Raw genomic sequence first — 288,358 nt, 5'->3', positions numbered from 1 at the left:
AACTGTCATAACTTAGAAACACCTAACGTTAAACCACGCCACTTAAAAGCGACGCACATTAGAAAATCATAACTTATAACAGGCATAACGTAGACAGCGCCAGGCACGTAACTGAAGGGGGAGTGATCCCAGTGATTCAGAACCCTCCCTTCCAGGATAAAAAAATATATATACAACCGAAAATGGAATAAAAAAATTGGTTGTCTGTAAAGTCGGTTTACGGACGATAGTTTAACGTGACGTCATAAAAAAACATTGATGAAATGATTGCCTACATTTATGAATGAAATTGAATCATTTTATTGAATGATTACTATTTTGTATGGATATAAAGAAGGAGTGAAATGATATATATAATTTAATTGATAAATATACTTTTATTTGCACTCATTACATTAACGAACAGATTATTTTAACTTTAACTTTTATACATGTTTGCTATTTAACTTCTTCCAATCTGTGTTATTCTGTTAAGGATAGGACGATGATAGGAAAAGAAGGAAACGAATGGGAGTGTTTCAAGTTTAATGTGCCTCGAAAAAGACAAATCGGTGGTTGTTCCAATCGAGTGGAAGAGAGATAGATGCAGCGCAAACGTTCAATGAGCGTAACGGAACAATGAGCGTAACGGGACAATGTGCGTAACGGGACAATGAGTCATCCTTTTTCGTGCGTGAAGCCGGCGTTCATCGATTTATTAGACGTTGTCACGTCAAAAATATATAGCAATCTAGCTACATAAGGTTAAAAATAGAATATTTTGGAAGGACACTTAATCTTTAGTGGGCTACAATAATGTATATTGTCCCCATTACAGTCCGACATGCCTTAAGTATACATAGAAGCTGCAAGAACTGTTTCCAAGTAGTCTGCATTTAATGCTACGCGTTATTCATGTATTTCTTACATTTTTAAATATTTCACAATTGACATAGAACACAGTACCAAAATCATTTAAATTATCAGCAAAATATTTAACGTCTGTAATTTTTTTTTCTCAATCAAAATCGTTGCTTAAATTTCTATGCGCGTACAAAACGTTGGAGCTCTAAAGATCTATATCTCCCTTTGATTTTTTGTGTGTCCGTTAATATTCTTTTTAAATTCAATTATAAAGCAAACTCACTCTCATGAAAGAAAACGCTGTGATGGCTGGGCTGTAGCAGCGCCCAGCAGAGGACTGCAGGACGGGAAACCATCTTTTCACAGACGAGAGAGCCAGACGCCCTATCGTGCATCTTCGATCTTTTTTTGTTCATTGTAAATGTGTTGATATAAGGATACTAATGGTCAATTAGGTTAGGTTAGCTAAATTATAAATACTTTAAAACATTTATGACGGTTGATTTGGTTAGGATAGCTACGTTAAAGATACGGAGAAAATAAGCGAGCATGAACTTCGGGTAACTTGGGGTAACTTCGGGTAAACCTTACTCTAGTTATAGTCTAGATTTAGGAGTGAGGGGAGTTAGTCATGGCGCCAATCGTTGCCATGGCTGGCCAATCCCCTCCTAGCACACGATGCATGCGACCCTCTCCCTGCATGGCTAATCCCAGCATGACTAGGCGTATAGGCTTCGGCCTGAGACGCACCTAGGTCCCTCCCCTAACCTGGGCCCCTCCAAAATACACTTAGTTTTAGTTAGGTTAGAGAGAAAAAAAATCTGTGAAGAGAAGGCTTCCCCTGCAGGACTGCTGGTCAGCACTGAGGCTTCCTCCTACCCTCCCTTGCTGCCCACCAGGGGGGCGCAGGCCGGGGGTATGCAGATCTCGAGCGACGCCCCGCAAGTGCCGCGTCTGACCGCCCCAGTTGCCCGCCCCCCACGGCGCGCACGCCACTGGAGGGGGCGATGCCGTGGCCACTGTCCAACACGACCACAATTCATCTCCGGCACGAAATAAAAAACATTCCTCTTTTGACGTGACAACGTCTAATAAATCGATGAACGCCGGCTACACGCACGAAGAAAAAGTGTCCCGTTACGAACGTTGTCCCGTTACGCGGTGTCCCGTTACGAAAGTTGTCCCGTCACGCTCATTGTACGCTTGCGTCGCATCTATCTCTCTCTTCCGCTCGATTGGAACAACCATCGATTTGACTTTTTTCGAAGGCACATTGAACTTGAAACAACTCCCATTCGTTTCCTACTTTTCCTATCATCGTCCTATCCTTAACAGAATAACACAATATTGGAAGTAGTTTAAATAGCATGTAACCCCTCTTCCTCCTTAATTGGAAGAGGGGTTGCGTCCCCGACTCACTCTGGGCGCGAAGGGAAAAAATAAATATTAAAACCAGGCATAAAAAGCTAAACAATATAAATTCCCCACACCACTGCCCAGGGGTCAGGCCAAAAAATTCAAAGGCTATAATAGCAGAGTACCCATTAAACAAACAAGAGGCAAGACTTTGGACGTATGTTATTAAAAAATAGAAATTTGCAAAAATAATTTTTACTATACATAACCATACAAGCTTAGTTACAAAAGCTGACGTTAATAATGGCAGCATCTTATCCCCATTTACGATACTAACAATAACCTTTAAAAAATCGTAAAAATATAAATACTGATAACAAGTATAAAAATATATAAGGGCGTGAGGCGTGGCCACTATAAAATATCAAAATTTACTGACTGCCCTAATACCAAAAATCAAACAAGACAATCAATACAAATATATAAAAAATCTACAAAAATAATACTGAAGTACAAACAAATTATTTAAATAAAGTTCTTAAACTCTCAATCAACGGTTTAGTCTTTCTTCAGATGTTCGTTGCTAAAGACTTGCCAAAAAAACAAAGTTAATATCCTAGGCGTGCGCTGGCTTCCTGACCTTCCTCACCAACTCCAGAGTCTAATGCCACGCCGGGCCATAGGTACGAATTCACAAAGGCGTGAACGATGACCAAAAAAAAATTATCTTATTTTTTTTTTAAGGGAAATGTAGCAAAAACTCTTCACGTAACATAACTATGTTACCACCGAAGTTTTTATCATATACTTCAAACAAAGTCTTACTTCTTTATTAACTTGCCAATGATTTCATAAAAACGTAGAATGGCCGCACCAACCAACATCAGGCTGCGCATGTAGTCCAATACCGATCACATACTTTTAATAATACTGCACAAGCTGATATATTAGCTAAATGCAACTTTAAGTATGCCAATTCCGAAGACAAACTCTCAAAAACAAATTGCAAAATGTTCGTTTCTTCCAAACTTATACTTTTATTACAACTACAGGCAAACGGGCGACCTTTTTTTAAAAAAATCCCACACTGGAACAACGTGTGAAAACAAATGGGCCTCTTCACCAAACTGGCTAATAAAAGTTCCGTCCAAATAAAATTTAGTATGGGAAAATACACAGTTCACTAGGTTTGCCAAAAACCACTGCAGCACCACGAGGGTAAAAATCAAAATTGCGGCCTCTCTTTACCTTGATAAGTTCAGTATCACAGGGCAATCCATTGCCCTGTCACCCAGCGTGGAGCCTCCATCCCAATACTCTTCGTCGCCCTTTGCCGTCCGGCACACCAGTCCGCGCCGTCACATGGCTCTGTCCTCGACGGTCGCTCGGCACGCACCCCCCGGCCCAGCTGATTTTTTCTTCCCGGCAAGCCGAATGTCTGACGTCATCAGCCAACCGCCGGGCGCTCACCAAGTGGTATTTACGTGAAACACAATCGATATTCTTAAACTCATAATCGATAGCTACCAAACGGCGTATAACTAATTAACAGAAACAAATATAATTAAAAAAATTTACAGATAAATTAACATTAATTAAAAAAGGCGTAAAAATACGTGAAATAAAAAACCAGATAAAACTAGAGACCAGCAACAAAAATAAATTACAAGTAAAAATGTGGCCCTGCCGGCCACAACCTCCGCCTTGAACAAAAAAAAAAATTTAAACAGCAACCTTAAAAAACTAAAACGTCAAAAAAAAAACCTTGGACTTGGAGACAAAGTATTCTCAAAAACTTCTAATCCAACAAACCAGCCCAAACTCAAACAAACAAACCTGCAACAAGGAAAACTTGCCTCCAAAGCCTCAGTCAAAATTTCAACGCTCAAAAAAAAAAAAAAAAACAAGAGAAGGATTTTCCAACAAGTAACGGAAAAGACAAACTAAACTCACAAACCGAACAAAACGGGATCTAAGTATGCCAAAACAAAACAAACAAGCTCCAAAGTCAAGACCGAAACGTATTAGACAAAACCTTCTCTCTCAAAATTATCAATAACTAAAGGTTGCAAACTAAAGCAAAGAACTATAAAAACTATAACCTCACAGGAAAAAAATCAAAACCATCACTGGAAATCTAAAAGACCACTAAAATTCCTGGTGCTGATCCTGCTCCCGCAGCTTGCAAATTAGCGTAAACCTGTTATTTGGGAAGTTTATAAATCCAAGAAACTGCCATTATTAAAAAAATCAAAAAAGTCAGCAAAATCGCAAAAGTCCAAAGTCTCTGCCAAGCAGAGTGGCGCAGGTTGTAACCCCTCTTCCTCCTTAATTGGAAGAGGGGTTGCGTCCCCGACTCACTCTGGGCGCGAAGGGAAAAAATAAATATTAAAACCAGGCATAAAAAGCTAAACAATATAAATTCCCCACACCACTGCCCAGGGGTCAGGCCAAAAAATTCAAAGGCTATAATAGCAGAGTACCCATTAAACAAACAAGAGGCAAGACTTTGGACGTATGTTATTAAAAAATAGAAATTTGCAAAAATAATTTTTACTATACATAACCATACAAGCTTAGTTACAAAAGCTGACGTTAATAATGGCAGCATCTTATCCCCATTTACGATACTAACAATAACCTTTAAAAAATCGTAAAAATATAAATACTGATAACAAGTATAAAAATATATAAGGGCGTGAGGCGTGGCCACTATAAAATATCAAAATTTACTGACTGCCCTAATACCAAAAATCAAACAAGACAATCAATACAAATATATAAAAAATCTACAAAAATAATACTGAAGTACAAACAAATTATTTAAATAAAGTTCTTAAACTCTCAATCAACGGTTTAGTCTTTCTTCAGATGTTCGTTGCTAAAGACTTGCCAAAAAAACAAAGTTAATATCCTAGGCGTGCGCTGGCTTCCTGACCTTCCTCACCAACTCCAGAGTCTAATGCCACGCCGGGCCATAGGTACGAATTCACAAAGGCGTGAACGATGACCAAAAAAAAATTATCTTATTTTTTTTTTAAGGGAAATGTAGCAAAAACTCTTCACGTAACATAACTATGTTACCACCGAAGTTTTTATCATATACTTCAAACAAAGTCTTACTTCTTTATTAACTTGCCAATGATTTCATAAAAACGTAGAATGGCCGCACCAACCAACATCAGGCTGCGCATGTAGTCCAATACCGATCACATACTTTTAATAATACTGCACAAGCTGATATATTAGCTAAATGCAACTTTAAGTATGCCAATTCCGAAGACAAACTCTCAAAAACAAATTGCAAAATGTTCGTTTCTTCCAAACTTATACTTTTATTACAACTACAGGCAAACGGGCGACCTTTTTTTAAAAAAATCCCACACTGGAACAACGTGTGAAAACAAATGGGCCTCTTCACCAAACTGGCTAATAAAAGTTCCGTCCAAATAAAATTTAGTATGGGAAAATACACAGTTCACTAGGTTTGCCAAAAACCACTGCAGCACCACGAGGGTAAAAATCAAAATTGCGGCCTCTCTTTACCTTGATAAGTTCAGTATCACAGGGCAATCCATTGCCCTGTCACCCAGCGTGGAGCCTCCATCCCAATACTCTTCGTCGCCCTTTGCCGTCCGGCACACCAGTCCGCGCCGTCACATGGCTCTGTCCTCGACGGTCGCTCGGCACGCACCCCCCGGCCCAGCTGATTTTTTCTTCCCGGCAAGCCGAATGTCTGACGTCATCAGCCAACCGCCGGGCGCTCACCAAGTGGTATTTACGTGAAACACAATCGATATTCTTAAACTCATAATCGATAGCTACCAAACGGCGTATAACTAATTAACAGAAACAAATATAATTAAAAAAATTTACAGATAAATTAACATTAATTAAAAAAGGCGTATAAATACGTGAAATAAAAAACCAGATAAAACTAGAGACCAGCAACAAAAATAAATTACAAGTAAAAATGTGGCCCTGCCGGCCACAAGCAAACATGTATAAAAGTTATAGTAAAAATAATCTTTTCGTTAATGTAATACCTAAACATATTTGAATTAATGAGTGTAAATAAAAGTAAATTTATCAATTAAATTGTAGATTTCATTTCACTCCATCTTTGTATCAATACAAAATAGTGATAATTCAATAAAATTGATTCAATTTCATTCATAAAAGTATACAATCATTTCATCAATGTTTTGTTATGACATTGTCAAGTTAAACTATCGTCCGTAACCGACTTTACAGACAACCAATTTTTTGTTGTATTTTTCAAACTAAAGTTGTGGTTCACTAGATATATTAAAACAAAATTAACCTGAAACATTTGAAAACACATATAACACTTAGTATATGAATGTTAATTTGTTTTCACCCTAACGACATAAATCAGTCTATAAATACTTCCTACAAACAAAACATAACCTTATTCAACTGATTCAACATTTACGATTACAAAATTTCACCACGAAATTCATTTATTCAACATGGAGTTGTATATACGTGGGCTAACAATTTATTGTGTCCATACAGTGTAAAGAACGCTGCACTATCTCTACATTTCAATGTTAGCTAAGGATTTTCAAGATTTAATGTGTATTTTTTTAAGTTTTCATTATTTATTTTTATGACCATAAATTATAAAATATAGTATTGAAGTATAGGTGTACTATTATATGGTTTAGATAAATACAAACCTATACAAACATACACAACAGCAAAAATACTAAAAAAACCACACAGTTATTACAAAAACAAATACAAACAAATTAAAATAATTACAACTTAAGGTGATAAATATAGCTATTAAAGAAAATTAATAATAATGAGGGAACAAAATATTCGAAAATATCCCCAAACTAGCTGCAGTACCCAGCGTTGGCCGGGCTGAACACAGGGTGAAGGGGAACTGTTTAGAGATCAGATGTAGTTAGTAATTGTCTTCTTAATTTGAATGTCAAGTGTGCAAAATAATTTATATCACTTTCAGATCCCGACAGACGTTGTTCTGCCAGTTTATAGTTATTTACCTGGTGTCTGTATGTAATATAGACTCTATAAAGCAATATAGAAAAAAACTGAAAAATAAGGGATTAGGTACTAATATTGAAAAGATTCCATTATCTAGCTAATGCTCGGCATGCATTGCAATGCCTCATTCAGTTTTGTTTTGTAATATGTTTGAAGTAGTTACACATATACAAATAATCTATCCATGTCTCTATATATTTATCTCTATCTACATCTATAGTCCTATATATCTATGTATCACTCTATCTGTATTTATCTCTTTATATCTACATATATACCTCACACTATCTCTATGTATTCTATATGAGGGTACTGATTGCTTCGTTGTTAATATCACACTGGTGTTTTTTACTTGTATGTGAACATTAAGAATAATAAGGCAGCTAGTGCGTGGCAACAATGTTAATAGACAATAGGAAATAAACTTCTAGCGCCTGCAGCATTGTCAACACACACTTCGTACGTGTACTGCATGTTGTATCTAACCCCCTCCAACGCATTTGATTCTAAATTGGACTTTTAGTAAGGATCTCTAATGTTATTGATAATATAATATAGCCTATAGCCTTCCTCGATATATGTACTATCCAACACTGAAAGAATTTTTCAAATCGGACCAGTGGTTCCTGAGATTAGCGCGTTCAAACAAACAAACAACCAAACAAACTCTTCAGCATTATAATATTAGTATAGATGAAAAGTGATAAGATATTGATGTAGCTATACAAAATAAAACAAAAGATATAAATGAGAAAATATATACTTAATTACATAGGTAATTCAGATTGAATTTATTGCAATTAGTTATTAGACGGTAGAGTAGGTCATAATTTCTGTAAAGAGTACAGAAGGTTGATATTTGACTTTTTAATTGTGGAATTTTAAGATCTGTATTTTTTAGGAGATACGTTTATTTTATATTTGTAGCAGTTAAGAACAAATAGTGAATTTCAAATAGTTATACGGTCTGCAAAGGAAGTTAACGTTGGTTGTGTATATTTATTTTGGGTAATTAATTCGAGTACTTTAGTTTGTATACATTCTAATTTGTTTGAGTCAACAACATTTATTGTATTCTAGATAACAGTACAATATTGTAGTTTCGATCTATTCAGGGAGAAGTAGTGTTAAAATGGAGTCTGAATTAGTGGGATAATATGTGACGTTTTTGACGAGTGCTAGGATCCTCCGAGAAATGGTGTATAGAAAATCGCAATGCTTATGAAAAAAATAGTTTAAAATTCAGTAAAACACAAAGATCTTTTATCAAAAAAGGTTTTGGGAAATTGAGGTTTTCTATAAGATTTTTATGATGATGATGATACCTCGTTGGATAAATTTCTATAATCTCACATTGCATGCTCAATGTTGCCGAGAATAAGTGAAGTTGTAGATGATGATTTTACTGACAATCAAACTGCCTCAATACAAGGGAAATCGAAACAGGTTAATAAATAAATCTATTTAAATATATATATTTTTTACACCTGATAGAATTCCTCCACCACGTTGTTTTAAAAACAATAATAAATATGCTTTAGGTTTGTAAGTGACTACTTTTTAAAAAATTATCTTTAAAACATTATTTTATATGGTTTACGTTAGTGTGTACTTAACTTGAATGTTAAATTGGTAGATAATTCATCAGTAACGGCTGTAATATGTAATTTGTTAGTATTTAATTTTATGAAGTAGCTTGGCTTCTGGGTTGTAGTCGTGTCCTTGGCGAATAATTCACCGACGTTTCGGTCGACATTGCAGTCGCCATCATCAGGGTGCAGTTACCTACTGAGGTTCTTACCACTTGTCCTGCCTTTATATGCCTCAGTAGGTAACTGCTCCCTGATGATGGCGACTGCAATGTCGACCGAAAAACGTCGGTGAATTATTCGCCAAGGACACGGCTACAACCCGGAAGCCGAGCTACTTCAGACAATGGCCGCAAAAGCCTGCTAGCATTATTATTTAATTTTGTGTTTTATTTCCTGCCTCGTGGTTCAGTGTAAGAGAAGACATAGGCATATCACTCTAAAAAAAAAATATTTGTACTTTTACAAGGGAAATTCCTGGAAACCCTGTTGCCAAGGATATTTCTTGCAAAACTACAAGGCAGAGCTTTGCAAAATCGCACATGGTACAAAGCTCTGCCTTCTAGTTTTACAAGTAATATCCTTGGCAACAGGGTTTTCAAGGATTTTCCTTGTAAAATATACAAAAAAAATTCTTTCAGAGTACACCTCCTAACTGCGCCAAAATGAAGTCGAAAAAGGAAACAGATAAATGAAATCCGTTTGTAAGAGGGTGTGCAGTATGACTGGATGACAAGCAAGAAGGCTGCACCGGTGTACCTGCAGGTCGTGACGTCACGTGGAGGGTTCTTTATGAAGGGGGGGGGACAGAGGCACCCTCTGCTCTCACGGTGGTCTGCACCCCCGGCGAGACCTGATGTGACAGCTAGCTCTGGAACAACCCTCCCTTACCCACCCCTTACCCATACTAGCACCAGCATGCACTGCGCTTACCTGCCGTACTCCACCTGGCCGCAGGCTCCCACAACCCGTGCATGTCGGCAGGTTTTCTTTCATCACTTTCCATTTGCGAAAGTTTCTAGAATTTCATCACGCATCTTCACCTGATCATCATCACTTGCGCGAATTTTTCACACCCTCTAAATAACGCTAATTCAATATCCGATGAAAATGCGTTTGCGACTGAACGGCAAAATGCGAATAAGGTATCAAGTTAAAAAAATTTCAGAAACAGTCCTTCAATCGAAGCAATGAAGGGAAAAATAAAAAGAAGAAAAAAATCAACATGACGTGTGAGACAAGAGCCCATGGACCGTAAGTAATAAAAAAGGTAATAAATAGCCTAAAGAGCGGATTTCTTTTTTCCATCTTAGCACCATTTTAAAAGATCCTCGCTTGATTGGAAAATTAGTTCCGTTCCTGTTCCATCGACTACTAGTCTCAAGACTTAGGCACGGATCTCTTTGCACAGCGAGGGGCATGACCTGTCATGGCGGTCCCTACTCTGACGCCAGCGGTCTGAGTGCCGATAGCAGTGGCAGCTCAAGACTTCACCAAACATGGCCCGGATTGTATTATTATTTTATTTATTTGGAATTTTATATTTGGTTTTACTTAAATTCTTTAATTCACGTGTTAAATCTTTTTTCTTCAAGCAAAGGTTACATGGAACTGTTCAAGTTCATTGTTTGAGACAGTTTATCACAAGATCTATAAGCTGCGCGCACCTGTGGTTCCGTACCTACTCCCTAAAGGGCTGAATCGGAAATACACCAGAGGTGGATCTTTTTTTACATGGTAGTGAGGCTCCCATGGGCCCCAATGAACCTGGAATATTGACGTTATTCAGACGCGGCACAGTTCTGAAGGCCAACGGCTACGCACAGAGGTTGAGGAACCCATCCCAACTTGCTACACTACACCACCGCAGACCTCCAGCCGCCGAATACCCCAGGACACCACCATATTGTTTGAGACAGTGAGCTTGTAAATATTCCATGGTCAAACTGCCCCCTTCTGCACACGACAGCCAACCCCCCCCCCCCCCCCCCCTCCCGGAGAAGTGTTCCTGCGGCCGCCACTGGGCGTCACAGCTCCGAGTGCCGTTTCGCCGATGAACAGGCTTAATGCCCGCCTCGTCAGGGGCGTATCTGTGTCGGCGAGGCGGGATGATGGTGCTTCTGGCGCGGTCGGTTACAAACATACACACAAACAAACAAACATGCAGGTGAAGCTAATATAAAGCGTGTAATATTTTCTGTGTAGGCCTACAATTTATTCTTACGCATAGGACAAAACCTTTCCGAAAGCACTAGAATAAAAGAATATATTTGTACTACCTACCGCTTTCAGTTTTGAGTGTTAACATAATGGAGTTATTTGCCGGTTGTAAAGTCATCGAGTGCGTGGAAACGTGGGAAGACATATTTTCACAGACGAGACAGCCAAGCGCCCGATCGTGCATCTTCGAGGTTTTTTTGTTTTTTGTTCATTGTAACTCATGACAGCTAATGGTCAATCAGGTTAGGTTAGCTACATTATAAATACTTTTAAACATTGTGGATTTGGTTAGGATAGCTACATTAAAGATACTGAGATAGAACGGTTGGGGGGGGGGGGGGGGGGGGAAAGCGAGCATGAACTTCGGGCTTGGCCATCTCGTCTGTGAAAGGAAGGCTTCCCGTGGCAACGTGGGCTAGCAGAGAGCCGGTGGAAGGGGTACTATGAGGGGTGATGTGACGTGATGAGTCGCGAGCGCCGCGCCAGGCAGTCCTGCCAACAGTGAAATGCTGGCTCCAGGAGCGCTGATGCGTCCTTCACTTGTTCCGCTAATTAAGTGAGCCGCGGGGGGCGGCAACAGGCTCGGAAAGAGAGGGGGAAGAGAGAGGCGTGGAGGGGAGGAATGGTAATTACCTCGCCCGGTCGGGGAGAGACTGGAGCCGACTGCAGCGCGGCGCAGCGGCCACTGCCGCAAACAACAGGCGCACGCGCCGGCTCTTAAGGGGCCGATTAACACCCGCCATCTTGCGCTCGCGACAAGTTGGCCCGCGGCTTTGATGTTTCAGTACAAGACACCTTAGCGAATTCAACATTTGTTGATTCAGAGTAGATACACATGCCATTGCATCATTTGTGGTCTCAAATGAAGTAGCTAACTATTTATCCGTGGTAGTTAAATGAAATTTTTCAGTGTAGTAAAACAGATTTAAAAACAATAATATTAATGTCATTTCATTAAACTAATGCACTGGAATTATTCGAAATTTAAAACAAGTTCGAAATTGCAGGGACAATTCAACGTTGCACCATCCTGATGGATTTATATTTTGATTACTGATAACAGGATATAATTTAAAAAGATTTTAAAACAAAAACTCAAAAGAAAATAATTTGTGTAAATTTTCCAACTGTAGGTATACACAGAGAAGCGAGTGATTTTGATACAAAAATTTCATATACAACATACCTTAATTTTACATTATCTTTGAGAGATTTGTGCAATGGGAGTGCATGACTTGACGCCATTGCTAAGCACATGTATGTCTGTAGAAGAAAACTACAAAAAACCCAAAAGACAAAAACATAAATTAAGCAAAAAATTGCTGTTGACAGCATGTGCAGACATACATGGCGTATGTCCAAAAGCTTATATCAAATTAAATTTTACACACGGCATATAATGGGGGAAAAAACCTTCTATAAAAGATAACATGAAATACTCATATGCATGAAACATGTGGCTGATTGGCAAGTTTTCAGGACTTGGACTTGTAGTTGGTTAGGGGCCTGACAGGCTGACAGGCTGACTGATATGGTTCCGTCTGTCCCGGCTTCCCCCAACCCCACGCAGTACGGACTGTCAGTTCACGTCCATCATTCCACAGTGCAACCTGATCGAATGCGCATGCGTGGAAACATTTCGTGGGGATCATGCCAAATGTTGAAGAACTGCTTGCATGTGCAGCGATTGTATGCTTATTAGAGAAGAAAAAATGTAAACACTGCAGAGTGTGGATGGAAGAGTGGTTGACCCAAAAAAAAAAATTACACTAGTATAAATTTGCTGTGAGAGTTGCCAGTGCACCCAAAAGACTGACACAATTTCTACGCAAAGATTAAGGGGCACGCCTAGTCATGGGATGTATTTGAGTTACGAAGGCGAGATCATAAGTGCGACGCCCGCCTATGCTTCTAGAGCGGTATCGCCCCAAAGCTCAAGGCTGTGGCCACGTGGTGCATAGGGCAGCTTTAAGAATAGAGCGGTAACCATAACATACGTAGAAGAACTTAAGGCAAAGGTGTAATGCAAGGCCCGTGAGTTATTTAAAGAATATCCACCGGGTTTTGCCTTACCAACAAATTCATTCTGAAAACACGCCTTTTAAACATTTACACTTTAAAAAATTGGTTGTCTGTAAAGTCGGTTTACGGACGATAGTTTAACGTGACAACGTCATAAGAAAACATTGATGAAATGATTGCAATCTTTTATGAATAAAATTGAATCATTATTATTTTAATAATAAAAGAAAAATACTTGAAATTATACTAGTAATCAGATTTTTAAAATGCAAGAATAATTAACCTTTATTGCCGAAATTGTTGAAGTAATAAGCAATGAAAATCACATTAACTTTTCTCTTCAATTTATAAACAGTCGACCAAACAGTTCACGCGTAGATGTCTTGTAATTAATTTTAAAAACTGGCGTTTAGCTATAAAGTTTAAATATAATTATGAACAAGTTTTCATATAAATAAACTGTAATCAAATATCTATCATCAATTATATGAATCACCATAATTTTTTAGTCAATTGTAACATAACCTATTATAACTGCACTCGCCGAGAGCGTAACGGAACACAGCGTAACGGAACAATGAGCGTAACGGGACACATCGTAACGGAACAATGTTCGTAACGGGACATTTTTTCGTGCGTGCAGCCGGCGTTTATCTATTTATTAGACGTTATCACGTCAAAAAGTACAGTTTAAACATGAAATAACTGGAACAGAACTTTTCACCCGCCCTCAACGTATTCTTAATTATTGCTTTTCGTAAACACACGCCACTCCGATGTCTCGAGCAGTTTTCAAGTCACGTGGTTTCTCCTGAAGAGCTGCTCACCGCACGTGTGCCCAGGTAGGCGGCGCCATTTTACATGAACATGGTATCTCCTGAAATCATAAAAAATAATACAGTAAGTCCATAAAAGAATGTCGCAGCTACAAAATTTAATAGTATCAACCGTAAGCATTGTAGTGTGTTGGTTCAAGGTTACAATTAAAGAGTAACTCAAAACAGTTTTAGATAACTGCATGAGCGAGTACTGCTTTGTTGTTTTCTCGCTTGAAGCGCCACTTACGCAAGATGGCGACTACTCCTGAACGTAAAGCAATCTTGTGCTATGCAATTTGCTAAGACTGAATCTTGAATTTAAGTTCAGCGTGCATTTCGCTTAAAGTTAAATTGTGATTCCCCGCGTGTTACTAACATATGCCGATGGTATAGTCAGTTTGAAAAGACCGGATGCGTTTGTAGAGGTGTCTGTACAGAATGTTGACTGTGTTAGAGCATCTTATCTGCGTATTCCTAAGGAATCCGTTCGGAAAGCAAGTCTTGAACTTCAGTTGCCGAAGACGACAGTGCGAAAGGTTTTAAGAACATTTTAACACATGCATCCATCCCGGTTTACAGCTGCTACATGCTTTAAAACCGGATGACTATGGCGTAAGTTGTAACTTTGCACTTGACGTGTTAGAGCGGGAAAATGACTTTCTTGATCGTGTGGTGCTCAGCGATGAGTCAACTTTCCATCTAAGTAGGAAGGTATTACCCATAATGTTTGAATATGGGGGGGGGGGGGGTCAGAACTTCTTCATAAACTTGCAAAACACCAAAGAGATTACCCAGAATTAAACGATTCTGTGCTGTGTTCTAACGTCACGTGATGTACGGACCGTTTTGTTTCGCTGAAGCTACTGTAACAGGGGTGGCTTAAATACATATCGGCATATGTTATCTACATGGTAGAGGGTGAATCTGTAAAATTGATTTGGAAACAGGATAGAGCCCCTCCCTACTTGAATATTTTTTTTTACGAGAGTGGTTGAACGTCCAAGTCCCTGACAATTGGATCTGTCGTAATGGTCGAGACGACAGAGCTCTTTTCCGCTGGCCTCCACGTTCACCTGACATTACGCCATGCGATTTTTTCCCGTTGCTTTATAAACGATTGAGTCTGCATTACGCCGCTACCTAATGATTTGCCAGAGTTAAGACACAGAATTTAAAAAAAAAAAGGCGATTGTTTCCATTACTCCGGGCATGTTAACCAAAGTGTGGGAAAAATTGGACTTTAGGTTGGATTTGTGCCGTATAACTAAAAATGCACATATTGAACATTTTTAAGAAAACTAGGTTAGTTTATCTTCTATTTGATGTATGATTTGATGTAAACAGCCAAAATTTAACTGTTATAATATATACCATTGAAACTGGAATATTATTTTATGGACATCCTGTACTCTTATTGGCAGAGAACTAGTGTATCCATTCGGACTCTTGTTTTCACGGGGGAGGGAAAAAAACATGTCAGTCTACATTCGATGTGTTTCAAGAGATTTCACATGTTAAACATATATTATAATTACTTATCTTCACCAAAACGGGTAATTTCACTTATCCATAGTGCATAAGTTAGATTGTTTTTAATGTTTAATGTTTAACACTTTTGATAACCAACTAAAAAAAATACGTTTCGGGACAGATTCCGAAGTACCTGCTTATTATTGAAATATTTTGGCACTTCTATAAACTTCTGGAACATTTTAAGAACTTGTACATAACATATTTATGTTCACCAATATTACAAAATGTTTTGATTAAATAGGCTATTTTCTCATTTTTCGGAACTCACCATTCCAGACAATCAGTACACCAGCTTAGTGTCGTGGCAGACATCTTTGTTTAATTCCCTTTAGTTGCTTTTCAGTTGTTGTTTTTTTTTTTTACCTTTCTAACTAAACACTCAAAAGTTTCTTCCACATTCTTCGATGAAACGATACACCCAACTCAAGACTGGTCGTGTGTGGGGAAGGCTGCTCAGTCCAACACGTCAGTTCGGACAGAGCGGTCCGGACTGGGAGCTGGGCTGATGGTGTGCAAGGGCCTCTACAGATCGGCCACGGGCCATAGCAATTCCAGTAGTTGATCCTCAGGGCAGGTTGCATAGCGGCGACACGACCCCTGTGTGGCCACCCGAGGAAACACTCGGCCAGACAGCAGACAAGTACAAGTACAAGTACAAGTCCAGAGGCAACAATCTTCAATCTTCTTATGTTCTTTAAATGGTTCATGCAATTGGGAATTTTGATTTAATACGATTACTGGACAGACGTCAATGCAGTTTTCCACTGTTTGTCATGGAAAAAATTCAAGAATGCAAACTAATAAATAAAAATGAAAACTTAAACCCATATAGAACAATATTAAATCAGCTGATGTCAAACAGATAAACACAACGATGAACCTTAACAGGTATTATGGACAACACAACGACGACAGAACAGACGAACATATTAAAACTTAAATATCAGACAGCACAAGAATTTCGTGGAAGGAATTTAGTCATGGAAATATAATAACAGCTCAGACGAACACATTGGGCTAACAATGACAAGACAGTTTCAACAATAACAATAAATTCAGGAAGTCAACAAAACCTGGACAACGCAACAAATATACGCACTCAACGATGAATATAAACAGATTTTATGGACAACACAACAACACCATCTAACATGGTAGGTTTCCTATGACAAAACAGTTGTCGTGTTGACAAAACAGCTGTCGCAGTTTTTTCCATAGTACCTGTTTAGGTTCATCGTTGTGTTTATCTGTTTGACATAAGATGATTTCGACCTGTTCTTTATGTTGTCATTTTTAATTCTTAATTTTGCGTTCTTGAATTTTTTTCCCATGTCAAACAGTGCAAAACTGAAATGGCATATGTCCAAGAAATCTGATTAAATCAAAATTCCCCATTGCATCTTTCATTTAAGGAATGTAATGAACAAATTTATTTCGATGCACTAGTTAATATCATTCCGTTTGAAATCGCACGACCGACTGAACGGGCTTATCGTGTCGGCGACTACGAGGCCGGCGGAGACGGTGAAGCTGAAGAGATGAGACCGGAGCGGTGACGGAAGGAATGAGTGGTGGGGGAAATGAGAGAACCCATCGGCTAACAACTCCCGCCGTGTTTCCCGCTTGCCTGAATACTGGTTGATCCCCACCGTTGATTTTTGTGGTCTACAAGGTTCATGACAACACTGGTAGGAAATATAACATCGACCTTACATGCATGAGGAAGAGCGACACTTGCGTACTTTGGGAACCAACACAGGAAACGAAGACGACGACATCCTTTGGATGCCTCCACCATGATCTTGCAAATCCAATGTGGCTGCCTCCAGCAGACGAAAAGCGCAACAATCAGGAGTGGGGAGTTCGATGGCAATAACGAAATGTGCCACATTCGGAAGTGAGGCACCCACTGGTAATGCCAACATAACGAAAAGTGAAACTTTTGGGAGTTGGGTACTCGATTCCAAGATGGCGGCCGGAAACAAAGTTATCTAAGATTCCAAGATAGCCGCTAAGGCCAAAGGTCAAGGTCATCCAAGATGGCCGCCTAGCATCCCTGAATCCCCGCCCATCTACCCGGGTTCCCTTGTAGGCCCTTCGAGGATCGAGTGCATAGGGTTGTGAAGTTACTAAGGAAAAGGGTTGGTTATAGCCATTTCAATAATGAAGGGTAGGTATATTGTCAACCATGTATTCACGCGTGTAAGATCTAAGTGTTAAGTAGGTTTTGTATTTGTTTCACGTAAGGAAACTGCTGCCTGGATTTGTTGGTGTTATTCGGGGACATCTTGTAGTATACACCGCACCAACAAGTGAAGCGCGAACCGAACTAACACGAGCGCAGAAGTGCTACCTACCTCAGTGTCAGAACGGCTGAGACAGACAATTCCCTGTTTAAGAAAGTACAAGTTTGTCCCTTGTAAGTAAATTTCAACAAGTATGTAAAAACAACGAAAAATTAAGTTTCACAAAGGTACAAGTAATTACTTACTAGCTTACTAGTAAACTGGTTGTTGTTGACAGTTTTACAGCATCTTAATTATATGTTTCATCTTCAAACTTGTAGTTGACAATTGTTATTTACCTAATTATTGTATAAGTGTTGAAAGGTAGGTAGACAGCTTTACAAGTAAAAAAAAAAAAAAAAAAAAAAACTTTGATTTGTAGAGTGATGTGGTGGATACAAAGGAGTCAAATGAAAACTACAATTTAATTGATAAATTTACTTTTATTTGCAGTCACCAATTCAAATATGTTTATTACTTTAACGAACAGATTATTTTAACCATAACTTTTATACATGTTTGCTATTAAACTTCTTCCAATCTGTGTTATTCTGTCAAGGATAGGACGATGATAGGAAAAGTAGGAACCGAATGGGAGTGATTCAAATTCAAAGTGCCTCGAAAAAGTCAAATCGATGTTTGTTCCAATCGAGTGGAAGAGAGATAGATGCGGCGCAAGCGTACAATAAGCGTAACGGGACACTTTTTCGTGCGTGCTGCCGACGTTCATCGATTTATTAGACGTTGTCACGTCAAAAATGCGAGGAAAATATTGTTTAGTTTTTGATCTCCATTTCAAGACAAACATATAAGGTAAGCGATTAAGTTCTTTCAGATTGATGATGACAAGGTTTGAATGTATGGAGAAAAGATGAAGTGATGTAGGTACAACTTGACTTTGGTGAATCATATTTATTGTAGGTTTAATTTCTTCCGAGTGTCGCTTGCAAGACTTGTGACCAGATGTCTCCGGGGGTGCTGTCATAACTTAGAAACACATAACTTAGAATTTTCTAAGTTATGACAGTTCTAAGTTATGACTTTCTACGTTATGACGTTTCTAAGTTGTGTGGTTCTGCGTTGCGTGTTTCTAAGTTACGTGGATTTTTTCCAAGTGTTCTAAGTTGTGACTTTCTAAGTTACGTGGTGTTCCCGTGTCTCCGGAGCGGAGAGGTACAGTCCGCCCGCGTGGCCACAGCCTTCTGCCGGGAACTGTACCGAGCCACAGCTTTGTTACTTACCGCGCGGCTCAGCCGATGATTGCTAATTAAAACATTAATACTTGATGGCATTGTGCGGCGCCGGGGAACCGGGGAGTGTTTGCACGGCTAACCTCCCCCCACTCCCCTCTACCATCCACCCCCCTAACACACTCCCGGCAGGGAGCCAGCCCGCCCAGGCAATTGATTTCCTAAGGCTTCCAAAACCTTTCAAGGGAATGCTCGCCTCTTTTCAGATTGAGATGAGCGCTCCCACACACACACACACACACACACACCTCCCTGCAGGGGAGGGGGGGGGGAGGGTGGATTGATCTAGTTTCAACGGAGTTGCCGTGCAGTTGGCAGCGCCGGGGACGTTATCTGCCGCGGTCGGTCGGGAGCAAAGCCGTGTTTGCTCTCCCCGGCGACACACTCCGAGCTACTCTTTTATTCAGTCGCGGCTCTCGGAAGTTTCCCGCTACCAGCGCCAGCAGACACTCTGCCCGTCTGCTCGCGGCAGTAGCGACACTGCCCGTATTCTCATGGCAGTAGCGACTCTGCCTGTCTGCACACGGCAGTAGCGACACTGCCCGTATTCCCATGGCAGTAGCGACTCTGCCTGTCTGCACACGGCAGTAGCGACACTGCCCGTATTCCCATGGCAGTAGCGACACTGCCTGTCTGCGCACGGAAGTAGCGACACTGCCCGTCGGCACACGGCAGTAGCGACAATGTTTCAGACATAGGACTGAGTACATAGCTAGTACGGTGCTATTGGTGTAGTGTGTCATGACTTGTTGTGCCTGCGCTACTTGATTTCGACGTTTACAGCCTGAAGCTTTGAACAATTAATTTGAATAAATCGCATACATCTTTTTGAAAATAAATTATTAGTGCACGTACGTTGAAAACATTTGGATGTCTGATTGAAAATTTGAATCATAGCATAAAAATTTAAATTTTGAAATGATACATAATATTTATTTTGTTTTGATTTATAATGTGTGGAGAACTGGGTTCATAATATTTATTTTGTTTTGATTTATAATGTGTGGTGAACTGGGTTCGTAAGGGATAGCCCAATTACGTTGTATCACAGTTTTATTGATTACTAATATTTACATTAATATTAAATAATTGTACTTAAAATTGTCCGACCAAGAATCACTGGCACTTAAATTGTTTTTTCTCAAGTCACTCAACGTCTGTCATATTCCGCAGTCCGCACTCCTCACTGGAGCTAGACTCAACAGTGGTTCGCCCCTTACCTCGCGCCTGTCCACACACACACAGTCTCGCGCCACTCAGTCGCCGCACTCTCACGATCCAGTCGAACTCCGTGTCGCGCCACTCTCGAGGGGTGGTCTCTCACCTTCTTCGCCGATGTCGCACTTCCCTTCGCTCGGAATCCGCTCGGAACTCCCGCAGAGGCCGACATCACTGCTTAAGTACCTACTCGTGGGTCGTCTTGCCAGAACCGACGAGAGCAGCTGTGACGAGTCGCGCCATCCCGAGCCGACCCGATGTCCGAAACAGTCCAGAAGGGCGGCGTCCATTCTCGCCACTCCGCGCGGCGGCCCGCGGAATTCCCAAGGCCGCTCAGCTATAGATAACGACGCCGAGGTAGGACGATGTGAGGGGTTCGGAGTGGGGGGGGGGGGTGTAGCGACGACCCTTGTAATCGGGCCAGGCGCGCGTGGCATGTCTTACGTCAGTGGACGGCACGTGACACGGCTCGTGCAGCTCCGAACCTGTCGCGCGTCGCGGTCCTGTCTGCGTTCGTAACAATATTATGTATGGTCCGGGTTAGCGGTCACGCAGAGACTGTGAAGTGAAGGACGAGTTACACTAGCCTCTCTGCATAGCTGCACGGGTGTTTCCGGGACAGAGCCGTACCCTATCATTGTCATTCCACATGGCGTGCCAGTTAGCTTCTTCCCAGTTGCCATCTAACAACTGCACGCTCATGCCTTACCCCACATTTATTTAAAGAAAATAATATTTATTTGTATGAGCTTTTTTATTTTATTCAATAAATAATAACTTGCCTGTTTTTTTTTAATTCCAATGCATATACATCATAAAGCATTAAATTTTAGTTTGTGAGAGTTTGTAACGGCGCTGTTAGGTTTTTTTTCCGGTACCTTAAAAAAAAAAAACAGACTGGGAGCTAGTGACTGCTGTAGGATGACGCAAGCAACCCCAAGTTGCAAGCCAGTGAATGTGCAAGAACCAGGCTCAGAGTGGAAGATTCTCGAACAATCGCCTACAAACGAAACACAAGTGCTTCCCCTCTAGCAAGGCAACAGCCTGAATTTTGTGAAGGTGGGATCTCCTATAACCATTATACAATAATTTTCTGTAAGCTTCCTTTGCAATTGTATTATACTTATCAGAAAATTGATGTCACACTTAAATCTCAGGGAACTCCAATGTTCACACATATAATTTGAAGTATGTGAGGTGCTACGGATTATAGCGTTGAAGGTAGAAATTTTTGAAAATTTTAATTTGCCACACCAAATAATTGACTAAACGTTTAGTTGTGGTTTGTTTATTGTATTAATAATTGAAGGTATTCTTATGATCCCTTTATAAACCCAATATTTTTTTCTTTTAACAAATCTATGATAAATACTGATGGTTGCTAACATTTTCTGGATACTTTTTTTTTAAATTTAGAGCAGGCAGGTTAATATAAGAAACACAGGATAACGTAATAAGTAGGTAACGTATTTAGCGTGTGTAACGAATATTGCGAGGTTAAAAAAAAACATGTTTCTCATGTTTCAATAAACTTGTAATTTTGGTTGATTGCTTTATTGCATTTCTTACATAGTTCATAACCCCGGTCTCAGAAAAACTACGTGACAATGAGTCGCGCTGTTCAATGCTTAGCTTTCAAGTACGTATTTCCTCCACCCGCCGCTAGAATTCGCTGCCGGCGCAGCTACGTCGACTAACAAAATCATTCGGTTTGCAGAACGAAGTGTTAAACTATATAATGAATCGGCTCCGATAAAAGCGAAGAAGACTTGGAGAAACAATAAGCCCCGGCTTAGACCTGATTTTGAACTAGCAATTTTATTAAAATACTACCCATATTGTTAAAATTCACTAAAGATTTAATACTACAAAATTTCCGCACACATTATATGACTATAAATCATAACAAAGTATTAAAGGATAGTTGTACTATTATAAAGTTTTTTGTTATTACCTATGAAAATTCATGGAAAATCATTTCCTAATAAACGTAATTAATTTTATTTTAAGTAGAAATAAAATATATATAGGGTTACCTAGTATTAAATAATCCAGTAGACGGAGTTATGAATTTAATAATATTATAGTAATAAGATAAGCAAGTAGCCTACCATTAATTTATATAGATTTTTTAAAGCACAATTTGTATAATCCTTTAATCTGTTATTTAAAAAAGTAAACAATAAATTGCCACTGAGGAGATTCGAACCACGTCCCTCGAGTTTAACAACCGCGCGTTTTGCTGCTATTAAAAAAACAAACAGTTGATAATGTGCGAGGAGAATATGTAGTATGATATTGCAATGCCAGTTTTCGTAGGTACTTGAAAACTCGGTGTTATTTTTACTCTGGTCATTTTAATTTACCAAATATATTCCACGGTAGTTTCACTATCATAAAGTTTCATTTGGCACACCAAAACGTGTGGTTTTGCGGCTTGCATATACGTACATTTACTGACATTTATTAAGGAACTCGAAATCTTTGGTATCGCCACAACTTATTCTACCCACTGGAAATGATTGACAAATAAGCGTCGATGTTAACATATGTTGTTATACAAAACGATAGCTACATGCAAGAAAGGTTTTATTATTATTATTATTTAGTTCAACACCACTACAATTATTGCCTTAGTAAACTGATATTTCCCATAATAGATGTAAAGATCCACTGGTATGAATTATATAAACATACAAGAAACTGAACGTAACTTTTATCATTTACTAATATTTATTCCGTCAGCAATAGTAATACTCTACAGTCCAGTTATTTATAACCAATTTATTACTGATTACAAAAATCTATATTTATGAGTACTATTGGTTCCAAATGGCTTCTCTTAGTTACTCACTACTTATAAAATATATCGTTTCAGGGCATTTCGCCCAGTTAAATAAAACTGATACAACAAATATAATTACAACTATCGTTACACAATTCTTAACAGAACAAAATTAATGTGTCCAAACTAGTCTCTGCAAGTGTAGAGCTAGACCTCTGGGTCTCATACAAGTAAGTATATTTAACAACAAAGCACATCAGAGTAAAGATCCAATTAAAATTTAACCAGACATTAACTATAGTAACTTTAATAACCATTATATATTTAACAGCCATTTGGATTTTCAAACTATCTCAGTTAACGTTAGTTTGAATAGCCACGTCAAATTTCAAATCATAAATATTTAACGTTTTTGCTCAATGCGAATTTTAATACGTAACTGCATCGAGTAGTTTAGTTAGGCAGTGTTTACGCGAAAGTTCACATACAACCTCACTATTAACATGCTTTTATTTGCTTCGCCTGTATGTATCCATGGAACGGAATCTTTGAACGTGATTTTCAAAACGTCGGATTAATTTGAAACTTTGCGCACTTATCAAGGACCGATGACAGTGCAATAATTTGAATAGTTTGTCCCATTATCCTTACCAGGATCTTCAGGATTAGCAATTTTTTTTTATATTTGACACCCGGTAGTGTTTTTGTACCAAGTACCAAGACGCGTGCTAAGACATAGAGCATGGCTTAATTTTTGAGACTATATGACTAGTGGCAGGATCCACTAGGGAATTATGTTAAATTAAAATATATATATATATATATATATATATATATATATACAGTTCGAAAGAATTGTCGCATTATTTTACCTGGTTTACCACACTTTCACTCCATCGACGAATATCATTCCACCTGGATAATCCCGCAGAATATGATGGCGGTGTTCGTCAAGGACTGCTTGAGGAAAACCTCGGTCGACCGCGCAGTGATCCACAAGTGGAACTCGTTGATTCTCGAGCTCGCCAACTGCCTCCAGGAACGAGTAACAGGCGATTTGCCTAACGGCGGTTTGCCTAAACATGAATTCATTACGGCGATTTACCTAAAGTAATTTCGCCTAAAGGCGTTTTGCCTAACGGCGGTTTGCCTAAACATGAATTCATTACGGCGATTTACCTAAAGTAATTTCGCCTAAAGGCGTTTTGCCTGACGGCGATTTGCCTAACGGTGATTTGCCTAACGGCGTTTTGCCTAACGGCGTTTAGCCTAACGGCGTTTAGCCTAAAATGTTACTATGATGACACAACCTCGTTTTGCCTAACGGCGAATTTCCTAACGGCATTTTGCTAATGGCGATTTGCCTAACGGCATTTGCCTAACCTAACATAACCTAACCTAAGCTAAGCTAACCTAACCTAAGCTAACCTAACCTTACCGAACGGCGTTTTGCCTAACGGCGTTTTGCCTAAACGGCATTTTGCCTAACCTAACATAACCTAACCTAAGCTAACCTAACCTAAGCTAACCTAACCTAAGCTAACCTAACCTTACCTAACGGCGTTTTGCCTAACGGCGTTTTGCCTAAACGGCGTTTTGCCTAAACGGCGTTTTGCCTAAACGGCGTTTTGCCTAAAATTAGGCAAAACGCCTTTAGGCAACACGACACATGCCCCCAGGAACCAGGAACTCCAGTGTAAGTAGTGGAACATGGTCGATACCAACCCGGCGTCATGGAAAAAAAATCTTCTGGTGAATTCCCTGCGATTTGCAGATCCACAACTTCATAGATTCTTCGCAGTCAGTTACGCGTTGCATAATAATCAATCTTTTGCAAGAACAAACAAATCTTCTAAACTGAAGTAGCTTGGCTTCTGGGTTGTCCCTGATGATAGCGTCTGCAATGTCGACCGAAACGTCAGTGAATTATTCGCCAAGGACGCGGCTACAACCCAGAAGCCTAGCTACTTCAGACAATGGCCGTGAAAGCCTGCGAACATTATTAAATCTTATAAACGTTTAGTTTAAATCGTTGACATTTATAAACTTTTCTGCAAGGTGAATTCAGCAACTATGACCATAATTATTTTATTTATTACTTTTTATCTTTACTGCTGTAGACTCAATGTTAATTTGCAGTTTTTGTAACAAAACTATTATTTTATAGCAATTTTCTTATCCACACGCTGAATCTTCTTCAGTTTACATGATGTGGCTTTCAATTTCAGATTACGGCTGAATGTTACAATCGAAGGTTTTGTTGTCAACTACAATCACGCAACATGGTATTCAAAGATAAAACATGCATTTAAGGTTAAGTCATAGCGATTTAAACACCTGACAAAACACATATAACAAACACTTAAAATATAAATAAATATTAAAAAGACAAGATAAAATATGGTATTTTTTTGGAAACATAAATGTTTGTATTGTAATTAATGTGTTTCAATTCTCAAAGTATGAGCCCTAATGTTTGCGGGTTTATTTGTACACGTGGGACCGCTACGTTTGTGTTACATTTCCGTACACCAACTTCAGTTCCATTTACGAAACTCCTACCAAATACCTTATATCGAGAGCTAAGATGTCTACACGACAAAAAGTTTTGAATTGTAACATCTCTACAGCCGGTTACAAATAGCAGTAGAAGCAGGATATGATTTCGTATACTTTCAATACTTTTGCAAACGTTTACAAACTTTATAATTTTTTTTTTGCATACGTTTCCATACTTTCGAAAATTCTAATTTCCAACTATTCACTCTCAATTCTCAACTCTGAGGTTGGATTCGGTGTTAGCATTAGAATTGTGACAATTTGTATAAACAATTCCAATAGGGTTGTGGATCATATTTTAGCCATCAAAAACCTTTCTGATCGTTCCTAGATTCCATTGAAAACATTGACAGACACCAGTAAGTAAACATCTTTTTTCAACGCATGATTACGTGTGTTTACAATATTTATGTTCTTTAAAAATGTGACACCCTCTTATCTGCGGCGACCACGCAACAATATTTATCATCTTGTTCTAATAAAGTTCATATTTTATATGTTGTCTGTTTCTATATTTACCTTTGTGTTTGTATTTGTATAGGGCCAGCCAATTTTGGAAAAAATATGTTGGCTAGCAATATCAATAATATGTAGCTAACTCAAAACTGCAAAATCCTTGGAATGTCTTTATTTATCAGTGATTGGCTGCTACAAGTACTTAGTTTCGCCTGTGACGTAATTGACATTTACAATCGAATATATTTTCTTGGAACTGACTATAATTTGTTAAATGATATCGTCAATAGGCCCTAAATCGTCTTAAAAAAATCTCGTTATACTTAATGTTAGAAAACTGAGGAACATTAAAAACAGGTGAACAAATATAGGTACCGTTTTTCTGATACTTTTCTTTATCTCTTTCTTTTCTCCGCTCTTACTTATATCCAAGCCCTAACTGTTTCCTCACATAACTTAGAAGCCTACTACTTAAAACCTTAATATTCTCGAAAATAAATTCCAAATAACTGTCGTAAGTTGTAACTGTCGTTACTTAGAACCGTCATATCTTAGAAACACGTAACTTAGTTACACACAATGCCGAACCACATAACTTAGAAACACATAATCGGAAATTCCATAGCGTAGTCGTATATTCCACATCGTGTGTTTCTAAGTCGTGTCAGCACAGGTGGCTGGTCGCCTGAGGCGCAAGACGACACACAGTCTGCAACTCGACATGACACTGCGAGGTGTGTGTGTTTGTGTGTGGGAGGGAGGGAGGGAGGTGTTGGTTGGACAAGAGGGGGAGGGGGAAGTGGAGGGGGGAGGAGAGAACACGGTGCCACGCCCCTTGTTTGCATGTCGGCTGTAATCTGTTGACGGTTTTCACTTCTTCTTCCCTTCTTGATTAGACCTGGCCCGCCGTGCAGCAACCATAGAAGCGACAGCTCATCGCTCTGTGACGTCACCTCCGTTGGTACTGCGCGTGCTTACACGAGAGCAGCTTCACAATTCAGCTGCAAGCAGCACCACTGGCCGCTAGCTTTCGGCTGCAGGCAGCACTACTGGCTTCAGCGCTATCCTTCAGCTGCAAGCAAAATTACTAGCTTCAGCGCTATTCTTCAGCTGCAAGCAGCACTACTGGCTTCAGCGCTAGCCTTCAGCTGCAAGCAGCACAACTGGCTTCAGCGCTATCCTTTAGTTGCAAGCATCATCACTACTGGCCCTAGCGCTATCCTTCAGCTGCAAGCAGCACTACTGGCCGCTAGCTTTCAGCTGCAGGCAGCACTACTGGCTTCAGCGCTATCCTTCAGCTGCAAGCAGCATTACTGGCTTCAGCGCTATACTTCAGCTGCAAGCAGCACTACTGGCTTCAGCGCTAGCCTTTAGTTGCAAGCATCATCACTACTGGCCCTAGCGCTATCCTTCAGCTGCAAGCAGCACTACTGGCCGCTAGCTTTCAGCTGCAGGCAGCACTACTGGCTTCAGCGCTATCCTTCAGCTGCAAGCAGCGCTACTGGCTTCAGCGCTATACTTCAGCTGCAAGCAGCACTACTGACTTCAGCGCTAGTCTTCAGAATGCACTCTGGTACACCCTCTCGACTTGTCAGTGGATCAGGATAGCTACAGTTTATCCTTTACATATTCTACCACCATACAAGTATAAAAAACTACAATACAATCATTTACAGGTGGTATTTCCATTGGAAACTAACTGTAGTAGTCTAGAGTAAAGATTAGAATGCCAATCACTTGATTCATGTATTTGCAAATACTGGCGACTGTATTGCCATAAACATATACACATGTATATGCATATATACATATATTATGCATATAAAATACATATAAGCTAAAAATAGGCTACATTTAACCACACTTGACTATGTATAATTTTTTATTTATATAGGCTACATATATATTACATATAGTCAATAAAAGTTAAACATGTGTTGTATAAATACTGTTTATGGGTTACATACATGATATATTTGATACATACAGGCTACATATAGACTATATATATATATATAGGCTAAATAAAATTTTAAAATATGTTACACGAAAGCTACATACGTGACACATATAGACTACATAAAGGCTACATATAGACTACATACACAATTTCACAAAGCTCGTGATGGAACATTCCAATTATAAAATAGTGAAAACGGGTAAACTTTGTTGTGTTAATTACATTCGTTAAGTATTATTCAGTCACCGAGGTTCACGGTCTCTGCAATTCTCGGCAAAAATTCTCTAAATTTTCAGTTACTTAATGCTGACTCATCGTTGATTACAATTTCAAGTGAAGCTAATTTTATGTAAATGTAGTGTAACAGTACCTACTCGAGTCTCCATCTCACAACCCATGTTGATTGTATCGTTTTTTTCTCACGATCTTTTCTTAAATGACTATTTCTAAAATTTTAACTCTTTATCACTTTTGCATTCTTTTTGTTCAGCCACAAATATTTTCAACAGATATTCATTTAGGGCAGTAGTTCCCAACCTTTTTCAGCTGGCGACCCACCTTTCCTTATAGGAATACCTCCACGGTCCATCACTCCATGGTGGAGTAAAAAACCTTATTTGTATCGTATCCCTTCCTTATGTATATATAATTCACCATCAAATATTGCATATATATATATATATATATGTGTGTGTTTTTTTTTTTAGATACTGATTGATTATTGATAAACAATTTGTGCTCTGGTTGGTTTGAAAATGGTTGACAAAATAAAAGCACTTTGTAGGAAAACAGTTATTTATTTAACAACTAGCTGAAGTACCCGGCGTTGCCCGGGCTAAACATCACAATATAAGGAACATCAATACTATCATGTTTCAAGACCTAAGACATACATTTGAAAATCGAGAAATTTTGATTGCGTAGTATTATCGATTGCACAATCTCGGTACATTAAGGCTTTGCATCAGCAAAACCAGGACGCCAAACTTCAGCTTTGTTTTTTGGGAAGGACACATAGGCAGGACATGATGGACGCACCAAACAATAGAATGCTAGAAATTAAAGGCAACGCCATCTATTTACGAATTATAAACTAAACTGTTATTAGTGCCTTAAGTTTGCTTGCAGTCGCGAGCTTCACTTAACGAATGGGTTTCGCCGAGGAGAAGGATAGGAAGTTGCCAGACTTTAATGTATGACCGTGTGGCGGACATAGAGAAATGGCACAAAATCACTGTTTGTGTGTTTATGAACTACCTCCTATGATTTTATATTATAAAACTTAAATAACCACCATTTCACTCCTTCAGAGATGGAATTTCATAATTATATCTAGTATATGTCTCTCCGGCCCTTAAACTATCGATATGCAAAAAAAATCATGTCGATCTGTTGCTCCATTGCTGCGTTAAAGAAGGACAAACAGACACACTTTCACATTTAATTATTATAGTAGGATTTATATATTATATTATTAATTAAATAATGAAACCTACTTTACGTACTCATACCCTTTCAGCTATGATTTCTTATCTTTGCTGGCAGCTTAGGCCGGGTTTATAGAAAACGCAAGAACGCAGAAACGCAAGAACGCAGGACGCGACAACCGCAAGAAATTCACAGTCGTTTATAAAAAACGCAAGAACGCCGGCCATCGCCAACGTCAAAAAATAAAATTTCAGGAATAAGTCATGATTATTTTTAAAATTTTTCTTGTCCCTATGGCATAGGCAGGGAAAATTTTGGATAACCTGAACAAGAAATTCCTCAGCTTCCTCCATTGCGCTGTATTCACTAGAAGAATGCCAGCCCAAAACATAAATAAAGAAACACAAGCGTAACGATTACAATCGCAGAGCCTTCTATATGCATTACATGACAGTTTCAGTTTTTCACATACTAAAGCAACCAGTATAGAAGGCCAAAACGCAAGGAGAAAACGCAAGAAGTAGAAAGTTGAACAACTTCTGCGTTGCGTTCTTGCGTTATTGCGTGTCTTGCATTTTTTTATAAACGTGCTGGTAGAAGAGTTAAGGTTGGACTTTTACCGTAGTTGCGTTTCTTGCGTTTCTGCGTTCTTGCGTTTTCTATAAACCCGGCCTTAAAGAGATGGAAACCAACCCGAAAACTCTCACAATAATAAAACATAAACTTGCAACTAAACACAATCTTACATATTGTAACAATTCCCAGAAAAACACGCAACCACAACAAACAAAAGATCCTGATATGAATAAAGGAAATAAATTTGTAAAGATTCATAGATTGATTTTCAGAGAGAGAGCGAGAGAGACACCTATTGAATGTCTATAAAACTAACTTTTTTTTTGAGAGCAGATTTTCATGAATTAAATCATGAAATCATTCAACGATAAAAGCTGTTTATTTAACTAAGCGTACGGGTTCGCTCCAAGGAGAAAATTGACGCGGCGAGACCTCGTGGACATAGAGAAATGACACACGCTCATTATTTATGTGTCTATGAAACATGATTTTCTCTGCAATTTAAATTGTAATATACAAAAAGGGTATTGAAAATTGAAACAAATATGGCGACACTACAAACTGTCAGAATCTTTATTTTTTCTTACTCTCTACTTAGTTCCTTACAATAGCAAAACTTAATGGCTTCTTATAATGATTATATTGTGTGTCATAAAATTAAGATTTCTTTTCTTTCCTTGAGCCGATTTTGATGAAATAAAGCTTATATTTCTTTCTCTGCTACGCTCAAGTTAACTTGAAAACCCCATTAAAATTCGTATAGTAGTTTTGTAGAACACCGCGTACAAACAGACAGACAGAAAAAAAACTACTGTTTTATTATAGTATAGATAGGTAAACGTTTGCACACAATTCGATTTGTTCAGATTTTTCTTATCTTTTCTGGTGGTTTATTCGATGGTTTCCGATAGTTTAAGGATCGAATCGCGACCCACCTGTAACCCTTCCACGACCCACCGGTTGGGAACCGCTGATTTAGGGCGTTATTCCAAGAAAAATAAGTGTAATTGGGAGGGGTCCAGGTTAGGGAGGAGACTAAGTGCGTCTCAAGCCGAAAACTATACGCTCTACTCATGCAGGGTTTAAGACATGCAGGAGGGGTAGCATGCATCATGTGCTAGGAAGGAATTGGCCAGCCATGGCTAAATCCCCTCACTGACTATACTAGACTAAAAACTAGGTAAGTTGGGCCCGGGTAAAACCTGCATGGACACAGGGAAAATCCCTGGGCTCTTCCAATAAAATCAAGCAGGTTGGTTTCAAGACACACAGGGATGGTTCCGGAAGAGGAGTTGGACAGAGTAGAAAGACACTACTGAGCGATGGGGCGGGAACTCGGACATTTCTGTCCGCATTGGTTCAGGGCGTTGCTGGTTGGTTCGGGGGAGACCAGACCGCCAGCCAATCCAGAGAGGGCTAGTGATTGCTTCTGGAGGTAACGCCAATGGAATGTAAGGTTCCAGTACGAGGAGCGAGGCCTGTGCAGTAGGGCCTAAGTGATATGAGCGAGCGATCGGATGAACATTTGATTGTAGCCTTAGTGGCTCGAAACTGCACAACACGCGTACAACACTTATCGAGAGAGTTGAGGAGGGGGGGGGGGGGGGGTGAGGGACTCGCTTGGGATTAAAAAGTTCCTCACCGATGACTTGTGTCGATTTACCCCCCCCCCCCCTCCCTTTTCTAAAAAACAAAAATTTTACTGAATCCTATAGATTTCAGCCCCTGCATATTACACTATAAAAAATCTTAATAATTATCGTAAAATTTGCTTCTTGGAAATATCTCCTCCAGATAATCTTCCTTAGTAGTAAGCTAAATACGCCAAATAAAAATATATGGACATGCAATTACTTATTTACATAAAAAACTAATATACATCTCATTTTTTTAAAAAATTTTATAAAATTAAAATTAATATTTAATATAACTTCTATCTTTTCTTTTACGCTTTTGATTCTACTACACAATGCTTTATTAATTTACACATTTTTTTTTTCTTAAATGGGGGAACCCCCCCCCCCCCCAGGGGGTACGCCCCGCCAAAAAAATGACTCAACTTTATTTGAGTTAGCAAGTACAGATAATTCAGTGAAGGGAAACAGATGATACATATAAAAGAACAATTAAGTATTTACAATATGTTACAATGCCCGGAACTGGGCCCCTTCCGACAAATAAGTAAGTCCTTGGAGGCTGGTGGTGATGTGTGGTGATGTCTTGGTTTTTGTTGGTGGTGGATGTCCTGATGCTGCAGCGGTGAGGGGGGGGGGTGGCCTTGGCTAGGCCCCGCCTGGAGTTCGGCGGCCGGGTTTGAGGTCGTCGGCGGTACGGGTCCGGTTGGTGGGCGGGTGGTGATGTTAGGTCCGCAGTGCCACATGTAGATGTGCTGGACGCCGGTGTCATCCGTCAGCTCCCCCGGCATCGGCGGCCGCATCTACGTCATCAGCGTCACCCAGGAGGAGGTGGGCAGGGGAGAAGAGGGGGCGTCTGGGGTGTGGAGCTTCTATAAGGGGTTAGGTTCTGCGAGGAGTCTGATGAGGGGGTTTAGGCTGGTGGAGCATTTCTTGAGGAACTTCTGGGTGATGCGGGATATGGCGTCTTGGATGGTGGGGAAGTCCGGTGACATCAAGGACGTGTTGTCTGAGGGTGGCGCGTGGGAGTCCGAGGACGAGGCGAGTTCCCAGGAAGAAGGTGCGGATGATGGGCCGGAGGTTGTAGAGTGAGGAGTGTGCCCAGGTGTGGGCAGGCATAAGTGAGGTGGGGCATGACATGGGATCGGAATACTGCGATACGGTTGGGTAGGGAGGTGCCGGATGTTGGACGGAGGATTGGGGGGCCAGTTGCCCCATGACGGCGCGGGTTTTGGTTTTTGATGGAGTCGAGGTGCGGAAGGAGGGTGAAGTTGGAGTCGAGAGTTACGCCGAGGTAGCGTACGGTAGGAGACCATGGGATGATGTGGTTGTTGATTCTGGGTGGGTGGTCTTGGGAGGAGGTTTTGGTTGGGTTGATAGCGATGCCGTGTGCAAGGAATTGTGTTAGGAGGGAGTTGAGTCCGCGACTGAGGCGGCCCGCCAGCATCTGCTCGGACACTGAGGAGGCGAGGATGCGGGTGTCATCCGCGTACTGGACGAGGTGGGTGCCTGGGGGTGCTGTGAGGTCGGCGATGAGGAGTGCGAACAGGAGGGGACTGAGGATGGCGCCCTGCGGGACGCCAGCGAGGATGGGACCTCTACTCTGACCCGGAAGGACCTGTCCTCCAGGAAGGAGCAGAGGAAGATGCATCAGGTGGGGAGGGATGTCGGTGGCTGAGAGGCGGTGAATGAGCTGGGCGTGCGGGACGGAATCAAAAGGCTCTGGCTAGATCGAGGAGCACCATTCCCGTGTGTTGCCGCCTGGAGAATCCTTGGACCACCAGGAGCTCAACACGGGCGATGGCGTGGGAAGTGGAGTGATATGGGCGGAATTCAAACTGGTGATTGGGGAGCAGGTTGTGGGTAATGACTGATGGCAGGAGGCGCCGGAGGATGGTGCGCTCAGCGATCTTGGACATGATGGGCAGGAGTGAGATGGGACGATAGGATGAGGGGAGGGTTCCGGGCTTGGGGATGGGGCAGACTATGGCCGTCTTCCAGGGGGGGGGGGGGGGGGAAGTGGCATTGAGGATCTTGGTGAGGAGGACGATGGCTTTGCGGGGGAGGTGTAGGAGTAGGGGCGCACGGATGGAGTCGGAGCCAGGAGCGGCCGAGATGCGGAGGTTAATCATTTAAAACTAAACAACGATATCAATACATATTTCATGAAAATCATTAAATAAAAATAACTAAACGTGTAAAATAGTACTCCAGTCAAGTTTGCAAGAAAGCATAGCATAATTGAATTCGATTTTTTTAAAAAAAAAGGCACCTAATCAAAAGCCTTAAAACAATTGAATTAAAGCTATATAAACACGGCACAATATTTTTTTACCAATATTTTGTACTTAATTCCGTCATAAACATTTCAATTAATATTTCATTATAAGTATTAGCGCTCTCTATTTATTGTACAAAAGAACTAGCTAGCTATAGTGGCGCTATCTATCGTGTCGATTTGAAACACTGCTTGGGTGCACGCCGGGCTGTTCGAGTCGCCACCGGCGAGTGCAAGAGAGGCGAGTCCTAGCGCTGCGCAGCGGCGGGGCTTCCCGACCCGTGCTATAGTGCGTCCGACCCGTGCTATAGTGCGTCTCCTCTTAGTCGGCGGCGCAGAGTGAACAGCTCCCACTTCCCGGCTTGCTTACTTTAAATAAGTTATTTTTAAACCATCGGGGATTACGAAACATTTTTATAAGTTTGTTTTTTTACTGCATAAATAACTGAAACATTACATTTTGTTGCTCAGGCGATACTGATGTAATATAAAAAGTAAATTAGAAATAACAAAACAATAATTATAAAATTATTAACTGTGGCTAGCCCGTTTTGGACAAGACAGGTGAAGATGCAAGAGTTAAAACATCATGAGGGCTAACAAGGTGAAGGCACTGCCAATGCAAGAGATGGGCATTGTATCCTACTGAGTTAAGAGTTCGTGAAAAAGTACGTCCTCCTCGTTAAATGTGCTTATTCCAGAGTGTAGTATCGTATCATATTGATTGGACAGTATCCTATAGTCAAACGCAGATGAAGTCAAATGCAGATGGAGCCAAATGCAGATGGAGTCAAATGCAGATGGAATTTAAAGTAGATGAAGCTGAATGAAGCTGAAGACTAAAGAAGATCGAGCCAAATGCAATTGGAGCTAAATGAGATAAAGCCAAGTACAAATTGAGCCATTGTAGCCAGATGGAGTAAAATGCAGATGGATCTAAGTGCAGATGGAACTAAATGCAGATGCTTCCTAATGTAGGTGGAACCAAATGCAGTTGGAGCCAAATGAGTTAATTGTTTGTCCAAATTTGAGTTCTTTTCGTTTAATCTGTGTCCTTTTCGTTGACTTTGTGTCCAAATGTGTGCTTTTCGTTGACGATGTGTCTAATGCGTGTCTTTTTATTTGGCAATTGTGTGTTTGTTTTTTTTTCGTTTACTGTGCGTCCTATGTGTAGTCTAGATGACGAATGTGTGTCATTCTGATAATAGCCTATCGAGTAGAATATTTGCTCCAAATGTGCGTCTTTATCTTTGAATGTGCATAGTCAGGTCTGATGTCAGGACTGAATATCTAATGTTTCAAAACCTCTTGGTTGGTAGTAAGCGTAAAGCATTTTTTTTTTAAAGTGATTCTTGGTCCTACAGTGTGCATTAAAAATACTAATTTGGCCATTTTATACGAAGGATTTTTTTCTATAGGGTTATTGTAGCCATTTAGCATTGTAGACAAGTATACTTGTAGCCTTGTAGCCATGTTCGCATCTGATTTGTTAATCTTAACTTTATAGACCATACAAGTATATATTCAAATAAATGAATGAAAAATGGTTGGTGTTTTGACTCGTGTATTAATGAAAAATGTTTTTGTTTTGACTCGTATGCTATACCAGAGACCGTGAGTATATAAGCACGGCGCAGACTATGATGGCTACGGCGGTGTAAGGATCGTCTAGCTGTGTCGTGTGTAATCTTGACTTTGTATTTGCCATTATTAACGCTGAACTCGATGGAAGTTGTACCATGGACAGTGGAGATCTCGCTGGACAGTGTACTATCACCACCGGAGATGCTAGAAGAGACTTTAATGCATGCAGTGTAGTCTTCAGAAGAAACATCTACTATGTCGTCTGGATCATCAACTAGGTCGACTATGGTGAATCTATCGACAATGACTACTGAAAGGTACAGTAGCGTCAATAGAGCATTCAAGCCGCCACTGTGGGAAGATTTTCTCGAACAACGGTAAGGTTTGACGTCACGAGAAGAGATAATGTGCGAAGAATCAACTTCGCAAAATATTTATCTGTGAAGAATGCCACAAGAAGTTTGCCAGAAAAGATAATGTGAAAACACACTTGAATACACAGCAAAGGCCTTATTGCGCGTCAGAAAGTAGGCCTAAAGGTTTCGCTGCAACAGCGATGCATCCACGGGCTTGACAGTACATCTGGAATTGTTACAACAGCAGTAACATCAGCATTTGGTTTGGGTCTGAAAGGTTCCTCTTCGTCGACAAGACATCCTTGCAGCTACTGCGATATGTCGTTCGCATTTTCCCATGATGCACAAATACACGAGAGGAGTATAACTATGTGCGAAGAATCATTCCAAGTACGAAGTTTCGCTGTGATAAAGGTCATATTCGATTCACAAGTATTAACTGTTTGAGATTAAATGCAAAAAAAAGTGTTAACGTGATGTCCGTGTGTCGACTCCTCAGTTCAGGTGGGATACCCGTGTACATACAATCAAGCAAACATATGTCTAGCAACCTATTTCGATGATGCCTGGACATTAATCTAAACCCAGAACTGTGCTTGGTGCATTATAGGTAAATAATAATGGATTCCACTTGGTGAAATCTGCATTTCGTGGAATTTTGAAAGACTTCTATTATCTAAATACACTTAGTGAGACAAAAGAAATTTGTACTTTTCTTGACGATATCAAGCAGAACATAACCAGTCAGCTTACAGATGCATTATCAATGCTTAGATCTTTAAAATATAACTTGTGGCTGGGCTGTGTATAGCAACTAAGTATATCCGTTCGCGGATAAAGTGAAGAAGTGCTCATTCAAGACAGTGAATACTCCCAGTTACAGTTACGACATTGTGAAGCAGTCTGTTGAACACAGTATCGAGAAACTCTGTCGGGAAGAAAAAGACTATGTAGGAAAAGGATATGGCTGGTCTCTGTTTTCAGTAGACTGTTTGGAGCTGAGAATTAGTCAGTTCAAGCCAATGCAGAACTAAACGTTTATGAGACTGCTAACTTTCGCAAGTGTTTCTATAGTTTTGTAGGAGTTATGAAATTTATTTTGTTTGTGAAAAATGTGTCGTTTTATTTTTTGAACATGGAATTTTTATGGTAAAATGTTAAATTGGGGTGATATTTTATACAATAACCTAAAATTAACTTTTTTGCATTGACAAAGGATCGAACCAAGGACTAAAATCAATCTAATAATTAAATATATTAATTTAATAATAATAAATACTACTGCACTTTAGTGGGTAAATAATAAACTAATATGGTGGCAGTGAACTCTATAGCACATGAAAACAAGATGGCGAATCCAAGATGACCGTCATGACGTCATACTGGTTGCCGTAATATAAATGGCCAAATGTTATATAAAACAAAATATCGGGCGTAACGTCATAATTCATGATGGCGGACGTGACATCATAACTAAAAATGGTGGAATACAAGATTGTGTAAAGCAATATGGCCGCCGTGTTAAGGTCAAAGCCGCTTTTAAGACATTTCAAACCTCTGTAACATTTTTTAGTGGGGAAAAAGGTAAAATTTCCATGAAAAGACTATTTTTTTATTTTGTAGAAATTTTGGCGGAGATATATTTTTTTACTAAAACTGGAGATTTTGAGTCATTTTAGCGAAATTCCGGCTAATTTTGAGTCATATTTTGGCGATTTTTTTGGCAAATTTCAAGGTCTAGGTCAAAGATCGCGGTCAAGTTTGGCGCCGTAACGTCACAATCCAAGATGGCCGTCGACAATCCCAATCCTCGCCCACAACACAGGACTCCGAGCCTCTTTTGTGTACTACTCAACTTCAATCTGGCGTCAGTGGGCGCCATTTTCTCTGTACTGCAATCCAAGCGTTATTCAGACTGGAGTCGACAGTCACTGCCGTGGGTGAAGGCTTACTGGAGGTGGCTGCAGGGTGTCCACAAGTAAAAAATATTTCGTACCAACTTAGGCGAGAAAAAAGTACTAGATAAAAAAAAGAGTACTAAATTGTAATTTCTTATTGTTTTAACAATTTAGAAAGTTATTATGACGTTGCAATGTTCTATCTTAAATATTACACCACACACACATAGGTACATCCCATAGTTTTTAAAAATAATCACGCTTAATAATAAAACATATTGGAGTTACTGTAATATTTTTATATTAAAGAAAAAAGTGATTTGATGTAAGCTTTTGGACATACGCCATTGCTAAGCAATGCTTAGTAATGGCGTATGTCCAAAAACTTACATCAAGTCATGCACTCCCATTGCACAAATCTTTCAAAGATAAAAGAAAAAAGTACTAGATCTGAGCGTAAATGTACTAGACCAAAAAAACTTATAAAAGTACTAGATCTAGTACGAAAGTACTAACTGTGGACACCCTGGGTGGCTGGAACTGCTGCGGCTCTTGATACATGGAGAAGGGGTAAACCCCACCCCCCTCCTACCCAGCAACCAGTAGACCCTTGATGGAGGAGGAGGGAGGGAGGGGAGTCGAGCGCTATTAGAATAATCGATAGCAAGAGAGCGCCGAGCTTTGATCAGCTTTCCTGGCGGTGCCAGTAATGATCCATTTAGCTGGCGTGTTTGCGCAGGCATCAGCAGGCCACGCCCCCCTCCCTTCCCCCTACCCCCCCCCCCCTCGCGTCTGGATCACCGCAGCGCCCTGAGTACAACGCAGCCGGAACATTATTAACACCGAGCATTTGAAAGTGTGAACTGTTTGCTACAGAGATATATATATATTTTTTTAATATTACAAAAGATTTCTATGGCAACCCGTTGCCAAGAAATGATTCGGAACACTACAGGAAATATATCGTACATTTTTTACAACACACTATTTTTTTTTTTAAATCTAAAAATTATTTGCCGCGCTTACAGAAATTGTGACACACAATGTTATATTTTCATTCACGTTTTACGCAGATTTTAATGTACCGTAGAAACGACATGTTGTTATTAATTAATGTGAAATATATTCGAATATTCGATAACGACTTTATTTGGTTTTTTTATTACGCTTATTAACTTGCGCAGTTTATACAGGAAAGATATTCAGGGAACGGCGTCTACACATAACTTTAACTAATGTAGGCACTGGGGCAACACGAAGCATAAATGCGTGCGTATTACTGCGAACATTTTTCTTTTGTAGCGATACAATTGCTTTCATGTAAATGTATAAAATTTACAAATATCTGTAAATTTAAAATATTATATCAGTACTATTTACAAAAAAATACAAGCGAGTTTTTCAGTACTTGACAGTGATGTTTAAACTTCTCACCTCGGTAACTAGCAAATTCGGGTGTTCTCATGTTACAAATAAAAAATATAATACGAAACTCAAGCACCGAATTTGATGTAGAATTTTAAAAATAATGCCCATCATGTTGATATACGAAAGTATTCATTTTAGGGGAAAACGGTAAAACAATTTTTTCCCTTTTTAAAACCTAACTATAAATCTGTTTAACAAGTTGGTACTCTTGATTTCTCAGGGCTAGCCGAACAATAAGTACAAGAACCAAACGCGTCATGTGTAAATGCCTTAACGGTGAACCAGTGACATTTGCCCCTAAAATGGAATTATCATCACCTGCGTTTTTGAGGTTATGCTTCTTTAGGCATGTTGAGGGTGAAATTTTAGTTTGCACCAGGAATGCAACTAAATAAGCGCTCATTACACAACGGGATATTTAACAGGTTCAAAGTATAAAGCGCATTCATGCAGAAACTGCTACAGCCATGGGACGAAGTCATTAAAATGGCGGACCCATGTGTGCCAACATGCACCCGTGTAGGCTATATTAACCTTCGCAAACATCGGAAGATGTATTAAGGGTATTGGCGTGACAAAGTAAACTTTATGGTAGTGAAACTATCATGGAATACATTTTGTAAACTTGAACAGTCATGACAATTTAAAAATGGCAACTTTGACAAATACCTCTAACTTATTCGCCATGTGATGTGTTGGGGCGACCGAGTACACAGGGGCGGTGAGCAACAGTGATTCAAGTACCAGTGGGGGTCGATGCATTGTTAACCTCGGTCACTTAAAGGCAAGTACGAGCAGTGCTGTTGGTGTTTTTTTTATTCTACTTTTACGTTTGGATTTGCGACTCTTGTGTGTTATTATTATCATTATTGTATATATTTGGCCTCGTTGCATCTGTACTCACTCAATGAATAAACAGGATTTTTTAAAAGCAAAACAAAGATTGCTACAATTTAGTATCGATTATTAATATCGATATGGCTGAACTTCCAGTGTTGCAACCTGGCAAGTATTTTCGAACTAAAATAATTGATGCTAGCGCTTGCGAAACTAACGCTATCTTGTTTCAAAGTTTTGAATTATTTATGAGGCGCCCAATCTGGCAAGCAGTGCTGCCGTAACAAGAGTTTCAAACAAGGACTCCGCGGGTCAGACGATGTCGTCGCCAGGGTCACCAACGTGCGACAAGGGCGTGATTGGACTTGGAAGTCTCTTCGTGAAAAACAAAACTTTCTTTTAGTGTGCCGTCAGGGAGCGGATATGCGCGTTCGTGCGAAGTCACGTGTGGAGTTCGGCACCAAAGGCTTCGCGGTGTTGGAGTTATCTCTTCCTGAGATCTCACCGTCCAAGTCCGGCGACAGGGGAGAAGGGAAGGAGGGTGGACGCTGACAGCTGGGACCACCAGAGGCGACGACTAGCTGTACAACTTGATGTAAGCTTTTGGAAATACGCCATTGCTAAGCACACGTATGTCTGTAGAAGAAAACTACAAAAAACACAAATGAAAAAAACACAAATAAAGCAAAAAAAATTTGCTGTTGTCAGGATGTAAACGCCACACAATACTCCACAACAGGAATATGGCCAACAAACAATAAAAAACAAAGGAAAATGGACTAACAGAAATGGCGTATGTCCAAAAGCTTACATCAAGTCATGCACTCCCATTGTACAAATCTTTCAAAGATAATGACTAGCTGTACATTTCCCGCGGGAAGAGTCGGCGTCTAGAACAGTTGAGTGCGGCACAGCCAACACACACACGTGTGGCGGGGGGTTACCTCTGTGCTTGTTGCGTAGAAGAGGTTACGTCCAAAATCATAGTTTTTGAGTAAGTCGCAATTGAAAATTATCAGGTTTCTTGAAGTCAGTTTTTTTTTTTTTTTTTTTTTTTTTAGCGGCTTTAGAACTTTTGAAACTCATTGTTTTAAAATAATGTCTCTAATCTCCCTTATCAATATTAAAAGTAAATAATTCAATTTTTAACCATTTGTGACTTAACTCCCTTCTCCCTTTACGCAACAAGCACCGATATTTCCCTCAGCATTTTAAAGATGGATGTTATAGTAGGACTGATATTTTAGTGTTGATTGATTTTTTTTAAGAGTTGTAAATAATCATGCGTACACCAATTTCTAAAGTGTCTTGTGCCGTGAGGTTTTGATGAACACGAGTTAAAGTAATGCTGAGACTTTATAATCTCACTAGCTGCCCGACCCGGCTTCTCATGGCTATACTAATGGAAAAAAATTAAGCCACATCTCCCATTTACAGTAATGGTAAATAATAAACAATTCAGTGAAAATGTATTACAATGCTGTATAATGTACCGGAGAGAAAATGAATAGCACCGATGGTTTCCCGACTCGTGCACGCAACGTACAACTGATGTACCCGTACTTCGCTACGGCAGTCTACAGGCAGATCACTCTTGCGCCGCTCATTATACATGCCCCTCCTTGTGGGTACGCCACTGCCGCGCGATGCCTGTTGCCATGGAGACGCAGAAGGCATGAACAATGCAAAATCCTGTTCTCATGCAGACAAAGTACCCACTGTTGCCTGGTTTTAACCACCCATGGGATCTAATTTTCGGAAAATGTCATCCAGCGTAACATAAGGAACATTACTGTGAAGTTTCAAGTCTGTAAAATATATATAACTTACTTGAAAAAAAGGGCAATTTTTGATATTTAAAGTACCCGCAAAATTTCAACGGTGACTGCACTAACGATGAAATAGTCGTTAACTTCTAGCGCCTACGGCATCGTCAACACACACTTCGTACGTGTACTGCATGTTGTATCTTACCCCCTCCAACGCATATGATTCTAAATTGGACTTTTAGTAAGGATCCCTAATGTTATTGATAATATAATATAGCCTATAGCCTTCCTCGATAAATTTACTATCCAACACTGAAAGAATTTTCAAATCGGACCAGTGGTTCCTGAGATTAGCGCGTTCAAACAAACAAACTCTTCAGTTTTATAATATTAGTATAGATAAAGTGAAACGATCAAGTGCTTATTGAGTCACCTCTGTTTTACTCTAATTAATAAAGCACCCATTCAGTACTTATAATAATCTTTAGTGTGGGTGTAATATTATTTGTCGCAGTTGCTGCGTGTGAATATACCTAATCATCAAACAATCTTTGTAACCAGCTGTATTATTATTTTTACCCGTTGGCCGTCAACACGAGTATTATGCCACTCATCGAGAGGAATGAGAGAAAAATGCAGCGGTAAGAGAGAGCATGTGCAATGTCCGGGTATCAGTTTCTGTTGTTTGTTTAATTTGGACTTTATTTTTTTTTGCTTTGTCGCATCCGTACGTTAATCAAAAATAATATTTTTGTTCCTTTCGAGGGGCAACAAATGATTCACTTTAAAATATTAGTCTTATGACATAGGTAAGTCTTAAAGCCCCACGATTCGTTAATAAAGTAGGCCTACTATTATCACAAAATAAAGCTTAAAATTTTTTTAACATAGTTATGTTTAGAACATGACATATTGAACGCCTCATAAATAATTCAAAACTTTGATATTAGAGAGCGTTATTTTTGCAAGAACTAGCATCAATTATTTTTATTTCGAAAAAAATATGTGCCAGGTTGCGCCACTGGAAGTGCTGCCATATCGATATTAATAATCGATACTAAATTGTAGCCATGTTGAATTCAAATGATGTAGGGGATCATATTCTCGAGAAAAAAAAATTGAGTAGGTAGTAATTAATTCGATACAAATAGAGAATGACAGGATATCAAAACGACCGGGGTGAAGATTGGGTTGAATGAATGATAACACTGTCCGCTGGGGGGCCGCCATCTTGTATGGCGTTAGAGGGGAGGAGGGGGCACGATGTTTCGAGTAGGGCATCAACGTGGCGCGGTGAGAGGAGAAGTAAAGTGGTGATGAGTTCTGCTAGCAGCAGCTATAGTGGACCAAATCAGGAATGGGCGATGCTGCTGGAAAAAAAAGGGGGGGGGGGAGGGTGCAGTGGCGTAGTCAGGATTTGTGTATGCGGGGTGTTAAGAAGCATGCCCCCCCCCCCCCCCGTACTAAAGCAATTTGGATTTTAAGGTGTAAAATAGTGCTATTTTAGCAGTTTTCGGTACTTAAATTTAAATATTGTTATGGTAAAAATTTTATTAATTTTAATATGAAATTTGTTTGAGTGATGAATAAGAAATTAATTAAAGATTTGGTGCTAAATGGGAGGGGGATTTGAACCCCTAAACCCCCCCCCCTGGCTACGCCCCTGGGGGGGGGGGGAGGGTGTAAGGTTGTAACGTGGTCTGGAGCAAGCTATCGCGGATGCACCATCGCTGATGTGAAGGCAACCAACGCGACGTCGGCCGACCCACTGTAAACCTACGATTCATAAAATACTTCCGTACACGCTTGAATACTGGCCATTGTGTAAGGTCTAGATTTGTTTTAACTTCACCATGTAATCAACCGTTTTTAACGTTCGCCTTCTGCAGTATCGGGACGCCGAAGCAGTTTACGTCATAACGACAGGACCTCAAAATAAGAACCTGTCGCCTAGGGACTGGCATTAATTAACACAATTATGTGCTGCAATTTTTGACGTGACAACGTCTAATAAATCGATGAACGCCGGCTGCACGCACGAAAAAGTGTCCCGTTACGCTGTGTCCCGTTACGCTCATTGTACGCTTGCGCCGCATCCATCTCTCTTTCACTTGATTGGAACAACCATCGATTTGACTTTTTCGAGGCACATTAAACTTGAAACACTCCCATTCGTTTCCTACTTTTCCTATCATCGTCCTATCCTTAACACAGATTGGAAGAAGTTAAATAGCAAACATGTATAAAAGTTACAGTTAAAATAATCTCTTCACATATTTGAATTAATGAGTACAAATAAAAGTAAATTTATCAATTAAATTGTAGATTAATTTCACTCTTTCTTTGTATCCATACAAATGATTGATAATTCAATAAAAATGATTCAATTTTATTCATAAAAGTATGCAATAATTTCATCAATGTTTTGTTATGACGTTGTCACGTTAAACTATCGTCCGTAAACCGACTTTACAAACAATTTTTTTATAATTAATATTTTCCTCGTTTTTAATGGCTTAAGAATTCTTATTGCGTTTCTTTATACCTTTACTAGCTGAAGTACCCGGCGTTGCCCGGGCTAAAAACATCATGATATGAGGAACACGACAACCGAGTTTCATGTAGGACATACACTTTAAAAAAGGGGAAATTTTTGTTTGGAAGTCCCATTGACTGCACTGTCTCGGTGCATCAAGGCTACCCACCAGCAAAACCAGGACGCCAATATTCACCTTCATTTTGTGGGAAGGCAGGTCACCCCTAGGCAAGACGTGACGGACGCACCAATCGATAGCGCGTTACAAATTCAAGGCAACGCCATCTATTGAATACGTTCTAAACTAAACCTGTTATTAGCGCCTTAAGTTAGCTAGCTGCCACGAGTTTTCACTAAGCGGATGGGTTTCGCCAAAGAGAATGAATAATAGTATGTTGCCAGACCTTACTGTGTGACCGTGTGGTGGACATGGAAAAACGACACAAACTCACTGGTTGTGTGCCTATGATCTACCTCCTGTGATTTTCCATTATAAAACTGAATTCACCTATTTTTTTTCACTCCCTTGGGAATGGAATTTCATTATTTATGTAGTCTATGTCACTCTACGGCCCATAAACTATCCTTATGCAAAAAAAAATCTTGTCAAGCCGTTGCTCCGTTTCTGCGTGAAAGACAAGCAGACAAAACACTTTCACTTTTATAATATTAGAATAGGTATCGCACCTTTAACCTGCCCGTATTTCCTACTTTAAAAAAAAATTCCATAATTTACACGAAGGCATGTGTTTGGGCATGAAAAACTCAATTCGAGAAAAAAAAATGGGGTGTGGCTGTGTCATGGACACGGCCGTGTGTTGTACGTGAATACGTGTACGTAACAGGTAATATCCTCTAAATATCCTCTAGGATAAAATACGTTATTTAATCCTATGTTATAATCATGTTTGAACACTAAGAAGTCATCATCCATTTGCATAATTTCAACCGCCCCAGCTGCAGATATATAGGCACCGTCGTAGATCCGCTCGGCCGCATTCATTCTTCTACGTTCCCGGCACTGCTTCACTCGGTCATGTGGTGTTTTATTGGTATCATTCGATTGCTTTTGGGTAGCCCTTTCCAACCGTAAACGAGCTCTGTATTTGGATTTGACTTTTTGACGCGTAGGATAGGCGGACATGATATATTTATTATTATTATTTTTTTATTTTAAAACCATATATATTCATTGTAACTATTTTACACTAATGTTTTATATGTGTAAACAATATATTTGACGAGATCTGATGATTGAAACTCAAACGAAGGTCGTAGCTTCTTCGAGTCAAAAGTTACCTATACTAAATGGAAATCTCGAAATGCAGCAAAATGACCTCAAAATGGCGGCGCTTCCCCCTCCACCGCGCGCGATGCGTCACAGTCCTCACTTATCGTAACGAATTTTTGATACTTTAGCTTTCCAGTGGTGTAATTAAATTTTGGATGGATATGATAGATATGTAGCTGCAACACCAAACTGTATCCCCCGTTTTTGTTATCATTCGTTTTTTGAATTGCCTCCCACTATGGAAGCAATTTAAAAAGACGTATTCACGTCAATAACTAAATAATTGTAACATGCCCTGATGGAATGAAAATAGAAGGCTCCTCCCTTCCAACCAGCTGAAGCAGCAGAGTGGGACCGGACCACGGCGCCGGCGGGGTTAGCTCGTGGTTAGCTCGAGGTTAGCTCGGGGTTTGCTCGGGGTATAGCTCGGGGTTAGCTTGTGGTTAGCTCGGGGCTAGCTCGGGGTTTGCTCGGGGTATAGCTCGGGGTTAGCTTGTGGTTAGCTCGGGGCTAGCTCGAGGCTAGCTCGAGGCTAGCTCGGGGTTGGCTCGGTGTTAGCTCGGGGTATAGCTCGGGGTTAGTTCGGGGTTAGCTCGGGGTTATCTCGGGTTTATCTCGGGTTTATCTCGGGGTTATCTAGGGGTAGCGGGTTAGCTCGTGGTTAGATCGGGGTTAGCTCGGGGTTAGCTCGGGGTATAGCTCGGGGTTAGTTCGGGGTTAGCTCGGGGTTTGCTCGGGGTATAGCTCGGGGTTAGCTTGTGGTTAGCTCGGGGCTAGCTCGGGGTTTACTCGGGGTATAGCTCGGGGTTAGCTTGTGGTTAGCTCGGGGCTAGCTCGGGGTTTGCTCGGGGTATAGCTCGGGGTTAGCTTGTGGTTAGCTCGGGGCTAGCTCGGGGTTTGCTCGGGGTATAGCTCGGGGTTAGCTTGTGGTTAGCTCGGGGCTAGCTCGAGGCTAGCTCGAGGCTAGCTCGGGGTTGGCTCGGTGTTAGCTCGGGGTATAGCTCGGGGTTAGTTCGGGGTTAGCTCGGGGTTATCTCGGGTTTATCTCGGGTTTATCTCGGGGTTATCTAGGGGTAGCGGGTTAGCTCGTGGTTAGATCGGGGTTAGCTCGGGGTTAGCTCGGGGTATAGCTCGGGGTTAGTTCGGGGTTAGCTCGGGGTTTGCTCGGGGTATAGCTCGGGGTTAGCTTGTGGTTAGCTCGGGGCTAGCTCGGGGTTTACTCGGGGTATAGCTCGGGGTTAGCTTGTGGTTAGCTCGGGGCTAGCTCGGGGCTAGCTCGAGGCTAGCTCGAGGCTAGCTCGAGGCTAGCTCGGGGTTGGCTCGGTGTTAGCTCGGGGTATAGCTCGGGGTTAGTTCGGGGTTAGCTCGGGGTTATCTCGGGTTTATCTCGGGTTTATCTCGGGGTTATCTAGGGGTAGCGGGTTAGCTCGTGGTTAGATCGGGGTTAGCTCGGGGTTAGCTCGGGGTATAGCTCGGGGTTAGTTCGGGGTTAGCTCGGGGTTATCTCGGGTTTATCTCGGGTTTATCTCGGGGTTATCTAGGGGTAGCGGGTTAGCTCGTGGTTAGCTCGAGAGGCTAGTTCGGAGTTAGCTCGTGGTTAGCTCGGGGTTATCTCGGGGTTAGCTGGTTAGCTCGGGGTTATCTCGGGGTTAGCTGGTTAGCTCGGGGCTAGCTTGGGGTTAGCTCGGGGTTAGCTCGTGGTTAGCTCGAGAGGCTAGTTCGGAGTTAGCTCGTGGTTAGCTCGGGGTTATCTCGGGGTTAGCTGGTTAGCTCGGGTTTAGCTCGGGTTTAGCTCGGGGTTAGCTCGAGGCTAGCTCGGGGTGCTCCCAGGGCCGCCTCCGGAAGCCGCCCGCCGCCGGTAATGGCAAGGAGCAGGGGCGGGAGAGGCGGTAATTAGAGCGATTCCCGCCCCCGGTTGTTTGAGAGGCGGGCGGGACTGTCTTCGCCTCTGTCAACACGCGCCTGTTTGCCCAGACTAAGGTGCTCACCGTGTTTAGACTGTAGCAATTTGTCAAGACCGCCTTCCCCGCAGTCTGGCCGGCGCCAACAAGAACCTCGCCGCTACGATAACAGATGAGCAGACATTCCCTGTGCCTCACTGCTAGCAGGTACCCACGCGAGCCTAGCCGTGAGGCAGCCAGACTCTCAGACATTCCCTGTGCCTCACTGCTAGCAGGTACCCACGCGAGCCTAGCCGTGAGGCAGCCAGACTCTCAGACATTCCCTGTGCCTCACTGCTAGCAGGTACCCACGCGAGCCTAGCCGTGAGGCAGCCAGACTCTCAGACATTCCCTGTGCCTCACTGCTAGCAGGTACCCACGCGAGCCTAGCCGTGAGGCAGCCAGACTCTCAGACATTCCCTGTGCCTCACTGCTAGCAGGTACCCACGCGAGCCTAGCCGTGAGGCAGCCAGACTCTCAGACATTCCCTGTGCCTCACTGCTAGCAGGTACCCACGCGAGCCTAGCCGTGAGGCTGCCAGACTCCCAGGTATTCCCTGTGCCTCACTGCTAGCAGGTACCCACGCGAGCCTAGCCGTGAGGCAGCCAGACTCTCAGACATTCCCTGTGCCTCACTGCTAGCAGGTACCCACGCGAGCCTAGCCGTGAGGCAGCCAGACTCTCAGACATTCCCTGTGCCTCACTGCTAGCAGGTACCCACGCGAGCCTAGCCGTGAGGCAGCCAGACTCTCAGACATTCCCTGTGCCTCACTGCTAGCAGGTACCCACGCGAGCCTAGCCGTGAGGCAGCCAGACTCTCAGACATTCCCTGTGCCTCACTGCTAGCAGGTACCCACGCGAGCCTAGCCGTGAGGCAGCCAGACTCTATGACATTCCCTGTGCCTCACTGCTAGCAGGTACCCACACGAGTCTCGCCGTGAGGCAGCCAGACCGCAAGACTTCCATCTTCCGCAGCAATCTCTGAACCTCACGGCCGGGCAGAAGCCATCTCGAAAATCTGTAATTATTAATCACATAAAAATTCTGAAAATTTTCCAAGATCATTAAAAAAAAAATTACCTATTAATATAGGCCTACTGATTGATTAAATCATTTTCAGGCCTTGGGTCAATCCTTAATAGATGCAAGAATTATAATTTTTTGTTTACAAAAAACAAATATTATTTATTTAAATATCACTTCAATGTTCCACAAACAAAAGGGCGGGTTCAAGTAATGAAACAATACATTAAAAAAAAATTAAATATTAGATTTAAATTCTGCACTACTGCAAGTACAAACAAGCAAATTATTAAAGTCTTTAGAGTGCGAAAGTAGTCCTTTAATATATTTGCAAAGTATGCAATTAAATTTAAATTTAAAAAAATAAAAAAAATAATCAACACTTTTTGGAAGTTGTACGTAATAACCACGCTCTGCACAAGCAGTGGTGGTATAGGGAAAACACGAAGATGTGCCCGCTCTTGGTTCGGGCGTGTATGCTTCCGCGATTTCGGTGTCGCGGCATCCTGGAAGAAAGTAGGCCTGCAGGTGTGCGGTGCTGTCGCGCTGTCAGCAGTCAGTTTGAGATGGACTTCCGGTGCGGTGGTGTGTTGGCGTGCTTGCGTGTGGGGCGAGCACCGTGATTTGACTGTTGCCGGGTCGTGTGTAGCGTCGACGGAGTGAGACGTACTCCTTTTCGAACAGTTCGGGCAGCTGTCGCTGCAAGCATAACTTCGGCAGTGTGTGGAGGAGAAAAACCAGTGATCTACGCAGAAAAGGTAAGAACAACGTTGTAATTCTCAGCCTAGTACGGCATTATCTGTATTGCAGTTTCTGAAACTCCCCTCTAAAGCCTATTTAGACTAAGAAATCCACGGAAAAACACATCCCAGAGTGTGATGTCAGCCATTTTTAAGTTGACCTTCCGAATAGTTCCGAAGATTCTTACCAACTCGCCGTGAAAGGCGAGTCGTTCACGTCCTTTCATGCATTCTTGTGGTCTTTGAGGGCTTTGTGTTTATATCTCTTTAACATTTAACTATAACAGTCGATCACCACATATAGCATTCAGCTTAGAGTACTCAGTTTCGTTTGAAGGACAGTGATATAACCCGTGGCTTTACTCGCTCAATTTCTGAGTATTTCTAAAATCTTATCATTAAAAAAAAATTACTTTATTGATTCCAAACATGTTTACTGAATAAATGGACAAATTGAATTGTCAGATGCATGAAATATTTTATTTCATAACATAACTGTTCAAAAATGATACTTTTGGAGTAATTGTACGCAGGGCCCTTTTTTTTTTTTAGTATAGATTAAGTATCTGATTTTAAAACTTCTATTTCAGATTGTCCGAAGATAATTTATATATTACCTTGATGAAATCACACTTACCTCCTTTTCATTTTATAATTTAGACCATTATGAAAAAAATCAAATTGCACCTAAAATATTTTAAGAATCTTCTACACTTAAAATTTAATTTACTGCGGTTAGAGATATTCTTACAATTATTAAATAATTTCACCTTATTACAAATATTTCCCATTTTTGAGGATATTTGGTACAATCACATTTTTATTTGAAATATAAAATACAGGTATCAGAAATTTTATACAACATATTAGCTGACTGTTAGTATTAATTAAACAAAATGTATTACTTTAAAATACCCCTCAATTTTTTTACCCATTTTTCCTAAGGAATGCCAATGTAAAAATTAAGAACTAAGTATATACAGCAATATCTATTTAAAAAAAAACCTCTTGGCCCTACCCTTTTCTTTTTTTAACCTCATATGTTAACTCCAAAACAATTATAATTAACATGAAGTTATAATGATATAAAATTAATTTTGCCAATAACGATTTAATAGATTCCATTTTCTTTTTAAATAATATTAACCCATGTTACAAGTGCGATATTTCGGAAAATGTTGAATAAGTGAAGGTAGGTTAAGGATTTTTAATTAAATATTTCCTATTCTTAAATTAAGTTTGATTTGATCAGAATATATTTTCAAAATTTCACCTTTCAAAAAGTAGAATTTCAGCATTTTTTTTTTTTTTTTTTTTAGAAAGAATTGGTAGATGTTGCATGTCTGTAAATAATACCACATAACTTACATACAGCTTGATTAACTTCAGAGGTACGACTTTTTCAATAAAATAATCAACTACATTTTCACCCGTTCTACATCGAATATGGAAAAATGGTAAAGGTTAAAACTAATATAAAATAATTTTTAACTTATTATTATTCACTTTTTTTTACCTTCATCTTAATTTGCTTGGATATATGATTTACATACTACTATAAAAACTAACGTGCGTTTGGGGTTGAATATCGAAAATATTGAAAGAACTCTAAATAATTAATTATTTAGGTACGTTAATTTTGCTAAGTTTGTTACTTCCAGCTTCATTTGTTATGAAGCTATGAATTTTTTGTGATAAAACATAACTTACTCCCTTTTCCCACCCTTAAAAGACGAAATCCGGAAAACTGAAAAAATACAATTCAAAGCTCTATTCCTAATTTATAACCCTTAGATCTAGTAGATTATGAAATATGCATTTTTTTCTTTACTCCTAATGTTACCCCTTTACACCCCTTTGGGGATGAAACTTGCATTTAATTATAATAATTTTTAGTTTATCATTTTTACCATTTAAAAAACATAAAACTTAATTAATTTCAGAGATAAGAATTTTTTTAGAATAAATGAACATTTTATCGCCCTATTAAAGGACACATTTTTATAAAAGCAAAAAATAATCACTACATAACTTTATATGCAGGATTTTTTAGTATCTTACTTCTAGTTATAATTGAATTGGAAGGTTCAATTAATCTTTTTTTATGATAAAAACACACCTCCCCAGTTTACCAACCTTAGAGTTTGAATAAAGCCAAATGGCAGAACAGTGGTAGATCGTTTTCTTATAGGCCTATGTTTTATTAGTACCCAATTTGTTTTATTGTGCTTGATTAAATTCGAGGTTTAAGTCATTTATCTTAAACGCATATTCACCCCTTTTTTTACACCTAATGACTGGATTTTCGCAAAATGGTAAAATTGTAGTTGGTAGTTTTCGTATGTTTATTATTGGTAGACAAAATAATTTACTATGCTTAATAATTTAATTCGGAGATATGATTATTAATCAAAATATACTTACCTACCGTTTTTTATTTATTATGGGTTGAATGTCGCAAAACATGAAAATTGTGGTTATTAGTTGTATGTTTATTATTGGTACATAATATTAAATTTGTAGATATTGTTACGATTTACCGCGGGTTCGTAAAGGATAGCCCAATTAAAGATTTTATCACAAGAGAGTTTTATTGATGGCCACTATTTATGTCACTTACAATTAATCTTATATAATTGCAAAATAATCAATTGCACTTAAAAATGTTGCTTCCCCAGTCACTCGGTTCTTACACACCGCACACCTCGCTGGGCCGCACCTCTGGCGCAACTCTCGCCGCAGCGCCCCTCGTGGACCTCCGCCGCGGGACTCCGTCGCCGCACTCCGCCGCCGCCGTCGCACTTCCCCTTCGCCGAGGCTCCGCTCGACTCCTCGGGGGCAACTTCGCTCGGGACTCCGCCGCGCCCGCGACACTATCGCCCGGAACTGAACTCTTCGCCCTGGAACCTTCGTCCAGGTACTTTGCCACTATATCGCCCAGAAACTCCACCGCGGGAAAACTCCCGACATCACTCTGAACTCAACTTTGCCCTGGAACCTTCGTCCAAGGACTTCGCCACTCTGCCGCACCCGCGACACTATCTCCCCGGAAGCTCCGCTGCGGGAAAGCTCCCGCCTGAACTCTCTCTCTCTCTCTCTGAACTCTCTCTCTGAACTCCACTGACTCTCTCGAGGCCGCCGTCCTCGTTTTATCTATCAGCAGCAATTTCCAGAACTCGCGAGCGCGGCCGGGGCCAGTCGCGTCATTCCGCGCCGACCCGACGCGACGGTAGAAATCTCTCGAAACACGTGTCGGCGGCTCGCGTAACTCCGCAGCTGTCCGGTTTCAGTTACGTGTCAAAGGCAGGGCGCCGCGCGGGGAGTGGTGGGAAGGAGGGGGGGAAAGCGAGAATCCTTGTAATCTTCCAGGCGCGCGCGGCGCATATCATGTTGCGGCAGCCGCCAGCCAGCTCTGCACCTGCACGTGTCCCGGCCTTGCTCACGTTCGTAACAATATAATTATTAATCTTAAAAACATAGTTACTCTTTTTTTAACAAAATAAGTAATAAATTTTGCAAAATATAAAAGTGTGCTTAGTAGTTTTCGTATGTTTGTTATTATTGTGGCCAAAATGATTTATTACGCTTAATTAGTCGAACTAGACGATCCGCACTGCACCCAAGACAGAGAGAGACAGAGTGGTTTCGTCCTGTCCTCATTTTTATACTCGCAGCGACTTGTATACGGTGCACGAGTTAGAACAACAGTCATTTTCCTTCGTTTATTTGAATGTAATACTTTTAATGCCTATGAATTTAAGATTAACAAATCAGATTCAGTCTTGGCTAAACGGTTACCAGGCTACAAGGCTACAATGTACAAAACTATAAAGCTACACGACTACAATAGCCATATAGAAAAGAATCGTAATGTAAAAAGACCAACTTAGGTTGTTTTACACTATAGGACCAAAAATCCTTTAAAAATTTATTTACGCTTACTACAAGATAATAGTTTTTGATCATTAGATATTCAACTACTGTTTTTACCACGTGAATTTAACGCAAGGAAACATATTTTGACATCCAGTTAATTAAAAGGGCATACATTCGTCATCTAGGACACACTTTGGACACACATTCAATTAAAATAGGACACACATTGGACACATTTTCGTCATATAGGTCACACATTCGACAAAAAGAACACACATTTAACTCAATAGGATACGATTCCATCAGTAAGAATACAATCCCTATAGTAGAATATGATCCCAATAGTAGAATATGATCCCAATAGTAGAATACGATTCCATTAGCAGAATACTATTCCATTAGTAGAATACGATCGCATTAGTAGAATACGATCGCATTAGTAGTATACGATCGCATTAGTAAAATACGATCCCAATAGTAGAATAAAATCCCATCAAAGGGATACGACTCCATTCAAGAGATACGATATCATCAGTAGGATACGATCAGTCCAGGATTCGATAGGACACGATCTCATCGGCAAGATACGAAAGCATACGAATACATCTGCTACTATTGCGTTTTGCTCGACCTGGCCTCGAATGCTGGAATGGCCTTATTTTTACACTCTCTATGTATTTTGAAATATTTATTGCCAAGTAGTTCTGCTTTTCACCAACAGATGTCGCATCATGTTAAGACCCAGAGTATTTTGTGCTTTAAATATATATATATATATATATATAATAGGCCTATATCTGAATTCACCTAGCACAATTTACCTTGTGTCGTACGTAATACAAGTATCAAACATTCATAATTCGTTGAGTAGTAAAAGCAGTCTCTGTATTGTGTGTGATGCGGGAGACTCTCTCACGATCACAAGAGGAGGGCTTTGCTAGACCTTAAGGGGAAGGGAATTGGTCTTGCACGATAGTGTCTCCCAGCTGCTTTAAGGCATAGTGATCGACTCAGTAATGAATTTCTTTGTTTGAATTTCACCTGATGAAAATATTTTTTTATTTTAATTTGGTAACACGAATTCACCTAATAAACGACACTCGAAACACATGTCCATGTCTATATGTTTTATGCATATGCATATTTGTAACAGATTCATGTTATAAGCATAGTATCAAATGTATTATGCATATGTATACTATATGTATCGGCGCATGCGCCATGGGGGTGAAGGAGGGAGGGGGTGATGAGGAGGAGGCGAAAAGGTGAACGAGCATAACAGAAGACTGTATAGGAAGAGGTGAATAATGGAGGGTGATAAGAGAAGGAGGGGGAGGAAGAGTAGTAGGGAGGGGAAGAGGATAAGAAGAGAGGGGAATATGAGAAAGAGGGAGAAGGGGAGAAGGAGGGAGGGGAATAAGTGAAGGAGGGTGGAGCAGAGGTGAAGGAGGGAGGAGGGGTATAGGTGAACGCAGGAATGGGAGCGATGAGGGGATTTAGGGTAGAGAATGAGGGAGGGAAAGAGCAATGAGTGAGGGGAAGAACTGAAGGAGGGAAAGTAAGTGGAGAAGGGCGTTTTTTTTTCCTAACCTAAGTTAAAACTAAGTGTGTAAGGGAGGGGTCTAGGTAGGGAAGACTCTATAAGTGCGTCTCAGGGCAAGCCCTATATTCTCTAAACATGCCGGTTTCTAACCATGCAGAGAAGGTCACGTGCATCATGTGCTAGGAGGGGATTGGCCAGCCATGGCAGACGTTTTCGCCATGACTAACTCCCCTCACTCTTAATTCTAGACTAAAACTAGATAAGTTGGGCCCAGGTAAAACCTCCATAGACAGAGGGAAAACCCTGGGCACATACATGCGGGATGCAAAGGTCATGCATTATTACAAGCTGGTGGATTACAGGAATAGAAGGATGGTCCTGGAAGAAGAGTGGGGCGTGGTAGAAGTTCTACTATGCAAGGGGTGGGGCACTTGGACTTTTAGTCCGCATTGGTTTGGTCAGGTCTGGTCTTTTTGGGGGCGGCTTATGCCGTTTCCCGTCGTGCTGCCAGTTAGCACTTATTGTGGCTCTGTGATATGATCGTGTAAGTGGGGCGGTCGCGAACTGTGGCGTCGGACTAGACTCCAGAGTGGTGACAGAGCTTCAGGTCGACCTGTCGCCAGTAAAAGGCTGTCGGTCAGTTAGAGAAATTGCCACCATCTGTCATTGAAAAGTCCTAGCTGCAGTACTACGCTGTGTGAGCTGCGGTCGCGAGCAGGGCATCGAGCCAGACTCCAGAATGGTGACATAGCTTCAGGTCGACCTGTTGCCAGCAAAAGGCAGTCGGTCAGTTAGAGAAATAGGAGAGGAGAGGCGAAGGACTGAGAGAAATGAAAAGGAGAAAGAGGGAGGGTTGAACAAATTGATGTGGAAGGGGAAGATAACAGTCGCAGGGAGACCGAAGACGAATCCTCTTGTGATATTGATGGTTTGCACCCGGTGCAAGGCACAAACAGTTAAACACTTGTTGCAGATTCTTGAAAGCACTCAAGCGACTTATCTTCAGCACTCTGCACGACGAGAAGACTGTGTGCCAGTCTACAGTGTTGCACTTAGAGGCGATACCATGCTAGAAGCACCAGAGAGCATCGCACTTATCACCCCGCCTCACTAACACAGTAACATCCTTGACTAGGCGGGCCCCTTAATGTGTAACGAGAAAATGTACACTGTATACATTTTAGTTCAGATACTCGTTTTATACACCTGCAGTGCATCTTGTGCGCGGCCAAGCATGATTGTTTAGAAGGCTCGTTGCTCGTTCGGGGACTTTCAATATTTATACTTTTATTAGTTACCATAATAGGCTTGAAGCGTACCGAATATATTGGCCATGGTTACATTTCCTCCAGGCCTCTTCGAAAATGGAGGGGGGGGGGGGGGGTGAACTACCAGCACGGAAAACTATCAGCATTTCTTAAACACTCCATTGAATGAGTTCAGCAGTTTCGCTCTGTGTTTTGAGGAAGTAGTGTATGGAATACGCCAGTAAGGCAGCGCTATCAACCCCAGCAGTTACTCATGTTTATTTATAAGAGCACAAGTGGCGGTAACCAGATGTGGTAGCAACTCGGAAATTTAGTGAATAGATCACGCACGTGAAGAAATGTTTCCAAAAAAAACGTAAATAGTATAGGAAGCACTGTAAGATTACAACTGTTGTGTATAAGAAATATTAGAAAAATTCCGTTAATACTTTTCCCTTCTGGTACTTTTTCCCTGGTTTCGAGGAAGTTAGAGGGAAAACTGCAAAATAAATGTACCTGCGAAATTCTACCAAAATTTTATATAAATTTCATGGGATGGGTAATTCCAGCGTTTTGGATTTGCGCTTACATTGCCTTCTTTTAGCGCTAGTAAATGAGTTATTTGTTTTATATTTATGCTGTAGAATTGTAGGTCGTATGCGTTCCGCTTTAACTGTGCTCGCTTTAGCGTTTCTTATTGTTAATAAAACCATTATGTTTCATGCGTGGTGAACGAAATACTGCGTTAATTGTAAATTAAATTTTGGTATATAATTATTAAAAACCTAAACACTGTTGCTTTTTTTTTAACTCGCTTTATTTGGGAGCCTAGAAGTGCGCCCTTAATTCAGTTTTTTAATGGACTTTCTAAGTTGATAATTTAATATATTTTCAACTGCCCTCCATTCTTTACAAATAAGAGACTATAATTAGCACTAAATTTAATTAAGTATTGATTTGAGTGTCTGCCTTGAAAATAATCCTATGGTTTTTTATTCCTGCGCAGTTAAAATTCTTAGTTACCGTCTTAAAATAAATAAAAAATTTATATTTTCCGGAGTTCAGTTGATGATCAATTAATCTGGGCGTGAATGATTTTTTTACAGTAAACACTTGACATTTCAACCTCCACTTACGATAACAATATCACAACAACATTTTGTTGTAGATATTTTCCATACATTTACGTTACGAATTACTTCCAAAAACTTAAAGGATTCACGGTTATTCCATTTAGTATCTAACATATAATGCATCGCTGGATTCAAAACGGTTACATATACCTATATACACCTTTATTTCGTTCACATGTAGGGACTACGTGAGAGTCAAGTTTTCAGACTGTGTTTTAGGTGGATTTCGAAGAAAGATTGCGTATTTTAGTAATTAGAATGGCGCAACTTCCGGAAATTAAAAAAAAATAGTTATTCGTTTCATGGGTATGTAACTGTTACCCTGAAGATGGTAACTGCAAGGTTGACCGAAATGTCGGTAAAATCTTTGCCTTCGACGCGGCTAGAACACAGAGGCCAAAATAAACTTCATAAAATATCCGCGAAATCCTGAGATTCCTATTCATTTTGAAACTTTGTCTGAAATTTTATGAGCAGTGTTCTACTTGGTGGTAACTATTTCTAACACATAGAACATGCATTAAGGCTCCGCTTAGGCAGCCACTCAGTAGGCATACTCACCACTCTGAAGTGGTCGTTGAGTCGATCAGTCTACATCAAATCTCAATGGGGCCACACTCTGTTTTAATAACTGTACCTTTTTAACAGAAGTGCAATCAGAAACACACATAAATAAAAAAAAAAACAATTAAAGATGTTGTGTAGATCTAAATCAATTTTCACTCGTGTTCACAATCCAGTGCAATACAATAAATAAAATTTCAATTAATAAACTAAACTAAATCTTAAATAATCAGTAAAAATCATGTCAATATACTGTATTTAAAATATTCAACTTGACCAATATTTGTTACATGCAGATTGACATAGCCTACATAGGCCCTAGCCCTTAAAAATAAATATACAATAGGATCACTTTTTTTTAATATTACGCGTTCAACATTCTTACACGTATTAATATTAAACGAAAAAAAAAAACTTACAAACGAAATATAAACACTTGTATTTGGTAATTCGACGAAGTGCAATTTTAACACTCTAAATTAGTTAATCAATTTTCTCAGAGGTTCAACTATATCAAATTAATTATTGATACTCCATATAAACTCTGTGGCAAACAATAGTTCTATACTCAGGACTAGTGAGTTTTCCAGTACCAGGTAGGCCTTGGTACACGTCAGCAATTACCTAAATAGTTAGGCTCCACTAACAGACAAGAGTTAAGGTGGGACAGAATTTAAAAATAAAAAATAATATCTTACACGCTTGCTGTATTCGTTTTAAGAGACGATTATTCGCTTTCAACATTCAAACCTTCAGTATTATTGATGTGTAACATCTTAGCTGTCGGTATGCGGCACTTGGTGGGGGTAATCTCGCTAATGTGACGGAAATGTGTAACAGGAAGCTGGGAGAAGCGGTGCGGCTACAGTGGCGCTTGAGCTGCAGCGTGTCAGAGAGTGAAGACGTTTCCATGGCGTTTGGTGAGAGAGAGAGAGAGAGAGAGAGAGAGAGAGAGAGAGAGAGAGAGAGAAGAGACGACCGTTTTCCGTTCGTTCGCTAACAGTAGTTTTGAAAAGCGTGACGCACTGCCATGTGTTTTTTCTAGTACGTTATAAATAGCTTATGTTGTGAAACAATAATGTGTAATCTATATAAATAAAAAAGTAAACGTTCCTTCGTTCAAAATCGTAAATATTCAAAAAGTTCTAGAAATTTTGGACACAGCGTTGTATTCGCATACGCATATGTTTTTATATATACCTACGTCACACCTGTGACAGGTAAAAAGATAGATAAAATTATAGATAGGTATATATAGGTATATATAAATTAATGTTTGTGTGTCCATCTTCTGTTTTGTAAAGCTAAATATACAGGAAGATATATAGGCCTACATAGAGAGATAGAGATATAGAGAGGGGGAGATATAGACAGGAAGATATATAGAGATACATAGAGAAATAGAGCTAGGTATATATATAGATATATAGGGAGATATAGAGTTATAAATAGGGAGATATATTGAGAATTATATAGAAACCTAGATACACAGAAAGAGATTTAGTGATATGGAGATATACCTATGGATAGAGATATCGATTTACATATGTAGAGAGATAGTGATGTAGAAATGTTGGAATATTTTCCGAATTTCTAGGTCAAATATTTTGGATTGCCAAGATAGTGATGGTAGGCTGGTAGAAGAGAAATATAAGCCTCTTTAAGTAATATCCACCATATTTGATTTAAAAAGAGATCTTTTCCTAAATTATCTTATTTTGGATCGATCAAGGATCGAACCAAGCACTGTAATCGATCTAGTATATAAATTAATTAATCGCTGATTTTTTTTTTAATTTTGTACTTTTCCCGAATTTCTAGCTTAATAAAGTCACATTTCAAATATGGTGTCCAGTATGTCACAAGTCTGGTGGACTAGCAACCTAAAATGCTTTTATTGAAAAATCTTTTACATAAAATTGTTTTGCAAATATCAAGTGTCTAACCAAGGACAGGAATCGATCGAATCATTCAGAATTTTTATGCAGAGTTTTTTATTAATTTCGGAATTTTTTCCGAATTTCCAGCTAAATTATTACGAATTTCCAAGATTGCATTCTAAATGTCAATATGGTGGGCATCAAATTAATAAATTATTACTGCACTTTAGCAGATAAAAATTAAACTAACATGGTGGTAGTGCACTCTTGCATACGAAAACAATATGGTGGCCTCCAGCAGACTAAAACAAGATGACTGCCTCCAGCAGACTAAAACAAGATGGCTGCCTCCAGCAGACGAAAACAAGATGGCTGCCTCCAGAAGATATAATAAACTGGTGGCCTCCAGCAGACGAAAACAAAATGGCAGATATGACATCATACTAGCTGTCGATATATATATGTACCTTGGCATTAGTGGTGGGATTTCAGTCTGCCGCCGGCTTCTGTGGAGAAAGGATCGGTCACCATTTTTATTCTTCCCTGATCAGGTTCGAAGTGAGCGACTCCAAGCTTCATGACGTAAGTGCGTTGTTAAAATAATATTTTATTGAAATTCGATTAATTAATTTGTTTAAAATTGTATTTTTTCAAATTTTTGTGATGATAAAGATTTTCAAGATAGCAACCGTATAGAAAATTGCAACTGTGACATCATAATTCAAATTGTCAGAAAGTTCTAGAATAACAAAATGGTGGAAGTCAAAATGGTGGAAAGTTCTAGAAAAAAAATGGCGGAATCCAAGATGGTGTATCTAAGATGGCCGACTCAATATGTCACCCAGGTCAATGCCATACAAACTGGCCGCCGTGATGTCACAATCCAAAATGGCGCTCGGCTCATCCTGAAGCCTGGAGCCGGAATGGCTATTATATACTACTCATTTATAGTATTTATATATTAAAGTTAAAAATTCTCGATTTTGACTTTAGTACGGATAATAGGTTACGAGCTGAAATGTTGCCATTTTCGGGTTCAATCGTAACCATTGGTTGGGTATTTCTAGTAGGTAGGAACACAACCAATTTCACCATGCACGTTAAAAAAAAAAAAATTATTAATCCGCAAAGATTTCAAACCGAAATGCATTTTTTTTTTAAAAAAAATCCGGACGACACCTACGTATACAAAAATTCTACTGGAAAAAAAATATATAAATATGGTTGCTTATTCACCCGTTTTTGTTGGCTGGAAATTAAAGACCGCTAATTCAATCCTAAACTGCGTTCGTCGGCGTACCGGTAAAGTTTATAATTCTTTAAGTTTTTTCTTCTTTTTTTTCCGTAAACCCACCCCTCGAGCGGAGGATGATGCGACGCAAGCACAGCCGCGCGGATGGGTTGTGGAGGGGTGGGGGTACGAGGCCATTCAGGCGCCATGTTTGCAGGGCGGCCGCGATGGCGGAGGGCCCGGGACCAGGGATAAGCGCCGGGAGCCGTCTTAATGGCGTGTCGGGTCGGGTCGCGGCGCGGATCATCAACCCGGCATTACGGCCGGATTAGCGCTGGCGGATCAAGGGCTGATCCGGACAGCTGCAGCGCCCCAGGGCCGTCCACGCAGCCTCGCGGGCGGTGCCAGCATCGCCAGGCTTGGCGGCGGCGAAACGATACATCGATACATGTGAAATATCGATATTTCAGATTTCAATATATCGATAAATTGATATTGATATTTCATCACACATATAATTTTGACGCGACAACGTCTAATAAATCGATGAACGCCGGCTGCACGCACGAAAAAGTGTCCCGTTACGCTCATTGTAGATACGCTTGCGCCGCATCTATCTCTCCTCCACTCGATTGGAACAACCATCGATTTGACTTTTTCGAGGGACATTAAACTTGAAACACTCCCATTCGTTTCCCACTTTTCCTATCATCGTCCTATCATTAACAGAATAACACAGATTGGAAGAAGTTAAATAGAAAACATGTATGAAAGTTATAGTTAAAATAATCTCTTCGTTTAAGTGATAAACATATTTGAATTTATGAGTGCAAATAAAAGTAAATTTATCAATTAAATTGTAGATTTTTTTCACTCCTTCTTTGTATCCATACAAAATTGTGATAATTCAATAAAAATGATTCAATTTTATTCATAAAAGTATGCAATCATTTCATCAATGTCTTGTTATGACGTTGTCACGTTAAACTATCGACCGTAAACCGACTTTACAGACAACCAATTTTTTTTTCCGTATTTGAATAAAATTATATTTTTCAAAAAAAATATATTAAAATTATCTGTAAATAAAATGGTGGACCGAAGGCATCGGAAATAAATAATTATTTTAAAAGAGTGGGAGGAAAGGGGACATGTCGGAATTCTTGGTAGGAAATTTCATAGGTTGGCAAGTTGAAGAATCGCAAATGCAGTGACTGGTCGACTGTTGGGCAAGATCAGTGGCCTGTTGCGTGGACGTATGTTTAGTAACTGATTTTATATCCACATCAATAACTCAATGTAACGTATACCTACTTAAATAATAATTTTATAATAAGTAAATCATGGGTAAAATTTGTATACATTAATAGTCCGAAATATCGATATTTCCAAGCCGATATTTCATTGGTATCGATAAAATTCAAGTGATTAATCGATGGTTTGAAAATTCTTGCTATCCCTAGGGGAAGCTGTCTGCCGCTGCAGCTAGAACTATGTCCCGGTCTACGTCAGACCAGCGAACTAAAGGCGTTGATAACATGTTACTTTTGAACTTCGTCAACAGATGGCGTAACGCGCTATCGTTTGGTTGCGTCCGTCACGTCTTGCCTAGGGGTTACCTGCTTCCCCACAAAATGAAGGTGAAGATTGGCGTGCCCGTTTTTCTGATGTGGTTGCCTTGATGCACCGAAATCGCGCAATCTATGGGACTTTAAATTAAAAATTTATGGATTTTCAATTGTATGTCTTACAGACTTGAAAACTCGGTAGTGATGTTACTTATGATTAGAGACCCGGAAAATTCGCGGGTTCATTTCGTGTTACTTTAAAATTCAAATAATTATACCTTAGTGCTGCTTCTGTCATTGGTTCACTGTTAATCTGGAGGACTGAGGGCCAATTAGAGACCCTCACTCATAGAAGTGTCGAATCACAGGCCACCCAGTCGAGACGACTCACAAGTCAGCAGCCAATGAACAGTTGGCATTTGCCCGAGTGTGTAGAGGATATTGGAGTCTATCCTGGAGGTCATTGAACCCGCGAATTTTCCGGGTCTCTACTTTGATGTGTTTAGCCCGGGAAACGCCAAGTATTTTAGCTAACGTGTGTGTGTGATTCTTTGCTTCGCCATGACCATGGACCACGCAGGCTACTAAGCAGACTCTTCCTATTGGCCAGACCCTCGCACAGCCATTGCCACATAAACATGGAGGAAAAGCCTGGCAGCTAGCATGTTGCACTTATCATTCCAGATTTATTCGGCTTATTATCATTTATTCTTCGCTCCTATGTTCAATTACCAATTGCGGTTTACTGGGAGATAATGTAAATAGTACTAATATATATTAAATTCTTAAATATTTTACATTTGCTTCGAATAGCTTAAAACTATACTTGTTTTCCGGGGGCATTACGAGGTTGTCAATATGTTGATTCCAATCAATCATCTGGTTTATCAGCTGTCAAGCTCCATGTTATTATTTTTCATTCATCATATTTTCTCATTATACTTCTTCCTTCACCAATGGCTCTACTGGTGATCTCCATTACATGATCATCCATAACTCCATCAAGATCTAGGCTACTTCTATAGTCTCATTTATTGTTCATAGGGATAACTTATTTATTTCTTAAACCTTATTCCTGCATCAATTGTCTGACAACCATATCTCTGTTCTATTTTCTTTCTTCGATCTCCAACATGATTTGATCTTCTTACTTCTATATTGTCTAAGCGACGCTCGCTGGTGCTTCTAGCACGGTGTCTACTCTGAACTGGCGCGCAGTCTCCTCGTCGTCACAGGACAACTGTGAAATTTGAGCGGTGGCCGTTGAAGACAAAAAGTGTAATGCAAGTCCCTTAAAGCGATTTTCAAAAATCTTCACCAATTTCCCCCCCCCCCCCCCCTTTAAAGATTATTCTGAAAACACGCCCCTTTTTTAGCCCCATTTTAACTCTTCTAAGAATACAGTTTAAAAAACTTGATAATCTTGAAACCAAGCTACATTTCTGTCCTCAGCGAATTCTTAAATGCTTTTCCGTAAGCAAGACCCCACACGGGTGTCTTGTAGTTTTCAAATCGCGTTGTTTTTTTTTGTTTTTTTCCCCTAAAGCTCCGCGCACCGCGCGTGTGCCCGGGAAGGCACTGCTTGGTCTTGTAGTTGTCCAGGGTTGTTCCTCCATGGCCTAGCAGCGAGGGGCTGCTCCGGACACCCCTGAGCCCCGCGGGGTGGGGGGGGGGGTACCGCTGCGCTCTGAGCCGAGCATTCAGCGCTGCCCAGGGGCGGAGCTGATCTGCAGCCCGTGTGTGTGTGTGTGGGGGGGGGGGGAGGTCGCTAATTATTCCCGCGCCGGGAACCCCGGACCAGAGATGACGCCGGCAAGTGTCCCCTGCCCCTCCCTGCCTCTCCTCCAGTTACTGCGGCCAGGGCGAGGCAGTTGACCGCACCGATCAGTTCCGCGCGATTATCCGTTCATTTCGTTCCTTTTTTTTTTTTTTTTTTTTAGTTCCCGACCACCGACGACGGGATATACGACACATCTCGTTCAAGCACGGGCTTGGATCTCGCTTTCGAGGAGGGGCGTCCCCTACCTCCCCCCCCCCCCTCCCATATCACTGAGAGGGGGCCCACACGCGCTTGCAAAACGCGTGACCGCGAAAAGTACTTGTTGATGTCAAAAAAAAAAACCGCGTCTTGTGGAAAACTTTCTGGTTATTGTACGCTTACGGGACAAAAAAAAATATGCTCATCCGGAGATGACTTGTGTCTGTTAACCCCATCACGTGAAGAACTATCGAGCCGTACGGGTGGCCCCCATACCTTATGGGTGATTTCCGCGGGCTCAATCCTGCGAATCCTGCAGACTTGCGGCCCTGCAGTCTAGGCTTGCCTCGCCGCCTGGCTGGCTGCCGCAGGCTTGGTCTGCTCGGGTGGCTGGCACTCCAGGCGGCTAGCCGTGCTGCCCCCTGATCACTCTTCAAAGCTCTCACAGTTAAATTTAGTAAACAAATTGGTCAATCATGAATAGAGACCCGGAAATTTCGCGGATTCATTTAGTCGCAAGCTAGAATGCAAACCTTCACACTCTCGCACTGTGTTCATGATCGGCCCGCAGTTATCTGGACACGCCCCTTCTACGACCGTGAGCCAATGATGCCCAGCTAGGAGAGAAGTAAGCGAATCAGGTAGTGCCAAATAAGGAGGATAAAAATGTTCTCGTTAAGAAATCAACCAATGGGAAAGTAAACATGGGTCGAGCACACCTATGACTTTGAATTATATCCTGAGGCCAGAAGAATCCGCGAAATTTCCGGGTCTCTAATCATGAATAATAACTGTAACACGATTTATGTAGATTCGCTAACCTCCCACTCCCACCCCTTTTTTTTTTCTTCTTTGATCAGTCATCATTTGCTCTCGTGAACACACGGACCCTGCGACCAGTGACTCGTCTTGACTCCCGATGCCGTGAGTCGAATCAGACTGTCCGGTTCATTTCTTCTCATTCCAACGTTTCAATCTCTCCCGAGTTTAATGCTCTCCCGAGTCGTGTTCAGGCGTTCGAGTAATCGACTCTCGAAGATCCGATTGTTTACGTAGCGAACGAATCATATGCCTTCGTTCGCCCAAAGATTCGTTCATCTTGAACCAATCGTTGAGCGGACGAAAACGTTTTTTTTAAGTTATACTTCTAATGCGACTTCCAACAAGGTTGCGTTAAACGTTTAACGTTTCTGGGGAGGGGGAACAGAAAGAGACAGAGCGAGAGTGAATGCGTGTTTCATAGACACATGAAAATAGTGAGTGTGTGTCATTTCTCTATGTCCACGAGGTCTCGCCGCGTCAATTTTCTCCTTGGGGCGAACCCGTACGCTTAGTTAAATAAACAGCTTTTATCGTTGAATGATTTCATTTTTTTATTTTAGTTTGATTTGATACAATATGATTTCACTAAAAATCAATTTCTACCCCTTCCTATGTTCATTTCCACAGTACGAGGTTTCACTTCTTCCGCAAGGAGGGACTCCACGCACTATTTTTTTTTCCCGTCCGCTAAGTAAATAATAGGTTCTTCAAGAGTCGATTACTCGAACGCCTGAACACGATTCGGGAGAACATAAGATGCAGAGAGAACGAGAGAATAACAGGCCCGCCTGATTCGTTTGTGAAATTGTAACGTGTGTACCTGCGTACACTTGCAAAGTATGGTACCCCTGACTTTCACGGCATACCACCTGCAACACAGTGAACTGGGCGTTATTAAGTGTTTTTAAGTTTGTCAATAAATTGTTATTGGATCGCATTTAACTTAGCAACTAATTTCATAACCACCCGCAAACGTCCCTTTTTCCTCCTTGTTAGGGTTTTCCTGTGTCCTTAGTAAAACCCGCGACAAAATGACTCGTGACAGTGTGCGTGTTTGACAAGAGCAAACTGCCGCCAGCTGACCGTCAACTGATGTCATGGTGACGACTGATGATCGCTGATCAGCGTGGGAAGCTATTAAATTAGGTGTTCCTCAAAGGTTCATCCTAGGTCCTTTGCGTTTTTTTCCATCTTCATCAACGACACAACAAGCCCGAAAACATACACCAAATACACCAAATACACCAAATTTATGCAGATGACTTACAATTGCTCATATACGCAGACAAAAACTGTATTGTACCTATGATTCAAAAATTGAATAGTGATCATGAAGCAATTAGAATGCGATCTCATAAAAATGGCCTTATTTTTAATCCAGTAAAAACGCAATGATTTTAATTGGTCCTTCCATACTTCAATTTAGGAGGCACAAAAATTTAGCTTTTAAGTTCTGTTAAGAACTTGGGCATTTATTTGTATGTAAACCATGTTCGTTAAAAGAAAAAAGCATATTCTGAGCTTCACAATCTTGATCGTCTAAAGAATTTACTGTCATTGCATGTGAAAGCTACACTCATGCAGTAATTAATTTTGCCTCGTCTTATTTACTGTGCCATAGTGCACAATGGCATGACAGACTACCTGGGGAAAAGTCTGCAAAAAGTTCAAAATACTTGCTTTCGCTTTATGTATAATATTAAATTGCGTTTTCACTTACACTCTTACTATAAAAAAAAACATGGCTGGCTTAAACTTCACCAAAAATTATCACTAAACGTTCTACTTATGCTACATAAAATACTTAGCGGATACTCCACGATATATTTATCCCGGTGATTTGCGTTCATAAGCTCGCGTTACACTCTTGGGACTCATCAAAATCAAATCGTGAACTTTTAATTCCCGTGCATAAGCCCAAATCAATGTCGAAATCATTCTCAGTGATTGCATCTCGCCTCTGCAGCAACCTCGACCACGATGGTCTGCCGGGATATTCAAAAATATCTTAATAAAAAAATATCTCTCTAAATTCACAGTCACGTAACCAAAGGGAATGCTGAATGAGTGTGTGTGTGAGATTTCTTTGAGGTAACATAATTAAATTTGAATTATATTATATATTTAATACAATATGTTATACGGTTTACATTAGTAATAACCTTTGATGTACAAATGGTTTATTATTCATGAGTTAATTGCTGTAATTTATAATTTGTCAGTATATAAGTAATTACATGTCTGATATACTTAACTTATAATACGTTGTTTGTCTCATGGTTCGTTGTAAGAGAAGGCGTACACGCCTTAACTGCGCCAAAAAAAAAGTCGAATAAATATATAAGTACCTAAATAAATTGTGGCAGAACAGTTAATGCGAGGCAGGTGTCGAATGAAAAGTTTGGACACAGCCCTTCAATGAAAGTGTTCTCGGAAAAGCTAGAGTCGCCATAGCGCGCGATGAACGGACACGGTGAGTTGAAGAGAGCGTAAACTTTCAATGACCAGCGACGCGAGATGAACATTTCCACCTTAAATTAACAAAGAACGCCGGTTACAAATTATCCAGGCATCTTCACAAGTCTTATCTTTATCTTCGTAAATTTATGAGTAAAAAGATCTCTTGCTTCGATCATGAATCCAAAAGGCGTCAATTAAATACGTGAGGCGATTTTGGCGAATTTTCGAACCCCCCCCCCCCCCCCAACCCTCCATCCTTGGTGTAATGTCGTGAGATTTGACTCGATCCCCCCCCCCCTCCTCTTTTTCCCTAAATTCACGTGAGATTTTTCAAAATGCGTAAATATGTAAATATGTGCTTGATTTGCGTTGGATTTATTTTTTTAAAAAAATATTTGCCTAATTATTTTTATTTAAGATTAATTAAGACTACTATTTAAGACAGAACGTAGTCTAGAATCTATCACAGTGAGAAAATCGAACAGTAAAATGCTTAATAGGAACTACAAAAATTCGTAAACGAATATTCATTCTAATTCAGTCCACGGGGACTCATGTGAGGTCTCAAGAGTGACTTTGCGGCGTTCGCATAGCCGCGATAAAAATTATTGTGTAGGATTTAGCCATATTTTAGTGAAGAAACATGTTTTACTTAATTTAACCCATTTTTCTCGCAATTTTACACTGTTTCTTGAGAGGAAAAAATTACGTGATATTTGCCGAGAACCATCCCCCCCCCCCCCCCCCAATTAACACCCATGTGAGATTGAGTGAGATTTGGCTCGACCCCCTCCCATCCCCCCCCCCCCAACACCACACGTAATTAATGGACGCCCCCAAATAATTTTCTTGTTATATAAGGGGAGAAAAATCAGAAATTTGTTAAAACCCATTCAAAAATAAAAATGTACAACACGTACACAGAAAACCATTTTTTTTTTTGTACTTTAACAAAAGATTCCTTTGGTAACCAGTTGCCAAGAAATGGTACGTAAAACTACACGAAAACTATTGTAAATGTGTAAAAAAAAAATTGCTATGGTTATTTTTGCATGCATAAAATATGTTTTTGAAAACGAAACTAAATATTTCTTGTCATGCTTACGAACTTTGGCGAATAGTTTAAAGTTTGGTAATGCTTTTACAAGTATTTTTTTATGTAAAGTAGGTATATCTGAATAGTCAACTATTGGATTTAATTTTTTTATTGTGCTTATTAATATTGCTAGTTAATAGGGGAAAGTAATTCAGGGAACGGTTTACAAATAACTAATGTGTGTAGTGGACAAACACCCGGCAGTAATCCGAGCCCCGTAGTAGGCTACTTACTGCACACACATTTTATAACGAAACAATTTTTTGACGTGACAACGTCTAGTAAATCGATGAACGCCGACTGCACGCACGAAAAAGTGTCCCGTTACGCACATTGTCCCGTTAAGCTGTGTCCCGTCACGCTCATTGTACGCTTGCGCCGCATCTATCTCTCTTCCACTCGATTGGAACAACCATCGATTTGACTTTTTCGAGGCACATTAAACTTGAAACACTCCCATTCGTTTCCTACTTTTCCTATCATCGTCCTATCCTTAACAGAATAACACAGATTGGAAGAAGTTAAATAGCAAACATGTATAAAAGTTATAGTTAAAATAATCTCTTCGTTACTTAAAATATTTGAATTAATGAGTGCAAATAAAAGTAAATTTATCAATAAAATTGTAGATTTCATTTCACTCCTTCTTTGTATCCATACAAAATAGTGATAATTCAATAAAAATGATTCAATTTTATTCATAAAAGTATGCAATCATTTCATCAATGTTTTGTTATGATTTTGTCACGTTAAACTATCGTCCGTAAACCTACTTTACACACAACCAATTTTTTCCCCATGTAAATGTACAAATAAATACCTGGTTGTTTTACATGATTATTTCAGTTCCATTTACAATAAAACAATTTGTGAGCGAGCTCTTCAATACTCGCCAGTGACGTATTACATCTAACCTCGGTAACCAGCTAATGCATGTGTTCTCACGTAGCAAAAACACTTATAATAAGAAAATTGGACACGAAAATTCAACGTAGAATTCTTTTATTAATGGCCCAGTATAATACATACATGCAACTACATTTCTGAACACGAATCACAAGTAGTTTCCTCACCCGCCGCTAGAATTCGCTGCCGGAGCAGCTACGTCGACCATCGAATCATTCCATTCGCAGACAGAAATTTTATATTATAGGTATAATTAAATGACTCCGATAAAAGCGGGAAAAAAAACTTTGAAAAAAATCATTAACCCCGGCTTTGGACCTGAATTTAGACGAGGAGTTTTATTAAAACACTGCCCATCTTATTGAAAAGTGGTAAATGTTTCCCTTTGGCTTTGTGAACTTTAGTTTGCGCCATCCGCCACAGATGGCAGCACCGTGGTTTCACATTTCCGTTCCATGCGACTTCCGTCTTATTCACGAGCTTAATACTGCCTACCAAGTGCCGTAGGTGGACCAAGAGCTAAGAAGTTACGTCGTTACATACCTGCGGTGTTCATCGGCGTTGTACGTAATATCTGCTTATCTTCATCATTGTGTTTGTATGTTTTCTGCGTGGTCTGTCTGCATTTACTGGCATAGGGGAAACTGTCTCGTCGTTGTTAGCCCATTGTTTTCGTCTTTGCTGTTATTATAATTTTTAATGACGGAATTCATGCGCAATATAATATTTTAAGTTTGAATATGTTCGTCTGTGCTGCCGTCTCGTTGTGTTGTCTGTAATACCCGTTTAGGTTCGTCGTTGGGTCTACTTGTCTCACATCAGCCGATTCAGGGCTTTGTTTTTCGTGGGTTTGATGTTTGAATTTTTTTTAATTTTTTCGTTATTTTGTCAGTCGTGGATTTTTTCTACCCGTGATAAAACAGTGGAAAACTTCAATGGCGAAGTAGTTGAATGAAATCAGACGAGACGTTACTCGTGGTCAAGTAAATCGCAGCGCTGCTCCGGGCTGAGAGTTGCTGTTCTGCTCGTATCTCGGGTCTCCGGGCCAATTTTTTTTCCTAACCTAACTAAAACTAAGTGTAATTTGTTTGGGAGGGTCCGGGTTAGGGAAGACTCTAGGTGCGTCCCAGGCCGAAGCCCTTACGCCTAATCATGCTGGGTTTAAGCCATGCAGGAAGAGGGTCGCATGCATCGTGTGCTTTGCTCGGGGATTGGCCAGCCATGGCCGCAATTGGCGCCATGGCTGACTCCCCCATCTTAATTCTAGACTAATTACTAGATAAGTTGGGCCCAGGCAAAACCTCCATAGACAGAGGGGAAAACCCTGGGCCCTTTCACGCGGGATGCAAAATATAATGCATTGATAACAGGCAGGTTGAGTATCGTTCAATGTTTCTGTGTTCGTTTCCCGATGGAGAGCCTCGACTGGGCAGTATCGGGGAGCGTCTGTAGCGATGCGAATGCATCTGTTGGTCTCCGGGCTGAGAGTTGCTGTTCTGCTCGTCGCTCGGGTCTCCGGCCGCTGCTCACGTCGCGGCGGCGCGGCCACAATGCGGGGCCCATCGGCGCGGCGGAGGCGGTGTGTAGGTTACCGGTAATCTGGCGTGAATGGCGGGATTACACCCGGGGGGGCCTACCTGCGCCGACCACTTCAGGCGCGATCGCTCGGAAGAACTGCAGGGTGGCCGGGATCTCGCAGCTGCGTCTTGCCCCTCTGCCCCTCCGCCGTCCAGCCGTGTCCCGAACACACCGGCCAACTCCTCTTCCTGGACCACCAGCCTCAACATTCTACACTTGGTTATGAAGGTGTTATGTTATATTTTTTTGGTCCAACCTCAACATTCTAAAGTTGAAAGTTGGTTATGCAAGTTATGGTTATGAAGGTGTTATGTTACATTTTTTTGGTCCAACCTCAACATTCTAAAGTTGAAAGTTGGTTATGCAAGTTATGGTTATGAAGGTGTTATGTTACATTTTTTTGGTCCAACCTCAACATTCTAAAGTTGAAAGTTGGTTATGCAAGTTATGGTTATGAAGGTGTTATGTTACATTTTTTTGGTCCAACCTCAACATTCTAAAGTTGAAAGTTGGTTATGCAAGTTATGGTTATGAAGGTGTTATGTTACATTTTTTTGGTCCAACCTCAACATTCTAAAGTTGAAAGTTGGTTATGCAAGTTATGGTTATGAAGGTGTTATGTTACATTTTTTTTAAAAAATTGCACCAAGTCCAGGGATGAAGGTGTTAATGATGCATTCTATGTAATGGTAAAGACACCTTACCCTCTAACTTCAAAAATAACACATAGTTACGAGTTGATAAAGATGATGTGTACACATAAGCAAGTAGCAAACAAACTACTTTCGGAGCCTTTTTTCTCAAAACAATAGTTTTGTAACATTAACACCTTCATCCACTTACCCCGTTCTATTCACTGCAAACTCCCTGAAAGTGTTGGGCAAAGTGTTTCCGTCGATGTGTCCGGGAGACCCCTCCCATGCTTCAGCAAGGTCATTATTTCAGTTCCATTTACAATAAAACAGTTTGCGAGCGAGCCTTTCAGTACCTACTCGCCAGTGAGGTATTACATCCAACCTCGGTAACGAGTTAATTCATGTGTTCTCACGTAGCAAAAACACTTACTTATAATAAGAAATTGGACACGAAAATTCAATGTAGAATTCTTTCAAAAAATGGCCCAGTATAATACATACATGCGACTACGTTTCTGAACACTAATCACAAGTAGTTTCCTCGCCCGCCGCTAAAATTCGCATTTTCATTTTTGTTAATTGGTTTTTCGAGATTTAATTATTATGATTCCCTTATGTGACATTAAGGCCTTGTCAGTTAGTGGTAAGCTGCTTGCTTGGTGCTTGACTTGTTTATTTGTTTCAACTTTTGCTTGTCGTGACCTTTGAATATATATACTGTATAGAAGTCGCGAGTGGATAGGATTTACTCTACGTTTTTCAGAAGCGTATGATGAGCATATTGGGAACTTCACCGCTGCAGTGCGCTGCCGTAACGCCCTGTATCGTCTTAGGTTGTTATTTACACGTTAGAGCGCAGCGCTGTCGCCCGCTGTCATTTCCCCGCACCCCTCATCCATCATTCACTGCAGCTCAAGGTCGTTCAACAGGAGGGGGAAGGGGTGTTTGAAGAGTTCGACACTTGTCCGCCAGGGACCACCACGAGTCGATGCCCTAGAGATGGTGGCGATTGCGGCGGTGAATTAACCAACTACCTCAAAACCGTATTAGAAATTTTAACCTGGGCTGGCGACTTCTATACAGTATATATATTCAAAGTCGTGACTAATGTGCCCGACGGTCCGGGGCGTACTTGCGACGGTGAGGCAAGATTACAAGACGCGGCGTAGGCTATATCCATATATATATATATATATATATATATATATATATAGTATGTATATAACTTACGCCAAAGCATATATTATGCTTAAGCATATATAAATTGTAATTTTAGACATGTTAACACATATATGCTACGCGGTATCGCCTCCTAGCCATAAAGGCTCTAAACGGCGCGCAAAATTTTTTTTTTGTCGTCCGCAGATGAAATTAGAGCGGCGACCGTAACATTATGAGGTCCGGTAAGTGCTTCCAGGAATCTTTACCAGTTTATTTATTTTTTGCCTAAAAATCATTCTGAAAAAAAAAAAAACAGCATTTTTAAACATTTTAACTCTTCTGGAAATGAAGTCTAAAATCTTAATCCTGAAAAACAAAATTAATTTCGGCCCTCAGAAAATTCTTAAAATACTTTTCGCAAACAGAACCCACTCGGGATATCTGGAGCAGTTTTCAAATCGCGTCCCCGCCCCCCCCCCTCCCCCCCTGAAGCTCTGCGCACCGCGTGTGTGCCCGGGTGGGCGGGACCAAGAACCAATAAACATAAACAACATTTAATACATAAGTTATATCTAGGAATCAAACATGAAATTGAATACTAGCAAATTACAATTTACAGCAATTACTGATGAATCATATACCAATTTAACATCAAAGTTTAGTGCTAACAAAAACCATTGAAAAATAATGTATTAAGAAAATATTTATATATAGTTAAATACTAACATATGCATATTAAATATTGTTCTAAATATGAAATTTGAAAAAAAAACATTCAATACTAACCTAAAAAATATTAAATAGGCCTACTTATAGTTCAGAATTTAAAAAAACATTAAAATATCATTAAAATTCTTACTATGATGTCACGTTCTCTCTCTCACACACACACACACACACATATTCATTCATTCATTCATTCATTCATTCATTCATTCATTCAGTATTCCCTTGGTTACGTTCTGTGAATTAAGAGAGTTACTTTTTTTGATAAGGGTTTTTTTTTTTTTTTAATATCTCGGTAGACCGTTGGTGTCTGCAGATTGAGCCTTGGGTTTTCCCTGAGTCTTTTACCAGGGCCCAAACTATCTAGGTATACCTATTCTAGAATTATTATTTTGGAGTTAGTCATTGTTTCAATTGCTGTCATGGCTAGGCAATCCCGAAACAAAACAATAATACCTCCCCCCACCCCTCCTGAATGGCTGAAACCCAGCAAGATAGGTCTGAGACGCTCTAAGAGTCTTCCCTTACCCAGAACCCTCTTAAATGCCCTTAGTGTTCAGATAGGTGCTGTATGTTGTCACCATTCCCGGCTCTTTGTGCCGGATGTATCTGCTTATAGCTGACCAGAATATTAGTAAGAAGACTCGCGCAAATATTACGATTCGCCATTCATTTAATTGATATCTGTATTTCTTTAAGCGTGAGTTTTTATTAGCAACTAAATTTCGGTATCATCGCTAAAATATTCTAAATAGTAATTGGAATAGCCTAAATATTTTAAAAGGTTTCGAAACTAAGAATTGTGTTGATACTGAACAACCTGCGTGATGTGAGCGATTCTTCAAGTCTTGCTTTATTTTATAAGAGAAACATATAAAGAGAAAACTTTTTAGTGTTCGAGAAAAAAATGTATTTTAAATTAAGGCCAGTTGTAAAAATTGTATGTTCGTTATAACTTTGACACAGTAATCCAGGAAAATAAATTGTTTCAAATGCATCATTTGGAATTTATTTTATGTAAAAGCCAACGGAATATGTTCCATCCAACGATTTTAAATACAGCTTAGATGTTAAAATGTGAAACATTATGGGTTCACTAGAGTTTTCGTTGACTATTTGATTCAGCAGACGCAATTGATACAGTGATAAATGTAAACACGTCAGATAATGACTGTAATCCCCACGAAGCTGATCTAACTTACGAAAACTATAGCTTCTGCAACCGCCGTGACAGATGGACAGATGGACAGATGGACAGAGCGGTGACAACAAACAGTGCATGAACACAACTGCACCATCTGCCCTCGCACAGTCACTGTGATGACTATTATAAATATTACACTTTACTGAGTAATTTAGAGTGACTTGTGTTCTACATATAACGCATCTGTATTAAGTAGATTAATGTCGATCAAACGTGGTTTAAATTACATTACAGTAGTATATAAATGGGGCTCAGGCGCCAGGCTTCTAGGCTGTGGAGCAGAGAGCCGGAGTTCCGGCTATGGATCGTGACGTCATGGCGGCCATATTGGATTAACTTGACCTTGACCTCCAAAATTTTGCCAAAAATTGCCCAAAGTAGTTAAAATTTCCAGTTTTTTTTTTCTTTTGGAAAACAATTCCACCAAACAAAAAAAAACCAAACAATTTAAAAATAAAAATCAAATGTTTCATCTTTGAGGGAAAAAAATCCCGTTTCGAGAGAAAAATTCCCTTTTTAGTCCTCAAAAATATCAACGGCTCCAAAATTCCCCATAGTGGCTGAAATTCCCCACCGACAAGCCGCTCTAAGCCACCGAGGTCATGACCTTGTCAATTAGGCTGTCATGACCACCACATTGAATTGTTGCGTAACCTTTGCATTATTTTAAGGTCGCCATCTTGAAAAATCCGTTAATTTTTACGCTATAAAATTGGGAAAGAATGTTAAAATTTATTTTTAAAAAATTAACTAATAAAATATTTTTTAAAAACACCGTTGCACCACTGACTTAACAACTAAAGAAAAAGTATCCATTAAATAGTAACTTAGATTAACGTTTTTAAATGACAATTACCGCAAAGTTACAAGTTATTGTTATGTATTCAAAATCTACAAAACTCTTCCAAATAAATTAAAAACCCTAAACTAGACCCGAAGTTTAAAACGAAACGGTTTATTTTTAAATATACTTTCTTTTATATGAAACTCCCGTTTGACAGAATGGTAATGGTGGGTTCAAGTACTGCTAGCACCCTTAGTTCGCAGGCCGCTGCGTAGAATGAATATGAGTGTCCAGACCCGTCTATATGACTGTGGTTTCAGCATTTTTCAGTGATAAAGTAGTGAGCCGTGGCATGGTTCGCCACGTGATGGCCTCGTATTTCTGTTTGATATATTTCAAGTTGTTCGCCTCCACTTGCAAATGCGAGTCTACCAAACCAACACAGAGGAAAAGCTTTGTTTGAATCAAACAAATATTTGTTTATATATGGCGAAACAAATATTTACTTGGAGGAACAAAATATTTTGTTAGTTTAACCAAACTCGTTAACTAACAAAAATGATTTGTTACACCTGAACAATATACATTTGAGTTGACAAAATCATTTTGTTGGGTCAACAGAATCTTTCCTACTACAAAATATTCTTTTGAATTAACAAAATATATTTATTTCGCCATATAGAAACAAATGTTTTGTTGAGGCAAACAAACCTTTCTCTCAGTAGCAATGTTGTGTCAATTATTCCAGCGCTTAATGATAGGATTAAACTGATCGCGAATAAAATGTTAAAGCGCATGTGAATTGTAGCATGCTTATGTTGTCGCAGACACTATTCGTTTGAGCACCTTCATTTGAGTCGTTCTGCCAATAGGGTTGCTATCCTGGTGTATACTGAATCGAATCCACAGCAAGGAAGATTATTGAATGCCCAGAGACAATTAACATGCAATGTAATTTTTAAAAGGTTCTTCATTAAAAAAAAAAAAAAATTTGTGGAAATGTTTGGACCATTATATAGTTTAACGTGACAATGTCATAACAAAACATTGATGAAATGATTGCATAGTTTTATGAATAAAATTGAATCATTTTTATTGAATTATCACAATTTTGTATGGATACAAAGGAGGAGTGAAATGAAACCTACAATTTAATTGATAAATTTACTTTTATTTGCACTCATTAATTCAAATGTGTTTATCACTTTAACGAAGAGATTATTTTAACTATAACTTTTATACATGTTTGCTATTTAACTTCTTCCAATCTGTGTTATTTTGTTAAGGACAGGACGATGATAGGAAAAGTAGGAAACGAATGGGAGTGTTTCAAGTTTAATGTGCCTCGAAAAAGTCAAATCGACGGTTGTTCCAATCAAGTGGAAAAGAGAGATAGATGCGGCCCAAGCGTACAATGAGCGTAACGGGACAATGAGTCATCCTTTTTCGTGCGTGCAGCCGGCGTTCATCGATTTACTAGACGTTGTCACGTCAAAAAGCACAGTAGGTGTGTGTATTAAACAGAACAGTAGCTGGGTAAGACAGTGGGAAGGAAGCGCAGAGCGGGACAGCAGAGAGAGAGAGAGAGAGAGAGAGAGAGAGAGAGAGAGAGAGAGAGAGAGAGAGAGAGAGAGAGAGAGAGAGAGAGAGAGAGAGAGAGGGGTAATTACGGCGGCAGAGAGAGTGCACCGCCACATCTCGCCTCGCGTCCAGTCTGCCGTGGCGGCCTCCTCCCTCCTGATCTCATAACAAATGATACTTTTGTAGGTTTGTGCGAACCGGGATTACCCGCGCGAGGGAAGCTGGGCTCGGGTCTAGTTCCCCGCCTCTCCGCCAGGCGGACGGCGGCGCTGCTAACTTTATTTTTTTTCCTTCTCGGCGCGGTTTCTCTCCCCCCCCCCCCTACCCTTTTCACCGGGCAAATCCCCGCCCGCGGTCATTTTCATCTCGCGCGCGCGGCCGTGGGACTTGGGACAAGAAGGTGCTATCCGCCCCGGAGCGCGATTCACACCTACTTCCGACAGGCAACATGCGTGTCTTGAGCATGGCCCCCGCACTCTACCACGGGTCCTGGACCCAACCGCTCTACATTACGATAGCGTGGTCGTTTCTCATCCATACTCCATAAGCTAGCGTTGATCACGTCCCTGCCCTTTTGCACACACCGCCCGTCGCTACTGCCGATTGAATGATTCAGCGAGGTCTTCAGACCGCTGATGTTGTTGGAAAGATGACCAAACTTGATCACTTAGAGGAAGTTGAAAGTCGTAACAAGGTTTTCCGTAGGTGAACCTGCGGAAGGATCATCAACGGCCATGGAGAAAATGAGGCTGAATCACTTTTGAATGCTGGAAGGTGGCCGCTGGCCTTGCGCCCTATGACCCGTGAGGTCCCGACTCTCCGTTGCCTGGAAATCCTTACACTGGTGTTGAGGCGGATTTCTGAGGCTGTGGAGGCGACCCTGCTAGGTTGCCAGGGACCGCGGAACAAGGGTGTGGCCTGGTGGTCCAATGCGGATCTTCTCTTGTGCCTTCGCATCATCGGTGGCACAAAAAAAGAATCACATGGATGTTGTATTATGGTAACTATTTTGTAAGTTGAAACTGAACTTTATTTATATAAATTGATTTACTTAAAAATGACCACAGGGAGCATGCGTTGGAGTGGCGTCGCCGCTGACAAACTCTCCTCATCTACCTGTTCCCCCCCACCACTTAGATACCTGACTATTCCCCCTCATTGGATCGGAATTATCTTACCACTCGAAAATCGTAGCCCCTTCAGCAAAGAAGTTTCTCTCCAAAATTAAAAAAAAAAATGCGTAGGGCTGGGCCATGGTCCCCTCCAGACCCAGGGGTCCAACCAGCCCCCCCCCCCCCCCTTTTGTGGGGGCCATTGTCTTTAATCTCGGGTCGGGTGTCACTTCGGCTGAGCAGTCAAGACACCGCTTAAAAAACCCCCGTAAGCTATTAAAGCTACAGAGTTGAAGCAAATGTATCTTGGTAGAGCAGACTTTGGCTCGTGGTCGTTACGCATGACTCAGACCCTGACGTATTGGGCGTCGGCGGGGGGGGGGGGGGGGGGGCCGTCGAACTCAAGTGAGAACTGCAACTCCAAAAGTAATGGACCGATTTGTGCGATTTTAAACTTTTTAAGTCGCTCGTGAGCGAGCACTGAGTGGTGCTACTTGAAAATAATAGCTATAACAACATTACCTACTAACTTTGGTTTTGTAGCCATTAATCGCAAAATGCCTAAGCGAAAACAGTTTATGTTGGAGGAAAAGAAAGAAAACGAGCGAAATCGCACCGAGCAGAAGCAACTAAAAGTGCAGGGAAGTGTGGTAGGTATCGAATGGGGCAGAAAGTAGCGGAGAGAAATGAGCCAGTGGGAGGAAGGCACCCTCGAACGAGGCGCGGTATTGTCGCTGGAGCGAGCCTCAGTCTGCCTCGCGAGAAGCGACGGGGAATGCAGACACGTGTCTGGTGATGGACGCGGATGTGCTCTCTGGTGGTTCTGATGTTGGCGTGGAGTCGGCTGAGCCAGTGGCCGAGTTTGTCGTGGTTTGGTGTCTGTCATGGCCGCCCGACCGTCAATTAGGATAGTCTTTCATCGAGTTCATATCAAAAAATAAACCATAATCAATTTTGTTAAATTATTTAGTTTATTTCCGTGATGGAAACTCATGGAACAAACCCCTGGTGGCTCCAGTCCGAAATACAGACTACCCAGAAATTTTACGATTAAGTTTTCTTTTTTAATAGAATCTTAAAAGAAAATAGACTTTCACTCAAGATACTCATGGGAAAATAAGACTTTTAAAACTCAAACGTTAACACATAAATATTTTATAAATGATTTTGCTTTAAAAAAAAAAGATTACTGAGCACTTTCATGTTTTGTTTGTGATTTAATGTTTTAATTTTGTTAAAACGAGTCACATTGTTATTGGGTACATGAAACACACGTGTCAAGTTTGTATGAAAGACGTACTTAACACGTGTGCGCGAGCAGACCGGCGTTAAGTACACACTGCTTGGAAACGCATTCCCACCGCTTCAGTGTGTGGGACACGTCGGGCTATAAAAATGGGGAGGAAATACATCATTGTAGGCCACTAAGCATTATAACATTAGTTACATAACAATCTCTCTCTAACCTTTTTGTTGCTACGTTGCGCGGAAACCTAAAAAAATGGCAACCAACGTTTTGCATTTCAAGGTTACAAAATATTAATTTCATTAAAAACAAAATTTAATTATGCTTTGAGATAATAGCACGGGCAGAATTAACGTACATAATAAAAAAATAAACCACAAATAAATAATAGAACACTTTCTATTCTTGTATTTGAAAAAAAAAAATGTTTGAAGTCTTTAGAGCACAAACAAACATGGCCACCAAAAATTCATAGAAAGCGTTAGTATTCATAATCAAGTATTTATGGAAATGTTTATTATGAAACTTAATGTGTGTTAGTAAAAATCTAAATAAATATCATTTAATAATATTCTTTTTTGGATATGGGTTTTCGTGCGGTAATTTTTATATCATGTAATGCAGTCTTTTTTGGACATACGCTTGTTTTGCATTGTTTGTCATAGAAATACTCCTAAAAAAAAAAAAAATTACAATTAAAGCACAGCACTTGCTATCGTCCTTGTGTTGTCCATAACTCTTGTTTATATTCATCGTTGGTTCCGTCTGTCCGACATCAGCTGATTCGGTCCTTTTTTTTTGTGAATTGTTTATTTTTTTATTATTATTTTTTCCGGACTGGACGGCTGAAGTCGTGACGCCGGAACCACGGAGCGCCGTGGTCCTTGGCCGCCGCAGTCCGTCGTCGAATTCCTGCCGCGAGCGCGACCCAGCACAGCGTGGGTAAGGAACCTGCCGAGGTGTGGTAGCGAGGCTCCCTAATCATTGTCGGAATTAGGTGACAGCTAACATTGTAATAGTACGGGTCAGTAAATCAAGTCTCTATATTGAATCGTCTTTCATTCTTAGTCTTGAGCCCCCTATCACCCTGTCTTGGAATAGTCAAGAATTGAGATCATCTTAAAAAAAAAAAAAAAAAAAAAAAAAAAAAACATTAAATTAGAATTCCCCATTGCATGAAACGTTTAAAGAACATATGAATGGTTTTACTACTTGATCTCTACCAGAGGAAAACGGTGGTAATTAGTCCGTATTTTAATAGTCAAAGGAAGAACGCGTGTTTAATAGAGGAGGTAATTTCAGCATACTACAATATTGTAACGAACATTCTACAAATAAGAATTTGACAATAAACATGTTCTCAAGCTTTTATTATTTACATATTTTTAATATAATAATTAATTAGAGGTGGTCAAGTATGCATTATTACATGGTAATTGGTTGGAGTCTTTTTTGCATCGGCTAATGTTTCTACGAAATGTTGGTTATACGGCCAAAACATTGGCTAAAGTGTAATGTATGCATTGCGGAAAAAATTTAATTTTTTATTTGTTTTATTAGAGTGACTGTTTTTTTTAAGGGCGGAGATTATATTTCATATTTATTAACCATCATAATACGTGATCAAGCGCCATTTCCGTAATGTTTTAGGCTTTAAAAATGGCGATTACGAGGTAACAGATTTACTTCATCTAAGTTACAACATGCCATCTCCTGAATATTCATAACGCCATAATTATTATACTACTACGTAATAATGATATATATTTATTGCGTTCGAGTACCAAACGCATTTATCGATTATTTAGATGCATTCACATTGAATCGATTATTACTGATTATTTCGATACATTCATATATTCTTGCACCTTTTTTTTATCGCGTTACTTCAATAATTGTAGATTCGTGCACGGCAGTGTAGTGGCGATTGTCAGTTTGTGGTTTGTACTGGGGGGGGGGGGGGGGAGTAGATTTTCCGGTGGTATGGTCGTTGGCTATGAACACCAGAGCAGGAAGTGTCGCATACCTCCCAGGCGTAGCACTCTGAGCTGCCTACTCCCAAAGTTGTAAGTGGGGTTGTCTACTTCCAGGCGTAGCATTTGGAATTGCCTACCTCCCAGGGACCTTTGTCTGTTTTCTTTTGAACGAGCCCGCAGTAAAAAACATTTTATCCTTCGAAAGTGACTCAAATTTCACTCTGAAAACTTCTGAAACTAACCATGGAAAAATATTGCACAATATTATTGCCATTAGGCTGGAAATTGCAACAGTCTCATGCTGATAAAGAGAACTCATCAACACAGTATGATGCATTGACTCGTATTTTTTTTCTTCTGATAGACGACTCTCTCGTTGTTTGTTATTTTGAAACTACATAAAATATTTACGAAACTGTGACCAATATTTGAAAAATTAGATCAAACGTTTTCAATAATGAATTGTCTTGTAAAGAAGTTAAAATGGGAGTCTTTATTATTATGTGAATTTTGTGGGCTATATTGCTTGCAAATATACATATTTGTTATCTTAAAATGCTTAACTTTATAATTTTACAAAAGTTTAGTAAATTCAAATATTTATTTTGTGGTAGGGTTAAAGCTATTGACATCTGGCAATTCCTTCCACTGAAGGGTTTAAGTATCGATTTTAAATGTGTCAAGTTGAAAAATGATGTGGTCACCGCGTTGAATTACGAATCATTCACGAGGTGAGTTCGAAAAAAAATACGTTATTTTCCCCCACCACCACAAGTAGAATAAGGATTTTTTTAAATAATATTTTTCTTTACACTGATGTTTGGTTCAAGTGGAATAAACGGTTTTCTTCCTAATAGCTGATTTCGGAGAACCTAGAAATGCAATTATTTAACCGTTCTTGATAAGTGAACCTCCGAAAAGCTAAACATTTGGTTAGCATAGACTGTAGTAAAAAAAAAAAACTTTTTACACTATAAAATATGTAAAAGTGGTGCATAAACTAATACATACATATTTTCATTGATGAGATTCGTAAAACCAAATTTCCAAAAATAATCAAAAAATTTCAGTTTATTATCGAAACAAATAACTGTCACATTTCTAGGCATTCAGTGGTTCTGATAGTCAACCTTAAATACTTAAATGCTTAAACGTCTTCGTATTTATCGTATGTGTTACAGAAAAATATAAACTATTAGTAAGTTTTTTTCATATTAAAATGTTTCACCAAGAAAGTAACAAAGTTTATAATGTCTAACAGCTACCTAAATGCCTATCTGAAAGGTACGTAGATTTCAAAAAAAAAAAAATTTAGACTTAAAATATCATCAATATCAATATTACTTATCGGAGTTGCTTGGCTTCTGGGTTTTTGTCGCGTCGAAGGCGAAGAAAATCACTGACATTTCTGTCGTCGTTGCATTCGCCATCATCAGTAGGTAACTGCTCCCTGATGATGGCGACTGCAACGTTGACCGAAACGTCTGTGATATCTTCGCCTTCGACGTGAAAGCGAAGCAACTCCAGACAATGGCCGCGCAAGCCTACGATGTTTATTAATGTAACTCATCATCAAAACAGGAATCCATTTTTAAACGGCATATGTTTCTTGAAGATGTATTAGCATACAAAGTAGAATCATTGGAGCGCTAACTGTTCGGATTGTGTCGCTGAGCATATTGCCCTTCACCAAGCAGAGTTGGTGCAAGGCTTGCCTTATTAACGAGACAACAACGACATCCAACCACCAAGCTATGTTTTTTTTCTGTCAGGATGTTTTGCTGTACTGTCGATGAACGGTGAAGTTCAAGAGCCTTTTGTGCCCTTCTAGCTCTGAGCGCACATCCAACTGTAGGCTGTTTCTGTCACGTTATTTCAGCACTCTTCTGAGTAAAGTTCGACGAGGATAAGCCAGGTTACAGGACCTGGTACGCATTTGTCTTTGAGCATTCCACACAACCGGGAGCCAGTTCCTGAGTTAGTCCGCCCGGCGCTACCTGCGAAAAGTATTACAAATATTATATTATTCGCAGGGGCGCAACAACAGGGGGGGGGGCCAAGGTTATTCCCCCCCCTAACCTTGAAGTGGGGACAAACGGGGGCAAATAAAGTGCTGTGTAATCAATTTTTAGATAATAAAACTGCTAAAATAGCACCATTTTCCACTTTGAAATACAAATTTTCCCGGGGGAAGACCACCTCCCCACCCCCCGCTTCAATAGGGGGGATCGATGATTCTTTATAAAAAGGTATATTGCCTCCCCTTTGAAAATTTAGTTGTTGCGCCCCTGATTAATCGAATCAATAAATGCCTTCCAACGTTTAGAAGTGAATTTATATCAGATAAGTGTTTTCACAACAAATATTAGGGTGTGCTTACATCCATTATATACTTGAATAATTTTATTTACAAAACTTTTAAGTGAGATGATTATCCAAAATCAATAATATTATTGAAGTAAATTAAAGACCAAGCACACTTAAATTTCATTTTTTTCCTCTATTATCAGTGACGTGAACATGCTCAACATGAACTCAAAACTAAGAGTAGGTTTCCATGTTCATATTTTGCGTTGTTGTGGTTCACACAGCTATATGCTTTGGCTTGCTCTGACACAGGAGTAAAATAAATCGATAAATATATTCTGAAAATACAATTTGTGGACAAAAAGAAACCAGCTTGAGTATCTACGTGTAGGGTAACAGTAAAAGACCTTACTTCCTAGTAGTAAGTAGGCTTTATTGGTGCTTGTCAGTCTAGAATGGTGGACTCCGCGACAGGTATTTTCACAAAGACTCAAATCCAGAATACAATCTCTGTAAAAATATGTATAAGAATATTGAGTTTTACTTAGAACTTCGTCATTCCATTTGTATTTATAAACTTCCATAAAAACCCTTTTATAAATGCATAGATTATAACCTGGAAAGTGTTAAATTTTATTACTAAACACGTCTTATTTGAGATAAAATGTTTTAAAAGTTTTCCTTATTTTCATTCAATCCTTAGAGATATGCCACACAGCTTTTTTGAGAAGAGAAATTTTGGTGCAAGATAATGAATTTTCTTTTGCCTTGTATATTTTGATTTCTTTAATTTAGAAACTAAAATTACCTATATTTATGTATATATTGGTGAAGTGTCAATCATAGTGTAACATTACACATGAGAGTCGTTATTCAATGTCGACAAAATACTGGAAACTACGTGTGCAATGTGTCAAGTCAATTGTAGTGGTCTGCAGTAGACTTCTCATAACCATTCCACTATTGAAGTGTCAGAATGAAGTTGGCTGGCTCTAGCCATCTCGATTGCTGTCTGCTGCTGTGGCTCACTATGACCGGTCTGGAGCCTTCTGCTGTGGCTCACCACTGCCAGACTGGAGCCTTCTGCTGTGGCTCACCACTGCCAGACTGGAGCCTTCTGCTGTGGCTCACCACTGCCAGACTGGAGCCTTCTGCTGTGGCTCACCACTGCCAGACTGGAGCCTTCTGCTGTGGCTCACCACTGCCAGACTGGAGCCTTCTGCTGTGGCTCACCACTGCCAGACTGGAGCCTTCTGCTGTGGCTCACCACTGCCAGACTGGAGCATTCTGCTTCTGTGACCCACCACGTCCGGACTGGAGCCTTCTGATGTGGCTCGCCACTGCCAGACTGGCGCCTGCTTCTGTGACCCACCACGTCCGGACTGGATCCTTCTGATGTGGCTCACCACTGCCGGACTGGAACCTTCTGTTGTGTCTCACTATGACCGGACTGGAGCCTTCTGCTGTGGCTCATCACTGCCAGACTGGAGCCTTCTGCTGTGGCTCGCCACTGCCGGACTGGAGCATTCTGCTGTGGCTCGCCACTGCCAGACTAGTGCCTGCTTCTGTGACCCACCACGTCCGGACTGGAGCCTTCTGATGTTGCTCACCACTGCCGGACTGGAGCCTTCTGCTGTGGCTCGCCACTGCCAGACTGGCGCCTGCTTCTGTGACCCGCCACGTCCAGACTGGAGCATTCTGCTGTGACTCACCACTTTCGGACTGGAGCCTTCTGCTGTGGCTCGCCACGCCCGGACTGGAGCCTTCTTCTTTGGCCCGCCATGCCCGGACTGGATCATTATGTTATGGCTCACCACTGCCGGACTGGAGCCTTCTGCTGTGGCTGACCACTGCCGGACTAGGCTTGCTGCTGTGGCTCGCCACGGCCGGACTGGCGCCTGCTGCTGCAGCACGCCACGAGGGAGGTGCTGGCGGCGGAAGGATACAGCCCAGCCGCGGCGCAGAAGTGGCGCGCCACCTGCAGTCTCGCCTCTTTTAAGCTAATGAAAACAGCGCCGCGCTGCGCCTTGCCGCTGGATGAAGTAATTACTTAATTTCGCAAGGTAAGAGTGTTAGCAGGGTCGCCGCTCCGCCCCCCGGTTAATCCCGCCTCCTTACCTGCCGCCCCCAGCAGGCCACTCCGAGCCTTGGGGGCAGATGTGCAGGTGGCACTGTGACACCTGCTTTGGTCATCGCTGAGAGACCGATGGTGAGAGAAGGTAGACACTAGATGGTGACACACAAGTCAAGACGGAATGAAGACGAGACGAACTAGATCAACGATGAATCGAATTAAACGTGAAGAATTTGGATGGCGTACAGATGAAGTCATGTGCACTGTTAATGACTATTTGCACACAGATTTGTTTGGTTGTGCCCAAGATTCTGGTAAGTTTGTCTTTTAGAGTCAACTTATCTGTAAGTAAAAACCGCTGGCTGGAACCTGCTAAATGCTACAGTTGAATTTTATTTTGAATTATTCCACAAGCTTGCCAAGTTCGCAATGACAACGTAGTTTTTTTTTTTAAGTGAAACTTCTTTGCTGGGGAGGCTACAATTGTCGAGTGTTACAAAAATTCCGATCGCATGAGGGGAATAGTTAAGTAAGTGGTGGGGGAACCGGTGGAGGAGGAGAGTGCGTCAGCGGCGACGCCACTCCAACGCATGGACTATTGGACGAATGGGATGATGACTAGGGGGCGATAGTGGATCATTGTATATGCTATTTGTAACGGCCGGAAGAGTAGAAGGCAGGGGAGAGGAAAAAATGACGGGAAGCCTAGATGTACATCAAGTTCTTTCCTTGCCCGAACACGCCCGAATATTCACCTTCGGCCAACCTCGGGTTTATTTATATATGTATATTTATACTTCTCTGTTTATTTTAATTTAGCTATACCAACGTAACTAACCGTCCATAGTGTTTTAAAGTGTTTTAATGTAGCTAACCTAACCGACCACTTTTAATATTTGAATTCATTTTTTCCTGCGCAAAAATAAAACAAATCCCGAGGTTGGCCGAAGGTGAATATTCGGGCGTGTTCGGGCAGGGACAGAACTTGATGGACATCTTAGGCTTCTCAAAAATGACACAGCAATGATGCTACGGAATTCTAGTAACGGTGCTCGTGTTTGTTTACTCCTCAGTTTTCGTAACGGTTAACGATTGACGCTACCATTTTTTTTTGGAGATCATACACGCATCTTTAGTATGCTCAATCTTTAGGTATATCTTGTTCAGTAAAAATTACTAATATTTTATCTCTATCTATACCTAAATAAGTAAAACTGTTCACTTGTGTCGCGCGTGAACTCTACGCACAAACATTTCTTTTTTACGCTCACTTTCAATAAAGGGTTATTTATTTACCCCCCCCCCCCCCCCTTTTGAGAATGCTTTCTGTATTAGTCCCACTCCCTTCCAGTTTTGTAGTCAGCTCGGCTGGTAGAGCTGTCAAGGTGTCATCAAGTGGCCGTCTTCGCAATATCTGTGGAAACTTGCATTCCATTCATAACTAACGAGCTTTTATTTTGCAAGTGTTTTCCAGAGACTTAATGGTTTAAACTCAACGTTCAATTATTTACTCTTAATAATATTGATACGTATTGAATTTATTTATTAAGGATACAATCCTTTTTAACGTACCAGTGGGAATGCAAACAAAATTTACACGTGAACCGTATTTTAGTTAACTATTTCTCATCGGAAAATAGTCCCAACTCATATTTGAACTTCACTAATATTACAATAGTGGATAACAAGGATCACTTTTGTCATAATTCACTAAAGTATAATTTTATAAGTAGTTGGAAATGGGGGGTTCAAGGCCAGGCGCAGGATCCAGGATCCGACCTTGACCTTTGACTTTGACCTTGAACCCTGAACTTTGACCTAGACCTTGAACCGAGTCCTTTACCTTTGACCTTGACCTTTAACTTTGACCTTGACCTTGAAATTTGACCCTGACATTGAAATTCGACCCTGACCTTTAGCCTTGCGACCCTCGATGTTGCCAACCTGATGACGTCATCTAATCCGTATGCTAATCCATATGCTAACCTAACCTAACCTAACCTAATCCACATGCTAATCTATGCTAAACTAACCTAACCTAACCTAATCCATATGCTAATCTATGCTAACCTAACCTAACCTAACCTAATCCATATGCTAATCTATGCTAACCTAACCTAACCTAATCCATATGCTAATCTATGCTAATCTATGCTAACCTAACCTAACCTAATCCATATGCTAATCTATGCTAACCTAACCTAACCTAACCTAACCTAATCCATATGCTAATCTATGCTAACCTAACCTAACCTAACCTAATCCATATGCTAATCTATGCTAACCTAACCTAACCTAACCTAATCCATATGCTAATCTATGCTAACCTAACCTATCATAACCTAACCTAACCTAACCTAACCTAACCTAACCTAACCTAATCCATATGCAAATCTATGCTAACCTAACCTAACATTACCTAACCTAATCCTATTACTGTTGCATGTTTCGTTATGGCAGCCATCTTGGAATCGTGTAATTATTTAGCTAGAAATTCGGGAAAAAATCCATAATTCATTAAATAAATCACTCATTAATTTACATATTGATTCGATCAGTTCCTGTCCTTGGTTCGATACTCGACCGATGCAATAATGTTTAATTTTATGTAAAAAATAATAATTTCAATAAACCATGTTCAAAAATTCTTATGAGGCTTAAAATCCTCTACTACCATCATCCTATAAGCCATCATGTCCGCCATCTTGGAAATTCATAATTTCAATGCTAGAAATTCAGGAAAAAGTTCAAAATTCATTAAATAAATTTTGTAACCAATAAAATTATTAATTAGATCGACTTAGGTTCTTGGTACGATTCTGGATGCTGAAGAAAAAATAAATATAACAACAATTTAACATAATAGTGACAGGTTCGTAAATAAAACATCGCAAATTCTTTTACAAAATAAATTTTATTACAAAATCTATATTTTACTACAGGATCACTTGCGAAAGCCCTGCATAGGCGTGAAATGACTAATTCTTAGCTCCAATCGGTTTATACTAGACAGAGACCAACCAGAACCTTTACAGACATAGTCCTCCTCTTCTTGACAGAGTTTCTGGATACCGTTTTTAACAGTTTGCTTCACATCGTCAGAACTGTAAATTACTGCAGCCGATGTCTTGAATGCACACTTCCTCACTTCGTCTTCGAATGGATACGGCTTTCCATATATACAGTCCAAAAACAAGTTCTATTTTGATGGACCGTTTGTTGCTACATCATCAGTAAGCTGATTGATTATGTCCTCTCTGATATCATCAAGAAAATTACAAATGTCTTTTGACTCACCTAACGTATTTAGATAATAGTAATCTTTCAATTTTCCACGAAATGCAGACTGCGCCAAGTAGAACCCATTATCATTCACTTGTAATGCACCGAGCACAGTATTAGGTTAATTTTCATGTCCAGACGTTGTAGCAATCGGTTGCTGCACATTGGTTTTCTTGCTTGTACGCTTACGAGTCTACAATCTAAAGCGAGGAGTCGAAATTTCTTCAGGTAGTTCTTCAGTAGACACACGAACTTTACCGTTGCATTTTTTCACATGCCGTCGCAAACTATCAATACGTGTAAACCATTCATGATACTCATCACAGCGGAACTTTATGCGAGATGGATTCTTCTTGCATATACTCCTCTCATGTCTTCGTGCTACATGAGAAAAAGTGAACGACATATCGCAGTAGCTGTAAGGATACCTTGCTGATGAAGACAAGCCTTTCAGACCCGATACAGATACTGACGTTGTCGCAGTTGCGCCATCTCCAGGCATACTCTTATGAACATCAATGCATCGTTGTTGAATAGAAACCTTTACTTTCTACCGAACAGCAGGACCTTTGCATGTCTTCATGTGCGTTTTCATATTATCTTTTCTGGCAAACTGCTTATGGCATTTCTCACAAACAATCATTTTACGATAAAGGTTCTTGACACATTCTCTCTTTTCGTGTCGTCGAGCATTGCTGTTGTTTGTGAAAATCTTGTCACAGTAACAACACCGATGTCCGTTAGTTGTTGAATCACCAGCCATTGAAGTCTCCATCGAGGCTGAAACGAAGTTCATCATGTTTTCCTGTGAAGCCAGCACCACCGGCATTAAATTCTCTTCTGCTAGTGGTATCACATCTGTTGAAATCTCCTCCAATGTTGACGTCGTCGTTGCCAACGGGATCTGCACCTTCTCCATCGTAGCTATCGTCAAGGTTCCCGTAGACGATGGTACAACCTCCGAGCTCGACGTAAAAGACGGTAAAGATGCCATCGAGGTCTCAAGAACAGCTAATTGATACGACTTATGCACCAGAAACAAACTAGGTGATCCTTACACCGCCGACGTCAGTAACAAACTTAGCGTCCTGCTGTCTAGGACTCGCTTATATACATGCACCGTATGGAATAATACGCTAGTCAAATCAAGAACCATTTACAATAATACTAGAGTCAAATCTACAAATTAAAAAAGAGGATCATTAGATCGAAAAAAAAAAATTCGATCTCTCCAATATACGCCAGGCTCCAAGAGCTACAATTCACGTCATCAGATCAATCTACATTTTGCTCCTATGCTTCAATTGACCATAAGCTGCAAGTGCTCCAACAGATCCATCAGCTCCAACACGTAATGTACGCAATGTATGCACAATACATGCAATTTACATGCAATAAATGTAATGATCACACAGTACACACAGGAAACGGAACGTACACACAGTACACACAGGAAACGGAACGTACACACAGTACACACAGAAAAAGAAACGTACACACAGTACACACAGGAAACGAAATGTACACACAGGAAACCGAACGTATACACACAGTACACTCACAGGAAACGTAACGTACACACAGTACACACAGGAAACGGAACGTACACACAGTACACACAGGAAACGGAACGTACACATAGTACACACAGGAAACGAAACGTACACACAGTACACACAGGAAACGAAACGTACACACAGTACACACAGGAAACGGAACGTATACACACAGTACACACAGGAAACGGAATGTACACACAGTACACACAGGAAACGGAACGTACACACAGTACACACAGGAAACGGAACGTACACACAGTATACACAAGAAACGAAACGTACACACAGTACACATAGGAAACGGAACGTATACACACAGTACACACACAGGAAACGGAACGTACACACAGGAAACGGAACGTACACACAGTACACACAGGAAACGGAACGTACACATAGTACACACAGAAAACGAAACGTACACACAGTACACACAGGAAACGAAACGTACACACAGTACACACAGGAAACGGAACGTATACACACAGTACACACAGGAAACGGAACGTACACACAGTACACACACAGGAAACGGAACGTATACACACAGTACACACAGGAAACAGAACGTACACACAGTACACAAAGGAAACGGAACGTATACACACAGTACACACACAGGAAACGGAACGTACACACAGTACACACAGGAAACGGAACGTACACACAGTACACACAGGAAACGGAACGTACATAAGTACACACAGGAAACGAAACGTACACACAGTACACACAGGAAACGAAACGTACACACAGTACACACAGGAAACGGAACGTATACACACAGTACGCACAGGAAACGGAATGTACACACAGTACACACAGGAAACGGAATGTACACACAGTACACACAGTACACACAGGAAAAGGAACGTACACACAGTACACACAGGAAACGGAACGTACACACAGTACACACACAGGAAACGGAACGTATACACACAGTACACACAGGAAACAGAACGTACACACAGTACATACATGAAACGGAACGTACACACAGTACACACATGAAACGGAACGTACACACAGTACACACAGGAAACAGAACGTACACACAGGAAACGAAACGTACACACAGTACACACAGGAAAGGAATCTTATACACACAGTACACACAGGAAACGGAATGATAACACATACATTTCGGAAACACACAGGCTTAGTTGGAAATCAAAATACAAGAAATAAAAACATTAAATTTTTACTTTCAATATTTAATTACTTCTCAACATTACACAAATACAAGTAAAAGAAGCCATTATTGTATGTAGCCAGCTTTCCTCAGTTATTTGAGTATGAAGGATATTTCTTTGATGCACGAATAGTTTCCTGCACAAAACGAGCCATGTAGAAGTCTTAGCCGGTCAACCAATATGTTTGGATCTTTCCATGATGTGTAATCAATCTCTTCTACCACCATCTTACTTGGTTGTTTATTATAAATACTGTTAATATCACAATCGTCCCAGTGATCATAATAAGCATTATCAGATTTATTTATTATAACACGACGTTTCCATCGTTTCGGTCTCAGGACATCGCCACATTCTTCGATCTTGTCAGCTCTAGGTGCTTCATCACAGTCTATGCCTTTGTCATCAGCCTCAGTCACTGTAACAATCACTGTAGAAGACATCCTCTTCACCCAGATTACCGTATGAATTCGCTATCGATGATGTCGAAGTGTCTTCATCGTCTTCATGCTTCCTTTTTAGGAGTCCATCATTTTTACAAAGAATGGAGGATCTACTGAATATAGGCTTGAATGTATTCTCACTTTTCACGGTGGTGTTACTGCCATTAGTTTCAGTCTTCCCAAAGCCATTAGCATCCTTCAATTTATGTTCTTCCTCACGATCGGGTGAGCTAATACCATCACGCTCAGGACAAGGAAAATTATTGTCGTAATGCAGATCACTCTTCTTTAGTCTAGTGGATCCATCGGTGTCCTCTATGCCGTAAGTAGTCTTGACTTTACATGTTCCACCATGTCTTTTTAAGCTGTCAATTCGTGTTAACAACCTGCTACAACGATTACAGCTTAACATGTTGCGTAGTGGGTTTCTAGCACAATCATTCTCCTCATGACGTCTAGCATTCCTCCTCATGGCAAAATCCTTGCCACAGTATCTACAGCGGCTTCCTTCCGATTCAGCTGAAGATAACAAACCACGATCCATGGTAGCTTCTGTGACTAATGTTAGATACAAACTGTAAGTTTTCTCCAATTGGAACCATTTCTTAAATAGAGTTTTTGAAATATTTCATCAGCGAGAGTTAAGTTATCTAATGCAAAGCAAATTGATGCAAGTAGTTCTGGCTGTCGTAAACAGATGTCGCCACGTGTTGCTTGCAGGTAAATAATATCTATTTCATTAATGTGGGATGCGGAACGCTCACTATCGATCGCAAAGGGAGGTTGGCTTCGATAGTATCCAAGGAGAAAAAAGTTCGTCCTTCCTGCTAGTGCTTCTCAGATTTCTCACGGTCCGCCATCTTGGATTGCGACGTCACGGCGGCCATCTTGGATGGGTGTGACCTTGACCTTTGACCGAAACCGCAGGAATGATCGCAAGCACACGGATTAACCATCAAAATATTGATAAGATTAATCAGGAGCACACGGAGAAAACCATCATAATATTGGCAAGAATAATCAGGAGCACACGGAGAAAACCACCACAAGTTTTCTTTGATATCATAAAAATACAAAAAAAAAATTAATAAAAAATTAAAAATAAAAACGAAAAAAAAATCAAACATTCTGGCTTGTACTAGAACTCTATATTTGCTCAACAATGAGAAGTTCACAAGCTAGCAGAATGTTTGATTTTTTTTCGTTTTTATTTTTAATTTTATATTAATTTTTTTTTTGTATTTTTATGATATCAAAGAAAACTTGTGGTGGTTTTCTCCGTGTGCTCCTGATTATTCTTGCCAATATTATGATGGTTTTCTCCGTGTGCTCCTGATTAATCTTATCAATATTTTGATGGTTAATCCGTGTGCTTGCGATTATTCCTGCGGTTTCGGTCAAAGGTCAAGGTCACACCCATCCAAGATGGCCGCCGTGACGTCGCAATCCAAGATGGCGGACCGTGAGAAATCTGAGAAGCACTAGCAGGAAGGACGAACTTTTTTCTCCTTGGATACTATCGAAGCCAACCTCCCTTTGCGATCGATAGTGAGCGTTCCGCATCCCACATTAATGAAATAGATATTATTTACCTGCAAGCAACACGTGGCGACATCTGTTTACGACAGCCAGAACTACTTGCATCAATTTGCTTTGCATTAGATAACTTAACTCTCGCTGATGAAATATTTCAAAAACTCTATTTAAGAAATGGTTCCAATTGGAGAAAACTTACAGTTTGTATCTAACATTAGTCACAGAAGCTACCATGGATCGTGGTTTGTTATCTTCAGCTGAATCGGAAGGAAGCCGCTGTAGATACTGTGGCAAGGATTTTGCCATGAGGAGGAATGCTAGACGTCATGAGGAGAATGATTGTGCTAGAAACCCACTACGCAACATGTTAAGCTGTAATCGTTGTAGCAGGTTGTTAACACGAATTGACAGCTTAAAAAGACATGGTAGAACATGTAAAGTCAAGACTACTTACGGCATAGAGGACACCGATGGATCCACTAGACTAAAGAAGAGTGATCTGCATTACGACAATAATTTTCCTTGTCCTGAGCGTGATGGTATTAGCTCACCCGATCGTGAGGAAGAACATAAATTGAAGGATGCTAATGGCTTCGGGAAGACTGAAACTAATGGCAGTAACACCACCGTGAAAAGTGAGAATACATTCAAGCCTATATTCAGTAGATCCTCCATTCTTTGTAAAAATGATGGACTCCTAAAAAGGAAGCATGAAGACGATGAAGACACTTCGACATCATCGATAGCGAATTCATACGGTAATCTGGGTGAAGAGGATGTCTTCTACAGTGATTGTTACAGTGACTGAGGCTGATGACAAAGGCATAGACTGTGATGAAGCACCTAGAGCTGACAAGATCGAAGAATGTGGCAATGTCCTGAGACCGAAACGATGGAAACGTCGTGTTATAATAAATAAATCTGATAATGCTTATTATGATCACTGGGACGATTGTGATATTAACAGTATTTATAATAAACAACCAAGTAAGATGGTGGTAGAAGAGATTGATTACACATCATGGAAAGATCCAAACATATTGGTTGACCGGCTAAGACTTCTACATGGCTCGCTTTGTGCAGGAAACTATTCGTGCATCAAAGAAATATCCTTCATACTCAAATAACTGAGGAAAGCTGGCTACATACAATAATGGCTTCTTTAACTTGTATTTGTGTAATGTTGAGAAGTAATTAAATATTGAAAGTAAAAATTTAATGTTTTTATTTCTTGTATTTTGATTTCCAACTAAGCCTGTGTGTTTCCGCTAATGTATGTGTGATCATTCCGTTTCCTGTGTGTACTGTGTGTATAAGTTTCCTTTCCTGTGTGTACTGTGTGTACGTTTCGTTTCCTGTGTGTACGTTCTGTTTCCTGTGTGTACTGTGTGTACGTTCCGTTTCCTGTGTGTACTGTGTGTAAGTTCCGTTTCCTGTGTGTACTGTGTGTACGTTCTGTTTCCTGTGTGTACTGTGTGTACGTTCTGTTTCCTGTGTGTATACGTTCCGTTTCCTGTGTGTGTACTGTGTGTACGTTCCGTTTCCTGTGTGTGTACTGTGTGTACGTTCCGTTTCCTGTGTGTACTGTGTGTACGTTTCGTTTCATGTGTGTACTATGTGTACGTTCCGTTTCCTGTGTGTACTGTGTGTACGTTCCGTTTCCTGTGTGTACTTAAGTACGTTCCGTTTCCTGTGTGTGTACTGTGTGTATACGTTCCGTTTCCTGTGTGTACTGTGTGTACGTTCTGTTTCCTGTGTGTGTACTGTGTGTGTACGTTCCGTTTCCTGTGTGTGTACTGTGTGTACGTTCCGTTTCCTGTGTGTATACGTTCCGTTTCCTGTGTGTACTATGTGTACGTTCCGTTTCCTGTGTGTACTGTGTGTACGTTCCGTTTCCTGTGTGTGTACTGTGTGTACGTTCCGTTTCCTGTGTGTGTACTGTGTGTACGTTCCGTTTCCTGTGTGTGTACTGTGTGTACGTTCCGTTTCCTGTTGTGTACTGTGTGTACGTTCCGTTTCCTGTGTGTACTGTGTGTACGTTCCGTTTCCTGTGTGTGTACTGTGTGTACGTTCCGTTTCCTGTTGTGTACTGTGTGTACGTTCCGTTTCCTGTGTGTACTGTGTGTACGTTCCGTTTCCTGTGTGTTTACTGTGTGTATACGTTCCGTTTCCTGTGTGTACTGTGTGTACATTTCGTTTCCTGTGTGTACGTATCGTTTCCTGTGTGTACTGTGTGTACGTTCCGTTTCCTGTGTGTACTGTGTGTACGTTCCTTTTCCTGTGTGAACTGTGTGTACATTCCGTTTCCTGTGTGTACTGTGTGTATACGTTCCGTTTCCTGTGTGTACTGTGTGTACGTTTAGTTTCCTGTGTGTACTGTGTGTACGGTGTGTACGTTTCGGTTCCTGTGTGTAATATGTGTACGTTCCGTTTCCTGTGTGTACTGTGTGTACGTTCCGTTTCCTGTGTGTACTGTGTGTACGTTCCGTTTCCTGTGTGTGTTTCCTTTGTGTATACGTTCCGTTTCCTGTGTGTGTACTGTGTGTACATTTCGTTTCCTGTGTGTGTACTGTGTGTACATTTCGTTTCCTGTGTGTACGTTTCGTTTCCTGTGTGTACTGTGTGTACGTTCCGTTTCCTGTGTGTACTGTGTGATCATTACATTTATTGCATGTAAATTGCATGTATTGTGCATACATTGCGTACATTACGTGTTGGAGCTGATGGATCTGTTGGAGCACTTGCAGCTTATGGTCAATTGAAGCATAGGAGCAAAATGTAGATTGATCTGATGACGTGAATTGTAGCTCTTGGAGCCTGGCGTATATTGGAGAGATCGAATTTTTTTTTTCGATCTAATGATCCTCTTTTTTAATTTGTAGATTTGACTCTAGTATTATTGTAAATGGTTCTTGATTTGAGTAGCGTATTATTCCATACGGTGCATGTATATAAGCGAGTCCTAGACAGCAGGACGCTCAGTTTGTTACTGACATCGGCGGTGTAAGGATCACCTAGTTTGTTTCTGGTGCATAAGTCGTGTCAATTAGCTGTTCTTGAGACCTCGATGGCATCTTTACCGTCTTTAACGTCGAACTCGGAGGTTGTACCATCGTCTACGGGAACCTTGACGACAGCTACGATGGAGAAGGTGCAGATCCCGTTGGCAACGACGACGTCAACATTGGAGGAGATTTCAACAGATGTGATACCACCAGCAGAAGAGAATTTAATGCCGGTGGTGCTGGCTTCACAGGAAAACATGACGAACTTCGTTTCAGCCTCGATGGAGACTTCAATGGCTGGTGATTCAACAACTAACGGACATCGGTGTTGTTACTGTGACAAGATTTTCACAAACAACAGCAATGCTCGACGACACGAAAAGAGAGAATGTGGCAAGAACCTTTATCGTAAAATGATTGTTTGTGAGAAATGCCATAAGCAGTTTGCCAGAAAAGATAATATGAAAACGCACATGAAGACATGCAAAGGTCCTGCTGTTCGGTAGAAAGTAAAGGTTTCTATTCAACAACGATGCATTGATGTTCATAAGAGTATGCCTGGAGATGGCGCAACTGCGACAACGTCAGTATCTGTATCGGGTCTGAAAGGCTTGTCTTCATCAGCAAGGTATCCTTGCAGCTACTGCGATATGTCGTTCACTTTTTCTCATGTAGCACGAAGACATGAGAGGAGTAAATGCAAGAAGAATCCATCTCGCATAAAGTTCCGCTGTGATGAGTATCATGAATGGTTTACACGTATTGATAGTTTGCGACGGCATGTGAAAAAATGCAACGGTAAAGTTCGTGTGTCTACTGAAGAACTACCTGTAGAAATTTCGACTCCTCGCTTTAGATTGGAGACTCGTAAGCGTACAAGCAAGAAAACCAATGTGCAGCAACCGATTGCTACAACGTCTGGACATGAAAATAAACCTAATACTGTGCTCGGTGCATTACAAGTGAATGATAATGGGTTCTACTTGGCGCAGTCTGCATTTCGTGGAAAATTGAAAGATTACTATTATCTAAATACGTTAGGTGAGTCAAAAGACATTTGTAATTTTCTTGATGATATCAGAGAGGACATAATCAATCAGCTTACTGATGATGTAGCAACAAACGGTCCATCAAAATAGAACTTGTGGTTGGACTGTATATATGGAAAGCCGTATCCATTCGAAGACGAAGTGAGGAAGTGTGCATTCAAGACATCGGCTGCAGTAATTTACAGTTCTGACGATGTGAAGCAAACTGTTAAAAACGGTATCCAGAAACTCTGTCAAGAAGAGGAGGACTATGTCTGTAAAGGTTCTGGTTGGTCTCTGTCTAGTATAAACCGATTGGAGCTAAGAATTAGTCATTTCACGCCTATGCAGGGCTTTCGCAAGTGATCCTGTAGTAAATAAAATATAGATTTTGTAATAAAATTTATTTTGTAAAAGAATTTGCGATGTTTTATTTACGAACCTGTCACTATTATGTTAAATTGTTGTTATATTTATTTTTTCTTCAGCATCCAGAATCGTACCAAGAACCTAAGTCGATCTAATTAATAATTTTATTGGTTACAAAATTTATTTAATGAATTTTGAACTTTTTCCTGAATTTCTAGCATTGAAATTATGAATTTCCAAGATGGCGGACATGGTGGCTTATAGGATGATGGTAGTAGAGGATTTTAAGCCTCATAAGAATTTTTGAACATGGTTTATTGAAATTATTATTTTTTACATAAAATTAAACATTATTGCATCGGTCGAGTATCGAACCAAGGACAGGAACTGATCGAATCAATATGTAAATTAATGAGTGATTTATTTAATGAATTATGGATTTTTTCCCGAATTTCTAGCTAAATAATTACACGATTCCAAGATGGCTGCCATAACGAAACATGCAACAGTAATAGGATTAGGTTAGGTTATGTTAGGTTAGGTTAGCATAGATTTGCATATGGATTAGGTTAGGTTAGCTTAGGTTAGGTTAGGTTAGGTTAGGTTAGGTTAGGTTAGGTTAGGTTAGGTTAGGTTAGGTTAGGTTAGGTTAGGTTAGGTTAGGTTATGATAGGTTAGGTTAGCATAGATTAGCATATGGATTAGGTTAGGTTAGGTTAGCATAGATTAGCATATGGATTAGGTTAGGTTAGGTTAGGTTAGGTTAGGTTAGCATAGATTAGCATATGGATTAGGTTAGGTTAGCATAGATTAGCATATGGATTAGGTTAGGTTAGGTTAGCATAGATTAGTATATGGATTAGGTTAGGTTAGGTTAGCATAGATTAGCATATGGATTAGGTTAGGTTAGGTTAGGTTAGCATAGATTAGCATATGGATTAGGTTAGGTTAGGCTAGGTTAGGTTAGGTTAGGTTAGCATAGATTAGCATATGGATTAGGTTAGGTTAGTTTAGCATAGATTAGCATATGGATTAGGTTAGGTTAGGTTAGCATATGGATTAGCATACGGATTAGATGACGTCATCAGGTTGGCAACATCGAGGGTCGCAAGGCTAAAGGTCAGGGTCGAATTTCAATGTCAGGGTCAAATTTCAAGGTCAAGGTCAAGGTCAAAGTTAAAGATCAAGGTCAAAGGTCAAGGACTCGGTTCAAGGTCTAGGTCAAAGTTCAGGGTTCAAGGTCAAAGTCAAAGGTCGGATCTGGATCCTGCGCCTGGCCTTGAACCCCCCATTTCCAATTACTGTAACGGGACATTTTTCCGTGCGTACATGGCTGATGAACGTAACGGGACACTTTTTCGTGTGTGCATGGTCGAAGGAAGTGACATAATCCCCGAAATCCCCCTCCCTCCTCCCCTGCCCCAGAATGAACCAAATACATCTACTTTTATATCGTGTACGATATAGTTTAATGTTTTTTTGATAACTGCAAGATGGCAACTACATATAGGCCATTTTCATCAATTTGAGTTCTGATGCGTAGTCCTACATACAGTAAGAAATATTTTAGTAAGTTTTAAGTGGTCTCCCCGGTAGGTATAGTTTTCGACGCAACTGGTGCATTAGTGTAAATGATATCAATTAATTCAGACTAAAGATATGTCACTTATTTACTATATATTTAATAATGTGAAAACAACTGCCTTAATGTGCTTAGAAAATTAAAAATAAATGTATGTCATCGTTTAATTTCCAACTCGTACACATGCTAGACAATATCTGCACCTTTTATAAATAGCTGGCGATAGGTCAAAAAAAAAGTACATTAATTGCACGTACAACTCGTGTTTTATCGCATCGGTTAGCAAATGATGCTCCAATAATTTAGGGAAATTTTTAAATGGTTGAAGACAATATGAAATCATTCCACTAAGTATAGAGTTTTGATATGTCATTGTAAATATCGCCTCATAAAATTGAAGTGTTATTTTGTTCGCATGGAGAGAATTTAATATTATAAATTTATTGTTTAATCATTATAAAAAACAATCATGAATTTTATAAATGCTTTGCGATGTTCTCAGAAACGTACTTGTTGCGGGTCACTTGACATTTCTAGTGTCCAATGAAACAGCATGAGTAAAAACATTACCTTTTAATGGGTCCCAGGGTTCTCTCCCAGTTATCTGAAAATATTTGAATGTAAATAATTAGGTTTTTGTGGTAAATTAAATGAATTTTTTTTCATTGTTAATGCCTCAGCGTTCACGTCACGATATTTAACTGAACCAGTGTCCATTTGTAGTTTCGAATAGTCAGTATCATTTGAAATAGTTTTGTATAGTTTAAGATTATCAACATATAAGAAACATGTCAGCGAGTCTTTCAGTACATCTAAACTCGGTGACGTGGAAATAAATGGGTTCTCGGACACAAAATTTAACTTAGAATTTTTTCAAAACAATGCCGAGCGTGATAAATATACACCAAAAGTGTTTTCAATTGCATTTCTGGACGCGAATCACATTTAGTTTCTTCACCCGCCGCTAGAATTCGTTGCCGAAGAAGCTACGTAGACTATGAATCATTCGATTTGCAGGCATAAATTTTAAACTAAATAATGAACAGCTCGGATAAAAGCGAAAAAGACTTCAAAAAAATACCCAAATCCCGGTTTTTTTTACCTGATGTTCGAAAAGGATTTTTTTTTTAAATACTGCCCATCTTGTTAAACTCATTAAAAAGACTAGAAGTTTCCCTTTGGATTTGTGAACTTTGTTTTGCGCCATCCACCACAGATTGCAATGATAAATAATGAGAGGGTTTTTGGAGAAATATGATAAAGTTTTCATTATTGCTATATTTAAAAAAATATTAAATAATGGTTTAGGTTCAGTAATTGCGTAATAATTTACCTATCTAATAGTTCTAACATATTTAAGTAGGGGAGGACGGGGCAAGTTGACGAGCGGGGCAAGACGACGAATGACTTAGTTCCACGTCATGTTACTAGATAGCACCACCTAACAGACACTACTAGCGATCCACACTGGTGGGCACTAAAGAATCGCACAGTGAAGCCGCTGCCACCATTTAGTTGTTTGTTAGATGTTCGTACATTTGGTCTGACGTATTGTAATTTTAAAGAACTTTGAAGTAATATCTCATGGACAAACAGGTAAGATATTTGGTTATTCAATGCCACACATTATTACCTTAGACAATATACTTTTCTTAACCACTATATATTGTTAACCTTTTATATTTTTTCCTAGCGAAAAAATCCAATACTAATAACATTGCTGATCGGGACAAGTTGACAGGGACAAGATGACTCGTCATCTTGCCCCAAGTGCTTTTTTACAGTTGTTTCTTAATTGTTCATTCCCTACAGGCTTTCATTAAACAAAAATTCTAATTAAAAAGTATTTAGCCTACCTAATTGTTTTTTTTTCTAGGAAATGCCTATTCATGGTGGAATATTTCGAGAAGTTTTCACTGAAGAGCAGCTAGAAGATTTAAGGAACTACTCGACAGCAATGGATAACATGTTTTTTGGGATGACAAAGCAGCAATGTAGAAGACTTGTGTTTTACTTTGCAGAATATAGTGGAATTTCGCATCCGTTCAATGTGGAGACCAGGATGGCAGGTGAGGATTGGTTGGCTAGTTTTATGAAAAAATGTAAGTTCAGTTTTCGGAGACCAGAGGAAACATCCATTGCCAGAGCAATGGGCTTTAACAAGCCAAATGTTGACAAGTTTTTCTTAATTTTGAAAGAAGTGCGGGAAAAACATAGATTTCCAGCTTCTGCCATTTACAATGCAGATGAATCTGCACTGTACCTAATAGGCTACCAAAGGTTATTTCACCCACAGGAAGTAAGAGTTTCCAAGATCGTTTCGGCAGAGAGAGGAAGAAATGTTACTATTATTTGTTGCATTAATGCTTGCGGATATTACCTGTCCCCTTTTTTGGTTTTCGCAAGAAAACGGATGCGACCTGAACTTGTGGAAAGAGCCCCTCCGGGAACCGTTGGGCATTGCAGTGGTAATGGTTGGAGCAATGGAGAAATATTTGTGTTGTTTTTGAAACATTTCAAACTACATGTGAAACCAACCAGTGAATTTCATGTGCTGTTGCTTGTTGACAACCATAAAACACACGTAACACTGGAGGCTATAAACTTTTGCCGGGAAAATCACATCGTTATGGTCGGATTTCCACCCCACACTACCCATCGTCTTCAACTGCTGGATGTTTCCTTTTTTGGGCCATTGGAAACCTATTTCAGTCAAGCTTGTGACAACTTTATGGTCACTAATCCAGGGCAAGACATAACTGACAAAAAAAAATTGGTGAGCTACTGAGCACTGCTTATTTAAAAGCAGCTACAGTCGGTAATGCAGTCAATGGGTTCCGAGAATGTGGAATCGCGCCTTATGATCCCCTTGTGTTTGCTGAGCATGATTTAGCTGCAGCGAACCTCACCGATCATGATCTTGCTATGGAAAAAGCAGTTAATGAACATCAGGCAGAGAAAACTGAAGAACCAGGACCTTCAAGAAATGCTACTTCCATTGAGCCAGGACCATTAAGAAATGCTACTCTCATTAAGATAGGGCCTATAATAAATGCTACTCCTGTTGAGCCAAAACTGTGCCGAAGTGTTTTCGATTTCAAACAATTGCCTAAAGAAAGACCATATGTGAGAAAAAGGATAAGTCATAAGCAATGTGCAAGTGCCATCACAAGCTCACCCATGAAAGCGATGCTGGTTCAGAGAAAAGCTCAGAGGATAGAACAAGAACGTTTGAAGCAATAAAGACATGAGTCTCGAGATGCCAAAAAAGGAACTGTTACTAAGAAACTGAAGTTCGATTCTCGAGAAAAATCCAAGAAGCTCCAACTTTCGCCAGGCATGACTTCAGCTCAAATATCCGAAGTCCAGTGTCCTGTGTGTGATGAGATTTATGTCGACCCTCCATCAGAAGACTGGATCGAGTGTTGCAAATGCCACACATGGTGGCACGAGGACTGCTCGAACTTTGAAGGAGGAAAATTTGTTTGCGATTATTGTTTATAAAACACCAACTCTGAATTAGTTATGTAAGTTAACTATTTATTGTAATTTTCAACAAACCAAGCCTTTAATAATATTCCATATATGTAAAAAAGCATGTAACAATGTTAAATTAGTTAGTTTACATTAGCTTGCATTCTAAGAATAAATATGTTTAAACTTGTGTCAAAAATGTCATCTTACCCCGTAGTCAAAGTCATCTTGCCCCGGTAACGGGGCAAGATGGCACATTTGCATTACATTTTTAAAAGGGCAGAATTTTGGAGATAATATAGAAACATAGATTTTTCCATCTAGTTACACCACGACAAAAGACTATTCTAATCGTGTCTGGAGAGAAGGAAATCGTATTTCCAAAATTAAAATTATAAAAAATGGCGAACTCTTAACATCGCCAACTTGCCCCGTCATCCCCTATAAGTATTTTTTTACCACTTTTACAGTGTAACAATCCAGTATTTGACTCTGCTTAGTAAATTGTGGGAATTTATTGTATTTTCACTAGAAATTTTATGCTGATTATTTCATCGATATCTTTATATAACCGTGAGTCCGTGTATAATTTTAATGAGTTCTTTTCAAATAATTATCGTTTACAATATTAAATATTACAATTTTGAACATATATTATTTTTTCTAGGAGAATATATATATATTTTAAATTAAAATCATCTTTAGAGCATCTAACTACGAGCAAGATATATCTTTAATTTTTATCATTCGTGCATAATTTTTTTTTCTGTTCAGTTTCTACAATAGTGGGCATTAAAAAAATTAATTTTGTTTAGTTTTGAAATTATTTGATTTCATCTTAGGGAGTACAATCTTAGACGTCTTGTAGTTGTTAAGATAATACTTTAAAAATTAAATTTATAAATTGTGTTGTGAAGAATTGATCAATGTAAAATATTTAATAACATTTTAATTATTAATGCATAATAATTTATACGTGAAAATTTCTAGGTTTTTTTTTTGCATGTATGGAATCTGAAGGTAATTACCATTTTAAACTTCAATGATGTGGTTAAATTGCTGACATAGCCGTCAGAGAAGCGAGTAGAGTGCATGTAGCTTGTGGTGAATAGCAGCTCCTAGGATCTCGCTGGGTGCCACACTAGCGTAAGGTCTAGTCACACTGTCAAATATTTGTATCCAATACAAAAGAGTTGGAAGGGGTCGTATTGGACGGAAAATGGCTTCCAATTTTCTCCATTAAACATATTTGGAAAGATAACCTCAAATGTTTTTTTTTTTTTAAATTACGTCACACTTTGAGTTTAATTTCTGTCCGAGCTAACTCAAACTTTAAAGAATTTTTTTTTTAAACTTTGAAATTAAATAATACATCACAGTGCTTATTGGAATTTTTGAAATTGTTAATATGTTTGTGCATTGTTTTTAATTCCAACATAAATTTGAATCACTATATTATTCACTGCATAATGAAATAAATATTGAGAAATTGTTTTTAATTTATTGACATAATTTCATTTTTACGCGGAAAATGCTTTCGCATAAGACATTTATATTAAGATAATTTTAGTTACTTACCTGTTATAACCTCTTTGAACGGACTTCGCCAATTTCAAAGAATCGTCGAGACGAAAACAGGATGCCATTTTCCGTTTTTGCTAGGCACGGATTTCGATTTCGATCGGCCGATCGCATACCAACATCCAGCTTATTTCAGAACCCTGTCCTATATGCAAAACATTTCACGGAAACTCAAAAGTCATCCAACTTTTCAAACATGGCTGCGCTGGTGGAATTTTTCGGTGGTCGCCACAGCGCTCAAACTTTGACACAGCATACTTGTTCCGTGACAACGGGAACGAAAACTTCCAACGAAATTAATCGATAAAAATTGAAGCAGCGCCTAGCACCGACATGTGCTTAGGCGGCCATCTTGAGTAGACTGTCATTTTGTTTTCCTTCAGAGTCTGGAGCACAGCTATGGGAAAGTCTTCCGCAACGCAGCACACACAGCAAGAAAAAATAGCCTATATACTTAGACAGGGGCGCAACAGCTAAATTTCCAAAAGGGGGGGGGGGCAATATATCTTTTTATAAAGAATCATCGATCCCCCTATTGAAGAGGGGGGGTGGGGGGGTACTCCCCCGGGAATATTTGTATTTCAAGGTGGAAAATGGTGCTATTTGAGCAGTTTTACTATCTAAAAATTGATTACACAGCACTTTATTTGCCCCCCTTTGCCCCCACTTAAAGGTTTCAGAGGGGGGAGGGGGGGAGGGCAAAATACCCTTGCCCCCCCCCCCTGTTGTTGCGCCCCTGTACTTAGATATGTCCAAGCTCAGACAACGACAAATGTCAAGATATACACGATATAAAGTTACCGAACAATACTGGAAGGTGTCGGTGTGTCGGGGGCCTTGAGCGAGGGAGCAGTGGTGTGACGTCATGGGAGCCGGGAATGCCTGGCACGCGGGGAACCATGGGTGGAGGAGGGGGGGGGTTGTAGTGGTTCAAGTGTGGACCTCCCGCGGCGTGTTTGCCCGCAGCTGTAGTGTGGAGGGGCCTTGCGGGTGGGGGGGGGGGGGGCATGGCGTGGTCCCGACACCAGGCTCGCTCGTCCGATTAGGGTCGTGTAAGTCAGGGCCGGTGCAAGGTAAATTGGCGCCCTAGGCGAACAACCTTAATTGCCCCCCCCCCCCCTCCCGGGCCGGACACCCCAAAAAAAAATTTCCTTGCCTCAAAATACATCACGTAAGCCTTAAGATTTTGTCAACAATCAAATGTAAGCAGGCTTGTGTTTTTTTTTTATACTTTTTTTACTTATTACAAATCATAAACAGGTCACCGTGGACTTTAAATAATTACTTAGGCTATATCAATATAAACATTCCAAACTGTTACAAAAATCCATTTTCATCTAGTTTCAATGATCGTTAAACATATTATATCAGCTGTTATGTGTCGTGCTGCGCCGCCCCCAGCTACTTGGCGCCCTGGGCGTTTGCCTAGTTCGCCTGTGTGGACGCGCCGGCCCTGGTTTAAGTAATCGATTGTTAATATCGACACGGCAGCACTCCCAGCATCGCGACCTCCCAGCTTATTTTTTATCATCAAGCAACACCAGTGTGCTCTTAGTGGACGAATCTCGCGCTAAAGAAGGCACGACATTAGCAGAAGCGAAAATAAAGCTATATTGAAGCAGAGTTTCGAACTATTCGAGACGAAGATCAAGATGGCGCCTTCAAAAATATAACTTATGTTTAAGATATTTGTGCTTGTTTTTGGAATAATTAAAAAAAAATCTTTATTACAATTTATATAAAATTATAATTTAAAATAAAATCTTGCTTACATCACACCCGCCATCTTGATTTCTATAAACTTCTGCCATTTTGAATAGCGATGTCATAAGCGCCATTTTGAAAATCCGTAAATATTAAGCTAGATAATCGGAAAATTTTAATAAAATTTACTTAAATAAATTCTAATGATAAAATTTATTTAAAAGGTACTGGGTTCGAAACCAGTGAGGTCATTCGAATAAAAATGGCAATTGCTCCTTCCTCCACGGAAGCCTCCGGCAGACTAACCTCCCACCACTAATGCCAAGGCAGGTATTACATCAGCTGGTGTGAAATCATGGTGGCCATCTAGTTTTCGTCTGCTTGAGTACACCAGTTTGGTTCCTACACATTGTTTTCGTCTGCTAGAGGGTACTGCTGCCATAATAATTTTAAGATCTCTGAAAATAATATTATGTAGGCTTATTACCAGGAACACAACGGAAGTCTTGCAAAATACAGCTCAACGAATGTTACATTTAGACGATTGTAGTATGCATAACACAGGATGACAAGAAAAAAAAAATTTTGGTGCCTAGAATTTTGAAACTGATTGTAGCTATATTTGGGGCGCTGAATCTAAATATGAAATAGTTTTTTTCTATCAGCTCTGATTTTTTAGATAAGTGTGAAAAAAGAAGTAAAACCGCCTGCTTGACTCAAGCCAGTTTGTCACAGGGATACCGCAGGATGATAAATTCCCACTTCGTCACTGGGATGCTCCAGGATGGGAATCCCACCCTTATTTTGACGCTTCAACTAAATTTTAGGTCAGTTTGTGAGTTTTAGCCGGGGTGGATAGATCGAAGTTGATACAAAAATGAGTACCAGTAGAGAAAGTGTAAATCATCCTGAAGTGTTTTGCTACATATGCGGAGAATACACATTAAAAGATAACAGAAAGTCTGTTAGTGACCTTGTAAAGAAAGCTTATCATGGATACTTTGGTGTTAAAGCTCGGTGATCAGGACAAATCCTGGGCACCGCATCAGGTTTGTAAAACTTTGTACAGAACACTTATGCCATGTGTACTAAGGGGAAAAGAAAAGGTTTGAAATTCGGCATACCGATGGATTGGAGAGCACCCAAAAACCACATTGATGACTGTTATTTATGTCTAGAATCAATCGAAACAACCGTAGCAAGTGGACTTATCCTGATTAAGTCTCTGCAGGACACCCGGTCCCCTCACTCGGAGGAAGTACCGATCCCAGCATTTCACCAGCTTCCAGAGCTATCTGAGGACAAGCGTTGTCCCTATACCCACTCTTCTGATACTATTGAAGGTGACTGATCATGAGGGGATGTCAACAATTCCTCAACATTTCAACCAGGATGAGTTAAATTATATTGTCAGAGATCTTAACCTGTCAAAATAAGCTTCTGAATTACTGGCTTCCGTGTTGAAGGCTTGGTCGTTGGAGAAAAAAAGAAGTTATTAACGAACCCTTTGTTGAACGAGAGAATGATCATCTTTCCTCCACTGCACATCAAGCTGGGCCTTACGAAGCAGTTTGTGAAGGCTCTTGATAAGGACGGCTCATGTTTTGCATTTATAGGGGGGAAAAATGCCTCACTTGAGTAAGGAAAAAATTAAAGCAGGAATAATATTTAAGGACCAAGCCTTCGTAAATTCCATGAATGAGGCTGAGCAAAAATTCTGAACTTCATTTGTTACAGTTGTCGGCTATTTTCTGGGCCAACTAAAAGCTGAAAACCATGTTGAACTGGTAAACGATATGCTTAAAAAAATTAAATCCCGTTGGGTGCAACATGAGTATTAATGTGCACTGTTTACACAGCCACCTGGACCGTTTTCCTGAAAAGTTAGGAGACAATAGTGATGAGCAAGGTGAAAGATTTGATCAAGATATTAGTTATAGAGGACCGCTATCAAGGAAGATGGGATACACACATTATAGCAGAATATTGCTGGATTTTAAAAAAGGGACTGTTCCAAGATATATTCAAGAATTTCACGAAAAAGAAGCATCCGAATGAGTGACTTGTGTTTCCATTAATAATTTGGTACTGTCTTTGTATATAAAATAATATTAGTATAAACTAATAAGATTTATATAATTTAATGATAATTTTTAATATAATAATATTTGTGTATTTTAATAATATGAATTTCATGTTTAAAAATAACACAAAACTTACATTTCACTAAAACGTTGTATCTTAGAAATTTGACCTCCTAGGCAAAAACTAATGCCATATTTGAATTCAGAGCACAAAATTCGTATGAAATCAGGTCCAAAATACTCCGGCGACAAAACTATTGTTAGCCTGTGTAATAATTTAATAATATGCTTAGTATTTATATGTCACAAGTATCCATATGCATAAAGTTATATAGCTATGCTAAGCATATTATTTATTATATTAAATATACAAGAATTCGTATACATGTATTCACTGAGCTGGATTTTGAAAAAAAAAAACTTCTGTTGGTTTTCTCTGTGTGTTCTTGGTTATTCCTGGCTAGATTTTTGCTTGTGTTCTCCATGTACTTCCGGTTATTCCTATGAACAAAATCGCTCTAAGCTTTTCTTTTTTCACGTTATTCATTATGAACATTCGTGGGGCCATCTTTGAAAACTCTAACCCATTTCCGTATCATTCCATCGGTCATAATGTTTTCTCCATACACTTCGCTGATCTGACGATGAGTTTCAGTCGCTGTCACGTCTTTATTAGCACTAAGAAAACGAAACGAATTACAGCGCGTTTTTCACAGTCGGCGGGATTGTCAATCGGCGGAGGCATTTCAAACACTCGCACGCAGTTGTGAACACGGTGGAATGTTTCCGTAATGGCGTCTGTGGCTGGCCAACACATGTGGGCACACAGCCCGTGTGCGCTGATTGCCGACCACAGCGCAAAACGGTACTTGCTTTAAAAAAATTGGTTGTCTGTAAAGTCGGTTTACGGACGATAGTTTAACATGACAACGTCATAACAAAACATTGATGAAATGATTGCATACTTTTATGAATAAAATTGAATCATTTTTATTGAATTATCACTATTTTGTATGGATACAAAGAAGGAGTGAAATGAAATCTACAATTTAATTGATAAATTTACTTTTATTTGCACTCATTAATTCAAATATGTTTATTACTTTAACTAACAGATTATTTTAACTATAACGTTTATACATGTTTGCTATTTAACTTCTTCCGATCTGTGTTATTCTGTTAAGGATAGGACGATGATAGGAAAAGTAGGAAACGAAGTGGAGTGTTTCAAGTTTAATGTGCCTCGAAAAAGTCAAATCGATGGTTGTTCCAATAGAGTGGAAGAGAGATAGATGCGGCCGAAGCGTACAATGAGCGCAACGGGACACAGCGTAACGGGACAAATTGCGTTACGGGACACTTCTTCGTGCGTGCAGCCGGCGTTCATCGATTTATTAGACGTTTTCACGTCAAAAAACACGTCTCGTATCATAAAAGTTAAAATTATATCATATTTGTTTTCTTTCAACCTTAATATTTACAAGAAGACCACTCAGCAGGCAGGCATGTCTAGGGACTCGAAGGTACCGTGAGTCAGTGGCGTGCACTGCTGCGAGCTGCTAAGACCCCGGAACTTTATTTGCTATCCTGAAACTTACTACTAGATGTGGTCGCAGCTATGTCGATTACCGAATAATGCGATTTGCAGAGAGAAATATTTAACTATGTATTGAAGCGGCTCCGATAAAAAGCGAAAAATACTTTTAAAAAATCTAAACCCCCGGCTTTGGATTATATTTCCGACAAGGAATATTATAGAAATACTGCACAATCTTGTTTAATCATTATACGGTTAATATTATAAAGATTCTCTATGGCTTCGTGAACTTTTGTTACAGACATCCGCCATCCGCACCGTCTATTACACATTTCCGTTCTTTTACTTAAGTCGCATTTCTCAAAATTACTCCCACCAACCTTCTAACACCAAGAGCTAAGATGTACCACATCAATAAAAATTAAATACCGTCTTTATAGGCACAGGGCAAGGAGAAGTAGGTCAACACTTGCAAAGGAAACTAAAACCATGGTTTGCATGGAGAGAGATAATATCTGTTCGGTGACACCCATAACTAAAATAAAAAATCTCTGATAAAAAGTTATAAGTTTATAATCAAAATTTATTTACCGGATAACTAATTGCTTAGGAAAATATGTTTTAACTGTGCGAAAGGCACTTAATGATGATTTGCAATAAAAGAGCATGTTTTATATTAATAAATAGGAGATGTGAAACTAAAGATATGCCACACAACACAATATATGTGGCAAACAATATAAAGAGAATTAAGTTTCAACAATTTGTTTGCCAGATAATACATTATAAATTAATTATAACAATCATTGTACGAAAGTTAGTAATGTACTTTCAAATACACAAACTAGCAGATGGGTCCAAAACTTAATTCAAAAAACCACATTACAGTCATCGCAATTAAAGTTTCTCTCAGCCCACTGTGGCGTGATCTTGACTACTGGTCTGAAGGCACACAGTCACGTGGACACTGCTCCGCTGATAAGGCACACAGCACCAGGGCAGCTACAGTCACCCAGGCTGTCTCAGCCAACTGCCCAGTAGCCGGCAGTGTAACCCAGCCCTCTAGAGTGTGGCCTTGACTACTGGTCTGGAGGCACACAGTCACGTGGCCACTGCTCCGCTGATAAGGCACACGGCACGAGGGCAGCTACAGTCACCCAGCCTGCCTCAGCCAACTGCCCAGTAGCCAGCAGTGTAACCCAGCCCTCTAGAGGGTGGCCTTGACTACTGGTCTGGAGGCACACAGTCACGTGGTCACTGCTCCGCTGATAAGGCACACGGCACGAGGGCAGCTACAGTCACCCAGCCTAACCTCAGACAACTGCCCAGTAGCCGGCAGTGTAACCCAGCCTTCTAGAGCGTGGCCTTGACTACTGGTCTGGAGGCACACAGTCACGTGGCCACTGCTCCGCTGATAAGGCACACGGCACGAGGGCAGCTACAGTCACCCAGCCTGCCTCAGCCAACTGCCCAGTAGCCGGCAGTGTAACCCAGCCCTCTAGAGGGTGGCCTTGACTACTGGTGTGGAGGCACACAGTCACGTGGCCACTGCTCCGCTGATAAGGCACACGGCATGAGGGCAGCTACAGTCACCCAACCTGCCTCAGCCAACTGCCCAGTAGCCGGCAGTGTAACCCAGCCCTCTAGAGCGTGGCCTTGACTACTGGTCTGGAGGCACACAGTCACGTGGCCACTGCTCCGCTGATAAGGCACACGGCACGAGGGCAGCTACAGTCACCCAGCCTGCCTCAGGCAACCGCCCAGTAGCAGGCAGTGTAACCCAGCCTTCTAGAGCGTGGCCTTGACTACTGGTCTGGAGGCACACAGTCACGTGGACACTGCTCCGCTGATAAGGCACACGGCACCAGGGCAGCTACAGTCACCAAGCATGCCTCAGCCAACTGCCCAGTAGCCGGCAGTGTAACCCAGCCTTCTAGAGCGTGGCCTTGACTACTGGTCTGGAATCACACAGTCACGTGGCCACTGCTCCGCTGATAAGGCACACGGCACCAGAGCCGCTACAGTCACCCAGCCTGCCTCAGGCAACCGCCCAGTAGCAGGCAGTGTAACCCAGCCTTCTAGAGCGTGGCCTTGACTACTGGTCTGGAGGCACACAGTCACGTGGCCACTGCTCCGCTGATAAGGCACACGGCACGAGGGCAGCTACAGTCACCCAGCCTGCCTCAGCCAACTGCCCAGTAGCCGGCAGTGTAACCCAGCCCTCTAGAGCGTGGCCTTGACTACTGGTCTGGAGGCACACAGTCACGTAGCCACTGCTCCGCTGATAAGGCACACGGCACGAGGGCAGCTACAGTCACCCAGCCTGCCTCAGCCAACTGCCCAGTAGCCGGCAGTGTAACCCAGCCTTCTAGAGCGTGGCCTTGACTACTGGTCTGGAGGCACACAGTCACGTGGCCACTGCTGCGCTGATAAGGCACACGGCACGAGGGCAGCTACAGTCACCCAGCCTGCCTCAGCCAACTGCCCAGTAGCCGGCAGTGTAACCCAGCCCTCTAAAGGGTGGCCTTGACTACTGGTGTGGAGGCACACAGTCACGTGGCCACTGCTCCGCTGATAAGGTACACGGCATGAGGGCAGCTACAGTCACCCAGCCTGCCTCAGCCAACTGCCCAGTAGCCGGCAGTGTAACCCAGCCCTCTAGAGCGTGGCCTTGACTACTGGTCTGGAGGCACACAGTCACGTGGCCACTGCTCCGCTGATAAGGCACACGGCACGAGGGCAGCTACAGTCACCCAGCCTGCCTCAGCCAACTGCCCAGTAGCCAGCAGTGTAACCCAGCCCTCTAGAGGGTGGCCTTGACTACTGGTCTGGAGGCACACAGTCACGTGGCCACTGCTCCGCTGATAAGGCACACGGCACCAGGGCAGCTACAGTCACCCAGCCTGCCTCAGCCAATTGCCTAGTAGCCGGCAGTGTAACCCAGCCTTCTAGAGCGTGGCCTTGACTACTGGTCTGGAGGCACACAGTCACGTGGCCACTGCTCCGCTGATAAGGCACACGTCACGAGGGCAGCTACAGTCACCCAGCCTGCCTCAGCCAACTGCCCAGTAGCCGGCAGTGTAACCCAGCCCTCTAGAGCGTGGCCTTGACTACTGGTCTGGAGGCACACAGTCACGTGGCCACTGCTCCGCTGATAAGGCACACGGCACGAGGGCAGCTACAGTCACCCAGCCTGCCTCAGGCAACCGCCCAGAAGCAGGCAGTGTAACCCAGCCTTCTAGAGCGTGGCCTTGACTACTGGTCTGGAGGCACACAGTCACGTGGACACTGCTCCGCTGATAAGGCACACGGCACCAGGGCAGCTACAGTCACCAAGCATGCCTCAGCCAACTGCCCAGTAGCCGGCAGTGTAACCCAGCCTTCTAGAGCGTGGCCTTGACTACTGGTCTGGAATCACACAGTCACGTGGCCACTGCTCCGCTGATAAGGCACACGGCACGAGGGCAGCTACAGTCACCCAGCCTGCCTCAGCCAACTGCCCAGTAGCAGGCAGTGTAACCCAGCCTTCTAGAGCGTGGCCTTGACTACTGGTCTGGAGGCACACAGTCACATGGACACTGCTCCGCTGATAAGGCACACGGCACCAGGGCAGCTACAGTCACCCAGCCTGCCTCAGCCAACTGCCCAGTAGCCGGCAGTGTAACCCAGCCTTCTAGAGCGTGGCCTTGACTACTGGTCTGGAGGCACACAGTCACGTGGCCACTGCTCCGCTGATAAGGCACACGGCACGAGGGCAGCTACAGTCACCCAGCCTGCCTCAGCCAACTGCCCAGTAGCCGGCAGTGTAACCCAGCCCTCTAGAGCGTGGCCTTGACTACTGGTCTGGAGGCACACAGTCACGTGGTCACTGCTCCGCTGATAAGGCACACGGCACGAGGGCAGCTACAGTCACCCAGCCTGCCTCAGCCAACTGCCCAGTAGCCGGCAGTGTAACCCAGCCCTCTAGAATGTGTCCTTGACTACTGGTCTGGAGGCACACAGTCACGTGGACACTGCTCCGCTGATAAGGCACACGGCACGAGGGCAGCTACAGTCACCCAGCCAGCCTCAGCCAACTGCCCAGTAGCCGGCAGTGTAACCCAGCCTTCTAGAGCGTGGCCTTTTCTACTGGTCTGGAGGCACACAGTCACGTGGCCACTGCTCCGCTGATAAGGCACACGGCACGAGGGCAGCTACAGTCACCCAGCCTGCCTCAGCCAACTGCCCAGTAGCCGGCAGTGTAACCCAGCCCTCTAGAGCGTGGCCTTGACTACTGGTCTGGAGGCACACAGTCACGTGGCCACTGCTCCGCTGATAAGGCACACGGCACGAGGGCAGCTACAGTCACCCAGCCTGCCTCAGCCAACTGCCCAGTAGCCGGCAGTGTAACCCAGCCTTCTAGAGCGTGGCCTTGACTACTGGTCTGGAGGCACACAGTCACGTGGCCACTGCTCCGCTGATAAGGCACACGGCACGAGGGCAGTTACAGTCACCCAGCCTGCCTCAGCCAACTGCCCAGTAGCCGGCAGTGTAACCCAGCCCTCTAAAGGGTGGCCTTGACTACTGGTGTGGAGGCACACAGTCACGTGGCCACTGCTCCGCTGATAAGGCACACGGCATGAGGGCAGCTACAGTCACCCAGCCTGCCTCAGCCAACTGCCCAGTAGCCGGCAGTGTAACCCAGCCCTCTAGAGCGTGGCCTTGACTACTGGTCTGGAGGCACACAGTCACGTGGCCACTGCTCCGCTGATAAGGCACACGGCACGAGGGCAGCTAGTCACCCAGCCTGCCTCAGCCAACTGCCCCGTAGCCGGCAGTGTAACCTAGCACTCTAGAGCGTGGCCTTGACTACTGGTCTGGAGGCACACAGTCACGTGGCCAATGCTTCGCTGATAAGGCACACGGCACGAGGGCAGCTACAGTCACCCAGCCTGCCTCAGGCAACCGCCCCGTAGCAGGCAGTGTAACCCAGCCTTCTAGAGCGTGGCCTTGACTACTGGTCTGGAGGCACACAGTCACGTGGACACTGCTCCGCTGATAAGGCACACGGCACCAGGGCAGCTACAGTCACCCAGCCTGCCTCAGCCAACTGCCCAATAGCCGGCAGTGTAACCCAGCCTTCTAGAGCGTGGCCTTGACTACTGGTCTGGAGGCACACAGTCACGTGGCCACTGCTCCACTGATAAGGCACACGGCACGAGGGCAGCTATAGTCACCCAGCCTGCCTCAGCCAACTGCCCAGTAGAGGGCAGTGTAACCCAGCCTTTTAGAGCGTGGCCTTGACTACTGGTCTGGAGGCACACAGTCACGTGGACACTGCTCCGCTGATAAGGCACACGGCACCAGGGCAGCTACAGTCACCCAGCCTGCCTCAGCCAACTGCCCAGTAGCCGGCAGTGTAACCTAGCCTTCTAGAGCGTGGCCTTGACTACTGGTCTGGAGGCACACAATCAAGTGGCCACTGCTCCGCTGATAAGGCACACGGCTCGAGGGCAGCTACAGTCACCCAGCGTGCCTCAGCCAACTGCCCAGTTGCCGGCAGTGTAACCCAGCCCTCTAGAGCGTGGCCTTGACTACTGGTCTGGAGGCACACAGTCACGTGGTCACTGCTCCGCTGATAAGGCACACGGCACGAGGGCAGCTACAGTCACCCAGCCTGCCTCAGCCAACTGCCCAGTAGCCGGCAGTGTAACCCAGCCTCTAGAATGTGTCCTTTACTACTGGTCTGGAGGCACACAGTCACGTGGCCACTGCTCCGCTGAAAAGGCACACGGCACCAGGGCAGCTACAGTCATCCAGCCTGCCTCAGCCAACTGCCCAGTAGCCGGCAGTGTAACCCAGCCCTCTAGAGTGTGGCCTTGACTACTGGTGTGGGGGCACACAGTCACGTGGCCACTGCTCCGCTGATAAGGCACACAGCACCAGGGCAGCTACAGTCACCCAGGCTGTCTCAGCCAACTGCCCAGTAGCCGGCAGTGTAACCCAGCCCTCTAGAGTGTGGCCTTGACTACTGGTCTGGAGGCACACAGTCACGTGGTCACTGCTCCGCTGATAAGGCACACGGCACGAGGGCAGCTACAGTCACCCAGCCTGCCTCAGCCAACTGCCCAGTAGCCGGCAGTGTAACCAAGCCTTCTAGAGCGTGGCCTTGACTACTGGTCTGGAGGCACACAGTCACGTGGCCACTGCTCCGCTGATAAGGCACACGAAACGAGGGCAGCTACAGTCACCCAGCCTGCCTCAGCCAACTGCCCAGTAGCCGGCAGTGTAACCCAGCCCTCTAGAGCATGGCCTTGACTACTGGTCTGGAGGCACACAGTCACGTGGCCACTGCACCGCTGATAAGGCACACGGCACGAGGGCAGCTACAGTCACCCAGCCTGCCTCAGCCAACTGCCCAGTAGCCGGTAGTGTAACCAAGCCTTCTAGAGCGTGGCCTTGACTACTGGTCTGGAGGCACACAGTCACGTGGCCACTGCTCCGCTGATAAGGCACACGGCACGAGGGCAGCTACAGTCACCCAGCCTGCCTCAGCCAACTGCCCAGTAGCCGGCAGTGTAACCAAGCCTTCTAGAGCGTGGCCTTGACTACTGGTCTGGAGGCACACAGTCACGTGGCCACTGCTCCGCTGATAAGGCACACGGCACGAGGGCAGCTACAGTCACCCAGCCTGCCTCAGCCAACTGCCCAGTAGCCGGCAGTGTTACCCAGCCCTCTAGAGCATGGCCTTGACTACTGGTCTGGAGGCACACAGTCACGTGGCCACTGCACCGCTGATAAGGCACACGGCACGAGGGCAGCTACAGTCACCCAGCCTGCCTCAGCCAACTGCCCAGTAGCCGGCAGTATAACCCAGCCTTCTAGAGCGTGGCCTTGACTACTGGTCTGGAGGCACACAGTCACGTGGCCACTGCTCCGCTGATAAGGCACACAGCACCAGGGCAGCTACAGTCACCCAGGCTGCCTCAGGCAACTGCCCAGTAGCCGGCAGTGTTACCCAGCCCTCTAGAGTGTGGCCTTGACTACTGGTCTGGAGGCACACAGTCACGTGGCCACTGCTCCGCTGATAAGGCACACAGCACGAGGGCAGCTACAGTCACCCAGCCTGCCTCAGCCAACTGCCCAGTAGCCGGCAGTGTTACCCAGCCCTCTAGAGTGTGGCCTTGACTACTGGTCTGGAGGCACACAGTCACGTGGCCACTGCTCCGCTGATAAGGCACACGGCACGAGGGCAGCTACAGTCACCCAGCCTGCCTCAGCAAACTGCCCAGTAGCTGGCAGTGTAACCCAGCCCTCTAGAGTGTGGCCTTGACTACTGGTCTGGAGGCACACAGTCACGTGGCCACTGCTCCGCTGATAAGGCACACGGCACCAGGCCAGCTACAGTCACCCAGCTTGCCTCAGCCAACTGCCCAGTAGCCGGCAGTGTAACCCAGCCCTCTAGAGCATGGCCTTGACTACTGGTCTGGAGGCACACAGTCACGTGGCCACTGCACCGCTGATAAGGCACACGGCACGAGGGCAGCTACAGTCACCCAGCCTGCCTCAGCCAACTGCCCAGTAGCCGGCAGTGTAACCCAGCCTTCTAGAGCGTGGCCTTGACTACTGGTCTGGAGGCACACAGTCACGTGGCCACTACACTGCTGATAAGGCACACGGCACGAGGGCAGCTACAGTCACCCAGCCTGCCTCAGCAAACTGCCCAGTAGCCGGCAGTGTAACCCAGCCCTCTAGAGTGTGGCCTTGACTACTGGTCTGGAGGCACACAGTCACGTGGCCACTGCTCCGCTGATAAGGCACACGGCACCAGGGCAGCTACAGTCACCCTGCCTGCCTCAGCCAACTGCCCAGTAGCCGGCAGTGTAACCCAGCCCTCTAGAGCATGGACTTGACTACTGGTCTGGAGGCACACAGTCACGTGGCCATTGCACCGCTGATAAGGCACACGGCATGAGGGCAGCTACAGTCACCCAGCCTGCCTCAGCCAACTGCCCAGTAGCCGGCAGTGTAACCCAGCCCTCTAGAGTGTGGCCTTGACTACTGGTCTGGAGGCACACAGTCACGTGGCCACTGCTCCGCTGATAAGGCACACGGCACCAGGGCAGCTACAGTCACCCAGCCTGCCTCAGCCAACTGCCCAGTAGCCGGCAGTGTAACCCAGCCTCTAGAGCGTGGCCTTGACTACTGGTCTGAAGGCACACAGTCACGTGGCCACTGCTCCGCTGATAAGGCACACGGCACGAGGGCAGCTACAGTCACCCAGCCTGCTTCAGCCAACTACCCAGTAGCCGGCAGTGTAACCCAGCCCTCTAGAGAGTGGCCTTGACTACTGGTCTGGAGGCACACAATCACGTGGCCACTGCTCCGCTGATAAGGCACACGGCACCAGAGCAGCTACAGTCACCCAGCCTGCCTCAGCCAACTGCCCAGTAGCCGGCAGTGTAACCCAGCCCTCTAGCTCGTGGCCTTGACTACTGGTCTGAAGGCACACAGTCACGTGGCCACTGCTCCGCTGATAAGGCACACGGCACGAGGGCAGCTACAGTCACCCAGCTTGCCTCAGCCAACTGCCCAGTAGCCGGCAGTGTAACCCAGCCCTCTAGAGCGTGGCCTTGACTACTGGTCTGGAGGCACACAGTCACGTGGTCACTGCTCCGCTGATAAGGCACACGGCACGAGGGCAGCTACAGTCACCCAGCCTGCCTCAGCCAACTGCCCAGAAGCCGGCAGTGTAACCCAGCCCTCTAGAATGTGTCCTTGACTACTGGTCTGGAGGCACACAGTCACGTGGACACTGCTCCGCTGATAAGGCACACGGCACGAGGGCAGCTACAGTCACCCAGCCAGCCTCAGCCAACTGCCCAGTAGCCGGCAGTGTAACCCAGCCTTCTAGAGCGTGGCCTTTTCTACTGGTCTGGAGGCACACAGTCACGTGGCCACTGCTCCGCTGATAAGGCACACGGCACGAGGGCAGCTACAGTCACCCAGCCTGCCTCAGCCAACTGCCCAGTAGCCGGCAGTGTAACCCAGCCCTCTAGAGCGTGGCCTTGACTACTGGTCTGGAGGCACACAGTCACGTGGCCACTGCTCCGCTGATAAGGCACACGGCACGAGGGCAGCTACAGTCACCCAGCCTGCCTCAGCCAACTGCCCAGTAGCCGGCAGTGTAACCCAGCCTTCTAGAGCGTGGCCTTGACTACTGGTCTGGAGGCACACAGTCACGTGGCCACTGCTGCGCTGATAAGGCACACGGCACGAGGGCAGCTACAGTCACCCAGCCTGCCTCAGCCAACTGCCCAGTAGCCGGCAGTGTAACCCAGCCCTCTAAAGGGTGGCCTTGACTACTGGTGTGGAGGCACACAGTCACGTGGCCACTGCTCCGCTGATAAGGTACACGGCATGAGGGCAGCTACAGTCACCCAGCCTGCCTCAGCCAACTGCCCAGTAGCCGGCAGTGTAACCCAGCCCTCTAGAGCGTGGCCTTGACTACTGGTCTAAAGGCACACAGTCACGTGGCCACTGCTCCGCTGATAAGGCACACGGCACGAGGGCAGCTACAGTCACCCAGCCTGCCTCAGCCAACTGCCCAGTAGCCAGCAGTGTAACCCAGCCCTCTAGAGGGTGGCCTTGACTACTGGTCTGGAGGCACACAGTCACGTGGCCACTGCTCCGCTGATAAGGCACACGGCACCAGGGCAGCTACAGTCACCCAGCCTGCCTCAGCCAACTGCCTAGTAGCCGGCAGTGTAACCCAGCCTTCTAGAGCGTGGCCTTGACTACTGGTCTGGAGGCACACAGTCACGTGGCCACTGCTCCGCTGATAAGGCACACGGCACGAGGGCAGCTACAGTCACCCAGCCTGCCTCAGCCAACTGCCCAGTAGCCGGCAGTGTAACCCAGCCCTCTAGAGCGTGGCCTTGACAACTGGTCTGGAGGCACACAGTCACGTGGCCACTGCTCCGCTGATAAGGCACACGGCACGAGGGCAGCTACAGTCACCCAGCCTGCCTCAGGCAACCGCCCAGAAGCAGGCAGTGTAACCCAGCCTTCTAGAGCGTGGCCTTGACTACTGGTCTGGAGGCACACAGTCACGTGGACACTGCTCCGCTGATAAGGCACACGGCACCAGGGCAGCTACAGTCACCAAGCATGCCTCAGCCAACTGCCCAGTAGCCGGCAGTGTAACCCAGCCTTCTAGAGCGTGGCCTTGACTACTGGTCTGGAATCACACAGTCACGTGGCCACTGCTCCGCTGATAAGGCACACGGCACGAGGGCAGCTACAGTCACCCAGCCTGCCTCAGCCAACTGCCCAGTAGCAGGCAGTGTAACCCAGCCTTCTAGAGCGTGGCCTTGACTACTGGTCTGGAGGCACACAGTCACATGGACACTGCTCCGCTGATAAGGCACACGGCACCAGGGCAGCTACAGTCACCCAGCCTGCCTCAGCCAACTGCCCAGTAGCCGGCAGTGTAACCCAGCCTTCTAGAGCGTGGCCTTGACTACTGGTCTGGAGGCACACAGTCACGTGGCCACTGCTCCGCTGATAAGGCACACGGCACGAGGGCAGCTACAGTCACCCAGCCTGCCTCAGCCAACTGCCCAGTAGCCGGCAGTGTAACCCAGCCCTCTAGAGCGTGGCCTTGACTACTGGTCTGGAGGCACACAGTCACGTGGTCACTGCTCCGCTGATAAGGCACACGGCACGAGGGCAGCTACAGTCACCCAGCCTGCCTCAGCCAACTGCCCAGTAGCCGGCAGTGTAACCCAGCCCTCTAGAATGTGTCCTTGACTACTAGTCTGGAGGCACACAGTCACGTGGACACTGCTCCGCTGATAAGGCACACGGCACGAGGGCAGCTACAGTCACCCAGCCAGCCTCAGCCAACTGCCCAGTAGCCGGCAGTGTAACCCAGCCTTCTAGAGCGTGGCCTTTTCTACTGGTCTGGAGGCACACAGTCACGTGGCCACTGCTCCGCTGATAAGGCACACGGCACGAGGGCAGCTACAGTCACCCAGCCTGCCTCAGCCAACTGCCCAGTAGCCGGCAGTGTAACCCAGCCCTCTAGAGCGTGGCCTTGACTACTGGTCTGGAGGCACACAGTCACGTGGCCACTGCTCCGCTGATAAGGCACACGGCACGAGGGCAGCTACAGTCACCCAGCCTGCCTCAGCCAACTGCCCAGTAGCCGGCAGTGTAACCCAGCCTTCTAGAGCGTGGCCTTGACTACTGGTCTGGAGGCACACAGTCACGTGGCCACTGCTCCGCTGATAAGGCACACGGCACGAGGGCAGTTACAGTCACCCAGCCTGCCTCAGCCAACTGCCCAGTAGCCGGCAGTGTAACCCAGCCCTCTAAAGGGTGGCCTTGACTACTGGTGTGGAGGCACACAGTCACGTGGCCACTGCTCCGCTGATAAGGCACACGGCATGAGGGCAGCTACAGTCACCCAGCCTGCCTCAGCCAACTGCCCAGTAGCCGGCAGTGTAACCCAGCCCTCTAGAGCGTGGCCTTGACTACTGGTCTGGAGGCACACAGTCACGTGGCCACTGCTCCGCTGATAAGGCACACGGCACGAGGGCAGCTACAGTCACCCAGCCTGCCTCAGCCAACTGCCCCGTAGCCGGCAGTGTAACCTAGCACTCTAGAGCGTGGCCTTGACTACTGGTCTGGAGGCACACAGTCACGTGGCCAATGCTCCGCTGATAAGGCACACGGCACGAGGGCAGCTACAGTCACCCAGCCTGCCTCAGGCAACCGCCCCGTAGCAGGCAGTGTAACCCAGCCTTCTAGAGCGTGGCCTTGACTACTGGTCTGGAGGCACACAGTCACGTGGACACTGCTCCGCTGATAAGGCACACGGCACCAGGGCAGCTACAGTCACCCAGCCTGCCTCAGCCAACTGCCCAATAGCCGGCAGTGTAACCCAGCCTTCTAGAGCGTGGCCTTGACTACTGGTCTGGAGGCACACAGTCACGTGGCCACTGCTCCGCTGATAAGGCACACGGCACGAGGGCAGCTATAGTCACCCAGCCTGCCTCAGCCAACTGCCCAGTAGAGGGCAGTGTAACCCAGCCTTCTAGAGCGTGGCCTTGACTACTGGTCTGGAGGCACACAGTCACGTGGACACTGCTCCGCTGATAAGGCACATGGCACCAGGGCAGCTACAGTCACCCAGCCTGCCTCAGCCAACTGCCCAGTAGCCGGCAGTGTAACCTAGCCTTCTAGAGCGTGGCCTTGACTACTGGTCTGGAGGCACACAATCAAGTGGCCACTGCTCCGCTGATAAGGCACACGGCTCGAGGGCAGCTACAGTCACCCAGCGTGCCTCAGCCAACTGCCCAGTTGCCGGCAGTGTAACCCAGCCCTCTAGAGCGTGGCCTTGACTACTGGTCTGGAGGCACACAGTCACGTGGTCACTGCTCCGCTGATAAGGCACACGGCACGAGGGCAGCTACAGTCACCCAGCCTGCCTCAGCCAACTGCCCAGTAGCCGGCAGTGTAACCCAGCCTCTAGAATGTGTCCTTTACTACTGGTCTATAGGCACACAGTCACGTGGCCACTGCTCCGCTGAAAAGGCACACGGCACCAGGGCAGCTACAGTCATCCAGCCTGCCTCAGCCAACTGCCCAGTAGCCGGCAGTGTAACCCAGCCCTCTAGAGTGTGGCCTTGACTACTGGTGTGGGGGCACACAGTCACGTGGCCACTGCTCCGCTGATAAGGCACACAGCACCAGGGCAGCTACAGTCACCCAGGCTGTCTCAGCCAACTGCCCAGTAGCCGGCAGTGTAACCCAGCCCTCTAGAGTGTGGCCTTGACTACTGGTCTGGAGGCACACAGTCACGTGGTCACTGCTCCGCTGATAAGGCACACGGCACGAGGGCAGCTACAGTCACCCAGCCTGCCTCAGCCAACTGCCCAGTAGCCGGCAGTGTAACCAAGCCTTCTAGAGCGTGGCCTTGACTACTGGTCTGGAGGCACACAGTCACGTGGCCACTGCTCCGCTGATAAGGCACACGAAACGAGGGCAGCTACAGTCACCCAGCCTGCCTCAGCCAACTGCCCAGTAGCCGGCAGTGTAACCCAGCCCTCTAGAGCATGGCCTTGACTACTGGTCTGGAGGCACACAGTCACGTGGCCACTGCACCGCTGATAAGGCACACGGCACGAGGGCAGCTACAGTCACCCAGCCTGCCTCAGCCAACTGCCCAGTAGCCGGCAGTGTAACCAAGCCTTCTAGAGTGTGGCCTTGACTACTGGTCTGGAGGCACACAGTCACGTGGCCACTGCTCCGCTGATAAGGCACACGGCACGAGGGCAGCTACAGTCACCCAGCCTGCCTCAGCCAACTGCCCAGTAGCCGGCAGTGTAACCAAGCCTTCTAGAGCGTGGCCTTGACTACTGGTCTGGAGGCACACAGTCACGTGGCCACTGCTCCGCTGATAAGGCACACGGCACGAGGGCAGCTACAGTCACCCAGCCTGCCTCAGCCAACTGCCCAGTAGCCGGCAGTGTTACCCAGCCCTCTAGAGCATGGCCTTGACTACTGGTCTGGAGGCACACAGTCACGTGGCCACTGCACCACTGATAAGGCACACGGCACGAGGGCAGCTACAGTCACCCAGCCTGCCTCAGCCAACTGCCCAGTAGCCGGCAGTATAACCCAGCCTTCTAGAGCGTGGCCTTGACTACTGGTCTGGAGGCACACAGTCACGTGGCCACTGCTCCGCTGATAAGGCACACAGCACCAGGGCAGCTACAGTCACCCAGGCTGCCTCAGCCAACTGCCCAGTAGCCGGCAGTGTTACCCAGCCCTCTAGAGTGTGGCCTTGACTACTGGTCTGGAGGCACACAGTCACGTGGCCACTGCTCCGCTGATAAGGCACACAGCACGAGGGCAGCTACAGTCACCCAGCCTGCCTCAGCCAACTGCCCAGTAGCCGGCAGTGTTACCCAGCCCTCTAGAGTGTGGCCTTGACTACTGGTCTGGAGGCACACAGTCACGTGGCCACTGCTCCGCTGATAAGGCACACGGCACGAGGGCAGCTACAGTCACCCAGCCTGCCTCAGCAAACTGCCCAGTAGCTGGCAGTGTAACCCAGCCCTCTAGAGTGTGGCCTTGACTACTGGTCTGGAGGCACACAGTCACGTGGCCACTGCTCCGCTGATAAGGCACACGGCACCAGGCCAGCTACAGTCACCCAGCTTGCCTCAGCCAACTGCCCAGTAGCCGGCAGTGTAACCCAGCCCTCTAGAGCATGGCCTTGACTACTGGTCTGGAGGCACACAGTCACGTGGCCACTGCACCGCTGATAAGGCACACGGCACGAGGGCAGCTACAGTCACCCAGCCTGCCTCAGCCAACTGCCCAGTAGCCGGCAGTGTAACCCAGCCTTCTAGAGCGTGGCCTTGACTACTGGTCTGGAGGCACACAGTCACGTGGCCACTACACTGCTGATAAGGCACACGGCACGAGGGCAGCTACAGTCACCCAGCCTGCCTCAGCAAACTGCCCAGTAGCCGGCAGTGTAACCCAGCCCTCTAGAGTGTGGCCTTGACTACTGGTCTGGAGGCACACAGTCACGTGGCCACTGCTCCGCTGATAAGGCACACGGCACCAGGGCAGCTACAGTCACCCTGCCTGCCTCAGCCAACTGCCCAGTAGCCGGCAGTGTAACCCAGCCCTCTAGAGCATGGACTTGACTACTGGTCTGGAGGCACACAGTCACGTGGCCACTGCACCGCTGATAAGGCACACGGCATGAGGGCAGCTACAGTCACCCAGCCTGCCTCAGCCAACTGCCCAGTAGCCGGCAGTGTAACCCAGCCCTCTAGAGTGTGGCCTTGACTACTGGTCTGGAGGCACACAGTCACGTGGCCACTGCTCCGCTGATAAGGCACACGGCACCAGGGCAGCTACAGTCACCCAGCCTGCCTCAGCCAACTGCCCAGTAGCCGGCAGTGTAACCCAGCCTCTAGAGCGTGGCCTTGACTACTGGTCTGAAGGCACACAGTCACGTGGCCACTGCTCCGCTGATAAGGCACACGGCACGATGGCAGCTACAGTCACCCAGCCTGCTTCAGCCAACTACCCAGTAGCCGGCAGTGTAACCCAGCCCTCTAGAGAGTGGCCTTGACTACTGGTCTGGAGGCACACAATCACGTGGCCACTGCTCCGCTGATAAGGCACACGGCACCAGAGCAGCTACAGTCACCCAGCCTGCCTCAGCCAACTGTCCAGTAGCCGGCAGTGTAACCCAGCCCTCTAGCTCGTGGCCTTGACTACTGGTCTGAAGGCACACAGTCACGTGGCCACTGCTCCGCTGATAAGGCACACGGCACGAGGGCAGCTACAGTCACCCAGCTTGCCTCAGCCAACTGCCCAGTAGCCGGCAGTGTAACCCAGCCCTCTAGAGTGTGAACTTGACTACTGGTCTGGAGGCACACAGTCACGTGGCCACTGCTCCGCTGATAAGGCACACGGCACCGGAGCAGCTACAGTCACCCAGCCTGCCTCAGCCAACTGCCCAGTAGCCGGCAGTGTAACCCAGCCCTCTAGAGCGTGGCCTTGACTACTGGTCTGGAGACACACAGTCACGTGGCCACTGCTACGCTGATAAGGCACACGGCACGAGGGCAGCTACAGTCACCCAGCCTGCCTCAGCCAACTGCCCAGTAGCCGGCAGTGTAACCCAGCCCTCTAGAGCGTGGCCTTGACTACTGGTCTGAAGGCACACAGTCACGTGGCCACTGCTCCGCTGATAAGGCACACGGCACGAGGGCAGCTACAGTCACCCAGCCTGCCTCAGCCAACTGCCCAGTAGCCAGCAGTGTAACCCAGCCCTCTAGAGCGTGGCCTTGACTACTGGTCTGGTGGCACACAGTCACGTGGCCACTGCTCCGCTGATAAGGCACACGGCACGAGGGCAGCTACAGTCACCCAGCCTGCCTCAGCCAACTGCCCAGTAGCCGGTAGTGTAACCCAGCCCTCTAGAGCGTGGCCTTGACTACTGGTCTGAAGGCACACAGTCACGTGGCCACTGCTCCGCTGATAAGGCACACGGCACGAGGGCAGCTACAGTCACCCAGCCTGCCTCAGCCAACTGCCCAGTAGCCGGCAGTGTAACCCAGCCTTCTAGAGCGTGGCCTTGACTACTGGTCTGAAGGCACACAGTCACGTGGCCACTGCTCCGCTGATAAGGCACACGGCACGAGGGCAGCTACAGTCACCCAGCCTGCCTCAGCCAACTGCCCAGTAGCCGGCAGTGTAACCCGAGCGCAGCTCAAATACCGGGCCGCGGCGAGCAAACACTAGAGCGGGGAGGAGCCCGCTGCTGTTTGCCTTTCACACCCTCGCACACCTGGGCCGCGCAAACACGCCCTGCTCGCCGGGGAGTGACGTCACCAGGGGGCACTCGTGTCGCGGGTATTGCAATGGACGGCTGGACTTGAAACAGGATAGTCGCACAGAGAATTAAGACTATTGCGACGAGGCATCGTATTTTCTTTCTTTTATTTATTCTCACATTCTTGAAATAAAATTTCGTTTGTGAATCTTCTTTTAAGATGGAATATATAAAATTTACTTTCCTGTACTTAACATATTTTCGATCTGCATATAGCTTAATATTGGGAATTATTCGATTAATATTAGTAGTATATATTGGTAGGTACTGGTCCATTGTTTCTGGGTGTGGAGCTGAAGCCGTAGGTCCACAATTTTGATTTGCGATATTACAGCTGCCATCTTGGATTCTACCATCTTAGATTCTGTCATTTTGAATCATGGTGTCACGCGCGCCATCTTGGAATCGTGTGCCCCACTCGAGTATATTATACTTTTCTTTACCTGACATCGCGACTTTGACCCTGGCCTTATTATTGGATTCAGCCATTTTAATTATGAATTCATGTCTGCCATCTTTAATTCTGTCATCAGAGCCACTTTCTTCGATTCTGATCTTAAAGCCGCCATATTCTTTTCGCCTGCTGAAGTCCGCCATCTTGGATGATGTAACAGTCATCACCCTTTTTTTTTGCTCCAGATCACCATCTTGGATGAAGTAATCTCCTCTATCTTTACCTTTTTTTATTGCCTGTAGTGTACCTGCATCGCTCTTTCTCATCCACATAAGGTCAATGTTCTATTGCCTACCAATGATGTTATGACTCTTATAGACATACAGTACACCCTCAATTATCTGTGCCCCACTTAACCGGGTATTCGGTTAACATGGTTCTCAATTAAAAATTACATTTTTTGGAGATAATTCGTTAAATTGCACGTACCTATGCATAACAAATTGTAAATATAATTTTTTTTTCATTTAAACGGTGACTTTTAGGTCATTACAAATAATTTAATTCATACATAGATTTAAAAATTAATAATTAGTGTTTGTAATTCTTGTACATGTGTTTTGTATTAATTACTTTCGTAATTTTTCTGTATTGTATATCCTAAATACATTTGAATTCGATTATCCGTAATTTTATCTTATCCGTGCTGACCTACCCCCATTTTCCCAGTTAATAAGGTTCTACTGTGTTAAATTTAAAGTACATGCAAAATAATTGGGAAGCTAGGTGATCGAACCATGACAACTTGGACCTCTGGAATAGAAAATCTTTGACCACAGGGCTATCGAAACATTTACCTACCAGCCAGATAATTCAATAATATATGCATATAAAAATTATCCTATTCAGACTTTTATTTTATTAATATGAAGAAATAATAGCAGCACATGTTGTATGCCAAGCCACCATCTTTGTTTTCAATACTTGCTGAGACGACATAGTTGTGTCTGTGAATACACAATAGTCTTGATTATATATAATGTTGCTATTTACCACCTGTAATTTAGTTATGCAAAATGTACAATATTTTATATTCTTATTTTATAGTTTTAAGAAGGGATTTGCGTACTGAAATAGAAACATTTATCTACAAATAAGTATAAAATTCAAAGGCCACAGAGTGTAAAGTTAAGTCTCATTAATTATGAAAGATTTTCATATATATTCTTTCAGCATTACTTATAACAAGGGCTGAAACGCCTTAGGTGGACCGTCTTACTATTATTAGGGAATTACTAGAATTGCAGGGAACTTGAATTTTAAAAGATATACCCTGGAATATAATTTTTTTTACTTCTAAAATCGTTACCATAGTTTCAACATTTCAAAAATAAACAATCTAAATGATAATTATTTCTTGGATTAATTTTAAATAATTTACTTTAAACAAAACTTTATTTAAATCTACCCAAAGAATTGTGTAAACCAATGATATTTTATGAGGAGGGGACTCTTAACAATAATTTTTATACTTGCAAAACAAATACATTTTAGATCTTGTAAACACTTACATCTAATAAAGCCATTTCGATACATCTGTTTTTTTTTTAAATGATGTATCATAATAAAAGGACCCCCACATTCAATTACGGGCCCTGAACCCAGGATAGGAGAAACCCCCCCCCCCCACCCCACACACACACACACACACACACAAACACAATTTTACAGGCACGTGCTACATTATAATTGCAAGGTTATTTCTTACCTACACTCTTTTTGGAATGTTATTGAACCTGAAAATACATGGTAAAATTATGGTTACTATTTTATATAAGTTCAAACTAAGCTTTATTTTTATAAAATTATTTTAGTTAAAAATAACCGCAGCGAGTATGTGGGGGACATGCTCTCGTTATCTGTGGTTGGAATACTTAGGGCCAGTATCTGACTTGAGCTGGACGCGCAGAAATTTGGAAATTTATAAATCTGGGGAGAAACCGTCCATCTAAAGCACGACCTGACGGCGGATGTCGAAACTGGAAGGTGGAAGTGGCACAGATGGGTTCGGAAGTCGATGGAGGGGAGGCTGTCAACCCACTGCACAATAAACTAAGGAGAGTTAAATAAAATAAAATAAAAAATTGGCTGTCTGTAAAGCCGGTTTACGGACGATAGTTTATCGTGACAACGTCATAACAAAACATTGATGAAATGATTGCGTACTTTTATGAATAAAATTAAATCATTTTTATTGAATTATCAATATTTTGTATGGATACAAAGAAGGAGTGAAATTAAATCTACAATTTAATTGATAAATTTACTTTTATTTGCACTCATTAATTCAAATATGTTTATTACTTTAACGAACAGATTATTTTAACTATAACGTTTATACATGTTTGCTATTTAACTTGTTCCAATCTGTGTTATTCTGTTAAGGATAGGACGATGATAGGAAAAACGGGATTGTTTTTAAGTTTAATGTGCCTCGAAACAGTCAAATCGATGGTTGTTCCAATCGAGTGGAAGAGAGATAGATGCGGCGCAAGCGTACAATGAGCGTAACGGGACACTTTTTCGTGCGTGCAGCCGGCGTTCATCGATTTATTAGACGTTGTCACGTCAAAAAAAAAAACCTATATGCAGGCAATTCGTGAGACCAAGAGTAAAAGCTTCCACTCGCCAGTACTGTGGGTAGTTCAGTCGCCACACCATGACGAAGGCAGAGATGCCAATTTCAGTGGAAAAGATAATCCAGTTAAACGAAATAAAGTTGCACTGCACTACGTGTTCAAAAGTAGCAAAGTTTTAAGAGTACCATCCCATTCGTTCGAGAACTACATCCCAAAGTAAATGACCGTTGAAGGAAAATCTTGCGTGGTGTGTCTGGCCACAGCAGTCTGACCAACTTGTTAGAGTTTAAATTGTACCGTCTCCATGGGATACATAAATTAAAGAAAATTAAAAATGAGCTTTTTGATGCTCAATAAAAAAATTAATAAATAAAAAGTGTACAAGTTTGCCGAGGATATCACTGATTTGCGGTACATTGCTACACTAAGGCTGTTGGATGGTCGGGCGCTGGCATCTTGCCAGTATAGGAAAATCAATGTTAGCTAAATTACATTTTATGTAGGCACTAAATAAGATAAAAAGGTGAAATAAAAACCAAAACGCAGATAATGCAGATATACACTTGCGTTAATACCCAATTTTTTAATAACATTTTCACATAGTTTTTAAATGACTTGTTCATTTTTCAATACTATATTGTAAACAGGCTGCCCGTTTTATATATAAAATGAATATTAAGGCATATTCTGCCAATTATTTAAATCCAAAAAGTTTCAGACCGCATGTCTCTATCTGTAATAGGAAAGCTATAATATTATATTTGTTGTATTGAAATAATTTGGCAGGGGCAAATATCTCAGATGAGCGATGGCTAGCTGGGTGAGGGGGGCAGGAAGGGTGGCAAGCTGTCAGGTAGCTGCCTTGGTGACTGGAGGGGGGGGGGGTACTAATCCCTTCCTGGAGCTGTTTACAGTTTGTAGGTCGTGACTCACCACGGCATCGAAACTCTGGTATATTTTCCCCCCTTCGTTCTTGACAAGTTGACTTGACTCAGTTTGAATCCTAGACCCTAAAACAGATTTCGCGAACTGGTATACCATATCACCTCAGTGTGGGCCACCAAATTATAAGTGTATATTACCATGTTACTGACGATGCAAATAAATTTATGTAATTTACTATGTGTGCAATTTGTGTGACACTGATTATAAACCAGTTATAATGAATAGCCAAAGTTATTACAACTTCAGCATAACATTCGTTAACTGCTTTATTTACACATCGCGGACTTAAAATGGATTGAAAACATGTATCATTAATAATATATATGGTAAAAAAAATGTTAAATATCTGAAAACAAATTATATAGTCATATCTTTTAACTAGGGACCGATAAAGTAGGATATTTTTTCCAAACTTAAACATAGTAAGTAGTATTCATTAAAATACCTCTATCGAATTCGTATACTTATTTAGAAATAAAATATTTATTATATTTAGCAGATTAAGTGTGATTACGCGTGCAATCTCGGCGAGTGAGCATACATACAAATAAAAAAATTGCTTACAAACCGTTAGTACATTTGGCCTGCGTGTTATCTGACAACATATACATAACTGTTATTGTAGGGTCAGTGAGAAAACTATTTTGCAATGTTTGAATGATTTCACCTTAATTGCGCAAAGCAAGTATTGTTGGTAAATCAGCCAGAAAACTACGTAATTATTTATTACGCTCAGTTGCGTTCATATTTAAAAAAAGGAGGAAAAAAGTATACCACTACGGAATTAAACATTAAACGTATATGTTTCATTGCTCCAGTTGTCTGTATATTATAAATATATATATTAATATACGATAACTTACATTGCTGTAAATATTTTGCAGCATTGCGAAGAGTGTAGAATTATAGTGTACAGTAAAATGTAGGACCGGGACCATATGTGCGTCGCATCGTTCTTTATTTCGGCAATATAAGTTTACGCTACTGAATACACACATGTCTACATTATATACATGCATTAGCATAATATATCTGAGGGCATAGAACAAGTTATAGTTATATAATTTATATGCGAGTTATATTTGAATTAATGTTGCATTTACTTCACGAAACTAATCACAAACATTATTATTATTAAAATAAGTGAATATCTAATCAGACAAAAGTTATTAAACTATACAAATAATGCGTTCTTTGAATGTTTGATGCAATGGTAAATCTTGATTCAGTGAAGACTTTTGGACATACGCCATACAAATAATAAAACAACTCACTTAAACTTTAATTTATATTTCTTAATCTAAAAATAATAGTGCTTACCCAATTTATAGTAGGCCAATATATATATATGAAATTATTATATTTGAATTCTTTTGGTTAATCACAATTAACAGCCATTATTCTGATAAATTGCAAGTCCCGTGTATGTTTCAGTTGCACTCATAACACAATTCATCTTCATATTAAAAATATGGATTATTTTACAGGTTTACTGATCGACGAAGTCAGAATAAGTAGAGAATTTTGGTTCAGTAAAATGCTTCCAAAACTTCAGACATTTTACAAGGAGTGTCTTCTGCCTGAAATAATAGATTCGCGGAGAGCTCGAGGGCTGAGCATCAAAGATCCGCCATACATTCAAGATGCAAAGAAGAAACTGCAGCTTGACAAACATAAAACAAGAACAAAAAGTATTTGATGTGATTTGGGAGGTAATGTGTAGCTTATATGCGTGTACTTTATGTACAGATATGTAGGCCTATTGTAGATATTGTAGGTATATTTGTTTTTGAATGCCTAAAAAAGGTTATCAACCGATAAAGTAACTAATAACGCAATTTAAAAGCTTGCGTGTTTCTCTCTCTCACTCCTTTTTACATCGCACATTCTCTGATCAGCTTCTGTAAAAAAAATTTTTGTGAAAATCAATTTTCAACATGTTTTTGTGACTTGTTGCTGAATTAATAATAACTACACAATAACGTAATGACTTCTAAATCACATATAAAAAGAATAATTTATTTGCTTATATAAATTATAAGTAGATTTATTCAGGCTTTGCCGACTTCGGAATAACGATTACTAGGTACAAAGATTTGTCTTAGGTCGTGCAAGTGTTTCAGATTATGCCTGTGGTAAGAGAAAGGATTTATGTTTCTTGCAGGAATGAACAGTAATTTTTTTTAACAGAAAAATTAATGAAAAAAATTATTAAAAATTACTTTAGTACACTCTGTAATTCGTTGGCATATTTAATTTTGTTTCGAAGGCAAAAGAATTTCACCGAAAGGGAAATTTACTAGCGAAGAAATTTCTTGCTCATTATGGTGACCTTCGAAACAGTTTTGAAGTATGCTCGTATAATAAATGTGTGTATCTACAATATCAGTATAAATGCAAATTTAATAGAATCACATAATAATATTTATTTATATATTTGTGTAATTATAATCATGATAAAAGGTTAAAATAATATTGCAAAGATTATATGTATGCTGCATACTGTACACTTTATTCAGCTTGCAAATTTTTTTTTTTTACTCTCCTGAACCATACAATGATAACACAGTTGCCCATATTTATTATTATTTTTTTAAAATGCACCGTGCTATTGCATAATCGCAATTCCGTCCGTATAAAATTTTAGGTCAGCTCATTTCTGAATAAATTATTGTATTAAATATTTAAAACTGTTTTTCACGAGACAAAAAAAAATCCTCACTTAATTAGTGTATTTTCACTAACTTAATACACTCATTATTGGATTAACAGAAGTCTCATTTATCACGTAAAATTAGAAAACAATGTTTTTCCAAATTCAAATAGCAAATTATAACATGAACAATGCCGTTTTAATAGTAGGATATGGTTATGTAGCTCGCTCGTCGTAAGTCTTCAAGAAAGTTAGTGCGTCTCTGCCCATTTGTATCCTTCCCCACGTTCAAGTACACATATACAACAAGATATAACCAAACCAACTACGTTGTCATTAACTTGACTGTGGATTAAAGGTAGGCTTCATTGTTCAATGTCTTCACTTCAAATTCAAATCGAAATTTCGGAAGTTAATTGCCTATAATGTGCAATAAAACGTAAACGACATCAACTATTCAAGTATATATATTTGGGGACTAGTTAAGTACTGATCTTTACTTTTATTCTTAAACGACACTTACACGCGCTTATTATTTACAGTTAGGCTTACGAAAAATATCTGGATGACCAGTTATGAAAAAATATAGTAAATAATATAACATTTACAGCACAGTACGTACGTGCTCATCTAAATTGACGTTTGGTGGGAGTTTGTACGAAGTAGAGTTTGGTTCAGGTTCAGAAAATTAAGGATCTTTTAGTCATCTCTGCTAGTGTCAGAAGGATCATTACAGTGCTGAAATACGTTTCGCTGTAGAAGACTCGCCAGCTTGCGGAGGGTGGGGTCATGGGTTCGAGTTTCTCGTGAGACATGCATGAGCGTGATGGGAGTGTTTAATGTCAGGTTGATGTTTGATTACTAAGCCATCCTCATTCCCTCTACAAAGTCAGCCTACGAACTAAACAAATAGGGGAAGTGTTTAAATATTTATTTACACAAACGATTATTTCACCAGTAATAACTTATAAAAATCCAGTGGTGGAATATTCACTCGCGCTTTACATACCATGTGGCAATTTCAGCCTTTGTGGTATATCTGCTTCTGGTTTAGATATTTTTTCAGGCTAATGATGTTTAATTCCGCCAAACGTTAACAATAGTATTGCCATGCAGGAAATGCCATGTGACTACCACAAGAAAATGCTTTCAATCGGAAGATGCAAAATACGCATCAAAGTAGATCTAAGCCAGAAGTAGATCTAACAAAAACGTTGAAGTTACATTGCGGTACCTATAAACAACTGTAATACCACAGTCGTGCGACATATTTACAATTAGTCAAATAAAATACAAATTTTTTTTCAATAATTTCTTGTTGTGTATTACACCAAATATTACATAATTATATGTGGTAATTTAGTATTGACATACTTTAATGCCACATTAATTACTTTTAATCTCTCAGACGCTGGAAATTTGACATGTATTGCATTTTTTTAAAAGTACAAGTACAGTATTATAGTGATCACGGAAGCGCCTTAGATAGAGAACTGCAGTATGATTGGTCAAATGCGAACGATGCTAAAAAACCAGACAGGAAATTAGGTGATAAATCCATACCACCTGCGTGGCATAAAAACTGATAAAGTGGATATCACACAACTTAGTAAGACATATGGGATTAATTATGCCACAAAGCAAAAAAAAACGTAGGTATATCTTACTCGAGGCAACTACATTATGCATATAAATCGAATGGCTACCGAAAGAAAAACACCACTAATTTAATAAACTTTTCATGTAGGCAATTTTATTTAGGTTTGGCATAAACGAAAAAACTGCTAATTAAAAAGTTCAATTAGCGTGCCTTAAAAACGACGCTTTTATTATAAGCAACTGTGATGCATTTATAAATTAGAATACAAATGTGTACTCCACGTGACTGAAAGCTACCCGACTACGCACAGGGATCAAGCCTTGATTCTGCGTTCAAACAATAACTTGTTTTTGTCAGAGATATACACGGAGACATACTCAGTAATTCTAGAAATATCGAAGGTGAATTGTAGATACGCGTAGATATAGGCCCTACATAAATTAATACACGTATGCGTTGCCTTCCATTACTATTTATGATTTCTTTTACTGCAACATCGGCAGGCAGACTATGTAGGGCCTAAATGTCGCTGCGCGAACTTTCGGTGTTATTTTGAAAAGACCTTCTAGTTTCAAATGATGTCGCACATAGAATGTGTACGACGCCTTTTACAGACATGTTCAACGGAGATGTATATCAAACAAGCAAGAGAAAATAAACATATATGGCACTGTGAAAACTTAATTATATGTACCACTTTGCAGAGTTCGCAATATCAAATATTTATTTTTAAATTATCCAGGACAAGCAGCATGAGATGCTTCCTTTCCTCTTTTCAAACAAGGGATTACGATAATCCCCATTAGTGAAGCACCCAGCTGTGTTGACGAGGGTCGACAAGGCGTGTCATTACCCTGGAGGGACAAAGGTGGATTGTACGGCCAAATTCGCCTGAAAATTCAGAAGATGCTACTTGTCATACATCCGTGCATTTAGATAGGCAATTTTTCATATTTTACTGGAGTTCTTGGCAACCAGTCAACGGCCTTAACAATCGTCTACTAGAGGGCGCTGCCGCTATCTTGGTTTACAATACTTGTAACTAGAAGCGCTGGTGTCATTCAGTGCACACATCATTTGCTAGATATCGCTGCCGCAATATATTAGTTTATTTCTTACACGCCAGAGTGCGGTAGTATTTATTATCAGACTATCGTAGTATCAGCCATCTTGTCGGGCATATAGCCCGCAAATTTGAAAATGAAATTATTAATTTAAAAATTGGTAAAATATTCAAAAATCATTATAAAAAAATACGTATTAGTATAATAATTGATTCGATCGATTCCTTTTCTTGATTAAATCTTTTGATGTGGAAAAAGTAGTATGTCTAAAATTACACATTTAACTAATTAAATATGACGAAAAGTCTCCAAAGAGGCTTGAATTCCCCATTGGTAACAGTTTCAAGGAAAAAAACCCAACGAAAAGTGAGTAGGTGGTATTTATTTTTTTTCCGTTGTAAGTGTACGCCATTGCCTCGATCTTCCTCGCGCATGTGCAGATAGATCACTGCAGCCATCAGACAGTAGGCCTATGCTTGCGACGATGTCGTCGCTTCGTGCCTGATCCTGTGCGCGTTGCTTTCATGTGCATAGATGGAAGTCAACCATCAGACAGAGGCTGTATCCGAATAAATAGGGATGTTTTCCTTAGCACACACATCCCTACATCCCTTAGCAAATGCAGCCACAATGTAGAGGACGCATTTCTAATGGATGGATAGTATCCGAATACTTTTACTGCTAGCACCACCTGTTGACTGTCAGTCGTACCTTTGAATATATATACTGTATAGAAGTCGCGAGTGGATAGGATTTACTCTACGTTTTTCAGAATGTATGATAAGCAGCTTGGGAACTTCACCGCTGCAGTGCGCTGCCGTAACGCCCTGTATCGTCTTAGTTGTTATTTACACGTTAGAGAGCAGCTCTGTCGCCCGCTGTCATACCCCGCACCCCTCATCCATCATTTACTGCAGCTCAACGTCGTTCAACAGGAGGGGGAAGGGGTGTTTGAAGAGTTCGACACTTGTCCGCTAGGGACCACCACAAGTCGATGCCCTAGAGATGGTGGCGATTGCGGCGGTGAATTAACCAACTACCTCAAAACCGTATTAGAAATATTAACCTGGGCTGGCGACTTCTATATAGTATATATATTCAAAGGTCGTACTAATGTTCACGCAGCCATTTTGTGTAGGGATATCTACGAATATTCAGCAAAACGTAAATAATAAATACCTACCAATTAAAAAATAATGTAACGTGTATGTTATACATGTTAGCGATCCAAATAAAATACATTTTATAAATTGTAAACTTTAAAAATACTTATGAGTTTTGAGTTATCCTTTAAGTTTAAATTCGTATTTTTATTATATTTATTAACGTCTTCATTTGTCTCTGTTTAAGTTATCACTTTCGCTTATAATGTTTTAAACAAATATTATGCTGAAAATCTGAAGTAATATTATACACAAACAAAATAAAACCCGATTTCGAAGCTAATGGATGTAGGGACGCGTTAGTGGATGCGAGTGTCGCATCCCTAGAAATCTCGAATTAGTGGATGCGTGAAGGGATGCATCGGCATCCCTTGTGAGATTTCGGATTCAACACAAAGATGGCCGCGTCCACTACGATGCACTTTTAGTGGATCCCTTAGCTAAGGGATCCATTAGGCCAGTATTCGGATACAGCCAGAATGTCAAGTCGTGTCGTGTCGTGTCGTGCCTTGTTCTTTACGTGCCCGGGCTTCTCAGGGACAGACAACACATTTGCGCGCTAAAGACATGCTCTTGTAGCTCCCAGGCCTGTTCCACAATGACACGGAAACGGAACAGCCGGAAACGGAACGAAAACGGAGTATTGTTCCGTTCCGTTCGTATTCATCTCGTTCTACAATACACGGACCCGTAAGCAATCTTGGCCAATAAGAAAGAGCGAGCGTGACGTAACTGAAAACTACGAGTAGGTATCAAGTGAACTACATGTTAAATCGAAATGTATGGTTGTTAACTTGGTAATGTAGTAGGTCGATTTTTTTTTTTTTTTTTTTCCGTTGTGTCAGTTGTAAAGTAGTCCTCCTCCGTCTTGTCATATATAGCCTGTATATCTTTAACCATGAAAATTAAAAGTTCATCAAAATTCGTCATGATGAAACCCACGTGCACAATTCAAATTTCAAAACAAATATTGTTTTGTTCACGCATAAAAAAAGTAGTCGAGAAATACGGAAACCAACATTAGTCAAAACTAATATCTTAATTAACATGAACGTGCAACTGTAGCTTGACAACTGCAGTGAATAAATAACGTGCTCCTATTGGTCTAACGGAGTAACGTAAACGGAAGACTTCAGCACTGCTGAGCAGGTCCGTACGGGTCCGTCTCCGTGCTATTGTAGAAGCTCTGTTCCGTTAAATCCGTATTCGTTTCCGTGTTCGTCACAGTTTCCGTGTCATTGTGGAACGGGCCTCAATCAGGATTGCCAATATCTTTGGTGAAGACTGTGGGGCAGTTGTAACAAAACCAAACCCCACCCTTTAAAAAAAAGTGTGTGACCAACCAAGAAACTTGTTTTCTTCCAAAAGTAACAACTTAGTCAACATCAGAAATATGTTTCAAGCAACGATAATCAAATATAACTATAAAAGAATGTAACCCACACTACAAAAATACACTAAAGTAAATATGATACATTTCCATTTTACTTCAGTATTAGTGATAATATAGGCATACAAATAACATACATTTTAAAGCTACCTCTTCTTTTGAAGATGTATGTTAAAATAAAAAAATGCATTATAATGCTGAGATTTTATAATACAGATATTATCAGAAATGTGTTAAATCGTAATACAAAGGATATGACTACATGTGATTAAGAAATTGTATCCAACATCAGTTAAAAAAAATAATAATAATAAACGGACGATTCTGCATCGCTATCGTAGAAATCCCATAATCTATACATTGGTACACAACCTCTAAAAAGTAAGAATAGACCTACTACCACATAGTTTGGAACGGTAACGAATACAACTTTAGTTTCACCTTATCACATTTCGAAAAACAAAAGGGGGAAATAAACATGATGTTATGTTAAACACTGTATACCTAACGTAAAAATCACCGCACAGCGGTGCAACATTACACAAAACCTGCATCGCCGCACAATCGTCCCCACAATCACGGCGCGGGTTGGCAACACTGCTCTCAAGTGGGTCCAGGGAGCGTGTTGGGGGGAGGGCAGGGGCGGGATTGTCGAGGCACATCCGGCACGACACGTCTGTCCGCCGAGCGCAGGGGGGGGGGGGGGGGACGTCTTCAAGGGCCTGGCTGGTTGTCCCGGCAGCACGGCACAACACAGCACACCGGGCATACCCGGGCACACACGCGGTGTGCCAAGCTTCAGAGGTATACCAGCCAGGTGTACCCCTCAGGGGCGTAGCCGGGAGGGGGGGGGAGGGTGGGTTTAGGGGTTCAAACCCCCTACTTAGCACCAAATCTTTAATTAATTTCTTATTCATCACTCAAACAAATTTTATATTATAATTAATACAATTTTTACCATTACAATATTTAAATTTAAGTACCGAAAACTGCTAAAATAGCACTATTTTAAACCTTAAAATCCAAATTTTCCCGGGGGACGACCTCCGGACCCCCGCTTTAATACGGAGGGGGGGGGGGGGGGGGGGGCATGCTTGTTAACACCCCCCATACACAAATCCTGGCTATGCCACTGGTACCCCTCGCTCCCTTCCCGGGGTTTCAGAATAAATAAATAAATAAATAAATAAACCAAGACTAAATAATAAAATCATAGCAAATAAGCTACTTTGTAAGGATTATTGTAATACTCGTGGGCTACAATAAAGTATTTCGTCCCCACGATAGCCCCGTCACACCTCAAACACACAAGCGACAGGAAATTGTTTTATTTTTTTCTCCCGAGTAGCCTATATTTAATTCTGGTTTGCACACTTGTAACTATAAGCATTTCATTCATACAAACTTGACATGCATGTTTCATATATTGGATAACATAAGTATGATTGTAATCATGACTTGTTTTAAAAGAAATGACCAAATAATTGACTTAAGAACAAAGAATTTAAAACAATTAAATAAAATCCAAAATATGAAATGCCCACATCATTACTTAAATTTGTACTGGTAAAGGTTTGAGTTCTAAGAGTTTTTTTATTTAACTGTGACAGTAAATTTTCTTTTAAAATTCTGTAATAGATAAAAATAATAAAATGCTTGTACTGGACTCTCTTCGTCACAAAATCTTGGCTACAGCCTCAGTACCATGCAACTTGGAAACTACTCAACATACCCCGATTGGTGTCTGTTTACGATAAGCATTTCAAAGTACACTAAGTGCGGGTGGTTAGTTCTGTTCCCGTATTTCATTTCCAAACTGAACATTTATTAGAGTTTAAATGGCCAAAACGTGTGTTTTTGGTATTATGTATTTTCAAACATGAAACATCCAGTGCAGATTCTTGAAAGCACTCTAGTGACTTGCATTACATCTTCATCTTCATTTCATATTTTATTCTACATGTATTTTTACTGTTAGTCTAACAGAACTTTTAGCCTAGTTTTCCTTGAAACATTTTGACTCCAGTGCGTACAATTATTTTAATTTCTTAATAATGGTTAAGTTTTTACAGTCTGTAAACGTGACTAGGAGCAGTAGTGCGAGTCTACAACTCTAACCCTTCTCTAACACCAACATTGTGTTACACTCGCGTAATAAATTATCAAAATTATCTACAATACTTTTTTCCATTTATGTATTATTTTAAAAAGCCAGCTCCAACTGACTCACTTTATTATAAATGTGTAGTATTAATAACAAAACCAGGTAATAAAAATAATGTCGAACTCATGATTCAATATGTTTATTCAAGTTTTTATAAATGGTACGTTCCATTAAGTACATAAAATACAGTATGTACATGACAATAAATACTTTTTTACAATACATACAAATTAACATTAAATTTAAAGGATAACATAATTTTTTTCATAAACTATAGTATGTATAAAAATATTTTTTTTTTTACATCTCTAACATGAAGTATAAACACAGCTAACAGCAGCAATAAACTGCAACATTTCACATTAATACTTTTAATACACTGAGCTACAAAGAGATTTGATTTGAAGAGATCAGACTGCAAACTAAAGTAAAGAAATAAATTTTACTTGATAGTGTAACAACTAGTGACGAGAAATATCTACGCAACAGACTGGATGTTATACGACTTGCTGTGTAACAACTGCGCTCTTCTTTCCTAGATTACCACGGGACTGCAAGTACTCAAAAAATATTTGATATTTAATGAATTTCAAATGAAATAAAAATTTAAATTATTTGTTACCAACTGATACAGCAAGTGAAACTTCACAAAAAAAAAAATTAATAAAAAATTGGTTGTCTGTAAAGTCGGTTTACGGACGATAGTTTAACGTGACAACGTCATAAAAACCATTGATGAAATGATTGATCCAGAAGAAAAGGAAATATCATATTCGGCCTGAGACAGAGCCGTAATAGGCTTCTGCAACCAAACCATTTAGGCATTAAAAATATTATATTCTTTGAGAAAGAATTTTTTTTAATTTGAATCATTTTTTTTGAATTATCACTATTTTGTATGGATACAAAGGAGTGAAATGAAATGTACAATTTAATTAATAAATTTACTTTTATTTGCATTCATTATTCAAATATATTTATTACTTTTGAAATGTTACCTGCGCCGTATTTATTTTTACAAGTTCAAAAAAAAAAATTTGCACCTGCCGGGATTCGTACCGAAAACCTTACGATTAGAAAATAGCGCCGCTGACCGCTCAGCCACGAGGACATATTTGATAATGGATAGTTTCAGATGTTATATATATTTATAAAAATTTTGTTCACGGTAGGGGAATAATATTATTTCGTTTTAATAACTCGATTTTATAACAAATACGCATCCCAAATACACCAAACTTATTTATAAGGTGTTACAATATTTTTTAAAACATTGTGCAAAAGATCCCGGTTGTAATTTGAATTATTATGTGTAACTGTAAAACACCATTGTTGGTTCAAAACGTATTTCAATATTCAACATTACTTTTAAATAACCATACCGATTGTGCTGAAAATCGGTGGACGATCGTTAAATTACGTAATATTAATAATTCAAACGACGAAAATATGATTGAAAAGTCAAATCGATGGTCATTCCAATCGAGTGGAAGAGAGATGCCACGCATGCGTACAATGAGCAAACAGGAACATCCGTAGTGAGACACTTTTTCGTGCGTGCAGCCGGCGTTCATCGATTTATTAGACGTTGTCACGTCAAAAATTGTAAATGTATGATGCTAAGAAGATTGAAATATTTACATTTGTTTCATGTAATATTAGAGCCGTGAGATCCTATGAAGAGAGCCGCAGTCTGCCGACCCCTGCGCTACGAGACACGCGACATACGGAGTGAGACTAGTGAGACCCCGGGCTGCTTGTTCAAGTGTATCAGTTGTCACAACAGCATAATGTAAAACATCATGTTTTGATTCTAACATTTAAGTGCACAGAGACATTTCCTTCCAGTTTGTATTTTCTCTCTCTTTGTTTAAAAAACTTACACACTGAAATATAATAGCGATACCTTTCCAAGTGGCACAGAGAGAGAGCTATCATATTATAGAAGGAAATTAATGAATTGAGGAGGTTGTTGCAATAAGGGCCTACGATACCATGGGCCCTTTTTGGGGGGAATAAAAAAATTAATTCTACATATCTTAATCTCTATGGTCACCAAAATTGATCGAGAAATTTTAATCTGTTGTGTTGGTATGAAAAGGATTATGTGATGATGATATCAGCCCTTTTTTGAAGAGAACCATTTTAATTGTTCAAAGTTTTCAGATAAATAGATTACCTACTATTTTTGTGTTTTTTGTATTAATAGTGAAAGATTAGGAAAACGTATATTTAGTAAGTTACAGAATGTTATTTAGTAACTTATGTATGCGTGTGTTCATTGGTGTAACTGCGCTCCGACTTCATGTGTGCCATCAAGAAAACTTTGCACCTTGATATCTCGGAACATTGTTTTGGAGCACGGGACCTTACAGCAGCAACCTCCTCAATTGGTTTAGAAATGGACCAACTAGAATTAAAATAAATTTACGATTTTTAAGGTTGCAACCATAGATGTTTAACAAATTAGTTCTCAAACTCTGGTTGCGTAATACAATCTCTTTTATGTGTATCAACTTGATAATAGATTGCTCTCAACGTAAGATTTTGCTCATCACTAGTAACAACATAAAATGTTAGTCATGCACATGAGGAAGGGTTGCGTTCACAGGCACATTTCTTATATAAATATCATTTTGTAAGTGATTTAGACCCTTAAACACCAAAATTGTATTAAAAATCACCTACTCACATAGCCAAATAAGATCGCAAAATATCATGTTTACAAGTCTGCAATGTTACATACTGCAAAGCCTGTGCAGTAGTTTAAGTGATGCAGAAATTACATGAGAGACAAAAAAGTGAATATTATTTATAACTAAGTTCTACATACAGTAAAAAAAAAAAAAATCCCACAACAACTTAACAAGAAACACAAAATAACATTTAATGAGAACTAGCATTCTTTGGAAAAAATCTTTTTCATTAACTTAGTTTTTTCACTTATTCGAAACTAGGATAAATTATATATTGTATATATAAATACAAAAAACCAAATTTGCATGTTTACACGTGCATACACTCACATGAAATGAATAATACATACGAGCATATGTCAAATTATATACATATGTTATTTTAAAAATAAGAAAACTTTATAGTTTAAAAATTATACATTAGAAAATGCAAAATACATTGTGTTTGCATGTACTAAATACTAATGTTTCATGAATACTCTTTACAAAAATCTATATTTTTGTCACACAATTGTATAATGTAGTCACTTGGTATTGCGATTGAAATGTATGCCACACACTATACATAAAAACAAGTTGCGTTTTGTTTTTTAGCTTAGCATCATTGATTTCAATCCAGAATTTGGTACTATAGGTTACATTATAACAAAAAAAAAAGTTTTTATACATAGTGTATAAAATGCAAATAAAAAAATGTTTGCTAACAACTACTGTCTCACCCAAAAAATGTTCCTAGGTTTAGCTTGAAGCCAGTAGTGTTGCTCAGAGCCGGGGAGAGTACAGTCGTGACCAGCACAGACCCTCAACAGGCAACAAGCCCATTGCTAGCAACCATGGGTGTGCGGGAAGGGAAATTTAGCTTCGGAAATAATTCAGGAGGTAAAATCAGATTTCACTCGGGAAATCGGTAAAAAAATTTATAAGCTATATAGGATGCCAGTGTATTTATGATTTTTGAAATAATTTTTTACCACAGCAGCATTTAGTTCCACAAAAAAAATCCACTGCTTTTGTACGGCGAGAAGACCAGTGGTAGGTATCGTCAATACGTTTAAACGCGCCTCAAGGTGAAGCATCAGTAGTAACAAGCCGTGGCCGTAACAGTTCATGCTGCGTCTCACATTCTAACTTCACAGTTGCATGTCTTGTCAAATTCCTTATGAAACCCGATTGTTTTACAATTTTTACTGCACGTCTTGCATTTGTCAGTTTATCCTTGCTTCTAGCAAAGTAGTTCCCGACATGTTTCTTTTCGTCAGCCATGTTATACGTACTCAAACAAAAATAATAAAATGAAGCATGACCTACTGCCCTAAATAAAATATAGCCATATTTTTTGGGAGTAAATACCAGCCCTTGTAAAACTCTCCAAATTTGTGAACATAGTATTACCCTCAGAAAAATAAATTATATAATTTGATGGTGATGATATTTTAAATTAAAGCAGTAAGTCTAATTAAAAATTTAAATCTACAGTACTCATTGTCAAATCATCCAACATCGCTAACAACTTTAAGTTTAACTATTTACAGGGTCTATTATAATGAAATGGCAAGAGAACATGAAATGGCAAGTGTTGCATGCTGAAATGTTTATTTCGTAATGTTATTTATTTTAGTCTTGCTATTCAATTATTTATGCATCAATTAATCACATTTTATACTGAACTGCATTGTAAGAGTAACTTCAGGTTTGTATCCGTAAAAATTAACTAGTGTTTTACCGCTTTCCTAAACCAAAATGGTGAACTACTCGAATTTTTTGAGCTTTAAAATTAGTCTCAGCTTAAAATTTCCAGAGCTCATTCACCCATAAAGTTAATGCTGCCATTACTACAACGAAACAAGCTGAAGACAAAAACACGCAATATATTTGAACAACCTATGTAAGAATGTTATGCTTCACTTCATACCAATCATTAGCTTCAAAAATGTCTGCACTGGTTTCAAAGTTGCCAAATTAAGTAATTTAAAAATAGTGCAGTGGTATTTAGTAACAACAACCTTCCAAGCATAGCTGAGGAGAGTCAGTGTGTACACATGCATACAGCATTATTTAAAGATCATGCCTGCATTAGGAATGTTTCAGTAAGGGATGGTGGTTTAGTGTCTTTATACATTTGAAGTGTACAGATCTGCTTTCAGGCACTCAAACAAAACAACCATCGTATGATTGGAACATTTATCTATTTGGTTTTATTCGATATCGGGCTATCAATTGCATAGTACATCCTCACAAATATTATGTATCCTCACAAAAGTGATTAATAAAGTGTAGACCTGTGCGAATATGCAAATTTTCGACTACAAATATGAATAATAAACTATTTGTATTCAATTTTACCTCAAATACTAATACTTCGAAATAACTAACATTCATTTTCTTACGAATATTTCACAGCATACCTCATGTTCACTGTTGAGGTTAAGACATTTGTGTGATATAAATATCCTTTCCTGATGTTTTAGTGGAACTTCATTTTCAAAAAACATTAATAATACGCTAAGTTTCAAACGTGCAACAAGTATTCAAAGTTTTTTCACTACAGTCTCGCTAAACAGGAATGGAAAAATCATGCGAATAAATCAAAAGAGGTCTTATTTATCTTTTCCAACTTGAAAACAAAATATTATTTGTATTCATTTCGTCACAAAAAATATTGTGAACACACGCACTAATTGTTGGTGGGAAAAAAAAAAGGGTGGGGGGGGGGGGGGGGGGGAATAAATAATAGACAACAACCGTGGACTTTATATCACAAAAACACGGACACATCATTGCAGCGGCCATAGTTTCAACAGCGTATTAAAGGACAGTTACAATTGATCTAACACCGCATGACATAGCGTGACACAGTAACAGCTTCCTTGCTGTATTTTCTATGATGAAACAAACGTTGCGACTCAAAAAAAAAAATAATTATATATATATATATATATAAAAAGGTAAATAATTGTTTTAAGATTCCAGATGAAGTTAACAGAACCGAAAAACAATTTATTTAACTGTGCCAAAAACAAAAACTCATGAGTAACTAGGGTTTAAATATGTAAATAAATATGACCTCATTTTATTTGGGAATACAGCATTTTATTTATTTATTTATTTGTTTATTTTTTTGTGAAATGGATTGCATTGGATTTTACGGTATTTTGCCGTTCGTGAAAATTTTCTTGATGAACATGCGGAATAGCATGTTCTGGAAAATAAGGCAAGTAGGAACTCATTAGGAAAGGTTGGTTGGTCAAGTTAGGTTAGAATATGTTAGCTGCATAATTAAAAACACAATGTTTAATTTCATAATTTAAATATTTAAACAAAAATTTTCCATACAATTACTGTAGATGACTTAACCTAACCAACTTTTCACTTTACATTATTTGTCTAATTTTCCAGAAGTGGTTACATGTGAAAAAAAAAATTGTGAGATTATAACTATTATTCTTACTCTTCAAATTTGATATTTTTATTCACAAATAATTTGGTATTCAATTCAAACTAAAGAAAACTGATATTCGTACAGGCCTACAGAAGTGGAAGACATATGGAATCAAAAAATATTTCTCTTCTTCCAAAACTTAACAAATATTCACTATGTATATGCTGGAAGACCACTCAAGTTGTATTATACTTACAATACTTGTATTATTCACACTTCTATCACTGAGTCACATTAGCACACATTTGTACTTGTATTACAAACATAGCAGTTAGCATAGATAGCAATTCATACCTAGTTTATTTCATTATTATTTAATGTTTAGCTACCAGATCATTACTTCCATTCATTACAAAAAAAAAGTTTAAATGCATTTCGTAAAATTGACTTGCCTTCGATTTGTATACTATATACGAGAGTTCCTTTAGGAACTATTATAAAAATACGTTTCCATTTCTTAACTTACAAATATTTACATTAAATCTAGGATTACAAACTTTCTCTTTTTTTTTTTTTTTTTTTCAACGATTAACAATTCTCTTGAATGTAAACAAAAAAGTGGAGCACATGTACAGTTGTTTCAACTAAAGTTGGACACCAGCAATACTCAGTGATGAGATAAACAGCACAGTTTCCTATTTACAATGTCAGTAAGCACTTTGGTGACACACAAAATAAATATTCATTACTTACTCTAAACATTGTATGTTACGAGGATTGCTCTCCAAAAATATTATTTACAACACCTTCATTTAACAAAGAAAAAACTACTCTAATGAAAAACATAGTACTAAATATTACATTTGTACTACCTGAGGTCAACAAAACTCAAAAATACTTCACTGACCACGACAAGATTTTTTGTATTAAGTGAACTAAATTCATAATCATAATTTTTTTTCTCCAAATATACTAAAAAAAAAAAGTTGATTCTTTTAACATAGTGGAGTTTGAAAAATATAACATAATTTGGATACGAACTGGAGATCCACACTCCAGCATTACAAATACTGAACGAATAAACTGTATGATACCAAATGTAGCAAATTGTCACAATATTAATTTAAAAATATAACAATGTTAACACTTTACCACTACTTGAAATAAATAAATAATTATATGATTTAATTAGCAGGATACAAAAAAACATACACCCAAAGGCTCAAAAAATTTACAACACAAAAAAAAGTGATTTATGTACACATTCCTGTAATGACAATATGTATAAAAAAAATTACTTGTATGATATCATGCTAAAACAATTCGTAAAATTTTGTAGTACAGAATCACACAATAAACCACACCACCAGCTTAACAGGAATGCATGAATTCAATAATAATGCCAGCTTTGGACAAACTCAAAGAAATGTTCTAACTTCTCCCAATCCAAACAACTGCTACCACACTAAAAATTTGAGGTCTCGTGGCAACGGCACCATAAAAATAAGAGTTTCTTATGTGACTCTCACTCAAAACTATTTCTTCTTCATGATTCCCTCATTCGAGTACACGTCCTGCGAAATGCTAACTGAAACAATGTGGGCAGCTAAAGTAAAGTCACGCCTCCCAAAGCAAAACGTGGCTAGAAACAGCGAGCGCGGCGTCAGACTGTCACAGCTCAGGGCTGCTCGTACTGGCGACGAGCGGTGGCTCGACTCCAACACGGCGAGCACAGACCTCTCATTCACTGTTCTGTTCCTCCCGACGCAAGCCTGTCAGCAAACTGAACCTATTCAATACTGGAAACACCCGACAGTAGGACAAAGACAAGTGCCGTGCAGGCGGAGCCCAGCGAGTGTCGGTGCGCGAAGTGACGCGTCCTGCCGGTCGGTAAGGACACACAGCTGACACCCGTCCCCAGCCCTGCATCCTGTCAAGGTCACTACGAGCAGTCGCCGGTGCTCTCCAATTTGACCCCGGGCTAGCCTAGACAATCAGCCAGCTCCCCCCGGGACTACCAGCGGCCAGCGTCCAGAGAGCTCATCGCACGCACGCCAGGATCAGAGGAATGCCGTCCCGAAGCCCCCAACCACGTCCACTGTGTTCCCTCGGGGAACAACCGCACTTCGTCACGCGACTTTCCGAACCAGCCGATGTACTCGCACTTCGCTGCGGCGGTCTACAGGCACTGCTTATTATACAAGCCACTCCTCATTAGTATGCTGTGCCGTAAAAAAAAAAATTATAAATTCATGAAGAAAAAAAATCGTTAGACCTAAGACAAAAAAAAAAAAAAAACAAAGAAGCAAAGAAGCAATATGGATTCAACAGTTTTTAAAAACTTCCCAATTTTCACATTCGTTTAACAAATACTGTAACTATATGATGGCAATGATATAGTTACAGAAATGCTGGATTAAGATCCCAAAGTAAATAAAGGATTCGGAATGAAGTAACATTCCCTGGATGTGAAGAAAGGCTCAACATTGTAATAAATGTTGCCGGGAGACGAATGACCCATCGACTATGCAATAGCTGTTGCCCGGAAGGCTAAGAAAGCATTCACAACACAATAGACATTTCCAGGAGATGAAGTATGCACCAACTATGCAATAGCTTTTGCGAAGAAATGAAGAAAGCATCAACAATTGAATAAACATTGCCAGAAGATGAAGACAATGCAATACAAGTTACCAAGAGATTATTTTAAAAATGTAGGACAGAACTGCAAAAAAAAAATAAATAAATAAAAGAAGGAATGTTAAAAATTAATTATGGAAGTAACTTTTAACGGTATATTTCTCACTTGATGTAAAATACAACAACAGAATAATATTCAAAACCAGAGTATTCCCACTCTGGAGATTCCAACTGGTCCCAGATGTGGAGTCAACCCAACGCTGGTTACAAACACCAGTGCCCGAGTGCGGGCTGGCTGAGCTGACTGAAGCCGTCCGTCCTCCTGGCGTAGTTCCGAGCCGGCCGAGCACACAACTATAGCCCGTCCCACTCTTAGATTGCAGTACACGGCTTATGGCGCGCGCTGTTGCCAAATCTCTAACACATTACGAATTTCAGGAGATGCGTGTCTTTGTAATTTGGATCGAACAAGAAGCATTTTAAGAAATCATATCGTAATTTATAATATTTTATACTATTACACATATAATTTTGTAATAAAGACACTTTTATGTAAATTTCAAATAAATACTACCTATTGTAGACGAAAATTTCTTATATCACATTTTCATGGGCCCGATAAATGCCGTATTTTTGGACAAGTCATGTCCAAAATGATAAATGAAATACGGTAATGGAAATTCTCGGTCGAGTAAGTTATGGGAAAAATCCGAACAATTGGTTCGAAATGGGGAAGAATTTTTGAAAAACAGAAAAATCGCAACAACTCCCATAATATTAATAATATTGAATCCGTTTTAACGTATGATAACTCGGACTACCTAATGCCAAAAAAGGTTTTCTAAATAAATTTTTGATACGACCAGCCATAACTGCACGAGTTCAAAAAAACATTTTCACCGCACAAAAACAACGTAACTGCCTTAGTAGACACCTTATCAAATCTGTTTAAATTGTTTGTAAATATCATAATTATTTTCCAAAACTTTGTCTAAAACAATGATTGATAAGATGCTTGGTTTTGAGAAGGATAGAAAAATAATTAAAAATTTTGTACCATGATCGCTATTAAATTCCTTCGTATTTATTTCATACATTTTACATATTATGTTCAACAATCGATTAAAATATTTTTGTTGACTAAGGAAGCCATGTATTTGAAATTGCTAGTAGGACAGAACCCCACTTATCTAAACACACGACCCTGTTTCCTCTTACGACGGCAGCGCGCGCTCTTGTACTGATAAGACACATTTTTAACAGCTATTTCCACGGAAACTGTAGAAGCAATTGAGATTGGAGCTGCTTTTAAAAACTAATTCAATTCATTGTGAACATTTTTCACGCTTTCGTCCCCCATCTATCTTTAATAGAAAAAATGTTTTCCGCTGGTCAACTTTTTGATGTGTCAGTTTGTGAGAAAATGCATTTCAATATATTAAAAAAATTATTTAAGTGAAACCTGTACAGTTTTTGTCTTAACATTTGTTCGGTGGCGTCCTATGGCATTAATTTACTAATAAAAAAAATCTGAATGAAATACACATGTAGGTTTTCTTTTTTTGATGTGAAACATATCGGAATACTTCAAAACAGTTCGCAGCGAATAAGTTATGTTTTTTAATTTTTTCGGACACTTAAAATATTGTTAAGTATTCAAAATAAGCATTGCCTGATGCGTATTTCGATTCTATACAATATGAAAAAATGCTTGGTCCAAAAATTAAAATTTTAAATTTTGTTTGATATTTGGCAACAACGCACGAAGAAACAAGGCGTGTGTTAGAGAGAGAGAGAATGCGCCCATTTACTTCCACACTGCAATCTAAGAGTGGGATGCTCTATAGCACACAGCACTGTCCGAGATCTACGTCACACCTGCTCCGCTACTAGACCTCACAGTCCACCAGCTTTCACATTCATGTACACAGGGGCGCAACAACTAAATTTCCAAAGGGGGGGCAATATACCTTTTTATAAAGAATCATTGATCCCTCCTATTGATGCGGGGGGGTCCGGGGGTCCTCCCCCGGGAAAATGTGTATTTCAAGGTAGAAAATGGTGCTATTTAAGCAGTTTTATTATCTAAAAATTGATTACACAGAACTTTCTTTGCCCCCGTTTGCCCCCACTTCAAGGTTTCAGAGGGGGGGCAAAATACCCTTCCCCCCCCCCTGTTGTTGCACCCCTGCATACACAGAAACTAAGTTTTTTTTTTCCCCTGACGATCAGATACTAAACGGAAGGCAAGTGTATGAATTCAGGCAAGTTCAAAATCTTATTACAGATTCCACTGTAGTGCTGGTGAACAACTTCTACACACATTTAAACATCTGATAAATCTATTAAAATACACACACTCAGCAAAAACAATCAGTTAATTAAAAAAAAAAAGCAGTAACATACTTACATTACGTCAAAAGTTATTACCTTTTTTTTTAAATCCAACTCTTAGTTATAAGAAATAATGTTACATTTGGTGAAACATTTGTAACAACCAAGAAAATAGCTGCTTATGCTTAGCAAAGAAACATTTGTGCAGTACAATCTATATTGATCCTATGGTACTTACCTAAGTTTTTCTGACAGAGTTTAGCTAAACAGCTTAGGTATGTTTGGTAGTAAATTTTAATCCAAACCAATATTTCTCGAAACAATTTGTTTGACCGTCACATACGTAATTGGTAAAAGCCGCTAAGAAAGAGGCAAGAAGCTAGGACACATGAATAAAAGGCACTCGTGCATTTAACCTTCCTCGCGAGAACAATCTCTCAGACCTAAGCCACTCTCTGCTGCATTACGTATTAAGGTGGGTAAACATAGGTAAGAGGTATTTTCTTTTTTTTATAACAGGCCAAAGGAAATTGTGACATACTATAATATTATCAGGGGAGGAACATACATCCAAACACAAACATTATCTCAATAGAGTCTTCGTTAACAGAGATTTGACCAAAACGAGGTTCAATTTCATCAGGGCCGACCTTAAGTGCTATGCCCGGCAGAGACTGTTGAAACATTTGCCTCAGGGCCTAGAAAACGATCTAACCTATACGCAATTTACCGGTCAAGCGACTCATGACGTGATGCGAAACAATCTATGCCGAAGAGAAGCTGGAAAAAAGTGTCACCCCACGAGGATTGAAACCTGTGGATATTTTTTAATTATATCTGTGTTAACTGAGTTTTTTCTTGCTTATCCGAGGTAGCTGCGGTCCACGTCGACCCGGTCAATGCGCACACACTACTGTGTTGATTGACGTTAGTGGATCGCATGTTCGACTGACCGATGAACTCCCGCACACCGGCCAGGAGGGAGCGGCGCCCTCTACCGCCGGCTGCCCGGACCCTCCTCCAGCTTCCGCCACACCACCTGCGCAGCGAGCACGGACCACAGTCACACACGAGAGAGTACTGGCGGGGGGCCCGCACGGCAGCCAACAGACCAACATGCACCGTGCCTTCCACCACAAGACACCATTCATCACCTATAGATGTACGCACGCACGCACCGAAAAAATATTAACAATATTCGTAACTAAAAGCCTAAAAGCAACACAGGGTTCCCACACTCTCACTCCAGACCACATACTGAAGTTTTCTTGTTTTCCTTTACCAACCCCCCCCCCCGGATCAAAATCAATTTTGCAAGATATGGTGGTTCAGGTGAAGGCTCGTGTTGAGGTCGATTTGTACAATACACCACCACATATTGTAAGTTTAATATGCCCTCCTTTCCATTTCTTTGTAATGCTACTAGCGCTAATGTTTTTTTTTTATATTATGAAAGTTATTATTGGTATTTTATTTGCAGAAGATTACAGAGTCTTCTACATTAAAATTATTCATCTCAGCTGTCACACACCCTATTTATTGGAAAATATATTAAATTAATTATAAAAAAAAAAGAGCCAGAGCAAGGGAGAGAAAGCTAGAGAGAGACATAAAAGGGGCACTCACGTTGCACATCTCGCGCACCAGGGCCTTCTCGCCATCGTCCAGGCCGGGCGGCGCGGGCTCCAGCTTCTCCCGCACCTCCAGCACCTGCAGGGCCTGCACCACCGCCTCGGGCCGGGCCCCCGCCGAGCCCTGCGACACAGTCACACACGCTCCCCCCTGAGCTGCTCCAGTCCCGCCCCACAGTTTCCTCCCGCACCTCCCGCACCTGCAGGGCCTGCACCACCGCCTCGGGCCGGGCCCCCGCCGAGCCCTGCGACACAGTCACACACTCCCCCCTGAGCTGCTCCCGTACTGTCCCACAGTTTCCTCCTGCACCTCCAGCACCTGCAGGGCCTGCACCACCGCCTCGGGCCGGGCCCCCGCCGAGCCCTGCGACACAGTCACACACACTCCCCCCTGAGCTGCTCCCGTCCCGTCCCACAGTCTACTCCCGCACCTCCAGCACCTGCAGGGCCTGCACCACCGCCTCGGGCCGGGCCCCCGCCGAGCCCTGCGACACAGTCACACACTCCCCCCTGAGCTGCTCCCGTCCTGTCCCACAGTTTCCTCCCGCACCTCCAGCACCTGCAGGGCCTGCACCACCGCCTCGGGCCGGGCCCCCGCCGAGCCCTGCGACACAGTCACACACGCTCCCCCCTGAGCTGCTCCAGTCCCGCCCCACAGTTTCCTCCCGCACCTGCAGGGCCTGCACCACCGCCTCGGGCCGGGCCCCCGCCGAGCCCTGCGACACAGTCACACACTCCCCCCTGAGCTGCTCCAGTCCCGCCCCACAGTTTCCTCCCGCACCTCCCGCACCTGCAGGGCCTGCACCACCACCTCGGGCCGGGCCCCCGCCGAGCCCTGCGACACAGTCACACTCACCCCTGAGCTGCTCCCGTCCTGTCCCACAGTTTCCTCCCGCACCTCCCGCACCTGCAGGGCCTGCACCACCGCCTCGGGCCGGGCCCCCACCGAGCCCTGCGACACAGTCACACACTCCCCCCTGAGCTGCTCCCGTCCTGTCCCACAGTTTCCTCCCGCACCTCCAGCACCTGCAGGGCCTGCACCACCGCCTCGGGCCGGGCCCCCGCCGAGCCCTGCGACACAGTCACACACGCTCCCCCCTGAGCTGCTCCAGTCCCGCCCCACAGTTTCCTCCCGCACCTGCAGGGCCTGCACCACCGCCTCGGGCCGGGCCCCCGCCGAGCCCTGCGACACAGTCACACACTCCCCCCTGAGCTGCTCCAGTCCCGCCCCACAGTTTCCTCCCGCACCTCCCGCACCTGCAGGGCCTGCACCACCGCCTCGGGCCGGGCCCCCGCCGAGCCCTGCGACACAGTCACACTCACCCCTGAGCTGCTCCCGTCCTGTCCCACAGTTTCCTCCCGCACCTCCCGCACCTGCAGGGCCTGCACCACCGCCTCGGGCCGGGCCCCCACCGAGCCCTGCGACACAGTCACACACTCCCCCCTGAGCTGCTCCCGTCCTGTCCCACAGTTTCCTCCCGCACCTCCCGCACCTGCAGGGCCTGCACCACCGCCTCGGGCCGGGCCCCCGCCGAGCCCTGCGACACAGTCACACACTCCCCCCTGAGCTGCTCCCGTCCTGTCCCACAGTTTCCTCCCGCACCTCCAGCACCTGCAGGGCCTGCACCACCGCCTCGGGCCGGGCCCCCGCCGAGCCCTGCGACACAGTCACACACACTCCCCCCTGAGCTGCTCCCGTCCCGTCCCACAGTCTTCTCCCGCACCTCCAGCACCTGCAGGGCCTGCACCACCGCCTCGGGCCGGGCCCCCGCCGAGCCCTGCGACACAGTCACACACTCCCCCCTGAGCTGCTCCCGTCCTGTCCCACAGTTTCCTCCCGCACCTCCAGCACCTGCAGGGCCTGCACCACCGCCTCGGGCCGGGCCCCCGCCGAGCCCTGCGACACAGTCACACACGCTCCCCCCTGAGCTGCTCCAGTCCCGCCCCACAGTTTCCTCCCGCACCTCCCGCACCTGCAGGGCCTGCACCACCGCCTCAGGCCGGGCCCCCGCCGAGCCCTGCGACACAGTCACACACTCCCCCCTGAGCTGCTCCCGTCCTGTCCCACAGTTTCCTCCCGCACCTCCAGCACCTGCAGGGCCTGCACCACCGCCTCGGGCCGGGCCCCCGCCGAGCCCTGCGACACAGTCACACACTCCCCCCTGAGCTGCTCCCGTCCTGTCCCACAGTTTCCTCCCGCACCTCCAGCACCTGCAGGGCCTGCACCACCGCCTCGGGCCGGGCCCCCGCCGAGCCCTGCGACACAGTCACACACACTCCCCCCTGAGCTGCTCCCGTCCCGTCCCACAGTCTTCTCCCGCACCTCCAGCACCTGCAGGGCCTGCACCACCGCCTCGGGCCGGGCCCCCGCCGAGCCCTGCGACACAGTCACACACTCCCCCCTGAGCTGCTCCCGTCCCGCCCCACAGTCTTCTCCCGCACCTCCCGCACCTGCAGGGCCTGCACCACCGCCTCGGGCCGGGCCCCCGCCGAGCCCTGCGACACAGTCACACACTCCCCCCTGAGCTGCTCCCGTCCTGTCCCACAGTTTCCTCCCGCACCTCCAGCACCTGCAGGGCCTGCACCACCGCCTCGGGCCGGGCCCCCGCCGAGCCCTGCGACACAGTCACACACACTCCCCCCTGAGCTGCTCCCGTCCCGCCCGACAGTCTCCTCCCGCACCTCCAGCACCTGCAGGGCCTGCACCACCGCCTCGGGCCGGGCCCCCGCCGAGCCCTGCGACACAGTCACACACTCCCCCCTGAGCTGCTCCCGTCCTGTCCCACAGTCTTCTCCCGCACCTCCAGCACCTGCAGGGCCTGCACCACCGCCTCGGGCCGGGCCCCCGCCGAGCCCTGCGACACAGTCACACACTCCCCCCTGAGCTGCTCCCGTCCTGTCCCACAGTTTCCTCCCGCACCTCCAGCACCTGCAGGGCCTGCACCACCGCCTCGGGCCGGGCCCCCGCCGAGCCCTGCGACACAGTCGCACACACTCCCCCCTGAGCTGCTCCCGTCCTGTCCCACAGTCTTCTCCCGCACCTCCAGCACCTGCAGGGCCTGCACCACCGCCTCGGGCCGGGCCCCCGCCGAGCCCTGCGACACAGTCACACACTCCCCCCTGAGCTGCTCCCGTCCCGCCCGACAGTCTCCTCCCGCACCTCCAGCACCTGCAGGGCCTGCACCACCGCCTCGGGCCGGGCCCCCGCCGAGCCCTGCGACACAGTCACACACTCCCCCCTGAGCTGCTCCCGTCCTGTCCCACAGTCTTCTCCCGCACCTCCAGCACCTGCAGGGCCTGCACCACCGCCTCGGGCCGGGCCCCCGCCGAGCCCTGCGACACAGTCACACACTCCCCCCTGAGCTGCTCCCGTCCTGTCCCACAGTTTCCTCCCGCACCTCCAGCACCTGCAGGGCCTGCACCACCGCCTCGGGCCGGGCCCCCCGCCGAGCCCTGCGACACAGTCACACACACTCCCCCCTGAGCTGCTCCCGTCCCGTCCCACAGTCTTCTCCCGCACCTCCAGCACCTGCAGGGCCTGCACCACCGCCTCGGGCCGGGCCCCCGCCGAGCCCTGCGACACAGTCACACACTCCCCCCTGAGCTGCTCCCGTCCCGCCCGACAGTCTCCTCCCGCACCTCCAGCACCTGCAGGGCCTGCACCACCGCCTCGGGCCGGGCCCCCGCCGAGCCCTGCGACACAGTCACACACTCCCCCCTGAGCTGCTCCCGTCCTGTCCCACAGTCTCCTCCCGCACCTCCAGCACCTGCAGGGCCTGCACCACCGCCTCGGGCCGGGCCCCCGCCGAGCCCTGCGACACAGTCACACACGCTCCCCCCTGAGCTGCTCCAGTCCCGCCCCACAGTCTCCTCCCGCACCTCCAGCACCTGCAGGGCCTGCACCACCGCCTCGGGCCGGGCCCCCGCCGAGCCCTGCGACACAGTCACACACGCTCCCCCCTGAGCTGCTCCAGTCCTGTCCCACAGTCTCCTCCCGCACCTCCAGCACCTGCAGGGCCTGCACCACCGCCTCGGGCCGGGCCCCCGCCGAGCCCTGCGACACAGTCACACACGCTCCCCCCTGAGCTGCTCCAGTCCCGCCCCACAGTCTCCTCCCGCACCTCCAGCACCTGCAGGGCCTGCACCACCGCCTCGGGCCGGGCCCCCGCCGAGCCCTGCGACACAGTCACACACGCTCCCCCCTGAGCTGCTCCAGTCCCGTCCCACAGTCTCCTCCCGCACCTCCAGCACCTGCAGGGCCTGCACCACCGCCTCGGGCCGGGCCCCCGCCGAGCCCTGCGACACAGTCACACACGCTCCCCCCTGAGCTGCTCCAGTCCCGCCCCACAGTCTCCTCCCGCACCTCCAGCACCTGCAGGGCCTGCACCACCGCCTCGGGCCGGGCCCCCGCCGAGCCCTGCGACACAGTCACACACGCTCCCCCCTGAGCTGCTCCAGTCCCGCCCCACAGTCTCCTCCAGCACCTGCAGGGCCTGCACCACCGCCTCGGGCCGGGCCCCCGCCGAGCCCTGCGACACAGTCACACACGCTCCCCCCTGAGCTGCTCCAGTCCCGTCTCACAGTCTCCTCCCGCACCTCCAGCACCTGCAGGGCCTGCACCACCGCCTCGGGCCGGGCCCCCGCCGAGCCCTGCGACACAGTCACACACACTCCCCCTGAGCTGCTCCCGTCCTCCCGTCCCCATCCGCAGGGACGAGGTCGTACGCTGAACTGCGACGAAAAACACTACCTCGAAACACCATACTAGAGGGGAAAAGGGAAAAAGGGGTATAAAAAATTGTATATTTTTTCTTTCCTCTCTCCCTCCTTTTTTTTTAAAAAAAAAAAAAAAGGTAGTGCAGGAATGAGAGGGGTCATTAAGAAGGGAGGGGGGAGAGGGGAGAGAAGTGGGTGTAAGATTGCAACATCACCCCTTCCTGCAGTAGTAAATTAGGGCAGAAAGCAGACAAAGGACCAAGAGTCAACACTAGTGTCTTATTTCTTACACGCCAATCCGGGAACACAGATACTTAACTTGTATCTATGGAACTCTACTGAATACAAATATATGGTGCAATCATATTCAACTATGACCCTTGCAATGAAAATGTTAAATATTTATGCCTCAAATTATAGGTGCGACCAATAAGCAGAGGAAACCATTCTGTAAACACAATAATCTAAATGTTAAGCAGAAGACTGTAAGACTACCTCCTATATTCTGTGTGTGGCTCCTAAAACATTCCGAGATTTTGTCGAGGCCTGCTTTACATTAACATTGTACTAATGATCAAATATCCGACCTCCTTTGTGGTTGTGATGTCGGATTGCGGGATCCATTTCATGGGTGAGCAATATGGACACTATATACTGGACGATAAAATTATGTTTTCAGCGCTACATGTTTATGCATTACCTTGAACTGCAGGATCAGCATGCAAATAGTTGCAATAGTACTGATTTAGGTATTAGATAACATGTTTCCAGACAGACATTTTTTTAAGGCTTTGATTGTACAAACTACCAGTAATTTAGTTCAGGCAAATTCGAAAATAGTTGTTACAATTAAATAATAAGAATGAATTAATCAAGTCTGAAAACAAATAACCATACAGGGCCCACTAATGTAAACATAAGAGCGGATAGGAAGATGTTTTCACAGAATAGTTCATCAACGTTATCCAACAGGATAAATGTGTTTCAAATGGACAAATACAGTACATCTGCTTTCTTTTAAGTTCCTGGTCTTATGCAGGGTATGTCTTTGTACATGATTTTGCTAAAAGCTTAAAGGAAGATATTTGTGTGCATTTATTTTCTTTTGTTTTAATTTACTTTACAACTATACCAGGTTGTCACCTATTCCATTTCAATTAATATGAAGTAGGTAATTTTGTAAACTAAAATTTAAAAAAAAAAAAAATAGCCAGTCATGGGGACTGTCAACAGAAATGAAAACTTAAAACTTTGTTTTTAAATGTGTAATATGACATCATTTCTATGTCAAATGTACGTAAGAAAATGATTTTTGTATTAAATCAAAAAAAGTCGGCATGATATCATTTATCTTTACATCATTTTTTAGTCACAACAGATGTCAGTGGTATGTAAAAAATTACGTAAAAATTCATTACCTAGCTATGACTTACCAGTGATGTCAGACCTAAGTCATGTATTCACGCGGTCAAATTAACTTCACTTACTGCTACTACAGCATTTCGGTGATGCGAACCCACAAGATTTTACCCATCCAAAAAAAGCGTCCAACACGCACACGATACAGTCGAGTATAATCAATGTATTAGTAGCGTATACATGCGTATACTTGTACACAGGCCGGTGCGCGTCGCCACAGTCTGGCGCAACACGTCACTAGCATGTCAGTGACGCGAACCCACAAGTTTTGCCCCTACCGAAAATCGCTCAACGCGGCTAAAGAAGTTTTCACTTCAAAAAATCATTATTTTAAGTTTCAATGACAAGTGTAAATTTTCTCGACTACCAATTGGGAGAGACAGACTTGCAGGGCCGGATTTAGAGGTCTGGAGGCCTCGGGGCAACAGAGGAGCGGAGGCCCACTGGCCCCAAATTATTTTCCAAATAAAGTGAACAATTTTTTTTCAGTTGAGATTTACAATAAATAATTTATTGTGAAATCAAGTAGATTCTCTTAGTATTTAAAAAAACACACATAAATATAATCGGAGACAAGAATTATGTGAAATTATTGTGGGGGCCCTCAGTTTCTGGAGGTCCCGGGGCTTTCGCCCCGGTTGCCCTCCCCCTGAATCCGGCCCTGGGCGACCGTGCTCTCACCTCGCCGTCCCAGCCGCCGCTCACGTCCCCCGACGCGGACTGGCCGAGCTTCTGCTGCAGGGCCGCCTTCTCTTCCTCCAGCTGCTGGACGCGCTGCTCCAGCGAGCGCACGTACGACATCATCTGGTCTGCAACACGGCGCGCAGTGCTCCGACCTCGCGCAGCCACAGGGCACGTCACCTCTGTCCCACACTGCGGTCCGTGGTCCGCAGTGCTCCGACCTCTCGCAGCAACACGGCACGTCACCTCTGTTCCCACACTGCGGTCCGTGGTCCGTGGTCCGCGGTGGGCCGACCAGAGATTTCATGGCGTCGTAAAAAAAAAACTGAATTTCGTCACTACAAATAGTGGATTTCATCTTTACCGTCATTCCTCTAGCAGACCGTAGAGCCTATTTGGACTATATTTTTGTACATAACATTTATAACTATAAAATTAAATGTAGCTATATTCTTGAGAACACCGGATCGAGAATCCCCCCAATTCAATTCTCGCCTCTTTTCTAGTTTATGTACTATTTATAACAAGAATGATCTTATTTATACTCGTTACAAACTATAATAGACACAACACCAAGTAAAATTAATTGTGAACAGAGCTATGTTTTAAAGTATTTAATGTAATTTATATCGTCATACTAATTATAGTTAGTATTTTTTCTCTTTCACATTTATATTATTGTACTCTATCATATTTTATGTCTTGCTGCTTACTACCTTACTACTTTGTACTAATTATTATTTTAAGTATTATATTTGTATTTGTCCTTGTGTCGTTGTTTGTATGGATGTCTTGTCCTTTGTTTCTTGTTTCTTTATGTATTTGTGTATATTTTGTATACATCGTGCCCACCACTAAAGTCCCCGGACTGTTGGTGCGCATGTAACAAATTCAAATAAATAAATAAATAAATAAATAAATAAATAAAATAAAAATAAATTAGAAATTTTAAACACTTGTAGGCTAATAATAAGTATATATCTGGCAAAATCATTTTGATCAACTGCTTCAAACATTTCAAGTAAGATACTTAAAATACGTACATAAAAGAATTCTGCAAACATCGATAAGAACCTTTTTTTCTACGAACTTCGACTAAAGACTTCTCAGCCGTGACCAGAAGTTTGTGTCAAACATTTTGAACCAGAGAGACTTTTCGTCTGGACGCGTAGTCTTTCAAGAGGCGTCGGCGTAAGGACCGAGATCAGCGAACTCAAATTCAGCAGTTCGAGAAGATTGCGCGTTGATATACACACAGATCAAGGCTGTCTCCGCTGCTGACTGAAGCGTATGACATCGTGATGCCCAACGTCAGTTCCAGACTATATATAATTCATGCAATATGGTAGTGGAAAACTTTGGTTCCCATGTTAAATGGTACAGGTATTTATATTTTAAAAACCCTGTACGTACCATGTTTTAGTTTTAGAGATAATGTATTTTACGTATTGTTATTTGCAGTAACCAAAATTTTCCTTTTGCTGGAAATCTTCAGTTTCATGATAATGAATACTTAATTTTACTTTTAGCATACATTTTGAATTTTTTCTTATATTTTACAGTGTTCTTGCACTAACATGCTAATAATTTCCTAGAGGTTCCTGAAGATAAAGACTATCATTTCAGCTCTCTGGTTTTTTTAATAGTATGGTATAGTTGTTATAAGCTGGAATATTGATTTAATTTTTCACTTATATGCTTAAAGGTTGTGATTACTTCACTGAACAGATATCATTGTTGTCTAACTTCGGTACATTATAAAGGTACAAAAGACCATTTTGGATCCTATAACCCAATGCAACTGTGTGTCATTCAGACTAGTGTGATATGTGTTGAGGAATACTTGTATCTTGGAAAAGTTTTGCATATCATGTCACAATAGCATTGTATACTTGAAACCATATTTACATAAATAGATTAAATGTTCAAATTTAAATTTTTTTTAGTTTCAATGCTATTTTATATTTCAAAAATGTTACATGTATGAAGCTAAGAAGATTTCAATGAGAAATTTGGTTTTGTTTTCTGCAAAATTAACCAAACATCTTTTTTATATGTTACCAATAATCCGTGCTTTAATTCAAACTAATAAAAAATACTCTAATTTTTGTTATATCGGTTAAATAAAAAAAAATTTAAAAAATTCGAACTGATAAATTTACTGGTTTAAGAAAATGCTTTGTCAGGTTTTTTTTTTTTAATTTTGTTGCAATTTAATCCACTCTGTTACGGTTCCATATATATTCCTGTCTATCTTTTAATTGTATTTTGCATCAATTTTTCTTGGACACTTGTTAGTGAGGGGGCAAAAAAAAAAATTCACTTCAATATGCTTAAATTCATTTTCGCAAGATATCTGATGTTCGTGAATAATTTTTATGTTTGATTTGAATTATCATTTTAATAAAATTAAAAAAAAAATAATAATAATCGGGTTTTTCAGAAGCCTAAAGCCCATCTGCAAAAGTCACCGGCAACACAGCCGGTACGAGAGCTCGGCCAGCAGCTCGGAAACAAGGAAAGAAGGATCGTAATGACACAATGAGCACTGGCAGAGTGGGGAGATAGTGGGGGGGAAGCGAGGGGAGATAGTGGGGAGAGCGGGAGGAGAGGCGAGCGGGGGGAGGAGCGAGTGAGAGTGGGGGGAGAGAGCGAGGGAGGGCAGAGCGGAGGGCAGAACCCTCACCGTTGAAGGCGGTGCGCTGGCGCTGGATGCTCTCCTCCAGCAGGCGCTCCCTGCTCCCGGAGCGCCGGGCGCTGAAGGGGGCGGGCAGGGAGGGCTCGTCGGCGTTGGTGCTGGAGCTGGAGCCGTCGCCGTCGTCGCGCGGCCCCGGCCTCAGGCCGCCGCCGCACGCGGGGCAGGCCGCGCTCTGGCCGCGCTCCTCGTCCAGGTACAGGCACAGCTCCTGCCACCACACCACACCACACACGTCACCGCGCGGCACACGCTTAAAACGGGTGGCGTGTTTTTAAATTATAATTGTAGAGGCTGAAATATTCATAAACAAAAGTTTTCACTCACTTGTTTTTGTACTCATATTATCATTTTTAAATATGATACATTAAATGTTAACTTTTTTTTTTTGGAATGTAAAAAAAAATTACCACCCAATACCCTTGGGTAAACATATCAAAATTAGTGCACAAATGGGTGTTAACAAAAAGTAGATTGGTTTTTAAATTTTAACAACCATAGTTTTTTTTTTTTACATAAAAACTACACATTAAGTTAACTTACAGAAATTTTCTCTCTTTTTCAACCTATACCTACATCCATTTATGCCCTGAAGAGCAAATGAGAAAGAAAAAAAAAGGTAAAATATTTTACATCAACCTCTCATACCAATATCCCCCCTCCTTTTTTAATTTAAAAAAAAAAACACAGAGAAAGAAAGTAATGTATAAAATTTGGGTCGAAGCTGATGAGAGTTCCATACCTATCGAGTACAACGTTGTAACAAACAATAACTTGGGGAAGTTTCCAAAAGCAACTGAACTTCTTGAACTTGATTAGTTTTTTAAGTTACCATCGAACCTTTTACCTATTTGTTTCTAATTTTCTGACTTTGTGTGTTCAGAACTAATTATTTAGTCGTTCTTTGCATCTAACACTCACTTGCATATAGAAGAAGGATGCATCGGGAACCAAATAAAAAAAAATATATCAAATCTAAAACATGTGCTTTCTAAGTTATAGGGTTTTAGAGGTAAACTTTCAGTAAATTTAAGAAAAATACAAAATAATAACAAAAAAAGTTGCACCCACAGGGCCTTTTTGCTCTGTATGTATATTTTCTAAATTTGTCCCTCAACACACTCAATTCAATTTGTCTAACACTATAAATCACTCTATATTTGTGGCATTTAATGGATGTACTAAACAAAACTGAAATCAGACTCGTTGCGACTAGTTGAAAAGTACTGTATACTACCATGCCTGTAAGTCTTTCCCAACACACTACAGTAAAAGGTCTCTAATCCGACATTCCATAGTTAAACACATTCTGTAATCCGGCACCACTTGAGCCACTTGAGTTCAGATTACGGCTGCTGACTTGGCCACTCGGTTGCATTTTTAGGTTGTGCAGAGTTTATCTTTATCTTATGGTCCGTTTTCCTCTCAGTCCAGCGATTCCTGTTTTATAGGGGTAGGTACCCGTGAAAATGTTACTGTCATAAAATGAATGTTGGTTAGATTGTGCTGGTAGGTAAGTATTATGGATTTCCCATAATTATTGCTGATTATCATTAATTTATCATTTTAATTAACAATACTAAAAATAATCCTAATTTTTTTTTCTGCTGAGAAGTAGCAACTATAGAAAAATTTTCCTTCAAATCATATTAAGGGTTGGTTAGCTATAATTAAAACACTGTAAAGTAGTGTAGGTACTTGGTTAGGATTGGTACATTAAATAAAGTTAATTCCAAACAATTAGGTATACACTGTTTTTCTGTAATTCAAATATTGCTAACCTAATAAAATGCCCACACTATCTTACAGTAGTTTAAATGTTGTGAATCTAAGCTAAGCAACAGTTAAAACAGTAAACCACTTGAAATCTTTCAATGCCCCTTCATAGAATTTTAAGAAAAAAATGCAAAGAAAAATCTTATTTTCAGAATTCCTATTTCAATTGAATATGCCTCTCTCATATTAAACAATTACACAAATCATTTTTCTAAACTAACTTTTTTAACTAGTTATGTTAGTAAGAAAGTAATTTGAAAAATTTAGAAGAATTCCTTAGAAAGAGTCTAAACCGTATCCTTAATCACAAATCTGACTAGTCTCATTGCAGCATAAGTGAAATGATTAAAGAAGGTACAGTTAAGTTATAATTATATAATATATTATAATTATATAATATATTCTAATTAAATGATAAAAGGTACAATTTAAAGTTAGGGATGGTACAATTTAAAGTTAGGGATGGACCAATCAAATCTTCAAATAATATCAAATCCTTAGTATATGAATGATTCGATATTCTCAAGGAAAAGGATTTGAAGAAAAATATTACAGGAACATAAGTAAATTAAGAAATTCAACACTTATAACCTCTGAAATTAATTACAGCTTTTTCCCCCCATATAACTATCCTGTTACCATTCCTCAAGATAATGTACTACAGTATTGTACACCTTAAAAAGGTCTACAAAAAAGTCTACGTTGATATAGGGCCTAGATACCGTTCCAATTTAAACGCCAACAATTTCCGGTAAAGATATCTTTTGCAATGACCATTAATAAATCGCAGGGTCAAACTTTCAACGTTGCATGCTTAGATTTGAGCGTTGAGTGTTTTTCACATGGCCAATTACTTATATGTCACTCTTTCAAGAGAGTGACCTCTAAAGAAAACATGTTTGTATTGTCTAATGACATTCTGTAGTATATTTAGTATCAGCATTGCACCCGTGCGAAGCTGGGGCGGGTCGCTAGTTACAATCCTATATTGATTCTGGAAATTTGTATCAAGGATAAAACGGTTAAGTGTTTCAACACCATAGCTACTTAATATTTGTTTAATTTCTTGTACATTGTTTTAAGACTGTTGAGACCTAGATTCGGATTAGAAAGGTGTATTCGAAGTGCTCTTTGGGATTGACCCCAGGGCCGGCGCGTCCACACAGGCCAACCAGGCAACCGCCCAGGGCGCCAAGTAGCTGGGGGTGGCGCAGCACGACACATAACAGCTGATGTAACATGTTTAACGATTATTGGGTAAATATTTACAATCGCGGTAGATGCCAAAAAAAATGCTAAAAATCTGAAAATACTTTTATTCTGTGCCCTTTCACTTCCTCTTTTCAAAACAACCGGCGGAGGTAAGAAATTCCAAATACTTTAGGAGATATCGAATTTTTAAATTTTCATCACAATACCTGTGAATTCAGGCGGCCACCATTGTTTCTTGTTTACGAGACGAGTATGATTTTTTTTCCGCGACGTAGGTGAACGACTACATTGTTGCTTGTTTAGGAGTATCTATTAAAATCTGAAAATACTTTTATTATAGTTATGTTATGTTAGGTTAGCTACATTAAAACACTTTAAAACACTATGGACGGTTAGTTAGGTTAGTATAGCTACATTAAAATAAACAGATAAATATAAATATTAATAAATAAAACCGAGGTTGGCCGTAGGTAAATGGTTCGGGTGTAATCGGGAATGGCAGAACTTTATGTGCGTCTTGATTTACCGTTCGTGAATGCCTAATTAATTAAAATGGTCGATTAGGTCAGGTCAGTTACATTATTAATACTTTCAAACTAATCAGACATTAAAAATAATATAAATTAATTTTAATGGTTGTTTAGTTTTAAAGTATTTATAATGTAGCTGACCTGACCTAACAAACCGGGACAAAGGATGAACGGTAGGAACTCACGTAATTTTTTTACTTATTACTTGCGCAACAAATAAAACATTAAAATTTGAAAAGTTAAAAACTCAGATACGTTAGAGGCGGGTACATTCCTTTGCCATTAGTAGAAAATGATGTAGTCGTTCTACCTACGTCGCGAAAATAAAAAATCATAAACGTAAACAAGCAACAATGGTCGGTTCACCTACGCGGAAAAAAATCATACTCTTCTCGTAAACAAGAAACAATGGTGGCCGCCTGAATTCACAGGTATTGTGATGAAAATCTAAAAATTCGATATCTCCTAAAGTATTTGGAATTTCTTATCTCCACCGGTTTTAATGTAAAGAGGAAGTGAAAGAGCATATAATAAAAGTAATTTCAGATTTTTAGAATTATTTTTCGCAAATAACGCTACTCTACATGTTCAAAATTTAAAAATTCTATATCTCCTAAAGTATTTGGAATTTCTTATCTCCGCCGGTTGATTTGAAAAGAGGAAGTGAAAGAGCATAGAATAAAAGTATTTTCGGATTTTTAGCATTTTTTTGGCATCTACCGCGATTGTAAATATTTACCGATTATTGAAACTAGATGAAAAATGGATTTTTGTAACAGTTCGGAATGTTTATATTGATACAAGTAATTATTTAAAGTCCACGGTGACCTGTTTATGATTTATAATAAGTAAAAAAGTAAAAAAAAACAAAAGCCTGCTTACATTTGATTGTTGACAATATCTTAGGCTTACGTGATGTATTTTGAGGCAAGGAAAATTTTTTTTGGGGTGTCCGGCGGGTGAGATGAGGGAGGGGAGGGGGGGGGCATTAAGGTTTTTCGCCTAGGGCGCCAATTTACCTTGCACCGGCCCTGATTGACCCGTCACTACAGGCAGGGGAGGGGAAACGAAGGGAAGGGAAGGGAAGGGAAGGGCGGCGTCACCTTCAGCTCCATGTTGTCCTTGATGAGCTCCTGCTGCTTATTGTCCAGCTCGCGCAGCTTGCTCTGGTACGCCGACACCTCCTGCCGCATGACGCTGGCCGTGTAGCGCCCGAAGCGCTGCCACTCGCGCGCCAGCTTGCGCCCCTTCTGCCGGTCGTCGTCCAGGAAGCAGCACAGGTCGCGCAGCTCCTGGTTGTCGTCGCCCAGGCGCCGGTTCGCCTCCTGCAGCGCGCGCAGCTCGCCCGCGCACTGCTGCAGGCGCGAGGCCTGCTCCGCCGCAGCCCCGCCGCCGCCCACCCCCTTGCGCACGAACTTGAGCATGCCCGCGTCCCCGTTCAGCGCGCGCGCCCTGCCATCCCTCGGCTGCTGCGTGGGCGGCGCGTGGTGCTTCAGGATACCCGGGCCTAGCGCCACCTGCGGCGGGGGCTGGTACCTCGGCGGCGCCGCGCCGGGCTCGATGGGGGGTGCCTTCTGTGTGTACGACTGTTTCTTACTGGACATGATCGACACAACACCACCTTAATGCAGGCGACAGTATCACTTCAGCTTCATGGTGACAGGTCCTCACCACGGATACACCCTTGCGCGTGTTGCGAACACGCTCCGAACATGAACGTACGGGGCAGAATGCATAATTTAGGTCAAGGCGTTGGGAAGTGGAGCAAACATCCTGGACCACATGAAAACTTATTGTCTTAACACGCACTTTGCAAAAGCGGAAAAGTGTTTTAACACACGGCTTTAATATGATTAGGGTCGAAACATTTTATTACATATCCAAAAAACACTGAATTATTGGCAAAAATTGTCAAATAACCTCATCCATTAAAAACACTATCAACACAAAACAATCACACGTCACGAAAACTTCATTTTCAAAATGGCCTTCAACACTGCACTCTAGCGGGAAGGCAAGGATACACTGAAAATAAGTCCAGTATCGGAACAATACCAAAAATATCCGAAATTATAAAAGACCGTTCCAATAACTTCGTGGTTGGTATAACAAAAACAACAATTTGAGAATTAATGAATTTTTTTCCAATTTTAAGCATTATAAATATTGCTAACCTAACCAAACATTTTTTTATGCGAACATCCAGACTTGCGAAAACCCACAACTTGGAAGGGGCAAAGAGGAAATAAAACAAGAATATATATATAATTATATATATATATATATATATATATATATATATATATATATATATAAAATAATAATAATATTATTATTATTTATAAGAGCGACACTAAATTGGAACAGATAACATAAAAAATTGCTAAATCACAGAATATATATAAATGGGTGTAGCATTAACTGGCGGTAATTGGCGAAAGTCACACCGAAGAAAATATTCATGCTGCCAAAGGTTGATCATGTGCACCGATGATATCCAGTAGACGTAAGTTGATCTTGTGTAACACATCTGCACCGTTCATGGTAACCTCGTCAATTATCACGCATTTTACCCCCCACAAACATATTTCTGTAATTTTGCAGGATACCTATCTCGTGACATTGTGCCAGACCGAGGGGATTGTGTAAATTTGAAAGCAGAATTCACAGTTACGCCTTGAATATTGACGGTGGTTTGGCGGTCGGATTACATGCTACGAATGTGCTGGTGAAAGAGTTGTGTAGCACTGAGAAGCGCTTGTATATTTCCATTGCGAGTTTCAGCACATAGGTCTTACCGCTATCGGCAGGGCCGGTGAAGAAACATGGATAAGTTTCGATATGAGTGTGTATAAGTGATGTATCGCCTCCAGAAGTATCTCTCGTTGACTGGAGTTAGTGCTATGCATAATGCGACAGAAGAAAGTTTTGGCCACTGCATTATATCGCCGGAGAACTGAAGACACTGATGTCACCTTAGTCGCAGCATCGAATTCATCTGCATTCTCTATGCCACCTTGTTGTATTATACTCTTCGAAAACTCATCGCTCCGATTAGGGGCACTCAATGGATATTCATAGTCAAACTGTTCGCACATTTGCCGCAGTTCCACAACCACACGTTAGATATCAATGCTCGATTCGTATTCCTCATACTTCTCCATTATCTTGAACTCTCTGGCATCGTAAGTCTCCATAAATACGACTGCATCACAGCGAAATGCTATATATAATATGACCATTTTTCGTTTGTGGTTCACAATATCATCAGTCTCGTACGATCTATACCGTATAACCCGACAACGATCTCTTTTACAATCTGTGACTGAATGTGCGTTAACATCTTCTATGTCATCGTCATCTTCACTGCACTCTTCGTTGTCGTCGTCGCCAGTGGCGGAGCAAGCGGGTGGCAGGGATGGCCCCCGCCAGGGGTGCCGGAGCAGGAGGGGCGCTGCCGCGACGGTTTCACGGATACTGAACCCTCCCCCCTCTCTTTTAATGTATGAGGGTGGTGCCATTTTCAAGTCTGGCCAGGGGCGCCAGTCACTTTGTCTACGCCACTAGTCGTCGCCTTGACATTTTCTCTTTCTGTTACCGACAACTGAATACCAAGCGACAAAGTCAACCAAACATATCGACTCTAAATCTGTGGGCCTATCCTCGTAATGCTGGATCATCGTTTTGGTCCAGATGTCAGTGCTGTTCTTGTCAAACCATTCTCTGTCCATCACAGGCTTACGCTTGCGAGCCTTCTGTCTCTTGTGAGGCGAAACAGTAGGGATGTAAACAACGTCAACGCTAGCTACACTAATTTTTGGCAAAGTTAAAACCAGGCAGCCTCTTGCCAGGAGATCTCAACAGTGTTGAGTAACTTAAAGCTGAGTTTAAACAACTGTAGATATTCTTCCTCAGGGTGTTCATAGTGTAACTTCATTAGCTCATGGTGTAAATTACTAATGCCTCGATTTGACTTATTAACTGATGTCGTACCGACCGCGGCCTCTAAGCCTGTGCTCCGCACCATTAGTACCCAATCCTATTTTCGGAGAGCACTCCCAGGCAGGCGGGAATGAGTCAGGCGCCTCGGGCGTGACCCCAGTAGACGTGAAACTTAAGGGCACGGAACCCCGGGGGCTCGAACCTATAATTCAATTAAGGGAAAAGCCATTAGTACAAAATTACTAATTACACGACATGTGATAAGTGCGTCGTAGCCACACCGGGCGAGTACCGCACGCATGGAGCAGACAACAAACCTTAACATACACCGCGGCCACTGGCCTTAATTAAAGTGCCCGTGACTATGATCAAGTCAGACTAGGATAAATCCCTCTAAAACAATTCGCAGTGGGACAATATGTTAGTAAATTTACAGTCGCCAACTTGATGTCACAACTTGAATAATTAAATGCATTAAAACCATTGTTTCGCCTTAAACACCCAATTACCAGGTGCTAAATTTTAATTGGGCACCTGGAATGTGTTATAACTGATAATAGAGTAAATTAAATTAATATAAGTTTTTTGGCACTGACTCACAAAGAAGAAAAAGTTTCTCTTCATTGCGAGACGGCCATGTTCGGGAGTCTCCAACAACTCCGCGCCGGGTCAGGACGTGTGTCCGTGAGCAGCCCTTCACTTTGTTTCACCGTACGGTCATTCTGCAGTCATTTTTAAAATCTAAACCTTTTCTTTTATTTCATTGCTGCTCACGTGGACTCGGTGTGTATTTTGCGGGCCAGGACATATCCCGACCGCCTTCGTTAGTGATTCTGCACCGTGTCACGGACCACGCTAGGTACGTCACTGGCCGACTCCAGCCAAAACATTTTTCATAATCTGCCGCGCATACGCCTGCCGGCTGCAACTATAAGTAAGTGCAATTTAAGGTCACGCTCACTGAGCCACCCTAAGACTTTCGGTACTGGCCGTCTCCAGAACACTCCTAACCGTGTCCTGCAAGACTGCCGTGGCGAGTTCATTGTGTGAGATTAGTGATGTGTGTGTTGTGTAAGTAACGTATGTTCATTTACTGTACAATGGCTCAGACGCCGCATAGCGCATTAGCATAAACGTAAATCAACGTAACTGGTGTTGCGTACAATTATTTTGTGCCAACACGGCCGAGCGGCCTCAGGGGATTTCAGGGTAGACTTCAACCGCGTACCTGGCGGGACACACGGGGGCAGAGTACACACCACCCATCATCAACGGCCTAGTATCTCACTAACCTGCCCAGCCGCCCCCCCCCCCACAAGGGGACAACAGCAGCACCGCGACGCCCGTAGAGCCTGTCAGGTATTTCCTGGGCCTTCCACAGAGGCCGGGTGATGGCATAACATACTCAACTACGTAAGCAGCACAGCTGTATTCTTCAAGTATGAACTGCAAGTCGGTATTAGAGCCCATTGTTTGTGCGATCCATGGATTAAAAGTGTTGGTATAAATCTCTGTGAAGGCTTGTTTAATGATGGCCGACGTAACATTGATCGAATTATATCCAAATACTTACTTCATTATATCGTTGTCGATATAGAACTTGATGCCGTCCCCGCTGCCTGTTTTAGAGTTAAAGAATTTAAGCTGTGGGAATTTAGAATTTTAACTCGAGGGCAGGGTTCTTTGCCTCGTGGCTGCAGGCAGGGACGCGTCGACAAAGGAATTCCTGGGCTGTTTAGGCCACCCAGGACGCTGTAACGATTAAGGAAGAACACGTGAATATAACTGAATTTATTCGCACATCACATGGTACATGGCGCTGTCACGTAACTAGCTGTATCATCGTCTACCTTTTAATCTCCGCACATGCAGCACTCGAATGGCGGCAATACTTCACGGCTTGCGGAACATCCCGGAAATACCTAACTGGGGGTTGCAGGCTATCCTGAGACTAGCGGTAGGGAAGATGATGGGGCGTGACACATCTTGAGGTTGCTATAAAGGATGCGCCGGACGGCGAAACAAGTGAATGACTATGACTAACTAATTAAAATACCTATAAATTAACCTAGATGAATAATGGAGTTACAAAAGTACACATGGCGGTTACCTCCACACTTAGCACGCCCTTGGCATAGGTAGATAACACAATGGCTGATAGCTGAAGCTAAGACTAGAATTATTACCGTAGGATACAATGTGACATGGAATCGTTCTGCCATGCAAAGTGAATTTGATACAGGAATACAGTTCAGGTTAGATTGACATAGTTACCAGAGTTCTGTCCTCGCTGTGTCGTAGTGGACACGAATTCTGGGTGCGGGTGCGGCAGTACCGGGGCACATCCCAGAAACTGAGTCGTTAGTAAATGTCACTGAACACATTTAGCTAATGAGCAGCCCCGCATTGGCAAAGTCCAAACTCCTGGCGGAGGTATTACAGTGTGAAGCGCGGGCACATCGGCGTGATACTTTTTACATAAGTACTGACACCGCCGTCAGTGCTCCCTCTGAGAGCACAGGCCGTTATGTGTCCTCAACACCTGATAAGTGCCGCGCCCCGAACGCGCCCGCGCGCGCAACGTAGTGCAGTGCCCCGAACGGCGTGACGTCAGTCACGGCCTCCTACGTGTGCAAAGCGCCCGGCCGGGTGTGGCACTGCGCAAGGGTATTGTTTCTCAGGCATTTTATAATATAAACAAAAACTAAGAAATCTAAACCATTCAATAATTAATGTTAATTAAATGATCATATGTTACAAGGGTATAATTCACAAAACTGGCCGAAGTCATCTTCCCGCGCTCCGCAGTTTTCCCGCGGAATTTCCCCCCTCCCTGGCCCCGGCGGCCAGGGAGGTTAGTGAGTCGCCATCCAGCACTCGCCCGGGCCGGCAGCCCACGCACGGGGAGCCTTCAATTTTTGCACCAACGCCATATAACTGCAATAGGTAAATATAGTCCAAACGTTTTATATCAGCTCCCCGGTCGGCCCAAATCGGCCGTTAGCAGTCACGCGCGGTCTTTTAATAACATGTGTATCCCATCAGGGATTTTTATATTTTGCGTATGCAATTAGGTGACCCGTCGTGGCACCTGCGCCTCACGCTTTCACGTCCCACCACGGGACATAGTTCTTTGCCCACGCAGGGCGGCACTGCGCCGAACGCGACCAAAACTTTCGGACGAGTATTCACCTGGGACGTGCCACGGCCACGTGTGTGATATCGCTCCAGATTCCACCGTGTCCGTACCCAGCTTAACGTGGCCATCGCCACCCCGCGGACTATCCGCTCGTGCATATTCTCCTGTGCGGGACTAATCGCAGTAATTCAGTGTAACGTGTTTTAGTAAGTAACTTATTCTCCTGTGCGGACCAATCGCAGTAATTCAGTGTAACGTGTTTTAATAAGTGGCTTATTCTCCTGTGCGGGACTAATCGCAGAAACTTAGAGTAACGTGTTTTAATAAGCCAATCATTCTCTTGTGCGGACTAACCACAGTAATTTAGTGTCATGTGTTCCCTTAATTAAGTCGTGGGACCGTTCGTCCTCTCTCGCCACGCCACGTCCGTATACTCTCGCAGTGACCCTAGCAGGTCCAGGTGCGCGGAGCTTAGGTCGACGGTGAAGCGGCCAGTCACGTGAACGTGTGACCTGTAGAGTGTACTCCGCAATAAATCACCAAAGGAACTCGTGTGTTTCATTAATAAGGCGTCCTGGGAGGCCATAACAGCCCGGGGAGTCCTTTGTCGCCGCATCCCTGCCTACCGCCACGAGGCCAGGAACCCCCCCTTGAGATTCAAAATTAACTTACCAGCTTAAATTTACGTAAATTCAGATTAGGCAACGGGGACGGCGTCAAAATGGCGCCCAACTAGTGTGGCTAGAACATCACCAAACTCTTTCGACAACCAAGCCAAGAAAACGAAACGGAGAATTTAGTGGACAAAGGGCTCGAGTAGGGACAGTGCAACAGCGCGCAGCGTGGCAACACCGCGCGACGGAGCGGCGCTGCGCCAGCCGGACAACCCCGCCTCCGCATTCCTGCCCGCGCAGTACCCCTCCCCTCCTCCTTCCGTGACCACCCCTCAGCCCACACGTCACTCCACTCACCACCCCTTCCCTCCTACGCCCGATACCACCCCTCAGCCCGCGCATCGCTCCGCTCACCACCCCTCCACACCACGCTCCACCCCTAGGTCAGATGTGAGGGGTGACGTAGGACAGCCGCGAGCCAAGCACAGTGGAGCAACAAGGTCATAAGTCACCACGAGAGTCTGAAGATGAACGACTTCCAGGAGGCCTACGAGGCATGGGCATGCGAGGGCTACCCATGCCCAGGGTACAACTGGGAGTACGAGGAACAGGACGAGTGGGAGGATGACGTCACCGCAGAGTACTCTGAGGGACCGGAAGTAGACTGGATGCCGCCACGATTGTACCACATGACACAGCACGCATCGCCGCTTCCACACACGGCCAGCCACCACGCCGCTGTCGCGGCCAAGATGCCGCCCACTTTAAGAACAACCGAAACACCCGTCCGCACCTCGTCGCCGCCCCCGACGCCGTCGCCGCCCCCGACGCCGACGCCGACGCCGCCCCCGCCATATGGGGCGGAGACGACATCACCACAGGTAGAGGAAGGCACGCCCATCCAGCCCCTGTGGTACAATTGGCACGCGGGGATCGGGTGGACACGTCAGGACGACGCGGACGCGCCGCCTCCGACGCCGCCCCCTGTTGCCGCCCAGGTGGCAATTGGGCCAATCAGAACGGCCACTTTGCGACTCAGTCGGCCGGATTACCAGGTGGCGGATCACACGCAGCACCACTGCGGATCCCGAACACCACCTCCGGCACCACCGACGACGCCGCCCCCAGCCACTGGAGAAGCAGCTGGCGCGGCCGCAAGCCTCAAAATCACCACATCGCGACCTAGTCCGGCAGATCACCAGGTGGCGGGTCACACGCAGCGCCACTGCGGATCCCGAACACCACCTCCGGTACCACCGACGACGCCGCCCCCAGCCACTGAGAGCGCAGCTGGCGCGGCCGCAAGCCTCAAGACGGTCACTTCGCGACAACGTCGGCCGGATCACCAGGTGGCGGATCACACGCAGCACCACTGCGGATCCCGAACACCACCTCCGGCACCACCGACGACGCCGCCCCCAGCCACTGAGAGCGCAGCTGGCGCGGCCGCAAGATTCAAGACGGCCACTTTGCGACACCGCCGGCCGGATCACCAGGTGGCGGATCACACGCAGCACCACTGCGGATCCCGAACACCACCTCCGGAACCACCGACGACGCCGCCCCCAGCCACCGAGAAAGCACGTGGCGCGGCCGCTCGTCTCAAAAGCGCCACATTTCCACCTAGTCTGGCAGACCACCGGGTTGTCGACGCCGTGCCACAAGGCACCGAGGCGGACTTGACAGCCACGACGACGACGCCGCCGCCGCCCCCAACTGCCGTGAAGGCTCACGGGGGGTGGGCGCGATGCAAACCGGCCGTGCTCCCACTCGCGCCGCAGAAGGCGCCATACCGTCGCCTGCCGCGGAGGGCGCCACCACGCGCGCCACCTTGGGCGCGCCGCCGCCTGCCGCGGAGGGCGCCACCACGAGCGCCACCTTGGGCGCGCCGCCGCCTGCCGCTGAGGGCGCCACCACGCGCGCCACCTTGGGCGTGCCGCCGCCTGCCGCGGAGGGCGCCACCACGCGCGCCACCTTGGGCGCGCCGCCGCCTGCCGCTGAGGGCGCCACCACGCGCGCCACCTTGGGCGTGCCGCCGCCTGCCGCTGAGGGCGCCACCACGCGCGCCACCTTGGGCGCGCCGCCGCCTGCCGCTGAGGGCGCCACCACGAGCGCCACCTTGGGCGCGCCGCCGCCTGCCGCTGAGGGCGCCACCACGCGCGCCACCTTGGGCGCGCCGCCGCCTGCCGCTGAGGGCGCCACCACGAGCGCCACCTTGGGCGCACCGCCGCCTGCCGCTGAGGGCGCCACCACGAGCGCCACCTTGGGCGCGCCGCCGCCTGCCGCTGAGGGCGCCAACACGCGCGCCAACTTGGGCGCGCCGCCGCCTGCCGCTGAGGGCGCCACCACGCGCGCCACCTTGGGCGCGCCGCCGCCTGCCGCTGAGGGCGCCACCACGAGCGCCACCTTGGGCGCACCGCCGCCTGCCGCTGAGGGCGCCACCACGCGCGCCACCTTGGGCGTGCCGCCGCCTGCCGCTGAGGGCGCCACCACGCGCGCCACCTTGGGCGCGCCGCCGCCTGCCGCTGAGGGCGCCACTTCGAACGTGCCGCCACCTGCCGCCGAAGGCGCCGCCACGCCGCCGCTGCCCACCTCGGCCGCAGCTGACGCTGACGCACAGGTACCTGACGCCGCCCCATGGACAGCCGCCACGGGTCTACCAGGTCAGTGTGCCGGCGTATCTTTAAGTGTGTGTGTAAGGTGTTGAGGCACAGAACGGCCTCGTCGAGGGGGGGGCATTTGACGCCGCCGTCAGTGCTCCCTCTGAGAGCACAGGCCGTTATGTGTCCTCAACACCTGATAAGTGCCGCGCCCCGAACGCGCCCGCACGCGCAACGTAGTGCAGTGCCCCGAACGGCGTGACGTCAGTCACGGCCTCCTACGTGTGCAAAGCGCCCGGCCGGGTGTGGCACTGCGCAAGGGTATTGTTTCTCAGGCATTTTATAATATAAACAAAAACTAAGAAATCTAAACCATTCAATAATTAATGTTAATTAAATGATCATATGTTACAAGGGTATAATTCACAAAACTGGCCGAAGTCATCTTCCCGCGCTCCGCAGTTTTCCCGCGGAATTTCCCCCCTCCCTGGCCCCGGCGGCCAGGGAGGTTAGTGAGTCGCCATCCAGCACTCGCCCGGGCCGGCAGCCCACGCACGGGGAGCCTTCAATTTTTGCACCAACGCCATATAACTGCAATAGGTAAATATAGTCCAAACGTTTTATATCAGCTCCCCGGTCGGCCCAAATCGGCCGTTAGCAGTCACGCGCGGTCTTTTAATAACATGTGTATCCCATCAGGGATTTTTATATTTTGCGTATGCAATTAGGTGACCCGTCGTGGCACCTGCGCCTCACGCTTTCACGTCCCACCACGGGACATAGTTCTTTGCCCACGCAGGGCGGCACTGCGCCGAACGCGACCAAAACTTTCGGACGAGTATTCACCTGGGACGTGCCACGGCCACGTGTGTGATATCGCTCCAGATTCCACCGTGTCCGTACCCAGCTTAACGTGGCCATCGCCACCCCGCGGACTATCCGCTCGTGCATATTCTCCTGTGCGGGACTAATCGCAGTAATTCAGTGTAACGTGTTTTAGTAAGTAACTTATTCTCCTGTGCGGACCAATCGCAGTAATTCAGTGTAACGTGTTTTAATAAGTGGCTTATTCTCCTGTGCGGGACTAATCGCAGAAACTTAGAGTAACGTGTTTTAATAAGCCAATCATTCTCTTGTGCGGACTAACCACAGTAATTTAGTGTCATGTGTTCCCTTAATTAAGTCGTGGGACCGTTCGTCCTCTCTCGCCACGCCACGTCCGTATACTCTCGCAGTGACCCTAGCAGGTCCAGGTGCGCGGAGCTTAGGTCGACGGTGAAGCGGCCAGTCACGTGAACGTGTGACCTGTAGAGTGTACTCCGCAATAAATCACCAAAGGAACTCGTGTGTTTCATTAATAAGGCGTCCTGGGAGGCCATAACAGCCCGGGGAGTCCTTTGTCGCCGCATCCCTGCCTACCGCCACGAGGCCAGGAACCCCCCCTTGAGATTCAAAATTAACTTACCAGCTTAAATTTACGTAAATTCAGATTAGGCAACGGGGACGGCGTCAGTACTTACGTATTATAATAAAAACTGCTCATGCCTGAGCCACATACAATTAGTAAAGGACCACGCGAAAATTCGCACGGTCGATTTAGGGCCGGCCATGGAGCAGATGAAAACAGATTAAGGGCCGATACTATGACCTCCGGCTAAATCTACAGGTTAGCTAGCCTCCTGGTAAGGCTAGCCTCCGGTTAACGAAAGAGGGGTGTATTATGACCCATACTTAGCCTGCGGTTGGCTAACCGGAACCTGACGAAGCGTGTGGTGTAATAATGGTTGTGTTGGTAATGAAATAAAACGGAATTTGGTAACTTTTGTTGCAAGACAGTTATTTTTTCTGGTAGAATGTTAGTCAGCTGTTTGTTTGTATTGTGATTCGGAATGTTTACAGCTGCAGTAAAGAAATATGCCGCGAACTTTATCTTGCAACAGATATAATTAAATTAACCAAAAACTACTTTGATGTCAAACCTGCTTTGTATTAAACCATAAAATTACAATTTACGATTCAAAACCGTGTGTTTTCAACTTTACTCTTGTATTGAAACTCATGATTTTGTTAGGTTATATATTAAGCCAAAACTAACGAAGTAATTCTATACCAACAAATAAATAGGGATGACATTTTTGCTAGAGAACACTTATTTCTTTCATAAATTTATTTCATAATCAAATAATATAGACCCCGTTTCGGGAAAATACTTGTCGATTTTCATTTCACTGGTGTAGGTTTCATTTTTGTACTAATAGTTTCGTATCACGTATCCAAATTAATCCGATCCTGATGGAATTAGTTTGTGGTATAGGATGCTTGCTGTTTTAATTTAGTAGGTCGAGAGATCCTAGATATAATTCACTGGGGAAATAATTATGATTGTAAAATGTATACGAAAGAAATATATTTTTACAAGACCTGACATAATTTGTTTGCATCGTGATGTTAGGTATTTTGTGTTATGTACAGGATTTTTCAATATTCTAAATTAAAACGGCAAGTATAATGTAAAACAAGACCAACATATAAAGGGTCATGCCGATAGGATCAAGGGATAAACTTGGATACGGTAAACAGAATAATTCCAGTGCTGTTTTCGCTTTGCACTTGCGTGGCAGGTAGATAATAAGTACCTAATGATTTGTAAGATAGGGAAGGGATAATTGGGTAACATTTATTTTCACATTCAATTGTATTCATTGAATTAGAACCACGTCTGAAGTCGTATGAAGTGCATTTCATTCCCGGCATATGTCCACTGTATTACGAATAAAAATTCACAGATACAACTTCCACGAAAACACGCAATTTATAGGTAATAATAACCCTCGTTTTGCAATTTTAAAATTCACTTATTTACACATCGTTAGTCCGGAAGAACAGTGACACAACTCAAAAAAGTAGGTTTTTCAGGAAATGAAATTGAAAATTTTACCTAATTTTGATATGTTTTCTCTCACAATTTTGGAAAGGTAGGTTTTCTATTACAAGCCCTATTATGAATTTCATTTCTTGTATTTATTTTACAGTCGGATTTTTTCAGAAGAACTATTTATATACGTTTTAAAATAATATTTAAAAAAATTATTTTGACTTATGACACTTTTCTTGCGATAGGTATTGTTAAGTTTTTGAGTTAAGTAATGTATATGCAAAATAAAAAAAATGCCACAAAGAATGTTTTGATAGAAATTTAAACTTAAATCGCTTTATTAGGCTTTGAAATATTATGTACTGATTGCAGACATTATTATTATTATTATTATTATTATTATTATTATTATTATTATTATTATTTTGTAACTACACATTTTCAAACTACATAAGTTGACAGTTTTGAATTACAAAAATTAGCAATTAACAGTTACACATCTATAATCAAAACTTTCAAGTAGCATACACAATGAATTATACTCTAATACATTTATTTTTCCTTCTTATTAAAGTAAAGGTATGCCAAGAACAGTTTTATCTACAAACTAAGAATTAAGTTTTAATACAACACTTTCAGAAATTCCACACTATCAATTCAGACTGCAGACCAAAAAATATTACTAATTATTATTTTGTTATACAAATTTAAACTTTTCATTTACAAATTAGTATAAAATGTCGCATAGCAATTTGGAATACATTTTTTCTTCAACAGAGACAATAGACCATCTTTTTTCTTCTCGGAAATCCCTTGTTTTCTTTGGTACGCTTTCTGCAACTGAATGTTTGACACCTTGCTAAGTTTATTATCTCTTCTAGACTGCAAACATCAACTTGTTTGAATTCACTTTCTTCATAGGAAGTCTTGTAGAAGAGTTTTACAAACTTATCCTTCTTCACCTTGAGCACTTTAACTTCCGAAATCTTGAATTGTTCTCCATCAGTATTTTTTATTATCCGAAGGCCAAGTTCAGCTGATAAAGCTTTCATATCGTTTATGTCTTCATGGCAGATTTCATGAACTCTGTAGGGCTTTCCGGTTTTCTTTGCGCATCGTATAAGGGACATGTACTGTTCAGGAACATAAATTGGTCCTGACTTTAGGGCTCGAGTGATGTGTCTCTCTATCACCGAATGAGCACCGTCCCCTTCATTTTGACTGTGTCCGGTTATGAGAAACTTATGTGTTATACTTTGTATCCACGAAAACTTTATCATTGCATACATGTACGTAGCTATCAAGAAACGGTTTTTTTGTTGACCAGCGCAGTTGTCGGAATAGAAAATCACATCAATTCCGTCCGAATGATCTGTTTTCGTACTTTCGAGATACAGTAGAACAAGGGAACCTATTTCAATTACTCCTCTTTTAGCCTCTCCCTCGTGCCATACATAGCATTCAACTTGGTTAGTTTTCACATTGTACTTGGTGAAGTTGAAAACACTCAGTTTTGACACAAAATAAAATGAGGAGGCTTGTCCATTTGGACAGCGTAGCACTGCTTGAAAATCGAACACAGCTACTATGGCGTTGGAGTTGGACTTATCATTTGCCTTTTCTTCTCGGGATAGCTTGGTTTCTTCAATGTGAGTATCATAACTACACTGTAATTCAGCTTTTTCCTCTTCATTAGCATTTGAATAAGCAAGGCACTGTTCGCACTGATCCTTCTTAGGAACAAAGAATGATAAGTTGAACTCTTCACGGAATATTCGGAAATACATGACATAATTAGCAGAGGGCTGGCTAGTCTCTTTGCACATTTGCTCATAGTCCCTATGTAGTTCCGCAATCGTTTTGTTTCTTTCTATATACTTCTTGTTTGTCACAGCACGGTAATAATGGCTTGGTATGCAAGGGATGCCATTTATGTGATTTCTCACACTTTCCTTGATGTTCTCGTCCACTTTATGGTGATGCCCGTGTTTTCCTCTCATATCCAAGGAGAGAATGTTGCCTTTTGAATTATTTTTCTTCTGCTGAACAGTTCTTATTGGCCCGTCATTAATGCAAAGAGTCGACTTGAAAAAATGCTTACAAAAACGAGTTCGCTTACCCTCAGTAACAAAATAAAATGCATTATTAGGAAGCCTGTTACTATCCCCTTTGAGGTACTGATATTTCAGTTTTACCTTTGACATACTAGCCAACAGGAATTCACATTGCCTTTGCAAGTCCTTGAAGCCCCAGTACTCATTGAAAATATTCCTAAGCTGATCTTCAGTGAACTTACTAAAACATTTTAGTCTGCATTTTACGTTGCATGGTGGTTGTAATTCTCTGCCTGCAACAACCTTTTGGCTGTTAGAAAATGATGTATAGCTTTCACAAGCATTTCTCGCTCTTTTAGCTCGATTCTTTTGCCACTCGTCTGGATTACGTAACCTTTTTCTAGCCCTCTGCTTATTTTCGCTGGGTCTCAAAACACACCTCTATGTAGCTTTTCCACTTGTTGATTTACTGGGATCAGCATTTTCAGATCCCTTTATTTGTAGTGATTTAACATTCGATGCTTCGTCAGATGTAGAGTCTGTAGAGTCTGTAGGATCTAAGGCATTGCAGTCTGGATCAGCCACGCTGTCATCACTTGACAAGTCTGATACAGAATCGCTGCTGGAAAGTTCATTGTGGCCAGAAGCATTTGCTGGAGGGTTACACACACTGTCCCTTCCAATATTGTCCGGAAAAAAATGCACAAAAAGTTTTATTTTATTGATTATAAATTCTTGTCAATAATTATAGTTAAAACATTACAAAAATTATTACGTACCTAAGTTTGATTTTTGGCGTCATAAGTTTTTTCAGGATGTTTATCAGTCGTATTAATATCGGGCATGCTTTCTTGTGCATCACCTTTTTTGTTTATAGCGATGTGCCACATACAAACACGGCCAGATGTAGCTCTTTCCTCTTCTTTGTCATTATCACGCTCTTTGCAGAGTCTGAGTATTAAATCACAGCGACTGTTACTGGACATTGTTATCTGAAATAAACAATCAACTTTAGTGTCAAGCATATCATTGAGAGTCTACAGTATGCTAATTATGATAGAAATATCTTAACACAATCATGAAATGCCATTGTTACAATTGATGAACGAACATACAATCTAGGCTCACACTCATTGCCATAAAACAAAAATTACAATAGCTACGCATCTTTGGGAACATAGCTTTTTCCGAACCTTTTAACTTTAATATCACATTTTAATATATTTCATTTAATAATTGTATAATATCAGTTAAGTAATGTTATCGGACTGACACAATTAAAAATGCAGGATTATAATTTGTTCCTAAGTAGGTTTTAATGAGCTTAACTCAACACAGTCATTGCAATAATTCTAAATTATAAAATATGAAAGAGAGATTCGAACAAGATAGAAATTGAAAACGGATCGCTAAAAAAAAATCTACACATATTAAAAAGTTCTTCCATTCATGATCTTTATTTAGAATTGAGTTTCTGTTTACAGAACCACTTTAAACCAGTGATTCTGGGAGACCGATAATGTAAAATTTTCAGGAACAGTGACAACTTCTTAATACATACAAATACCATCTTAATAGATGCAGAAACCGTAAGGAAATTCAATCACATAAACAGACGCATATCTAATTAGCAGTATACTTTATTTAATAAGTGTAATATTTTTACTCACTTTCAACGAACAGTGGCACAAATCATAAAGTGTCACTCTTCTTGAACAAATCACAACTCATGAACAGCACCTTTTTGAGATATGTCGTTCTTCCTGTTTAAGGGCGGAATTCATCGTGATGATATAAGCTATACTTGAAAAAAGTACTGCTTATATGCATGCTTAAGTATGGCATTAAATTCATAGCGAACAAAAAGAGCACTGCTTATTAGGACTACTTCAAGTAATACTTCACGAAGCACTGCGTCAAATAAGTACTGCTCAATACGAATTCACAGTCATAAAATAAGTTTGCCTTGTTTCGCAAGTATTCATAATCAAATAAGCCATGCTTATTCATTGATATAAGTAATACTTCATGAAGTCGGCTATCTAGGTGACTCAAGTACTGGTACGGATTTGTTTGTTGTAAGGAATAGGTTATGTAAGGTAATTCCAGTTAATTTTTCCATATATTAAATTAAAATTGAGAGAGTAAACAAATTAAATTTGGTAAAAAGAAACGAAACAAATAGTTGCCGCTTAGTTTGACGCCGTCCGACCGACGACCATCCCTAAGCCCGACCTGCAACCGCCAGTATACTCTCCCGCTAACGGAACGCACCCCTGGCCGTGGCCCACCCGAGTCGAGCGAGCCACCGAGCCGAACGGCCAAACCAGACATTATTATTATAAAGCACACTAAATCCGAGTGGACTAGAGACGAACCACACCCATTCCCCCTCAAACAATTAATTACTAATTTTGCGACCTTAAAGTCTCTTCCAGACGCAGTCATTTAGTTTTTAACGTAATGAGGTCAAGCTTGGCGCGGCAGGGGCCGACGCGCCACCGGACGCCATGCCAGTTCCGCAGTTCTACTCGACTCGCGGACCGGGACGGACCTACGTCCCACGGAGAGACCACAACCATTGTCTTCATCGCAAGTAACGTCCGGTAAATATAGTCATTTAGCATAAACCAAACCTTTTTCTATTCACCTCTCCGTGCGTGCCCGGTCCGTTTTTTACGGTTCAGGACCTAATCTGACCGCGTAAACGTAAAGACGTCCCGCACCACACCTGGTGCGCAAGGTCGCTCTTCAGCATACGGCACGGGCCGTCTCCCGCAAACCACAGAACTTTTCTTAAGGCCACGCGCCTTCGCGCTGACCACAAACCGCAAGGAAAACTTCGCCAAGTTTAGTGGCGGTGCGTGTACCACCCCAGTGGGCACGGCACCAGCGTAGAAACAATCGCTTACGGGACTGGCCGACTCCAGTCACCCACAAACTCTGTGTGCCACGTCAATTGTGCGCGCCTAATTTTCATTAAGTGTACTTTGTTAACGTAACTTTGCGCCACGTCATTTGTGCGCGCCTAATTTTCATTAAGTGTACTTTGTTAAAGTAACTTTGCGCCACGTCATTTGTGCGCGCCTAATTTTCATTAAGTGTACTTTGTTAACGTAACTTTGCGCCACGTCATTTGTGCGCGCCTAATTTTCATTAAGTGTACTTTGTCAACGTAACTCTGCGCCACGTCATCTGTGCGCGCCTAACTTTCATTAAGTGTACTTTGTCAACGTAACTTTGCGCCACGTCATCTGTGCGCGCCTAATTTTCATTAAGTGTACTTTGTTAATGTAACTTTGCGCCACGTCATCTGTGCGCGCCTCTCTTGCATCAAGTGTACTTGGCCTGCATACTGTTACCCGAGAAACCAGTGCCACGAAACATTGAACATGTACCGGCCTGCACCCCGCAACGGACAAGTAGCCCTCAGGGGCATGTCTGTACTCAGTAATTGTATGGTGTGACGTCAATCCCTTGAATAAAGGCACGTCGCTACTACGGCAATCCCACGCATTCTTCTTTAACGTAAATTCCCAGGCAAGACCGCCGACGGTTCTAGCGGACCACGCTGGGGCAACGAACCACGAACCCTCATTGGTTAGACACCGAGCTAGCCTGGCGCCCTCCCGGAACATAAAACGTTAGTCAGACCAGCCACCCCGCTAGAACTCGCGCCCGGACTCGAACACGAGACCGCGGACGACGGCAAATTTTGTAAACAATACAGGCTACGTACATAACCTCTTCTGCAGCTAGTGTGTTGTTTCACTACCATGTGGTTAACTTCACCCGCGCCATCTAGTAACGAGTAAGGCTGGGTTCACAATTAAAAAAATTAATCGAGTGCATAGCAAGCCATGCACACGACCTGTGCACATGACCTGTGCGAACTGCGAAATCGGTTCACAATTGAATTATTATTGTTAATTTCAGCCAATGAAATTTCGCGAACTATGCGACATCTGTTAACAGTGTTAGTAAATAAACATATTAACTTTCAAAATAACGATAGTACTATTATTATCTCGACAATTTCTTACCACAATATGGTTAATAAAAATAAACATATTTCTAGTCCCGCCAAAAAAAACACCCTGCTCTTCTCTCATTGGCTGTTGTGCCATGCGTACGCGACCGAAATAAAATATATTCAATTCACGCCTAAGCGCACGACCTCGCTCCCATGCACACGACCAACTTTCTGCTATTGTGAATAGTTAGGTTAGGAAACATGGCGTTAATATCCTATGCACACGACCTACTGTTACTGTTACTGTTATTTTTTCAATTGTGAATCCAGCATAACGAAACGTTACACACGGCTGCATCTCGCTACTCGCATTTTTCGTATGTTTTACGCATGCGCGCGCTATTCGATGAATTTACGTTACAAAGAACGATGTTTGTTTATTAAGTAAAGTATAATTTGGAAATTCGTCATCCAAGTTTTTTACTGTTTATTAAAAGTATTGTGTGTGTAGACAAAGTTTGAGATTGGAACAGAAACAACATAAGAAAGTATTTTTTACAAATTAGAAATATGTATGTTTTTGTTTATTATTATTGCGTATTTTCACGTTTTTTAATAGATAATATAAAAAAGCCCCTCTAATGAGATTTTATTGATTCTTGGTTAACAAAAACAGTTAATTATCAAATATTGTTAATTGTTTATATTCTATTTATTATTATTTACGCGACGTCATACTTTACGCGGCGTACAGTATGCGTACGCAATACGACTCGATTCGTTGCTGCAACATAACATAGCATATGCGGTATCAGAAGTAACGAGTAACGTAACGATACGATAATGAGTATAAATTGTTATACCTAGTAACGAATACATACGGGTACGCTTTTTTTCGTTACTTTTACACCTCTATATAGATCACAGACACAAGATGGCCAACATAATTTGACAACACAAACATTAAAAACATATTTATGTAATTGTAAATTCGTTTTTAATACATGTTCATATTTGTGTTATTCAAGTTCACTATCAAATAAAGTATAAATATCATCTTACGTATTAATTTCATTATTTTAATCGCATATATGGTTTGAAACGTGGGCATTTTTATTTTCAAACAGGTAAACTATGTATTTACAGCAGTATATTTGCTTGCGTTACATTGGCACAAAATTCGTCCTTTACTTTTTGAGTTACTTCATGAAGTACAGCATGGCCAATATAAGTAGTGCTTGTTCAAGTATTACTTCGTCAAGTATAGGTTTATGAATTCATTGCTGGAATAAGTACTACTTGAAGAATAAGCACTACCTTATAAAGTATTACTTATTCGCCAAACAAGCCTTCGACTATGAATCCCGCCCTTAAACACAGTCTTACTCTGTGAACGTCGTGACTCACAACGAAATGTGACGTTCTTCTTGCCCCGCCTGAAACTCATCTGCTCAAAAGAAAGGTGACACTACTGCCATTTGGTGAGCGGTTACTGCCTGTTGTTTTGTGACGTTTTTCTAGAGAAAAGTATGAATGATTAGGAATGTGTTTCAATGCATAACTCAAAATCCGGGTTTTTTGAATTGTGTCACTGTTCTTCCGGACTAACGACATATTCTTAAGCAGGAAAATTTAAGTTTATACACATAGCATACGTTTATGTACTTCGTGATCAATTGAAGTCAAATAATAATACACGACTCGACGAGAATAGAAAAGCGTGACTACACTTTCATGCCATTTGCCATGTAATTTTTAATAAAACTTTGACGAATACGGCGAAGCATTTTACATTTAGTAATAAATTATCCCATCGCATCCTGCAAATATTCAATAGAATTCCTCAAATAGTCATCATCACTATCAACAACTAACCTCGCCTGATACATCGCCATTTTATTTTCTGTTGCTTAGCCTCCGGTTAAGCAGCTAGCGGCCGGTTCATCCACCCGCTAGGTTAGCCGGCACTTTAACTGGAAGGTAGACGTTAACAGGGAGTCATAAAACCGAAATAAGAGCTAGCCTGCGGTTAAATTTTAGCCGGAACTTTAGCCGGAGGTCATAAAACCGGCGCTAAAAGATTGAACTATTGAAAACTACATGCTGGTTTTGGCGCAAAAAGTGAAGGCTCCACGTGCGCGGAGCTGCCGGCCCTGATGAGTGCTTGATGGCGACTGACTCCGCCCCTTGGCAACCCGGCCAGGGAGGGCTCGATTTCCCGCGAAAAGTTACGGAGCACGTGAAGATGGTGACGGCCAGCGTTCTAACACAAAAACACCTGGATCAACATGTATTAATTATTTAGAGATTTTAAAGACATAAAAAGTTATAGTTTTTTCTCTGAATCACAATTGCATGTGCACTATATTCCGATTGCGCATCGCCACACCCGGCCGGGCCCGTCGCACAACACAGCCGGCTGTGACTAGCGTCACGCCGTTCGGTGCACTGCCCTAACTTACTCCTCCTGGCACGCGCGGGCGTGTTCGTTACATTCGTCCTAATCAGGTGTTGAAGACACATAACGGCCTGTGCTCTCAGAGGGAGCACCGACAAGCGGCGTCAAACTCGCCAAGTGTGTAATAATGTTTTTCCTCTAGTAGCTTACTCAGTTTAGCTGCCTTTAGTTGAAAACAACTGCGAGGACTGTCGTCTTTTGACATCGTCAGTAGCACACATCTGCCATTAGGGTATATTTTAGTAGCATGTTGTTTCACCTCATTTGATGCAAGTAAATGTATGACGGTGAAATTTATTGTTTTACTGATCACCAAGCAAGTCATCACGACTAACAGAACATAGGTCAGTGACCAGTTGATTGGTGTTAGGCATGCTTTCGGACATGGGCTCGCGATTATCACATTGGAGCCACAGAAGAATGTGAGCATTCAGACTACCACGGTGTTGAAATTCAATTCGTTAAAAGAAGTCCACGACACGAAACTTACCAAAAGGGATTCGTCCTACCCTTGACTTGCAGCAATGTCATTACACAGTCTTCCAATTTATTGAAATAGATGCAACATGTAACGGGATCTTCGTTGACCAAGTGACAGCGCATGGACCGAGTTAAATCTATTAGTGGATCGATTATGCTTACATAGGTAAACGCATCACTCAACTCGTGCAGTATCTTGAGAAGATTTGGCCAATGTATTTCGTTAGCACTCAGTGTAAGGAACATCGACTGCTTGCCCAGCTGGCTTATCATCGCGAATATAAATTCTTTTTGCGATCCATCCAATACTGCACAGAATTTGGTAAAGATTTGAGAAATGCAAGGTTATTATCGACACACTCGTCGACGAACGTAGGTACGATCTTCCAGCAGTTTGCGAGTGATATTGGCAGTCGGTGGTATGCCTTTGACAACACACAGCTACATAATGTACTCGGGTGTGACACTACGGCCATCGCTTCCTCATATCTCACTTTTTGCGATCATGAACTGGGCAAAACGCACATCCGAGTTGAACTTCCTACCAGTACTGTAGCATACCAAAGGAAACAATAGTTCTTTGGCATACACATAGTAAATAATGCTCAGTGGTGTTGAATGCTGGCCCAGAGCAAGGTTGAGACAATGTTCTTCATTCCAAAGCATAGTGTGCTGCCTTGCAAGCAGAACCTCCGACTCCGGTGCACCTCTGTCACACTGTAGATGCTCGATCGGATCATCACTGGTGGCATTGGCTGCCACACAACTGGTTATTGTGTTAGCATGAAATGAATCCCAGTTAACTGTTATCTTGTAATGCTCATACAATGGTTGACTAAGTAAGAATTGTAGCCAAGCTTTAACCACTGACTTTTGACTACGCCACCAGATACGTAGATTTATGTATCAATTTCTTCTTTATGTTAATATTGAACACTTGATCATCGTCCAATTAATGCAGTAGCTGTTGCACCATTGTGTCCACATCCACTGCTACATTAATGACTTGTCCGATGATACCATAGCTGCTGTTGTAATACAACCGACATATCTGCATGAATGGCAGTTGCGGTGATACTAGACGTGCACTAATTGGATCTAATGTGGGCAACCCATGTTGCTTAGGTGGATACAAAAATCTGTTCGAACGTGAAGTGGGCACTTTGTCAGAGTCCAGTGATTTCTTGCATGTACCACACAATTTAAAGTCAGCCACTGGCTTTCGGGGAAAGTATTATTAAGCAGTGGTAAGTTTTTTTCTTTTGTTGGCTTCAGTGAGCGCAGAAACCATAGACGATCTTACATCACACTTATGTCCAAATCCGTAGGAGTAATGCTCGTTGGTCCAAATGGATTGCTGACTAACGTAGTGAAATGTGCACTAGCTGCTGCCCAATGTGTCTTCATAATCGACGATCGTAAACAATCGATGCCTACACAGTCCGGCGTCGATACAGAACATAATTTAAATCGCCCCAGCTGCAGATGTACTGGCACCGTCGTAGATCCACTCGGTCGCATTCATTCTTTTACGTTCCCGGCATTGCTTCACTCGGTCATATGGTGTTTTATTGGTATCATTCGATACACCATTTCACCTATAAATGTGAATTCATGGAATCACATGGGAATTTTCAAATGCTGCTTTTAGGGTAAATAGAGGAAGGTCTGTAGTGTTGAAATCTAACACTTTTGTAATTTTATATTTTTTTATAGAGAAGTAGCAAATCTATAAATTTGCCATATACTTTGTTTTATTTTTTAACTTTATTTTATTATCTAAGAGTTTTACAACACAAAAAAAAAAAGAAAAGAAAATCTAAAATGGCCCTTCTTGGATTTTCTAATAATTTTGTAAAACAGTTATATATTTAAAACTGCTAATTATTAGTTAACTAATTAATCATTAAAATGCCATTTTACAGAATGATTAGAAAAAATGTGAGAAAATATAAGTTGCATTTTCAGATTTTTTTTATGTTCAGTTGTGCCCCTCGACTAGATAATTATTTTATTCTATCCATTCTTGAATTTTTTTTCTGTAAAAACTCTCAGGTAATTAAATAATAGATTTATAGCTAAACCATTAAACAGTGTGTTTAATCGAATAATTAATACAAAAGATGACATTTATGACATGAATACTTAGTGAGTTTGACGACAGTCATTGTGGCCTCCTAGACGTAGAGGCCGTACCTGTCCTCTGCCGTGTGCCTAAGGGAGAACACCTTCCCCACTGGTGCAGTGCAGTGCAGTGAAAAGGTCAGGGACGCACTCACGTGTGCCCTACGTCATGATTACAAGGACCGCTCATGGACAGCCACGTTTTAGTGTAAATATCGTATCTGTGTAACTCATGTATGCTTATTTCATAATTAGCATTGTATTTGTAATTTGTAATTAATCTTATATTGATATTCAGTGTTTGTGTTATTAGTTTGTAAGACCCGCCGCCTGGCCTGCGCGAACACGTCTTCGTGCCGGCTTCCACCCCCCTTCACCACCCTCCACCCCGCTCACCGTGCGTAGCGGCGCGAGCGGGCGGGCGGAAAGCGCAGACGCTGTCTAGCTGCCGGACGGAGCAGACCTGCGTCGCTCCGCTCCATAAACAAACACTCGTCTCAAGCATGTTCACGCATGGTCGAGCTATTGTGATTAGCTTCTTGTACCACGGGGTAGTCATCGGCTACCCTACTGCACCGCGATTGTTTTCTGTTTATTATCAGGGAGTCCACGTCGCGGCGTGGAAGAAACGCCCGTCTCTTCACGTGGTAGGCCAGGCCGCGATTAGGTTTGCGAGGAAAGCTTGCTATCAATAAAACTCGTCTTCAGATCTGAGCGAGACGTCTTTTACTACCGCCTTCGTCAATGTCCCCAACCTCTCCTTAATTCCTTCCCCTGAACCCGCATATTCCTATCCCGGCCACGTTAGGCCAGAACTCGCCTCTCTCCGGCTGGAACTATTCGGGCAAAACGACTTCCACAGGGCGAGCTTCGTCGGGGACCGGGAGACTTAGGGCTGGAGGGACGACATATGGCACCCAACTAGTGTGGCCAGAATACATAGTGCGCGGGACGCACGTGAATGGCGATGCAGGGGCCGGATCGGGTCCCTCACACTCGGGCGCGGACAGGCAGCAGGTGCGGCAGCGCGATGTGGGAGCGATGCGAACCGAAGACGGCGGCACATCAAGGATCGTCTGTGCGCGATAAAGCAGTGTGTAAAGCGTGGATTGTATTACTGATCGGCTAACATTACTTTCCGCATCAGTAGCGCAGCTGATAATGATGGCTGGGCGAAAGTTGAGCAGGATACGGACGATCTAAAAACTTTGAGATGGAGATGGGTGACGAAAAGGACACTGGAAAGTGTGACATGATGGACATGGTGTCTGGGGTGAGCGGCGAAGCCAAGCGTGTTGATGCCATGGATGTGAGAGGTCACGACAGGGAATGTGTCTGGGGTGACAAGTGTGCAGACATTGAGAGGCCATTCTTGCAGTACGAAAGTGCACCATTTGTATTGCCGGTGTTCTCGGGGAGCGACAATGAGGACCTGCGAGAGTTTGTGCGGGAGTGCGAGCATTTCCTGAAACTGTACGGAGTGCGACGGGCCGAGTGGGCATCGCGGGTGATTGGACATCTCTGCGGTGATGCGAGGGATTGGTGGTCGATGGCCGGGGCTATAACGCTGATTGGAGGGACTTTGTGCTACAAGTAGAGGCCTGGTACGACAATGATCAGGCGCGCATGATGTGCCAGAGAACGTTTTACTGCCGGACACAGAGTGAGGAAGAGCGTGCGGAGCACTTCATCTATGAGAAGCTGCGCCTGTTCAGACGATCGGGGACAGGCGGGACATAAGTCGGCATTACCGACCGTCGTCGAACAACTGTTGCCGGAGTTTCGCCCCTTTGTGAGGACCGTAGTCTGGTGAGGCGCAGATGAATTCGTGGCGCTCGCCTGTGTAGTCGAATGTGACCTGATGCAGCAGAGGACGATGCCCAGTGGCGTGCAGGTTCCCCAGGTTCACCCAGGGTCAAGAGGGGTGACTCTCACTGAAGTTCCGGACAATGACATGGCAGTGGTGAAGTTCACCGACTGTGCGGGTCACCAGAAGGTGCTTGACCTGGGCGACGCCGGAGGACATCATCTGGTACAGGACGTGGGAGGACCACGCGCACCACCTGTCAATGGTCCTGGAGAGGATGGCCAGACATGGACTGACACTTGTGCTCCCAAAAAATGTCACATCGGGGCCACAGAGATCGAGTTCCTGGGGCACATAGTGACGGCGGAAGGGTGCCATCCCCGCCCCGAGCAGCTGGAGCTTATCGAGGGTAAGGGGGTGCCGAGGACCAGGAAGCAGCTCCAGAAGCTTCTGGGCCTGCTTAACTGGCTGCGGTGATTCATCCCTGACTTCGCCACGGTCACGGCCCCGATGACGGACCTGTTGTCGCCGAAGACCAAGTTCTGGAGGACACTCGCCGCGGACGAGGCTCTGAGCCAGGTTAAGGACCGGTTCAGGAACTGTCACACGCTGTCGTGTCTGGTCCCCGACCGTCCCATCTTCGTCCAGACAGATGCGAGTCAAGAGGGGATGGTTGCGGTCTTGTACCAGTTGGACGACGACGGAATTAGACATGTGATCGAGTATGCCAAAGCAAAGTTTGGCTAGGCTGAGCGGAGGTATCACATAAATGAACAGGAGTGCCTTGTGGTGGTCTGGGTCACATCGAGGGTCGCTCATTCACGCTGAGAACCAACAGCCAGTGCCTCCGCTGGCTGGACTCCGCTCAGGGCCGGAAGTCTAAGTTCACTCGCTGGGCCATGCTGATTCAGAAATTCTCGTTCACAGTCGAACACATCCCGGGACGGGAGAATCAGCTGGCCGATGAGCTGTCCCGGAAACCAGACCCTATGAGTGAGTTCCGTGATGATCAGGGCTGAGAGGTGCTCCTCCCGGAGCGCGAGCCCGGTGTCTAGCACTCGGGACCACAGGCGTGCGCGTTGTACTCACTGTCCAACTCCACTGCCCCTGAGCCAGACGCTTGACCAGGGACAATGACGGAACTGCTTTCATAGGTCCACACTGTGCAGCGCCATGACCCTGACACCCAATCCCGGCAGACGGAGTGTGGGGAAAAAGTGATGCCTGGCTGCCGGAGTCTTAACGGTGTGCTCCAGACCAAGGGGGCGCACAGGTCGAGCAGGTGGCAGACTCACGTGCCGCCAGAGGCTAGGCGCTGGGTACTGGGTTACCTGCATGACCACCCCCTGGCGGGACACCCGGGAGCAGAGCAGATGCTACATGCGGTCCGGCGGACTTTCCACTGGCCTGGCGATGCAGCAGAGGCACGGCGCTACGTAACAGCCTGCCAACACTGCCAGGAGCAGAAGTACAGGCGTCCCGATGGTACGAAGCAACAGGTCCCATGGCGGCCCCGAGATCCCTTCCACACTGTGGCAGTGTATATCATGGGGCCGTATCCTCGTACGTCCCTCGGCCGGCGTTTTATCGTGGTGGTCACGGATGTCTTCATCCACTGGGCAGAAGCGTTCGCGGTACCAAATGTGAAGGTCGGCACCGTGATTGTCTTTCTTGCTCGAGCGTGAGTTCTTCCCGCGATATGGGTACCCCGCGGTCCTCCTGATGGACAACGGGGTGCTATAAAGGAAATACTCTGGCGAATGTCCTGCGAGCGTTGTGCGAGACGGGGGGGGGGGGGGGGGGGGGGTTGAAAATCACACCACGCCCACCTACGATCCACGCGTGAATCCGACCAAAAGGCGGAATCAGGACATAAAAATTCAGCTTCGCATCTGGTTGGACTAGGACCATACCAAGTGGGACCAGCACCTGCCGACATTGCTGTATTGCCTGCGCTGCAGGACGAACGTAGTCATGGGCCACTCCCCCACCGAACTGGTGCAGGGCCGAAACCTCGCCCTGCCCGGGGAAGCGCGAGCACTCGCCGACTCTCACGAGGCAACTGTTGACGATCGACGCGAGGACGCTCGACGACGCCAGGAGCAATACCTGGCCTGACGTACGCCCCAGACACACCGGCCTCTGGGACTGCTTGAGCCAGGCCAGTGGGTTTTTGTCCGGTGCCACCATCTGTCGGCAGGCGACAAGGACTTCTGAGCCAGCCTAGCCCCTAAGTGGGCAGGCCCCCAGGAAGTGGTCCGCCGACTGGGAACCACGACGTACCGCGTCCGTCGCACTGACAGGCGCACGAAAAAGGTGCACAGGGGCAACCTTCACTTGGCTGACTGGACGGACGACGACGACAACGAACCACGGGGCACTGTACCCGCCGATGACACAGCGAGGGAGCCGGACCGGTCACCCTCGAAAGGGGGTAAGGAGGGGGGCGACTGTTCCCCACCGGTGACCGAGGGTGAGGCAGCGACACCCAACGCGACGGACAAAGGAGGACTGCGAGGGGCCAGCATGATTGAGCTGGAGCGCCTTATGAGCCGAATACTTACGGACGACAATGATGACGACAATGATGGGAACTCCCTGCGCGGGTCGGGGCCGCTCATCGAGACGTGTCTGCCGATGACACCATCCTCGGGCACCCGACGGTGACTCTGCCGGACCACAAAAAGGGACGCAGACGGAGACACGCCCTCCCCTGGGAACGTTTGCCATCTATAAAGCCATATTATATAGTGTTAGAGAGAAGCTGGGGAACACCATTATTTCCTACAGACTCATATAGCTTTATTCAAGCTATATCCTCGCTTTCTCACCCCTCGGATCCCATGATATGGGAGATTCCCTACATCTGTTTTCAACAAGAAAGTGATGGATTTCATATTCACTATATATGGATTCCAGGCCCTATCGGCATAGGGGACAATGAAATGGCGGATAAATTGGCCAAGATCGCTGCACATTGAGGGTACTTTAGTGACCAGAATTTCATCATTAGGACTATATCGACTTTTATACAAGATCCACCGGGGAACGTGGGACTCAAGTTGGAAACACTACTGTATAGCACATCCATCCACTTATACATCACTGTATCCCAATATAAACGCTAAACTATTGAGAGGATTCCACTCATTTGATCGACGTACATATGTAACCTCATTTAGGATACGTTCCAATCATAATGCCTCTCCCGCGCATCTTCACAAGCTACGGATTTTAGAGACCCCCAATTGTGGCTGCGGAGCGTTATTAGCCAACATTAACCATATTTTACTGGAGTGTCCACAAATGGCGGATCAGGAAACATTTCTTAAGAGGTTACGAGATTTGCAATTGGCTCTCCCACTCAAATTTCCGGAAATATTGATAGACGCTCCTAATATAATTATTCACACGATTGCTAACTTCCTCACCCGTAATAATGTCTCTTTGTAACGATATACATCAACATCCTCACCTTCGGTTTATTGAAATACTAAACAAGTACAGAATCCTTTATTCATAGATCTCAAGATTGCATTTCCTGAGTTTGAATCTTTCAATTTTATTATTACGTAGTATTTTCATTCTCAAACTTTGGTCGTTGGCGTCCCGCTGGAAACCTGCAAAATAATAATAATAAAAAAATCCATCTGTGTTTTGGCAGCTATGCGTACATTGTTATAGTCAAAATTGCAGTAATTTGGATGTTTGATATGAGAGATTGTGCTAACTGTGATATGGAAAACATTTAGCCTCCAGTTAACTTAAGCAACCAGAATGGTTGGCAGCTTATTTAAATGATATGTTAACTCTTGCAATTGGCTGACATTGTTTGAAAAAAAGTTATGTGGTGTAATTAAGCAGGAGGTAGAGATAAACAGAGGCTCATCTATCATGATGTAGAACAAATGAATCAAAATTGGCTTGGCCCATTTTAGGGATTGGCTTGGCCCATTTTGTAGCATAGCATAATTCCTGCCCCTGCTACCATTAAAAATTAACTGAGAATGTGTTATGTTGCTGATGTTATCTTATAGTTATATAATTAATTCATACTCATGTTTCTTCTATTATGCATAGGCAGTTAAGACATTTTGTTTGTGGTTAAATATTAATTATTAATTTTGTTTAGTTTTTATTATTTTTTCACTATAGTTATTTTGCCAAATTAAAACTAACATATGTATTGATTACATTTTTGTGATTCTAAAGCATCTTCTGGTTAGTGAGGCTGTAACATTCCAGAAGGTTTACAAAGAAAGGAAGACGTCGGTGAGACACAGTTGCGACACTCTGTCGCCAGTAAGCTCACGCCTCTAGTTAGTAGTGCATTTTTGGGAAAAACCCAGCGTGTAGATGCATAACTACGCAGAAATGGACTAGAACTTTCACTGGGTGCTGTCTCACCAGCCAATCAGAATGAACACCTTGAGTTCGTGTGATGTGTCTTCCAGACTTTCAGAGAATAATTCTATCAGCTCAATGTAGGACATTCCTTTAACCAGTTTGGTATTACACTATAATTGTATTTGTAAGGTTTCTTAAATTTTTTTTAACCATTTAAGAGATATATGAAAAATATTACTAATTATTTTAGTGTGAATTTTTTTTACTAAGAATTCTGATAATATTGTATCCATTAAATAAAAAACACAATAAGCTAAATATATTGTTGTAAAATTGCAGTCTGAACCTTTTAAATATAAGCTATTTTAAAATTAAGTTAATGTTTTTGTGAATAAATCTGAAGATGTTCTCCCATTCCTAGAACAGTGCCAGAGGACAGTGGAAGAAATAAACAATGTTCCATTTTTCATATTTATGAGGGAAAAAATAGCCATACCCTAAAATAAGACAAAGTTAGCAAAATACCTCTAGTTCAACATGAATAGCAAAAACCCTCTGACTTTTGAGCATAATAAATGACACAAAGAGAAAGAATATTTTTTACATTTGGTACAACACATTTACAGTAAAACTTTGATACACGGTTACCATCCGACCATGACTGTGATGGATAACCGAATAGACGAATATCTCTTACTATGTACATATAAACGTACACATATATTATTTTACTGTTTGCTTAGGACAAGAATGAAAATTAATAAAAAAAAAGCTTATATTTTTGAAAATTTATTTACCATCATTGAAGATACACACAATATCCATCATAACACAATTTTGATTATGTTACACACAGTTATTAAAAAAAACCTACTTTTCCCGTTCATGATGGCCACAACACAATGTAAAATTCTAGCAGAAAAATAACAACTTAATTAATTCCGGGCGCACTTTGCATCCACCGTACCTACAAGGAAAATAAAGTCCATGCGATGAACGTCTACATAACACTACGATAGTAACATGGACTCACGGCGACATCTACGGTCAAAACTATATTCTAGTTCTTGGTTCCGAAACGAAGGTTGATACATGGCACAGCTCGGATCTGTAGACGTAAAATTGTCTCTTAGCTACATTCAACTTATGGCTTTGAGCCTCTGAACGACACGACGTTAACCTATCAACATTCGAGCCGACACTAAAGAAGCGACACAACTGCGTCCAAACACGCAGGAGAGGTAGCCGCATAGCTCCGTCCATCCGCACAGCTTCTCCATGCAAGGACACAACACTACATGCAGTACTTTACTCTTACATCTAGGCATAAAAGTAAGGAACAAAACAAGATATTACAAAGTCTATTCTGATTGGTTGCGACAATTACCTGGAAAAAAAAAAAAAGTAACTGCCTCCCGAGGAAGTGAACACTAAATATTTTTCCCCTCACAAAAAATATATTATACAGGAAACACCCGAACAATACAGTAATTGATAAATCATGGTTGCTATAAGATTGGAATACCAGAATTCCCTTACTTTTCCAGGTTTTCCACACCTGAACTCACAAATTTCCCTGACCTATCAGACACAACCAATCCTGCTGCAAAAATTGCTGTCGACACCTTTTCTGCAGGGAAAGAAGGTAGTATGTGCCGTTCAAATCACCCCACTTTCATAGTAAAATGCAAAACATACCAAAATGAAATTAATAATTACAGAATAAAACATGTTTCTTCGAAGAAAACAATAGCAAAGAACTACATTCGCACCTAAAATATGTTCTTATTCGGTAGAACTCACACTATTGAAATTAATTTATGGTAGGTCTGAAGGAAAACCTCTTTTAAAGAACAAAATATTATAAGTTGCAATTTTACTCCCCAACATTTCCAATCTTTCCAGTTCGTCACTAGTAATTTAAAACTCTGCATGGTTAGGTTAGCTTTTATATGTTACAATAAGTGTGATATCATAATAAGTTGAAATAGGTTGGCTACATTAAAAATAGTGATGACAGTTAGTTAGACTCGGTTAACTACATTAAAAATACTTTGGATGCATTTGAACGATTGGTTATGTATTACCAATTATAGCTAACCTAATATTCAAAATCATAATTAAAACTTAATTGTACTGAGGAAGGAACAACTTAATAGAATAAAGAGTATAACCAAATTTGTAATGTAATTTAAATAACAAATAATATAAACTATATTTATTTATTTTGTGTTTATCTGAGGTACCTAGTTTCAAGAGTCACACACTTATAACCAATGCCCTTGCAAATTTTCTGATTATGCTCATGCCTTACTTCATAGCCCATTACGTTTTTTTAGTTGATTATTTCTGATACCATTCTCTCTCCCCACCAGTATCAATAAATTTGCAGTCTAGTTTTTTGTTTCATATATTTAGTTTAATATTAACACATAAGCTCTACCTATGCATCCAGTCCATACGAACATTGCAAAAACCACAAATATATTTTCCTTGAAAATTCTTCGGTTTTGATCACCTTGGAAAAAAAATTATACTGCTGTTTTTTAATAACTTATCATAACTTTATCTCTAAAACCCACAGAAGCCGTTAATTTCTAGCCGTATATACACACCCACGCACGCACGCACGCACACACGGACACACACACACATACACACACAGTAGAACCCCGATTTAACAATGTGCTATGGTTACCGAAAATGTTTACTCTAAATTGATGTTTCGTTAAATCCGATTTACCGATTTTCAATGACCCCCGCACCTATAATCGCGTCCCTACGTTTCCATATCGTAGACAGGGTCGACGCCGATATCTTGTGCTGTCGTGCTATCTCAGACTTTGTCAACTTTCCATCTTAAACGTTTTTGATCTCGCTCGTACGGCCCCCGGTTCGTACGTACACCTCAGTCGTACGTACAGATTTTCAGAAACCGTGAAAAATTAGGCAAAAAAATATATGAAAAGTGTAAGAAATATGTTAAAGTTTATTAAAATACAGTCGCAACCTGCAGCGTTTATAACAAATACAAACTACATACACATTGCGTCACAGTAAAAAATTAAAAAAAAAAAATGGCCGCAAATTGATAGATATAGCGTGCCGTACGCGGAGAAAGGTAATTAATTACTCAGTCAGCTGTTGTTACGGCGCGGTGTAGCCGCCGGCTGGCTCTCTCTGTTCGCTTAGCTGTGCATGCGCTGTATAACTCACTCAACGCTCAGCCCAGACTCGTGACCTTCCATCAGCAGCCAGCCAATAGACGCGAGCTTAGCGGAAAAAAAATAAAAGCTCCACCGCCCGTGTCCCAGTTTAGTCCAGTTCTAATACCAGTAACATAAACGAATCGTCAAAAAAACGTAACAAAGCCGATATCCAAAAACAGTAAATAATGTCATGTACAGTAGAATCCCTCCGATGCACGCGGCAGTGTCTAGCAGAGCTCGGCGTTTCCACTATCACACGAAAAGCCGTCTCGGCTGCCATGTTATCTTACCCGCCCGCACACACGAAAAGCCGCTGTGGTAGCTTCTGCGAGTGCGTAAGAAACTCGTCCGGCCAGGCTGGCGGTAGCGGCGGCTTGACGTCATGTGACGTGACGCTTACCTCTCCATCCCCTGCTAATTCTTCAAGGCTTATCCCTCCCAGAGCTACAAACCATGTAAAAACACCCCCCCCCCCTTTTTTTATCAACTAACATTTCAACACATTCCCTCCCTTATTACAAACTACTGCGTGAGAAACTGTCAGCATCCTCCTCCCCTCCCACACCGAGTGCGGCAAAAGCCAGGTTGTATAGTCCATTCTCTGTAAAATAAATATTTTTATGGGCTTATATGACTGTCCTTCGCCGTTAATAAATACTTTATAAGTTTAAGTTATTATGATACAATTTGTTTATTAGTCACACAGCAGTTTCTGCTGAAAAATCACTAATACCTCGAATTTTATTGAATAGAAAAATTTAGCAGGGCCGTAAATATATTTTTTTTAATCAGTGGTGTCTCGTCAGGGCAAGCAAGGCAAGATGTGCTTGCCCAGGCAGTTTGCAGACAATGTATTTTTTAAATAAATATTTTATTCAGAATAGTATTTTACTTCTGCTAGTGCAGTTAGGTGTATGTATTTTTTACACTATCTTCTTGGGACCCAATACTGTGCACTGTGCGCTATAAGAAAAGAACTCGTTGACACACAAAACATGCTGTTTTAGAAGCGTTGCTAGGTTTAGAAGCGCTGGTAGGACCGCTTTCAGCAGAAAGGCTGCCGCAGTAGTTTCCTCTCGGAAGGGGGGTGGCATGGTACAAAGGTTCGAGGAGGGGATTGGCTGTAAAAACATGTGGTAGAAGCTACGAAGGTAGCGCTTTCTTGCCGAACTCAAGCGAACATGGCCGAAGCAGACGGTGGAATTCTTCCGCCGACTGCTTCGGCTATGTCCGCCACAGTTCGGCAGGGCAGGTGGCGAGGTCGCGTTTCAGTCGGCGGTCGTCTCTCGGGGCGCGCGCATCTCTGTCGCGGGCTGTTGGCTGGGAGTTCCCTGCGCCCTATTGGGTAACCAAAGGCTGGCAGTGCGTGGGGGATTTGTGGGCGTACGGGAGGCGGCCTAGCAGCGCCATCTTCTACCGACCGCGTCCCGCGGGTGGCGGATACGGGAGCCCAACTCGAGAGTAGCAATCTCGCTGAAGTGACTGTGAATAACCACGTACCAGTTAACAGAGTTTCTGAATACGTATGAAGATAGTTTTTTTTCGTGTTGGTACAAAAAATACCAACATTTAATTTTTACTATTCTAGTACATTTTTATGAGCTTATTCTCTTTATTTTAAGTACTTACTTTGCCATGTGTTGTCTGTTTATATATTTTGTACCAGATATTGATGATACTACACTCCCACTTAGTATATAAATAATGTAGAGTAGGTATTTTATTATCAGAATAATGTATGCCAAACATTATTATTTTTCAAAAATAGTTTATCATTTTAAAAAAATGTCAAATTTTCTACCTGTGGAACAGTCAATTTTCAGTTAAGAAAACGACTTAAATAGCACCCTTTTGTACCTTGAAATGAATATTTTCCCGGGGGAGGGCCCCCGGATCACCCCCCCCCCCCCCCCCCCCCCCCCCCCCGATGTTTTGGGGTGAACAGAGTTGTTGCTTTCCCTCATGTAAACCTCACGCCTCTCCTCTGATTTAATGCATAGTTACTTTTCCATCTGCAATCCCCCCGTGTTTTTTTTTTTACGCTGCGAATGGACGTGGGAAAGATAACTGCTTGAGCTGTCAAAATAAACATCGCTGACGGCAAGGGTGGGAGCGCATCCTGTCGGTCTGTCGCTGTGATTATCTACTCCAAAACATCGAAGTCCGAACAGCACTTATAAAAAATGTATTCAAAAAACTAAACACCGCGCACTAAGCTCTTACTGAAAATAATTATAATGCCGTATTGGTGTGACGTGCTCACAAGTTGAAAAAACCTGGAGGATGGGAAAAGGAATATTTGGAAACGTGTGATTAGCACTGTTACTATGCGGGCGTGATTGGAAGATAACGCGGTGAGTCAAGCCAGGGACAAGGTAGGGGGAGGGGGATGCGGACAAAGAAACCCTTCATGACGTCATGTGTCGCGGACAGTCTATCTATCCAGGCGCGCGCAATGGCACGCACCTACGCAATTCAGTTACAGCGCCCGGGGTTTATAAGCAATTTGAACAATTTTTTTTATTTTTTGTGATTGGACAGATGATACAAAGGCACATATTAATATATAGTACCTCCATTCTATTACTGACACCACAGAGTGTATTTTTTAATAAGTTTCCGTTACAATTTACTTACATTTTTTGGAAATCTATATTATTATTTTAATAAATTGATGTTTTTTGATGGTTCCTGAAAACCTTTACGTTAAATCGCTGTTTTCGTTAAATCCGTGTTCGCAAAATCGGGGTTCTACTCTGTGTGTGTGTGTGTGTGTGTGTGTGTGTGTGTGTGTGTGTGTGTGTGTGTGTGTGTGTGTGCACACACACACACACATACACACATACAGGGCTCGATTTTAGCGCCTGTCCGCCTGCCCGGGACAGGCAAAATCTCGTCCGGGCAGGCAAAATAAAAAAGGCAACTGTCCGGTGGACAGGTGCAACTTGTGACGCCGAGGTTATTCGCACGCACTAATGCAGCAGAGGTGATTAATAACATTTATGCGACCGCGACCGCAAATAAAACGTCTTTGACAATATCTATAAATAAACAATAATGGCTGCTCTTTTGTGACAAGACTCTGGCTATTGTATACCGCGGAAAAAAAAAAGTAGGTTATGTACAAACCGTGCTGAAATCTTCTGAATCATAATTCTTAAAATCTTACGTTCACGTCATGATTCACGTAACATAGTCGTATTCGTATGCTAGAGATGCAAAACGTCTCACACCGATGATGTTTGTTTTTGTTGCCATGTTTTAATATTAATTTCGTTGCAGTACAGTCAACAATTACGTAATTTACCGTTGTATACTTTCAAAATATAATTTTTTAAATTTATTGTCATTATAAATCGCGACTTTACTAATTCCTTGCTCTACTTTAACATAGTTTGTTAACAGAAAAGCGTTTTCGTGTGGTTAACATTTCACGGCGTACTCCAGATGCAGCTGACAGTGGCCGCAGTGACTGCGACTGCTTGAAAATTCGCCTGTCAACTGTTGCATCAAAAAATAAACATTACTTGTTTACAGAGGACACGGTAAGACTGGCGAAACTGTCTAAATGATGATACACTGTCTGCCCTCATGCGTGTTCAAATACAGTCACCTTCTGAAAGTGAGTTTGATCCAGCACCAGCAATAAATCTCTGGTATCATAATGTTCAGAGAAAACGTCGACCCTTTCAGACTCCTTATCGAAGATGTTCAAGACAGATTCAGCCAAGTAATTGGGACAGTGACTTGTCTGAAAATGATGATTAAATAAGGATGTTAAGTGTGTGATAAAAATAGGTGCAAAATATAGCAAAAATCCTTTTTTCTCACTTCTCTGCGACTTTGAAATTTTTTTTATTTGGGTAAAACAGCGGACAGGCAAATTGGATGGCGGACAGGCAAATTTTCGATTACACCTGTCCGTTGGGCAGGTTAAAATATTCCTTAAAATCTAGCCCTGTATATATATATATATATTAAATTTGAGATGTTATAATAGAGCATATGTATAGCATAAAGTTAAGATTACCAAGGATACTAATGTAACAAACATTCCCTTTACTGGAAAGCATTTTCTCCAGAATATTTACGAACATGCTGCTTTAGATGACTCGCCCGGCTAAACTTAGCAGTACATACAGTACAAAAGAAAGGTTTTTCTACAGTGTGTGTAAGAGAGTGCTGCTTCAGATGACTAGCCAGTCTAAACTTAGCAGAACATACAGTACAAGAGAAAGGTTTTTCTCCAGTGTGTGTAAGAGAATGCCGCTTCAGATGACTAGCCAGTCTAAATTTAGCAGAACATACAGTACAAGAGAAAGGTTTTTCTCCAGTGTGTGTAAGAGTGTGCTGCTTCAGACTACTAGCCTGTCTAAACTTAGCAGTACATACAGTACAAGAGAAAGGTTTTTCTCCAGTGTGTGTAAGAGAGTGCTGCTTCAGACTACTAGCATGGCTAAAATTAGCAGCACATACAGTACAAGAGAAAGGTTTTTCTCCTGTGTGTGTAAGAAAGTGCTGCTTCAGATTACTAGCCTGTCTAAACTTAGCAGTACATACAGTACAAGAGAAAGGTTTTTCTCCAGTGTGTGTAAGAGAGTGCCGCTTCAGATGACTAGCCAGTCTAAACTTAGTAGAACATACAGTACAAGAGAAAGGTTTTTCTCCAGTGTGTGTAAGAGAGTGCTGCTTCAGACTACTAGCATGGCTAAAATTAGCAGCACATACAGTACAAGAGAAAGGTTTTTCTCCAGTGTGTGTAAGAGAGTGCTGCTTCAGACTACTAGCATGTCTGAACTTAGCAGTACATACAGTACAAGAGAAAGGTTTTTCTCCAGTGTGTGTAAGAGAGTGCTGCTTCAGACTACTAGCATGGCTAAAATTAGCAGCACATACAGTACAAGAGAAAGGTTTTTCTCCAGTGTGTGTAAGAGTGTGCTGCTTCAGACTACTAGCCTGTCTAAACTTAGCAGTACATACAGTACAAGAGAAAGGTTTTTCTCCAGTGTGTGTAAGAGAGTGCTGCTTCAGACTACTAGCATGGCTAAAATTAGCAGCACATACAGTACAAGAGAAAGGTTTTTCTCCAGTGTGTGTAAGAGAGTGCTGCTTCAGACTACTAGCCTGGCTAAACTTAGCAGTACATACAGTACAAGAGAAAGGTTTTTCTCCAGTGTGTGTAAGAGAGTGCTGCTTCAGACTACTAGCATGGCTAAAATTAGCAGCACATACAGTACAAGAGAAAGGTTTTTCTCCAGTGTGTGAAAGAGAGTGCTGCTTCAGATTACTAGCCTGTCTAAACTTAGCAGTACATACAGGACAAGAGAAAGGTTTTTCTCCAGAGTGTAGACGAGTGTGTCGTCTCAGATGACTAGAACAGCTTAACTTTGCAAAACATATTTGACATGTGAAAGGTTGTTTGCCTCTATGTTTATTAGTGTTCTGCACTGTTGGTGTATAAGTGCATGAACTATCCTGTATGCTAACACAGTTATCAGTATATCCAAGGTAACTTGTTGTGCAGCTTGATAATTTTGTGCAGTCAGTGTTGGTCACTTCTCTCTTGAATAAGATGCAGGTGTCTGGTGAGTCTTGGGATCTGTGGCCCATGCATCCTGATGAAGTGTTGCCATGGTAACCCACACAGCTGTGTGGTTCATTCCATCCAGCTGCTGTGGCTAGAACAGAAACAAGAACATTTCAAATATTTATAGCAAGTAGAATGAATAATAATAAATATTATTAAAGGATAAAAATGATGTCTTTCTAAAATAATTTAATTTTTTGCTGTTTAACATGTAAAAATTCTTAAAGAAGATATTTACATTAAAATTTCTCCCACCAACACATACACACAGACATATAGAATGGTAATTTATTATTTATTAAAAGTCTTTTGAATAAAATTAAATAAATCATTTTCTATTTATTATTGCATTATTATTATTGTTTTATGTTTTCAGGATTTAAAGACTGGTTATAAACAACTTTGTGAAGCAATTTACCAGTATTAAGGGCGTATGTCCCGTTCCAGGTCATGATTTTAGATTTATATTAATCACTGATCAACTTTTAGACATTTTCAATCGTTTAACTTTCATGAAATGAAAAATATATATAGTTGCATACTTTTTGCATAATTAGCTGCCAAAGTTACAGTTTTAACCTTTTTGGGTTGTACAAATAAGGAGAATTTAATTTATTGCAGAACTGAAACTTTTTATGATTAACTGCTATGCCACTGGCTACTTCAAGAAATGGTTTGCATTTCTTTCAGAAAATATTAATTAATTTTACCTGACATTTCAAAATTCTCAAAATTTGTATGATCTTGACAGCCAAGAAACATGAAATGAGTTTTTGTGATAGAAATGCAAACCATTTCTTGAAGTAGCCAGTGGCATTGCAGTTAATCCTAAAAAGTTTCAGTTCTGCAATAAATTAAATTCTCGTTATTTGTACAACCCAAAAAGGTTAAAAATGTAACTTTGGCAGCTAATTATGCAAAAAGTAGGCAACTATATATATTTTTCATTTAGTAAAAGTTAAACGATTGAAAATGTCTAAAAGTTGATCAGTGATTAATATAAATCTAAAATCATGACCTGGAACGGGTCATACACCCTTAACTCAAGTTACAAATTTTAGAGCACTGGATTTTTCTTAGCCATGAATCCATTTGAACACTGTATGTAAATGTATCAGCGTCATTAATATCAAAATATGCTTATGTTTTAACAAGTGCTACACAGATATGACTTTAATAACTATTCTACTCATAACCACAGATTACTGATTCAGTTACCAAATATCACAGCACTATTTTAGCAGGTAAACTTCATTTTCTTAACTATATTTGGTGTAACATTTTTGTCAAAAATAACTTAAAAAAATATATGAATTTAATTAATAATCATTAATATGTATATTACCAAACAACAGTTATTTTAATACAATTCATTTCATACTAGAGAAAAAAGTAATGCAGCACTAGCAAGTTGTTATTTAGAATGATATGTTCTATTTTGAGGAAAAATATCACGTATTTCACTTGTTCTGCAGATAATTATTAGAGCTGTCACTGTCATATAGAATTTAAAATGTATGTTTTAATGTTTAAATGTTAAAACTAAAACTATAATAAATGCATTATACATTTACTTCACACACACCGTTCTGTTCATCAACAGTTTCAATACAAACATTTTGAATTTACTTTCTACAAACCTTTTTTTTTTTGTTTCTTTACTAGCACAAGGCTTAAAATTCTCATAAATAACCATGGCAATGCCACAGATATTAAAAACACATTCAACTAAATAAATAAAGCAAAACACTTGACCGGGTGAGCATAGAAGAGTAGCAGATTCAACACTATTTCTCAGCATATAAGTATTTTTCCCTCTTCACACTCCATAACACCTACTGCCTTCTTTTTTCTTCCCTTTTATCCTCCCTTTTCTGGTTTTTATCTGTGGTCTGCACATGGGTGCTTGAATAAGGTAATGGCACTGAGCTCTTCCTAATCAGTGTTGTATTAAGCTGCGTTAACACTGTCCCGCGCTGCAGCAAGCGTGTGTAGGAGGTGAGTCATGGCAGAACGTTGCTGGTTTTGTCCGGTATGTGGTGGCCATACCTCGTAACGTAAAGTTCAACATTTATGTAACCTTTTGTCTAAATTGATCGTTTCAGCCAACTAAAAGGATTTTTAATTTGGTTTAACTATTTGCCTAATTTTTTCTTTGTTCAGTTATTTCGTTCGTCAAGTTTCGTACGCCGGGGCCCCTCATGCCACGTTCCAGGCATTTTGGCATAATTTACTAGGGTTTTGCCCTTTGAGTTGCAGGGCTAATGTCTGATCATAACTCTTAGTGAATATGTGCAACTTTGTTTGACCATGTACCATGTAATTTGTCTGATTGTTGCTTTGTAATATGAGTATTTGAAAAGTTGCTCTCTAAATCTTACAAAAAAATCTTTAGTTATTATTAGTGTTACACCAGCTTCTGATGGCAAATATTTTAACTAATGCTAAATCAAAAATTAGGTGTTTTAAAACACATTTAAAAATAAGATTATACAGCTTTCACAAAACTTATTGGAAACAAAAATTTAACTTATTTAGTGGGCCTTCTTTAATGTGCACTAATGAGAAGAGGGCATTAACAATGGAATTAGTTGGTTAATAAAATTATCTTACTGTGGCATTGTGTGATTCTGAAGTCATATATAAATATATGTACATGTTGTTACTGCTCTTGTGTAGTTAAAGAGAGCTTTATTTTACTTTGGTTATAAAAACACTGGAAGCTGCTTTGGGTGGGCCAATGACACTACAGTATACTCAGAAGAAAACAAGGGATAAACATCAAAAAAGTAAACTTACTTTTCACAAGATGAAGTAAAAAAAAAAATCATGTTTGAAGAAATAAAAAACAAAGTGGTTTGCCTAAAGCTTACTTTTTTTATTGTTAATTATGGTTTTCATTTTTCTTTTGATAGTTTCAAGAGTTACAAAATACACAGAGCAAAGTTACTAGGGCCCCGTCCGTCAAAACGTATTGATTGCAAATTTATTAGTTATGCCTGGAAAACAAAATTAATATTTTTTTATTAACTATTTATAATTTAAAAATAACCGATATTGTTGACTGTTCACTGGCGATGACTATAAGCGAGGAGAAGAGGTGTCGGCTCAAAGGTTAGCCGGCTGGAGAGACATGTGGCATTCATGTCCATTCAAGAAGGAAGGATGTAAATTTAGTTGAATTTAGAGATGGACTTGAGCCGGTGAAAAACCCAAACTCTAGGACCCCACTGGAACCAAACTAAAGAGTAGGTCCAGTGGTAAGACACCCACAGACAGACACAGACACATACACACAAACACACGACAGACACACACTGACATAGACACACACACACAAACACACAGGGAGAGACAGACAGAGACACAGAGAGAGACACACAGACACATAGACATACACACACACGAACAAAGACACACACAGATACACACACACTCACAACATTATTTTTATATATAAGATTTAGTTTATTCCTCAAACCCGATGTTGAGACTCCGGCATATGAGATACAAATATAAACTTAGGTATGCATGTAAGGCAAGGGCAAGGGCTATAGATCTCAAATAAGCTCAAAAAGTGAAAATAAGAGTTACAAGTGGCATAAATAACTCATTAAGTAGGGAGAACCTGTAGTTATACACGTTTTTCCCACTTTATAGACAAATTCCTGCTGGCTCTCAAATTTTTCTCTGGTTTCTCCACAATATCCCAATAGAGTATTGCAATTACATGCAGCTATAGGGTGCTCTTCTATAGTTATCTCCTCCTTCACTTGTTGCTTGCACAGAGTGTAGTCCTGGCTGGCAGAGGAACTGCCGGGTTCTGGCTGCCAGCTATCTTCACACTGCAACACAACCACCAGCCATGTCACCCCAGCACCGGACGTCTTAGCACACCTGCCGATATTAGTAATATTAGTAGTACACTGTTACACTACAAGACTACCAGCACACCTGTCAATATGAGTTGTCGCACCCCAGACCTCCTCAAATAGCTCAAAATTCTGTCTGAAGTGGACATGCATAAAACACTTGCAAAAAAAAAATGATCTGGGCGCAGAAAACTATTGAAGTTCCAGAAGAAATGTTACAATCATAGATAAATTTAGTGAAATAACGTCTCTCGGACACCGACTGATTTTAAGGTATTTTTATTGATGCTCGTAGGAAATTTACAGTCATTGTGGCTGCCATCTTGTGACCACAAAAGTCAGTACATTTAGAGTCTAGAACTTACATACATAACATCTTCCCTATTTTCAAAATAAAAAACACATTGACTGGTTTCAGGTACTGAAAAAAGGTTAATTTATATGAAAGTTCCTAATGATGTCCCGTGGTTGCACACAAACTCACGGTATGAACCTTCAGGAATACGTCCTCAGAAAAAAGCCATGATTGCCCGAGCCTTATTGTGGGCGATTACTGACGACTGTGGTTCAAAATTCTAGTTTCAATGTTCGAAAGGTTGATTTTATACGGTAGCGCTCTGACCATAAGAACACCCCTCGTGCCCTAAAATTATATTAATTTAATTTAATAAAAAGCCTAGGAAACAGCTGAGCAAAATTATAATGAAAAATACAAGTATTACCAGAGGTGGCACGAGGTGGTGAACAAGACAATTTGATACTCCCTGCACACAAGCAACTGGGCAGCTAGTGGATCGTTTAAATAGATATAGGTAAATGATAAATAAATAAATCACTACATAAGTAGATTGGTCTATAGGTTTCCTGGTTTATTTAAAAAGTATTAAAATAAATATGTTAACCATTTGTTTTAGTTTCACCATAAAAGGGTATTAACAATTAATTAAAGTTATTAAAAGGGGGCCGGCCAGATATGATTAACACACGTTATACTATACTTTTAACAACAACAAAAAAATGACATTTAAATAAGTTCTTTCGTTGGTTGTAGGGAGAAGTTATATTTTAAATATCACCCGGGGCTTCAAGGTTGGACATCTGGCCGGGAGGAAGCTCTTCTTAAAGAGACTCGAAGCTCGAGGTCCTGGACAACATGATGGGTGCAATTTCGGCCCCCAAATGTTGGACCCTGTCTCAAACACAAGTCAAATTCCGATGAATTAGACCTGCTTCCAGACAGTGAAACACAGTCTGCGCGAAAAGGGAAAAGGCCAACAAACAAGAATTCGGGGATGGAAAAGAGACCGAAGTACTCACCAAACAGGGTGTAGCTCCTGGTCTCAGGAAATGCCTTGCGCCGACATCCGAAAGGCGCGGACCAAGAATAGCGTGGATGACGCGGCAGAAACCATGATTTAAGGAAGAATAAACAAATTAATAAAATGTAAACTAAAACATTATTGTTGCCTAATTACAACGACTGACTGGCTACTACTAAATTTAGAAACTGGGATCACATCCCTTAACACCGATCATTACATCCCTAAATTGAAGGAAGAGTTCGTCGTTGCCGCGAAAAAGCCTCTTAACAGAGGAGATGCCGGGATGACGCGGTGAGTATCGGAAGTCAAAGTCTAGCAATGGCGGACAAACTCCTAATTAAAACGGGCGCTCGACCCTAGGGAAAGGAGGGGGAAGGTTCGGCTCTGGGCCCAAAACTTCCGGAGGTGACAGAGGTGAGCGCAACTGCACCTTCAGTTGTTGCGTCGAGGGGCGACCACTGCGCTCTCTACCAGTGGGCACAGAGAGCTACATACGATCCACTTTTACTGGACGCGAGTAGGAAGCATAGGGCCTTATGGCGCAGCGGTGCTGCTCTCTGGCGGCCTAAAGGGGAAGGAAAGAAGGAGGTTAGCAAAATCGCCACTAGGTGTTGCGGGCGTCAGCTCCACTCGCTGGCGACAAGAGCAGAAGTAACATTTTCTGCCACTAGATGTCGTGGGTGGTCCATCTTTGCACATATTTTTTCTATGGCAAAACATCCTTGAAGTCGGCCACCGCCTGGCGGGTTCACGTCAGGGCAATGATCCTGGGCTAAATTCTGAGAACTAAGGGGGGTGGAGGTGGACAAAAAACGCAACGAGGCTGGGAACGAGCGTCCTAACGTCACTTTCTATGAGTGAACCTAAGACGTATGCGTGACGGGAATAGCTGTTCTAAGCTCGTTTCTGAGAAGTGGTAACAACTCGTCCAGAGCTGTTGTACGCAAATTTAGTCATGCAGGGAAATAATATTACAAATCCCGGACGTGACTGTAAGCGGGAGAAATGTCAACCGGGCTGCCAACGACGTCTTAGACTTGCAAAAGATCAGATTGGTCCCTGAGAAAAGGTGCCTCGGTCCACTGGCGCAAAGTTTAACTAAGTGGAGTACACCAGCCTAACAAAGTGTAAATCACCCTTTTTGTAACCAAATTATATAGAAAATAAAATTTCCAAAAATAATTTAAGTTTATAATAATAAAAAAAAGTGCCGAAATACCTAATTTCCGGCACACATAGCCGCGAAATGCTCTCTTCAACTACACAACTTCATAATTAGTGAGCCACTTCCCAACACGCGGCCTATCGGTACCTCGTCTAGGCAGTGACTAATGAAAGAGGTTACGCAACCGCATCTGGCCGACGGACGCCGCAGGTGCGTACCCTCCAGACAATCACAGCACAGCCCTTACCAAACCACAGAAGGATATTATTTCTTACCCCTTATAGAAAGGCTTTTTTTTGAAAAGAAAAAAATAATAAAAATAACATTACATTCAGAAAAAAACCACGTGGTCTGGTGATGACTTTTTTGAAACAATCACAAAAATTACAAATATAAACTACCAGCCAATCATGGGGCACGGCCTCAGTGGCCTGACAGACTCTGCAACATGCCCACCAACAGCCTGGGGCACAAGGCACATGTACCTCGGTGGCACCAGAGCATGCACGCTCTACCCCAGGGGAATCCACAGCCGGTGCACACCACAGCTGGCCAACACACGGTCACGCCTGCCACATACAGTGGCCTAGCACAACAAATACATGATTATATGAACATTAAATTTAAGGACAGATATATTACAACAATAAGTATAAATTGGAATATTGGAAACAAAATTTAAAAATTATTTAAAGATAACATATAAATTCATATATATGTTAAAATATTACGGACAGGTATGTAAAAATTACTAGAGTTATAAATTGGATATTATGTCAAGTTTATTAACATTCGTAATGAGTGTATGATAAGACTAGCTGCCGACCCGGCTTCGCACGGCTAAAATAATGGAAAAAAATTAAGCCACATCTCCCATTTACAGTAGGTAACAGTAAAAAAAAAAAAAAATCAGTGAAAATTTATTACAATGCTGTATAATGTACCTGAGAGAAAATGAATAGTACCGATGGTTTCTAGACTCGTGCACGCAACGTACAACTGATGTACCCGTACTTCGCTACGGCAGTCTACAGGCAGATTACTCTTGCGCCGCTCATTATACATGCCCCTCCTTGTGGGTACGCCACTGCCGCGCGATGCCCGTTGCCATGGAGACGTAGAAGGCATGAACAATGCAAAATCCTGTTCTCATGCAGACAAAGTACCCACTGTTGCCTGGTTTTAACCACCCATGGGATCTAATTTTCGGAAATGTCATCCTGCGTAACATAAGGAACATTACTGTGAAGTTTCAAGTCTGTAAAATATATATACTTGAAAAAAAGGGCAATAAAAAAACAAATTAAACACAGATAGAGGAAAAAAAACAATAGTTTAGGTTTGCGATATACTGTACTGCTGCTAAACTTGTTGGTGTATTCTTACTGCTGGCGCCAGTACCATTAATAGTACTCGTCGATTTATAAATAGAACCTTTTGTTGTGTGTGTGTTGTCGGGACAATATACACTGGCTGTCACTATTTTTCAAAAAAAAAAAAAAATATATATATATATATATATACATATATATACATATATATGTGTGTGTCAATGGTACTGTTATGCTCTTGTACTCTGACCCTTAGAAACATGCATAAAATGTTATTTATCATAAAACACACACTCTTGGACACAGGTAGCTAGGTAACATATATCAACACATAGGGATAAAATTCAGGTTTTTATTATTAAGAATAAAATGGCTATTCATCAGGGACAACTAACATATGTGTAGAGATAAAAATCAACATTAATATAATTAGATAAAAATCACAGAAAAACAATCCTAACGATACTGAACATGACTCGTGGATATGCGCTTATGTAAATTAAAACATCAGGAAAATACGTAGCACACATGAATCGTTCACCAAAAGTTTGTTAGTGTAAGTTCAGAAAATAAAATCAAATGATGTTTTTACGGACGCATTCTTACATAACAGAAAAATGTTTGAAATCATAGCACAATTAATTTGTATGATTACTATTTATGTTTATATTTGGGTTCGTATTTGCCTTGGCTTAACTCAGTTTATATGGTAGAGACATGAAACTTGTACTCCCATTTCACCTCTGGGTATCACAAAATAAAATAATAATTTAAATCTGGGAACTAACAATTCATGACGTAGTTCAGGATAATTGACACCTTTTACGTGAAAACTAATCAGTTTGTAGTCAAATCGGAGTTATTTACGACGAAATTACATACAGCTGGGTATGTCTATGGGCGATACAAAATGCAAGATCTTTACTTACAGATTTTCACTCCTAATAACATATCCGTCAGAATATGCCCTTATAATCTTACACATTATTTATTTATACGTCGTTTAAGCTCATCCTGAGTGTCGGATGGCATAATCTAGCTAGCTATATTTCAAATTTAAAATAGGCCTCGCGCCTTTGCGTCGGCATCAGACGCCTTCATACAACCAAACTTTTAATTAAGACGTTCTAGACGCCTCACATCTAAAACACGGCCTCTCATTGGCCGAAACCAAAATCGGTTAGCGTAATTTACAATATAAATACTGTAAATAACACTTATTAATACAATTGAAAACACAAAAATGCGGTAAATTTAAAACGAAAATTTCCAACAATGAAAACTTCTTTAAGTAATACCCCGAATAAAATCATCGTTTATTCGTTAAGTTCATTAGTCCTTAGAGGGGTATACTCAATTGACTGTCCATATAAGTCCATTTCAGGTCATAGAGCATAGCTCTCGTAGATATACATAATTAATAAAAAATATATTTAAATAACTTTTGCGGGCGAACAATATACAAATTAAATAATAAAATTTCATAATAATAATAATAACAATCAAAATAATAAGACTTTATAAATAATAGTATCATTAAAATAAGTCATAACTTTCTGTGCATTATGAAAATAGTAACAGCACAGCGACAAGCATGGAGCAAGGAATAGTTGTAATTGTTGATAGACACAAAATAATATCTCTCGTCAAAACATCTTGAGAACCAATTCAAATAATTAACACATAAACCAAAATCAGATAGCTTTTTCAGTAGCAATGAATGGTTGACTGTATCGAAAGCCTTTGCTAAATCAAAACAACATGCATCAGCCTGAACCTCTATTAGGAACTACCTTGTATATTGGATTAAGAAATGCAAGTTGGTAGTAGTGGACATACCAGACCTCAACCTATGTTGACTGTTAGATAGTTTGTTTTGCAAGTTGAAAATTTTAACACTTTAAATGTAATTTTTTTTTTTTTTAATTTTTGAAAATATAACGAGATTGGCTTGTAGTTCTAACATTTAATTTGGAACCATGTTTACGGATTGGGATAACTTTTGCTATTTTCCATTTATCAGGCAAAATTTAAATTTTCAGACTGGTATTAAAGATATGATGAAGAAGAGGTACTAAAAGGTGGGAACAGCCTTTTAAATTAAAATTAGAAATGCCATCTGGGCCAGTGGATTTGAAAGTTTTTAGGACCTTAATACCCCAATATATAAGGCTTTCAGAGATATTAGCCATAGGTATAAAGTCGGGGGACATGTTTTTTCGCAGTACTTTTCCAGTGTCTACCAGACACTAGAGAATTACTGGGAAAATACATTTGATATCACAATAGGATCATTGGAAGTATTATCATCCACTTTTAAAGAATAATGTTCATAGTAACCATCTTTCATTAGTTTTAAATTTTTCGTTTTTTCTTAAAATTAATTGGAGCTGGACTATGAACAATAATACTATCACATTTTATATAGGATTTTACTAATGTGCTAAAATGAGAAAATTGTGAGCAATAATAAATTATGTTGCTTCTTTTATAAAGTTTATGAAAATTTTGTTTTGATTTTAAGGCTCAAATAATTCACTAGAAAATCATAATGGATATTTAAATGATTTTTTTATTTTTTAGAGGCATAAAGGTGTTGATATTGTCTGCTATGCAATTTGTTAATTGGTCGACAAGATAATTAACATTGGACGAGTTATAAAAGTGAGACCAATCATAATTTTTTATAGAGTTATAAAGTTCAAGTCCTTATAATTTCTGAAGAATGAAAAATAGTTGGTATTACCATTGACAGTGTACATTTGGATGTTGATGTTTGAACTGGATTATATATATATTCTTTGATAAGCACTTTGACGGCTTGCGTTACTGTACAATGGGACAAATTAGTGAAGCATAGGTCTAGAAGATTTTCAGATGTTTGAGTGTGATTACAATGGTTTAGCCCCAGAGCTGATACAAAGTTTGTAGAAACGGTAATATGAAAATATTTTCCATTGTTTACATTGGTTAACAGCATGAAGAGGAAACTTTGAGCACTTTACTGCGAAGTTCGTTATTAAATTAGTAACCACCACCTTAAATACGATAGTGTGTGTGTTTTGCCTTGATTCCAATGGCATTGACTTGGGTTCGTAAAGGATAGTCCAATTAAAGATTTTTATCACACACAAAGTTTTATTTATTGCCACTACTTATGTCACTTACATGTGTATGCGATATGTTTGCAGGATGTTTATTAAGCCAATAGATACCGGGAACATTAAAGTCTACAAGAATTATAATATCTTCTTGAGATGTTGAAAGTAGTCTTTCTAAATATTCAAAGTATTCAATATAGATATTAGGAGTAACATCAAGAGGTAAGAAGATAATTGATAATGTACTATAAGATTACATAATAAATTGTAAATTAAAATATTTATCAAGTGGTAAGGGCAGTAACCTGGGTTGCTACAGAGTCGTACACTACAAGACTACTCCTAATCATATGAGCTGTTTATTGGACTACTACCTGAGGACCATTTATTATTGAAACACTGTTTAATCCAGGTTCCTTTAATTTCTTATAAAATTGGGTCAAATATTTTTAACATCAATATGGTTAGTGTTTTTCCAAACTTATTATATACATAGTTGTCATGTGATTCTATTCTCTTAATATTGTACACAACTATTTCAGCTTACAAGCAGTCATTTCCTATCAAAATTAGAAAAACAGATTAAATTCCCTTATTAAAGCGGTGGTGTCAATCTCCCTTGACCTGAAAAATCAATATATTAATAAGAGTAGTTAAAAGATTTTATCGGATTTCGACAAGGTTGAGACAATTTTGCAACTTGCCACGACACTTGAAAAAAGTTCTCTAATGTGGGGATTATTTTAAAGTGTAGATTTTAAACTAGTGTCGAAAGGAAAACTGGAATGCAGTAGGATAATAATGTCCCCTAAGAAAAATGGAAAGGGTAACACAGAAGGATTAAAAATATGAATGATAAAATTTTTATATAAACTGGTGTGATTGTTCCGTATCAAGTATCCAAGTTTATTCCTTGATCCTGATGGCACGATCCTGTAAATATTGATCTTGTGCTACATGATGCTTGCTGTTTTCAATTTGTTTGTCGAAAGATCCTACACAACAAAAACTTGTGAATCAAAACTGAATTAAGATCTTAAGTTGAATAAAAAGGAAAATATATTTTGTATTCAACTTACAATCAATCACTATTCATCGCCATTTCACAAGTTTATGTTATTTTCAGGACCTTTTGACGTACTAAATTAAAACGGCAAGCATTATGTACCACAGGATCAAAATGTACTGATTCATGCCAACAGGACCAAGGGATCAACTTGGATACGTGAAACGAATGAAACTTTTACCTAAGCTGGATACACAATAAGGAACAAACAAATACAGTGTTGTCGACTGGCGGCTTGAAGGGAAGCCTGTTGTTTGTCGCTCGTGCTTGCATCGGACACATACCATGCTTCACCACTTACACTAAGACTTTAAGAATTTTGTTTAACAGGATGGGTTTAATTCTCTATGAAACTGTGATCAAGCTATAATGCAGGTGAAGTTGTGACCCCCACAACCACGAAGTACCGCAAGTACTATAGGTACTTTAACTGGAAAAGGTTTGGCTGTTATGATTTCCAAATTACAAAATTAATTCTTGGTTCTTGTTGAACCGCTAAGAACATAAACACGACCGAGGACTGAGGACCGGGAACGACACATCACCAGGTGTACGGCACAGACACTCCAACACTTCAAGAGAGCGGACCGGGTTTGAAACCATCTGTAGTTCACAGTCCTGTTCACCCAAGTCTACTCACCTGTTCATTCACCGACTCCTCCTTGATTAGAGGGAAAACTATCTCACTGGGCTCCTGCTTCACCATCAAGTCTTCATTCGCTGCCTGGAAGAAATAAAAGGCATCACAAATAGCAGCAGTGGCCTCAGAAGAATGACATTTAAATGTCACAAGGCCAGGAAAAGAACATATTACTTTCTGCTGTGCATTTGGCCAGAGAGATTTACATTCTGTATTTCATATGAAATACTTTATACATTTTGAGTGGTAAACTGCTAGTTTAACAGCTAGTTTGTGCCTGGTCACTAAGGCAGTGGTGCACGTGTCTAAATTCTATTATAAATATTTTTTAAAAAAGGGAGTCTTTCTAACAATAATAACATAGTCGTACAATTTTCAGGAAAATAAATATAAAAACTGTAACAATTCTTACAATGTTGTCATAGCCTAGGAATTAATGATTATTTTATAAGTATTTAGCACTCTCAGGTCGTATAGTGCTACGTACTTGAAACATGCATTGTTGCAGGCACTGTAACTGTAGCACAATTAATTTAAGCCCCAACACAAATCACTGTTGGTTGATACGTCTCAATTGGCTCTAGCATGCAAACAATACATAGCATCACAATCAACTATGCTGCAAAGCTACTGTAAATATCACGTCACGAAGTAGTACTACTCTTTCGTTCGTACTTAGTCACAAACCATATGATTAAAAAGTAAAGTTCACGCGAACAAATTTATGCCTCCTTCAAAATATGAGACTGGCTACACTATTATACGTAGTTGCACATCATGTGGCAAGCAGATCGCTATCTCAATAAATATATATATTAGTGAGTTTTGGTGATTGTTGAAAAATACAACAAAGATTTTACTCAAATTTTTTGTACCTGACCTTACATATACAACCTCTTAGTTATGTTCAACTTTCTTTCCGGTTTTGAATATATACATATATCTTCCAACTTTGGGACTTATAGTATCCACCATAATTAAAGAGCTGTCTAGTCTGAAAAAATACATACTAGTTCTGTACTCACAGGTTCCTTCATATCCTCTTTGATTTGTGGAATAACTACTTCTTTTCAAGGCTTCTACTCCCAATTCACAATTTCTAGTGCCTCCTGAAACAAGAAATGACTACATGTCAGTTGGCGTACAAGTGAAGTGAAAACAACAGTCGTGTTACTTCCCGACTACCTTACAAGTGTCAATGTACAACATTATAACTTTTGTCTTTTAATTAAAAGTAGTAGCATTTACTAAGCCTATTAAACAACAACAAAAAAAAAAAAAACACTCTGGTAAAATTCTTATATTGTAGCTTATCCATAAGGAAAATAATACAATTCCGAAAATTGTGCATTTCAGTACTACAGCTGAAAACAGCATTGATAAATTCTCACTGTTTTTTTTTTTTAAATTTTATTTATTTGTGTTCCATTGAGCCTTCTTTTGGTAGAAACCATAAGGCTATGGAACATGTCATTACATATTTACAGTTTTATATATATATATATATATATATATATGTGTATGTATATATACATACACATACAATTTTACATACACAGTTTTAAATACACATACATATTAGTTTTACATACCTACATATACTTTTGTAGTAAAACAAACATTGATAAAATTTTTTTCAGATAATCTGAATTACAAATATTACATTAATTCTTTTATACATACCCAGACATGATATGTCAAGCAATTTATTATATTTATTAAGTAAGATATTACTATTTATACCTGTGCACTAATGCAGCCACCACGATTTTTTTTTGCTTTTTAACTGCATGGCTGATAATGTGATACTCCACATATAGAAACGTGCACATTTTGTATTTAAATTTTGCAATGCAGTAAAAATTAAAAAAAAAAAAATCAATAGTCCCTACTGTGCATCCAAACCCAAGCATCAAACCCTCGACAAGGATGTTTTTTACAATAATGTATGGAGGTGCGAAGCACCACTTGTGACTTGCGATAGCATGTAATATTATCAGTGGCGTAGCCAGGATTTGTGTATGGGGGTGTTGAGAAGCATGTCGCCCCCCCCCCCCCCCCCCCAAGGTATTAAAGCGGGGGGTTCGAAGGTCCTCCCCCAGGAAAATTTGGATTTTAAGGTGTAAAATAGTGCTATTTTAGCAGTTTTAGGTACTTAAATTTTAATATTGTAATGGTAAAAAATTTATTAATTTTAATATGAAAGTTGTTTGAGTGATGAATAAGAAATTAATAGAGACCTGCAAAATTCGTGGTTTCGATGGCCTACAGGATAGACTGCACATACCCCTGTACACTCGGGCTAATAACGCAAGTTCATTGGCTGCCAACTTGTAAGTCGTCTCAGCTGGTTTATGTGTGATTCGATCCTTCTTTTTTTGAGGGTTTATAACTGGTTGAGATTCGTCCAGATGAACAGTAAGCCAATAGAAAAATTATCTAAGAGGTATATGTGTTTGACTTCTAGCCTACCACCGAATGAATCCGCGAATTTTGCAGGTCTCTAGAAATTAATTAAAGATTTGGTGCTGGGGGGGGGGGGGGGGGGTTGAACCCCTAAAACCCCCAAAAAACCCTTGGCTAAGCCCCTAAATATAATACATCTATTGACTAAAATATTCCAAAAAATACACAGACCAATGCGAAAAACCCAAGATCCACAACAGTTCATTCTGAAGCAGCACTCGTGTATGTTCGTTTATTTTCTCCTCGGTTTTTGCTCTCTGTTTATGTAAAATCAACTCGTCAAAGATTTGAATTTTAAATTCCATTTACAGAAAATTCGAGTTACAAGTTTTATGCAGATTAGATAAAACATTGGTAATTTTGAAGGAAAGCCACATTTCTGAAATTGAAAAAAATAATTTTAAATTGTTAGTAGTTTACCATGGTGTAAATATTACAAACATGTGATAACGTGTGAATGGTCGGTTAGGTTAGCTTAGGTTAAGATATGTTGGGTTAGGTTATGTTAGTTCAGGTTAGCTACCATAAAAATACTTCAAAATATGTCAACTGTGGGCTGTCTTGAGGTTGAAATTGTCTGGTGAGTTCCCAAGGGGGGTTAAGGCCACGTGGCTGGAAACAGCAGTGACTCGTTATAAATTAAAAAAGTTAATTTCAGAAGAGGTTAACATAATTGGTTAACACTATAACTGGTGCTACCGCAGCACCCAGCCCGGAACGTGTCAGTGCTGATGCACATCCTGATGTACTTATGATTGCATATGCATGGTGTCCCCGATCAGAGTCGTGAAACAAAAGAGTCCCAGTTTGTTCTGTTGCGAGGAAGCATGCGAAGTACAGCACAAGAAGAATAACTTCACTGATGTCACGTCTGTGACGTAAAACACTGTAATGGGAAACTACGAAGCACGCTATATTCCTAAAGATCTCGAGAACCAAAAGATTGAACAGTACTTTATTTAGTCTATGGATCGAACTGCAGCTAATATCAAGGAAACGGGAAGCCTACAACTCACGTAGTTTCGGTTCCCTGCAAGAATTTCCGAAGATTTCCGAAGTTTTGCGTTTTGGTATTAACGCCACTTCAGCCGCTAAATCAGAAGTTTCCAATGAAAACAAGCATGTTGTGACTGACCTAACCTAACCCTTCGATTTTTTTAGTTTCAATTTTTGAGAGAAATGTGAAGTTGCACGAACGTGTCAGGGAACCGAAACTACGCGAGTTGTAGTCTTCCCCAAGGAAACAGTATTGTGTCAACGACAGTATCGACTACAATATAAAAACAGGGTATATGCTAATTGTGTTAAAGATGGTGAAATATTTTTTCACGCATTTGTGTGTGTTAACTAGGTATTTTGACACCCGAACTGAAAACTTCTCGTACCCGAAATTACTGATTGTAGATGTGAGTGTACCCGAATTGTATGCTCTTCGCCGGCAACATTGATAACTCGTTTCTCACGCAGCAATGTTATTGAGGTCAATCCAGTATTCTGTTTTCAAGTATTTGTTAATACTAAGCAAGTACGGTAACTTCTAACAACATGTTACAAATCAAAAACAATGTTTTGTACTTTAAAATTTTACCTGCAACTATTGTGTTAAGGCCCCGTCCACAGTTTTGTTGTCCAAAGTCCTTTATCTATGGTCCGAATGTACTGATTTCTAAGGTTGCCACCCGAGCGCAATAAAATAATTTCTATTCGATTTTTTTTGTACTGTTTTCATGTTTTGTAAAATGTTTACAAACCAAAGTTTTCAATATTTTGTTAACTTGTAAATTTTGTAGTTCTTCAATAATATTTTTTTTTGTAAAGCAAAATTAAATGCTGTAAAATGTTTGTTATTTTCTATTTACCTTTAGCAATGGAAATCGAAAACAACAAATCTGGCGGGAGACGACATCTAGTCCCCCTCGAAAGAACCAGCGCCCCCCAAACCCAATTTATTTTATTTTTATTTATTTTTTATTTATTCATTTCATTCCGTAGACCCCTTACAAACTGCTTGAGTTCTGGGATATGGAACATGTCAGTTTTATATACATTAAAAAATAACATATCTAAGATCAGCGCTTACATAAAGCCCAAGTACCCAGCCCCCGCATTATAGTCCCTCCACTATGTCCAACTCTTCTTCAAGAACCATCTGTCTGTTTCCTATAACCAACTGACGCCGTCCCCGCTACCTCTGATTATTTAGACGTGATGTTGGCTTGGGTTCGTGATCTCAGGGAGGATTCGGCCTTGTGGCTAGAGGTAGGGGTCAACGCAGTAGGGCCCCCCGAGCTGTTATGGCCACCCGGGACGCCTGAAGAATAACACAAAATTTAGTTAGTGAATTTAATACAGCACAGCCCAATACATGGTGCTGCTCGTTCTGGCTGTAACGGTTTGCCCGACGCGACTAGTCACACGCGCAGCTCACTCCCTCAGTGGCGGCTCACGGTTTTAATGTGCGTGAGGGGCGGACTTGTACACATGACGCGATAGTTACAAAAATACACTCTGACATGGCACACGGTATCTTGACGAACAATACACTACACTATTACCTAGCTCTTAGTAAACTGGGCTAGCAGCACGTAGGCCTGTGTCTCCGGCGACTCTACGTGGTGTCTAGGTGTGTCCCAGGGACTGAATCGTTATAGAGTTCGATGGCACGCGTTGCCTGTTGACTGCCCCGTGCGGGCCAAAACTATGTAGCCGGTAGGCTAGGTTGGGGCGTGAAGCGCCGACGTAAATTCACATAAACTCCCCACAGTACTTACGTATGACGTAGAACACTCATCTCGGAGCACTAATTTAATTAAGTACCTCATGGTAAATTTAGGCCGACCGCGGAACTGTACGTAAGAAGGTTGAAAAGAAATTACACTATTGAAAACTACATGTCGGTGAAAGCAAAGGTTGAAGGTTCCGCGTTGCGCGCAGGCTGCCGGCCTGGTTGAGCTCTCGAATGACACTGCCGGTGTCGCCGCGCGCGACCCCCTCCCCCGCCAGCCCTCCCGCGGAAACGTGTGAATTTCGCGGGAAACTGAACCGGCCAGGTTCGGGACAAATCATACAATGAAACATGATTTTGCAAAGACTGAATTATTAATTAATGAAAAATAATGTTTAATAAAAACCTGTGCAAAATCGACTATGGCGGGCAGCGGGTAGACGTGTATAAGTTCGCTCCTGCTTTCTGTAGCTCCTGCAGGTGTAATTTTCGGTGTATATCTGTGTAACTTGCGTTAGCAATAGGGAAGCTGTCGTGGTGTTGAACTGCATAAAAAAGAATTGTCTAGTTCAAGCACAATAACCGTATTTTAAAATAATTTGCGTTTGTCTTTGTGCGTATCGTTTAGAACAGTGCCATGGCTGCCAAACAAGTTGAGATGCGCCAGCTTGAGCATTTAGTGCAAGAACGCGTCAAGGACCTACTTTGCTCGAAGGACATTGTGAGTGCTATTGTTGAGGCTGTAACCTCCGCTGTCTCTGAGGCTGTTATGCGTGAACTAAAGGACACGATATCCTTCAACGTAGAAGAAACAAGCAAACTGCGAGGCGAAATTCAGAAGATGGAAGGGTCGTTGAAGAATGCAAAGCGTGACCTGTTCCTGGCCCAGGACGAGCTGGAGCAGTACCAGCGGCGATCAAGTCTGCGAGTGTTTGGAGTGGCGGAGCACGAGCGAGAGAACACTGACGCCCTGGTTCTGGACGTGCTTCACAACAGGCTGCAGCTCCCGCACATCACCGTCGATGACATCGACCGCAGCCATCGGGTCGGTGCAAAGAAGAATGGTAAACCTCGTCCTATAATTGTAAAATTCGTCTCATATCGACGGCGTAGTGAGGTGTTTCGCGCGAAGCGTCAGCTCGCGAAAACAGGAATCACCATACGCGAGGACCTGACCTCGGAGCGCCTCGCCCTGCTGAATGCTGCTGTTGCGAAGTACGGTCTGAAAAATGTGTGGACTGCCGACTGCAAAGTGGTTGTCAACACTGGAACACGCCGGCTTTACATTACAAAATCAGAGGAACTACAGATTGCGGAGTGAAATTCACTTCCCCACAACATTAAATAATATCTTTAACATACTTCATAAGTTTGTGTATCTTAGTTCTAATTTTTGTTATGTGGATCATGTATTTTCTCATTTTGTTTTTTGCGTGTGCTTGTGTGTGTGACCTGTCGTGGAAGTCTATGCGTGGGGTGATCATGGTGAGTAGTTGGTTTCATATTGAACTTCTAGTGTCATGTCAGCAGCATTAGATTCACCCGTAACCTTGTCCGCCTGGTCTCGTACCCTTGGTCGCATAGAGCCTCTTTCCCCGGAGACGTCTACCGTCCCTTGGCCGTCCCCTGCTGTGACCCCTGTCCCTACTACCCCTCTGCAGCCCACGCTTTCTACCAGCGGTCAACTCAGGCTCCAAGCGAACCGTTTCCCGCGCGCTTTACACGTTAGTCACGTTAACGCACAGTACCTCCTTGGACACATCGACGAGTTCCGAGATATTTTCTCCTCTTTGTCATTCCACGCTATTCTAGTGTCTGAGACATGGCTAGTCCCATCCCTTGCAGATAGCCTTGTCTCTCTCCATGGATATGAGCTAATTAGAAATGACAGAACTTACAAACGTGGTGGAGGAGTGGCCATATTTGTACGTAATGACATTAAAACTAAAATTGTCTCAACCTCCCTACCCGAGAGTCTGCCTGGGCCCGAGTACCTGTTCCTGGAGGCTATTGTCAACAGCCAGAGAGTGTTGTTAGGAGTAGTTTACAAGCCCCCTAAAATTAACTATGGTGATGAACTTGAAACAGCTATTATGTCAGCTGTCTCGATGTATGAACATGTCATAATTTTGGGTGATTTTAACACTAATATTCTTAATGAAACGAGTCATACGCGCTATCTGAGAAATATGCTCGCTTCTTCTAACCTTAGCATCTGCCAACTTTTGCCTACTCATCATACTGAAAAAACTAGCACGTGGATTGATTTAATCATAGCATCTAACTTAGAAAGAGTTCTGAACCATGGACAACTTGCAGCGCCTGGTCTCTCCCACCATGACCTCATTTTTGTAACATATTCCTTAAAAGTCCCCAAGTTCTCCCCCAGGATCGTAACTTACAGGAGCTTAAGAAACATCAATACTGACAAAGTTATAGATGAGGCTGCAAACGCTCCGTGGCATAACATTCTGTTATGCAGTACTATTGACGGAAAAGTTAACACTTTTAATGAGATAGTTACCTATATTTTTGACCAACATGCTCCTGTCGTTCGTAAGCGTATAACGCGCCCCCCCTCTCCGTGGATGACACCTGTCATCCGTAAATTAATGGCAAAACGAGACCATGCGTTTCGAATTTTCAAAACAGAAAGAAAACACAACTCGTCTCTTAAAGGTTAAATGTTTGAAATTTACAGAAAACTCAGGAACCAGTGTACTCAAGCTATCAGAACAGCCAAACGAAAACATTTGTACGGTCTCTACGAGTTTCGTTCTGAGCCTAAGAAATTGTGGGCTAGTCTTAGAACAGCGGGTATTAACTCATCACAGAAAGATTCTGATCTTAAAAATCATAATTTAACAGCAAACCAGTTAAATTCATTTTTCGTTAGCCAGCATACAGATACGTCAATCCCGTCCACAACCAAATCGTCTGACACATTCGTACCTAACAACTCTGAGTATTCTGAAGATAAGTTTTTCTTCTCTCCTGTGTCATGTCTAGATGTCGCGAAAGCCTTGCGTCGCATCAAAAGTAATGCAATTGGTAACGACCAAATATCAATTAAAATGCTGGAAATTATTTTACCTTTTGTAGTCCCTGCATTAGAACATATTTTTAACGTATCCCTTACAATAGGTAAATACCCGACACAGTGGAAGTATTCACACATAAAGCCCATACCAAAAATTAAGTCTCCTGAGACAGCTAAAGATTTTCGCCCTATAAGCATCTTGCCAACTGTCTCCAAAGCCTTTGAACATCTGGTGCACAAACAAACCTATGCTTACCTGTTACAGAGAAATTTTTTAGATACCTTCCAATCAGGATTTAGACCCGGCCACAGTACCACTACTGCCCTCATTAATGTTACTGATAGCATACGTCATGCTATTGATAGGCGTGAAATAACGATCCTAACGTTGCTTGACTTTAGTAAAGCATTTGATTCAGTAGATCACAATCTTATTGTACGAAAAATGTCAATTCAATATAATTTTTCTCATAGTGTTTGTACATGGTTCAATTCCTACCTAGGTGGTCGTTACCAACGTGTCGTTCTCAATACCGAAGTATCCACGTGGCTCCCAATAGTAGCAGGTGTCCCTCAGGGTTCAATTCTTGGGCCACTTTTATTTACTATATTCATAAATGATCTACCTAAATGCTTAAAACATTGCCAATACCACATGTATGCCGATGATGTGCAAATATATATTCACGCAAAAGCAACCAATATCAATCAGTCAATTTGTTCTGTCAATGATGATCTCGATTCTGTCTCTAAGTGGGCAAAAGTTAATAAACTCAGGCTGAATGCAAATAAAACCCAAGCAATATTAATTGGTTCTCCTCAAAAGCTCACTGAATTAATTCCTAACAAATACTGTAACTTAACGCTCCAAGGAGTTGATATTCAGTTCTCTAACGTCGTTAGAAATCTGGGAGTCCTGATAAACACAACCTTAACCTGGAGGGAGCAGATAATGCAAATTTGTAAGAAGGTACATTTTTCCCTTCACTGCTTACGACGGTTAAAAAATTTGCTTCCACTTAGTATTAAAACCATGCTTGTTCAAACATTAATTATGCCCCACTTTGATTACTGCGATGTCCTCTTTCCTGATCTAACTGATAAACTAGCTAAGCGACTACAGAAGCTCCAAAACTGCTGCGTAAGATACATTTTTAACCTTAAATTACGTGATCATCTAACCCAATACTACCAGCAGTTAAAATGGCTCACTCTCGCACAAAGACGCAAAATGCACATACTTATCCTTGCTTATAAGGTGCTGCAGCAGGTATCACCTCATTATATGTCAGCCGGTATTAATTACCTACATAGTTACCATAGCCATGACACGCGATCCACACGCAACCCAATGCTATCTATCCCAGTGCACTCATCCAAATGTCTGTCGGGATCTTTTGCAACCGTGAGTAGCAGGCTCTGGAATAAATTAGACCAAGCGACAAGGCAAACAAAAAATCTAGCATCCTTTAAGTACAGGCTGAAAAAACATCTTTGTAACAACTGCTTACCATGACCACTTCACTGCTACCCTACTGCTTGATTCTGTGTGTGAATGTGCGAGTGACTGGTTTTAATGTAGTAGCACCTAATGTTTTTTTTCTTTTTTTTTTCGGTTTTGATACTTTTTGCTGTATGTTTAATTATTTTCCTTTTTATGTATGTCTATGCTTAGTCTTTAATTACTTTATAATTAGTTATGGTTGAATATTTTGTAATAGTTAATATTTGAACATTAAGTTAAAATTTTAATTTGTTCTCTTAATATTTAGTCTATATCATGCTTAGTTTTTAATATTCAAATCTTTGATGTAATTGCAGAAAAGTGGTTAAGTGTAAGAGAAGGCGTAACGCCTTAACTTCGCCACCAATAAAGACGATAAACAAACAAACAAACAAACAAACAATTAAAATAATTTGTTGTAGTGCGGCGGAAGGATATGCCACACCCGGCCGGATCCTTCCGCCGGCGCAGCACTCGTTGCATGGCGTTCGCCTCGTCGCACGCACTACCCTTTGCTGCGCGCACGAGCGCGTTCGGTGCACACGCTTTTACGAGACGTTGATGAGGCATAGCGGTCTATGCGACATAGAGGAGCATTGGCGGTCGGCGTCACAACCTGCTTGTAATTAATGCATGAAATTTTGCTTCGCGCATGTATGTGCCCAGGGATTTACCTGGGCCCAACTTATCTAGTTTTAGTCTAGAGTACAGAAGTGAAGGGAGTTAGTCATGGCACCAATTGGCTAAAGGACACTGATTGGGACAAAAAATTTCAAGTTGATCAATGTATTCGGACCAGGAAGTTTCGGATAATTGGCCACACGATGTATGATGTCAGAAGGTTACGTGGGGCAATCAGTGATCAATGTCCATTGAACACAGCTTAGGTCAAGGCCTGTCTACTATTGCAATGTCCTAAACTGTGTCCCTTTATTATGAAATCACATTTATAGTCTATGTAGTTTTTCGTGTGGCAATATGACACCCTTTATATTGTAGCGCAGTCGGATGCACACTGGCTTACAGTGTAAGTGGTTCTGTGTTCGAGTCCCGGGTAAGGTAAGGATGTAACTTTTTATGAGGATTTTTAGATTGATTACGAAATGAGGTAAATAGCATTCTAGTATATAAATTTAACTCATGGCCGTGATATCCCGACGTAGGCCACCTCCCTCTCCCCTATCAAAACATTTATTTTTTTCATATTCAGATGTCATGGAATGCCGGCAAGTTTGTTATGTTGTAGAAATTTTGTAATTTGGTATTGTGATAATTCATATGTTTTAAAAGTAATTTACCATTTTACCGAGTGGTGAGTTTAAGTTAGATACAGTAAATATCATAAAATGATAAAGATAGCGAAGATCACGAGAAGATAGGGGAGGTAAAATTAAGTTTGATACATTAAAAAAAAAAGTTTGAGTTGGTAGGTTGGTTTGGTTGTTAGGAATTTTAATTATGTCGTCTATCCAACCAAGTGCCTGCACCTATTTTATAGTTTTTTTTTTAAAATTCAGCTAGTCAATGTATAATATGTTTACTCAATTAGCAATGCAATTATCATAATGTAGCTATCTTAACCTAGCTAACGATCTTTGCTGTTTTACATTTAACGTAAAACCAACATATTAAAAAGTAACATACATGTAGTGTCACTATGCCCCTTAATCAGATATTTAAAAGCATATCAGGCAGTGATAAAGGCGTTTTGAAAAATATTTTTTGGGAAGGAGTCACCTTCAGAATTACCAATTTGAGATTTTTTTGTTTACTAATAGTCTAAGTAATTACTGTTACTTTTGACGAGTAAAGTGCCGAAATGAGAATGTTTTATGTTGAAATTGTAAGGCGTATGTAAAGTAACGTATGTTTTGTGTTTTTTTTAATACAGACACATCTTGAACACCAAGTGAATTGTGGTCATTGTTTCAGGAGGTACTATATTTTTTATTTTGGAGCGGAAGCCTGGAAAGGAATTGGTTTTTCTAAATATCAAAGAGGATATGAAGGAACCGGTAAGTACAGAACTATGTATTTCAGACTAGACAGCTCTTTAGTTAGTGTTACTTGAAGGCCCAAGGCTATAGTGTGTGTCTATATTTACGTATATATGTCAGAGAGAGGGAGAGTCGAATAATAACTAAGTCAAGGGTTGGTTATGTTGGGTAGAAAAAATTTGTGTAATATCTTAAATTTTTCAATATTCACCAAAACTACATTTGATTAGAGGTAGAGAGACTCTCGCAACATAATATTTACCATAGCTTTGCACCGTTGTTGTTCTTCATCATCTATGATGCAGTGTATTGTTTGCCTGCCAGAGCCATTTGAGACTTATAGCCAGTGTTGACTCGTGTTGGGGCACAGATGAACTGTGCTACCAATGCAGTGACCACAACAATGCATGGTTTAAGTACGTAGCCCACATTGGCGTAATAAATAGCAGCGCTCAAATACTAACATTAACTGCTAGGCCTTGGCAACCTTTTATTTACTTTATTGATAATTTCATGATAGTATGTGATTGGTGATAAAAGACACCCTTTTTTAATATTTACAATAATACCTTTGACACGTGTGACATTTCCTTAATGTGGGTGGATGGATATAAACTTCTCAATGACTGTTTTTTTTTATCCCTACCTATTCCATTTTGAATATCCCAAAAATGTATTTTAGTCATCCACAAAATTAAACGCAATTAAATTAACACATTTTGTATTATCAGTTATGACACATGCTGAAATTGGCTGCATGACTATTGAAGCAGACAAGGAGGAGGCAGGTCGAGAGGTGAAGGAGGTAGATGCATGCAAGCAGGTGAAGTGGGTTTACAATGCATGACGTCACCGCTGAGCTCCGACTGGCCACGTAGCATCAACAGCAACTGTAATACCTACTAATAAAGTTATGGAATGATGGTTTACTTGAACCAGTTACGTACTGACGAGATCGCTGTAATAAATTGATACCGACTCAATGCTTGTAAGTTGAGTCATGTCAGGAGGTGTTTTAGAACCCATGACTCTCTTCACCTAAGCCACAGCAATTAAAAAAATGTAATTGGAAATTCATAAGTTACAGCAAATAAAATACATTACAACAAATAGCTTCTGTCACTGTAATGCATCTTAGTAAATTGATTTGATGTTTTTTTCTTAATCTAATGACCTTTTTCCTGGGATAAAACAACCATCTGTTTTCATCTAATATATTGGTTACATTAGTTTTTAGTAGTAGAAATGGGATTATGCTACATATATTAGTAAGATGTACATATGAAGGTTTTACCCTGAATTGTTGGCAAGTACAGAACATGGTGGTTTTCTCAGAATAGGCTACTGTTGTTTCCCCCACTATGCATTCTGTCACTTCTCGGTCCACGTCACTTCACCCCTTATCATCTTTAGTGACTTCAGTGGCCACAAGACATTAGGCTTATTTCAATTTGAACACACTTAACCTCCCTCCCTCTTATGTGCGTCAGTTGTTCCGCCTGACACAACACAGCTATTACTTCAACATCCGATTGTTTTATTGGAACAGGCAACCTCCGTCATGAGTGGATTTTGATTTTCACGGAAAACTAGGGCATTATGTTTTAAGTATGTTCATTACATATCATTTATTACAATTACACAGAATTCACAAAAACAACATATCACAATGATTCGGCTTGTAGGTAGATACTGAAAAAAAGTTATGCTCTTGTGTATTAAGTGATGAGCTACATGATAGCTAGAGGCACAATTTTATGGTGAATCGCGATAAAACGAAATAACACCGAAATTTGGTTATATACACAATTTTTTTTTTTTTCCTAACCTAACTAAAACTAAGTGTATTTTGGAGGGGTCCGGGTTAGGGAGGGACCTAGGTGCGTCTCAGGCCGAAGCCTATACGTCTAGTCATGCTGGGATTAGCCATGCAAGGAGAGGGTCGCATGCATCATGTGCTAGGAGGGGATTGGCCAGCCATGGCAGCGATTGGCGCCATGACTAACTCCCCTCACTCTTAAATCTAGACTATAACTAGAAATAGGTTGGGCCCAGGTAAAACCTGCATAGACACAGGGAAAACCCTGGGCACATTCATGCGGGATGCAAATTGGCATGCATTACGTGTAGGAATTTACAGGAGACAGAGGATGGTCTGGATGAAGTGTTGGACAGAGTAGAAAAGAGTCTACCATGCGGGGGTTGGGCACTTGGACTCGTGGTGCGCTTTTCCAGTTGTCCAGTACTGGATTTAGTGACCAGGGACGCAAGCGCCCCTGGTGGTGAGTGGTTGCACTGACCACTCACTCTGCCGCCAGTCAGCACCTAAAAAAACTAAGAAACTAAAACAGAAAAAAGATAAATGACTTACAAACTAGTTATATACACGAAATAAAACGAAATATGTTGAAGTCCGCGAAATAATGCGAAATATGCCAAAGTCCGCAACATAACCTTAATTTACGAGATGCATACTGCCACAAGTTCAGAAGTTTTACCATAGACTACATGGTTGGCGCGTGATGGTGGTGAACACATTAAACAATTTTCGTATATTTGGACGTTGTGATACCAATCTGACGCATTAGCCCGCAACGAAGCGCTAGTGTAGCATGTTTTATTTGTGTTGAAATTATTTGTTTTAGTTACGTGAACATCTAAGACAATCCAAAACTAATGTTTTGTTTGTTGTTTAGTTCACGAAACCAGCGAACAGTACTATTTTCAGTTTATATTGTATGATTTGAAACGGTTTGAAACGTAGGTTTGGTGAATTTTGCTACGGCAAATCAATGTAAATTATTCTGAAACACAAATATTTCATAATGCCGAAGAATAAAGTCTCGGCAAACGACCGGGTTAAGGAGTTTGTTGGTGAAGGTTTTTACATGTGTGAAAGTAATTTGATGTGTAAATTTTGCAACTGCCGGCTCGAACATGAAAGACGCAATACTTTGGTGAAACATGTGTCGAGTGAAATACATAAAAGGTGTAAAAAGAGTGGGATACCCACAAAAAGGCAAGTTTCTATTTCCGAGTCGGTAGTTACAATGAAAAAGGCCAAAAATGATAAAGAAGACTTTATCATAAAAACAACTGAAGCCTTTGTTTTAGCAAATATCCCGGTGGAGAAATTGGACAATCCTGCACTTAGAGCATGGTTTCAAGAGTGTGTGAAGGGTGGTGGTGACCTACCAACTGCAGATTGGCTATGAAAGAAGTACATCCCAATAGTGGCAGAAAATAAAAAATAGACTATAAAATTATTAGTCAGTCACATTCCAATATGTGTTTTGGCTGACGAAACTACAGACAGGAATGGGCGCTGTGTGTTCAATATTATTTTCAGGACCCTTCAGCCTGGTGCAACACAATCATCACATCTGCTGCATCAGTTGTTTTGGATTCTGCAGATTCTGTATCATGTACTCGTGCTGTTTTAGACACACTAACTAAATATGAAGTGGATCATTCACAAGTGTGTGCATTTGTATCAGACTCTGCTAGGTACATGATTAAATGTGCCAGTACACTTCAAGGTGTGTTGGGTGATCGTGTGCTACATGTGCAGTGCTGGGCGCACAAAATTCATTTAGTTGGAGTTGTTTGGCAGTCTAACCTTGAACAACTCAACAATGTTATAGTGAAGGTAAAACATTCGTTTCAGAACACAAGGAAGCGCAAACATCAGTACTTGGAATTTCTGAACACCAAATACTCTCATGATTCTGCAATGTGCAAGCTCTTTCCACAACCTGTTCTTACCAGATGGAACACATGGTTTGAGTCTGTTGTCTATCTCAGCATACATTTGCAGGATATCTTAGAATTCTTTGAAGAGTTGAGAGAACACAACAGTGGCATTAAATTCCTGACAGAAATGTCTGCAGAGGAAGTGAATGTTGTGAAAGCTGAAGCTCTGTTTGTGGCACAAAACTGCTCTCCTCTAACAGAGTTGATAACTTCCCTAGAGGGAAATACGTACCCAACTGCACATTTGTTGACAACAAAATTGAAAGCTCTGCAGAACAAATTCAGTGTTTTGAGCAATGGTGTTGTTTCAGCTTCAGTAAATGACTTGATCTGTGAACTACGCACCGTGAAGCAGGCAGAATTGAAACAATGTTTGCAATTAACTGGCAAGAAATGTGAAACTAAACTTCTAGAACTGATGCAGAATGATCCTTGCAGGGAAACATTTCAGGCAATTGATCACTTCTTTAACCCGCAAAATGTAAGTAGGGTGTGCATGAAACCTGAAAACAAACAAAAAGTAATCCTAAACCTTCCTGCGATTTCTCATATTCCCAGCGAAGTTTTTATTGAAGTATATGCCACCTTCAAGAATATTATTACAGAAGAACTTGCAAAACCAGAAAAAAAGACTGTCGATGTTGTGCAAGTTCTGTGTTCAATGAAAACCAACTACAGTGAATTTTCAACTGCTGGATTAAGAGCAATATGGTTCCCAACAGCAAATGTTGATTGTGAACGTTCATTTTCGAAGTACTCTCTAGTAGTTTCTGACAGGCGATCTACACTTTCTCCAGAAAATTCAGAGCGTTTAACCATGCTAACATTTTAGTGTTATTAGCCAATTTTAGTGTAAATAAAAATGAATGTAATTTAACATACCCAGGAGATGTTTTTTGACAAAATTAACTGTACCATGTTACAGTTCATTAGTTTAAGATTCAAATTTCACCATTCTGTAAGTGTAACACATGTCATTTATTATTTTATTAATATTTTACAATGTGTTTTTATGCATTAAAAATAATTAATCTTGCATGAATATTTTTTTTAATACATCAGATAAGTTACCAGATCGCTTATAAAAGTCATCCATAATAAAACCGTTAACACCGAAATCTGTTTTTTAATAAACAAAATTTGCCTTATAATAACACCATAAAATCTTGCCTCTAATGATAGCTCATGTAGATTTTAATATATACCAACTGCAGACTAATATTCACTTTTGGAACATAAGTGAGGGACGCACAGGTCGGCCCATGCCATGTGTTCTCAGCGCGATTCAGACGTCACCTTACAAGGATTAACATTAACCACTCTTATCAACATAACCTCAAAAATAAATAGGTAACAAATCGCTAAACTCAGAATTACAAGATGCGGACTGGCAGCTTGGTCGTGAGAAGTGATTGCATGCTGTTTTAGACTATGAGGAAGTCTAGTGCAGGCGAGATGGCAGGCTTACCAACTCGGGGGATAGCGATCATGGTCTGTTAGGCCCGTTGGCGTAACACAGCGCAACTGGGTACCCGGGGGCATGCACGGGGTAAAGTATATCCACAGAGGTTAGCTGCACACATCAGACACCTCCAGAGCAAGGAACTTACCTGCGGGCTCAGCCAAGTGAAGACAACCCACGGTAGAGCCTGCGGGAGTTAAACCAGCGCTGCACAGCCCTCGTCCAGTGAGCCGGGAGGGAGGGGGGGAGAGGGCTGGACCACAAGGATACAGGCACACATTTGCTTCTAGCAATGTCACTGCACAGACAAGATTAGACTGAATGATGAATAAAAAACAAATTATTTATTATAAGTACAAGGGATAGTCTTATTTTTATTCCTTCATAATTATAAAAAATTCATCCTTCTGTATATATATTTTTTTGCTGGTTTATGCAATATTAGCAAAATTTATACTTAACATAGACATATTGCAGATGGTTCGGTACTAATTTAGTGTGTGCCGTATGCTGAGATTGTTAGCATACCTACTTTCTGTGAGGGCTGTAAGTTCATTGCAAGCACCAACTTTAGCTCTCAAACTATAACTGTGTAAAGTAGTTAAGCAGAAATACAAAAAAAAAGTTTCTCTGGCTAAATGCACAGCAGTGAGTAATTTGTTCTTTTCCTGGCCTTGTGACATGTAAATGTCATTCTTCTGAGGCCACTACTGCTATTTGAGATGCCTTTTATTTCTTTCAGGCAGCGAATGAAGACTTGATGGTGAAGAAGGAGCCCAGTGAGATAGTTTTCCCTCTAATCAAGGAGGAGTCTGTGAATGAACTGGTGAGTAGACTTGGGTGAACAGGACTGTGAACTACAGATGGTTTCAAACCCGGTCCACTCTCTTGAAGTGTTGGAGTGTCTGTGCCGTACACCTGGCGATGTGTCGTTCCCGGTCCTCAGTCCTCGGTCGTGTTTATGTTCTCAGCAGTTCAACAAGCACCGAAAAAAAAAAAAATAATTTTGGAACTATGAAAATTATTAACAGCCAAATCTTTCCCAGTTAAAGTAGAGTAACTTGTAAAAACTGGTTGAGGACACACATCTGCATTTGCTTCTGCATTTTGGCTGAATTCCAATTTAATGGTGAAGTGAAACCAGTCCAGTGAAGTACAGTCCAGTCATAATACAATTATTAAAGCTTTAGTGAGAGTGTAAAGCATGGTATGTATCTGACGCAAGCGAGGCACCACTTGGAACACTGTCTGCACCTGTGTGACATGTGACAGTAATGGGAAAGAAAGCTTCATTTGCTCCCATGTGCGAGCTCACCTGCCCAGATGGGAAGATAAGGATGATAATACAGGCATGAATAAGTTATTTACTTTACTCACCATTGTTCAGTAATAGGTAACGACTCAAATACACAAGTAGCAGACTGGAACATGTGATACTGTTTATTAGCTCTTGTATCGACAGTGAACAGTCATTTGTTGACGTGATTTTTGCTGCAAGCACCAAAACTTTTACACTTAATCTTCTGGAAGTGTGGGGGAACATGATTCTACTTGCGGTATACCAGAACCTGACTATTGCTGTACCGTAGAAGTAGTGTGGACATTCTGTAGCGCCGGTGGTGATGTTGGTTTATTTGTTTTTACTATTTATGTATTATTATAAATGCTTGTTTATTATTATAAAATTATTATATAATTATATTTATTAATTAATGTAAAATCTTGATATATTCATTTTCCCTAAGCAACTGCAAAGTGAAATAATTGAATAATTGTATGGCGCATTGTAGGGTAACTATTTACTCTACAAAAAACATGTGTTACAGCATATCACTATATGCTGCTTCTGTAGGCAGTATTTAATTTGGGGCATGTTCTACAATAATTGCTACTCCAACATCTGCTACTGTACATTACATTGGTGACTTTTGTGTATGAAAATTTTCAGTGCTCTAATTTTGCAGTCTAATAGATACACAACCGGGATGGTCGTTAAACCTTGAATTAGCTGGTATGTATGTTTGATGCCAGGATTGAAGTGAGAAACTCTTGAATATTTGAAAATCAACAGGAAATATTAGGTCTTTTTTCTAGCAAGTCGAAAAGAGCTTTGTGTAAAAACTGCTCGTTGTGGCTACAAACTGCGTCACTTATGCCTTTTTCCAGCGCTCTCTGTTGAGTCTGCACCGTGGATGTGAGGAATGCCACATGTGTTTAGATAATAATATGGGACACAGCAGAGGGAAAGTAAGTCGCTGCTCAATTTCTTTTCTTTCTTTTCGAGTGTTTCTTTTTTAACCTTTACTTCTGAAGATATTCCCTGATAGTAATAACAAACAGAAGCCACAACGGAAAATTATTACATTGATTTTTCACGTGAAAGACTGGAGGCTCTATTGTTAAATAAAAAAATAAAAAAATACTGAACCTACAAGAAACTATATTAGCGGATGGTGCCATTATTATTATTATTATTATTTTTTCATTAAAAGCCTTAATAAATAAGGTTTTTAAAGGCTACTCGAAGAAATGAACATGTATCTGTTTAGTAAGATTTTACCATTACAGTTCGTTTTTAGATACATTTGTTGTACAGCCAGTATTAAAGTGATTTCTCATGAATTCTTAAAGAAATAGGATGGAAAAGCAGGGAAGTAATTTTACAAGTCAGTATTAATAATGTGCAGATTACTGTGATTGAAAGGTTCTCTATGAATAATTTAAAGCTACGAACATGTTTTATGGCACCCAGCTAACAAAAATACTGATGAGAATTTGAATTTATTTTATTTTTTCCCTTATGGTTTGCTGTATTTATACCAATTCTGTCTTCTTAACATTTTACTGTTAGTTGATACTTACATACTTCAGACAGCATACAAGATCTATTAAATTATGTTCAGGAAATACACCTTTTTTAACAGACAAAATGTAGTCTTGCAGAAATACTTTTGATTTTACATAATATTAAATGTTTGGTATTTAATATTTATTCATTAAATTGGTTTCAGCTCTCATATAACCTACATAATTTGCTGTTATATTAATTTTTAATAACAAGGTAACATGTCTAGAATATGTCCCGGGAAAAAAACCTTGAATTTGGTTTCTTCTAATACAGTGGCCACTCTGTTACATCAACAATTGATCAGCCCATTAATTCTCAACATTATAATTGTTTGGTAGTTGTGTAGTTCACACTGACACTCCCGTGACTACGGCTCTGGCTACAAGGTGTAGTACTGTGTCTCTCCAGCCAATCAGTGGGACTGAAGCAACTGTGATACCTCAGTGACTAGAATATGAATTGCATCAATAAGTTTTGAAACGATAATTGTATGACTTTGATTCTTTACGAAGAATAACCGGAACCATTTATCAAAGGTAAAAAAAATATATATATATATTACAAAATGGATAAAAATGAAATCCTGAGGGGGTGCGTAAGCGCAAAGGCACATAAGCACTGTAATAAAAGAATGTGATGGAGTGGGAGGGGGGAGAGGAGATTACGGAGCGCGACTGGCGTCCACAAAGATGTTCTGAAGCCACGAATGACAGATCACTGCAAGTCTGGCAGCTGCTTGCTGGGCGACCACTGGGCCTGGCAGCCGGCCGGTGCTACTGAGGTCCACGGTGCTGGGTGCTTGTTCCAGGCAACTCGTGGTGTCCGCTGTTCCGAGCAGAAGCCGTGCCAGGTAGTCTTCCCTCCAATCAAGGAGGAGTTGAAGAATGAACCGGTGAGTGCCGTCTGCCTTGTGTGGAATATGTTTAAGATATAACCAAGTGGTTGAGCGACAGAACCTACTTCTTAGACTTGTAAGTCTACCTGCCCCTCTGGCGTCTTACTTTTAGACTCATCAGTTAAATATGACTCGTGGATAGGTCATTTTGTAGTTGCACATCCTTACGTGGTTTTCTAAACATTTTAACTTTTTTTAGTAATATATCGAGTGATTTATTATTTAAAATATTTAATAATTAGTATATATGTTAAATGTTAAGTTAACTATTAAATTTATTAAATCTCCTTTTCTTTTTAAATATGCTGAGTCTACTGTGTGCCCCTTCCCACAGAACAACATGCAGTGAAAAGATGATATAAATTAGTTCACTAGAATACAACAAACGAATGTATTGTGGTTATGATATTGTGCAAGTTATTCATGTAAATACACTCTACTTAAGGTGGTGAATATTGTTGCCCTTGTTTCTTTACTATTATATTGCTGATTATTATTAATATATTGTGGCATAACTTGCCACCCATTCATACCCACCCATAACGGGCTTGCTGTGTTTTCTCTTTCCGAATCGCTCCATTAAATCTTCACCAGTCCCGACACGGCTGTGACCTTATCGCCGCGCCACTCACGGTGCGCCGTGCCGTTGCTAGACGTGGCCTGCCGTGTGCCTCCCTCCACTGTTGAGGGGTACACATGTTAGCACTCGGGAGGACGGACATGACTGGCGTGTGGACATCACTGCTGGTCGCTGCTGCCTGCAAGCCTGCAGACGCACTCCCGGCTCAGACTGAGAGATGCTTTACCACTTAATATTGTCAGTCTCCTACTCCTGTGTGTGACATAATTTTGTATTTAGTATATACAGTAGAACCCTGTGGTAATGTTTCTGAAGGGGACAAAGGAAAAAAAAATAGGATAATGTTAATAGCAGGAAATATCAAATTAACATCTGTCACAGTTTTATCTTTTTACCAATGGAGTCATCTCTGTCAAATTGTCCCACGATTCGTGAAGATAGCAGAGCCCATGAACAATTCCTTTGCCACTTGGAATATTTTTGTATTCCTATTTGCACATTGAATAAATTCAACGGCATTTGAAAACGGTCTTTTTTGTACTGTTGTGGAATGTTTGGTAAACAAAAATATTGTATAACTACGTACATTCATTAGCAAACACACCAGAATAGCAAGGAACAGAAGGATTTGTTATTTTGTTTCCCAAGTGGAAGGTTGCAACAGATACACGACTGTGAAGGTGTATATTTAATACACAGCATTATCCAGTGCTATTGTGTAGTTCTAGCATTAGGCAAACTTCCATTTGTTTTTGCATACAATACTATATGAATAACCTACGTCTATGGTGTATCAGTGATTGTAAAAATGTATGTCAACAGTTTAATTTGTTAAACTCTACAGACAGGCAAGTGTTGAATAAGAGAGGTATTATTTTTTTTGTTATTATTAAATTTTAGAAAGCAAATGTTATTTGCAGAAAGTGCATAATTTGTGAAAATGTTGACCAAGATATAAAATCATTTTACTAATGGGGAAAATGTAGAGACTTTATGATGTTAAGTGAGAACATTATAACAGTGTTCTACTGTAGAGTTGTTTGCATCTGATAAACAGCTGCTTTTTAACTATTGTTAAATTGTTAACAGACTTTACGTTAGGTAAGGTTGCGTTGTAACAAAACTGACATATATTGAAATAGTCTCTGGGTATTACTAACCAAATACAATTTACATCATGTAATCAAGATGTAATGGCCTTTTTGTTCTCTAGCTCAGCTTGGTAAACAAGATATTTAATTTCCATTCTCCTTAAATTCCTTGAGAAACTATGATGGTTACAGTATCAAACAACATGTTAGCGTTTCTTCTAGTATGAGGGTGGTTCTGCGTCTCTCTCAATACTGTGTCATAACATGCAGGTGTTTCCTAAGGCTGCTCATTCATTGCGAGTGATGTCTTGTTGTTTCAGCCGGCAGACGGAGACGTCTGTGTGAAGCAGGAGCCGAGCGAGCTGGGTTTCCCGCCAATCAAGGAGGAGTTGGATGAACCAGTGAGTAGACTGCTGTGTGCAGATGTGACTATGAACCACACATGGTCTCGAGTCTGCTATACCCTTAAGAAGTACCTTGTATTGTATACGTACCTTATTTTTGTAGGTTTATTTTACTATAACCTTTCTCAATTTGAAAGATGAATGTTGACGTCGGGTTCGGACCTAGCAACAAACCAGTGGTTGAAGTGTATTTAGCCCAGCCAGCCCATTCTTGGTCGTGACAACCTGCTGTGTTTCTGGACAACGCTGGCTCTGGTCGGAGAGTGGATGACCCTGTGTCGCTGGCAGCGTGAGAGCAGGCCGGGGAGAGATGGGAGCAGCTCTGTCGGGTGGCAGGAGACCAGCCGCCTCAGTGATCCACTCCGTTACTACACCACAAACCAACCACTTGCTCGATCTGTGTCACAGTTAGCTATGCTAGTTTGGCCTATGACGACGGCGAGTATCCGACCTTCTTCGTACAGGCTTCGAGCAGGCAACATGAACTAGTTGTTAGACTGCTTGTGTAGATTCCCCGTGTCACGTGGGTGGCGTGCAAAAATGTAAGTGGTTACGTACTTAATTGAACTTTCATTTTGGTTAAATACCTTTTCAGCTCCTTCCTTAAAGTATGTCATGGAAATTTGCATGTATGTGTACATATTTTATTTACGCTTGTTTGGCCAGAAGCAACTTTAGTAGCCATTTAAAGGCAACAGAGTTTCTTAGGCTCTTACATTAGGAGGCATTTTAGCATCACATTGATACTAGTATCTCTATTGAGTTACCTTTCACCCGGTTTGTTTGAGCATGAGCCTTATAGTGGACTTAAGACTGTGAGTGTGCCTAGCTACTACAACTGCATTTGACACAGCTAACATGTCACAGTTACTTATATTTGAGTAATTACAGATTATATTACGGTGTAGTTTATGTTAAGGGTAAAGTATATTAACTGGCTGGCAAAGTATGGTGTTTGGCTGTATTCGTGTATGGTTAGTACCAAAACTAATACGTAATATGTAGGGCCACGATTTTTTCGCACAAGCGAAATAACGCGAAATAAAACGATATTGAGAGTTAACACCACCGAAACGCGAAAAATAGAATACGTACCATATAAACACGAAATGCATTACAATAACATCGTTAGATGCCAAATTTTTGTTTACGACGTTTCTTGGATCAATTATCTTTGTAGGCGTTTCAAACACACTTCTCCAATATACAAATATAACAGAAGATTTTAATATTTCATAGTTTTTTCACGGATAATAATCTTCCTAGTTTTAGGTTATATCAAACATTGAAAATATTTGGTTATATACGCACGTTAGAAAAACAGTGCCGCCATTATGCGAAGATTGTGAACAGACACCGTTAGCCAACACGCAAAGCGCAAATACAATTGTATTGAGCGTAATAATTTTCCGCGTGCGTTTCATAACGTAATTTAAAAGCTGGGAAAAAATTTGTCGTTTTTTGACTAAGTAAATGTACTGCAGCACCCGAAGCTTTAAAATCTTTATGACGTGCAGCGCATCGCCAGTGTAAAGAGAAAAAAAAATATTAATGTTTCGTGTATTGGCACGATTGCATTAAACATTATTTTTGTAAAAAAAAAAAAGTGGTTTACAACGTCCGTGACTATACTTTTGCCGTGCTGAAATTTAGATTTAGAGTTATATTTTCATTACATTTTACAACATTTTACGTTCGTTAAGTTTTCGTGGATTTTTTTCTCTGTGTTCCTGTTTTAGGAAGATGTAGCAACATCGTGTAACAAACAAAAAAAATGCCTAAAAATAAACCAACAGTGGCTGCACGTGCAGCAGAATTTTCAAAAGAAGGGTTTTATGTGAGTGACGGTAAAATACTGATGTGTAAATTTTGCGACTGTCGTTTAGAGTTTGAAAGGAAAGATACACTAAACAAACACACTCAGTCCGAGAGACACAAAAATGGGAAGCAAAGGCAACAAACTTCAAAACGGCAGCTTTCAATTTATGAGGCAGAGCCAGTGCTAAAACGAGCCAAGCAACAAAAAGATGAATTTGTACTGGAAACAGTTGAAGCATTTATTGCTGCTGGAATTCCTGTTGAGAAACTGGACAGCTGCAAACTTAGGGAATGGCTAGCAAAACATGTCGGTGGTGCTGGTGATATACCTAGTGCAGACTGGGTAAGAAAAAAATATATTCCTCTTTTAAGGGAAAAGAAAGAGGCAGAGATCAGAGAAAAAGTGGCAGACCAGAAAGTTGTAATTATGGCAGATGAAACCACAGATAAAGCAAATAACTGTGTGTTCAATATTCTTTTCCAGATATTGCAACCAGGGGCAGAACATAGCATTTTACTTGGAGCATCATGTGTACTTGAAGCTGCAAATGCTGTCAGCTGCTCGAAAGCTGTGATTGACATATGCACCAAGTATGAAATCAAAGAAGAAAACATAGTTGCATATGTAACTGACGGTGCTAGATATATGACCAGATCTGCAAGCACTTTGAAAGGTATATTTGGTGAACATGTGTACCACGTGCAGTGCTGGGCACATAAAATCAATCTGGTAGGGCAGATCTGGCAGAACAGTTTGGAGGATTTAAACCTGTTTGTGATCAAGGTAAAAAATGCTTTTTTGAACACACGAAAGAGACGGCATGCTTACCTCAACTTTTTGAGGGACAAGAATGGAGAAGATAATGCGAAGATGTTTCCACTGCCCATTGTGACACGATGGAACACGTGGTTTCATGCTGTTTTCTACCTGGCTGACCACCTGCATAACATTGTTAGCTTCTTCGAACAACTGAGTGAAGAAAATAATGCTGGTGTGAAATTCATAAAGGGACTGCAAGAAACTGAGATACAAGCCCTGGAAGCTCAGTGTGTGTTTGTCACTGAAAATTGTGCCTGCTTTGTTGACACAATAAACTTCTTGGAGGGATCCTCCTACCCAACTGCCCACCTCCTCTATTCAAAGCTTCAGAAGCTTCAAATTTCATTGGAAGTTCTAACAAAAGGAATTTTTCCAGAGAGTGTTGAAAAGTTACTGAGCAAAATGAAAAGTGTTCAGTCTGCAGCCTTGAAAGAACTGTTCAAACAGACATCACAGCTTAGCTTACTAAAGCTACATGATTTGGTCTCAAGTGATCCTTCTCATGCATTTTTTCGTGATATTGATGCCCTGCTCAACCCCAAAAATATTGGGAATGTGAGTATAGAAGGCAAAAACTTCTCCAAAATGGTTGATTCTCTACCGTTCCTACAAAATGTGCCAAGAACTGCAGTGGCAGCAGGTTATATGTCCCTTCAAAAGCTTGTAAACATTGAACTACAAAAACCACACACAGACAATGTAGACATAGTGAACCTCATGTGTCAACTAAAATGTGACTTTCCTGAATTTGCTGCAGCTGCACTAAAATTAATGTGGATACCAACATCAAATGTTGACACTGAAAGGTCATTTTCTAAATATTCTGTAATTGTCAGTGACCGGAGAAGATCTCTTTTGCCTGAGAATGCAGAACTTTTAACTATGGTCGCTTTCTCATGATTTGTGAATAATGATAACCAATATAAAATACTGCCACCTATATATAAATGTGCCTTTACCAAATATGAGAAGAACAATGTCAAAATTATGTCCTAAGTTATGTTTATCGTGTTTTTATACTTGCTTTTATACACAATCTACACCGTTAGTATTTATTTACTTTGAACAATGTTTTAATTAACTTTAAGCAAAAATTGTAAATATTAAAATAAGGGATTATAATTACATTTAATATCACTGTCCTTAAATCTTCGAAATAAATCATAAAGACAATACAAAAGAAATTTGAATTTTTATGACGATAAAGACGAAATCTCAAAATCTTTAGGACGAAATTTCCCAAAAAATAAAACCGTAAAATCTTGGCTCTAGTAATATGGAATAAGTAAATGTCGTATGTCGTGGTAAGGCGTATACCCTGTATTCTGAGGTAGATGAACTCAGAATTCTCCTATCTGAATACTCTGCTAACACTGTAGTATTTAACTATCGTGGTTGACACGAACTTCTTGTTTCAATTGCGGGCACCAAGTTTTTGGCGACACATCGCAAGGGAAACGTCTTCTATCGACCATGGCATCGTGGAATTCCCTCTATTCTCTCTTTTTTCCTTTTACAACTCTCTCTTCCACTTCCCAGGATTGTTGTAGCAACCAGCGAGCTCGCAACTAGCGAGCTCGCAACTAGGAGAAAGAATACTAAGCAGTCATAGTAAAAATCAAATGTACTGTAGTTAAACCTGTGTATAACTCAAGTAATGCTTGCAGAAAAAGGAATTGGCATCCAAAGAATAATTAATGAAAACAAGAACTTATTAAACTACGGCAATTTCCAAATACTAAACTTACTGGCTTGCCTTAGCTATCCCTATTAGTGTGGTTGCTGGTACAACTTATAATACAAATGCGTATTTAAAAATAATAATTAATTTACAATAAACATGAAATAGTGAAATAAACCTGTAAACGGGTGACCATTTACAAGACGTGTTTGAAACCTTAGTCCTGTTGGTGTTGCATAGATGCAGTAAATGTTTGATGTACAATTTCCTCACTTATGTAAGGTTTTTTTTTTTTTTTTAAAAAAAACCCTTAATAGTGGGGATGGTTGTTTAGGTTTGGTTACCTGCATAGATTTACTTTTAAGTTGTGTTAACTGTTGGTCATCTTCATTAAAAACACTATAAAATTTGGTTTGCTTAAGTTATTTACATTATACACCAATCCCTCACTTAGCACGACTAATTTGTTCCTAAAAATGTTCGTGTTAATCGAAATCGCGTATTCTGAAGCATTAGTCCCCATAAATATAAGGCTAAATTATTTAATGTGTTCCAAGATGTGTAGGGAAGTAATCTTTACATAATATAAATGCGTAGAATAATACTTGAAAATGCATATGTCATATCATTTATCTTTTTAAGCCTACCACCGAATACGTTAGATAAAGAAAACATGGCACAGTGTAACGGGAGATAAGTGGTAACATATTTACAGTCAGTCAGCAGGTTGGCTTGCCCGCCCAGGCGTGACCTTCAACACGCGCGTGCGTCTGTCTGCCTGCTGTTGCAAGCAGCTGGATCCTTTGTTATTACGTTTAAAACTTAACAAAATTAAAACACTTTTATGAAATTAAGAACCGACCGGTTTTATATAACTTTAAAACACACAGCCATATGTAAACATTTAATTTGTTATGCACACCTCTTATAAAAGCGGCTATGTAAACAAATCAGTTAACAGATAAACAGATTTAGATTTTCCCTAGAGCACAAACATAACATTAAAATACGGGTACACTCCCTATTTAACACGGTTGTCGGGGGACATAACTTTTACCCGCGTTGTTGCATAACCGCGATGTTTCGATGTGACCAAGGTCAAAAGGCATAAAACACCGCCTGTGTTCTAATAGGTCGGCAAGCACGCACAGTATAGACGGCGCGCCTTTGTGCGGACTTTGCATCCGCAGTTTCCACTAAACACGGGTGAAAAAAGAAAAATAATAAATTTTAAAGATAAATATTAAATGTTGAATTGTTTTTATTTTTCCGCGTGCCGCGCACAGTTTGTCGCACGGCCTACGAGCGCGCCACACGCCGCCATACACACGTGCGGCACACAAGCTGCTGCTGCCAGTCTCGTGGTGTTAGCCACAGTATCTGCTTCGTCAGTGTCCGTAACAAAGTAAGTGCAGTGTGTGCGGTTACACACGATTCTGTGGTCAAAGTCTTCTAAAAAGAAAGGCCGTAGTGATACTTCAAACCGAATATGAATCGCAAAGTACCGAGTTTGATTGACAAAATAAAAATTCTAGATTTACTTACAGATAGCTTGTCTTTTGTAGAAGCAGGCCGCAGATACAGGAAAAAAACGATTCTAGCATTCGTACAATAAAAAATAAAGAATCGTCTATCGTGTCAAGTGGTTAAACTTTATTATCCATGCTTACAGTAAATTATAAATGGTCACATGTGGGAAACAAAAATTGCGCCAATTTAATTTTAGCGCAATCAGTGACGCCGTATTAAAAACCGTGTTAAACTTTGTCTTTACTTATTTCACCAAACGCTGTGTCGAGTTGCTGAGTGTGTGTGGCTCGGATCGGCAAGTGTTATATTCCCCAGCCTCTGTTTAAAGGTCGGGAGACCGCTACACATAAACATTTCCGGGACTTGTTTACTACCTCACGGCAAAAGTGGTACAGTATGGTTCACGTAAATATTGGACCACTGGGAATTCCTGGGCAAAGATTAAAAATACGCTAGCCGATTTACTTTACTATTTAATGTTAAAACATTATACCAAAGTAAAAAGATGAACTTGTATAATACAATGAATTACCCAATAATATTACGTCTGTAGGTTTAAGTTGTAACAAAACATTTATATACAGATGTCGAGTAAAGTACCAATTAAGATTCTGGAGTGGAATTTTAAACACCGGACTACCTGATTTTGCCTTGTACGCAGCGACGCTGCTCAGTCAAGTGACTCATGCTCTGCCTGTGTGCTGCGTGAACACATTCCCTCCCCCACTCCCCCTGGTGTTTCTGCCCGCTCTAATCTCTACCTCTCTCCATGTTCTCGGCTAGCCTCTCCCTACCCAGCGCTTGCCGACAACCAAGCCTATCCAACATCAATCCCCAGCCGAGTCACGCTGGATAATGTCGCTGGACGGTGGGCTTTATCAGGTCCCCGTTCCGATGCTTCATTTGTGAGATAAAGCGACGTTAAGAACTAGTGTTTCAGAAAATATCACTGGGCTGGATTGGACCATAATTTGAAAACCCTACAAGATAGAGGAATAATGTACGGAGATATCTTGTTTATAATTTTACTGCGGACATTTTCTACGCCTAGGCTTTTTTCTGCCCGATGCTTAGTTTGTTAGTTACAACGCAAAATTATCCTAATCGGCTGTCAACCATTTATTCCATTATTTTTATTCATTTCTGACTGGGGGACATGGTTTGACCCGCGATATACCCGATTCCGCGATCAATCGGGGCGCGATATACCGGGAGTTTACTGTATGTACAATATGTACATATACAAAACATAAAAGTTAGTTAAATATTTTCTGGGGCTAAATTAACACTATCATCTTGCTTTTTTTTTTAAAAACGTGTCCAATTTCATCTGCTTTGGTTTCTGTACGGTACGGCCTGGTCTGCAGCCGTGCATCAACGGTACGGCCTGGTCTGCGGCCTGGCATCAACAGTACGGCCCGGTGTTTGTTTATCTGCGTGCGCATCTCTTTCCCCTCGCATTCCAAACCACTCTTCCCCCCTCGAATTCCATACCAGACGTCGCGTCGTTTCCGAGATTTTTTTTAGCCTGTGGCAATTTCGTGCTAACTGAAATTTACAGACGTGCTATTCGAGACTAGGGCAGTAAAATTTACATCGTGCTAACTGAAGTCGCATTAATTGAAGACGTGCTATGCGAGGGATTGGTGTATTGGTAATTCCTAATCAATTTTCAGACAATATCTCAGTATTATTACTGTAGCTAACCTAACTTAACTGATAATTTTCACAATACATATGACAGTATTTGAAATATGTAACCTAATCTCATCTCTTGTATCACAACACCCTCTTAAAGAATGATTGTAAAACATGTCAAGAATTAAAAAAAAATATATTTGGATGTTCTAATTAATTTTTTAACAGAAAAGTGGATCTGCTTTAGAATTACACATAAGCCTCGCACCCTCGATATTTAGACTATAACAATAAGTATTTTATTAGAATAAGCCACACCAAACTAAAACATAGACCTTAGAATCATATTTCAACTTTCTGTGTATCAAGTTTTTTTTTTATTCCGGACTTGCATAATCATTCCAAATTATAAAATGCCTTAAAGGTTTCCTGTAAAAATAATATAAAATTCTTGAAGTAGTTTGTAGATACATACACGTCTCTACGGATGGAAAAAACATACTACTACTGACAGGAACAACAGAAATTAAAATAAACCAGAATTTGCATGGGGAATGCACTGCGGGTAGGGTAGGCACTACGTACAGGCAGGCACCGTCCAAAAGACAAGTACCTCCAGTAACAAAACAAAAAGGACACAAGGTGTCACAACTAAGTCAAGACAAAATAACACTTAGACACAAAAAAACATTCTCAAGTATTGTGTAAAATTAATAGTAGGTACATTAATGAAAATAGAGAACAACAATACTTATAAAAATGTTAATACAAGTACAAGAAAAAAGAGCTATTAATTAATATTACAAACTACTAGAGGGCCAGATAATAAGAAGTTATTGCAGTTAATTATTATACTGTATACACATTTGGCTAATTTATTAAAGTTGGTTGTTAATCTTTATAAAATGTCATTTCTTATTGTGGTTAGTACACGGAGACTGTAATTTACTATTAAACTGTGGTAATCTTATACCAGTACCTATAGTTGAGAAGTTTTTACAGTTTAGTTTGTAATTGTAATAGCGGCTAACAATAAGTGAATCAATCTCAACTCTGCATTCAGACAACAAACCTAGGTTAGGATGAGGATAGTTTTTATTACTTATAATCCTGAAAAAATGTACTGGATAATTTTTTTTTTTTTTTTTTTTTTTTTCAATTTTGTCACTGTGTGATTTATTAGTGCCATTCAAAATTTGTAAGTATTAATACCAGCTTTAAAAAAAATAGAAATGAAGTTTGTTGTTTTTGAAGTGAAACTCCTGTGGGTGCGAAGGCAGTATTTTAATGGAGCTTCTCTGTGAAACCTTGTTGTACAATGGTTTCTGGTGCTAAATGGGTGCGGACGGTGCGGAGTTGCCCTGCCGTGTGGCCTCGAGCGGGCTCCGCGTGGTTGAACGTGGTTGAACCCCGCCACGCGGCAGGGATAGCCCGGCTTGCTGGCGTCTAGTAAGGGAGTACAGTAAAACCTTTTTTTTCGACCCCATTTATTGCGACCACCTCTCTGTTACAACCCGATTTCGAGGTACCGTGAAAAAATTGCCGAAAATCAGAAGAAAATCGGACAGAAAATAAGTTATTTGTGGTGAGCAGCGTGTTACTGCGTTTCTCTTGCCGAGTGCTGTACTGCCGTAGGCAGCGCATATCTAAAAATAGATACCACTTCCTGTCGACCGCAGTCAGCGCTTGAGAACCCCCATTCCACGTGCCTTCAATGCAGGAAAAACCCTCCGGCCGCAGCGTGTGAACATGGTAGTCGGCCGCTCGCTCGCCCTTGCTCACCCTCTCCCCGTACCGTGCGCTGCGGCCGATCTCGAATGCTGCTTGTACTTGTTAACAATCACGTTATCTGCTTGTTTTAACGAGAGTATAAATATACATATATTTAAACTGACAGCAAATTGATAAAAGCTTTGTGTGTCCGCAAAAAAGGGCACAACACTGGCCCGCCAGTTGTTTTCATTCAAAACGTGGCTAAAGAACATGCATGGATCAGGCTGAAAACATCCGGCAATACGTGTAGGTTATAAGGAATCTTGTTATGAATTGAGATGTTATGTTTTTCGAGTAGATATACACAGCAACCGATTGGATTCACGCCCGCCTCGACTTGTTTTAACTGCCGCAGCGATGTTTATTTTGACAGCTCAAGCAATTATCTTTTCCCGTGGGTTGAAAGAAAAAGGTCGCTTCTCCCAGCAAAAAAAAAAAAGCTACGCCACTTATTCCCCACGCAGGAAACACACTGGCTGCCATCTGTCTCCCCTGCATTTATCTTTCTTCTAACATTCCACGTCTCGCCTCTCGCGCGAGTAATAACGCAGCGATCACGCATTGGGCCAATTTATGCTTTGTTTGGTGACAGCAGCTTGATTTTATTCGTACATTCCTTTTCATAGGACCCTTGCTATTAAAATACATTTATATTTAAGTTTGAAAGCTTGTAAATTCCTTGCCAGAGATGACTGAACTCGAACTTGGTGTGAAAATTGACATATTTTGACATACAGTAGAATCAAACTGATGCGAACCCTCACGGTTTCTGGAAAAACGGACTTATAAACGGAATGGTCTCAATAGAGAATTCGGGAAAATTTTTAACCCCCCCCCCCAAATATATCCAAATACATAAAATACTCGCGCTAAATGAATTCGCATCACGCGAGTTCGGCTATGCTAGCCGGCTGGTTGTTATTTTCGTTCAAAACGTGGCAAAGGAACTTGTGTGGATCAGGTAGAAAACATTAGGCTAAAAACGAAAGATATAAGAACAATGCTATCCTGAAATGCTGTGACATGTTTTTGGAGTAGATAATCACAGCGACAGAACGACAGGATGCGCTCCCGCCCTTGCCGTCAGCGATGTTTATTTTGACAGCTCAAGCAATTATCTTTTCCACGTCCCTTCGCAGCGTAAAAAAAGAAAGAAAAAAAAACAAGTTGGGAATGGACTATAAAACCAGGCATTTGTCGCATGCGGTGTGGGAGGGGAGGAGGATGCTGGCCGGACGAGTTTCTTACGCTCTCGCAGAAGCTACCACAGCGGCTTTACGTGCGTGCGGGCGGGTAAGATATCATGACAGCTGAGACGGCTTTTCATGCCATAGTGGACGCGCAGAGCTCGGCTAGACACTTCCGCGTGGACAGTCTAGAGGGGTGGTATCTATTTTTAGCCGACTTTTGTATGCCTGCCTGCTTACAGTACAAGATAAACGTGAACACACAGCGCCCAACAAAGTGTAACAGTCCTGTTTTTCGGCAGATTTTACTCAAATTTTCGACTTTCTCTGCTTAAATTTTTCACAGTTTCTCAAAAAACGGTCGTATAAACGGAATGGACGCATCAGAAGGGGGCGGGGGGGGGGGGGGCATCGGTGGGATTCTACTGTACTTTTTTTTTTGGGTGTGTTTTGGTGGGGAGGGAGGGGTCTGAAAATATTTACAACGATCTTACCCCTCCCTCATAATAGCCCAATTTTACGGTAGAAGGGAGGGTGAAATGAGCATTTTCTCACTGAAGGATTTTCAAAGGGGAGCGAAGTTGGGGTGTTACAAGGGAGGACACTAGATGGTTTGTGTGTCAGGGAGGGATGAGCTAGCCTTGAAGAATTTTAACGAGGGGAGAGAGGGGTGAGCTTATGCGTCATGAAGCCGCTGCCGCCAGCCAGCCGGACGAGCTTCGTGTGCGCCCACTCGCGTTGCAGAACCTACAGCTGCCATATGTTTAAAGGAAATGTCCCATTATATTTTTGTTATTCTTACATGGACATTATTGGAAGTATTAAAGCCGACACAAAAATATGATGTGTGTTAAAATTAACAGATTTTAATGATCTTTCATTTAGTTTTTTTTTTTTTTAATTTTTTTCTGATTTTCACATTTTGGCCAAAATGTCCAATTTTTTGACGGTTCCCGAGAATGTATTCGTAATATCACTGCTTCGTTAAATCCGGGGCTCGTGACATCGGGGTTATAGTGTATTTAACTACGGCAAGCAGAAAACGTACATGTAAACTAACCAGTAAAAATAAACTGTCTTTTGACATATTTTCTTTAGAGGTGGCCTGTAGGGCGACGGACTTGTCAGGAAGGTTGAAGTGGGTTTAAAGCGAAGCCGTCTAGCATTGTGAGTGACAGCATCCTGCCATTGTACGGCTGGTTTCTTAGCGAGTAGCGGTTTGGGGGGGGGGGGGGGGGGGGGTTCAAATCAACTGAAAATTTCGGAAAACATCTATTACGACCCCCCCTCTATTACGACCCTATTCCTGGGAACCGTGAGGGGTCGTTTCAGAGAAGTTTGACTGTAGTTGGGCAGAGGGTTTGAGCTCATTGTTATGCACCGCGCCACAACCCATATTCGCAAGTAAATGGTGTTCTTCCAAGTACGTATTATTTTTTAGTTGTGTAAATCAGTGTTGTTTAACAGTGATACATGAAAATTGTTTTAGCCGTGTAACTAATATATTTGTGGCCGCTGATTTTCGCGCTTTAGTTTGACAGTGCAATTATTTGTCACTAATTATTCTTTGATTTGCTAAATAACACACCCCAAGCTTGTAAATAAGTTAAGTCCGACTAAGAATAAAAGAAGGTTGGAACAAATTACATGCGTGAAATATTCATCATTTTTAGTTTCACTATGTGACAATATGGTTAGAATGTAAAGAATCACTGTGACGTAGGTCTGTGCCATTTAGTTTTCGCATAACAAAGCGGCGGACATGTCGTCATTGTTCATTAATTTAATGGCAGAATATTATCAATGCCTATTAATGCATTGCAGAATGTCTTTTAAGTCTATTGACAGAATCTGTTGCAAATCAATTATCAGGTAATATTTTCAGAACTAAAAAAATCAGTTAAAAAATGCTTGATCATGTCTAACTTATACATAATATAAAATTATATTAAAAACTAATTTATCAATAATCAATCCTAGCTTTGATATTTAATAAACAAATTTTCGTTATTTTGAGAGTATTTTAACAGTGTGAAATATTTATTGTTAATTAAATGATTGATCAATAATTATTGATAAATTGTGCAGTTATTTTAATTGAGTAATAATTTTATTAATTCATGTTTATTTACAAAATTGTCTTTTTTTCTCTCTTTCTCTCTCTCTCTCTCTCTCTCTCTCTCTCTCTCTCTGTCGTTTTACCTTTTACAATATACAGTAAACTCTCGATTATCCGTGTTAATTGGGACCTTCCGATGCCCGGATAATTGAATGCCCATAAAAAAACCCGGATAATCCGTTTCACCACTTAAAAATGGTGTATTTACTGGCAAAAGAGTGTCTCTTCAGTAGAATTCTATGAGTACAAGCAAAGGCTTTGTATACCGTGTCCCAGCTTATTGGACCGTAAACAATACTGTAGGGCCGCGACGTCTTGGCGTGTCGTTTTGCGGTGTAGCGGGGAAGAGTAAATGAGAAGGGAAGCAGCTGCGCGCGCACATCAGCCGCTATGCGGTTCATAGCAAAAACATCAGGCGCCACGCTCTAAGTCTGAAGTGAGCAATGGAGCCCGACGCAGGACATTCAAGATACAATAAAGTAATACATAGTGGGGAAAGGGGAATTATAAGTAGTTTAATCCAGTGTTGTAATGAAGAAGCTTCCAACAAATGTCTGCTAGTTCCTCTTGCAAAAGCAACCGAAAGAGCTGCGCGATACACAGGTATAAGCCAAAGATCAGTTTCGCGCATCCGAAAACACAACTGAGAGACGCCAAATAAAAAACAAACAAACCAGGCAATAAATATAATTATAACTTTAAATAATAATACTTACATTATAAGTTTTTCAACGCATTCCCCGTATTTTCATCCGCGGTTTGTTTGTTTTGCATTTGGCAATTTTCCAGACTTTCTGCACCGCTTGTTTGAATATTTGTTAGCTACAAGTGTAGCCGATATTGCTACCCGAGGATGGTTTGCTAGAAATATGGTTTTCGGCCCCCTCAAAATGACTAAATTTTTTCTTTCAGACTGCTATTCTGGAAAAAATACCAACCCGAGTGCATAAAAGTGGTAAGGTTCTTGACGTGCGTGAAAGTGTCATGTCGATCGTCTTCACGTTTCAGCCAAACTAAATGGAAAAGAAAGCATCAACGAGGGAGTTAGCTGCAAGTCTTAATTAATTGTGTTTCCTACAGCAACCCACAATTACAAATTTAGTTCTTAACTTTTAAAGTATTGTATATCTATGTTTAACTATGTTTAACTATGTTTAACTAAGCTGCCCAGTCGAGCAAATAGTGCACTACCTTTAAATAATAAATTACCGTAAAGCATTATCGCATCTTTGTATCATTAAGATCTGCGCTGTGTTGCACCGTACGTGAGATTGTTCCCGACCAATGTTATCAGAACGGCATGAAGACTTCTAGGCCGTTGCTATCAGCGGAGTAGGCAAGGCGGGACGTGTCGATTACAAGGTCGCTGAGCTCTAGGGAGTCGACCCGCCAAGACGTCGCGGCCCTACAGTACTGGCACTGTGTTGCCGCCATCCTTCTCCTGTCCCCTTTATTGCTACCGGAGGGAGAGCGGCGACAGTCCCAACTCAGCATCTCCCTCCACCCTTTTACGACCTAAACCAAACAAACACAGCATTGTCAACATCTGCCGGTAGATGTTTTCATGCTTTTACGTTTAGAAGGCCCTGCCACACTGTCTGATATACTAGCAAACTGCAAAAGTTTTTCTTCACTTTTATTAATGTCTCGCACGGTTTGGATTCCAATTTCATATTCCTGTGCTAATTTCGCGGCAGTTTCTCCTTTCTTTAACCTGTCCACAACTTCTAACTTCTCTGCTATTGTCAGCACTTTACGTTTCCTTTTACCAGACATGATTACAAAAACAAAGGTGCCTGGGAGAACAAACTGATGTAAATAACTGGGTGAAAAATGCCTCTTCCAGCCGTCAGGAGTGTGGGAAGGTAAAAGAGGTAGAGGGACCTTTTTCTTTTTTAGCGTGGCGGGGCGCTGTGAAAAGAACGCTTGAAAAGAAAATGAAAAGGGGGTGAGGGGGGGGGGGAGGATTTGAGCCGGAAGCAGCAGTCAAGGCATTCCTTTTTGGTTTAAAATGTGACAAATTGACGGGTGAAGGTGGCAGGGAACGAGGGTCTGAAGGGTCAGACACAGCAGTAAATGAAAAAAAAAAAGTGCAGCGCAGTCGCGGCGTAGCTACACGCCGTCATTTTTTTTACAACTTCATAAAAAAATCAAGCACGGATAACCCGAAAACCGGATAATCCAGGCCCGGATAATCGAGAGTTTACTGTACTTGTGAGTCGATGATTGAATTGCCATAGAAGTTTCACTTCTATCACGTGTGCTGAGATACGTGTGCTCTTCTTTTTAAACTTGTTAACGTAATTTAATCAGATCCAAAGTTTCAAGAAGAACGTAGTGTAGTTTAAGGTTAGGATAACAAACATCCTTTTAAGTCTCAATCTCTGAATTTTATATAATAATGGTAGTAGTTTTCAGCATGCATCCAAGGTCCTTTATTTATTCCAACAGATTTAATTAACCAAAGAGGGATGTTACAGTAAGGTAAAACTCGTGTTGACAGACGTGTTAGTAGTCTTGTAGTGTAACAGTGTACTACTAATATTACTAATATCGGCAGGTGTGCTAAGTCGTCAGGTGCTGGGGTGACATGGCTGGTGGTTGTGTTGCAGTGTGGAGACAGCTGGCAGCCAGAACCCGGCAGTTCCTCTGCCAGCCAGGACTACACTCTGTGCAAGCAACAAGTGAAGGAGGAGATAACTATAGAAGAGCACCCTATAGCTGCAGGTACTTGCAATACTCTATACCTACAGTGTGTTGAGTGCACGGTGCAGCTACATAGCATGCTCATGATTGCCATAGTCTATTGAAAGAAGTTATAATGCACTTATAGTTATATTTTCAAAATGTTTACATCAAAACTTATTTTTAGCACAGTGACAGCACAGTTATTTTTGTAAGACAAGTGAAATAGAATTTTTCCTGAAAATTTTAGGAAACTTGACATTCTGAAAAACAACATGTCATTGCTACTTTACTACCATCTTAAGTACAAAATTAATTCAACTAAAATAATGGTTTTTGGTCTTAAAAGGAATCATAAATTCATGTTTTTAAAATTATTTCAAATGAATACACAACACAGTTTATAGTTGATAGATTTTTTGCAGAAAATATGCAGTGTTACTCAGTAACGGAATCAATAATTGGCGGTAATAAGTATTATATTAGTTACAATTTAAGCACATTTTGATAGTTGTGATCCAGGTACATTTACATACAGTATGCCAATGGATCCAGGGCTTCAAAAACTCATGTGTTTAGAAACCTTTCACGTGAATTCGTACTGATAAATCGTATTTTAGTAACACGCATGCAAGCCCAGAAAGCACAAAATAGTCATATAATGCAGAATAAGTATTTTAATAAGTTTTATTACTTTTGAGTCATATGATAAAAATTAAAATAAAACTATAGACAAAAATATATCATTTTTGTCTATAGATTTATTTTAATTTTTATGTAAATATAGTAAAAGCCTGTTTTTACGACTCCATTAAATACGACCACCTCTATTTTAGTTTTTGAGTAACTGTGAAAAATGTATATTAAAAAGTAAAAAAAAAATTGAAAGGTATTGGCCCAAAATTCATTCCACGCACGTTGCGCTGCATTTCTCTTGGTGAGCACTGTGTTGACACCCCTCCCCCTTGTTTATCCTCTCCTATCACTGATAGCCGATCCGTGGCACCCGGTTCGAAACCTGGCACTAGCCTTCGTGATATCATATGTCTTGCTTTTGGGCAGGCTACCCTCTCAGCTAACCTCTGTTATTACAACTTGGATTGGCGCTCTTTGGTATACCTCTTGGTTTGAATTATTGTTTGCTGACAACTCATTATGCATTGTTACTCACATAGTAGACTCCCGATTATCCGGATTGTGGGTCGGCCGTGTCATTTTTCCACAATCCCTGAATGCAAAAAAAAAATTATGACTTTTTTATGTCTGTGCGAGCACAATGGCAATGGCACTTGTGTAGCATTAAATGCAACGCAGTGAATTATTAATGCAACTAATTAATAATGTGACGAAACATGAAACATTAGTTTGTTCTTTCTTCAATAGCTATTGGCTTCCTTCATCGTATATTTATTTCCGATGACGCCCGAGTTTCAGCCACATGCCATCCCGCATGTCAGGCGTGTCGGCAGCAGCTCTGGAGAGAAGAGCCGTAAGCTTTCAGGGCTAATTTACCTCGCTCTTACTAGGATGCGCTAGTTGCAGATCATGGCAGGAACACGTCTAGTAAATAACAGTCAGGAATTACGTTAACAAATTAAATAAGTTTTTTCTGATCGTTAGATTTTTTAAAATCTTATTATAACTGAAATCTATCTCCTATATCATAAAAATTATTATTTTGTAACTCAGAAATGTTGGTAGTGCCTACATAAGAATTGTTATGCCCATGCTTTATTATGTAAACAATGCAGTACGTGAATTATTAAACTTAATTTTAGTAGGGTTAATATCAAAATGTTATTAAATATTTATTTCAATTTACATCTAATGTATTTAGACATATGTATATTAGTACTATGTAATAAATTTAACAAGAGTAGTGCTCTCGATTAAAATGGTAGTCAGAAAGCACACTTACTTGATTGGAAAACCAATTATTTTGATTAAAATACTCTCGTATTGAAAGAAAGCTCTATTTTACTGAAGCAACTTAGGGTGTTACTTTTAGATTGTAGGGAAGAAAAAAATTTTAATTTTATTTTCCTTCTTTCCTTTAACGGTGTTTTCCGGTTATGCCAGTAATTAACCCGTATAATTGGGAGAATGCTGTATTTGGTAACTTTTTTTTTGTTTGATTTGGTGAATGATTGTTGGCGATACGTACTTGATATTTTTATACTTCATTTTGTGAACAAATGTTAATGCTCGCTAACTATAAACGCCTTATACATGTCAGTAAAGAAGCATATAACTCTGTTCCCGCCCAGTGGTAAGTTTCATTCAAAACGTGGCATAGAATTCTTGTATTGATCTGGTAGAAAACTTCTGTTCATAAACACAAGAAATGATCAGGTTGTCCTGTCATGCTATGAAGTGTTTTTCGAATAGGGAATACACAGCGACTGTCACGACGTACGCTCACCCAGTGCGGGCAGTGTTTATCCTGGTTTGACAGCTGGGGGAATTATCCTATCTATCTTTCCCCGTAGGTCGACAAAAAGAAGTAACTTCACAGCACCAAAAAAAAAATAAAGGTCGTCCATTTTCCCCAAGCAGGGAACACACTCCACAGGGGACTGCTATCCGTCTTCACTTACATTCCCCTTTCTCTCCTCTGTGCTATGTGCCTATGTCACAGACTGACCTTTCTGACATGGTGTATAGTTACGATGGTCGTATAGTAATTCATTATTTCCTTATAAAATCAGCATCAGATCAACTTAGGGATTGTCAAAAGTGTAAGTTGCGCTGGCCAGTTAACTTTTTTTTTTTGTGTATACATCTTAGCTCTTGGTGTACAGTATTTAGAAGGAGTCATTTTGTGAAAACATCTTATTTCCTATTCTACTGCAAAATTTAGTAAAGAAATACTAATTCTTCAACCTGTTCACTTATTATTTTGTTATTGATAATATTGCTAGTACTAGAGAAAATACGTGCACTGGTAACCTAGTTTTTTCTTAAAGAATGGCTTTAACTCATTTTTTAGCTTTAGGAAGTAGCATGCATGTTGTTGAACCATACTAATTTTTTGGTACAGAAGACCATAAGTTCATTGCATCCTTTTACCAGGTAATTTCTTAGAAAAATTTACAAAAAGGTGCTAAAGTCATACTTGGTCTAAATTTGCCACTACCGCCTTAAGGTGGGTTTACACCAATCAAGCATCGTTCGCACACGTTTACGAGCGTTTGCAAACATTCACTTAGTTTTTTATCTACAGCCAGTCTCTTATTATCTCATCCAAGTTTCGATGCCAGCAATTTCGAAAATAATTCCTGAAGTCTGTGAAGCCATCGTAGATGTACTGAGGGAGTATGTAAAGGTAAGAAGAAAGTTTGAATTTTATTTATGAAAATGTTTATTAACTTTTGTAATGTTTAAAACAGTGAAATAAACCAAAATAAATTTATAATAAACCATGTAAATACGTTGTTTCGACTTATTTAAAATATTGAAAAATATTGAACACACAAACAAAAGTAGGAGAGTTGGGTAAAAGCATAAAAAAAACCTTTCGTGGAAAATAATCATTATTACATATTATCACTGAATTGAGATGTAGAGACGTGGGTGTTACCATCAACAGTAAACACGGCCGGTGCTGTATGTGCATTACCTCCCTCAGCATTGAAGGAAGCCCTTGCCGAAGTTGAAGCATTGCTTAAACAGATGACAGGGGAGAAAAAAGCATGGCATAGCATTGTGGATGTGGCTACTGTAAATTAGCTGTCGAATCATGAGGACGGGTGGAAGTAGGAACAGAATAGCATTGTGAGATCGGCTGATGCTGAGAACTAGCAGACACATCAAATAAGCCAATGTCAGCATCGAAAAGAATGTTATTAATGTAATGCTGAACTATAGCTTGCGTCTTCTTTTCGTAAGTTTTTAATTTCATAGCGACATGTTGACCATATACGTCAAAGGAAATACAATCTATTGAACGATTTAATATGTCGATAACTTGGCCAACTTGAGATGTAGGAGGTAATTTGTTTTGAGCACTTGTTTGGTGCATTAGGCTTGAAAATTTCCCTTCTGCTGGAGTAGATGCTCGTGAAATACTATCTCACTTACTTTTTGAGAAGTGGGTTCCTGTTCTGCTTTGTGTGAACCAGCTGCATGTATGTTCTCATCCTCAATCTCACTTTGATCACCAGATTTTGAAACCTTCTAACAGCCTATCTGCACCTAGATTAAGGGAAAAAAAAACTATAACTACCTTTCGAAAAATGATTTACCTACATATGTACATACTTAGGTATAACTTGCACATCAAACAAAAGTCCCACTGGGACTAGTATAATTTTATTAGCTGAAAATTGTAGCACGCAAGACAGTGTTCCCAATTCTTTCGTCATTTCTAACGCATGCTAATTTTGTATTCATTTAAAAAGTGTAAAAAGGTACTTTTTTTATTAACAGATGCCAGGAAATGAAAAAGAGTGATTACGTGTCTCCCTGGGGTTTAAACATAAGTGGAACTTTCCACATGCTGTTGAAGCTATCGACGGTAAACATGAGGTATTACAATGTTCGCCCGAAGTGGGAGTGAATAATTCAATTACCAGTCAGATTTCTGTATAGTTCTACTTGCCCTTTTGACGCTGACAACTTTATTTTTGTGGATGTCGTATGCCAAGGCAGAATTTTAGATGGCAGGGTTTTCAAAAATTCAATACTGTGTAAGGATATTCAGAATAGCTACTTTAATCTGCCAGAACCATCTAGATTGTCAAACGAAGAAATTCCCCTCTACCTCATGTTACTTTAGGAGGTGATGCTTTTGCATTGAGCAATAGTTTGATGAAACCGTATTCAGGACACTACTCAAAAGGCTCGTAGGAAAGAATTTTCATTTTCAGATTGAGTCGAGATAGAAGGGTGGTGGAAAATGATTTTATCATTTTATCTTCAGTATTTCATGTGCTACGGATCCTGAGAAAGCCTAGTGGGTTGTAATGGCATGTGTATACCTCTACAATTTTCTACGTCAGAGTTCAACTTATTTAATTTATTTTGCCCGGAGGGTGCTTTGGATACAGATGAGAATGGCGAGGTAGTACCTCATACTTGGAGAAACCAACACAATATTAAATCTCTACTTGCTTTGAAGAAACTACCAAGGAAACCATGAACGAATGTTAATAAATACTAGATGCATTTACTAAATACTTTTAGACAAATGAAGCCGTACCATGGCAAAACAATTGCTAATAATTTGATGATTATTATTATTATAATATTGTAATTTAATAGAGGCATTAAATCTATAGTTTACCAGTACAGTTAAAAAATTTTTGTTTGTTCATAATGCACCAAAATATATTTCGCAAATAGAAGTAAGTTGAACACAGATGAACACAGATGAACACACTATCAGCACACTAACAATGTTGAAGTGTCAATCACCTTTTATGTGGAACTCTTAATATGGATAAGTAAATAACTAGAGACATTAAAAGTACATAACACCGAATGTACAAATTTACCTGTGAATTTGTCGCCTGCGAGGTGTTTTGTGAATGTGATGAACTGAGAGTGTTTTGATAACGGTGTTTGTTCATTCATATCAGGGGCGTAGCCAGGGGGGGGTTTTAGGGGTTCTAACCCCCCCCTTAGCACCAAATCTTTAATTAATTTCTTACTCATCACTCAAACAAATTTCATATTAAAATTAATAAAATTTTTACCATTACAATATTTAAATTTAAGCACCGAAAACTGCTAAAATAGCACTATTTTACACCTTAAAATCCAAATTTTTCCGGGGGAGGACCCCCGGACCCCCCGCTTTAATACGGGGGGAGGGGGGCCATGCTTCTTAACACCCCCCATACGCAAATCCTAGCTACGCCACTGATTCATATACCGTATATACTCGTGTATAGCGCGCCCTTTTTTCCCCTCAAGTAAAGGAAAAAAATAAGGATGCGCGCTATACACGGAAAAAAAAAAAGTGAGTAGATGAGGCGGGGAGGAGTGGAAGTCGTTAACTGCCGGTTGACGGGTGACGTTTCTGGCCAGCCCCCCACACATACGCACAAGCAACAAGGCCTCTCTTTCACACACAAACACGCACACACACACACACACACACACACGTGCGCGCGCAAGCTCGCAGGTCTCTTGTTTATTTTTAGACCTCCCCCTCTACAGCTAGTAAAATAAAAGAGAGAGAGAGAGAGAGAGAGAGAGAGAGAATGTTGACACCAGTCCCCCTCCCACTTCCTTCGCTTCGTCGCAGCTGCTACCGGTGAGTTGAGTCATCTACTCTGTGTCACATTCCTGCCTGCCTCTCTTCCTCCCGCCCACGTACCAGTTGTGACGATACAGCGCTTCATTATCTTCCGTCTACACAGCAGAGTTTAAGTATTTTCCTGACGCATCACCACACATCAATTTAAATTATCATTTGTTTCATATGTAATTACTTAACAGGTACCACAAAATGTTAGTACAATTTATTTACGGGGAAAAAAAAAATTTTTCTTTGGAATTTGTTGCAAAAATCGTGGTGCGCGCTATACACGAGGGCGCGCTATACACGAGTAAATACGGTATTTCAAAGCCTCATAAGCAAACCATTTGCTCCTTTAAACAATAAACAATTCATTATTACACCTACTATTATTTCATGTATTTGTTAATTTGAACCATTTTGTCTTTGTATACTTAACACACTGAAGACAGTATCCTTCCAAAGTTACATCAAGAGATGCTTATCAATGTACAGACGGACATATGTACTTATAATTTTATTAATACCGATTTTTTAACTTTATAGTAGGTAATATTAATAATTAGGTACTTACTTACCTGTACCGGTTCCTTTAGATGGTGCTTCCTTGGTCTTTTGCCTTCTGAACGAGAAAAGAAAGGTTTTGATTTTCCCCTTCACAGATTCCATGCTTATTTCCATTTTAATGGCTTTGTCTTCCCAAGCATCATGTTAACAGTTTACTACGATGGAATTTATTGTCGGGTTGCCTTAATTCTGGCTTCCCTTTGTACAGCCCAATCAGGTGAAGGCACTTTTCATTTTCCCACTACACCTAAATAAACAGAAAAGCACTTCCAATGTAAAATTGACTTATTGGTTGGTAGCACTAGCAGTGCGTGTTCATGTATACTATCATTCTCACCTGCTGCTGGGGGGTTTACTCCAATGCACGTAACAAACTCTGAACCCTTTGATGTACCGACTCAAGGCGGAACCCACCCGAACGTTCGTGACTATGTTTGGTGCGGGTAAGTGTTCACACCTACGCACATCTTGTTTGCGAACAGTGTTTGCAAACGATGCACTCTTGGTGAAACACACCTTAACAATACTTTAAAGATGTTGACGTTCATCAAAAGTGAAAATATCTTAATTAAAAAAATCTATGATCATACTGAATACTTTATTTAGTTGGAGTTTTTATTTTTTAAACGCATTGATGAACAAGTGTTGAATATAAGTTTCACACTTAAGGGTTATGTGTTAATTTTTTTTTTTGTGATATCTTTGTGCTATGTCTAGACTGTACATGTGCAAAGTTTATGATTGTTAAATGGATGTAGATTATGATTATAACCTGAGCATATAATGTCTTTTTCCCTACTTTTATCCCGAATTTCAGTATTCCATCCAACTCGTGTGTGTGTGTGTGTGTGTGTGTGTCTCTATGTGTTTGTCTGTGTGTCTCTCTAAGTCTCTGTCGGTGTGTCTGTTTGTGCATCTCTCTAGGTGTTTGTCTTTGTCTCTCTGTGTGTGTGTGTGTCACCAGTGTGTGTCTATATAATCCCTTCTCCCCAGCTATTGGTATATTGATTTTGTTGTGATTAATTTATTATTTATAATTTTTGTGTGTTAAAGTTTTTTAGCTTTTGAGTTGTTACCAACAATGCTATTCTGTGAATATTACCATGATTTTCAAGGTAACCTGCTTTTTAACATATCCTTTCTACATTCTGTTTTTGTGTCACAATTATTTTTTTTTTACTCTGACAATTTTCATGCATTTATTCAAAAGTTCGTACTTTATCAATTTATCACACCCCAGACCACCTCGGCTAGCCAAAATTTGGTCTAAAGTGGACATACATAAACACTTAAAAAAAGATTAGGACCCTGAAAATTATTGTGGTTCTATAAGAAAATGTTACTAGTCGATTAAGGTATGTGAATAATGTCTCTCAGACACCAAACTGATATTAACATATTTTTATTGATACTTAAAGAAAATTCAGTCATTTTGTCCGCCATCTTGCGACCACACAAAGCAGTACATTCAGAGTAATCTGTACCTCGTCCAGAGAGTGGCTGACGAAACTCAGCACATCACCATCTACTTAGCTGGGGACTTCCCATAAAACCTGCCCTACCGCTGGCAACAACATTTATTCTTAACAATAACTATTTAGTACCTCCCCTCTTTGTGGGCCTGCCCTCGCTCTGTCACATGTCACTGTCCTTATCCCACATCTTCCGTCTCGCTTTAATTTCATCTGTGCAACCTATACCTCCCACACACCGTCTCCAATGATGACGCAACTTACGAAACTATTGTCCTCGCACAAAGAACCGGCTATGTTACAAAAATGGCAACGGAATATTACGTTATCACATTTTTTTACGAACAAAGACGAATAAAGAATTTTGGATTTAAAAAATAAAAATTGTCAAATTTCTTGTTTCATAAACACAACTGCACCCAAAACGTTATTTTAATTACTCCTTTTTGTACACGCATGAACAGTCCCAGAAGTTGAAGCAGATGACAGACTCTGATTCTGTGTTTCTTGCATCACCATGTGCGCTCGAATGTCGGACTGTTAATGGCCTGTCTTCTTTTGTGAAGAAAAGTGGAATGCAGAATATGACACTTCATTACTTCCAATATTGAAAAACAGTTTTTCTTGCTCTCAGAAAATTTTATAATAGTGTTCCATGCAGCTGCAGCCTCATTCCATGTGACGTCTGTATAATCACTACCAGCATCACTTTCATCCCCACTAGTTTCAGGTTCGTGGGAGGGGTTTTTCATTGCATCTATTATCTCTTCTGTTGTAATTGACATGGCAACAGGAATGTCTTTGTCGACCTGTAGCCACTCATTTAGATCTGTCACGGACAGTGTGTTCACAGGATTTTCCTTGTCAGCACATTCAACCATTTGTACAATTTCCGTGTATGTATTGTCTGTGTTTCCTGACACGTCTTCACCTCCGAACCCTAGGAAGTCTTCCTCATTGTCCTCGTCGTCCGTCACGTCTTAGATTGTTGTTGTAGGCCATAGTTTGCGCCAAGCTTTAGAGTTTCGTTTTTCACAGAACTCCACGCACAAGACACATTACATATAGTATCTTTCAAGTTGTATTTCTTTTGAAATTCAATTATTTTGCCATCATAGTTTGTCAACTGCCTCATGAAATCACGTCTGTATAGCATTTTCAGATTTTGAATGACACCCTGATCCATGGGCTGAATCAAGCTAGTCACATTTTGGGGCAAGAACATTGCCGATATGTTGCCTTTCTTGAGTTCTTGTGCAAGTGGATGAGCACGGCAGTTGTCCAACAATAACACGACCTTGCTATCTTCTGGCAGTCCTTTCTCAAGTTTTCCTTTACACTCGACACGAAAACATTATTAAACCAAGCAAGAAAATTTTCAGCAGTCATCCAAGCATTACTTTGAGCTCTGTAATCAACAGGCAAGTGAGTGACTTTTTCAAACACCTTGGTTTTGCATACTTTCCGATTACTGTGAGTTTTACTCTGTGTGTACCTGCCGCAGTTGCGCAAATGAGTACTGTCACATGTTCTTTATTTTGCTTAAATCCAGGCACAGAAGTGTCGTTACCGCTAGCTAATGTTGTTTTTGGCAGACATTTCCACAGCAGACCACTTTCATCCACATTGTACACTTGCTCAGAGGTTAGGCAGTTTTCACTTACTAGCTTGGCAAAACTGGTACGAAATTCTTTCGCAGCATCTACATCAGCAGACTTCTGCTCGCCAGTCACATCCAATTTCCTTTAATCTAGTTAGCCAACCCTCTGAAAATGTACATGGTTTGGTGAGCTTCATTTTTACGTAGAACTCTTTCCCTTTTTCTATTAACATAGGTCCTGATAAGGCAGCACCTTTCAATCATTTTAAAGAAAACCAATCCCACAAGACACCGTCCAAGTCCTGCAGTTCAGCACTGTGTAACATTTTGCGGTTATCAAAAAACTTTTTTCCGACTCGCTGTTTAACATAAACTTTTTAAGCTTAGCACTACTCTTTTTTATGTCATAAACCGTAGTCTCGTCTATTCCATATTCTTCCCTGATGACAGCCACCTTTATACCACGTTCCAACTTTTTGCACATTTCCACCTTTTGTTTTAGTGTTAACGTCACGTACTTCCGTTTCACAGGCGCCATTCTTGCTACACAGAAAGTAATGAGCAGAGCGCTACGCCAATTGTTTAGTCACGTTGACCTTGGAAGTGCTGGGCTAGTACCGTTAGATAGCTGCCACTCTGGCAGCGCAGTGCAGCACAGCACTAATTGGGAAGCAGCAGCTAGGCACGGCCGCGCGGCACTGTGAATCGTGACACACACGTCAAAACAGTAATGATCATGTCACTTCGGAAATACCTCGGATTTCTGAGAACTTCGGATTCTCGGGCCACGAACTGGCGAGAGTTTACTGTATTAGACAAATTCATAAAGTATGCTATGTTAAATATTCGTAAGGAAACTAATATTCGTTATTTCAAAGTGTTAGTTTTCGAGGCCAAATCTAATACAAAAAGTTTATCATTCATATTTGTTTTTTTGAAAATTTGAAGATAGGCATAGGCCTAATGACCTTAAATTTGGTAACCGTGAGGGGTCATAACAATAGGGTTTTACTGCATCTTCAAAAAACTATTCTTTGATTAACTATAGGTATTAAATATTGTAGATATACTTTATTATGATTCAGTAAATATTTTTCATTTTTCTTGTTCTAAACGTATGAAAAGTTCCTGTTTCTGTTGTAGACAAAGCAGCTGAATGGAATGAACCACACAGCTGTGCGAGTCTCCGTAGCAACACTGCATCTGACGGCATCGGACTCAGCTCACAAGACTTACCAGATACCAGCAACTTATTCAAGCCAGAAGTGACTTACAGTGACCCCACAAAATTATCAAGCTGCACAAACCGTTATCCGGGATCCAATGAAAATAATTGTGTTAGCATTCAGGATATGTGCACATGTAAACCAACACAGGAGGAGCACATTTGTACACTAACTAAAATGAAAACTTACTCTTGTACAGTATGTTCAGCTAAGTTTACCCAGGTTAGTCATTTGCGGCAGCACACTCGTAAACATACTAGAAAAAAGCCTTTCTCATGTACAGTTTCTTCTGCTAAGTTTACCAAGTCTACTGGTCTGAAGCAGCACACTCTTACACATATTGGAGGAAAACCTTTCTCATGTACAGAATGTTCTGCTAAGTTTAAGTATGCTAGTACTCTGAAGCAGCACACTCGTTTACATACTGGAGAAAAACCTTTCTCGTGTACTGTATGTACTGCTAAGTTTACCCAGGCTAGTCACATTAGGCAGCACACTCATATACATACTGGAGAAAAACCTTTCTCATGTTCAATTTGTTCTGCTAAGTTTACCCAGGCTAGTCATCTTAGGCAGCACACTCGTATACATACTGGAGAAAAACCTTTCTCATGTACTGTATGTACTGCTAAGTTTACCGAGGCTAGTCATCTTAGGAAGCACACTCGTGTACATACTGGAGAAAAACCTTTCTCATGTTCAGTTTGTTCTGCTAAGTTTACCCAGGCTAGTAATCTGAGACAGCACAGTCTTACACATGCAGAAGAAAAACCTTTCTCATGTACAGTTTGTTCTGCTAAGTTTAGCTATGCTAATTCTCTGAAGCGGCACACTGTATCACACAGTGGAGAAAAACCTTTTTCATGTACAGTATGTTCTGCTAAGTTTACCCATGTTAGTAATCTGAGACAGCACAGTCTTACACATGCAGAAGAAAAACCTTTCTCATGTACAGTTTGTTCTGCTAAGTTTAGCTATGCTAGTACTCTGAAGCAGCACACTGTTACACACAGTGGAGAGAAACCTTTTTCATGTACAGTTTGTTCTGCTAGGTTTTACAATGCTAGAAGTCTGAAGCAGCACACTGTTACACACAGTGGAGAGAAACCTTTTTCATGTACAGTTTGTTCTGCTAGGTTTTACAATGCTAGAAGTCTGAAGCAGCACACTGTTACACACAGTGGAGAGAAACCTTTTTCATGTACAGTTTGTTCTGCTAGGTTTTACAATGCTAGAAGTCTGAAGCAGCACACTTGGATACATACTGGAGAAAAACCTTTTTCATGTACAGTATGTTCTGCTAAGTTTACCCTGGCTGGCAATTTGAAGCGGCACACTCGCATACATACTGGAGAAAAACCTTTCTCATGTACAGTATGTTCTGCTAAGTTTACCCTGGCTGGCAATTTGAAGCGGCACACTCTCATACATACTGGAGAAAAACCTTTCTCATGTACTGTATGTACTGCTATGTTTACCCAGGCTAGTCATCTGAGGCGTCACACCCGTACTCACAAATGAGAAGAACCTAATTTTGTTCAGGATATTCTGCCAAGTTCAAATCAGGCTAGACATCTGAGGTAACACACTCATACACACACTGGAGGAAATATATTTCCAATAAATATAATTTTTATTAAATTTAGTTATCTCTGTGTTCTGAACTTAATGCTATACATAGGATCTGTTACAACATCTGATGTAAATGTATTGTATTTGTCCTGTTTCTGATCTAATACAGGGTCCACCAGGGCTGTAGAAGTTGTGTTACTTGAACCATTGTCCATTAGTTAACAGGTCTTAGTTGTATTATTCAGGATAATTTTACACTTTATAGAAATGTAAATATTTATTAAATTTAATATTTCTTAATCTTAGTAACTTGTGAATTTGTACTCTATGTTTCATTAGATTTTAAAACACATCTTAAATTATTTTTTTGTCTATGAAATGCATGTTTACTTAGTATTTTGTTTTGTTTGCCTTTTAAAAAGCAAAGTTTAAATATTCAAATATCAAGCTGTAATTTTCGGAGTATCATTGTGAACCATATAAGGTTTTACAGTTCTTTGATTTATAAATAAAAAGAGAGGATCTAAGTTTGAAAAAGAAGGAAATAATTTTTTTTAGAACATTAGAAAGAATGATTTTGGATAGGAAAGAAGACTGATTCATGAATATATAGCTGATTCAAAATATGTTCTGAAAATTATTTAATACAACTTATTAAGAATATTGATTAAAAGAGAAGACATAAGAAAATTATGAAAGGTGAACTAATGAAATAATAAATAAGATATAAAAAGATATAAATAATTTTTCGACATTGAAGACCACTACAATAGTTCCCATATTTTACAAATCTGCGAATTGAAGGATGTTGTACAAGTTTACCATACTATGACTGCAAGAATAACCTCTAACCTGATAGAAGAACCGAGGGAGGGAGCGAGGGAGGGAGGGAGCAAGGAAGGAAGCTACTAGCAAGCAAGCCATACGACATTGCGATCATCAAAAACCCGGAGAAACAACACCACCAACTAGTCGTGGTTCCAGTTATAGTCAGCCGACTATAATAATTTAAAGAACAGACAACATCAGTTTCCAAGTGTCGATCCAGGACAACATTCTAGAACTACAATTCGTATTCAACAAGTGAGGTTGGTTTACGTCCATGCCCCAACGAGTTTAATCCTGTTTATTTAAAGTATTATCAACATTGGTAAAGGAATTATAAAATTGAATATCCGTAAATAATCATACAATTTAAAGATTTATCAAAAGACTGTAAATTCTTATTTTGTCTTCGAAAGTTAACCTGAACTGTTAAATTACTTACTGGAGAATTGACCCCAGTAAAAGTTAGTAATTACTGCAGGTGGTATTGTTTTAGTAATTTAATATCAAAGTCATAATATGATTGAATAATCTTCATTAGTATTTTGTTCTGTGTAATTTTGTTTTAATAAAACCCAGAGGTCTACGCTGTCCAACCTTGAGTTTAGCTGGCAATTAAATATTTTCTTGAACCCATAAAGATAGTAACTTATACCACCTTATTTGATAATTGATATCTTCTATTAAATAAAAATCTTGAGAAAATGATGACAATCATAAATCAAACCAAATGTTAAAAGTACGTAATTGAATTGTTAATTGACAGAAAACTAAACAATTTCCATTTATTATAGTTATTAAGTACCAATTTAAACTAGTTAAACAAGTTAATATTATTGGTTGAAAGAATATAATTTTCGATTGTACTTGGTCAACGTACATACAAAATGAAGTGGTAAATACACTAAATTTCACTTGGAAAGTTAAGTCGTGTCAGTGTACATAATTACCAATTTAAAATATGAAACATTAGTTTAACTTAAAATTAAATCTATCAAATCTATTCTTTTACATAATTGCTGAAATTAAAACTGGTGAGGAGAAAGTTATCATACTATACTTAATAATTTTTTTTTTAAATTCACTGGTTTGCTCTATAGTATAATTGAAATAATTGAATACGAAAACCAATTGTAAAGCAAGGACTTATGGATACATGCATAAATTATAATTTTTATATCCTCTGTTGATGTATATGTCCTTGGGTGAGAACATTCTTCAGTTAAGCAATTATGGGCCGTGAGAAAATAGACTTCTTTAATTTTGAAGCAAATATTATAAGTTTCCCAAATTAAAAAATGAATATTTTTAGTATTTATATTTATTAGCTATTGCACTGAATTATGCTAATCACAAATGTTTTGCTTTAGAATGTGCAGTAGTTAGGTGCACGCTAGCGATTTAAAGGTCCATGTAAAATTTCTTAAGTAATAGTAGTTCCGCAAATCCATATCTTTCTCGTTTGGACATCTGGTTAATTCAAAAAAGATTTAAAATGAAAAAGAATATATATATATATATATATATTATATATATATATATATATATTAATTTTTAGTCGCAGAGGTTTTTTTGTAAATCTACTTCAATTTGTACGTTAAAATCTTTTATCCATGTATTTTGTAGTATTAAACTAATACAATTTTTGTAGGAAAAGTTGTTTTTATTAAAAATAAACCACAGAATTCTTATTGTTTTACACATCTAAATGATTTCTTACATGTATTTGATGTAAAATTAATTTTAATGTGTAGTTTCATTAGTCCGGACCGGGTCGAGATTAGCGGAACTCCACTATAGCTGTCTGTCACAGAGGTTTAACTCTTGCCACTGTGTCTGACACTGCCAGCTGTTAGCTCTTGTTGACCCTGAGTGAGCAACGCTTCGGAAGTTCACGAGCTGTCTTTGGTGTGAATGCAGTGACCACCTGGCTTAATGAGCTGGCGGCAGAATTCAGAAGCAGAGAAGTTAAGGAAGCTTCCAGTGTGCAACAGAACTTTTTCAAAAATAAATTATTTGTTTTTAATTTTGTATAACTGCCCTGTCTTTGTTTTCTAGATGACTCTTGTAATTAAAAGTACAGAAAGTCCTCGGTTTACGTCGGGGTTACGTTCCTGAAAACCGCGATGTAAATAGAAACGACGCAAAATGAGCCATGTTTCATGCCACTGGCCGGCCACGGCCCAAGGTCGGCCGGAAGCGCTGGCATACAGACGTGACAACGGGCAATTTTATCAGCAAATGACAACCGACAGCGTGGGAAACAAGTCCAACTAGTACTTCTCAGCTTTATAGAATGGTTATTTAACCAGCTGCTTTATTACCTTTATTGATTGAAATATAAAGCAGCGGAGAGCAGGAAGCGTCCCTCATGATGTATGATAAGATAAGACGGTGAACGTGTAGCTTACGCTACATAGCATAAATTAACTACCGAAGGAAACAAAGAATTATAAACGAATTATATACAGTGTTAGGTTAAAATAAAGATTTACGGTCATTGTAAACGACGTTATTGTGAATCGGCGACAACTTAAATTGAAACATGAGTACTCAAACATTAGCGACGTTAATCCGAAACGACGTAAATCGGTACGACGTAAATAGAGGACTTACTGTACTGTATGCTTAAGATAGTTCAAACAAGTTAAAAAGTATCAAATGTTTTAACTGAAGGGCTAGCAGGACCAGAGATGAAATATTTTGCAAATGCAATCGCTTATACAAGGCGAAACATCAAAGTGATTTTTTAAATAATTCAGAAAAAAAGTGTCAGAATATGTTTCTTCATTTAGTTGAATGTATTTGTATTCATTGTGGAATATCCATAATCTGTATAAATAAATATGTATATGTTATGTATGTTTTTATAAATAGCTAATCTTCAAAATTTCTTCACTGATTGCTTTGAAATTCTGATACTATGTTGCATTTGTATACGTGCATGTTTTTTATAATAAAAAATATTTTAAAAAATTAATGGTGGAAAAAATTTATTTTAAAAATGAGCACTGTAACCCAGTACACATGATAGAAAAGAAACTTCTTTGGCAATTCAAACCTGACTCATAAATGCTCTCTTTGTATCTCTTTGGCTGCAGAGAAATTTTATAACCATGGTTGTGTGAAGTAACAGAGATGGTGTTTGCTATCATAGCCATGTTAATACTGGAATTCAGTATGAGAATGAACCCTATCTGCATAGAATAACCATTGTTGGTTATAATGAAGTTAACGCTAATATCTTGCAAATGTGTTGGTATCATATTTGTTTAGCAATATTCACGACAATATTCCATTTTTCCTAGTCATCCTGGTGAGTTCTTTATTAGATATTAAACAAGTTGATAGCATTCATAGCCTTCAAACCACTACAGTTGCTAACCAGTTGACTTAAAATACAGAACGGACACCCACTTCATAGACTAATATCTTCATGTTTAAAACAATGTTTCATCAAAACATTGCATTAACACATTGACTGCCATGTCAGACATATATGACTGACACCACTGCATTCCTGCAAGGCCATGCCTGGCAAATATGACTGACAATCAATATTTCACAGCAGGCTCTGTGAGGCATATATAACTGACACTAAATTGAACTTTACATTATAGGCTGTGACACTCCTTTGAGTTCCACGTTGGGTTTGCTTAGGTTTTGTGTGTGATCGAGGCGCGGGCGCAATCGTGCACGCTATCTGTGTGCTAGCGCACGCGGCGATCTGGTTAGTTGCGGGTTTTGTCGCGCTGCGCTGCGAACTGGTGTGTTTGACGTGCGAGCGTTAGTTTTTGTGCTGTTGGTACGCGAGGGAATTTAGCGCTCGAGTGAAGGAATTGGTAGTATTGGGCGTGCGTTAGGGAGTTGAGACGAGACAGCTGGTGGTGGGAGTTGATGTGAAGCGCTGGAACGAAGAATGTCGTACCTACTGAAGAGAAGGGTTGGAGTAGGAGAAAAAGAGGGTTAGCTGTGGGGAAGCCTTCGCAACATAGGACTGGATGTTAAAATGAAAATTCAGCTGCGCGGCCGAGACAACGGTACAACGGAATAGAGGCTCACCTTTCATCGATTAGCTAACGAGAGTTATGAATTCAATCAGCATTCGTTTCACGAGGGATTGTGACGATGAGTAAGCAAGTGGAGAAAGAAATGAAGCCGAATTGCGTCGGAGTATTGGACTGATCACGAGAATAAAACGTTTTGCTCTGATAAATCTACACGTCGGGGTGCCAGAAGTTGTAATAATATTTTTTGCCGAGGACAAGAAGGAAGTTTACTGCAGAGAGAGTATTTCATGGCGAATGAAGATATGAAGAGTGCTGCTACGAGGATGCCGTGTTTTACCTGCTTGGATATTGAAGTAGAAGCTGGAGTCTACGAATAGAAGTTTTGTGAAATCAGTGCAGCAGTGATGACGTCAGCGCGGCGACTTCAAGGCACGTCAGCGGCTGGAGAGAATGGGGCCGCTCCTCCGACACTTCTGTAAATTGCTGGGGCAATTTGATTTTTCTTCATAGATCAGTTTTCCTTCAAACTGTAAGTGTTGACATTTTTATTTTTTTTGTGGATGTATCGAAGATTTATTTCTCTCTTAATTAGGAGTCTAGGCATTTGTAGGTTTTGCTCAGATTGAATATTTTGTTTTGTCTCGTGGAGTTGTGCTCTGATTGACCGCTATGTTGTGTCGCTTTTCTTTCGTTGTTGCTTTTTGCTGCCGACTAACTATTCGGCTGTAAATTCCGGCGATTAGTAAATGCTGAGGCTTAGTCAGGTTTGCCACACAAATAGGATGAGTAGTTTGTAAAAAAAAAAAAATTCTTACTTTCCTGCTAGAGTAAAGTTGATTTTATTCTGTTGGAATTTAAATTATATTTATTATATTTATTGGTGCTCACCTTGTTTATCTTCATAAAGTAAATTCGTAACGGAAATAGTGAACCGAGGAAACTTTTGTTCTTGGTTTGGTATAACTATAATACTTGTTAGGTGATTATTAATTTTATAAATGTTTTGTGGCATTATATTGTGATTACAATTTACATAGTAGGTATAGACTTTATTGCCAGTCCAGCTTGAAGCATTTTACCAAAATAGGTGTTTTATTATAATTTGTTTTAGCACAAGTGCAGGTACATTCTTAAATACTCAGTAACTCTATCTTGGTGCTCCAAAATGTATTTATGATTGTGAATAGGCCAGTGATCTAATGTGTATGATATTGATGTGTGTAATAGTACCTGAACAGAGAAATTTTAAAATATTTAAATATTTTTATATTGGTTGTTTACATATGCTATTTTGCTATATATATATATATATATATAAATTTTTTATGAGATTTTTAGTGGGGTTAAGTGGTCTGGTGTAACCGGTGCACCGGACCACGGGGGGAGGTGGTTCCAGAATTTGTGAGCCTGGAGGTGGTATTGGAGGGGAACGGCCTGTATGCCCCCTTTGCTAGAGACCTTGACCCCCATTGATTATCCTATTTTATGTGTCTTTATATGATTTTAAGACTGTTGGAGTCTGTAACTGAAGTAATGCCTTTTTCTGATGTGGAATATTTACTGTGTATATTTTTCTTTTTGGAACTGAATATTATAAACTAATACCATCAGCCTGGGTTTATTATTATTGTAATCCAGCCTTCTGCTTGGTCCCTATTAGTGTTTTCTGGCCCGGTCAGGCAAAAGAGGGGGTTACAAGGGTTAGTGTGTGGCCTCTTGAGAAACATTTAACTCAATCCTCGTGGCTTCTCTGTGTTGACTGAACAAAATAAAGGGAATTATAGGTGAGACAAAATCTGCTGTATGAAGTTTCCAAATAAAAACTTTCATTATTTTTTTTAGTCATTCTGCACAGAGGTAGTGTGTACTACATAAATAATAAAAACATTACATTTGAAACTGTTTTACAGATTTTTTGTATAACTTACATACTTATTTTTGGGCAAGAAAATGAGATTATTCCACATAGTATTATTTAGCTATGTTATTTACAAAAACATTTATTATGGTTACCATCTTGATAAAAAAAAAAACACACAATGAAACTAATAGGCCTATCAATAACAAAAAAAAAAATACATTTATTTATTTTCTTTCAGAAAATGTCATTGGCCTTTTGATCAGGAAACATGAGTCCATGTCTTCTGCATGAACTGTACAAAAAATACATTTATCACTCTAGTAGCACAATCTAAAGTATCAAATACATTGCAGAAAGCACTTCAAAATGACTGTGTGACAACTATCTTTGGTGATGTTTACCAAAACATTCCAAACACATGAAAGGTTCATTTTGACAGTCACGACAAAATGTACTCACTTGCCTAACCTTCTTTCTGGCAGCAACTCTTCCCTCAAGTCTTCAGATTCGCATAGCACAACACACACATCCGCCTCAGTTTCCTGTTGTTCTGTGCCACCTTTGTTGAGAGAACATGCAAGTTACGGCAAGTTGGATTTTCACGTCTTTCTGCTGATTTGGGTAAATCCAAAAAACTTGCAGTGATATCTTCTCTGAACCAAGTTATTTTTGCTTGCTTTTGTGTGGCAGTCTTGTACACTACAAGAGCATTGACAATGCAAATGCCAAGTAGGTACTCTAGCCCTAGTTTTCTGTACCATTTTACACCCTTTCTTAGAGTAGTTGCATATGAACACATCTGTTCAGAGACGTCAATACCAATTTTTCCCTTGTTATAATCACAACCAGTGGCTTTGATGTACTTTTTCTATCTCTCTTACTTGTTGATGTATTGAGGTCTCTGCACTCTACTATTGCTGGGGCGTGCTTTGTTGAAAGCAATCACACATCATGTGTACTTCTCCATTTCATTACCATAATGCCATTTTCATCTTCTTTTGCAGTAATGTCTCCTCTCTCTAATTTTTTTCAAAACATCTTTAGGAATTTTTTATTTTTTGTTTTGTCTCACTGTACAAACTACGCGAGTCTTTTTCTGCAAGAATGACAATGCCAGTTCGTAGCTAGTAGGTATAGAAGTTGTCTACAAACAATGTGCGCCCTTCATTCAGCAGTCCTTGTGACAATTCTGCACAAACTGTTCGAGCAAGTCCAAAAGTCTTATCATAATACTCAGATTTCTCAGCATATATTTTGCTATGAAAGTAAAACACAGATTAAAACGCAACCATAATGGATCTTGGAGTATTATTCATACCTTTCAGCATGTCAGTTGCATTTGTCTGACATGGCCTCATTTTGTGCTAACTTACACGGCCGTGTAATGAAGTTAGCACAAAATGAGGCCATGTCAGACATATGTGACTGACACATTTTATCATTTACTATTGCAAAAATATAAACGATAACAAGGTCAATTGAGCATACGATTCTTCTTTTTAATAAAATTAATATGTCCAAAGGATAAAACATGTTTGGCCCCGGGTTTTTCTATTACCGAAACTGCCATGGCAGTCAATGTGTTAATTAAAGTTCAGACTTAAAATTGTAATTTTTTTTTACTCTCGCACCCATAGAAGTTTCACTTAATTGTGAAATTTAACATATTAGAATAATGTGCTTTCTCTTTTCTTTCTTCTCCACTTAACCAGACTGAGCTGCAGCAACGCGTGGTCGGTACAGCTACTTGCGTATAAGAATGAGGTCGGTTTTGCATGAAAGCATAGATGGTTTGCTAAATGGAATGTCAATTTTTTTTTTAGTACAACTTAATAAAGAGAATAATTTATAGGAAGATGAGTTTTAATACATTTATAATTCTTTTATTTTCTGCAGACCAAGTAGATTAGATTTTTTCTGAAAATTTGAGGAAACTTAAACTTATGAAAAACGACTTCATTGCTCCATTACTCCTATTTCAAGTATGGAATGTTTTCAGTTAAAAGAAATTCAAATTAATGTGTTTTATTAAATTATTTTAGATGAATAGGCAACAAACACATTTTATAGTTGAGAGATTTTTTTTTTAAAACATGCTGTGATAACGGTAACTGAATCGATAATCAGTGATAATGAGTATTATATGTGGTAAAGTTATGTCGGAGTGGCACTACATTAAATGTAAGCACATTTTGATACTTATGATCCAGGCATATGTACATAATGTACGTCAAGTGAATCAGGTCTTGAAAAATTATTGTGTTAAAAAACCTGTAACTTGGGTTCATAATGATAATTCGCTTCATTAATGGTTGTTTCATGACAGGGCATTTATATCCAGAATGCTTATAACATTAACAATGATACAATTAAAATTGAAAATGTTTGATTTCTTATGTGTCATCTAACCTGTTTTCTTAAGATGTATTTCGGACAACAGATATATTAAAATTTTTGTGTAAATATCATCATCAAATATCTTTCCATGATAAAATATAAGATAATATAAAATCTAATAAATTACATGAGTTTTCCTTTAATTGTTGTTCATGTTTCTCTTTATTAACATATAAATTGTTCCTGTTTCTGTTCTAGCCACAGCAGCTGGATGGAATGAACCACACAGCTGTGTGGGTTACCATGGCAACACTTCATCAGGATGCATCGGACACAAATCCCAAGACTCGCTGGATACCAGCAGCTTATTCAAGGGAGAAGTGACCAACACTGACTGCACAAAATTATCAAGCTGCACAACAAGTTACCTTGGATCTACTGATAATTGTGTTAGCATACAGGATAGTTCATGCACTTATACACCAACAGAGCAGAACACTAATATACATAGAGGCAAACAACCTCTCTCATGTCAAATATGTTCTGCTAAGTTCAGCTGTTCTAGTCATCTGAGACGGCACACTGGTCTACACACTGGACAAAAACCTTTCTCATGTACAGTTTGTTCTGCTAGGTTTAACAATGCTAGTTCTCTGAAGCAGCACACTTTTATACACACTGAAGAAAAACCTTTCTCATGTACAGTTTGTTCTGCTAGATTTAACAATGCTAGTTCTCTGAAGCAGCACACTTTTATACACACTGAAGAAAAACCTTTCTCATGTACAGTTTGTTCTGCTAGATTTAACAATGCTAGTTCTCTGAAGCAGCACACTTTTATACACACTGAAGAAAAACCTTTCTCATGTACAGTTTGTTCTGCTAGATTTAACAATGCTAGTTCTCTGAAGCAGCACACTTTTATACACACTGAAGAAAAACCTTTCTCATGTACAGTTTGTTCTGCTAAGTTTAGCCTGGCTAGTAATCTGAAGCAACACATACATATACATACTGGAGAAAAACCTTTCTCTTGTACAGTTTGTTCTGCTAAGTTTACCCAGGCTAGTCATCTTAGGCAGCACACTCGTATTCATACTGGAGAAAAACCTTTATCTTGTACAGTTTGTTCTGCTAGGTTTAGGAATGTTAGTAATCTGAAGCGACACATACGTATACATACTGGAGAAAAACCTTTCTCTTGTACAGTTTGTTCTGCTAAGTTTACCCAGACTAGTCATCTTAGGCAGCACACTCATATACATACTGGAGAAAAACCTTTCTCATGTACAGTTTGTTCTGCTAGGTTTAGCAAAGCTTGTAATCTGAAGCAGCACACACGTATACACGCTGGAGAAAAACCTTACTCGTGTACAGATTGTTCTGCTAAGTTTACCCAGGTTAGTCATCTTAGGCAGCACACTCGTATACATACTGGAGAAAAACCTTTCTCTTGTACAGTTTGTTCTGCTAAGTTTACCCATGTTAGTCATCTTAGGCAGCACACTCGTATACACGCTTGTGAAAAACCTATCCAATAAAGAGAATATTTGTCACACTTAACTTATTTTAGTGTTTTAAATATCATATTATACAAATGCTCTGTTATAACATTTCATATTCATTATAGTATTTGTCCTGTTGCCGATCCAAAGGAGGTTAGTGATGGGGGCTGCAGCCCTTTTTTAACTTGAATAGTGACCATTAGTTAACATGTCTAAGTTTCATAATTGCATTATCTGAATACAAAATCAAAGTGTACTTTATAAGGCATTATGGTTACATGTAATTATTTTATTTTTTGTTTCTTTTACTGACATGAATATGCTTGGGTAAGGTGTATCTTCAGTTAGACACTAGGGCTATGTGCAAACAGACGTTTTTTTGAAGCAAATATTCCATTTTTTTTTTTTAATTTTTAATCTTTTTTTTTACTTATTTTCAGTATTCACTTAAGTTTACAAAAATGCAATTTGTATTAATTATTTGCTAAATAGAAAGTGCTGGTTAGTTGCTCAGAAGTGATTTAAAGGGTCGTGTATAACCTTTAAAGTAGTTTCACAAAATTCTTACAGAGTGCAGTGTCGTAGCTGCCAATCACAGAGGATTGTCCTTCACCTCTGTTTCAGACAGCCAACCACTAGCTCATGTTACTCAGAGATAAAACTGAGCACATATAATTTACCTTCTAACTGGCTAATGATCTCAACATACTTTCACATGGCTGGCTGTGCATTTAACTGAGAAAAAGTGTGTCTCGCGAGTGCCTGTCTCTGGTATAGTCCTTTCGTGGGTATTACAACCTGTTTATTAGATATAATGATAATCAGTGAAATTAAAGAAAAATCTACATTAATAAATGATTCACATCTGAAGAACAAAGTGAATTTCCACATTTTGTTACTACCCTGTTTTATCACATAGTCGTCACACTTTTAGTACAGTGTAACTCTGTTAAGACATTTCAAGGGACTTTCTTCAAAAAATTTTTAATGTGGATAAAGTGACCAATGGTAACATTTTCTTATGACAACTGGGGCCTAAGAAGCTTAAATTTCTTATTGAAAATATAATTCTACTTGAATAAATGGTTAAATAAAAATTTTAAAAATGTATACAAATCTACAAAACAAAAATATTTCTAGCATCTGCTTAGAATAACTTGACAATGAAAATTATGTCCTAATGTTTTTAGGGTATCCTATACTTATAACTTTTGTCATTTTGATACACACTTACTACTAGGGCTGTCCAGTTCAGGGCTTTATTGCTGTGTTCGAATCCGGTTCGGGTTTACATCAAGAACCTCGTTTCTCGATTCCAGTATTGGTTCTTGTAAATAAAAAAAATTATCTATTTTGCTACAATAAATATGAATGAAGTTTACTGGTTCAATATTTAATTATTGAAAACAATTAAAAACCACAGAAAAGAAGCGTACTCTTTACCTTAGCCTAAAACTTTATTTGTTTGAGTATTTTAAAACTAACCTCAAACCTTTGCTGTCATCAAATTCCTGATAGCAAAGATACTTTCTAATTTTATGATTTATATAATTGAAACTCATTTATATATTTTTCTTACAATTCCTGTATTCAGTTTTGATGTTGGTAGTTTTACAACGTACTGTATGCTTGCATGGTTTGTTTATATTGTAATTGGCTGGAAATAGTAACATTCTAACTGACAAAAAACAGTACCACCAATATACGAAATGAAGTGAAAGATGATACATTGTTTCAACGGTATTTGTGCCATCACTGTTTTGTTATTGTTTGAAACTTCTTCTTTGTTAAGCAGAGAACACATGGAAAAATGTTTGTAGCAGCCAGCCACTATTAACATCAGGAATTCTATGAATGTATATACAATGCTTTAACGAAGATAAAAATTAACCAATTAAATTATTATGGCCAAAAAATTGGTGAAACCTAGATGGCTTGTTCCGGTTCCTGTGTCTCCAGAAAATTTGTTGTAACTATACCCTATTACATAACTTTTTTGTGCCTTGTTACATTGCAAGATGTTGGCAACATTGAAAGAATGTGTGGTATTTTCCCTTTCCCACATGATTAACATATCACCACGCGAAGTAACAAAAAGAAACAAATTTTCCCGGAACCAAAACCGAAGATTTTAAGAGTCAGTTCCACGTCAGGTATTTTAAAGGGAACTGAAACCGGAACCAAAAAATCACATGGGAGTAATAATCACGAAAAAGTGAAAGATATCAAATTTTGTTTTCTCAGCACCAGAGAGTGTGCTAGATGCATGCCATCTGCGAGCTATCGATATTGATATTTGACTACGTGTACGCACTTTTTACAGGCAATAACGTAACCAATCATGATGCCAACTAGTGCTGGCTACCTTTTCATACGCACTACACAGAGGTGACGGAAGAATTTACACATCTACCAACTATTTATTTCTTTCAATTAATTAAGTAAACTGTAATGTAATGTATAATGGATTTTAACTTTAAATATTCATTTTAAACCAGTACAGGATTTTTAGGCAATCTTTTACATAGGAAAAAATAACGTACTACATATGGAGGAAATGGCGGGACCGAAAAATTTAACCGTATTAGATGGGAAATGGTATTGTACTGTGCGGGAACTTATCAAACAAGTTTTACTGAACTATAATGAAGTTTGAAAATAAGGGGTGCAATTTTTATGCAATAAAAAGCATTTTTTTTAGGTTAATTTTTTTCATAATACATGATGCATGGAAAGTATGTTTAATTAAAAGAGCAGACCATACAAAAGCACCCCAAATATTTTAATTAATTATTTATTCAAGATTTTGTTAAAAAAAATTTTCATCATGATTCAGAAGTCATTAACGTGTCTTTTCCATTGTAACCTGGAAGAGAGAAAATGAAAACATTAAAAATTACACAATAGGTACCTAGTCCAAATAAAACACATACTGGTAATTTATCTCAAAAGAGATATTCGGCATCACTTATTTCCGTACTTGAAGAAAATATATTTCTGTCGAGGTGGTTTTCTGAATCGTTTCCATTCCCATCACGCTGCCAGATGTGATCTTCACTTCCATCAATAGTGATAGAGATACTAATTTTCCTGAAGCTTTGACTACCAGTTCAAAAGATTTATCTGGTACCAGCTTGCCATTATCCACTCGCATACTTTTTACAACAATGCCTTTTTATTTTTCTTGTGGGATATTGTGCATGTTCACCAGTTGACATCCATTCTGCATAATAACTGTGTTAACTGTCTTTGAAAGGCATATTCACACACACATCAAATGGTTGTAAAACTTACATTTGGACACTTAAAATTATGCCTTCGATTATTTTCAGCTCTGGCTACACAAGGTGACCTTGGAAACTGTAAAGCAAAGATAGCTGTGTAAGTAACAGCCTAGAACGATTATTCCATGCACACTTCACCCAGTCCAACGTTAACTTCTAGTCCATCCACACTTTTTCTGAGTTCATACAAGCATTCCACGTGGAAAATTCCTTTAGGAAAGTTTTACGTTTAATAATGTGTGGTAGTAGTTAACTTCTGTCAGCCTTTATTACAGCGTGAAATTGCATCTCATCTTCTCATTTCCTGTTCTTATTGTAACACTTACTGCATTTTTTTCCAAACAAGTAGGGTGTAACGGAATATCAAAGTAGACAGGCGTCTGGTATGCATTACCAATTTAAGTAAGCATTCATGCAGAATCTTCAAGCTTGCGGACTGAAAACGGGGAATCTTGCAATTTTTTCTATGTAATCTGCAGGAAGCCATTATAACTATTCAGACATATACATACATTTATATTTATATTATTTACAATTTTTTCAGGCAGGACATGCACTGATCCACTGTGCCATGCCCCTGACTTTACGTCAATTTAAAACATATTGTTGAAACGTAAATTCAACATAACTAACAAATTCTTTTAATATTTAAAAAAAAAAAAAAACTGCATTTGTACATATTACACATTTACCAGGCACCCAAATGAAAACAAGTATTGCATAAGCTATAATCAGGCAAACGAAACACTGACAATTTATTCACTTTATTTTGGTAGCCTCAATTTTATTGATCTGGCATACCAGGCATTTTGCATATTCTACTAATTTGTATAGAACGTGATTTTTTTTATTACAAAACAAGCACTAAATATTTCTTGCACAGTTTAAAAAGTGATTAGTCATCCAGTAGTTAAATTAACATTATAAAGATAACACTTCGGATTCAAACGGCTTGTCCAAGTTTTTTTTTTTTTTTTTTTTTTGCTTGTAGTTCTGGGCTCACCAACAGATAGCGCCACTTGTCGCTGTATGAGTCATACTTCTGTATATCTTCGTCCTTGTTCTGTGAGCGAGTTGGCACCCCGGCCGTTAGCGTGGCAATGTGTGTTAAGTCTTACGTCGGTACGACTGGTCTTACGTCGGCAGTCTACGCGGACGGGAGCGCTACGTAACGCGCAGTGCGAGCGATAGTGTTTTTGCGAGCCATTGAGCGGTGTATGACTTGACTACGTGGCTCGAAGCACAAGAAATACTGGGCAAGGCCCGGTGGAGGCTATATTTTCTACTAGACCATCGCCAGCGCAGTTTACGGTAAGTTCATTTGATCTGACATTTTATTCTGGTGGTGGATTGGATGGTCAACGAATGCATGGCTCACAGACTTAAATCAGATGGTTTGTCATAATTTGGTGTTTGAGCAAGTTCATAGTTTAAGATGTTTGCCTGCTAAAGAAACATTCTTGAATATTGTTTATAATTATAGTTAATTTTTTTGGTACGTGCCCAGCAAGTTACAAAACTGTCCCTCACTTCGTAGGTAGTATTCGTAAACTTGGTGATTACTACATTTGCTGTCGTCGTTTAGTTTAGAACTGTGAGACGTATTTAAAAATTGTGATTTTTGAAGTGAAGCTTCATTCCTGAGATGGTAACAAATTTCGAGCGTTACGAAAGTTACGTTGGCATGAGGGGAACTACTAGATAATAGGTGAGGGAAATAGTTAGGTACTTGGTGGAGGAACCGGGAGAGAAGGCGACGGCAGGGAAAGGTAGAAATGATGAAGCATAATTGCTCTATTGCGTTCTTGCTTATGCTATTGTGCTACTGCGCTCTTTTACTCTCGCGAATTTTGCACTAGTTTGTTGGTGGTGGACGTCGCGCTATCCCCACTCCGGGGCCGGTGGCACTGACGGTGATCGCTGGAGCAGCCTTGAGCGGGCTCCACGTGGTTGAACCCCACCACGCTGCAGGGATAGGCGGGTCGCCTGCGCCTGACGCCACACCGGCTTGGGAAGAGGGCAGCAAACCGGGTTTGAGCTTATTGTTGTGCACCGCGCCACGGGCCGTCTAGCAAGAACATACTGTTCTTTCATGTATGTATTATGAACTTAATTACTCGAATAATCAGTTTTATTAAACTGACTACACACGTCCATTTGGACAACTAGTTAAGCTCCATAAACTATCTAATTATCAGCAAGCTTTAAGTTTACGAACAATTTAACATTTAAGTTTTTTTATAAATGTGCGAAAACTTTTAGTACTTACTTTTATTCAAAGAATAATTATTTATTTATTCTTGTGGAAATGAGTGATTTAATTTGAGATCATACCCACATCCTTACTATTCTCAATTATTATCTCTTGTTCTATTAAAAAATATTGGTAATTTATCTCGTGTGTGTGTGTGTGTGTGAGAGAGTGAGTGAGTGTGTGTGTGAACCAGTATAATTATATTTCTCAGCAAAATATTGATAATTCAATAAAAATTATTCAATATTATTCATAAAAATATGCAGAGGTAGATTTTATCATACAAAAGATAAAAAAATTAAAAAAAGAAATTACTTCCTCAAAGAATAGCAATTTTTATTGCCTAAATGGTTTGGTTGCAAAAACCTATTAGTCTCAGGCCGAATTGGATATTTCATTTTCTTCTGGATCAATCATTTCATCAATGTTTTATCCCTTGTAACATGTCAGGCTACCAAAGAAATCTGCTGAGATGGCTTCGTCATGAGGAGCACGTTTCTTTTCTTGGGCTCTTCGTGAGGAAGCCATCCTGGGAGGTTTCTCCCGGGTTGCGGAGTTTCGCTGATTTTTTTTTTCTGTTTGTTTCAATTTTAGTATGTTAGAATTTGAACGAATGTTTTTACCTTTATATTTAAGCATTTATCAATGTGTCTTCATTGTGGGTTTCAAAATATAAAAAAAAAATATCTTTAAATAATACCTTTAATACACTTGAGCAAAATGCAGGATTTTGTATCTCTAAAAAATGTATACAAATAAAAAAACACTCATAAAATAGTATTATAAATATGTCCATACAACAACCGTATTTTACGTAACTTGCCTAAAAATATTCAAACTCCATATTGCATGATTACGAGTTTCTTTTTACTAATTGAACGACACATTTTTATATAATTTAGCTCATTTTCCACTTAACTGACTTAGATTATGGACAAGAAAAAAAATTGTTTTCATTGCCGTGATTCTAACCGGAAAAGTTAATAATAAGTGCGCTCTCTGCCGATGTTCTATTAAGTCAATTAAAGGAATGTGAGTATTATAATTATAATTATCATTAGGGATTTTAAACCTTGAGACTACTTTTTACTATGACTATTTTAGTTTACCTAATATATTTTACTGTAGTTTCACTGTCATAAATACCAATGTACACTAATGTTTACGAAAATGATTACTATAAACGGGTTTACTACACGTGACAGCTATCTTTGAGATCCTTTTCCATGAATTTACTCCTACCGAGAGCTTATAATACATAAAAATTTTTTAAAACTTCTTACTATCAAATTTGTTCAAATTTATTTCACCTTTTAAATCTTAATGCTTCTCCGATCCAACAGGTTGGGTTATGGTGTATGTTTATGGCAATATGGGTACTATATCTGAAATTATCTGGTCACTCTTCCGGCATGATCAACTGTAAGATACGGAAATTCCATCAGTCCGTGTTGATTTCAGCACAGTTGGTGTACATTTAATTGAACCAATAGCCATTCAGTTCCCAGCGAAATACGTGCTGGCTGCACTGTAGATGATGCTGTTGTTTATTTGGAGCTCATATAGCTCTCGGTCGCGTAAAATCACTGGATGGTCTCTCATTAGTACTTCATTGCTTTAAGATAACAAGAAAAGTTCCATGTAATGTTGACACAGTAGCTGAAATGACTAGATTACGTGAACATATAGTCATTATGAAAATGAAAGAAGAGAGCACCTCACATTTTTAGTTATTCAGAGTTTTGGTGCATTATTTGGCTGATAAACAAAAAAAAAGTTTTAAATTGTATTTTTTAAAATTTCTAGTTCATTCAACGATAAAAGCATGAATTTATTAGTTTTTTTTTTTAAACTATAAGCTTAATTTATTATTTAGCCTCAAAATAAAAATATTGAATATGGGTAATTGAAACAAATTAAAAGTACTAAATATTAATGATTAAAATATTTATTTGCTAAATAAACTTTAAATTAGCCATTAATGTTCTCGTAATCTATTCATTTCAGCTAATGTGTCAATATTACATGGAACTTTTCTTGTTATTTTAGAACAATCAAGTTCTTCTACTTGGGGACCATCCAGTGTCTTTACACGACTAAGAGCTACATAAGCCTGTCCGGCAGCAAAGAGACGCAATCCTAAACAAACAACTGCATAATCTACAGCGCAGCCTTACATTTTATGCACCGTAGAAGGTCAACTCAGTGTTAAAGGCAGCATTCGCCTTGCAGCAGTACCATACCTGTATTTCGCTGGAAACTGAATGACTATTGGTTTAATCATATGTACACCATCTGTGCCAAAATCAATACGGGTTGATGATCACGCCGTAAGAGTGGCCAGATAATTTCAGATACAATACCCGTATTGACATTAACGAATCCCGGGCACTTTTTCCACCATGAACCGACCTTGGAAACACTCTTTTATACATATATATATATATATATAGTTATGTACGTGACATTGGCCGGGACACGTGCAGGGCTGGCTGGCGACTGCCGCAACATGATAAGTGCCACGCGTGCCTGGAAGATAACAAGGATTGTCGCTTTCCCCCTTCCTTCCCTCCACTCCCCGCGCGGTGCCCTGCCTTTGACACGTAACTGACACCGGACAGCTGGGAGTTACGCGAGCCGCCGACACGTGTTTTCGAGAGATTTCTGCCGTCGGGACGGCTCGCGATGACGCGACAGGCCCCGGCCGCTCTCGTGAGTTCTGGAATTGCGCTGGGGCCTACATATAGGCCCGAGGACGTCAGGGCGGAGTCAATCCGTTCGGAGTGTTCAGTCGGGAGTTCTTCCGCGGCGGAGATTCCGGGCGATTACGCCGCGTGTGCGGCAGAGTGGCGAAGTCCTTGGACGAAGGTTCCAGGGCAGGGAGTGAGTGAGTTCAGTGGAGTCGGCAGTTTTCCTGCGGCGGAGTTTCCGGGCGATAGAGTCGCGGGCGCGGCGGAGTCCCGAGCGAAGTTGCGAGCGAGGAGTCGAGCGGATACTCGGCGAAGGGGAAATGCGGCGGCGGCGGCGGAGTGCGGCGTAGGAGTCCCGCGGCGGAGACCCACGAGGGGTGCTGCGGCGAGAGTTGCGCCAGAGGTGCGGCCCAGCGAGGTGTGCGGTGTGTGAAAACGAGTGACTGGGGAAGCAACATTATTTTTAAGTGCAATTGAGTATTTGCCATTTTTAGAAGATTTTTGTAACTGACATAAGCAGTGGCAATAAATAAAACTGTGTATTATAATAAAATCTTTAACTGGGCTATCCTTTACGAACCTGCGGTAAATCGTAACAATATGTTTATGTGTATATATATACATTTTCGAAATTTAGGGACATTACACAAACACCCCCCCCCCCCCCCCCCCCCATTTTTTCCGAGGGGTATAAAGGCGACTTCGGAAAAACTCTAAATTGAAAAGAATATACTTTTCAGATTT

At 41.1% G+C, this 288,358-nt stretch overlaps 2 protein-coding genes across 11 annotated transcripts; one reads left to right on the top strand and one right to left on the bottom strand.

Annotated features, from left to right (window-relative positions):
• Window positions 1-49,079: 49,079 nt before the first annotated feature.
• On the top strand, window positions 49,080-286,821 carry LOC134541257 (gastrula zinc finger protein XlCGF26.1-like). 9 transcript variants are annotated; one of them, XM_063384543.1, is made up of 7 exons: window positions 49,080-49,266; window positions 229,819-229,901; window positions 235,841-235,924; window positions 238,755-238,838; window positions 240,833-240,913; window positions 256,095-256,209; window positions 278,140-286,821. In XM_063384543.1, the coding sequence occupies exons 2-7, from the start codon at window positions 229,890-229,892 to the stop codon at window positions 279,420-279,422; spliced, it is 1,659 nt and encodes a 552-aa protein (XP_063240613.1). In that variant the 5' UTR covers window positions 49,080-49,266; window positions 229,819-229,889; the 3' UTR covers window positions 279,423-286,821. The 9 variants fall into 9 exon arrangements, with proteins under 9 accessions (XP_063240613.1, XP_063240607.1, XP_063240610.1 ...); XM_063384537.1 differs by lacking the exon at window positions 278,140-286,821 and adding an exon at window positions 267,194-274,803; XM_063384542.1 differs by lacking the exon at window positions 49,080-49,266 and adding an exon at window positions 229,087-229,270.
• On the bottom strand, window positions 197,637-222,265 carry LOC134541258 (oocyte zinc finger protein XlCOF6-like). Of its 2 annotated transcripts, none has more exons than XM_063384544.1 (5): window positions 222,206-222,265; window positions 219,162-219,260; window positions 218,152-218,235; window positions 209,385-209,499; window positions 197,637-205,745 (listed from the first exon to the last, which is right to left on the bottom strand). In XM_063384544.1, the coding sequence occupies exons 2-5, from the start codon at window positions 219,186-219,188 to the stop codon at window positions 204,127-204,129; spliced, it is 1,845 nt and encodes a 614-aa protein (XP_063240614.1). In that variant the 5' UTR covers window positions 219,189-219,260; window positions 222,206-222,265; the 3' UTR covers window positions 197,637-204,126. The 2 variants fall into 2 exon arrangements, with proteins under 2 accessions (XP_063240614.1, XP_063240615.1); XM_063384545.1 differs by having other exon boundaries at window positions 219,177-219,260.
• Window positions 286,822-288,358: the final 1,537 nt, after the last annotated feature.

Source organism: Bacillus rossius, chromosome 18 (assembly GCF_032445375.1).
Source record: "Bacillus rossius redtenbacheri isolate Brsri chromosome 18, Brsri_v3, whole genome shotgun sequence".
In the NCBI taxonomy this organism is placed as follows: Eukaryota; Metazoa; Arthropoda; class Insecta; order Phasmatodea; family Bacillidae; genus Bacillus; species Bacillus rossius.
Note: the sequence above shows the minus strand (reverse complement) of the source record. Positions and strands in the feature narration are given on the sequence as shown.

Coding starts and splice junctions, on each gene's coding strand:
- LOC134541258 (XM_063384544.1), bottom strand. CDS start 219,188: ATGAAGGAACCTGTGAGTACAGAACTA. Junction 209,500..218,151: donor AGGAGTCGGTGAATGAACAG/GTGAGTAGACTT, acceptor GTTGTGTTGCAG/TGTGAAGATAGCTGGCAGCC. Junction 205,746..209,384: donor AGAGCACCCTATAGCTGCAT/GTAATTGCAATA, acceptor TTTCTGTTCTAG/CCACAGCAGCTGGATGGAAT.
- LOC134541257 (XM_063384534.1), top strand. CDS start 234,526: ATGTTTTTTGACAAAATTAACTGTACCATGTTACAGTTCATTAGTTTA. Junction 234,595..235,840: donor GATTCAAATTTCACCATTCT/GTAAGTGTAACA, acceptor TATTTCTTTCAG/GCAGCGAATGAAGACTTGAT. Junction 235,925..238,754: donor AGGAGTCTGTGAATGAACTG/GTGAGTAGACTT, acceptor TGCTTGTTCCAG/GCAACTCGTGGTGTCCGCTG.